The sequence below is a fragment of the Schistocerca gregaria genome, chromosome 7 (genome assembly GCF_023897955.1).
Source record: "Schistocerca gregaria isolate iqSchGreg1 chromosome 7, iqSchGreg1.2, whole genome shotgun sequence".
In the NCBI taxonomy this organism is placed as follows: Eukaryota; Metazoa; Arthropoda; class Insecta; order Orthoptera; family Acrididae; genus Schistocerca; species Schistocerca gregaria.
The window spans coordinates 571,229,878-571,518,235 of NC_064926.1; the positions used below are offsets into that span (position 1 = coordinate 571,229,878).

The following is a 288,358-nucleotide window of genomic DNA, read 5'->3' on the forward strand; positions in this document are numbered from 1 at the left end:
AGTCCTGGGGGAAAAAAGAGGGGGAATGTGAGGGGAGAGTCAGAGCTGGTAAGAAGGGTAGATGGATGGGACATCATCAGGTAGGGGAAGTTGGCAGAAGCCACATTGGGAAAGGGTATGGAGGGTGTGAAGGTGGAGAGCAGGTGGGTGGGGATGGGCGAGGATGGGAGAGACAGGCGGGTTTGGGGGATTAAGCTTGTGGGAGGTGTAAAGGATTTGTCTCTGTTCAAGGAAAAGGAGAAGGGATGGGAAGCAAATCAAGTTGTATAGGATCCACATGGGGGACTGGAGACGAATGCGATAGGCGAGGCGGAACGCATGGAATTGAAGTATTTAGAGGGGTGGAGATCCAGGCAGGATGGCCATAGCAGAAGATGGGGAAGATGAGGGATTTATAAGTGTGGAGGATGGTGGAGGGGTCCAGACCCATGTTCAGCCAGAAAGGAGTTTAAGGAGGTGGAGTTGGGAATGTGCCTTGGCTTGGATCATCTGGAGATGGTGGTTCCAGGAAAGGTTATGGTCAAGGGTGACACCAAGGTACTTGAGGGTTGGGGTGAGGTGAATGGGACGGTCATAGATGGTGATATAAAATCAAGGAGGCGGAAGGAGGGGGTGGCTTTGCCTACAGTGATTGCCTGGGTTATGGAAGGATTGACCTTCAGCAGCCACTGGTTACACCAAGTGGTGAACCAGTCAACATGGGATTGGAGAAGGTGCTGGGAGCGTTGCAGGATGGGGGCGAAGGCAAGGAAGGCAGTGTCATCGGTGTACTGGAGAAGGTGGAGAAGATCATTTTAAGGCACATATTTGAATAGTCAGTTCTAAGCGATGCCAGAGGCAGTGCAAAGAGCTACGCCATTTGACTGTGCATGACTGGAAACGAGTGCTTTGGAGTGATGAACCAGGAGATAACCTGAAGCAGTTAGGTGGAAGGGTTTGGTTTTGGTGATTGCCTGGAGAAGGCTACCAGCCGTCATGTGTCGTACCGTCAGTGGAGTATAGAGTACGAGATGGCTTTGAAAAGTCCGCGCAAAGTCCGCGCAAAGTCCGACCACCGGCGCGTATCGAGGTCATGTTTAGTTAGTAACACCTTTTGAGAGAACGCAAACCAAGTTTCAGCCATATTGGTCCATTTCTTTCTATTTGGCATTCATGTGAATAAAGGAAGTCGAGTGATTGTCAAAAAATGGACGAAAAAGAATTTCGTGTGGTGATTAAACATTATTTTATGAAAGACAAAACGCCTCAGGAGACTAAAAGAGAAGATTGATAAACATTACGGTGACACTGCAACTTTGATTAGAACAGTTTATAAGTGGTTTCAAAATTTTCGGAGTGACCATATGGGCACAAGTGATGCTGAACGTTCTGAGTGCCCTGTGGAGGTTACGACTCCAGAAATCATTCATAAAATCCATGATATGGTGATGCATGACAGAAGAGTTAAGGTGCGTGAGATTGCTAGTGCTGTGGGGATCTCTAATGAACGGGTACATAATATTTTGCATAAACATTTGGCCATGAGAAAGCTATCCGCAAGATGGGTCCCGCGATTGTTCACGCATGAACAAAAACGGAATCGTGTGAAGTTTTGCAAGCATGGTTTGCAGCTGTTCAGGAAGAGTTAGCAGGACTTTAAGCGTCGTTTCGTCAGTGTGAATGAAACATGGATACATTACTATACTCCTGAGACCAAAGAACAATCTAAACAATCGGTTACCAAGGGAGAACCTGCACTAAAAAAGGCGAAGACCATTCTTTCCGCCGGAAAGGTTATGGCGACTGTCTTTTGGGATTCGCAAGGGATAATCCTCATCGATTATCTGGAAAAGGGTAAAACTATTACAGATGCTTGTTATTCGTCGTTATTGGACCGTTTGAAAAAAGAGCTGCAAGAAACACACCAGCGATACGACCGCAGAAAAGTTCTTTACCATCATGACACCGCACCAGCCAGCACCTCAGCAGTTGTGGTCGCAAAATTAATGGAAATAGGATTACATCTCGTTTCACATCCCCCCCCCCCCCTGTTCTCCAGACTTGGCTCCTTCGGACAACTATTTGTTCCCCAATTTGAAGGAATGGCTGGCACGACAAAGATTTTATTCAGACGAGGAAGAGATCAACAAATTAGAACAGCGTTGGACGAAGTGTAAAAGTCTAAAAGGAGGCTATGTCGAAAAATAAGAAAGATTTACCCCAAACACATAAGCAGTTTTTATTTTTTCGCGGACTTTTCAAACGCCCGTTGTAAGTGATGTTAGAGTATGGGAATGTTTTTCGTTGTTAGTGCGTGATTCCCTTATTGAGCTTACGAGAACGCTAAATGCAGAAGGATGTGAGCAATTTTTACTGCATTGTTTATTGCAGACAGTAGAAAAACAGTTCGGGGACAATGATTCATTGTTATCACAACAAGAATGCACCGCTATAAATCAGCATCTGTGAGGCAGTGGCTTGTGGACACCACAGTAATGGCTGCTTGACAACACAGAAAATGGTAGAAGATGATTACCTACATATTAAAAGAACGACATCACAGGTAACTTAGTTTTGTCAAATAACGGACATGTGGGGTTTCTCAGTATTCAAACTCATTTGCAAGAAAAGCTTAATGGCTCTATCAAAGACACAATCTGAAATTTTTTAGTTGTCATATACCTACCTAAATTGGATGTAATATTCGTGTCATCCGTAAAAAGAGCTAATTGTAGAGGTTTACTATTTGATACGTCATTTATATACATGAAAAGCTATAGGGGAGCCAAGATGCAAATCTGTGAAACAGTATTTATGATTCGTCACCCAGTTAACAATGGGAAGCCGATAACCATACTTTTCGCTGGTTTGAAAAGTGATTTAACATTGACCTCAGCTGGACGTAATGTCAGATTCACCATTTCAAATTGAGCCTAACCTCAGCGAAATATTAAACGCATGCAGCACTTATTGTCTTTTGAGACGTGTTTTAATTCGTTCTTGACACGTTATTTTGCTCTGTACAGTCTGTTTGTCCTGATAATAAATATTTACACACATTGCAACCTAGAACACAACTACCTCGTCCTACGGAATACATCGACCTGTTCCGCTTTCTCTTGCAAGCGACACATTACCATATAGTAAAACTTGAGATCAAAAGAAACGAAAATACAAGTGGTTCCTCGCTCTCTGGGCCACCATGCATAATCAGCGCTGCAGCACGGTCCTGTTTTAATACGTATTCTCTCTTTTTTGTGACCACGGGAAAAGGTAAAACAAAAACTAGGGCAAACACACTCCTAGCAACACGGCGCGCTTCATGAAATGAATGTAATTTTAAAGGGCGTTATTTTTGCCCCTTCTGACTCCAGATTTTAACATTAATTTCGTTTCTCATTTCTCGGTTCACCCAGTTGGCGGCTGGAGCAAGGTACTGAGTAAAAATGGCTGAAAGACATGCGAAGCCCTAAATTAGAGAATAACGCAGTTCCGTATGAACAACACTGCGCTGGCTGCAGAGGGCGCCGCATATACTGGACTATCGAGAGCAAATCGGATGTAGTCGTCAACGTGCGAAAGAATAATCTTTGTCGAACATCAAGGGAAGAATGTAAACGGCATTTGAGGACGTTATTATGCCCGTATTCGTTGGAGCTGTCTTGAATCCCTATTCTGAAATCAGTAAACTCATACAAATACCCGAGTCTAACAATTTGCAGGGATATTAAATGAAACGATCATAGGATCAGCTATGGTTAAAGTAGGTAGCGGACTTCGCATTATTGCAGTGAGCTAGAAAATTCAACCAGACTACAAAGGGTATTGCTTGCAAATCCCAAGTGCGGCGCATCCTGTAATATTGCTCAAGTGTGTGGGATTCGTATCAGATAGGTCTCACAGGGAATATTGACAGTATGCAAAGAAGGACAGGACGAACGATCACAGGATTGTTTGACCCGTAGGTCACTGTCAAGGAGATCCTGGCAAAATTGAACTGGTGGACACAAACTATCCAGCGGAAGCCTCGCCTCAAAGATTCGAGAACCAGCTTTAAATAAGTAATCTGGGAATATATAATGGGCGATCAAAAAGTTCCCGTTTGTGGGCACTGCTGCAGCATTCGCAGAACGTTGCACAGTTCCGACGCAGTTATACACTGAAGAGCCAAAGAAACTGGTACAGCTCCCTAATATCGCGTAGGGCCCCCGTGAGGAAGCAGAAGTACCGCAACAAGACTAAAAGAAATGGTTCAAATGGCTTTGAGCACTATGGGACAACAGCTGAGGTCATCAGTCCCCTAGAACTTAGAACGAATTAAACCTAACTAACCCAAGGACATCACACACATCCACGCCCGAGGCAGGATTCGAACCTGTGACCGTAGCGGTCGCGCAGTTCCAGACTGAAGCGTCTAGAACCGCTCGGCCACACCGGCCGGCTGTAACACGACTGTCTGAAGTAGTTCTAAAGGGAACTGACACCATGAATCCTGCAGGGCTGTCCAGAAATCAGTAGAGTACGAGGGGGTGGTGATCTCTTCTGAGCACCGCGTTGCAAGGCATCGCAGATATGCTCAATAATGTTCATGTGTGGGGAGTTCGGTGGCCAGCGTAAATGTTTAAACTCAGGAGAGTGTTTGTGAAGCCACTCTGTAGCAATTCTGGACGTGTGGGATGTCGCATTGTCCTGCTGGAATTGCCCAAGTCCGTCGGGTTGTACAATGGACATGAATGGATGCAGGTCATCAGACAGGATGCTTACGCACGTGTCACCTGTAGAGTCGTATCTAGATACACTCCTGGAAATGGAAAAAAGAACACATTGACACCGGTGTGTCAGACCCACCATACTTGCTCCGGACACTGCGAGAGGGCTGTACAAGCAATGATCACACGCACGGCACAGCGGACACACCAGAAACCGCGGTGTTGGCCGTCGAATGGCGCTAGCTGCGCAGCATTTGTGATCCGCCGCCGTCAGTGTCAGCCAGTTTGCCGTGGCATACGGAGCTCCATCGCAGTCTTTAACACTGGTAGCATGCCGCGACAGCGTGGACGTGAACCGTATGTGCAGTTGACGGACTTTGAGCGAGGGCGTATAGTGGGCATGCGGGAGGCCGGGTGGACGTACGGCCGAATTGCTAAACACGTGGGGTGTGAGGTGTCCACAGTACATCGATGTTGTCGCCAGTGGTCGGCGGAAGGTGCACGTGCCCGTCGACCTGGGACCGGACCGCAGCAACGCACGGATGCACGCCAAGACCGTAGGATCCTACGCAGTGCCGTAGGGGACCGCACCGCCACTTCCCAGCAAATTAGGGACACTGTTGCTCCTGGGGTATCGGCGAGGACCATTCGCAACCGTCTCCATGAAGCTGGGCTACGGTCCCGCACACCGTTAGGCCGTCTTCCGCTCACGCCCCAACATCCTGCAACCCGCCTCCAGTCGTGTCGCGACAGGCGTGAATGGAGGGACGAATGGAGTCGCTTCTGCCTTGGTGCCAATGATGGTCGTATGCGTGTTTGGCGCCGTGCAGGTGAGCGCCACAATCAGGACTGCATACGACCGAGGCACACAGGGCCAACACCCGGCATCATGGTGTGGGGAGCGATCTCCTACACTGGCCGTACACCTCTGGTGATCGTCGAGGGGACACTGAATAGTGCACGGTACATCCAAACCGTCATCGAACCCATCGTTCTACCATTCCTAGACCGGCAAGGGAACTTGCTGTTCCAACATGACAATGCACGTCCGCATGTATCCCGTGCCACCCAACGTGCTCTAGAAGGTGTAAGTCAACTACCCTGGTCAGCAAGATCTCCGGATCTGTCCCCCATTGAGCATGTTTGGGACTGGATGAAGCGTCTTCTAACGCGGTCTGCACGTCCAGCACGAACGCTGGTCCAACTGAGGCGCCAGGTGGAAATGGCATGGCAAGCCGTTCCACAGGACTACATCCAGCACCTCTACGATCGTCTCCATGGGAGAATAGCACCCTGCATTGCTGCGAAAGGTGGATATACACTGTACTAGTGCCGACATTGTGCATGCTCTGTTGCCTGTGTCTATGTGCCTGTGGTTCTGTCAGTGTGATCATGTGATGTAACTGACCCCAGGAATGTGGCAATAAAGTTTCCCCTTCCTGGGACAATGAATTCACGGTGTTCTTATTTCAATTTCCAGGAGTGTATATCAGGGGTCCCATATCACTCCAACTGCACACACCACACCATTACAGTGCATCCCCAAGTAAGGTGGCAGATTGAATGAATGTCAATTTCGCACCTCACATGAGACATTTTATATGTTGTAACAAGAAGGTGAATATGTCACCTGACATACTACACCAAAAATGGGCAGATTTGCCTATTAAAATCTACAGTATGCCAAGCAAAGGGATGACAGTTCGACAGTATTAACACACTGAACACAAATCTTGCTGTCAGTGAGCAAAAGGTGAAAAATGGAGCTGGAGGAAACGTTGTAATTTGGGGGTGGACGCGGCCTGAATACAATGGAACGCCTTTAAAAAAGGAGTGGGGCACCCATGGCGACAGGGACAACGAACGCGCAGGGAGATACATCGAGGAGAGCACTAATGGACCAGTAATGCGCACTATGGAGAAACTCTTTAGAAAACTGCGTTAAGAAATTTCCAGATGGTTACAAACAGGCCAGCAACGCAGCTGATCACATGAAATGCTCATGGTACGCTCGTGATGTACGCGTGTAACTTTTACGCGTCTGAAGCGGGCACAAAATGTCGGACTGGCTGAAATGAACTAGGAAGGAGTAAAGTGCAGTTTGAAGGTAGGCTCTTTGCGATTGGCAGAGGTAGTTTCCACAAGATGGAAGGAACGCTCATATTGGTTGGAAAAAGCCGTGACGTGAAGCACGAGAGGACCTAGGTGGGGGACAGTTTGCTATGAGAGACACAAGACCGAAATCTTCCAGGGACTCTCCTCTGAACCAGCGCCAAGTGCAGAACAGGACGCGTCACCCTCTGTACGACACCAAAGGAGGAATATTGAGTGAACACTGCGTTCACTTCCCATGACATTCAGCTAGATATTAGCTGAAGAGTCGTTGAGCTCCGACAGTGGAGAAACGAAACAGCCACGTAGTTAACTGTTCTTGCGAAAACTGAGAAGGCATTGTAATATCCACGCTGCTCCATCTAAGCAGGTGTATATCGCCATATTTTCAGACTAGGTATGAGTGCGTGTTTTCTCGCCTAACGAGAAATATAGGATTGTTTCTGCTCATAAAATCAGCAAAGATTTTGATTAGCTTCCATAAAATTTTCAGAAGGCTAGAGCAGCCATGCAGATGACTGGTCATCGCAGCTAAGATAAATACTTCTAGCAGAGGCGTAAACTTGTTGGTTCATCAGCTTGCGTCCACTGTGAACTCGACTAACCTTGAGTAATATTTTGCTCAGCTTGTCACAAAAATTAACCATCCTCCGTAGACTTGATTGTCATCCTAAATAGTACCAAACTTAGAACTGGAGTTGTTGCTTTGTCATAATATTGGCCAACTTCACGGTGTAGTCGTAAGAATAATTTCGTAGAATATCTGCTGGTTAAAATTTGATCTTGTTTTGTTCAGTGTTATTTCGATTGAACGGGACGTAATGCGCTATACTGACAACTGTCCTGATATTGTCATGTTACAACCTATGTTAATTCGTGCACTTCTTTGACAATAATCCGGGATTACAAGCAATTTGTGTACAGCTAAACACCGATGTGCTCTGTCATAGAACAATGGTCCATTCCTTGCCCCAGTCATTTGTTCTACAGACGCTTACGCACTCACAGGGGTTTTTTGCTGATGTCTGACTAACGTGAAAAGGACTGGAGTGTCAGACACCAGCATGAACAGTCCCCTTCTGATAAGCAGGGTATAATGGTTCATGAGATTTTATGTAAGTCTGTAGGCTTTCGTGGCCGTTGACACAGAAGTTAAAATCTTCTGGGTTATCCGTGTCTTTCCGACTCGCGTGCGGTAAATGAGGAAAGTAACTAATGGTGTCGCTATTGCCAAATGCGTGCAAACAGGACCAACGTGCTGTTATTTTTCTCTTGGCTGCCGAAGTACAAACACAGGTAGATACTCATCGGGGAATGGAGGAAGTGTATAGGGCAGCAAGTCTGTCGAAAATCATCATTGTGGAATGTTGGGCAACAACGGGTGCTGCCGCTTTATGATGGACGCCAACATTCGTAAATGCCGTAACACAGAAGTTACGTCAAACTAAGTGGCAGAAACTCGAGCACCCGCCCTTTACTCCTGCTTCTTCCCCATGCGATAATCACGCCTTAAGTCTGTTGAAAAAAAAAAAAGGACATGAATGGTCGACGATAGTAGGTGGGCATTCAAGGTCTTATCACATCCGGCGTCAGGTTACGCATTTAGCCGACTTACAATAATAAAACTCACCCCCTGCCGCCTCCTCCCGGGCCGAGGAACTGCTGGGATTTGATCAGGGTCAACGAAGTGAATCCGCAAAAGCATCAGGAAGGAAAGTGATAGTGGTCACGTGACATAAACTGGGGGGGGGGGGGGGGGGTGATGCCCTCACTATGTCTCTCAGACAATGGGGGACAATAAAATGGCGAGAAACCCCTGCTCTTCCCCTGGACCAATCATGATCAAGCACCCCCTACTTCTTCCCCTTATCATCATCTTTTATAACTGGGATACTGTTGTGATAAGGATTCATTCTTGAGCTGGACAGCATAGGGAAAGGATGAGGTTGTGTCTACTTGTTAATAACATTTTAATACTTCGTCATTCTGCACCAGCAGAGACCACACCCAAGCAGATATGAAAGTACTCCCATTCCTACCTATTCCTGTTCGGAAGAAAGACAGAGGTGTATGTGGGTCGCTGAGCTCTACAGTTCTTGTTTATGGCAACGGTAATCCATGGAAGGATAGCTCACTGGGTACTCCATGCAGGAGCACCTGTTCACTATAGAATACGTGCCAGGGAGTAAGAATTTAGCAGAGGACACGTCACGCATCCCAAACGATCTGCCACACAGTCTTGAAGGCAACCAACGAGATAATGATTTTAGCTTGTTGTACTTCAAGAATGTAAGTTTCCAAAATTATGTAATGTCCACACTAGAGCAAATTATGATTGAGCGAGAGGAAGACTTGGTGCCGAGTGAGATAAAACGGAAACGTATGACTGTGACATAGCGGCCATAAGCAAGTATCATTTAGTACAGGACAAATTAGTTTTTAAACATCGAGATCCAAGGGATTATCGAAGACTGTTGGAGACCCCAAATAAGTTAATTAATAAGCTAGTGTTGTACACACACTTAACCTATCGTCGTTTTTGTGTGTAAAAATGTTGTAAAAAGTTAAAGGAAGCCTCTTACTTCAACAGTACGCTAGAGAGGATTCGCCAGATACTGCAAGTATCCAAGATCTACCAAAAGACGAAACCACAGATGGTATCGTACGCAAGACCAAACCATCAAATAATTCCATCGAAATTACGCGACATAGCCACAGTAGACCTTTTGGGGCAGTCACAAGTTCGCACGCGGTTTATTCCTATGTCTTTGTAGTAACAGAATTGACATCGAAGTCTGGGACTATTGTCCCTTGAGGAAGGCTACTGGTAATATGGTGACGGCCGCCTTTACAAATCATTTCTTGAGGGAAGTGGATATGATGAGACAGGCTATCTCCGACAGTGGTCCACTATTTAGATCTCGACAGTGACTGAACATGACTAAGAAGCATGAGATTAAACGGGTCTTCATTTCATTGTACGACCACCTGCCGAACCTTATCGAGAGGGTGATGAAGGAATTTGAAAAATTATGTAGATTATACTGTTCCAGCCAGCATAAAACATGGGACGTGCATCTTTGGTCATTACAGACGTTCTAAACGAACTTCCCAATGAATCAACGTTGCTTTCCCCAGTCCACATTCTGAAGAATCAATAACTGCCTATATGTAGGAAACGCTACCATACTCAAATAAGTGCTGACTCTGTCAACAAAAAATCACAGGGATGGCGTTGCAACACTTGAATGGAGAAACGGGTGAGGCAAACAGAATTTAATCGTTCAAAATGGTTCAAATGGCTCTGAGCACTATGGGACTTTACATCTGAGGTCATCAGTCCCCTAGAATTTAAAACTGCTTAAACCTAACTATCCTAAGGACATCACACACATCCATGCCCGAGGCAGGGTTCGAACCTGCTAGCGTAGTGGTCGCGCGGTTCCAGACTGAAGCGCCTAGAACCGCTGGGCCACAACGGCCGGCCAGAATTTCATGTTGGCCAGAAAGTTTCTGTATGCACTCGGCGACTGTCTAACAGATGCAATGCATTAACAAAGAAATTTTTCAAGGTTTTAGAGGTCCATACAGGATACGTAGGATCCCACTCCCATATGCTCTTGAAATAAAACATTACAGAAACATAAGTTAAAGGTTTCTGTCGTATTTCACGCGTAATGCCATGGATAGAGTAACTGGTATAAGTGCTATTGGAAAGTATCTGAAGAAAACTTTAACTAACAAAGCCATGGAGAATGTAAATATTTTTCTTATACATTGTAAGTTATGTTTAATTCGTTTTAATTTGTGTGTATGCATTTGTGCGAGCTTAAACAGGAATGGATACAGGGGTTGTTTTTGTACAGTATTTTGTTCGAATAAGTTGTGTGTGTGTGTGGTCTGACAGAGATAAGAGCTGTAACCAATCTATGACATATAAGAAGGAATAATGAAAAGCATATTCAAAAAATTGCAAGAGAAAACGAAGTTCATTATTCCTCATGAAACTTGATTTTTGCTTGGAAAGTGATGAATGCCACACCTACTAGGAGCATCGATTATTTGACCAGTCTTATAAAGTGTCTGAGAAACATTAGAGCTTAATACAAAATCAAATTAAATAGTTACTTCAGGGCATCTCATTTTTCTCTGTAGTAGGAGCATAAGAGTCAGTGGGATATGTTCCCTATGAACGAAGGATGACAAAGTGAAGTGTGTGGTGGTGACGGCCTGTCAGGCTCTAAGGAGCCCTAATGAGACAGAATTAGCGATTTACACGTATATTATTTGGTTCTGCTCGGTTGTGGCAATGACAGCAGAAGTGGCAAATTGGATTAGAATGTGCGGATACGTCCACCTCGGCAGTCTCGACGGCAGCGGCAAGGTCAGGGTCGCCAACCTAGCAAAAGCGGCGCTGTGCAAGGTAGCCCGCCCAGTTGATTGCAGACATCGCCCATTCGGCAGTGATGCCCCACAGTGTGACAGCACGTTTCACACGGGCGTACTCATTGAAGACAGCACCCTAGTAAAGCTCTCAGCGGCTCTGCACAGGATGGCGGTCATTGTGCAGAGAGTTACATCATGATGAACGCTGTGGTCGCTAGTGTCTGCTCATAGACACATGTCAGTACGCAGCAGCAGCTAGCGCAACTTCCCAGAAAAGCGACAGCTGGACAGTGTGCCAAACACTATCAGTTTGTCCTAGTGAGCAGGCTCTAAGTCTTCACATCAGTGGGGAAAAGGTCAATAGTTCACAATGGCTAAGTCCAGCAGGCCGGGATGGCTACTGTGTCATAGTAGAATCTGATGAATGATAGTCCGAACATCACAGGCCTTGCCTCAGAACTGGATCGTTGCAACGGAATCGTGAGAGGTCTAGGAAGCCCAAGTATTTGTAGCTGTCTGTTGGGGCAATGATGTTATCCTTGGGCGAGGATGAGCGAATGTGGCCTGGTTCTCTCCCCATCACTGCTCTACAGTGCGCCATGGTGCTGTAACTTTTTCTTTAAGGCATTCAGCTCGTTACGTTTTGCAGTATCAGTGTGCTGAAAATTGTTTTTGCACATGATTTACATGTTGTTACTCTAGTGTATTGTGGTTGGCAGAATGACGATATACTGCCCTCACAGTGAGGTCATACTAGTAGACTGGGGATTCAGACACCTCACTTGAGTGATGGGTAGATTGGCCTCGATTGTGTGCTGTGCTGTTTGCAGTATTGGCTCTCTTATCTCTCTGACAATCTGATGCAAATGTTGCACACAAGCCTACCTTCGCCTGGCTCAGCACTGGTCAGGGAGGAACTTCAAAAATTTTATATCCACCTAGAATATCTTTCTGTGGTGCAACAGCCCCTCTCCTTTAGAAAATTTGCCCCAAATTACACATATTTTTACACTGACAATTACGCAGTGTACAGATTTTATTATTTGATTGCACATGAGAGCTGAACCACAAGATACTTGTTTTAGTGTTTAATACTGTAGCACCGTTGTTTATGTTCAGTTCATTGAACTCATCTGGTTACACTTACGGTATCTCCGTTTACACTTTATATTCTAATACAAATAAACTGTTTTATCTGTTACACTATACTTTCTGTTCCTTGTTTACATCAGTAAGCCACTCCACTGGTATCTCATGTACTGGTAATTCCGGGGGATGGACAGTATTACGTTTGAGGCAAAAATAGGGTACCAGAACTGCTACTAGGACCGTGGGAACACTGGTAGTTGGAGCGACGTTGTAATGTCCCAGTGACGCAAATAGATGATAATCGAGCGGAGCCAAGTCTGGAGAACAAGCCGCATTCCCTAGTATTTCCCAACTGAACGATTCAATCGTTTCCCTGACCCGTTTCGCTGTGTGTGATGGGGAGTTATCATGGAGCAATATGATTTTGTGTTGCCTTTTTCCATATTCCGGTCGTTCACGTAATGCTCGATTTAAATCGACCATTTGCTGTTGGTAGTGATCAGTGTTAACGGTTTCACCAGGTTTCAGCAGCTCATAATAGATGGCACCATTCTGATACCACCAAACACAGAGTACTGTCTTCTTTCCAAAGCTATTTGGTCTTGCAGTGGATGTCGATGGTTTACCTGGATTCACCCATGATTTACTACACTTCGGATTCTCAAAATATATCCACTTTTCATCATCTGTCACTATTCGATGGAGAAACGACTTTCTATTGTATATGGCGAGCAGCATTTGACAAGTGGCCTTTCGATTCGTTTGCTGTCTTTTATTCAGTTCATGCGGATCCATTTTCCCACTTTCTGCATCTTTCTGAAAACTTTCAGCCGAAGAGAAATGGCTTTCTGCGTCACCTTCAATTGTTCCGCGAGTTCCTGTTGAGTTTGGGTATCGTCATCATCCAATAAGATCTTAAATTCGTTGTCTTCGAACTTTTTCGGTGGTATCCCGCTCTCGTCGTTTCTCACGTCGAGATCACCACTTCTGAATTTTTTGAACCACGCAAAACACTTTGTTTTCCCAAGAGTATTTTCGTCGAAAGCTTCGACAAGCATTCGAAGCGATTCTGCAGCAGTTTTCTTCAAGTGATAACAGAAAACCAATGCTGTTTGCAAATTGCAGTTCGTAGGCGTAAAACTCTACATGTTAACGGGTTTGAAAAAGATACCGATGTGTGGAACATGGGTCACTGTGTGCTGACATTCATTGTCAGCCGTTACAAGAAGCAGAAGGTGCTACAGACGCGGGCTCATGGGACTACATTGAAGGCTAGCACCATCTATAGCGAAATTCCGGTTTCATACTCCTACATCTGGTGCAGGACCTTCACCTGTTGTATTCAATAGTAAGTGTGCTCCAATACGGAATGCAGCTATACTGAAATGTATTGTGTCTAGCAGCTCCTCCATAAAAATGTTGATAAACTGTTGTTGTTATTGTGGTCTTCAGTCGGAAAGCTTTTTAAATGCAGCTCTCTAAGCTGGTCTAACCATGCAGTCCTCTTAATTTCTGCATAACTCCTGCAACTTACTCCCAGTTCAACCCGTTTATTGTAGTCGAGTCTCGATCTCCATTTTCAATTTTTACAACCCCCACCCCCATTATGCCACATTGCCATATTGTCAAGTCTTGGTGTCTCATGATGCGTTATATCAATGGATCCTTCTCTTAGTCAGGTTGTGGCATTAATTTCCTTTTCCCACTATTCATTTCAGTATCATTTCAGTATCTCGTCATTAGTTACCCAGTTTACCCATCTAATCTTCAGCACTCTTCTGAAGCACCACAGCTCAAAAGTTTTTGTTTTCTTTATTTAATTTCGATTCCCCTCGAAGGGGGCGGGCTGGCAGCAGCTTAGTACGCCGCTCTTCAGCCTACAGAATTTGTTTTAAAAAGATGAAGATAATAAATAATAAAAACAGGCGATAAAATCGGAGACTTAAATAATAACATGGCAAAAAAAATCGTGGAACTTAAAACATAGAACAAAGGGATGATGATGCGAATAAAATACATACGAAGCAGACAGGTAAAATAATAGACAGACAATTAAAAAAAACACGGCGACGGTCTGGTTTCTGTTCGTAAAAGACATAAAATTCACACCCAGCGGCATCATGGTTTCTGTTCGCAACACTAGAAAGACGAACATCACTGAACATTCACTGGAACACTGTACTAAAAGGGTGGCAAATGTGACATACTACAGCCAAGAGCAGGTGGGGGCAAACTGGACAGATGATGGGAAAATAGAAAAGGGGGGAAGGAGTGGAAAAGCGTGGGGGGAGGGGGGAAAAGGAGTCGACGGGGATGAGGACGCATAAGAGGGGTGGGGGTGCTGGGCAGACGTGACAGGGAGTGGGGAAGACAGAGGAGGGGAATACAAAAGGGCTTGGAGTGGGGGGAAGAGAAAGGAGGTAGGGAGAGATTTGGCGAGGAGAAAACAGGATGGAAGGGGGGGACAAAAGCTTCTATTTGCTTCTTATCTGAACTATGCTGCACACAAATATCTCAGTAAAGACTTCCAAACATTTACATTTATTATGTGAATGCATAGTGTTTGTTCTTTCGGACATGTCTGAAACAAGAGACACCATGCATTCATACAACTGATTTGCCTCGATGGGCAACAAATCAGTGCAGATGTAAATCATTTACGTTCGACCTCCAGACGTAATTCACGAGCATGGAATACATGGACGCGGACTGCAGATAGATGGCGCCAGGTGGGAGTTGGGTCGTCTGGGGAGCGAGCTGAGATAGTCCAGGTGTTTGCGATAAACACTGTGTTCAGGTGGTGCAGCCTAGTAAGCAAGAGATCCCGGATTTGAGTCCTGGTCCACCACACATTTTCACCCATTGCAGCTGATTCCGCTAAGTCCTGGTGCAACTGATATCATTAGTTCTTTCCCTTTCTTTTCTTTTCTCCCCTCTCCATCTTCAATTAGATAATTTAAATCTGTATTAGATGTTAACGAAATTCTCTTTTTCAGTCACGATTTTCTGGCTATTTCATGTTTTGTTTCTGAAATAGCAAAATTCATCTGCTACTTCTAGAGACCCATTTCGTAATCTGATTTCCTCGGCATTGCAAAATTTAATTCGACAACATTATATTACCCTTGTTTGACTTTTGTCTCTTCAAGACACTGTGCCTTAACTGATTCTTTACGTCTTTTGCCGTCTCTGACAGTAACAACAATGCTGTCAGCAAACCTCAATGATTTTACTGCTGGTCCCTGCCCTTTAATCCTCTTTCTAAATTTCTCATTGTTTTCCATTACTGTTTGGTCAGTGTATGTACTGAATAACTTCGGAATAGGCTACAATCCCAAGTCACTAACTTCTTTACTGATACATTTCTCTTACGTTGTTCGACTCATATAATACCAGTTGATTTCTGTTCAAGTTATAAATGATGTAATGGGCATAAGTGCATATATTTTTGTTTTTTGGTGACTGAGGACAGTGCACTGAACATCATTATGTTAGCGTCTATGTCATCTGCAGACTAATAATCACGTATAGCTGTTAGGAGTGGTATGTGTTTAGGTTGGTTAGTACTTCCAAGTACATGTGGCAAGAGCAAGTCGTTAATGCTTGTTGTCCACTGAGCAGCACGTCAGGTGTTACGGTGTGGCGGTGCAGACGTAAAACGGGTAGTCTATGCTCCAGGCGCAGTTACTTAGTGGTGCAGCCACGACCAGGCAGAAAACATCAAGTAGTAAATTATGTGATGTGTATGCGGGAAGACTGTTTGACACAGAGAAAAAAGCAGCCAACACGCTGATGAGAATGCATATTAAGATACCACACACAAAAGTATTTGCATTTATACCTGCTACATCCTGTATAATGTGTCGTCATCTGCGTTTTATTTCTGTTACTTTTTGAATTCCAAAGGGTATATTCCTGTCAACATTGCCAAAAACTTCCTTTAAATCTATAAAGTTAGGTTAGTATTTGCTCAGTTTGTCTTGTAAGATAAGTTTTAGTGGTCTACTGTTAGTGAAGTAACATCCAATTCAAAAGAAAAGTCTATTACAAACTGTAAGTAGGCTGTTTACGTTTTCTTATTGGTAACGAGACATAGCGCTCTGTATGAAAAATCACTGGCTGTGCCGTGTGCATTCTGTGGCTGGTTTGCATTGTTGTCTGCCATTGTAGTGTTGGGCAGCTGGATGTTAACAGCGCGTAGCATTGTGCAGTTGGAGGTGAGCTGCCAGCAGTGGTGGATGTGAGGAGAGAAATGGCGCAGTTTTGAAATTTGTAAGAATTGATGTCATGAACTAATATATATATATATATATATATTATGTCTATTAAGGTAAATACACTGTTTGTTCTCTATTAAAATCTTTCATTTGCTAACTATACCTATAAGTAGTTAGTGCCTTCAGTAGTTTGAATCTTTTATTTAGCTGACAGTAGTGGTGCTCGCTGTATTGCAGTAGTTCGAGTAACCAAGATTTTTGTGAGGTAAGTGATTTGTGAAACGTATAGGTTATTGTTAGTCAGGGCCATTCTTTCGTAGGGATTTTTGAAAGTCAGATTGCGTTGCGCTAAAAATATTGTGTGTCAGTTTAAGCACATTCGTGTATAATTGTTCAAAGAGGACGTTTCACATAGACCAGTCTTGTATAAATTTTTCTAAGGGGCGTTTCATATGTCGACCCTTAGCCAAGGATACCTCACTGGAATCTTCTGATTTTTTTCTTGTAGTTCGTGGAGTTAGTGTAGCCTTTGTTTATTGCTAGCGCGTAATCATAGAGAGAATTTCCTTTGTAGTTGCAGTCTTTCATTGTTGTACAAGAAACAGTTGTGGCATGCATGTAGATTTGCACCAAGTATTTCGCAGCTTCGCTTGCAATTAACTAGATATTATTTTCAGTGTTATGTTAATGTGTTCTCTTATTTTTGCTCTTCAAATTGTGCTTTTATGTGTTATCGTGTGAAATATTGTGACAATAATGGCGTGTGAAAAACGTAACACTAGGCTCCAAAATAAACTGAGAAATAATAGTGACGACGAGCGTCGCTTATCAGCAGCACTGTGTAGTGAATTAACAGACATTCGAAGTAGTAATTTGGTAATTGTGCATAGGGAAATGGAGCGGGCGGCAAATAATGGTGTAGACAATGAAACAAGTGAATAATAATACTCTCATTTAGCGTAACTACCCAACAGTGAAAATATAATAGAATGTGACAAACCTATAACCTTTCAATAATTGACAGTCAATTTAACATGGTAAATTTAGGACGTCAACAATGCTGCGTCATGGCCCTGATACATCATTCTGAATAAGCTGAAAAATCTTACCTTAATTAGGTCGCCGGATAACGCGCATATATCTGCTCCTATAAGAAATTTTTCCTGGCGCAGCTAAGTGCAATGCTGGCTTATATAAAATGGAAAGAACTAATTTTTCTTTTCAATAATCTGGATTGCCAAGGATTGGAGAAATTAGTGAATTCTTTAAATTGCGATAAATGTCAAAAGTTACTTTTTATGAGAAAGATTATTATTAACAGAATTTTTTTAAAACATTTACATGGGACTTAATGTAACAATACTACATATGCGCGAGGCTGCTTTTACCTTATCCTACAACGCTCAGGCTCCGCCATCGCTGCACACGACCGGCCCAGCCAACACGATACACCAGACACGACTGCTCGCTAGCAACAACTTACTACTACTGCTACTGCTACACAGTTCCTACTGCAGTCAATACTGCTCTTTGGTCTCAGATTCTCCTCTAGCTTACATATCGCAGGCAGCGCGTGAGCAATACATCGAAATTACATCAGCTCGAGTGCGCTAGCAACAAATTCTTTAATTAGGGACCTCTTACATAACCCTCCACTGTTGGGGCAAAAATTTGGCAGCGATGGTGAGTCAATTGGACTTGCGATGAGCAACAAATTTTTCTATAATCTATTTAGTTTACTGAGGCTACAATCACAGAGTATATACATCATTGATAAGTGCAGAACATTAAGAAATTAAATAGAGTGCACATACACTGAGTACAAAACATATGCAGAAATGACAATGTATATACGCAATGAGAACAAAATATATTAACAAAATAGAGTGCACACACACTGAGTACAAAACATATCATTTTACAAGAATTTAAATGCACTGTATAAGCCTTTACTATTTTACAGGAACTAGGAAAGGAATGTGAAGGATTGCATAATGTTTGTAGCACAGTAGGTTGCACATAGCTGCACTGAAAGTCCATATCTTTCTACAGAAGCACACTACCAAGTGAGATAATCTGAAGTTCTCTTCCCTGAAGTATTTATCAGTGTAGCCAAGACACTGAAATGTTGTATTAATATTCAATGTTATCATTTTGGTAGTACATTAGGTACACCAAACAGTGGGACCATAATAACATCTCCATCGTTCAAGGTTGTGGACAGCTTGATATGTCAACACCATATTCTTGTAGAATCCATACTCTTAGAGCAACGTAGAATTAGTACAAAAACCAATATACTGCTCCATGATCATGAGGATGGACAGGATAAACGGATATTGCCGTAATTAGGTCAGAAGGTGAAGGACACATTAAGTCTTATGCTAGTCATCATAGAATTACACTAGTGTATCAACCGATATGAACAATATTGAGTATTACGAAACACTATTCACAACTCATCTGACTGAATCAGTGGCATTCATTGGCCAGTTACAAAGTATTCATACAGTGTTACAAAACATTATTCAGTGTTATTCACAAGCCATCATTTAAAACAGGAGGTATTGAGTTACTGACATTCATTGGCTAGTTACAAAGTATTCATATAGTGTTACAAAACATTATTCAGTGTTATGCACAAGTCATTGGCTAGTTACAAAGTATTCATATAGTGTATTGGCACTCATGGGCCACTTACAAAGTATTCATATAGTGTTACAAAACGTTATTCAGTGTTATTCACAAGTCATCATTTAAAACAGGAGTTATTGAGTATAGCATCAAGCTACTGGTGTTTATATATGATATCATGTAAGTGACATAAAACATATTTAAAATGTAAGACATCGGAACTATTACTCAAGGTCGGTATTCCAATAATACATAGACATAATGGAATCAATACACAGAAAATAGGCATTATCTTTAGGACTAAAAATATATCTTAAACTGGTAGCTTTATTTAGTTGTATACTGGTAATAGTTGGGACACGTAATAATTTTTTTTTGGCAGTGCATTGCACTGGGATCGATAATTAATTGCTGGGGCATGAAAATATTTGCTTTTGACTTACTGCTGGAAATAAGGATTATTAACGTCATTCGTCATGAGTCAGCTGTAGCAATGTTATGAAACAAGTACAGTATATGTGATTACATTCATAAATGATAGACACAACTGGGTAAAACAATGCAAGTACTAGAACAGGTTTAATAAGTAACAGGTTTAGTAAGTATCATGAAAAGCTTCTCCTGGAAAAAATACAAAGTGGATTATTGAGCTGAAAGAAGAAATGCATGTTATGCTGAAAAGTAGTGAAATTCGAATTAACAGGTAATGAAACGTGTACTTAATATGTATGTACTCTAGCTGTCTTTCCCAAAACATTCAGTCATTATACTATGTGACATAAGACATACTGTCAAAAGGAACTGCAACAAATACTTAAATAACTACAAAGCATTTCTTAACTAACAGTAAATATTATCATCATCTGTAAAGAAAAACTTCATAATTCATGTTACCATAACTTCATCACTATCATCACCTGCAAAGAAAAACTTCATTATTCGTATTAGCATATTCTTCATTTAACTATTCATCATCATTTATTATCATCTGCAAAAAATAGACACTTCATTATGCATATTCATATTACCATTTACTTCATACAACTATTGATTACCATTCATTACTTCATATAGTATAGAGTTTCTTACTTCTAGCATATTTCATCACTAAAATTAACATCTGTAGTTCTGTCTGACAGTCTGCATCAATCGCCTTGTATTCTGAAAGAAAAATAATTAGTCAAGACTGCTATCGTACGATGTGCACAGTATATTCTGGTTAATGCTTGTTAATTCTGATCCATTTACTCTTTATGACAAGATATTGCATTTTCATTCCTTCATTCTGATGGTAAAATTTCCATTTCATAGTAAACCACTGTGGTTGTTTAATTTATTTCTTTTACACAGTATTGCTTTCTGAAAAATGATGAATATGGATTAATATCTTACATTTAATTCATATACCCATTAAATAAAAACTTGTTTCTAATAATATAATTAAGCATACAGCATAGCATGACAGAAAACATATTAGGTCAAAAACATAGACAATTTTCAAGTGCAAAAATGTACACACAGTATCATAATGTAGTAGCAAAAAATGTAGAATAGTCAAAATATTGAGATATCATAAGGAAAAAAACGTCAAAGTCAACTGGTGTTTGTTACATCTTAAACATTTGATAGTGCATACAGACAAAATTCTACTTTCGATAGGAAAACAATCATACATACACAAAAAATCGAATATGTGCACGGTCTGATATATAAAATTTGTTAACATCGAATATAGATTTAAGTGTCAGGAAGTCATTTCTGAAAATATTTGTTTGGAGTGTAGCCATGTATGGAAGTGAAACATGGACGATAACTAGTTTGGACAAGAAGAGAATAGAAGCTTTCGAAATGTGGTGCTACAGAAGAATACTGAAGATAAGGTGGATAGATCACGTAACTAATGAGGAGGTATTGAATAGGATTGGGGAGAAGAGAAGTTTGTGGCACAACTTGACTAGAAGAAGGGATCGGTTGGTAGGACATGTTTTGAGGCATCAAGGGATCACAAATTTAGCATTGGAGGGCAGTGTGGAGGGTAAAAATCGTAGAGGGAGACCGAGAGATGAGTACACTAAGCAGATTCAGAAGGATGTAGGTTGCAGTAGGTACTGGGAGATGAAGAAGCTTGCACAGGATAGAGTAGCATGGAGAGCTGCATCAAACCAGTCTCAGGACTGAAGACCACAACAACAACAACAACAACTCTGATATATAACGACAAGAAAAGCGACCTGCTAACCTTACCTTGCCGGGCACTTGCCAGGAAAAAATATGATAATCATCAGTAAGTGTTCATATCAATAACTGGAAAAAGGATTAAAATGTGATAAATCATAAAGTACGTTCATTCAATAAAGGGTTTAATATTGGAGACATGGTGATTGCCTTTGCTTTTTCTGGTTCTCAAAGTTTCAACATGTACCACATTGGGATGAGGAATGCTGCGAATTCTGTATGGACCTGCGTATAGAAGTTCAAATTTACTGCATCTACTCTTTCCTCTGTTGGATAAATAGTGTGTGCGTACTAATATCTTCTGTCCAATGCGAAAGTCAGGGCGTGTACAAACCTGTTTTTGCTGTCTTCTCCGGCGCTCTGCGGCACGTTTGATGTTGTTGAGCGCAATGTCAATTATTTCATGGTGACGTAGTCGACGAGATGTAGGAAAGGATACTAATTCTTTGATTTTGTTAGGTGGTTCAACATTTTTCAATATAACAGTCGGAGATAGCATAGTGGATTCATTTGGTATGGAGTTAATTACATCCTGGAATGAGTGTATGTGTGTATCCCAATCAATATGTCTTTTATGGCAGTACATTCTACACAGTTTACCAATTTCATCAGTCGTTCACAAGGGTTCGAAGAAGCGTGATACTTGGATATATAGATCGGAGAAATGTTTCTAGCTCGTAACATACGTGTCCATATCGCAGATCGAAATTGTGGTCCATTGTCGGAAATTACTTTCAATACATGCCCTACATGAAATAAAAAATGTTTTACAAATGCATTCGAAATAGATTTAGCAGTAGCTTTGCGTAACGGAGTGAAGGTAACAAATTTCGAAGTGAGTTGAACAGCGACAAAGATGTAGCAAAAACCTCTATTAGTTCTGGGAATCGGTCCAAAAATGTCTACAGCGGCCATGTGTGTCAATTAGCAGGTACAATGGGGTGTAACGGAGGAATATGTGAAGTCGTGTCTGATTTAGCTTTCTGGCAGATTTTACATGACGCTAAAACTCGTCGAATACGTTTCTCCATGTTGGCAAAATAACAATTCTGTCACAGTATTAGAAAACATTTTCTGGCTCCATAATGTGCGTAACTTAAATGAGTATACCAAATTAATTTGTTAACAAGTTCGTCAGGAATGCATAATAACCAGTTGTTGCCGTCAGGGTGAGAGCGAAAACAGGATGTTATTGCGTACCGTGTAATGGTTTCTAATGGTAACGTTATTCTTATCTTGCCAAAGGTGTTTAATTTCTTTCCATACGTTGTCTTTGCTCTGCTCTTGTGCTATGTCTCATAATGACGATGAAATAAAATTTTCAAATGCGACATGTTGAATATACATGACGCTAGAATTTGCTTGGCAGAAGTTGGTTGCGATGTCTTGCTGATTGTTGCAGAGAGATCGGGATAGTGCGTCTGCTACAATATTTTGTGTACCGGGAATGTGAACAATTGTAAAATTAAATTCCTGTAAATACAGTTTCCATCTGCTTAATCTGTCATGTGTAAATTTTGCGGAAAGTAAAAACTGGATAGCTCTATGGTCTGTGTAAAAGGAAGTATGTCTTCCATAAAGAAAATGCCTAAATCGGGTAAATGCCCATACAACACATAATGTTTCAAGTTCTGTAACAGAATAATTGCGTTCAGCAGGTGACAGAAAGCGACTTGCAAAAGCGATGTTTTTAATTACTGTATTACCGTCTTCTTCAATTTCCTGAAAAATGTGTACGCCTAAAGCTGTGTTAGAACTGTCGGTGGCAATGGAAAAATTTCTAGTGAGATCTGGGTGTGATAAAAGTGGTGCATTCAACAAAGCATGTTTCAGATTGACAAATTCAGACTGCGCTTGGCTATCCCAGGACCAAATAGTGTTTTTACCCGTCAGTTGGCATAATCTAGGGGTGTCTAAAGCAGAGTAATGAATAAATTTACGGAAAAAGTTAATTAACCCCAGAAAGATGCGTAGTTGTTTCTTCGTCGTTGGAACAGTAATGTCACGTAAAGCTTGAAGTTTTTCCGGGTCAGGCGCAATGCGTTCTGCTGAAATTATATGTCCAAGAAATTTTATAGTAGTTTTGCCAAAGTGCGATTTGCTAAGATTAACTGTGAGTCCTTGTGCACGAAAAGTTTGCAACAGTTGTTCAAGAATCAGATTGTTTTCAGACCAGTTAGCTTCTGCAATAAGACTGTCGTCTACATACGTTGTGATTCTGTCTTTAAGTTCTGTCGAAAGTATAGCATTCAAACCGCGACTAAATACTGCTGAAGAAATTGTTAAACCAAATTGTTAAACCGAACGGTAATTTGCAAAATTGATAACAGTCACCAAAACAGAGAAATGGTGTGTACTTTCTGCAGTTAGGATGGAGCTGAATTTGCCAAAATCCCGATTTCAAATCTAATGTGGAAGAAATAGCAGTACCATGAAATTTCTGTAGAAGCTCTTCTAGTGTTTGTGGGCGATCTGTTTCATTAATAATAATGTCGTTGATGTGACGCGAATCAAGTACGAGTCGAAGTGATCCATCCTTTTTCTTAACAATATGGAGCGGGTTTATGTACGGACTAACTGCTGGTTCAATAATACCTTGGTCAAGCATAGCTTGCAATTCTTTCTTAACCTGTTCTCTGTGAATATACGGAATGGGATAATGTTTGGCTTTAAATGTGTCGTGCTGTTTAACTTGAAATTCATACATGAAACCGGACATAGTACCAGGGATGTTGTCAAAAACTGGAGCTTGCTGTAAAAGAATTTTGCGTAGCTGCCTACGTTCGTCGTCTGTATTTGCGCTGCTCTGTTTAACTTTATCAGAAATCATTTGCATAACGTCATAGTCGGCTTCGTCTGGTATATTATAGTTGTGTACGAACGTATCTGTGAACAATGTGGAATGACAGTCTATGTTACGTGATGCAGAAATGACCTCTGTCCGATTAATTGTTTGTTCTTCTGCAGATAAAGAGTGCTGAAAATCTAATGCCAGTTGTACATTTTCATCCTTTAACATTAAATAGGAATTTTGAAAGTCAATAATTGCGTCGTGTTGTACCGAAAAATTCGTACCTAAAATAACGTCTGTTGTCAATAAGGGAACAATCCAAAAATTTGAGTGGAACGTAAGACCTGCAATACAAAATGATAAGTGTGTCTGTAATTTTACATCTACTCCTTTACCAGATACTGCTCCTTTTACTTTAGTTTTACCTAATGGTAATGTAGGATGAGTACTCTCTTTGTTACAAGCGTTGAAAGTTTCCTCATTTATTACTGACATAGGTGATCCGGAGTCGACTACTGCTGAAAATGTGGATGATCCAATCTTTACTTCAATGACAGGATGGGAAATGGTTTTTTGAATAACTGGTTTTTCCTGCAAAAGAGTGTCTCGGATGTCGTCAAAAGTAATAAAATTTTCGTGAACAAGAGTCTGTGTATCAAAAGTATTGCTTACATCGCTGGAAGGTTCAATCTAGTCAAATTCTATCTGACGTGCTGTTATTTGCGGGAGGATGCTGTGGCATTTCCACTATTTGTACTGTTCTGTTATTTCTGTCTGGTTCATTCATGATAATATGTTGTTGCCGATGATTCTGCTGCTGGTAAGACCGACTGTTACGCTGAAATCTGTGCTCATTACTTTTACGTCTGTCATAATAATCGTTGCTATACGGCGCATTGCGATATGAGTTGAAATGGTGTGTTCTCTGTACGTAGTGATTTCCTTGTTGCTGTGCGTTGCTATTTGGTGGAGCCGACGCTATACGTGTAGGCGGCGAAACATTAAAGCTTGGTTGACCTTGCATACTACATTGTTGGTTTGGTATGCTAACCGGCTGGTTTTGATGCTGTTGCGGAGAAAACCCTCTATTGTTGCCAAAATGTCTTTGCTGTTGCTGATAACTATGAGGATACTGATAATTAAAATTTTGTCTGTTATTAAAGATCTGCTGGTTGTCATTCCTGGACCGTCTATCACCTTTGCTATTAAAATAGCGTCGCTGATCGTAATTTCCGTATGCTTGTTATGATGTGAAAAATTTTTGTTAATGAAGGAATAGTCTGATTGCTGAACTTCCAAAAGCTGTAACAGATCTCTGAATGCCGAAATATTTTCTTTCTGCTGACCTGTTAAAAGTGATACTCTTAACGATCGTGGTAATTTAGAAATACATAACTGGATGTGCTGATTCACTGTATGGTTCACTTAAGTATTGGTTTTGTTGGACCATGTGCTCAAAAAATTGCGTGACAGTGGGAAAATTTGAGTTCTCATAATTTGGTAAGCTAATTAATTGATCTTTGATTCCGCGCTGTGTCGTCTTCGACCAATACGCTCACAGAAAGGCATTCTGAAATTCTTCTACCGAGTAGCACTGTCTCGCGATCGGTCTCATACGAGTTGCCGGTTCGCCTTCCAAAAAACTGCAAATAAATTCAAGTTTGTGTGTCACTGGCCAAGTTGGTGGAAAAGCAAAGCTAAATTGTTGTATCCAATCCAAAGGGTGAATCTGTGTTCTATCATTTTTAAATACCTTAAATTTCCTAACGGACAGAAAGTGCTTGTAATCAAAATTTTCGTCTCTGAATGTCTGAACAGGTTCCGGACTGTATGATAATCTGTTTGTCTGAGACTGTTCGGAATCTAAGTCACGTACTCTCTGTAAATTACCTAAACTGTACTGGCTGTGTGAGTGTGAGAAATGTTCGGAAAGAGGCGCATGCTGTGATGTGTTAAAGGCTGAAATATTTTTCATCTCCGTCAATTCATGCTGTAAAGATGACAATTTTTTACGTAATGTATTATAGGACGAACCTATCTCACTAATCGTCTGCTGTAAATTTTGGAATTTGGGTGTTTGATTAAACGAAACTGGTGACATATCGTCCGATTTGGTGTCATTGTTATTTTCTATAACGTCAATACGACTGGCCAATTCATCAAAATTTTCAGTCAATGCTTTAACCTGATCATCATTTTTAGTGTCACAAGCATTAATTTGTTTTTGGATTTTACGGGTAGTTTTGTTCAATTTCTTAACGTCTGCTTTAATGGCATCGGGATCCTGTATTAATTCTAATTGTTCAAGTCTGTTGTTCACGGTCTGAAAGTCTACTGTGTGTGTGTCTGTTTTTGTTTTAAGATCAGAGATTTCATCATGCAATTCGGTGTTAAACTGTTTAATAGTATTGATTTCGTCTGATACTGTAGCAATGTTATTGTCTACGTATGTTTTTGCTTTCGTAAATAATTTACGCTTATCTTCCTGTCTCTGTGCAGGAACTGTTTCCATGACTTGTTTCTTTACTCTGTTCTGTTCCTGTATGAATTTACGGTAACGCGTTTCACTGTTTTGTAAGTGGTGATTAAAACGTTCGTCAATTAGGCTGTTCTGTTGTTCGAATTTCTTGTCTACTCTCGCATCCAGTGTGCGTGAAAGTTCTGCTGACATTAATTTAAACTCGTCGCGTAACTGTATTGCGTTTTCAGAACATTGTTTAGCGACTGCACTAATTTCATCCCTACGTAATTTAGTTGTGGCTGCATGTGTATTACTTAATTCTTGTGCAACGGATCTAATTTCTTCACTACTATTCCTAGCACAAACCTTAATTTCCTTACGTAATTGTTCTTTAGTATCATGACATTGCACGGCAACGGCTTTAATCTGTTCACTAAGCTGTTTGAAATTGTTGTCTTGTTTTCCATTCGACTGTTTGGAATTGTTGTCTAATTTTTCATTAAGTTGTTTGTTCGATTCATTAAGTCGTTTGAAATTAACTTCTTGTTTTTCATTGAATTGTAGCAATAATGCTACAACTTGATCCAAGCCAAAATTACCGACTCTATTCTCTGTACTGTGTGATGGTGTATCTGCATTTGTCACGTTTTGTGAAACCATTTGGTCATTGTCTGATTCACGAAATGGTTTGCTAATTGGATGTGCACTGAGGGTCACTACAGCGGAATCAAATATATCTGACGTGCTTTGTGTATATTGGTCACCTTCGTTAGAAACAATTATCTGTTCACTACGTAAATTTTGCAAATCAGGTGTTTCAAACTGGACAGCGTTCATTGTAACGGAACGTGCCGCGTCATCAATTGTCGTTAAATTAACAGAGGACAGAATTGAATATGTTTGCTCATCATTAGCATCAAAATCATTACTAGTGATCGGCACACACTGATTATCTGTAATTAGAGGATTATCACTATTACACTGAGTGTCGCTAGTATTATCAGTGAAATTATTAAAGTCGGCTTTTTCACTCATTACGACTCGCGATGTACTGCTAGCAGTTTTTCGCGGCATTTTCACAACTCAAAGTTAAGTACAAAATCAAACAAAGACGAAGCAAAAATGGAACAAATACAGTTACAACAAAGAGCAATAAATTGCCGATGATCTGTGAAAGAAAAAGTGACAAATTAGTAAATGCGTTGCGCCAGATGCAAACTACTTTTAATATTAAGTAAATAAGAGCAGATATATAGCTGACCACTTCTCAGAAATTCACAAAAATACGATCCTGGCCGGTTGTCGCCAAGTGTAACTTCCCCACAAAATAAAATATAATATGAATAATATTCTCTCATTTAGCGTAACTACCCAACTGTGAAAATATAATACAATGTGACAAACCTATAACCTTTCAATAATTGACAGTAAATTTAACCTGGTAAATTTTGGACATCAGCAATGCTGCGTCATGACCCTGATACATCATTCTGAATAAGCTGAAAAATCTTACCTTAATTAGGTCGCCGGATAACGCGCATATATCTGCTCCTATAAGAAATTTTTCCTGGCGCAGCTAAGTGCAATGCTGGCTTATATAAAATGGAAAGAACTAACTTTTCTTTTCAATAATCTGGATTGCCAAGGATTGGAGAAATTAGTGAATTCTTTAAATTGCGATAAATGTCAAAAGTTACTTTTTATGAGAAAGATTATTATTAACAGAATTTTTTTAAAACATTTACATGGGACTTAATGTAACAATACTACATATGCGCGAGGCTGCTTTTACCTTATCCTACAACGCTCAGGCTCCGCCATCGCTGCACACGACCGGCCCAGCCAACACGATACACCAGACACGACTGCTCGCTAGCAACAACTTACTGCTACTGCTACTGCTACACAGTTCCTACTGCAGTCAATACTGCTCTTTGGTCTCAGATTCTCTTCTAGCTTACATATCGCAGGCAGCGCGTGAGCAATACATCGAAATTACATCAGCTCAAGTGCGCTAGCAACAAATTCTTTAATTATGGACGTCTTACACAGGGAACAATTAGCGATCGATCAGTCGGCAACAGCTCGCCTCAGGAATCCGAAATGACAGAACACTATATTGCAAATACTGTAGAATTCGGTTATGGGTCCTCACCGTTTTCTCAAATGAGTCAAGACACATTTTCTGCCTGTCAAAATGTAAATGTTGCCGGTGAAAATGCACTGCCAAAAAGCATAGAAAAACAGATTCCAGACACTAATACATCATTATTGCAATTAATGCAACAAATGGAACAAAATCAGCAACAAATGGGGCAAAATCTTCAAAAGTTAGACACAATGGAACAAAATCAGTGACAAACACAGCAAAAGCTTCAAAAGTTAGACACAATGGAACAAAAGCTTCAAAAGTTAGACACCACACTTGAACAAACACGTGAAGATTTAACTAATGAGTTACATAACATCGAATCGAAATGTCAAAAAGTCTGTAATGACGTAAAAACACAAATTTGTGAGCATTTCCAACCTATTTTTTCGCGGCATAAAATGCATTATAGAATCACGAAGCAGCCATAAAAGAACTGCGAACTATTGTTCATGAAAACCATGAGACCTTGCAAGCTAAAATTGACTCAGTTGCATCTACCGATTCGGTTACGCAACTTGCAAAAACTCAAGCGAACTTAAAAGACACAGTAGATACTCTGAAAATTGGTTCAGAAAGACACACAGAGGAAATAATTTCACTATCGGATAAAGTAGCCGACCTTTCAGATCAGTTCACTAACTTATCTACAAAGGTAGATGATGATCTGAATGACACAAAACCTGTAGCCTTCATTGACACTGAAAAGTATGAACAAATTAGAAAATTCAAACAGAATCAAAATCAAATCAACACATAGTACAAAAGAGAAATGCGGGAAGTACAGGATCAGTTGGCTCAAGTAATACAAGAATTACATATTTCAGAGGACACTCGCGCCCCAGTACGGGAAGAGGGACATAGCAATACAGAACAACCACAAAATAATAACACAGGGCATTTCGGAAATAATGAAAGAAATTGGCAAGGTACACTGAATTTTGAGATGGAACCGCCGAAACGAAGTAATAATGACCGACATGCGACTCGCCGACATGTGATTTTGACTATAAGCTGTTCATTACTAACATAAATTCAAAACATTTAAGAATTCTGGCAACGACATTCATCCACAAGCGTGGCTTCATCAATTCTCTGATTGTTTTTCTCCCAACTGGTCATTAGAACACAGATTAGAATTTATGTGTGGCTACTTGGAGGATGAACCAGCTGTAAGAATGCGATCGGTCATTCACGATTGCCACAGTGAAGGAGAATTTTACCATGCCTTCCTCTCAGCATATTGGTCTCAAGCCACACAAGACCGAGTAAAACATGGCATTATAATGATGAAACATTTCGAACAATCTGAATTTTCCAGTCTTGTGAAATATTTTGAAGACATGTTACATAAGAATCAATATCTTTCAAACCTATACAGCCCCACAGAACTCATCAACATTTGCTTAATGAAATTGCCTGAACATTTACGAGATATTATTTTGGCAGGACGTTGCAAAGACGACATTGAAGCTTTTCAGGGACTCTTACAAGAATTAGAAATTGACACAGACAGTCGCGGGATGCGAAAACAGGAAAACAATCACTACAGGTCACATCCGTCGCAATTCCACGATGAAAGAAATAATAACTGGACTCGACAAGCTATTCTCACAATACAAATCGTGACCAAAACAGACACCACCCGCATGACAACCGTTGGCAAAATAATAGTTACAGAGAAAAATCGCATTTCCGCGGTAATGACTATCACAGAGACAATCAGAGAAACAGACAATATGGGAACCAAAATTATTCTTATCAAGGAAGACAGAATAACTTAAGACGCAACGATCCAGCGCGCAGGGAGAAATTCTCCACCACGTGACCGACAGAAAAGAAACTATGGAATCTACCGACATAGCGACAGACGATATGATCGTAACTACAGACCTGAATTGCACCAGAACTGGTGAAATTCAAACAGAGCTTGGCCCTCTCGGCAAGGTGAATTTGTAGAAGTTAGGTCTCCTAATGCCAATAACGGGGCGCGCCAACTAAGAGACAATGACTCGCACCGCAGGCAGCCGCGTGGGCCGGCTGGCTCAGAGAAAAATAACGTAGGCGCTAACCTTGAGAAAAACTCCAGTATTCTTTACCGACGTTTACCGCATGATAATTGCGTTCAAGTTGAAACTCTGAGTACTATGAAGAGTAAAGGATTGCACCATATTTCACATGTAAAACAGTTTATTGAGAGATAATCTGCTTTTTAACTTTGTCTTTGCCACAAAACATTTCACTTCACATTTCTAGTATGCTTTGTCACACTGAGAAACTGTTAACATGAAACAATGTTTTGAAGTTAACTATCCTGTCTAGAACCTAGGGAACATTTTTAAACAGAAATTACGAATGCATTGTTATAGTGAACAGACGTGACAGTGTTATTGTTGAGTACATTCTTGCTTGTTAGTTGCACGATTACGTAACGGCTTAACATATACTGTTAAAGAGTATTTAATGCAACATTTTGGTTTAGTTGAAAAGACATTCTTTATTTGAATTTCTTTCTGTGAGATTAAATATGACTTAGCATTTGGTTTCTTTGATAGCTACACGATTATATCACGACGCTACTAATGTGTGACACAATTTACATTGTGCTTTTGCGGTGTATCTTTTTTATATCTGCACAGTTTTTCTGAATTCTTCTGGAAAGGAAAACATGTTTTAGTAGTAACTTTGTACTATAGCTACAATGAGACAGTCTTTTCTGTAGCGCAACAATACGTTACAGTACAGTACTTATTCATCACGGCAATAAGCGTAGTAACTACGATATCTATATGCAAAGCATTTCACTTTTGTTTGTCATGAGGTAAGTACATTAACTTCTGCAGAACTTAGATTTCGGAGGACGATAACTACAACACTTCCACAGAGATTATCTTATAACAAGACCTACAGTTTAGCGCTACAGTACACGTATTTGAGTGATTAATTTTGTACTTAAAACATTTATTTTTAAAGATATTTGAAGTACAATGATACAAAGGTTTTCCGTGATACATTTCATTCCATTGCTGAAATCTGTAACACCTGATGATATAATTACATTAATCCTCAGGGGGGTACACGCCTACTTTGTGTACCATGTGTGTGGCAAGCACAAGGAGCCCTAGCTAATATGGTATTTGCTTATACAACTTTACACATCGGTACCGTATTTCTCTAACACATTAATTACACAGCTATCTGATCATTTAACTGGGAGAGATAAACATTCATTTTACTACATCAGTGACACATTGTTTACACAATTACGCAGTTGGATAACTTCACACTTACGAAATTGTATTTTGTCTGTACTTTGTGAATTGTTCATATTTTTTCGGACCATTGTGATACTATGAGAGCTTTGAATGACATATTTGGTATGGGATCATGATTTTTAAGGTACGTTTGAGGCAGATGACACTTACACTTTTGACATGAGCAGAGAATTTTTTTAGGTTTTGAGATTATTGGAGGAAGCTACGACGATTTTGAGATTTGACTGAGGTGTTATGATGTTATTATTACGATGACTATGTGTATTATGCTGTTGTGGTATGTTTATGGTCAATAAGCTGATGCTATATGAGTTATTTGATTATGCTATGTATCTGTTATGATGAAATATTGAAGAAGTGTCGACGAATAAGATAAGGATTAAAGAGTAGTGGTTAGGGACTCTGGTTTGTGAAAAAGGATGTTGGAAACCGAGAATCGTACTTTAAGAGTTATGAAATGTGTGTATATGCGTGAATGTATCACTATGCTGGCGAAAATTTTTTGGACACTATTATATTTAAAGGATTTTGTTTCTACAGATTTGTAACGCAAATTCTCAACCTGTGAAAATATTTTTATATGAGACTGCCACTGTAGCGGAAACTGGTGTCGTAAATATTTCGGTAAGACAGTTAAGTGACCACCTGCACGTAATGCGTCGTGGGCACCCAGCTGTGCGACAGCCACCGGGAAACAAGCCATTAGTGTGTGCCTTTCAGAGGCACAGGTGAAAAAAAAGGGAGGCCATTATCCTCGCTATTGACAGTCCTTTGTAGAAAGCACCGCAAATACGATACGCTTATTTCTTGGAAACATTCTTACATCTGCACACCTGATTATGACAAGTGCCTTTCTACAAGAGTTGAGAGAATTTGTACTAACTTATGAAATGTCGCATGACTATTGAATGATATTTTTATGCTTTGTACATAGTTGCTTATTTCATTTGATATCTGTTTTCCAGCTGTGTTGCAGCATTGGTTTTATAAAATAAAATTAAATGCATTTGCTAATGGAACACTTTCTGTCAACAGATCTATTAAATAATTATTTTATGATCCACATTCTTCGAAAAAGGAGCTCTTGGAATGGAAAGAGCAATAAGAAGCGACTAATAACAGTAACTGTATATATAATTTTCTTTTCAAGTACTTGGTAATTTGTTGTAGCATTAGTTTTAGTGGTGCACCACTTTAATTGCATAGACATTAAGTTGTGAACAGACATTGTCCTTATCTGCATTGTTGTCTTTAGCATAACATTTTTTCTGCTTGAGCTTTGTCATGTTTAGGTATAAGTTATAGCATTTGCTGCTGCTGTTTGCCATGCATAGTGCTACTGAATGTCACTTTGTATTACTAGGTTAAGCCAATTTTATTACTGATTTATTTTTCTTGTTTGCTGAGCATTGCCTTATATTAGTTGTAATGATGCTGCCTTTTTTGCCAATTTCCATTTTTTTATCATTGGTGTTTGTATTAATTGTTTTGTGCTGCTGCATTGCCTCGTCCCTTAGTTTAGCACCTGAGCTCAGTAGATTCAAGTTAGCTTAAGAGGGGGTAGCCTATATAAAAGAATGAGTTGCGATGAATTGGAAGAAATGCACTGAGAGGTTATACGAAAAATGTACAGAAAGCAGGTATAGGTAGGATTGTCTTGGAAATAAAGGATGAGGTAAGATACTGGAAAATAAATGATGAGGTAAAAAATATGTAAACATATAAATACAGAAAGCATACTTTGATAGGATTTTTTTGGTGGAAACAAATGTTGAGATATGACGAAAGATTTACAGAATGAAGTTTTGGGTTGGACTGCAGTACCAAATTTTACACTGAAAACAAACCCTGTCCTTTACTTGTGTTATCCCACTATGTGTTTGTGTATTTATGTTCTACCGGTCTTTATATGTTTATCTGATAAGACTTATGTTGCAGAATTTTTGTAATACTAAGCTACATTCACTATGATGAAGAATACTGTTATCCTCAAATATAATTTGCATTAATAACATGTTATTTACTTTGTAAAGATGTTTACACATTATTTATTCTGTTTTGTTCTAATGCTCATGTGTGAAGTTGATGCTTCAAAAGTTATTCTGATCTTTTATGTATGTACTTATAATTTTTGTAACACTGATGTATTTGCTATTTCGATTCTTTTGTAAAGCCTGTACTACTGCAAATGTTATCTGTATTGTTATGTTCTTTAATGATATATTTTGTACCTTTGTTATTGTATTCTTATGTTATAAAATTGTAATATACACCAGTTCATCAAATTAAGTAACTTGTAAATTACATTTCACTGCACACATTTCTGTTGGCCATAGTATATGGACAATATGTGAGAAGCAGGGACTGATAGTGTTTGCGCGTGTGTTAATAATTCAGCAAGGGACTGGATAACAGCATTGCTGGTTCTAAGAACATTTCAAACAAATTCTTTGTGAGTGGACAAGTGGTGGTTTATGGACTTGCTGTATTCTCTGCAAGACTCTTCAATGGTGATTGTGCACCTGCACAGTTGCAACAGATGGCTGCTGGCCGTCTCTACAAGGACTACAGTGGGTCTACACCTTTGATGATTCACCAATACTATTATTTCTACAACGACTGCAGAGGGTCTGCACCTCTGGTGGCCCACCAATACCGTAATCTCTACCAGGACTACAATGGGTCTACTCAGTGTTAACCTACCTACCAATATTCTTCAAAACTTCGACTGACTCTGCTGTGGGTTTGCTCTCTTGTGGCACATTACCTGTCTGCATGTCAAGAGTCAGCACTGTCTTTCCGTTGGAAGGACAACACTACTTCTTCAAGACTGCATGGAAATCCAATACTTCCGTGTGCATTTTCTTTAATTGCTCAGTCTTTGAGAAAAACTGCTATTTTACTGTGATGAATGATCAGGACTGTCAATATGGACTGAGAAAATTTTAGCTTTTGACCAACATTGTATCAATATGTGTGTGCATTTGATTTCTTTGCTATTGTAATCATAATTATGAAAAAAAATTTCAAATCTGTATTGGCCACTGCCCAAAACCATTTGTAATTTTTTTTTGTGGGGAGTGTGGGGGCTATGTAAGTAGGCTGTTTACGTTTTCTTATTGGTAACGCCACGTAGCGCTCTTTATGAAAAACCACTGGCTGTGCCATGTGCAGTCTGTAGCTGGTTTGTATTGTTGTCTGCCATTGTAGTGTTGGGCAGCTGGATGTTAACAGCGCGTAGCATTGCGCAGTTGGAGGTGAGCTGCCAGCAGTGGTGGACGTGAGGAGAGATATGGCGGAGTTTTGAAATTTGTAAGAATTGATGTCATGAACTAATATATATATATATATATATATATATATATATATATATATATATATATATAATGACTATTAAGGTAAATACATTGTTTGTTCTCTATTAAAATCTTTCGTTTGCTAACAATACCTATCAGTAGTTAGTGCCTTCAGTAGTTTGAATCTTTTATTTAGCTGACAGTAGTGGTGCTCGCTGTATTGCAGTAGTTCGAGTAACCAAGAATTTTGTGAGGTAAGTGATTTGTGGAACGTATAGGTTATTGTTAGTCAGGGCCATTCTTTCGTAGGGATTTTTGAAAGTCAGATTGCGTTGTGCTAAAAATATTGTGTGTCAGTTTAAGCACATTGGTGTATAATTGTTCAAAGAGGACGTTTCACATAGACCAGTCTTGTATAAATTTTTCTAAGGGGACGTTTCAAAACGAGTGAACACAGCGCAGCAGTATTTAGAAAATTTTGTTGCTCAGTCAGAGTTAATAGTCACGTCTTGGGTGGAGCCAAGAAACTGGTGATTGCCACAAGAGCGAACGGAGTACTGCGCCCTCTTTGCTCATAACGAAATGGCAAAAGGCTCCATTCCCTCCACGCTGCCGCTTTTCATATCCAGTTACTCTGAAGCGGCAAATTATTATTCTCTGAGATGAATCAATTACAGCGATGGGATTGCTTGTTGTCAGTTCGCTTTACTTCTTTTAATAGCTAAACAGTAACTCAATAAGCTCTTCTTTCTTTCCTTTCGCTAGCGTCTATCCCGTTTAGAACGTGTTCCACTTTTTCGTAAGTTGGCATTTCTTTTTTGTTATTACTTAACTTTCTGTGCGGATGTCCTCCCTGACACCACGGTCGTCAAGGCAACCTGTTTCACTCGTTTTTATTGTTCAGTGATGACCATCTGTCAGTGAATCGTGTAAACTTTATTCTCTGTGTTATCATATTTTAACTGTTTTACATAAATGTTCGTAAATGTCAAAATGAGCGCATCAGAAAGCGAAAAAAACATGTGTTATGACTCCAATGTCAACGAAGCACGTTTGGAATTGGTCACCTCAAACACCATCGTAATACTTTTTAGGGGCACGAAAAGGGACGATTGCATAGGCTGCCATAAGTAAAGCAGATGCCAGCTTTCGATTTATTAGCGGAATACTAGAGAAATGCTGTTAGTCTACAAAGGAAATTGCTCAGAAACTCTCGTGCAACTCATACTAGAATATTGATCGAATGTGTGGAACCCATACCTAATAACACTAACGGGGGATGTTGAATGTATACAGAGAAGGGCAATATGAATGGTCACAAGTTTGACCTGTGGAAGACTGTCAGAGAGATGCTGAAGAAACTGAATTGGTAGACGCTTGAAGATGATTTAAACTGTTCAGAAAATGCCTACTTACAAAATTTCATGAACCAGCTTTAAATGATGAATCTGCACATCACTCCCATAGAGACTGCGAGGATAAGATTAGATTAATTACAGCGCTCACAGAGGTAAGTAAACAGTCTCTCTTCCTGGGCTCCTTACCTGAATGAAACGGGAGAACCATGCACTTCACAGTCGTTTGTAGATTATTGATATGATTCTCTGAGGTGAATTTGGGAACTATCCCAAAACTTGTCTACATGAGCGTAGGAAACCACCTAAAACCTCACTTAGGCTGACGAGCATACCAATCCACGGTCGTCAGTTCGCCCTGCTAATTCCGTCCGTGTCTGCCACGCTAGCGCGCTGCACGCTTTGCTGTACGACCGTTTTAGCAGCTCAGTATAATCACCGGACAAGATATGGGTCACAAGGCAGCCTTGTCTCTTTGAAGCACCCAGTTATTGTAGCACAGGTACCTGCAGTGTGTGATGGCTATAATTCAGGCTGGAGGTGAGCCTTTGGTGTTATATGGGTATTTTCGTACAACAACTACGACCCACACATTCAGGCTACCAAGAACATGAACCAGGACGTTTACATGAATATTCTCTATGATCAAGTTGTAATGTTGTTGCTTTAATTTGTTCTGAAAGCGATGCTGATGTTCAAGACCATAAAAGTGGGTTAAAAGTTGTGAGCTGTCTGGGGAAGTTAACCTTGCATTACTGAGCAACTGTTTCACCAGGGATCCAGTCTAGCTTACCAAATTCCCAACCAGTCTAACATTAATTATAATCTTTTAATAGTGATACGACAACCGGTGATATATATAAGAGAATTTAAATAAAAAGAAATAAATCAGTTTATATTTGGAAATTTATTTTAACATTGATCATTGAAATTTCAGCATATTAAACTTGAGTCATAAGTAAGCTGGTGCCTTATTTAGGACTGTGAAAATGTGAGTTTGTCATCTTATGGAACACATCAAATATGGAGCCAAGATAGGGAGACTGCATACAACACTGCATTCATAAAATAACACACGAAGAACGTTGAAACATATGCAAGAGGAAATTAACCACAACCAACCGATTCAATTTTCACCCAAAGAAGCTACGATCGTAGCGCAATCCTGTCCTTCATGTAATTACCACACACTGGTATACTAAATTCATACTAACTCTCTGTGAAATCTTCCCGGAAAGAATAGCTGAGGACTGCTTTCATGATTACACCACATGCTTCACGTGGTCAACTTGGTTTACACGGAGTGTAACTCGACAATAATTTTGATAATTAAAATAAGTTAGATCGAAAAGCAATTTACAAAAGAAAAACCTCGAACTGGTTACTATCGTCTTACTATTAACCTGATGGGTCAAAGAGTTGTATAAGCACGTGGTACTGGTCTCACAAAGTGGGTTGAACATAAAGAAAAGTTGCTATGTTGAAAAATATTGTCAAGACGACACGTTATAATCTCACGCACATTCGCAATTAAGATTGATGATCTTAGTTACAGTTACTAATCAACACGTGGCTCCACTTTACTCACAAAGTAGTGACAGAGTAATTACTGGAAGATATTCCGAACTTCACACTCGAAATACACTTCGTTCCAATTTAAGGTAACATTAGATATTTTAGATCCAAACCTGAAATAAAGGTGATTAAATTTTCAGTTAGGCTGAACTTAAGAAATCCATTGTCCTACGGACTAAGCAGACACGCGCTTAGCTGGAGATCTTACCACTTCAGACGCTCGCCGCTGACAGACTGACATGGGATCCTACCGAACGTGCTTAACAGATACAAACGGAAGTGACCAGAGAGGCAGCTTCCTATACCAACATGACAAGGGAAAGACAGGACCACACTAAAAATAGAAACCTCTCTGCTTTTAGAAACCGTAGATACCTGTTCCGACGTTGGTCCTACTGTTCTCTAGCAGACAGGCTTGTCTGCTACCATCCAGCATGCAACTAGAAATACATTTGCCCATTCATCCTCTCAAACAGAAGGGAAGGGGAATGACATTATCTTATCATATACAGTATATAAAAGAAAGCGGATGTAGATTCCGTATGAGACTGTGTGACATGAATTACATATAAACTGTGTTTTAAAGTGTCGTAGTGTGACACATCGTTCTTGTTTATGTGTAAAAGTAACACGTTCCACTGCTCAGTCTCCTCCCAGATAGTCAGAAATGACAACACATTTAAGAAATTAACATGAAAGGAATCCAACAGAGACCTTTCAAAGTGTTTTGCCCTTTCCTATATATCTTGATGGTTGCTATGATGGGGACACTATTATCTTACAAGATGTCAACAGCCTAGTCACAGGGCTGCACTAAATCATTCCTAATTCGACGCTACCGCTCTTCGACTGGCTGGCTACATAACCCGATCTTAATCCTGTATAAATAGCCTGGGACTATTTTGAGCAACTGGTGAAATGTAGCAGTCAACATTGAAAAGTCTCTGTGGGGTCGTTTCATAGACGCTTGTCTCACTGGATTCTATGCATCCTATTCTATCCACCGTCCGATTTCGGTTTAATTTATTAACTCTCCCAGAAAGAGTGAGCAATCAAAGTAAGCCTTATTAAATGATATTATGTTTTTTTTTGTATTCCATAGGAAATCATGAACTGTATTTATTACATTTTTCCCTTCACTCTATCCTATGTGTGTGCGTAAATGTGACTGAATGAGTGTTTTTACGAGTGGTTTCAGGTTTCGTTTGTGGGAGACTGTGAGTTGGTTAGCGTCTGCTAGGAGCAGGTGATGTTTGCTTCTCGTTTGGAGGGTAGCACAGAATGACCAACTTAGGATCCCAGTACCTGGACAGACAGGTTTACCCATTTTAGTCTGAGGTTGGTTTGTCTGTCAGGTTGTTGTGGAAGCCTACCCCTCTGGTAGCTTCCGTTGCGCTGGTAGTTAGGCGAAGCATGGTGGAGAAAGGACACTCTGCAGCTAGTGGTTGGTGAGTAAAGTTCGTAGCTTCTAGAGAGGGTTTCCACCGTGCCGAGTTAATTTTATTTCGTGACGTCAAAATCATTCTGCTATTGCACCATTAAAATTTCTAACATTTTTTCCTGGTTTAATGTCTAATTTCTGAACAGTTAACTCGTAATCAAGTTTACCATGTGCTAGAGTTGGGCCGTTCGTAAGCGGCAGACGCGGATTCCATGTCGCATATCCACTGCACAAACCTTGCGAATCGGATAGACCTCCTTCCGAGCTAGTGCATGAGCACTATGCTGATAGGTATCTAAAAAAATGGTTCAAATGGCTCTGAGCACTATGGGACTCAACTGCTGAGGTCATAAGTCCCCTAGAACTAAGAACTACTTAAACCTAACTAACCTAAGGACAACACACACATCCATGCCCGAGGCAGGATTCGAACCTGCGACCGTAGCGGTCGCGCGGTTCCAGACTGTAGCGCCAGAACCGCTCGGCCACCAGCGGCCGGCGATAGGTAACTCTCTGAACTATTTCTGTCGTGGGTATGTAATGGAATGATTGAATTGTTGTGTTCCACTTCCCTATTCTGTGTTTTTTCTTTTTTAATTGCGCTATTTTACCATTTTTTGCGAATTATTTAGTTAAATTTTTCATTCAGGCACCAGTCAGGTGTATTCATAGGACGTGCATCAAATTCAGTAATTAAATAAATGTGCTACGTTAAAGATGAACTCTGCGTCCTTTATCTTATTCATTGCCAGTTTTCAAATTAATTTTCTATTCCCTGATTCTTTTTTAAGTTAATCTGCTTGCTTGTGATGAACAAAGATGGAAGGAAAAATCAATTTAATTAAACAATCTCATTGATATACGACATACAATGCTGTTCATCTTGTTTGTGTCTTTTAAAAAAAATGCATTCTTATAATTAAATTCTTAATTTAATTAAACTGATAATTTCCAGTTGGGTATTTTCTTAATTGTTAGGAAGGGCTTGCGCCGGTGGCGACCCTGTAATTTTTAAATTCATAACTGTCGGTTGCGAGGCGGCTTAACCAGAAATTGCGCACAAGGGTTACATCTCCAGTATTCTTGGTACGTAACGTATGTCGAGCCTTGGCTAGAATCCGCTTACAGTTCTACATTCATACTTTACAACATTACCTTTAAATTTGCAGCTTATAAGGATACTAAACATATAGGTCCTGTATATCTGGCCTTGCTCATCTTTGCTCGGCTGTAGTAGCATCGCTCTGAAGTGTGGACGTCCCAGATTGCGAGTGCGGCTATCTTTAGCTACTACCGCTTGTGACGCGCGAGCGAATCGTTCGGACCTCAGCAATCTTGCGGGCTGGCCTGCGGGAGAATGGCGGAATGCGCTGTGTGTGAAGTAGTTTGGTGTGCACAACAATATTGGTGACTTCATATAGGGGTTGGACAAAAATGTGAAAACGCCGAGAGAAGCGCATGCTTGAACATAAATGCAGACACTAGCAGAGCCTGCAGGTTGTGATATTGTACGTCAACACGAATGGCACCTGTACAATGTCCTGAATACGTTGCAAGTGTCAGCTGTGGTCAGAGCTCTGTTCTGTGTAGCTGCGAGCGCACTATGTCGGAGCTAAGGGAATTCGAACGTGGGAAAATTGTTGGTGCTCCTGTGGAGGATGTTGCCACGACCAAGGAAACTGAAGTGTTTGGTGTTTCAAGAGGCACCGTATCGAAAATTTATATCGCCTACACGGCAAGTAACAACGCAAACGAAAGTGTATGATTTGTGTAATCGTGACAGACGCTCACTGAAGAGGAATGTGAAGAAAAATACGAGAACGACAGTTGTAAAAGTTACGTGAAAACTGTAACATACGAGAGCCCTGTCAGCACTGAAATAACACGAAGGGAGTTCCATCAGCAGAGAATTCCAGGCTCAGCTGGAATTCCAAAACCTCTCACCAGAGATGCAAGTTTCCGAAACAGGAAAATGTGGTGTCGAACTCAGGAAACGTGGGCTGTGAAGGAATGGAGGGAAGTCATTTGGTCGCACGAGTCTTGTTTCACGTTGTTACCAACTTCTGGCCGAGTTTACGCCCAAAGGGTGAAACATAGCGGGGGTTCACTGATGATTTGGGCAGCAGCCATATCATGGCGTTTCATGGCCCTCGCCATGGTTGCCAAATCAATCAAAATCTATATAACTGTATCTGAATAAACTTTTGCCAAAATACTCAGAAAACGTTAAACTGTATAGTAATAAACTGCCCTGTGAAACTCTTTATTATGCATTATAGTGAGCAATGCTACAATACGTGACATCATGGTATGTCGCTTGCGGTTTCAGCATACAAGACTAACAGAACAAAGAAAATGTACATAAAATTACAAATAGAATTTTGAAAGAGTAAATAGCCAAAATGCTTCTGTGGCAGTGCCGTGTAATTTTACTAACGCAAACTGCCTGCACAAAATTTCAAACACGCAAATGCAACACTACACTTTTTGAATAAAACTGTCTGAGTATGAAATGAAATCTGAACTGATCTTTACCTAAACTTAAACCGATAACGATTCTGAAAAGCAACACCTAACTACGGATCATTGTATTATGTTCTGTGATGTACAACTTGCCCTAACTAATTTTCATGGCTTACCTAAGGAAACGGAAACTCGATACTGCTCGAAAGTGATGGACATAAAAAATGTAGCACTCCAGCAAACAAGCTAAAAGAAAGAAATCCTTGCACTGTGCAATGCGAGGACATGCAGCTATTGTAAGCAGATTAGGCATAAGTTTTAACTACTGTGTTCTGCAGAGTGCAATGCAGCGACACAAAATTAAAAATCCAAATTTTCGAGAGGAGACAGTGGAAGATATTGCATTAACTAAACGACTGGAAAAACACTGAGATTCAAAAACTGTACTGAAAATTTGACCAACCCTCTTTACAAAACCCTTCTTGTTATAAAAAGTATGATAGTGCCATAAAATGAATTGGTCGAGAGGTGTCCTCTGACTGCAAGCCATGTGAACTGATAACTTCATCTATTCCCGTCTGAACAATGAAACTAACTCGAATCAATCAAGAAAAATCCTACCAAAACTTTAGCTTTCCAAGCACATCATAAATTAAGCACAAGCAAGCAACGCAGCAACAACATTACCTGGAAACCTTCGCAGTTCTCAAATAACTCTTTACGAAATCATATTTCCACAATTCAACATGCTCAGTAACTTTATCTCTGTGCTTTGCAAGCTGTTCCCAGAGCGCTCAGTAGTGTGAACAACACCCGACCCACTCACTTACTTCTCGCAGAAAGTTTCTGGCAATGACGCAGTTACTGGCAACCAAAGATCACATTTCTTGCACTCAGAACCTACTACTGAAGACTTTGAAAAACATACAGTGTACAAATACGAAATATGACACATCGAATGAAAATATATAGCTCACATTACTTTCCTTCAATGCTAAAAGTAAGCCACAAATATTCGATGGTTTTCTTACACCTTAGAAGGTACAGTAATGTGTTGTGTTTTTTGTATTTTCATATATTTGTCCAACCCCTTGACATTTCTGTGCTAATGCAAATGTGTGTGAAATCTTATGGGACTTAACTGCTAAGGTCACCAGTCCCTAACCTCTCACACTACTTAACGTAAATTATCCTAAGGACAAACACACACGCCCATGCCCGAGGAAGGACTCGAATCTCCGCCGGGACCAGCCACACAGTCCATGACTGCAGCGCCTAAGACCGCTCGGCTAATCTCGCGCGGCTCTGTGCTAATTAAGACAATAAACAGTATTGCAGCCAACAAAGCAGACTGGCTACCGGTGAACACGATGTACGTATTCGGTCATAGAAGGGTTTTAATTGAAGGGCAGGATTAATTTCGCGGTTGAGAAAAGACTACTTAATTGTAGACCACTTCATAGAATCGAACACAATGACAAGTTCAGAGGGAACTGAGTAATATGCTTGGACGGCACTGCAGTGCGAATAGTGATTAAGCAATATAAAGAATTTTTTAGTTTGAGCCTACAGAGGAATAAATTCAACGTTTATTTATATTATATCCAAGTAAAGAACAACGTTTCCAGCATACTTCATTAGTTCGATAGTGACTAATCTAAGAAAGACTAAAAGTTTTGATACGATATGTGTCAGTAGGTGGATATTATAAATTTCAACCGTTTAAAATGTGTTCCTTGGGCGTAAGTCTGTCCTCATGTGTTGTCATAAACATTCAGTCCGATGCCTTACAATTTCGATAGCAATGAAACTTTTAAAGTATCATGCATGTCGGTTTGAATTTGAACACGCCAATCTCCAAAACTACTAAACAAATTTTCATGAGCTTTTCACACATAACTTGAGCGTGTCTCGGAGCAACTTAGAGGCTTCATTTCATCAAAATCGGATCAAGAAGAGAAAGCACCGTAATTTAAAGTTCCATCGAAAACTGTCTGTTTAAGCACGCTTGTCCAAAAAACTAATAGACTAATTTTCATGGAATTTTCACAGATAACTTGAGCGTATCTTTCTTTCATCAAAATAAGAATACGGAAAAAAGATATTGTATTTTAAAGTGTTATATAAAATTGTCTGTTCAGGTTCCTAGTTTCGATATTTACCTCAGTGCCACGATCATCATCAAAGAACAAATAGATGACACTGTTTGTTTCCTCCGCCTACAAAACTTCTGTCTATCCAATGAGAGACGTTATACTTTTCGTGGTGGGACAATGTTTTTAAAGTTTACTACGTAACAGAGACGCTAAAAAGTCTCACGCTAAAACCTGCAGCTGGTGTGGTCTTTTTAGCGTTATCGTAAGATCTATACTGTTCTTCTGGAGGGCTCTATCTTTTAACAAGGGCTGGGGGAGGGGGGGGGGGGGGTGGGTGGTCCTAATGTAACAGACACGTGAAAAACTCTCACGCTAAAACTTGCGGGTGGTAGTGGCCCTTTTTGTGTTATCGTAAGATCTATACTGTTTTTCTGGAGGGCTCTAGCTTTTAACATGGGCTGGGGGGTGGTCCTTGACGTAACAGAGACGTGAAAAAGTCTCACGATAAAACATGCGGGTGGTAGTCTCAGAGGTAGACTGGCGATGTGGGTGTCCAGTCCGTACCTTATCGTAGGGCCTTCTAGCTTAACACAGTGCTGCTCTCGGCTTCTGTTCTCGTTTCTCCCCTCGGAACTGCGTCGCTCTCACGGTGGGAAGGTACGACATGCATTTAGGCATTCTTGTGTTAGTCTGTGGTATTCCATTTGCTCACTCGTTACTCGTATTACTTTGGTTAATTTAATGTTACGATTTATTCGGAGCTATGTGACACACTACTAGATTTGCTTATTATGTCAGGGTTTTCATGGAAGGTGTTTGATTTGCCTGACACCCTACATATCACCACCCTTCGAACTTAATTTTTGCACTGAATTTAGGCAATGATTGAATCGTTGTGTAAGTCAGTCAAAAATTTTCTAATTTGTCTACATTTTGTTGCATATTGTTCAGCCACGTTATTCTGTTCTTTGCTAGTTTGTATTAATAATTTATATTTTATATTCTACCACATTATCATTAAAATGACAAGAGAAGAATATTTTTATGCTATTATTAATTTTTAATTATTTTATTTCTTTATTTAAGTCCGAAGTTTTTTTTAAGAAGTTTGTTATCGAAAGTGAGGAGTCTTTCACATCAATTTTCTTAGAAATATTGTTTTTATAAATGTAGTAATTAAGTAAAATCTATTCCTAACACATTTCCTAAATATCATGTGCAAGTAAAATGTTTTTGTTTCTAGACACTCATTTCAACATTGTTACACTAACAATTAAGAATTATTTCCAAGAATTGCTTTCACAAAGAAATATACAGACACAAGTATTGAGATATTATCCTAATAAATTGGTACAAATGTTAAAAAAAGGGAAATCATCCAAGAAGATAATTTTTTATTCTTTGCTTTTATAAGGAAAAAAATAAGTCAAATATAGTTATTCTTTTATTTTTATGAGGAGAAAATAAGTGGTATATAGTTTTAGCGTTTATTATGCCTTATTCTGTGTTCTTTCTATACTGTCCATTTCAGAACGAATGACTTATTTTTATCGATAGTCTATTTTTTACTTAAGTCCATAGTCAATGACTGTTATTTTGTAGTTTATTAGCTGTCAGGTGTGCTTAACTTATTTAGTTTTTTACACATTTCTTTCGTACAATTCCTACATCACATAATTTGATTTCACACATTCACACAATCCTATGAATGTTCAAGCATGAGGTTGGCGAATGTTTTTGCACGAAGGTGATGGACTTGAGCGAGATGGATGTGGGCAAGTATTTGATGTACAGCTTCATTCGTTGTTCCTTGTTGGCTTTGCAAATTGTGTGTCGCTGTTGTGGAGGTCCCATAATGGAATGGAGCTGTGAGTGCAGAATCTCGTGGTTTACTGGCTTTGTATGCGTGAAAGTCATCATTATGTGTCGCTGAAAGCGGTCGTTTTTCGTTTTAATACTTTGCAGACGACTAGTTTACAATAGGATAGGGATTTGGGAAGGTATGTCGTGTAGTCTTCACCCATCTTCTTTCTTGGTCTCAATATTGCGAATCTTCAACTTCTGTTCTTCCTGCTTTTTCTCTGCTTCTTACTTGCTTCTTGGTTCTTCTCTGGGCAGGGTATGGAAATATTTATTGATAACTAGTCGCTTTGAAGTTCTCCTCCTAGTAACAGTTTGATAAATTGTTTGGGCGTGTCATTTTTACGTTGTGGAAGTTCTTCTTCAGTTTCGTGCATCAGTGTGCTGTTTAATAGCAGTAGTGTGACTTTTAAGAATATTTTTTGCCAGTGGTGGCTTGCCCAAGCGGTCTTCTCGTCCGGCCGTTTTTTGCTCGCTCCGCTGAGTCGGGGGTGCCCCAGGGTTTACGAGCGGCGAAAGTCGGGTGTCTGCTTGTCTTCCATGCACCCTTCTGACGTTCGGCGTCCCGCCGTTCAGCGTCCCGTCGCTACAGGGCTCAGGCACTCTATGTTTCCGCTTGGCAGATATACAGCAGCCCATTTCAGCTACAAGGACCACCTGTTGGTCTCGCTGTCCTCGTGCCTTGCTAATTACGTCCTTTTCTTTCTTGATACTTCTCGCGTTGCAACTTGTGGGTCGTTGCATCTGATCTTTGTTGGAGTTTTTACAATGGTTCTTACAAAAAGTTTTACTTATAATCATCTAACATATATCTAGTACCTACTTGTTTTATGCCTTCTTAAAAAGCTTTACAAATTTCGGCGCCCTTTCCATGTTACAATTCTAAGATATTTGGAGTCTTAACGTCTACTCAAGAATCCTCAAATTCGTTTTTTATTTTTGTGAAGTATTGGTGTATAGCATTATAGTATTTCATGCTGTTAGACTATCTATGCTTTATCCCTTCACCTTAATCTATGGTACTATTGGTGCTATTATTGAAACTACTTTCTTTTTTCCCACCTTCCACTCTCTTCATTCTTCTTTCTCCTGACGATCTTATCTGCAACTAATATTGAAATATTGTGCTGATTATTTACCAGTAATAAAATTAATCTTCAAACTTGTACTGAAAGTGTTTAATACTGCCAGACTTAGGTAAATGTACCTCTGCTTTATCTCGTAAAATACCCTCTAATTCTCTTTTACTGTGTTCCGAAATACCTTGGATTTTTTTGCAATTTTTCGTCGATTTCTTTGTGGACTTCTAACATGAGTTGAGGCGACTCCTGCTTTTGTGCGTACCATTCTACTTCTTCATCCTCTTTATCTCGCATCATTCTTAATTGTTTGTTTATAACTGGTATTTCTTCTAATTTTAGCTTTTGCTCAAAGAGAAGTGTGACATTCCCGAATGTTACGCTACGTTTCCCCCATATCTATTATCGCTGGTCTCTCATCTAAAAAATCTACACCTATAATCAAATCTACAGTTAGTTTAGGAATAATCAAGAAGTTGGCTTCGATCTTTTGACCTGGGCACGAAAGAGTTAACCTTGTTTGCCTTGTAACTTCCACAGCATTGTTTGTAATAGGACCTCTTACTTTAATCTTACGTGTTTTCAGAACTGGCAATTCCTCATTGGCATTACACTGCATGAATAAATTTTCTGAGATCGCAGTCAGTTCACTTCCGCTATCAATTACAATATTGACTGGGATATGCTTTACCATGGCCTTCACAATTGGTTGAATTTGAAAGGGTTGGTTCTGTTCTTCTTCTTGCATCAACGAATCATCCACTGAATCATACATGAGTCTTTTTAGGAATTTCCCTTGTGAATTCGAACTTTCTGTAGGATAAGCTTCGACTGCTACTTCTCTCTCTTTTATTTTCTCTTCTCTATTACTTCCTTCATTTACGCTTTCTTCTACATCCTCTATTTTTTCCTCATCCTCATCTATCTTCTCCTTCTTCGTCGCTACTTCCACATAATCGCATCTAAATGTACTAATTATCGCTTCATAACTTCCTTATTATATATGTTGGGTTGTGTGCCCACTTGTAACTTATTTTCAACTTCTGTCGACTTTGCATTATCCTCATTGAATTCGTTTTCCCTGGTTTCCATCTCAAATAGATCTGCAATACTCATTACTTCGTCCTTTCCTTCTACATTCGTTGTGGATGCCTCTGGTAATTCATCTTCCTCGTCAGTATTTTCCCAATTAATTTCGTCCCAACACGATATTGTTATTTTCTTGTCTTCGTTTTCATCTGGTCCCTGCGGATTTGTTTCTTCCTTCTACTCTTCTCGTGATAAGATTTTTACTTCTCTGTTCAAGGTGCTCCAATTTTCCTGGCTGGATGCATCATTCTCTTTGGCATGGGCGCTTAACTGTCAATTCGAACGTTCATCGGGCTTTGGTGATCTTACCTCCACATATTCTATCTGTATTCGCTTTTCTTGTTCAGCTTGTTGATAGTGGTTTCTTTGTTGATAATTTGTCGGTCTATTGGTTCTCCAGTACCCGTTCCGGTTGTCGTTATTCCCTCTGTAATAGTTGTTGCTGTTCCTGGGTGAATTATAGTTATTGCCATATTCTCTTCTAAATCCATAACCGGTTCTTTCTTGAAATTTATTCGTACTGTGTCTTGTGGATTCCACTGCTTTTTGCTTTCGTTTTCACGTGCGCTTCGTCTTTTTCTTGCATCATCTTCCGAAAATGTGAACTCTAGTTCCCTTAGAATACCTTTAAATGCTTCGACGTCATTGCCTCCGCGATCTACTAATGATTGCTGGTATTTCAATGGTAGTTTCATCGCGCATAATTTAATCAACTCTCCGTCACTGTATGGTACAACTAAGCATTGATTTTTCTTTGCCACTAATTCGAAAAATTTCACGGGACTCTTCTCTCCGGAATTTTCAAAATATGGGTTCTGTAATAATTCATACTTTACTCTGTTCTGTGCTTCGCTGGACCAATATCGTGAGAGAAACTTCTCTCTGAAATCTTCGTACAATCGGCATGTCGCTGCAACATTCTACATGGTTTCTGCGACTGTTTCTGACATGTGTGCACATATAAAGTCTAATTTGAGTGCTAGCGTGCAGTGTTCTGGTAATCCTACTCGGAATTGATCAATAAAAGTTCGTGGATGTAATGAGTTTCCTTCTCGAAAGTGCTGAAATTTTCTGACTGTGAGGAAATAATCGTTGTCGTACTTCGTCATAGTGCCACATGAAATTCGCGATTCTTCGCCACTTTTGTTTCTGATCATTTCTCCCGTCGTTCTTTCTGGTTGTGGTAGATCCATTGGATATTGTCCACTGTGACTTTCGCCTACCCGCGGTGCAGGCTGTCTAATTTCACGTATGTTACTTTCCGCCTGTGATTGGAATCGAAAATGCATGGTATCTTCGTTAATTGCTTGTTTTTCCGGTGCTGTTACAAATACGGATCTGGTTGCAGACTCTGTGCTTGCTCGATTCTGTTCACTACGCTCTTCAATGGTTTGCAACAACTCTGTTCACAATTACTGAAATTGTCGCTTCGTTTGCGCTTCTATTTTGACTATGTGGTTATCATATCTTTTCAGCGCTGCTTTTGTGATGCGTTTGTGTAACACACTGTTTTCAACAATTTCACGCGCTGTACCTGCTGCTTGTCTAGTAATTAAGTTTATCTGTTTCTCTACTTTCTTGACTTCTTCGTGGGTGTTGTTACGTAATGTTTTGATCTCGTCCTGAATGTCATTACCCAATGTTTGTACGTCCACTTGTACCTTGTCAATGTCTGTTCTCAATTGATTGTAACCTGTTATTAAGTTTCCTATCACTTCTCGAGATTCTTTTGCCTCGTCTTAATTCTGACAATATTAAAATTCGTAACTTAATTATGCTATTGCTTCTGCTACAATGTCTCACTATTTGTTGAATACTTTCTTACTATCTATCACTGCAACTACTGTTTTCGACTATGTATAGCTTTAGGAATAAAAATTTTTTGACAAACGTTTTTCAACAAAATATTTTTCTGACCTAGTTAGACATGTGGTCGACCTTCAATCATGGTATTTTACCATCCTGGCAGGGTCGCCATTTTCTAAACATTTATGGTGGTGTCTGTTTGTTCTATATCGTGTCTCCCTACCACTTTCGCGCAACGACGCTCTGAGCGTGTTTTTTAGGAAATTAACTAGTTTGAACCTGGGACCTGTTGCTGGTAAGGAGACGCCAGACCACACATGACATGTAGAATTCAGAAGAGTTCAGTGAGACTAGAGATGATATAACCAAATACTTAATGATATAAACGCGTCAGCTCCACTGCACTCCCTGTAAAAGAATCTTAATACTAACTAAATTTAGTGGAAAGGGTTCAAGGCATTCCTATTTTTAGTTAGCTGGTAAAATAACGTCGAAAAATCAGTTACATTTACCATTGGAAATTTTATTCTACTCACAAAACATCGTTTGTAAATTGCACCATTAATAAAAGGAAATGTTTCAATACAGGATGGTAAAAACCAACTGCGTTCAACAAAAATGTGAACGAATATTCCCTGAGTGGGTTTCCAAGTTCTACAATGGATCGAAGGATGACCTATGCCATATCACATCTATAATCTAAGTTTACTTTAAGTTTCACAAGAGAGAAAAAACTAGCAAATTGGTCTACAGGATCCTAAATTATCTTCAATTAATAATGTAACTTGTCGTAAATTACAGTGGCTGATGTGGCTTCTCAATAACTATATAAAAGAAAAATCATCTCATTTCAGATTTTTAGTTCAAGTGGCAAATGTGAACACCATGAGTTTTAATTAACGATCGACACTAGTATTACGCAAAAAGGGGGTGTAATAGATGAGTCTTCAGCAGTTCTGAGTGAAGCCTTATGCGCTCAAAAATGCGGCATCGCGTGCGTTCATTACCTTGTCGGTGTTTAGGCAGCGTCAGGGCGACAGCGGCCGGCGCACCAGCCATCCAGCTCGCCGTCTCGGAACTAACTCTCCTAACTTCTCCTTACTACAATTTACCGAGGTTAGTTTAAAAAAACTATCTGGCTATGTTTTCATCTGACCAATCAGGGTCTCAATGTTAACCTTAAGCTCTGCCTACAAAAATTCTGTCTATCCAATGAGAAACGTTATACTTTTCGTGGTGGGGCAATGTTTTTAAAGTTTGCAACCTGACAGAGACGCTAAAAGTCTCACGCTAAAACCTGCAGCTTGTGTGGTCCTTTTAGCGTTATCGTAAGATTTATACTGTTCTTCTGGAGGGCTCTATCTTTTAACATGGGCTGGGGGGTGGTCCTAATGTAACAGACACGCGAAAAAGTCTCAAGCTAAAAATTGCGGGTGGTAGTGGCCCTTTTTGTGTTATCGTAAGATCTATACTGTTTTTCTGGAGGGCTCTAGCTTTTAACATGGGCTGGGGGGTGGTCCTTGACGTAACAGAGACGTGAAAAACTCTCACACTAAAACGTGCGGGTGGTAGTTTTAGAGGTAGGCTGGCGACGTGGGTGTCGAGTCCGTCCCTTATCGTAGGGCCTTCTAGCTTAACACGGTTCTGCTCTCGACTTCTGTTCTCGTTTCTCCCCTCGGAACTGCGTCGATCTCACGGTGGGAAGGTACGACATGCATTTAGGCATTCTTGTGTTAGTCTGTTGTATTCCATTTGCTCACTCATTACTTGTATTACTTTGGTTAATTTAATGTCACGGTTTATTCGGAGCTATGTGACAAACTACTAGATTTGCTTATTATGTCAGGGTTTTCATGGAAGGTGTTTGATTTGCCTGACACCTTACAGAACTACTGACGGCCTTGGGAGTGCCAGTCCTGACAAAACTCTACCATTTGGTGAGCAAGATGTATGAGACAGGCGAAATATCCTCAGACTTCCAGAAGAATATAATAATTCCAATCCCAAAGACAGCAGGTGTTGACAGGTGTAAAAATTATCGAGCTATCAGTTTAATAAGTCACAGCTGCAAAATACTAACGCGAATTCTTTACAGACGAATGGAAAAACTAGCAGAAGCCGACCTAGGGGAAGATCAGTTTGGATTCTGTAGAAATATTGGAACACGTGAGGCAATACTTACCCTACGACTTATCTTAGAAGCTAGATTAAGGAAAGGCAAACCTATGTTTCTAGCATTTGTAGACTTAGAGAAAGCTTTTGACAATGTTGACTGGAATACTCTCTTTCAAATTCTGAACGTGGCAGGGGCAAAATATAGGGAGTAAAAGACTATTTACAATTTGTGTAGTTATAAGAGTCGAGGGACATGAAAGGGATGCAGTGGTTAGGAAGGGAGTGAGACAGGGTTGTAGCCTCTCCCTAATGTTATTCAATCTGTATATTGAGCAAGCAGTGAAGGAAACAAAAGAAAAATTTGGAGTAGGTATTAAAATCCATGGAGAACAATAATATTCGCACATTATGACGATGAAACTTACCGCTAACATGGAAAGTTGTCTCATTGCTGAATATCAACCGTGACATAGAGGTGTCATCTTAATGTCGCCCAGAATAGCATTCCTAAAGTCCAGTCGCTTCACTTTGTCAGTATCTCGAATAGCTTGTACCAGTTGTAATCGGTACAGTTTGAGGGCTAAACGACGCCGTGACACACGCCACACTCTCATGCGCTGTAGCGCAAGTTCTCGGCTAGCACGACGCTTAGACTTGACGGGGCTCCGCTCAAATGCTCGTCGGATTTGTTCCACTGTTTGTTCAGGAACGCGTGACCGACTAGGACGTTTGCCTTTACATAGGCACCCTGTTTCTTCAGACTGTTTATACCACCGTCGAATGTTCTTTGTTGATGGTGGAATATGAAACGCCCGCTGAACTGCGATCAATGATTGAGTACCGCTAATTCAGTAACACAATACGCCTTCTGTTGCGCGCCCGCCATATTGCGCGAGACTGGCTGCACGCTTCAGATCAGCCCTCGTAGCGACATCTAGCGGATTTTTTCTGAAATTCTAGACCATGCCGATTATATCCAGCACTGTTTCAGTTACCTAGTGTCATTTGTCTCAATATCATTACAGATTAAAATCCAGTCATTCATTCTGGGACACCATGTATAATACTGCTCCCACCAGGCTGCGTCCGTAGCGTGCTGCACGTCTCGAGCCGTCGTTCGCCTTGATGACGGCGTTTGTAGAGATGACCTCGACCTAGTGTAGCAAAGCCGATCCGTTTTCATTAACAGACGGTCGAATCCCGATTATTTAGAGGGTTGGATCCCCTCCTTCGAAAGCCTCAGATTGCAAAGCCTGGGCTACTCTCAGGGTGGAATCTCTGTCTTCGAACATTGTGTCTGTCTGTCTGTCTGCCCGCCCGCTGCTTGCTGCTGTAGCTGTTCGTCCGTCTGTCCGTCCGCCTGCCTGCTCGCTGTCCATCGCCGCTGCCGCTGCCGCCGCCGCCTCCGCCTCCGCCGCCGCCTGCTGTCCGTCCGTCTGTCCATCGCCGTTCGTCTGCAATGAGTACCCCCACCTCCACTGTCATCTGCCCCTCCGCCTCCCACTCCCCCTCCCACTCCCCCTCTCCCACGGTCACTTCCTGGAGTGCCGCCCCTGGCCTCCCTCCTTACGCCTCCCCTCCCCTTCCCCCACTTACCCATCCCCCTATCTCCTCCCCTGCTGTATACCCACACCTCTACTCCCTTCCTCCAGCCTCCACACCCGCAACAGCTCCTACTACTACCCCCGCCCTCACGTACACCTCTGTTGCCGCCTCTGCTGCCGCCCCTCAGGTCGTCGGCTTACCCTCTCTCACCCACCCCGTCGCTTCGTTGTCTGCATCTCCCGCACGCATCGCGTCACGCCGAGCCACCCTCGCCACCACTGAACTGACCGCTTCTCCTAGCGCCTCCACTACGCCACAGGGATCTGCCACCCGCCACCTCCCTCTCCTCCCCATCCCTCTCCCCTCCTCCCAGCTTCTGGTCTCCAAAAAACCCCAAAAGCGCGTCATTACTGACTCTGCTCCTTCCACTTCACACAAAATGTCAACACCACCTTCCCCTCCTCCTGCCGTCCCCGTGGACACCACCCCTCCTCCTGCCACCCACACCCCAACCCCCACCCTCCACAATTTGTCCTGTCAACTCCTGATCCTAAGTTCCTGGACGCTCGTACCCTCACCGTGGAGGTACGAAAGTACTTACCTGGTGCTCCTGTCTCCCAACTCGTTCCCCACAGGGACTCGGTCCTTATCGAGTCCCCGTCCCCATCCTTTCACACAGACCTCCTGCAAAAACCCCCACGAGTTATGTTTGGCCCCCACACCTCTCTGACACCCTTCCTTCCAACTTCCATTCCTCGTCAGCCCCAGCCTCCCCGTCGCTCCCCCACCTACACCGCTGCGATCACCGAACTCAGCCCGGTGATCACGGAGGATGAAGTGTTGGCGGAACTGAACTCCCACCCGGACTTGGAAATCCGCTCTGCCCGCCGTATCTACAATGCCTCTGGTCCCACCTACCTCGTGGGGGTATTCTCTGAGTCCGCCTCATCCATTGACCATCTCCTCACCCAGGGTGCCCTGATATACCACCGTCGCCACCCTGTTGAATCTTCCAAATCCCCTCCCCAATCCTACTGTTGCCGGCGGTGCCTGATATACAATGACCACCTGACAACTGCAAAAACCCCCCACCTGTCCCCACTGCAAGACCTCACAATTTCTTAAGAACTGCCCCAACCTCGCTGCTCCTCCTTCCTGTAATACGTGCAATGGCCCCCATCCCACCTACTACCACAAGTGTAAAGCTAAACCCCCTCCAGCCACCCCTGAGCTTACAGTCCCAGTTCGTCCCGTCGATCCCCCTGTCCGTCCCAACAATTCCCTCTGTCCACCCCACGGCTGAGGACATCATCCGGTTCCTTACTGTTGCACTCCAAAACATTCACCCTTTTCAGCGCCCCCACACCTTCCAACAAATCTCCCTTGCCGCTCGCTCCGTTTTCCACCTGACCACCTTCGCCACTTACTCCTACAACCGAGCCCACTTCACCCTCACCTGCCTCGACACCCTAGTTTACGCCTATTCCCTTCCCTCTCTTCCCCCCTCCTTTCCGCCATGGTGCGGGACGAGTATCGCAGCCTCTTCCAGAACATTCGCTCCTTCCACTCCAACAAATACCTCGACATGCACATCCTCTCCCACCACCAAGTCGACACCTTCCTCTTGAACGAAACCTTTCTCCAGCCCCACCATTCTGTCTGCGCCTCACCCTATATCCTCCACCACACTGACAGTCCTGGTCCTCGTGTGGAGGGTGGGCTCATGGTAGGCCACCTTAAGCATATCCCCATCCGGCCACAACCTCTCCTCAATGACCCCAGTGAACACCTTATCCTTAGCGTCTTCTTCCCCTCCCTCACCATTACCTGTGCCACCATCTATGTCAGCCCCACTGCTCCTCTTCTTTATGACTTCATCTCGCACATTGACCGCACCTTCTCCACCTATGTGTTTGCTGCGGACCTCAGTGTCCATAGCCTCACTTCTGCTACCCTTCGGCATTGGCATCAGTCCCTCTCGACGATCCAAGATGACCATGTTCCCCTTCCCCAGCACACCCGACCCGAAAGCGACACGACCCCCGATGTTGTCATTGCCTCTGCCAACCTCCTTGGGCGTATCGCTGTCGCCGTCCTTGACCCCACAGGTAGCGGTCACCTCCCCGTACTTCTCTGCTCACTGCCCCCCTCCGGCTCTGCACCCTGCACCCACTCCCAAGGTCGTCCATGGCTGTCACTGAGCCAACTGGAATGCCTACTGGGATTCCATCTCCACCCAGGTCGAAAGCCACCCTCTTACCTATCGCCATCCTGATGACATCATCCATGCCTCGTCCTTCCTTCAGAAGGTAATTACTGACGCCGTGGAGGCCGATGTTCCTACTAAAACCATCCAGCCACACTGTCCCACTCTCCCTCCACTGGCTGTCCTCCTCCTCTGTGAATCTCGCAGCCTCTGTCGCTCCTTCCTGCGCACTCGTGACAGGGATACACTCCAATACCACCGGCAAATACAGCGACACGTACGGAACCTTACTACCACAATGAAACGCCGAGACTGGCGCCAGACCTGCACGCGACTCAACACCACCCTCCCTATCAACTCCTCCAAGTACTGGTCCACCTTCCATCGCCTTACTGGTTCCCTTTCCGCTCCCCACTACCCCCTTCTCCATAACGATTGCCCCCTTCCTGACAACCTCAGTAAGACCAACCACTTCGCTTCCCACCTTTCCGAGGCCTTCTCCATCACTGATGATCCCCACTTTGATTATTTTCTTTTCCCCACCATCATGGAACGTGCCGATACCTCGGTCGCTCCACTTGCTCCTACTCTCCGACATAAACACTCCCATCACAGCAAAAGACATTAAACTTATCCTCCGGGCCAAATGCAACACGCCCCCTGGTCACGACTGTATCATGTACTGTCACCTTTGAGAAAGCTCCTATTCCTTCCTGACTGTCCTTGCCCATCTCTATAATGTCATCCCCTCTACTGGCTTCTACCCTGACCTGTAGAAGACCTCCCGCATCCTCTTATTCCTCAAACCCAACAAACTCCCTTCTCCTGCCTCTTCCTAATGTCCCATCTGTCTCACCTCCGTCTTCAGTAAGGTCTTTGCATCCATCCTCTCCCACCGTATCCATCAGCACCTTGCTCAACACCACCTCCTCCCCCTTACCTAGTGTGGCTTCCAACCCTTCTTCTCTGCTGAAGACCATCTCCTCAACCTCATTCACCTTCTGTCCCACCAGCTCAACTCCCGTCGCTCCACCATTTTTGTTTCCCTTGACCTCGAAAATGCCTATGACAGTGTATGGCATCCTAGTCTCCTCTTTAAACTCCAAACCTACGCCTTGCCTATCAATTTTGTCCATCTAGTCACTTCCTTCCTCTTGCACCATCCTTCCTATGTCACCCTCCACTACACCAACTCCCGTATCATTTATGCCACGGCTGGCGCCATCCAGGGTTCTGTCCTCTCCCCTCTCCTTTATCTCTTGTATACGACTGATATGCCCAAGCCACAACCACCAGTCCACCTCCTCCAGTATGCTGATGACACCGCCATCCTGGCTCTCTATCCTACCGTTTAATGGTCCCAACATACCCTCCAAACCCACGTTAACCAGTTCACCACCTGGTATAACCAGTGGTTCCTCCGTCTCAACCCCTCCAAACCCAGGCAATCGTCATAGACCGCACCACTCGCTCCTTTCGCCTCCATGATTTCTACCTCACCCTTTATGGTCGTCCCATACAGCTCACCCCCACCCTGAAATACCTTGGCATCACCCTCGACCGACACCTCATCTGGACCCCTCATCTTCATCTCCAGACCGTCCAGCAGAAAGCCCATTCCCACCTCCACCTTCTGAAACTCCTGTCTGGCCGAACATGGGGATTGCATCCTTCTACCAACCTCCACACCTACAAATCCCTCATCCATCCTGTCCTGTGTTATGTCAGCATTGTTTGGATCTCCACCCCCACCTGCTTTTACAAGGCCCTCCAAATCCTTGAACGCCAATGCGCTCCACCTTGCCTTCCGTACCTGCCTTCCTTCCCACACACGGCTCCTGTATGAACTGATCCCCTTCCCCCACCTCCTCCTGTTCCTCCAACATCTCCGCATCCTTTACATTGTCCCCAGGCTTGATCCCCCCACCCTCAGGTTTCCTGCTTCCTCTCCACCCCCCCCCCCCATTGACACGCCTCTATGCTGTATCCCTCCCTCTCTCCACCTCCATACCCTCCAACTCCTTCATCAGGGCAATTTCCAACGCCTCCCCCTCCCAGATGACGAATTTGGCCGTGACATCTACCCTTCCTTCCAACTATAACCTGGCCTTGTTCCCCTCCCCAGGGCCCCCTTTTTCCCTTCCCCTCCTTCACCCACAGCGGATTTTCCTCCTTCCCCTCCCCTGAGACCGTGCACCCCATACTTGCGTCTTTCCTTCCCACATCCCCCCCCCTACCTGGCCCTCTTCAGCGCATCCCACGCTCATCTCCACCCTCTCTTCCCCTCCTTCCCTTCTTCCGGTCTCCCTCATCTCCTTGCGCCTGGCAGATCCTCCGTGTTGATCATTGTCAGTGTGCCACATCAGTGTTGAGTTTAGAGCTGTTTCTCCTGTGCATCAAGAGGTGTTATTTTTCCTTGAGGTTCGCCGTCAGTGTTTGTTATGTGCTACGCCATCCGTTGATACCTTTTATGCTCCAGTCATACTGTGCACTGTGTTCTTTTAATTGTCATAGTGTGTGGCTTTTTGTGTGTGCTACTTTTAAACAGTTTTTTATCTCCATTTTACAGTCACCCCCGTTTTTTTGTCTATTGCCTTCCATGATGTTCCCCCTTTTTTTATCTATGTTCACCATATTCTCTCCTTTGCTATTTTTAAATGTCTTCTATAGTTTGTTCTATGTCTTTCGGCTGAAGAGCAGCGCATATGCTGCTGCCAGCCCGCCCCGATGGGGAATTGAAATACAATAAAGAAAAAAAAAGTCCTGATGGCCCCAAGTCCTGTGCAATCGTAACTGAAGATGTCGCCCGGTCAACATGTGAACATGTGGGGATAGTCTGTTGCAGAGCTCCGTGTTCAACAACGTCCGACGAACGGAGTGCTCCGAAACACTTGGGCGCGCGCCAGCATTGTGCTCTTACCACGGAGACGCCACAGATGACCGTCTATCCTACTTTACAGGACAGACAAGCCTCCAAACCCCACGTTCTGTGAAGAGTCTTGGGCCTCCAACCTTTTAGCGCCTAATGGTAATTTTACTGTCTTTCTACCTCTTTCCATAGATGTTCGCGATAGTAGCAGGTGAACATTCAATCAGCTTCGCCGTTTTCGAGATACTCATTCACAGGCTCTGCGTAATAGCAATATACACTTTGTCAAGTTACTTATCTCGTTGGAGTTCCCCAATTGGAGCCCATGTCTTCGCTAATGTAATCCCTGTCCGTGTCTCCTCTGCTTGCATGCTTTTGCTACCGCGCCACGTGATCGCAACGACACCAGGTGGCATACAACGTCGCGGTGGGCAGTGGTGATAATGTTTTGGCTTATCAGTGAACGGGTACACAGGCTGCCGCAGGCATACCAGTACCATGGCAGCGACTAGTTTCTCAGACAGTTTTATAGAAACAAACGGGGTGGAGGCTTATGAGCTCTATCGGATCTAGTCAGCAGCCTGTGGTCAGCTAAGTATGGCATGGTGGAGGGAATTATGGAGAATTTGTGTGATACCTAATACACTACTGGCCATTAAAATTGCTACACCAAAAAGAAATGCAGATGATAAACGGGTATTCACTGGACAAATATACTATACTAGAACTAACTTGTTGTTACATTTTCACGCAATTTTGGTGCATAGATCCTGAGAAATCAGTACCCAGAACAACCACCTCTGACCCTAATAACGGCCTTGATATCCCTGGACATTGAGTCAAACGGAGCTTCGATGGCGTGTACAGGTACAGCTGCCCATGCAGCTTCGACACGATACCATAGTTCATCAAGAGTAGTGACTGGTGTATTCCTCGGCCACCATTCACAAGACGTTTTCAATTGGTGAGAGATGTGCTGGCCAGGGCAGCAGTCGAACATTTTCTGTATCCAGAAAGGCCCGTACAGGTCCTGCAACATGCGGTCGTGCATTGTTGTTGTTATGGTCTTCAGTCCTGAGACTGGTTTGATGCAGCTCTCCGTGCTACTCTGTCCTGTGAAAGCTTCTTCATCTCCCAGTACCCACTGCAGCCTACATCCTTCTGAATCTGCTTAGTGTATTCATCTCTTGGTCTCCCTCTTCGATTTTTACCCTCCACGCTGCCCTCCAATACTAAATTGATGATCCCTCGATGTCTCACAACATGTTCTCCCAACCGATCCCTTCTTCTTGTCAAGTTGTGCCACAAGCTCCTCATCTCCCCAATTCTATTCAATACCTCCTCAATAGTTATGTAATCTATCCATCTAATCTTCAGCATTCATCTGCAGCACCATATTTCGAAAGCTTCTATTCTCTCTTGTCTAAACTATTTATCGTCCACGTTTCACTTCCATACATGGCTACACTCCATACAAATACTTTCAGAAACGACTTCCTGACACAAATCTATACTCGATTTTACAAATTTCTCTTCTTCAGAAACGCTTTCCTTGCCATTGTCAGTCTACATTTTATATGTTCTCTACTTCAACCATCATCAGTTATTTTGCTCCCCAAATAGCAAAACTCCTTTACTACTTTAAGTGTCTCATTTCCTAATCTAATTCCCTCAGCATCCATTATCCTCATTTGGCTTTTGCTTGATGTTCATCTTATACCCTCCTTTCAAGATACTGTCCATTCCGTTCAACTGCTCTTCCAAGTCCTTTACTGTGTCTGACAGAATTGCAATGTCATCGGCGAACCTCAAAGTTTTTATTTGTTCTCCGTGGATTTTAATACCTACTCTGAACTTTTCTTTTGTTTCCTTTACTGCTTGCTCAATATACAGAAATAACATCGAGGATAGGCTACAACCCTGCCTCACTCCCTTCCCAACCACTGCTTCCCTTTCATATTTTTATTTGTTCTCTGTGGATTTTAATACCTACTCCGAACTTTTCTTTTGTTTCCTTTACTACTTGCTCAATATACAGAAATAACATCGAGGATAGGCTACAACCCTGCCTCACTCCCTTCCCAACTACTGCTTCCCTTTCATACCCCTCGACATTTATAACTGCCATCTGGTTTCTGTACAAATTGTAAGTCTACATATACTAGAAACGTAGATTTGCCTTTCCTTAATCTATCTTCTAACATAAATTGTAGGGTCAGTATTGCCTCACGTATTTCTACTTTTCTACGAAATACAAACTGATCATCCCTGAGGTTGGCTTCTACCAATTTTTCCACTTGTCTGTAAAGAATTCGTGTTAGTATTTTGTAGCCATGACTAATTAAACTGATAGTTCGGTAATTTTCACATATGTCAACATCTCCTTCCTGTGGGATTGGAATTATTATATTCTTCTTGAAGTCTGAGGGTATTTCGCCTGTCTCATACATCTTGCTCACCAGACGGTAGAGTTTTGTCAGGACTGGCTCTCCCAAGGCTGTCAGTAGTTGTCTACTCCGGGGGCCTTGTTTCGACTCATGTCTTTCAGTGCTCTGTCAAACTCTTCATGCGGTATCATATCTCCCATTTCATCTTCATCTACATCCTCTTCCATTTCCATAATATTGTCCTCAAGTACATCGCCCTTGAATAGACCCTGTATATACTCCTTCCACGTTTCTGCTTTCCCTTCTTTGCTTAGAACTGGGTTGCCATCTGAGCTCTTGATATTCATACAAGTGGTGCTCCTTTCTCCAAGGGTCTCTTTAATTTTCCTGTAGGCAGTATCTATTTTACCCCTAGTGAGATAAGCCTCTACATCCTTACATTTGTCCTATAGCCATCTCTGCGTAGCCATTTTGCACTTCCTGTCGATCTCATTTTTGAGACGTTTGTATTCCTTTTCGCCTGCTTCATTTACTACATTTTTATATTTTCTCCTTTCATCAATTAAATTCAATATTTCTTCTGTTAGCCAAGGGTTTCTACTAGCTCTTGTCTTTTTACCTATTTGATCCTCTGCTTCCTTCACTATTTCGTGCATTCTCCTGCTTACATGTAGGGTTTCGCAGGTATCGAATGAAGTGTAGAGCCACGGGTCGTAACACATCTGAAATGTAACGAGCACTGTTCAAAGCGCCGTCAGTGCGGAGAAGAGGTGACGGAGATGTGTAACCAATGGCACCCCGTACCATTACGCCGGGTGATACGCCAGTATGGCGATGACGAATACACGCTTCCAACGTGCGTTCACCGCGATGTGCCAAACACGGATGCGACCATCATGAAGCTGTAAACAGAACCTCGATTCATACGAAAAATGACCTTTTGCCATTTGAGCACCCAGGTTTCTCGTTGAGTACAGCATCGCAGGCGCTCCTGTCTGTGATGAAGCGTGAAGGGTAACCGCAACCATGGTCTCTGAGCAGATGGTTGTTGTCTTGCAAACGTCCCCATCTGTTGACTCAGGGATTGAGACGTGGGTGCACGATCCGTTACAGCCATGCGGATAAGATGCCTGTCATCTCGACTGCTAGTGATGCGAGGCCGTTGGGATCCAGCATGGCATTCCTTATTTCCCTCCTGAACCCTCCGATTCCATATTCTGCTAACAGTCATTGGATGTCGACCAACCCGAGCAGCAATGTCGCGATACGATGAACCGCAATCGCGATAGACTACAATCCGATCTTTATCTAAGTTGGAAACGTGATGGTACGTATTTCTACTCTTTACACGAGGCACCACAACAACGTTTCACCAGGCATCGCCGGTCAACTGCTGTTCGTGTATGAGAAATCGATCGGAAACTTTTCTCATGTGAGCACATTGTAGGTGTCGCCACCGGCGCCAACCTCATGTGAATGCTCTGAAAAGCTAATCATTTGCATACCACAGCATCTTCTTCCTCTCGGTTAAATTTCGCGTCTGTAGCACGTCATCTTCATGGTGTAGCAATTTTAATGGCCAGTAATGTATTTGTCCGGTATGTTTAGTATCTGACGGGCAAAATGCAGCACGGTTGGGAACAAAATGGCAGATCGCTAATATTTGTCCGAAGATTTTGTTACCTGACGTAGCAAATGCCTTGAGAGTGGGAACAAAATGGCAGGATGACCTCTTTTTCGCCTCGTGGGTGTTTAGTGCAGCAGACGGTCTTCGGTGGAGCGATTCGCGAGAGAACCCGTTTGTGTCAGAGCAGACTATGGGACCGGCGACTCCTGGTAGGCTCAGCCCAGGAGCCCCCGTCTGCTACTGGGGGGGGGGGGGGGGGGGGGGGGGGGGAGGGCTGTGCGGTGGTCGCGCCGATCTCACGTTTCCGTGATTTTCGCACGGCCGGAGCCGCGGATGACTCTCAAAGCTGTAATCTGCGTCAATACTAAAAGTGATATCAGCAGCTCACAAGGAGAGCTAGTGGCGTTTTTGCACACTCTAAGAAAAAAAGCACAAATGTAAGGATATACAAGCCTATATCACTAGGGGTAAGATTGATAGCGCCTACAGGAAAATTAGCCGCTCGGTCTAGGGCGTCTTGTCACGATTAACGTGGCTCTCCCCGTCGGAGGTTCGAGTCCTCCCTCGGGTATGACTGTGTATGCTGTTCTCAGCGTAACTTAGTTTAAGTTAGATTAAGTAGTGGTTAAGCTTAGGAACCAATGACCTCAGCAGTCTGGTCACGTAAGATCTTACCACAAACCCCCCAAAATTTACAGAAAAATTAAAGAGTAAATGATAATTAATTGAAACTCTCAGCTGCCGACAGGTGTTGTTGATATACTTCGTTGGGGACAAGTGAAAATGTGTACCCCGACTGGGACTCGAACGCGGGATCTCGTGCTTACGTGGCAGACGCTCTATCCATCCGAGTCACCGAGGACACAGAAGAATAGCGCAACTGCAGGGACTTATCCCTTGTACCTTGTGGACAGTTGGGAATGTGGGTTTCACGGGAAGCGTGCAAGGGATAAGACCCTGTAGTCGCACTATTCATCTGTGTCCTCGGTGGCTCAGATGGATAGAGCGTCTGCCATGTAAGCAGGAGCTCCCGGGTTCGAGTCCCGGTCGGGACACACATTTTCAGCTGTCCCCATCGAGGTATATCAACAACACCTGGCGTCAGATGAGGGTTTCAAGTAATTATCATATATTCTAGAGAAGCTGCACTGTCATCTATGGTATCTATTCTTTCGAGAACAGTTACTATCTTCATATATATATATATATATATATATATATATATATATATATATATATATATATATATATATATATATATACAGAGGGCCTATGCAAGGCAGATACACTTGAGAGCAATGTTATGGAAAATGGAATAGGACGTAGAGTAAGATGAGAAGGGAGACATGATGCTGTGTGAAGAATTTGGATAAGCATTGAAAGACCTAAGTCGAAAGAAGGCCCCGCGAGTAGGCTACATTCCATTAGAGCTACTGATAACCGTAGGAGAACTAGCCATGACACGCATCTGGTGAGCAAGATGTATGAGACAGGCGAAATACCTTCAGACTTCAATAAGAATAAAATAATTCCAACACCCCCAAAAAAAGGTGTTGACAGGTGTGAAAATTACCAAACTATCAGTTAAGTACGTCATGGTTGCAAAATACTAACATGAATGCTTTACAAACAAATGGTAAAACTGGTAGAAGCCGACCTCGGGGAAAATCAGTTGGGATTCCGTCGAAATGTTGGAACACACAAGACAATACTGACCCTACGACTTATATTAGAAGATAGGTTAAGGAAGGCAAACCTACGTTTCTAGAATTTGTATACTTAGAGAAAACTTTTGACAATGTTGACTGGAATACTCTCTTTCAAATTCTGAAGATGGCAGGGGTAAAATACTGGGGGCAAAACTCTATTTACAAATTGTACAGCAGCCAGACTGCTGTTACATGAGTCGAGTGGCATGAAAGGCAAGCAGTGGTTGAGAAGGGAATGATACAGGGTTGTAGCATATCCACGATGTTATTCAATCTGTGTACTGAGCAAGCAGTAAAGGTAACAAAACAAAAATTTGGAGTAGAAATTAAAGTCCATGGAGAGGAAATAAAAAAAAGAGGTTTATCGACGACATTGTAATTCTGTCAGAGACAGCAAAGGACGTGTAAGAGCATCTGAACGGATGGACAGTGTCTTGAAAGGAGGATATAAGATGAACATCAACAAAAGCAAAACGAGGAGAATGGAATACAGTCGAATTAAATCAGGTGATTTTGACGGAATTAGATTAGGAAATGAGCCGCTTAAAGTAGTAAATGAATTTTGTTATTTGCAAGCAAAATAACGGGTGATGGTCGAAGTAGAGAGGATATAAAATGTTGACTGGCAATGGAAAGGAAAGCGTTTCAGAAGAAGAGAAATGTGCTAACATCGAGTTTAGATTTTAGTCTCAAGTAGTCTTTTGTGAAAGAATTTGTACGGAGTGTAGCTATGTGTGGACGTGAAACATGGACAATAAATAGTATAGCCAAGATGATAATAGGTTTTGAAACGTGATGCTTGAGAAGAATCACTTAACTAATGAGGAGGTACTGAACAGAATTGCGGAGAAGAGGTCTTTGTGGCACAACTTGACTAGAAGAAGGGATCGGTTGGTAGGGCACGTTCTGAGGCATATTAAATTGGTGAGTTTAGTATTGGAGGGAAGCGTGAGGGAAAAATTGTAGAGGGAGGCCAAGAGATGAATACACAAGCAGATTCAGAAGGATGTAGGTTGCAGTAGTTACTCGGAGATGAAGAGCCTTGTACCATGGAGAGCTGCATCATACCAGTCTACAGCCTGAAGACCACGACAAAAACACGAAAAAAAGACACACCCTGAAGGATTTATCCGAATGGAGCGGAAATCGGTAAATGTTATGTACATGTACAGACAGAAAAATGAGTACAAATTGAGAAAAATAAAACGATTTATTCAAGAGAGAGAGTTTCACAAACTGAGCAAGTCAATAAAGCGCTGGTCCATCTTTGGCGCTTAAACAAGCAGTTATTCGGCTTGGCATGGGTTGCCAGAGTTCTTCGATGTCCTTCTGAGGGACATCGTGCCAAATTCTGTGCAACTGGCGCCTTAGGTCATCGAAATCCCGAGCGAGTTCGAGGTCCTTGCCCACACTGCTCCAAACGTTCTCCATTGGAGAGAGACCCGACGACCTTGCTGGCCAAAGCAGGTATCGGCAAGCATAAAGACAAGCAGTGGAAACTCTCACCGTGGACGGGCGTGCATTATCCTGATGAAATGTAAGCCCAGGATGACTTGCCATGAAGGGCAACTGAACAGGGAGTAGAATGTCAGCGACGTAGCACTGTGCCGTAAGGGTGTCACGGATGAGAGCCAAAGGAGTCCTGATACGAAAAGAAATGGCACCCCAGACCAGCTCTTTAGGTTGGGCCGTATGGCGGGCGATAGCCTGGTGGTATCCGACCACTGTCCGGGGCGTCTCCAGACATCTCTTCGCTGGTCGTCGGGGTTCAGTTCCAGGCGGAACTCATTGCTGGAGACAAATATATTCCAGTCAGTGGGATTCCAGGCCGAGTTGCAGAGAAACATGTACTTTTGCGAGGTGCCGGGGCTAGCAGTTTATTTAACTCTAAATTCTTCTAGAATCTTCATATGGAACTGATGCTCTAAGCCCCCCTTTTCTAACTCCTACTTTTGCTGTTGCACATGGATTAAGCAGAAACGCGAACTGACTGTAATCGACCCTGCAAGTGGAGTAGCGAAGAGATTGGCAGCTGCAATAATTTAATTTGACATAAATTAATTTGATAAAGGAAAGTTTTATTAACGTAGTGAAAAATGAAAGGGTTGCTCAGCCTATCAACAGAATGAAAGTTCTGCCCAAAATAACAATTTGATTTATTACGACTAAACTCAAAATAATAAACAAAACACATGAAACATTTACAATACGTCAAATTAGATACTCAAATAAATGCTGTGAAGGTGAGGTTGTACATAAACTAGATTGTGACATTTATGACCAAGTGGTATATGGAGCTAATTCCTTCCTACTCAAATCTTAAGAGAAACACCTAGCCAACCCAACATTAATTGCTATTACAGTAGTGAGAATTCAGACAATGAACACCGAAGACAGAACCACGTTAGAGAAGAGCTCTACTCAGCTCTGATTGTCACATAGCAAAATTCCCTACTCTGCTGGTGCTGCGGACATACATTACCAAGCTGTGTTCCTATATGCAAGGACACGATCTGGCATACCAGAGGTGATGACTGGTTGCTTCGACGTCCCGTCGTGGTGACGATAATGTCTCGAGTATAGCCCGAAACAAATTATCCTGGTCTGGTTGTTCCAGACTAAAGACTTCCTAGCAACAGAAATGCGCCTCTGAGGGAGACGAAGAAGGCTCGCTACACAATCACTGACGGTACAGTGATTGATTTTAATAAGCGAAGTCTCACAGTCAACTTTAGCCAAAACTGCTCAAAACGGACAACGTAGGCCGCTTGTATGCAGAACGCTCAATTGCCAACTGTACTCGGAAAGTTACGTTGACGTCGAAACTTCAGCAACTTCGTAAAACAGTTAGAATTAAATGAAAGTATATTAGGGAGCCAACGGAAGGCAGGCTGTCCGATAGTTTTCGTGCAGTGCTTTAGACTCAGTAATTGGTTATGTTTGTCGAGTTTAGGTATTTATTTCCCCCCCCTCCATATAAGTTACTTTGATTGTTAGCTGCTTTGAGTAGAAACTAAACATCTGAACACATTTTCTAAAATGCTCGTCAGCGTGGATTAAGCATAAGTGCGACTTCTTAATATTTCTAGGAGTATCTTCAGCCCCCCTGCAAATTTTCGAGACCCCTCTCGCCAAGATGTTTGCGATGAGCAGGATAAGAACAGCAAGTGTAGAAAAGATGTAACGAGAACGAGACTCTCCACACAGAGTTCATTGGCTAAAAAAGTTTTGCAGCAATCTGGTCTTGAGGGGTGCCCGCCTGGAGCTGCACATGTCGCTGGAACGTCCACAGCATTCAGTGATGGTGGCGGTGGAAGGTTTCCTCCACCATCGGTGGCAAATCCCAGAAGACCACCTGCTCCGACAACAAGTCATCCTATTCCGCAGCTGAATTGTCAGCCACTCATGGATATCGTAGGGACTAAAACTCAGGGTAGGAAAGCAACAAAAGAAATGCTGAACCGCGCCCATCAAATGTTCCTTCACCAAGGTAAATCCAGGATAATTGCAAAACTGCAAAAGTGATTTATATCTATATGCTAGGGCGTTAAGTAAGAAATGCAACACATTTTTTCCTCGCCCGATTTCAGTTGAAAAAATGCAGAATTTGTTGTGGGCCATAGTGGAATATTCCGATTTCAGCACCTATAGCTTTCTGAAGCTCCGATAGGTGGCGGCGCTATATGTAAGCTTCAAAATGACGTCTGTACGGAGGTGCGTTCCGAGCAGAGAGCTGTGAGTTTCTTTTGGCGGGAAACCGGGGCATTGCAGATATTAATAGGCTCTCGAAGAATGTCTGCCGGGACCTAGCAATGAACGAGCGCATGGAGAGTCGTTGAGCGAGGCGTCCGTCAGCACCGCAAAAAGGCTGCGCATACCTGTCTGATATCCGGCGTTCCACAGCTGCGACTCCTGCGATGTTGGAACGTGCGGACACTCTCACCCGAGGTGATGGACGCATCACAATCCGTCATCTCGCTACGCAACTCGACGTCTCTGTTGGTAGTGCTGACACATTCGTCCATCAGCTGGAGTACTCAGAGGTGTGTGCCCACTGGGTTCCTCGATGCCTGGCTGAAGACCATGAAGAGCAACCAAGGGCCATCTCTGCGGACTTGCTTGCGCATTACGAAGCTGATCGTGACAATTTTTTGTCGAACATCGTCACAGGCGATGAGACAAAGGTTCATCACTTCCAACCGGAAACAAAACCTGCAGTCATGCACCACCTCTTCTCCAAAGAAAATGTTCAAAGCCGCAACTTCAACCGGTAAAGTTATGGGGATGGTCTTCTCGACACTGAAGAGGCTTAGCCGTGTATGGCTCGTGTTCGTGCCGTATCTAATTTGATATCCTTTTCTTTACTGTCCTACCACCTCCTTATGTCAATTTCAATTTCTGGTGTCGATGAGTTGCCGCCCTGCCGATCCGTGAGCGGCAGCAGCGGCGCTTATCGCTATAAGCCCTGGCGTATTATCTTTGCTGACTGATGTTACTTCCCGGTTGTCGTGTGGTCGGAGCTAGTTCGGATCTGCCAGTGAGTTGGGAGGCGCTGGCAGTGCAGTTCGGACCTGGCAGCGTTTGACTTAGGACGAGGCCGCAGTGAGGTCCGGACGGCCGTGACCCGCCCGACGGCTGCCGGCACCTGTCACTGGAGCGCGGACCACCCCTGCTGGTCTGTCAGCCGCCTTGCCAGACGGCGTGTGTGTCGGCCGGCGATCGCTTACGGGTTGCCTGCGTGTGCCGACCCGTGATTCGCCCTTGTTGTTGCACAGTCGCTGCCGTTAGCATTGTCTAGTCCTTCGTGCAAGTGTTCGCGATGTCGACTGTTCAGTTAGCGCTGCCTCCGTGCTGATGTGTGGCCGTCGGTCGGTTGGTGTGGATCAGCCAGGAAGCCTCCGCGCGGCGCAGCAAGCTGGGCGGGCCTCCTGGCGGTCTCTACGCAGTGTCGGAGTGTGTGCGGCTGTTCCCATTGCCACGAGGTCCGTGGCTCACCTTCCCTGGACACCAAAGTTGAGTGGTGCTTTAATTACGGAAGCCAGTCTGTTCACATTGTGCCGTTTGGTTCTCGTTGTTGGCTGTTGGGACATTTCCGCGAGCAACAGCGAGTGTTCGAGTTGGCGAAAGTTTGGCCACCATCTGGTGGAGTTTAACTCTATTTTGGTTATTTCAAGTCAAAGTGAAATTTTCTGCCTTGTGGCCGTTAGCGTTCCGGTTACCTGCCCTGGCCGCTGACGTAAAATTCTGGCAGTGTCATTTGCTCACCGTGTTGTCGCTGTCCAACACGTGTGTGTAGTTTTGACAGCTTATGCATACTTGGTTATGGGCGGCTACACCTCTTACGTTTTGGCTTTGGAGTTCCTTGTACACTGGTCGGGTGGAAAGCAAGTTGTCTTGTCGGTGGGTCCGTTGACTGTTTCTTGGTTGGGTTGCCGGCGAATCGGATATAGTTGGGCCGACCAGCTGTCTCCCCTAAGCGAATGTTTATATTTCAAGTGCAGACCGACCCCGAAAAGTTTTGAGCGCCGTTGGCTGTAATGCCTTTTCTTATTGGTGTTTGATTGTGTATTTTAATGACTTATAGCCGATGGTTTGAATTTGTATGATTTTACTTGCGTTTTAAATAATGGGCCTTCATCCGCTTTAAAACTGAAAGTTCCTTACTTGTCAAGTCTTGCTTTGTTTGGACCTTCAGCCTATTTAAAATATTTTTGGATAAAGCTTTGGGCCTTCTGCCTTTTGGAAATGTATTGTAGTTGTGTTTTTCAATAATGGGCCTTACTTTAAAATTTAAATTCCTTACTTGTTAAAACTTAGATTGTTTGGGCCTTCAGCCTGTGTGAAATATTGTATAAAGATACAGCTTTGGGCCTTCTGCCTACTAAAAATTATTTTAGTTGTTTCAAGTAATGTGCCTTCAGCCGTTTTTAAATTTGAGCTCTTGTCTTTCAAGTATCAGACTGTGTGGCGCCTCGAGCCTAATTGAAGATAAGGCCTTCTGCCTTGTGTTTTTTTTAAATTAATTTTACCTGCAGTCTTAAATCATGCGCCTTCAGCCGTCTTTAAATTAAACTTGTTTGCTTTTCAGGTGTTAAATTTATTGGGCCTTCAGCCAAGTTATAGAACTTACTTATGTGAGGCCTTCTGCCTTCTAAATATTCTGTTTTGAGTCTGAATTTTAAGTTAATGGCTTTCAGTCGTTTTTAAATTTAAATGGATGTGTCCTTAATGCATAAATAGTGTGGCCTATTCTGCCGATAACCAAGTTCAAAAATTTCTGCTGTATTGTTTGTATAAGTAAATAAAGTTATATGTGTTTGAGTATAACTGACAGCCCCCTTTTGGCCCCTTTCCACAATTCCAACTACCTGTTCTGTCCTGCGGACTTAATCTGGGCGTTTCAGGGGCTATTCTGTATGACATCCTCCTTCATGCTGCGACGGTCAAATCTGAAGTGTACTGTGCTACCCTCAGGAAACTCAAGAAACGACTTCAGCCTGTTCATCACCACGATAACGCAAGGCCTCACACACGTCTGTGCACGCAAAAGGAACTCACAAAACTTCAGTGGAGTGTTCTTCCTCATCTACAGTGCAGCTTCGATCTCACAACGAAGGATGCACTCCACAGGAAACAGTACGTGCATGATGGGCAGGTTACTGACGCAGCAAGACGTTGGCTCCAACGTCGGCCAGTGGGATGGTGCCCTGCAGGCATTCAGGCTGTCCAAATGAGTAGGCGTAAGGCCTTCGCATTGAACGGAGATTATGTTCAGAAATAGGTTTTCATAGCCAAAAGAGTGGCGAATAACATAGTGTATTGCAATCCTGACTAAACCCAGCCCGTTTTTCGAAAAAAAAGTGTTGCCTTACTTACTGAACACCCCTCGTATATATTGCATATACACTCCTGGAAATTGAAATAAGAACACCGTGAATTCATTGTCCCAGGAAGGGGAAACTTTATTGACACATTCCTAAGGTCAGATACATCACATGATCACACTGACAGAACCACAGGCACATAGACACAGGCAACAGAGCATGCACAATGTCGGCACTAGTACAGTGTATATCCACCTTTCGCAGCAATGCAGGCTGCTATTCTGCCATGGAGATGCTGGATGTAGTCCTGTGGAACGGCTTGCCATGCCATTTCCACCTGGCGCCTCAGTTGGACCAGCGTTCGTGCTGGACGTGCACACCGCGTGAGACGACGCTTCATCCAGTCCCAAACATGCTCAATGGGGGACAGATCCGGAGATCTTGCTGGCCAGGGTAGTTGACTTACACCTTCTAGAGCACGTTGGGTGGCACGGGATACATGCGGACGTGCATTGTCCTGTTGGAACAGCAAGTTCCCTTGCCGGTCTAGCAGTGGTAGAACGATGGGTTCGATGACGGTTTGGATGTACCGTGCACTATTTAGTGTCCCCTCGACGATCACCAGAGGTGTACGGCCAGTGTAGGATATCGCTCCCCACACCATGATGGCGGGTGTTGGCCCTGTGTGCCTCGGTCGTATGCAGTCCTGATTGTGGCGCTCACCTGCACGGCGCCAAACACGCATACGACTATCATTGGCACCAAGGCAGAAGCGACTCTCATCGCTGAAGACGACACGTCTCCATTCGTCCCTCCATTCACGCCTGTCGCGACACCACGGGAGGCGGGCTGCACGATGTTGGGGCGTGAGCGGAAGACGGCCTAACGGTGTGCGGGACCGTAGCCCAGCTTCATGGAGACGGTTGCGAATGGTCCTCGCCGATACCCCAGGAGCAACAGTGTCCCTAATTTGCTGGGAAGTGGCGGTGCGGTCGCCCTACGGCACTGTGTAGGATCCTACGGTCTTGGCGTGCATCCGTGCGTCGCTGCGGTCCGGTCCCAGGTCGACGGGCACGTGCACCTTGCGCCGACCACTGGCGACAACATCGATGTACTATGGAGATCTCACGCCCCACGTGTTGAGCAATTCGGCGGTACGTCCACCCGGCCTCCCGCATGCCCACTATACGCCCTCGCTCAAAGTCCGTCAACTGCACATACGGTTCACGTCCACGCTGTCGCGGCATGCTACCAGTGTTCAAGACTGCGATGGAGCTCCGTATGCCACGGCAAACTGGCTGACACTGACGGCGGCGGTGCACAAATGCTGCGCAGCTAGCGCCATTCGACGGCCAATACCGCGGTTCCTGGTGTGTCCGCTGTGCCGTGCGTGTGATCATTGCTTGTACAGCCCTCTCGCAGTGTCCGGAGCAAGTATGGTGGGTCTGACACACCGGTGTCAATGTGTTCTTTTTTCCATTTCCAGGAGTGTATATTAGTGTCAGTGGCTCTGAGAAAGAGCTGAAACGCCTAAAATTTGACAATGCACCAGGACCCAGTGGAATTCCTGTAAGATTGTATAAAGAATTTCCGAGTTAATAATGCTGTCTTATAGCCATAGTATACCTTAAATATCTCCGACGAGAAATTTTGCACAGTAGTTGGAAGGAACCATAGATCACACCCATATACAACAAGGATATCAGAAGTGATTCACAAAACTACCGTTCACATCTTTGACATCCATCTGTTACAGTCTTCAAACATCTCCTGACCTCGAACGTAATGCGACGTCTCGAACAGAATGGCTTTCTGGATGCCAACGAGCACGGTCTCTGAAAACATCGGTAACGTGAATTTCAAATAGGTCTTATCACGTTTTTTCACGTGGCACCCTGAGAGCCGTGGATTAAGGCAATCAGATACATGTAGAGTTTCTTGACTTCATAAAGACATTTGACTCAGAACCAGACATACTGTCTTTGTGGAAAGTACGATCGTATGGCGGTATCAAGCTTTTGAAAAGATTCAGATGGCTCTGAGCAATATGCGACTTAACTTCTGAGGTCATCAGTCGCCTAGAACTTAGAACTAATTAAACCTAACTAACGTAAGGACATCACACACATGCATGCCCGAGGCAGGATTCGAACCTGCGGTCGTAGCAGCGGCCGGTTCGCAAATGGGAGCTAGGGCAGAACGACTGTCTATATGCCTTCATAGGAGCCCAAATTTGTCTTATCTTGTCTTCGCGCTCGTTACGTAAAATGTGCGCTGATGGCGATAGAACCATTCTACAGTCAGCCGCAAAGCCGGTCCTCAACCTTTTCTCGATAGAGTTTCGCAAAAGGAACGTCGCATCCCCTTCAGGGACTCTCATATAACTTCCCAAAACACCTTTGTAATACTTGCCTCTCAATTGACCCTGCCAGAAAGATATCTAGCAGCAAGCCTCTCAACTGTTTCGATGTTTTTCTCTAATCCGTCTTGATTGGCATTCTAGGCACTCGAGCAACACTCAAGAATGGGTCGCACTGCTGTTCTGTACGCTGTATCTGTTATAGCTGAGCAACCCTTTTCTATTGAATCAATATCGAGCATTCGCCTTCTTTGATACTTTTCGCGGTCGTTCCATTCCATGTCACTTTGTAACGTTACAACTAGATACTTATTCGGTGTGACTCCATCAAACAGCTTTATTAGAAGATTGCGGGATTGTTTTTCGTACCCATCTCCTTTACTTTACATTTTTCTAGATTGACATGCATCGTACCAACTAGAAATTTTGTCTAAGTCATCTTGAATCGTGCTACAGTGACTCAATGACGGAATACCACAGCATCATCAGCAAACGGCCACAGATTGCTGCTCACCTTGCCGGTCAGGGAATTTACGAGTATATAAAATAAGAGTGGTCCTATCACACATACTTGTGGCACTCCTGACGGTACCCTTGTGTCTGACGAACTCTCACCGTCACGGACAACGTATTGCGTTCTGTTAGTAGAAAGTCTTTCAGCCACTCACATATATAGGAAAATATTCCGTATGCCCGGACCTTCCTGAAAAATTTGCAATGGAGCATCCTGTGAAATTTTTTCCGGGAATCTAGGAATATAGAGGCTGTCTATTGCCATTCATCCATGGTTTTCAGGATACAGTGTGAGAGATGACCAAGCTGAGTTTCAGGCGAGTGATGCATTCTAATTCTGTGCGGATTTGTGAACAGTTTTTCTGCATGAAGGAATATTGCTGTATTCAAACTTAGAATATGCTCAAGATTTTGGCAGCAAATAGATGTTGTGTGTATTGGTCTATAATTCTGATGCTCAGTTCTTTTAAGCTTCGTATATACTGGAGTCATCTGCACCATTTTCTACGGTCGTCTGAGACTTTGAACTGGGTGAAAGATTCTCTGTAAATGCAAGCTAAGTAAGAGAGCAATGCCAAAAAATTCTATAAAACCGAATTCGAATTCCATCTGGACTTGGTAACTAATTTGTTCTAAAGTCGTTTCTTAACGCCAGAGAAGCCTGTTTCAATGTGCTCTTAAGTAGACTACCAGATTTCAGAGAGAAAAAATCGGGAGTCTCAGAGATGTTACAAGCCTATTGCGGCCTGATGCCGGGCCGGCTTCTCTGTAAATACAAGGGGAAGTGGGCAATAGTGTGTGCCAGCTCCTAAGGCTGGCGACCCGTTATCGCTCTTGGCGATTACGTTAGGTATGAAGCAACGGCGAGCATGACTTCGAGCCAGCGGTAAACGCTTCATTGATGTTTGCCGTCTAGGCTTCGTTTGGTTGACGCGAAAGTACTGTTGCCAGGTGTTAGTATTGTTGCCAGTGGTCCTCGAAATCTGAGTTCTGAAGCCACGGGGTCTCCGACACACCGTGAAGTATTACATTCGTTTTTAGCGGTGGTTTTGACGGCTGCTTTCACGCGTCCCGCGAAATACAGGTAGTTGACTGGGCAAGTCAAGAAGACGCAATGTGACATCAGAGATCCCTACTGAAAATTGGGGGCAACGACCATGATCGGATCAAAAATGTAACTATCGAGTCTGGTGGGATTTTGCGGAGTGTACTGAACGCAGATGATTGGCGCATTTTCCCGCGGCCTCCGAGATTGGAAGCGCTGGTTTTCAGCGTCTGAGTGCTGTGCACAAGGTAGGGACTCTACTCTGGACCGCGAGGGAGAACAGGAGTATTGTTAATGCCTCTTCCAGTGCACATAGGAGAAAGACTGTATCAGTATTATTTCCGGAATTTATCTCATCTGATTTTATTTACAGTCATCGATCATCAGATAGCCCAGCGCCTGCACTGTACGACTGCCGTTTGCTGTCTATACCCTGCCTGAGATGTCGATGGTAATAATAGGGACCTGTAATTCTTTTCTGACAACACAGCAGTCTATGCTTTCTTTTTGGCGCTACAGTACCTATGATTTTGCCTGTGAATTTTCACAGAGTTCTCATTTCCGATCGGCACTGTGTCGCACAGTCAGAGATTATCATCGTTTCTGTTGATTGACCCACTCAAAATATTGGGTATGGGGATGCCCCTTTAAAAAGCTGCCAGCTACTTATTCTCAACAGCATTATTTTGTGCCCTTGTTCCATTAAAGCACTTTCAGTGAATGACATATTTACATGTTTATTAGATGAAATAAATCTCTTTGTGATACTTAATTTATCATTTAACTTTTTACATTTTACTGCCCATTCACAGGCTCATTTTATTAATTCTCTTAACGCCCATTTCTCCATTGAGCGTAAATTGAGGTGGTAATTAAAGGGGAGGGGGGGGGGGGGAGGGGCAACTGAGTGTATGAGCAGCTCTCATGCAAATTCAGTTGAATAGTAGTTTTAATCAAACTTCTCCACCCCGCCCCTCGCAACTTGTCCTTATACTTTATACGTAACTTCATTAATACATTTGCTTACCTTTCTTGTCAGCTTGTAATGTTGTTGGATTAATTTGAGGTGTAAGCCGTATTGATATTCAAAACCATAAAAGTGGGTTGCGAGCTGTGAGCTATGTGAGGAAGTTAAGCTTGCATTACTGCGCAACTGTTTCACCAGGTATCCAGTCTAGCTTACCAAATTCCCAACCAAACTAACATTATTTATAATCTTTTAGTATTCATCTTACGATAACCGGTGATATATATATAAAAAGACAACTTAAATAAAAAGAAATAAATCAGTTTATATTTGGACATTTATTTTAACATTGATCATTGTTCCATTAAAATTTCAGCATACCAAACTTGACTGATAACTAAACTGGTGCCTTATTTAGGACTGTGTAAATGTGAGTATGTAATCTTACAGAACACCTCAAATAGGGAGAAAAGATTGGGAGACTGCATACAACACTGCATTCATAAAATAACACACGAAGAACGTTGAAACATATGCAAGAGGAAATTAACCACAACCAACCGATTCAATTTTCACCCAAAGAAGCTACGTTCGTAGCGCAATCCTGTCCTTCATGTAATTACCACACACTGGTATACTAAATTCATACTAACTCTCTGTGAAATCTTCCCGGAAAGAATAGCTGAGGACTGCTTTCATGATTACACCACATGCTTCACGTGGTCAACTTGGTTTACCTGAAATAAAGGTGATTAAATTTTCAGTTTGGCTGAACTTAAGAAATCCATTGTCCTACGGACTAAGCAGACACGCGCTTAGCTGGAGATCTTACCACTTCAGACGCTCGCCGCTGACAGACTGACCTGGGATCCTACCGAACGTGCTTAACAGATACAAACGGAAGTGACCAGAGAGGCAGCTTCCTATACCAACATGACAAGGGACGGACAGGACCATACTAAGAATAGAAACCTCTCTGCTTTTAGAAACCGTAGCTACCTGTTCCGACGTTGGTCCTACTGTTCTCTAGCAGACAGGCTTGTCTGCCACCATCCAGCATGCAACTAGAAATACATTTGCTCATTCATCCTCTCAAACAGAAGGGAAGGGGAATGACATTATCTTATCATATACAGTATATAAAAGAAAGCGGATGTAGATTCCGTATGAGACTGTGTGACATGAAGTACATATAAACTGTGTTTTAAAGTGTCGTAGTGTGACACATCGTTCTTGTTTATGCGTAAAAGTAACACGTTACACTGCTCAGTCTCCTCCCAGATAGTCAGAAACACCACAGTAAATTTAGAAGAGGAATTTATGCTGTAAATGACAACAGAATTAAGAAATTAACATGAAAGGAATCCAACAGAGACCTTTCATAACCCAACGCCCCGGGGAAAGACAGTACAGGGAATTTTCTTGCCATGCTAGGACATTCCCAAGCAGGATTCTCACACCCAACTTAAACCAAAATGTAAAGAAAACTCAAAAGGTCACCAGCTACTTGCTAAAACACAATATTTTCAACACATCTTTAGAATGTACCAATGTCAAAGAGAAAAAAACAATCTGTGACACCTATTTAAAAGATAGTGTAGATCTAATTCTGCCAGCAAGTAAAAACAGTCGTCCCTGTGTCATTAATATGAAAATAGGAGTTCACCAGTACTTGCTCATTGCAAGAGCCAACTGATCACAGGAAAATTTATGTCTGTTTATTAACAAGAAAAATTTATGAAAATACCAAAGGCGCCACAGCAATTTTTTAAAAAAATCATGAAAATAGTGTCAGTATTATAAAGCACAACATTGCAATGCACAATCCGCAAAGGCAAAAAAAAGATAAGAGAAAAAACATGTTTTACGAAGAGGTTATCGCAAAAAAATTCTATATCTTATAAAACTAATAATTTGTAGAATTAAAATAACTTTGTAGGACTAATTTAATCACTCTACTATATTTCAGTTAGATAGCAAACAATGATCACTGTGTCATTATACTGAAACTACTATTAATTATGTGATTGTTACCCTTAAGGGGTTCCTCACTATAAATATGCCCCATACAAAGGCTAATCGAAAACAGTCCAATGAGCATGAATAGCTATCTGACTGATAAACAAAGCAATGCCACAGGAATGAATTTATGAAACAAAATATCACAAATCTAATACAACACACAAAAACAAACGTTGAGAAATAAAACAGCTCTGAAAGTACAGTAGTCAACGTCTAAAAAAAAACTCCAATAAATAAAACACCTGCAAAGTACAAGAGTCGAAGTCTAAAAAAAAACAATAAATAGAACACGTGCAAAATACAAGAGTCAGTCTAATAAACACCAGTAAATCGAACCCCTGCAAAGCACACGAGTCAAAGTTTTTCTGACAGAACACACGTATATGCATTGGACTAAGAACCGTATAATCACTTACACTGGCACATTCAGTAGTTCCTCTGTTCCGAGGCACAATATAATGGGAGGGGTTCGTCGCCGCAGCTGTCAGTAGGGATTATTGTCCATCTGTTGCGTGTAATCCCGCCGTCTCTGCCCTCTCATGAAGTTTCTCTTGGTGGCCCGTGTCACGTATATCTCGATTTGGTTCCATGTTTGTGTTGTCAAATTCCTGCGGCAGCCTCGTTTGACACGCCAGGTTGATATTCCTGGGCAAGGATGACACTTAATGGCTCTTCTTTGTGCCATCCTTAACTACCAGAGAACATCGAACCATGATTTACTGTCACTTGACAGTGGGCATCCGCCAGGAATTGTTGATAGGCGTGTTTGAAGTCTGCCAGTTTCTCTGGACACTACCTGTCAAAAGGCTCCACGCCCCTTTATCCCCTGTCTCCTGCCGGCCGCGATGGTCTCGCAGTTCTAGGCGCTCAGTCCAGAACCACGCGACTGCTACGGTCGCAGTTTCGAATCCTGCCTCGGGCATGGATGTGTGTGATGTCCTTAGGTTAGTTAGGTTTAAGTAGTTCTAAGTTCTAGGGGACTGATGACCTTAGAAGTTAAGTCCCATAGTGCTCAGAGCCATTTGAACCCTGTCTTCTGTCGTTTCACCGCTGCCGTCTCGTCACGGTCACGTGCGTGTGGTGCGTTGCCAGCAGATGGAGTTCCGCGTGATGGACCGCTTCTCCATCTCAGGTCATCGCCTCCACGAAGGGTCGCACTGGTGCGGCCGCCCATTAGCTCCAGGTGCAAGGGAAACTGTTTGCCGCGTACCCTTCTTTTGTTGTCGACCGCGCTCCCGAGGTGGCCCGGTTGACAGTGTGTCCTTCTGGGAAACCCGCCTGTTTACAACTAGACCTCCTCCTCGCTGCTCCTGCTGTCTCGTAAGAGTTTAGCCGGTGCGCATTCACGTTCTCAACTGCATTCATAGAAATTGTTCATCATAGTTATGTGATTACTAAATGTCATACATAATACCACTTAGTATTGTCTTTCACAATTTTTAAAAAGTTAGATGAATTGACAATATAAAAATAAAAGGTAAATGACTTTACAATATAAAAAATTAAAAGTGAAATGACTTGACAGTATAAAAATTAAATGAACTGACAATATAATATCTAAATCCACACCACTAATGTGGATCACTTGCGTTTTAATAAATCAAATGCTACTTATTAACTCACTAAAATGAATGGGATTATGCCTTGTGCAAGTATAGGTCAGGACAGCATAGGGCTCACATTTTATTTACACACACACACACACACACACACACACACACACACACATGCACACCTGTTGTCTATACCACAAACTAACTACCCATAAACATGTATTACTCAAAATTCTACTTCAATCCACTGCTAGTTAATCCAACAAGCTACTTCAATGCTACGTCAGCACAGTGTTTATGCCACTACAACATTGTTCTAATTCGTCCTCTTCTTGACGCTTGCGGCATATGTCTTGTCACCTGATAAATATGGAGAAACTTTCCTTAAACATACATAGTAAAAACAACAATGGTTATTTGCACGTCAAAACATTTATACCAGTTCACACACCTGATAAGAGACTGGCAATTATACATTAATCATACTCCTATGTTTATACATAAAACAGTAAAACAATTTCATCTAAAATTACGTTATCACAAGAATTAATCACACAGATGACTCTGAGAAGGGTAAAAATATTTTAATTATACAGGTTGTAATACATTTTCTTACCCGTTTCGTTCCTTCTTAAAGTTACCTTTCGCTTCCAAATCAGTTATTTCGCCTGTGGTGGTTATTCTGGATTCATTTCTCATGAATGGCAAAATTGTGGTCTCCTCTATTCTGTAAAACAGTTTCATCTTAACATATTGAACTTACAACAGACACAAAAGATCCAAATCCTCCTGTATTTTAAATGACAAATGTTTTGCTTCATCCGTATTACATTGAACCAAGCTTTCCTTCGGTCCCATAATCAATATTATTTAATCTTCCTCTACCTTCAAGAGGGACATTTCTTCGGCACAACTCATATAGGCTGCAGTGCATCCCGCACCAGCGAAAACAGTATGCCGTAATGCTCACAGCATCAGCAAAACACATAAACGTCACTTTTCTAGGACAAGTATCAAAGCAGAATAATTTTTTCAGGCTCTGGCTCAACATCAATCAAGACTACGGAAAGGATCCATATTTCCGTTCCATTCTCCATTTGCTGGAAAGCTGCTCGTCATTTTACTGCCATAATAATATTTCAGGACCACGTAAATTACACAAACCACAACTCTTCTTTCACCTTGAAGGGAATCAATCTACTTACGAAATCCACAGACAGCACTTTACGTACTCAGCTATAAAGAACAAAAAAGACATATCATCAATATTAACATATTAGCGCATATTGGGAAGCCATTGGTTAAACAATCGTATTATCGCATCCTGTTTTCAAGATTCCAAACTTACTCATTCCTTTCTCAGAGTACTCCTATCTTAAAATATTCATACAGCTCGCATACTATAGTAAGAGATTCTCATTTATACTGACAGATATAGAATAGTAATAGAAAGATAGTAGCACTGAAAGCAGAAAATCGGTAACAAGGCTACTAACAGCTGGTGACCTGGGTTTGCCAGACCCATAATACCCACAGATCGGATATTCCCCTGAGTTTTGCATTAATTCAACACAGATCTTGCTTCTCTCAGGAGCGACTCTTTTCAATTTACACCAAAAAACCATAAACCGCATTTCACTCGTTCACAAAGAAACCTTTTATCTTCACATTTGAACCATCCTAAATCCTAATTGCACAAGGAAAGAAAAAAAAAACTAAAAACATCACTTCAATCAATCACACAGAAACATTTTTATCATTATTTTTTACCAACATTATTCAAAATGCATATGTCACAAATGTAACTAATCAATTCTTTCTCCTCGCCGTCCTCTAATATCTTGCCTCTCTATATACCCTATGTTCTCATTTGCATTGTCGCTCATTTGTTCCGATTGGGCGCCTTCTGCGCTTATCATTTGTCATTGCCGGTTTTTTTCATTTCTATTTGCTGGATTTTGCCTTGGGTTAGCCGGCCGAATTTCAGCATCATGAGGTGCTCCGCCTACAGTCCTGTTCCCACGGTTTTCAGCGTACTATCGATTCTGGTTGCCGTACCTGTAGCGTTCACGATCCTGTCCACGTCCTCGATCATTTCCGTTGTTCTACCTGTGTTCGCGACTGTTACCCCAGTTTCTATACGGCCGGTCCAGATTATTGTTCCGTTCGCGTCGCGACGACCAGTCACGCCGTTGATTAGTACTACGGCTGCTGTGCTCCGTAATAACTTTGTGCCTGATTAGGCGGGAATTCTCCTGTATTGTATTCTAACTCTTGGAGAAGTGTCTTAAACGTTTCCAGAACCTCTTTACATCGGCCCGCAAGAATGACGTAGCGCAAGTGCATCGGCAATTTGGTGATGCATATCCTAATTAGTTCCGCAGGCCCGTATGGGTCGTATAGAAATTGATTTGCCTGCAGCATGTGGTCGAATAGGCGTGCTGGGCTGCCGAAACCAGACTGGTTCAAATTTGGCAGCATAATTATGCCATCCTTGATTCTATCTTGTGCCGCTTCCGACCAATAGGCGGACAGAAAGGCTTGTCGAAACTCCCGAGTGGAGTTGCAGTGACGCGCTGCCGACCCCATGCGAATCGCCGGTTCGCCTTACAAATAGCCACACATATATTCTATCTTATGTGAACTTGCCCAGTCGGGAAGAAGGCACAACTCAAATTGCTTGACCCATGCTCGTGGATGTATTCCTTTTTGCGAATTTCGAAATATCTCAAACTTTCTCACCGTAAGGAAATGTTTGAAATCAAATCCCCGCATTTCCTCCCGACGAGACCCTTGAATGTTTCTATTTTCCTCATGTCTGCCCCTCGAAATACATTCTTCCCTGTCGTCAAAATCTCCCTCTTTCCGGAGTCCCTCTCTGCACTATTCGTACGGCTATTTTTAGTGCTATCGGCGAGTTCGGAATCACACCCCATGCGGCTTTCCAGATGCGCCACGCGTTCTTGTAATTCGCCTGTTACATTTATGTGCCGCCTGTTCACTTCGAACTGTCCCTTCTGAAATCTAAGAAGCGAACTCACTTCTTCGGTCTCTGCGACCGCTACCGGTGTAGTATAGTTATCGCTCTCCGTCACCTTCATCGTGCCTACGATGTCCGCTAATGCCGCAATCTTTTCATGTATTTGTCTGTTGTCCTCCGCCCCAGTCTGCTTCAATTGTTCTATTTGCTGTTCGAGTGCGTGAATCGCTTGACTGTTGTCCGTTACCGTGTTGCTAATGGACGCGGGACAATGCGTTTCCGCCTCATGGACCCTGGAGAGAACATGCTGGTGTTTTCTTTGGCATTCTTCTCTCAGCGCTTGGAAATTCCTAAGTAGCTGTTCTTCACTCTCTTTCAATTCCGCACCGTGACTCCGCTTGCCCTGTTCTAAGGCTTGCAAACGATCAACGATTTGTTCAAATGTACGGCCTAATACTTTCATAATATCACTTTTTATTTCACTTGCCAGATTGTTTATTCTTTGTGAGATATCATCGGACACTCTCTGCATCGACTTGTCGACTTTATTTGTCTGCTGGATTAGTTTCTCGTCTATTTGTTCGCCTAACTCGCGGATCGATTTTTCAGTTTTCTGCGTCATTTTTTCGCCCAGCCCTCGGATCGGTTTTTCAGATTTCTCAGCGTTTTCTTTATTTTGTTGCAATAAGGCTTGCATGAGTACTGAACGTTAGAGGCAGGGGTGGGTAAAAGGCGCTTTCCTTTTCGACGCATCCTTTCCTCTTTCTTTAGGCATAAGACGAGTCAAGCCATATGTGATAGGCCTAATTCTCTCAAAATATATATTTGTGTGACGTTGTACTTCAAGGAAACTTCTTTTCACGGAAATTTAATAAAATGAAAAATAAAATTGCACTCATTTTGTTTCTCGATTAAAATCCGGGACAGCTATGTGTCTAAACATTCATGGTGGTGTCTGATTGTTCCATATCGTGTCTCCCTACCACTTTCGCGCAACGACGCTCTGAGTGTGTTTTTTAGGGAATTAACTAGTTTGAACCTGGGACCTGTTGCTGGTAAGGAGACGCCAGACCACACATGACATGTAGAATTCAGAAGAGTTCAGTGAGACTAGCGATGATATAACCAAATACTAAATGATCTCAGCGTCAGCTCCACTGCAGTCCCTGTAAAAGAATCTTAATACTAACTAAATTTAGTGGAAAGGGTTCAAGGCATTCCTATTTTTAGTTAGCTGGTAAAATAACGTCGAAAAAGCAGTTAAGTTCACCATTGGAAATTTTATTCTACTCACAAAACATCGTTTATAAATTACACTATTGATAAAAGGAAATGTTTTAATACAGGATGGTAAAAACCAACTGCGTTCAACAAAAATGTGAACGAATATTCCCTAAATGGGATTCCAAGTTCTACAATCGATCGAAGGATGACCTATGCCATATCACATCTATAATCTAGGTTTAATTTAAGTTTCACAAAAGAGAAAACTATCAAAATGGTCTACAGTGACCCTCGATTATCTTTAACTACTTATCTAACTTGTCGTAAATTACAGTGGCTGATGTGGCTTCTCAATAACTATATAAAAGAAAAATCATCTCATTTCAGATTTTTAGTTCAAGTGGCAAATGTGAACACCATGAGTTTTAATTAACGATCGACACTAGTATTACGCAAAAAGGGGGTGTAACAGATGAGACTTCTGCAGTTCTGAGTGAAGCCTTATGCGCTCAAAAACGCGACATCGCGTGCGTTCATTACCTTGTCGGTGCATAGGCAGCGTCAGGGCAGCGGCGGGCAGCATAGCTCCGCTCACCTCGCCATCTCGGAAGCAACTCTTCTCTAACTTCTCCTTGCTACAATTAACCGAAGTTAGTTTAAAAAAACTATCTGTCTATGTTTTCATCTGACCAATCAGGGTCTCAATGTTAACCTTAAGCTCCACCTACAAAAATTCTGTCTATCCAATGAGGAACGTTATACTTTTCGTGGTGGGGCAATGTTTTTAAAGTTTGCAACCTAACAGAGACGCTAAAAAGTCTCACGCTAAAACCTGCAGCTAGTGTGGTCCTTTTAGCGTTATCGTAACATCTATACTGTTCTTCTGGAGGGCTCTATCTTTTAACATGGGCTGGGCGGTGGTCCTTGACGTACCTGAGACGCGAAAACGTGCGGGTTGTGTGGCCCTACTGGTTAGCTGGCGCCGTAGGTGTCCAGACCTTCTCTTATCGTAGGGCCTTCTAGTTTAACACGGTTCTGCTCTCGGCTTCTGTCCTCGTTTCTCCCCTCGGAACTGCGTCTGCCTCACGGTGGGAAGGTACGACATGCATTTAGGCATACTTGTGTTAGTCTGTGGTATTCCATTTGCTCACTCGTTACTCGTATTACTTTTGTTAATTTAATGTCACGATTTATTCGGAGCTATGTGACATACTAGTGGATTTGCTTATTATATCAGGGTTTTCATGGAAGGTGTTGGATTTGCCTGACACCTTACATGTGTCCCGAATGATTTACTCGGTTCACTAGGGCATTTATGTGAAAAGTGGGGCTGTTCCAACAAGACTGGTGTCTGGTCTGCCAGTCGTGAATGGAGTATGTGCGACGGTCAAAACGATGGTGGATCTACACGATCCCGCTGCGTGATTGATGTTTTTAAACGCTAAATTTAAACCTTTCAAAGAGTCACCTTAAGCGATTGAGGGGAAGCATGTTAAACCTAAATGCGGATGACCCGACGGGGTCTGAACCGCAGACCTCCCGCCTGTGAGTGCCGAGTCTGGACCACGTAGCTCGGTGACTGCAGAGAGATGTCGGACACGAGTGCCACGGCAGGTATCCCTCTCGTGGTACCGCAAGCTCAGTCGGCGAAGAGCGATCCGACCCAGTGGAACCGTGAAAGCAAGTGGGCGAATTAGAGTGGGACGGAGTAATCTGCTCCAGGAAACAGGCGAGCCGCGCAGCGACGTGTCTGCTCCCGGAGGGCCAGCTGCTGCGGTGGTCGAGTGTGTCGGAAGAGTGTTACGCGCTGTGATGATGGGCTAATGGGCCGTGCCTGAGACCGCAGCTGGGGCAGCGGCCAGCACGGCTGCACGGCCGTAGCTCACCGAGCAGGACCTTCCGCAGAGAGGGGCAGGTGCTCAGGCGCCGCTGTGTGATCTCTGCTGCGTGTTAGACTGGCTGTTCGCTGGGGCCGCGTACAGTGGACTCTTGAACACTACTGCCGGCGTGCTCAGTGGCGAAATATGGTTAGTGTTTGTACACGACTCCCGCCTCAGTGATAGCGTCACACAAACATTAGATGCTGCAGTGCAGAACAAAGGCTGTCAGCTTGCATAGCTAAGCAGTACAGTCAACAAGAGCTCAGTGTGGATGGTTTGGGCTGCCACTGGGATGCAACATGCTATTTTGACTCTGATGTGGTGTATGTAGTACAGGTGCGTAGAAAAGAACTGATTATGTAATGATGGATTTTGCTTAATACCCATATTTGTACTCATAATGTATTTGACATTGTATTGTAACCCGTCATAAGAGATATCTTAATACCTTGTAAAGTATATCTTCAGTGCAAAAGTTGCTATTACTTTACTGAACACAGCGATTATCTGAAGCAGCTCCAGGAAAGTAAATAGAGAACATTACAATCGATTCTTTTTCTTCAGAAAATATTAATGTTTCAGACCCATCTACACTAGGTGAGAGTGTTGTACCTCTGTTCACTTACGAGACTCCCGCGTCCAGCCAGCCCTGTAACAATAATTTAATATATATTTTGTTATTTCATTTTGAAATTATGGCATTCCCTTTTTATGTGGGGCGGTATTTTTCTGAAACTACAAAGAACTGACCTTCAAAATTTAAGTTTTTCCAAATGTGAAATGTGCATTTCAAGGTATAACATGGTCATATCCCTAGCAACAAATACTCTTGAAGTTTAAAAGTGTTACAATCGGGAACATCTTGAGAATATGGTATTTAGTACTTCACATGATACATTATTACTCTACTACCCAACAATAGCCAGCAAGTGAAATCAAATTAAGAAGAATATTATCAATACCCAGTTAGAAGACGCATACATTTTTAAATAGATGCTATTGCAAAACAATACCAATAATTGTTACAACGTTAAAGATACTCAGCTCATTTGCAAGTATCAGATGTTTCATGGTGAAAGATCGTTTTATCTTTCAAGCTACAAGACTGTGCATGACTCATGAAGTATGGCTTAACAGCCCACATGTTATATAAACAGTTCAAAAAATATATAGCATTTTACTTACCACAAAATTTGTAAGTAGGCTGTTTACGTTTTTTTATTGGTAACGCCACATAGCGCTCTGAAAATCACTGGCTGTGCCGTGTGCAGTCTGTGGCTGGTTTGCATTGTTGTCTGCCATTGTAGTGTTGGGCAGCGGCAGCTGGATGCTAAAGCGCGTAGCGTTGCGCAGTTGGAGGTGAGCCGCCAGCAGTGGTGGACGTGGGGAGAGAGATGGGGGAGTTTTGAAATTTGTAAGAATTGGTGTCATGAACTGATATATATATATTATGACTATTAATGTAAATACATTGTTTGTTCTCTATTAAAATCTCTCATTTGCTAACTGTGCCTCAGTAGTTAGTGACTTCCATAGTTTGAATCTTTTAGTTAGCTGGCGGTAGTGGCGCTCGCTGTATTGCAGTAGTTCGAGTAACGAAGATTTTTGTGAGGTAAGTGATTTGTGAAACATATAGGTTAACGTTAGTCAGGGCCATTCTTTCGCAGGGATTATTGAAAGTCAGATTGCGTTGCGCTAAAAAAATTGTGTGTCAGTTTAAGCACATCCGTGTATAATTGTTCAAAGAGGACGTTTCACATAGACCAGTCTTGTATAATTTTTCTAAGGGGACGTTTCAAATTGTATACCTGAAGAATGAACAACATATTCCAAATAGCTTTAATATATTACATACTACTTAAATGTGTAGAACGTGTGGTGTCACCGCCAGACACCACACTTGCTTGGTGGTAGCCTTTAAATCGGCCGCGGTCCGTAGTATACGTCGGACCCAAGTGTCGCCACTATCAGTGATTTCAGACCGAGCGCCGCCACACGGCAGGTCTAGAGAGACTTCCTAGCACTCGCCCCAGTTGTACAGCCGACTTTGCTAGCGATGGTTCACTGAGTTCTACGCTCTCATTTGCCGAGACGATAGTTAGCATATTCTTCACCTACGTTATTTGCTACGACCTAGCAAGGCGCCAGTATCCGTACTTTTGATATTGTGAATCATGTACCATAAAGAGCGACGTTCGTCATTAATGGATTAAAGTTAAGTATTCCACCAGCTACGTCCGTTTTTCTCAATTCTAATTCCCTTGTCATGTTCCAGAACTCACGCCAGCCTGCGTGAGCTAAAACGCGTGCATTTCGGCCTCCTTTACTAACACGGTTGGCTCTCCTGCCAACCACAACATTGGCGACGAGAGTAAAGGTGTTCTTATCTAAATTGCCCTGATTTACTTGTGTAATGGCTTCGCCACAATCTCCAGATGTACTGTCCGAATTTTATCGCTTACAGAATCAGCAGACGCAGGCCTTACAGGATGCCCTTGGACAGCTCGTCCAGGGTCAACGTGCGATGCAAAACGATGCGGTAGCAGCCGCTTCACCGCTAACGCAGCCACAACACGCTGTTGCATCCACTTTTCGACCTTTTGATGCGGCACTGGAAAGCTGGACGGAGTGGTCACGCCAACTTGGATTCCACCTCGCCGCCTACAGAATTCAAGGTAACGAGCGGCAGCCTTTTCTCCTTTCTTCCGTAGGTGTGACCACGTACCGTGTGATAGTCAAATTATTTCCCCACCGCGACGTAGCAACTCAGTCCTACGAAGAAATTTTGTCTGCATTAGATGCATATTTCAAAGAATCAGTCAATGTAGTTGCCAAACGGTATACCTTCTTTCGTACAAAACGTAGGGCAGGTCAGACGAATCGGCAGTGGGTTGCAACGTTGCAAGGCCTTACTAGGGATTGTGCTTTCGAGTGTCAATGTGCAGTCTCTTATTCAGATACTATGGTGCGTGATGCAATTGCACAGAACGTTTCTGATGTTCGTATAAGGGAACAGATTTTGAAACTAGTAAATCCCTTCCTTCAACAAGTGATGGACATCTTGGATCGGCAGGACACCCTTGACTTTTCTCAGGAATCATTGACAGCAGTGTGTCAGGTTAACCGGCTCGCCGGGCGAGCTGCACGGAGCAGTAAACAGCCCTCGCGCCCGGCCGCGCCGCTGCCGCCAGGCTCTCAGCCACGTGTGCCGCGCAGGCAAGCAAATGCAGTGATCAAATCATGCCCGCGGTGTGCTACTAAACATTCGCGTGAGAATTGCCCGTCACGCCAATGACATGTTCAGAGTGTTTGCCATAAAAGCTTCGATCGGAAGCTCAAACTCGTTACAGGCCCTTTCCTTCGCGCCGGAATCGGAATCGAACCAAGGATACTCAGGCTCGCGAAACTTCGCCCATGGAAATTCATGTAGTTCGTTCCACTCCGCCCAGTGCCACTGTCTCTAACAGTGACTGTGTTCGTCACAAAAATAGTGTGCGTCGACATCGCCGGAATTCCCGTCAAGTCGCAAGTGATTACGTACCAGTGTCAGTTCACGTTGCACGAGACAGTCGCTCTTGTCGTCAGCAGGACAATAAACTTTTTGTTGACTTGGCCATTAACGGCAAAGTGATACCTTTCCAGCTCGATACCGGAGCTGCAGTTTCACTGATCAATCAAGACACTTACAAACTGCTGGGCACACCTCCGTTGCGTGCCGCAAATGTTACGTTAAATAGCTACTCCGGTCAACGTATCCCTGTGTTAAGACAGTGCAGCCTTCTTGCAACATACAAAGGACAAACAAAACTGGTGTCATTTTACGTCCTTCGTTCTTCTTCTGCAGTGAACTTGTTTGGTTTCGATTTATTTCAGTTGTTTAACTTGTCTATAGTAAATCAGGTCCTATCAGTGAACCAGACGGTGCCTTCAGACAGTGTTTCTCGTCTATGTGAAGAATTTGCAGACATTTTTGCACCGGGCCTCGGTTGCGCTAAGAACTATAAAGCACATTTGGAACTGACAGTACACGCGCAACCGAAATTTTTCAGAGCGCGCAATGTTCCCCACGCATTGGGTGACGAGGTCGCAAAAACATTACACGAATTGGAATCACAAGGTGTAATTGGACGTAAGCAGGCTTCTCTCTGGGCATCATCCTTAGTAATTTTGCCAAAACCTTCCGGCAAATTGAGACTTTGTGTGGACTTCAGGGCAACAGAGAATCCACAACTAGTGATTGCAACTTTTCCTTTACCCCGCCCGGAAGATCTTTTTGACAAACTGTGCCCGGGTAAATATTTTTCGAAGTTGGACCTAGCAGATGCGTACTTGTAAATACCGGTGGACGAAGAATCCCAGCGCGTTTTTGTGGTTAATACGCATCTTGGTTTGTATCGATTCAAACGACTGCCATTCGGGTGTGCATCCGTCCCTGCATTGTTTCAGTAATATCTACAAATTGTTTGTGCGTCGTCCCTACTGCAGCAAATTATCTGGACGATATTGTGATCTCTGGAAAGACGGAAAAAGAACATTTGGCCAATCTCAGAACATTATTTCAGGTCTTGCGACAAAATGACCTTCGCTTGCGGAAGGACAAATGTGTGTTTTTTGCTCGGGACTTGCCCTACTTGGGACATGTACTCAATGCCCAAGGCATACATCCCAGTCCAACGCACCTTCGTGCCATTCAAGACTTGCCGTCGCCGCAGAATTTGAAGCAACTACAGAGTGTGCTGGGAAAAATTAATTATTATCGACATTATGTACCACATGCCTCTTCCATTTCAGCTCCGCTTCATCGCTTACGCCGTAACGGTGTTCCGTTCGTCTGGACGACGGAATGCGACCGCGCCTTTCGCCATTTGAAATCGGCGTTGCTTTCCAATACTTGCCTTACGCCATTCGATTCCCAGAAGCCCCTATTGTCGATGGTGGATGCATCGGATTTCGGGATCGGTGCTGTGCTTGCGCACACAGATGGATTTCACTGTCGCCCTATTGCCTTTGCGTCCAAATTGCTCTCGTCTGCTCAAAGAAATTATTCACAGATCGAGAAAGAAGCATTGGCTCTCGTATTTGATGTTACAAAGTTTCATGATTTCTTGTATGGTCGTCACTTTACCATAATCACAGACCACAAACCTTTGATATCGCTTTTTCATTCGACCACGCCTGTACCTCCATGTACAGCGCAGAAATTCATTCGCTGGTCTATTTTCCTCTCGCAGTACCGCTACGATATCTTGTATCGGTCCACTGCTAAGCACGGAAACGCCGATGCGTTGTCCCGCTTGCCTGTTGCTGAGAATGGGGCATTCGATTCCTCCGAACTTGCTTGCATGTTCATTGCTGCGGAAACCGATGACGTGGTCGAATCGTTTCCGAATCGTTTCCGATTGATTTTCGTCGTGTATCTACAGAAACAGCTGCCGACCCTGTCCTTGCTACCGTTCTGCGTTTTGTTGCTACGCAATGGCCCTTGTCAAAGTCACGGATCAGGGACCCGTTGGTTCGCCGATTTTTTGCTCACAAGGAGAGACTTTTTGTACGACGTGGTGTTTTGCTGTTGCGTTCTGATAATGATCAGTCCAGGGTCGTGGTACCACGTTCGCTACGGTCCTCTGTCTTACAGCTTCTCCACCAAGGACATTGGGGTATAGTGAGAACGAAACAACTTGCTCGTCAGCACTGTACTTGGTTCGGAATCGATGCCGCGATTACGAATATGTGCTCTTCTTGCCTGGTGTGTGCCTAACAACAATCAGCACCACCGCGGAAATTCTTTGCATGGCCAAAAGCCACTTCCCCTTGGCAACGCTTATACATCGATTTTGCTGGTCCATTCTGGAATGCTCGATGGTTGGTTGTGGTAGATTCATTCAGTAATTTTCCTTTTGTTGTCCGGATGTCTTCGATGACGTCATCTGCCACCATCCAAGCGTTATCCGCTCTCTTTTGGATTGAAGGTCTTCCACAGACTATTGTTTCCGACAATGGGCGACAATTCATGTCCGCAGATTTTCAGTCATTCTGCAAGGCCAATGGTATTCAACATCTGACGTCCGCGCCATTTTCGCCACATTTCGCCACAGTCAAACGGTGCCGCTGAACGATTGGTCAGGACTTTCAAGTCACAGATGTTGAAGTTGAAAGAGTCGCATTCTCGGGAGGACGCGTTATTGCTCTTTTTGTCCTCGTATCGCTCTCAGGCCCGAGATGGTCGCTCGCCGGCTGAGTTGCTCCACGGTCGGCATCATCGAACCTTGATGTCTTTGCTACATCCGCCGCATCAGGTTCCTGTGCAGCGGCCGACACCTGCTTTTGCTCCAGGCGACGTTGTCTACTATCGCCACTATCGAGGTTCACGGCGTTGGCTCGAAGCGCGCATTCTTCGCTGCCTCGGCCGCGCTATGTATCTGGCTTTGGGGGCCTCTGGTGAGGTGCGTCGGCATCTCAACCAGCTGCGCCTCTGTCGTCGCACGGGGTCTGCCGCTTGCCGTCTGCTTTCAGCGACGGTGCCGTCCGGTCAGCGCCCTGGGGACCCATCTACTGGTTCGCCTCAGCCTCAGGTGTTACCGACGCTGCCTTTCATTTTGCCCCATGGCGACGCGCCGCCGCCGCCGCCGCCGCCGCCGCTGCCGCCTGTTCAGCCCACCGGTGACGCCCGCAGTGGACGCGTCGCTGTAACCGCAGGGCGCCTCCCTGGGTCACGCGCCGCAGATCGCTTCCCGTGACCAGTTGTCCTCCGACATGGAACTCTTGCCCGCTCCGGACCATATGTCGTCTTTGCCGTCGGGTGCCGCGGCCCGATGGAGGTCGACCCTTCGGCCCTTCCTGTCTCTCTACGGGCACATACACCGCATGTTGGCGTGCACCCTGGAGCAGGTTTTCAGACGTTTCCTAGCCCCCCGCGGTCCGAATGGCAGGGTGCGGGTGGCACAGCCTCGCCTGTTGCTAGGCTCCCCACCTCGTCGCATATGTCAAAATGGGGTCCTCCCCACGGCGGGCGGAAGCCTTATGCTACAACCGTACGCCGATTTGCGGGGGAGGAATGTGGTGTCACCGCCAGACACCACACTTGCTAGGTGGTAGCCTTTAAATCGGCCGCGGTCCGGTAGTATACGTCGGACCCACGTGTCGCCACTATCAGTGATTGCAGACCGAGCGCCGCCACACGGCAGGTCTAGAGAGACTTCCTAGCACTCGCCCCAGTTGTACAGCCGATTTTGCTAGCGATGGTTCACTGACTTCTACGCTCTCATTTGCCGAGACGATAGCATATTCTTCACCTACGTTATTTGCTACGATCTAGCAAGGAGCCAGTAACCGTACTTTTGATACTGTGAATCATGTACCTTAAAGAGCGACGTTCGTCGTTAATGGATTAAAGTTAAGTATTCCACCAGCTACGTCCGTTTTTCTCAATTCTAATTCCCTTGTCATGTTCCAGATCTCACGCCAGCCTGCGTGAGCTAAAACGCGTGCATTTCGGCCTCCTTTACTAACACGGTTGGCTCTCCTGCCAACCACAACAGAACGAAGTATTTACGAATGCTGTGCAAAACAAAACTCTACGTCTAAGAATAACAGTAACTGCAACAATGACGGAAACATCTTCTGCCAGCTTCTAGTGCTCATTCCTTAGCGTGATTCCAGATTCAGTGACAGACTGAAGTACCGACTTGGGAACATGGTGTGTTCCTCGGTACACTATCCTCTAGGTACAACACTGTCCCCTATTGTTTGTGAAAACTGCAACATCAAGAAGAAGACATGGAGGGAAATCAAACTATACAAATTATTAGAACTACAAGTACTTTGAGCGTCAGAATTCAGTCCGATGTGATGCCACCAGTTGCTGCAATCAGACCCTCTAGACAGTGTGGTTTGAATATGCTGTTGGAGAACACATTGCCACGCAGTTTTGTAGGCCCACCCACAAAACAACAACAATGATAGCTTGAGGACCAGGATAAACAAGTTGCTGATCGATCATATGCTAGACATGTTCGACAAGCAGAACATCAGGCGAACGTGCAGGGCAGGGAGGAAGTGGTACACATCATTCTTCAGAGACGGGTTGCAAATTTCTCGTTACATGTGGGTGGGCATTGTCCTGCTGAAATATGGCATGCGCAGCCGTTTGCAGGAGGGGCAGCACACTGGGCTCTAAAACCTCTCTGAAGTAACAGCTGCTGTTCAAATTATCATCAGTATGAAGGAGGTGAGGAAGCACGTTACAGGTAACGGCAATTGTCTGTTATTCTACTCAGCAATGCATGTTAGAGTCACACACTTCTGGGCTGGAAATCCCTACTGTTTAATCAGGACATGTAGCCAATACAATAAGATCAGTTACTACTTAGTTTATTGTTCAATATATATCTCCCAGCTGTGGCCTCAGTGACAGCCGGCTGCTGTGTAAGGTGTAGTGGAATCAGTGGCAGACTGAAGGCTGCCCAGAGGTAGCTGCGTCAGAGCATAGCACAGGCAGGGGACTCCAGGTCTGACAGGTTGACCACACACTGATCTGTAGGTGCATCCCATGCGGCAGATCAGCAGTGAAGGAGGCATGATTACAGACCATGTGTCATTGATTCACACGCTGGCTCTGTTCCTCTCTGGTCTCTGCCCGCATCGTCCCATCAGATGGACTGTGGTGTCAGGTGTTGTGATGTCTGATACCGTGACCTATGCTGATCCTGGCCTGCTGGGTACGTATGCCCTCTGGTGTGCATCATGCCAGTGTTTCAGAGCAGCTTATGCCCTGAAACAAACCAGTGTTGGTGGACCCATGGACTACTCATTACTGGCAGCTACGCAGCTACTGTCCTGGGTTTCAGCGTAAATTATCTGTCGTTATGGAACTGCTGTCATTACGCCAGGTAGCGAGAGTGAGACTGGCAAAGTGTGCCAATACGGGGACAATCTTACGCCAAATGTTACAATACAATAATCACAGAACTGAGTGCGAGCGACATAGATGCCGTCGATACTGCTGACTGATTCCCTCTAAACCAGATAGTCGGGGTATGTGTATTGAACAGAGGAGACTCGGTATTGCGACTTCGTTCGTAATGACCGAATCTAACCATTTTATTAGGAGTAGTCAGCGGATTCTAGATCTGATACATTTGTTTAACGGATTTGTTTCTTTACCGTCACTACTCCGTCAGGTTCCTTACAGGCGTCGTTGGAGCCTATCTGGTGCATCTTACTTGAGGTTACTAGAGAAACGAAAGCTCAATGTGTGCCTGTGTGTCTACGCTTGTCTGTTGGCACCTAGAAAATTTTTACTCTCACGTTTCCACACTGTCTTCGTCTGTAACTTCGGAAATATAAACTAAACTCCTCTCGAACAGGCCACGAAGGCCCACGGTACCGACGGCACCGACCGGCCGCCGTGTCATCCTCAGCTCACAGGCGTCACTGGATGCGGATACGGAGGGGCATGTGGTCAGCCCACCGCTCTCCCGGCCGTATGTCAGTTTACGAGACCGGAGCCGCTACTTCTCAGTCAAGTAACTCCTCAGTTTGCCTCACAAGGGCTGAGTGCACCCCGCTTGCCAACAGCGCACGGCAGACCGGACGGTCACCCATCCGAGTGATAGCCCAGCCCGACACCGCTTAACTTATGTGATCTGACGGGAACCGGTGTTACCACTGCGGCGAGGCCGTTGGCGACTTCGGAAATGTAGTGCCAGAAAAAAAAATAGTACACAATATTGGAGGTTTCCGATTCACTCAAGATTTTTTGTTGCAACAGTGTATATGGAGTACATGAAATGATTATATTTACACTTCAATAGCACCAGCGGTTCTGAGGTACCAGGTATCGACCCATGCTGAAATACGCATATTAGGACAAGGTATAGCCTCCACGGATGGTAACAGAGGCTGACTCTGGCATCCAGTCAATCGTACAGATGGCGAATACTTTCCTGGGATACGTTATGCAACGCCTGTTCGACTTGCTCACGTAGATCTGTTAGATATGTTGGTTGATGAATCGCCTGAGTCATTTCTCATCCATCCTGTCCCACAACGTACTTGATTGGAAACAAATCTGGGGATCGTGCTGGCCAGGGAAGTAGCTGCACGTCTTGTAGAGCACGTTGAGTTCCATGGCCAGTGTGTGGGCTAGCATTACCCTTGTTGAACAACACATGACCGTCCTGTTGAAAGAACAGCGGAAGAACAGGTCTAATAACATACTGCACCTTCCGAGAGCTGGTTAGCGACCCCTCCATAAACACCAGAGATGAACGAGAGTTGTAGCTTATCGCGTCCCAGATCATAAGGTCTGGGTTGGGGACATTTGTAAGCAGGCTGTTCAGGTTTTTATATTGGTAACGCCACGTAGCGCTCTGTACGAAAATCACTGGCTGTGCTGTGTGCAGTCTGTGGCTGGTTTGCATTGCTGTTGGCCTTTGTAGTGTTGGGCAGGTGGCTGTTAACAGAGCGTAGCGTTGTGCAGTTGGAGGTGAGCCACCAGCAGTGGTGGATGAGGGAAGAGAAATGGCGGAGTTTTGAAATTTGTAAGACTGGATGTCATGAACTGCTATATATATTATGACTTTTGATTACTATTAAGGTAAATACATTGTTTTTTCTCTATTAAAATCTTTCATTTGCTAACTGTGCCTATCAGTAGTTAGTGCATTCCGTAGTTTGAATTTTTTATTTAGCTGGCAGTAGTGGCGCTCACTGTATTGCAGTAGTTCGAGTAACGAAGATTTTTTGTGAGGTAAGTGATTTGCGAAAGGTATAGGTTACTGTTACTCAGGGCCATTCTTTTGTAGGGATTTTTGAAAGTCAGACTGCGTTGCGCTAAAAAATATTGTGTGTCAGTTTAAGCACAGTCATATATAAATTTTTCTAAGGGGACGTTTCATATGTCGACCCTTAGCCGAGGATGATTCACTGGAATCTTCTGATTTTGTTCTTGTAGTTTGTGTAATTAGTGTAGCTATTTTTTATTGCTAGCGCGTAATCATAGAGAGAATTTCCTTTGTAGTTGTAGTTTTCATTCTTGTACAGTAAAACAGTTGTGGCATGCATATAGATTTGCACCAACTATTTCGCAGCTGCGCTTCCAATTAACGAGATATTATCTTCAATGCTATGTTAATGTGTTTTCTTATTTTGCTCTTCAAATTGTGGTTTTCTGTGTTGTCCTGTGAAATATTGTGACAATAATGCCGTGTGAAAAACGTAATACTAGGCTCCAAAGTAAACTGAGAAATGACAGTGAAGACGAAAGCAGTGACCGTGTAATGAATTAACTAATGTTCAAAGTAGTAATTTGGTAATTGAGCATAGGGAAATGGAGCGGGCTGCAAATAATGGTGTAGGCAGTGAAACAATTAGTGAACAGGGAAGCATTATCGATCGATCGGTCGGCAACAGCTTGCCTCAGGAATCCGAAATGACAGGACAAAATCTTGCAAATACTGTAGATTCAGGTTTTGCGTCCTCGCCGTTTTCTCAAATAAGTCAAGACACATTTTCTGCTTTTCAAAATGCGAATAGTGCCGGTTCAAATGCACTGCCGAATAGCACTGAGGAACATGTTTCAGACACCAGTACATTGTTATTACAATTAATGCAACAAATGGGACAAAAGCTTCAAAAGTTAGACACAGTGGAACAAAATCAGAGACAAACACAGCAAAAGCTTTTAAGTTTGACACCACACTTGAACAAACACGTGAAGAATTAACTACTGAGTTACATAACATTGAATCGAAATGTCAAAAAGTCTGTAATGACGTAAAAACACAAATTTGTGAGCATTTTCAACCTATTTTTTCACGGCATGAAAATGCATTACGGAATCACAAAGCAGCCATCAAAGAACTGCAAACTATTGTTCATGAAAATCATGAGACCTTGTGGGCTAAAATTGACTCAGTTGCATTTACCGATTCGGTTATGCTACTTGCAAAAGCTCAAGAAAACTTAAAGGACACAGTAGATACGATTTCAACAGAAATGGGCACTCTGAAACTTGGTTCAGAAAAACACACTGAGGAAATAAGTACACTATCGGAGAAAGTAGCCGAACTTTCGGATCAGTTCACTAACTTATCTGCAAAGGTAGATGATGATCTGAATGACACAATACCTGTAGCCATCACTGACACGGAAGAGTATGAACAAATTAAGAAATTCAAACAAAATCAGAATCAAATTAATACGCAATACAAAAGAGAAATCCGGAAAGTACAAGATCAGTTGGTACAAGTAATACAAAAATTACATATTTCAGAGGACACTCGCGCTCCAACACGGGAAAAGGAACTTAGAAATATGGAAAAGTCACGAAATAATAACACGAGTCATTTCGGAAATCATGAAAGAAATTGGCAAGGTGCACCGAATTTTGAGATGGAACCGCCGAAACGAAGTAACAATGACCGACATGCCACTTGCCGACATGATGATTTTGACTATAAGCTGTTCATTACTACACGTAAATTCAAAACATTTAAGAATTCTGGCAACGACATTCACCCACAAGCGTGGCTCCATCAATTCTCTCATTGTTTTCCTCCCAACTGGTAATTAGAGCACAGAATAAAATTTATGTGTGGCTACTTAGAGAATGAACCAGCTGAAAGAATGCGATCGGTCATTCACGATTGTCACAGTGAAGGAGATTTTTATCATGCCTTCCTCTCAGCATATTGGTCTCAAGCTACACAAGGCCGAGTAAAACATAGCATCATAATGATGAAACATTTCGAACAATCTGAATTTTCCAGTCTTGTGAAATATTTTGAAGACATATTGCACAAGAATCAGTACCTGTCAAACCCATACAGCCCCTCAGAACTCATCCGCATTTGCTTAATCAAACTACCTGAACATTTACGACATATTATTTTGGCAGGACGTTGCAAAGATGACATTGAAGCTTTTCAGGGACTGTTACAAGAATTGGAAATTGACACTGACAATCGCGGAACGCGAAAACAGGAACACAACAATTACAGGTCACATCCGTCGCCATTATGCGATGAAAGAAATAATAACTGGACACGACAAGGCTATTCTTACAACGTAAATCGTGACCAAAACAGACACCACCCTTATGACAACCGTTGGCAGAATAATAGTTTCAGAGAAAGATCGCACTTCCGTAGTAATAAAGATGACAATCATAGAAACAGACAATATGGCAACCAGAACTATTATGATCACGGGAGACAGAATAAATTCAGACGTAACAGTCCACTATGCAGTGATAATTCAGGGAGAAATTCTCCACCACTTAACCGACAAGAAAGAAACTACAGGAACTACAGACATGGCGACAGACGATATAATCATAACGACAGAACTGAATTTCATCAGAACTGGCGGGATTCAAACAGGACTGGGGCTTCTCGTCAAGGTGAATTTGTAGAAGTTAGGTCTCCTAATCCCAATAACGACGCACGCCAAGAAAGAGATAGCAGACAATGACTCGCACCGCACGCAGCCACCTGCGCCGGCTGGCTCAGCGAAAAATAACGTAGACGCTAACCTTGAGAAAATTTTAGCATTCCTTACCGACGTATACAACATGATAATTACTTTGAAATTGACACTCTGCGCACTAGAAATGGTAAAGGATTGCACGGCATTTCACATGAAAAACCTTTTCTTGAGAGATAATCTGCTTTTTAACTTAGTCTTTACCATAAAGTTTTTCACTTCACGCTACTATTACAATTTGTCACACTGAGAAACTGAGGACCTAGGGAACATATTTAGACAGTATTTACGAGTGCATTTTTATAGTGAACAAACGACACAGTGTTACTGTGTGTGTACATTCTTGCTTGTTAGTTGCACGATTACGTAACGACTATAAGGTTCACATACTTAGAACATGTACTGGTACTGCTAATGAGATTTTAATGCAACGTTTTGGTTTACTTGAAAATACATTCTGGATTTAAAGTACTTCCTGTGAGATACCAGATGACACAGTGGTTAGTCTATGTGACAGCTACACGATTTTATCACGACGCTACTAATGAGTGACAATTTACATTGTTGCTTTTGTGCTGTATCTGCTTTATATCTGCTCAATTTTTCTGAATTCTTCTGGAAAGTAAAACATGCTTTAGTAGTAACATTTGTGGTATAGCATAGCTACAATGGGACAGCTTTTTTTTGTAGCACAACAATACGTTACAGTGTAGTGTCTTCTTGATCACGGTAATGTACGTAATAACTACGATATCTATATGCATAGCATTTCACTTTTGTTTATCATGAGGTAAGTACATTGACTTCTGCAGAATTTAGGTTTTGGAGGATGATAACTACGACACTTCCACAGAATTATCTTACAGCAAGACGCACATTTAGCGCTACAGTACACGTATTTGAGCGGTTGATTTTGTACTTAAAAATTTATGTTTAAAGATTTTTGAATTACAATGATACAAAAGTTTTCCCTGATACATTTCATTCCATTGCTGTAATCTGTAACACCTGAGGGTATAATTACGTTAATCCTCAGAGGAGTGCACGCTTACTTTGTGTACCATGTGTGTGCCGAGCAAAAGGAGCCCTAGATAATACGGTATTTGCTTATACAACTTTACACATCGGTATCATATTTCTCTAACACAGAATCACACAGCTGTCTGATCATTTAACTGAGAGAGACAAATATTTATTTTACTGCTTCAGTGACAGATGTTTACGTAATTACACAGTTGGATAACTTCACACTTACGTAGTTGTATTTTGTCTGTACTTTGTGAAATGTTCATATTTTTTCGGAACCATTGTGATACTATGAGAGCTTTGAATGATGTATTTGGTATGGGATCACGATTTTTAAAGTACGTTTGAGGTAGATGACACATTCGACATGAGCAGAGAATGTTTTTCAGGTTTCGAAATTATTGGAGGAAGCTTCCACGTTTTTGAGATTTGGCTGAGGTTTTATGATGTTATGATGACGATGTGTATTACGCTGTTGCGGTATGTTTATGATCAATAAGCTGATGCTATATGAAGAATTTGATTATGCTACATATTTATTATGATGAAATATTCAAGAAGTGTCTACGAATATGTATATGTGTAATAAAGCAAGGAACAATGAGTAGTGGTTAGGGACTCTGGTTTGTAAAAAAGGATGTTGGAAACCGAGAATCGTACTTTAAGATTTATGAAATGTGTGTATATGTGTGAATGTATCACAATGGCGGCGAAAATTTTTTGGACACTGTTATATTTACAGGATTTTGTTTCTACACATTAGTAACGCAAATTTTCGACCTGTGAAATTTTTATATGAGACTGCCATTGTAGCGGAAACTGCTGTAAATATTTCGGTAAGAAAGGTAAGTGACCACGAAGTAATGCGTTGTGAGCGGCCAGTTGTGCCAGCCGCCTTGGGAAAAAGCCATTAGGTTGAGAAGAAAGAGGCCATTATTCTCGCTATTGACATTTCTTTGTAGAAAGCATCGCAAATATTCTTAATTTATGATATTTACTGAAATGATGAGAAACATTTCACATCTATTGTCTTGCTAGTTGAAAGATTGTTTACTGCATTATGAAATACCATATGGCTAGTGAATGACGTTTCATGCTTTGCTTTGCCTATTTTGTTTAATATCTAGTTCCTAGCTGGACTGCAGCATTGGTTAAAACAAAATTTTATAGATGTACTAATATACATATTTTCTGTCTACATATCCAATAAATAATAATTTTGTGATGTACTTCCAAAAAATGAGGGAGCACAAAGAGACATTTCCTTCACATGAACTGCATACGTCATTTTCTTTTCAAGTACTTGGTAATTTATTTCATAGAATACGTTTTTGTGGTGCACCACTTTAATTACATAGACATAAAGATCTGATTATACATTTCCCTTATCTGCATTGTTGTCTTTAGTGTACTATTTTTTCTGCTTGAGCTTTGTCATGTTTAGGTATAAGTTATTGCATTTGCTGCTGCTGTTTGCCAGGCATAGTGCTACTAAATTTCACTTTGTGTTACTCTGTTAAGCTAGTTTTACGACTGATTTATTTTTCTTGTTTGCTGTTCATTGCCTTATGTTAGCTGTAATGTTGCATTTTCTCTGTTAATTTAGATTTACTGCTGCTTGCTTTGCCAATTTGCATTTTTTGTGATTGCTGTTTGTGTTAATTGTTTTGTGCTGCTGCATTGCCTCGTCCCTTAGTTTAGCATCTGAGCTCAGTAGATTTAAGTTAGATTAAGATGGGGTAGGCCATATAAGAGAACAAGTTGTGATGAATTGGAAGAAATGCATTGAGAAGCTATAAGTAAATGGTTTGTCCAAAAAAAGTACTGTGAAAGAGGATATGAACAAAAAAGTAGGGTGTAGGGACAACAGGTTTAGGTAGGATTATCTTGGAAATAAATGATGAGGTAAGATAATGGAAAATAAATAATAAGGTAAGAAATGTATGAACATATAAATACAGAGAGCATGATGGATAGAATTTTTTTGGTGGAAACAAATGTTAAAATAAGAAGAAAGATATATGGAATGAAGTTTTGGGGTGGACTGCCGTACCAAATGTCACACTGAAAACAAACCCTGTCCTGTATTTTTGTGTTATTACACTATGTGAATTTGTATTTTTCCAGTCTGTATGTGTTTAGCCAATAAGATTTATGTTGTGGAATTTTTCTGATAATATGTTATTTACCTTGTAAAGATGCTTAGAGATTATTTATTCTGTTGTGTTTTAATGCTCATGTGTGAAGTTGATGTTTCAAAAGTGATTCTGCTATTTTATGTATTTACTTATGTCATAATTCCTGTAACACTGATGTACATGTTTATTTCTATTCTTTTGTAAAGCCTGTTTAACTACTAATGTTATCTGTATTGTTATGTTCTTTAATGATGTATTTTGTACCTTTGTTATTGTATTCTTATGTTATAAAATTGTAATTGACACCAGTTCATCAGATTAAGTATCATTTCACTGCACACGTTTCTATTGGTCATGGTATATGAACAATATGTGAGAAGTAGGGACTGATAGTGTTTGCATGAGTGTTAATAATTCATCAAGGGACTGGATAACAGCATTGCTGGTGCTAAGGACATCCCAAAAAAAGTTTTGTGAGTGCACAAGTGGTGGTTTATGGACTTGCTATATTGTCCACAAGACTATTTGATGGTAATTGTGCACCTACACAGTCGCAACGGATGGCTGCCAGCCATCTCTACAAGGATTGCAGTGGGTCTACACCTTTGATGCCTCACCAACTCCATTATTTCTACAGGGACTGCAGTGGGTCTGCACCTCTGGTGGCCCACCAATACCATAATCTCTACCAGGACTGCAGTGGGTCTGTTTTGTGATGACCTACCTACCAATATTCTTCATAACTTCAACTGACTCTGCTGTGAGTTTGCTCTGGTGTGGCCCATTACCTGTCTGCATGTCAAGAGTCAGCACTGTCTTTCCGTTGGAACGACAACACTACTTCTTCAAGACTGCATGGAAATCCACTACTGCCGTATGCATTTTCTTTTACTGCTCAGACTTTGAGAAAAAAAAACACTGCAATTTTACTGTGATGAATGTTAGGACTGTGTTTATGGACTGTGAGAAAATTTTAGCTTTTGACCAACATTGTATCAATAAGTGTGTGCAATTGGTTTTTTTGTTATGGTAATTATGATTATGAAACTTTTTTCAAATCTGTATTGGCCACTGCCCAAAACAATTCGTAAATTTTTTGTGGGGAGCCTGGGGGCTATGTAAGTAGGCTGTTTAGGTTTTTATATTGGTAACGCCACGTAGCGGTCTGTATGAAAATCACTGGCTGTGCTGTGTGCAGTCTGTGACTAGTTTGCATTGTTGTCTCCCATTATAGTGTTGGGCAGTTGGCTGTTAACAGCACGTAGCGTTTCGCAGTTGGAGGTGAGCCGCCAGCAGTGGTGGATGTGGGGAGAAAAATGGCGGAGTTTTGAAATTTGTAAGACTGGATGTCATGAACTGCTATATATATTATGACTTTTGATGATGTTAAGGTAATTATATTGTTTGTTCTCTATCAAAATCTTTCATTTGCTAACTATGCCTATCAGTAGTTAATGCCTTCAGTAGTTTGAATCTTTTATTCAGCTGGCAGTAGTGGCGCTCGCTGAATTGCAGTAGCTTGAGTAACCAAGATTTTTGTGAGGTAAGTGATTTGTGAAACGTATAGGTTAATGTTAGTCAGGGGCATTCTTTTGTAAGGATTTTTGAAAGTGAGATTGCGTTGCGCTAAAAAATATTGTGTGTCAGTTTAAGCACAGTCATGTATAAATTTTTCTAAGGGGACGTTTCACATTATGCCTACGTGGCAGCGCTCATCAGGTCTACACCATAGGCACAAACGACCACCACTTGCATCTGGCAGAGGCCGTTTTCATCGCGAGCGCCACTCCAGCTTCCAAGCGATCCTCTGAGGGCACCAGCCGAGCCGTGAACGTCGAGGTTGTGGCGTGAGTGGAAGACGGGCTGGAGGCGTGCATACGCACCGTCCCACGCCTGAATACTGGTTCGGAACAGTTCGTGTTGACACGTCTGGACTCACAAGCTCTCTTACCTGTTCTGTCACTGCTGCCCATACAATACGAGGATAGTGCAGGGCGTCTGTTGTGCTCGGACCATGGCCACTTGAATACTGATACCAGTATCGTTGCAAAACTGATGCAGCACGTCCACATTGTGTGGCAATTCTCCGGAAGGACCATCCAGCCACTCGGAAGGTCACAATTTGATGCTTTTCAAACTTGCTGAGTTGGCTGTAGGAAGACGATGATGTTTGGTCTTTGGGGAGCTCAACTGTGCTGTCATCAGCGCACCCAATTTTTACTCAGTCCAATTTTTTGCACACTCCAATCTACCCACTGTCACGAATGATGATGATGACGATAATGAAATAATGCGGACAATACAAACACCCAGTTCCCGGGTGGAGAAAAATCCCTCACCCGGCCGGGAATCGAACCCGGGACCCCGCGACCCAGAGGAACAAACGTTAGCCACTAGGCCACGAGCTGCGCACTGGCTGTAGGAAGTGCGAGTGCGTCTCCCTGGTATGGTCGCCGTCTGTCGGCGGACGACGTTGAATCCATCAGCATATCTACTATCCCACACGTGACATATCTTGTCGTTGGTAAAAAGAGCACATAGTCTTTCTAGGCGTACTATTCTTTCCCCCGGCTATATATGTTCAGCTGCCTGAAAGTATTGTGGCGACTATGGCCAGTGTCGACCATATCCTTGACAGGTTCTGACGTGCTATGCAGATCAAGGAGTTTATGGTAAATTAGGCTTGTTGTCGGTGTGTTGAGAGTGAGACCATAACAAGACGAAAGAGAATTATTATCAGAGAGCATCGAAATAAATAAATCACTGCCGGTATTGTGGAATGTTAGGACAGATGGGTACAAAAACACAAGTGTTAAGAATGATGAATTGTTTGTTTTGTTGCTCAGAAAACATGGCTAATGGAAGATTTTACAGAAATGATTGATGCAAAGTTATGAACAAAAGTACACTCATTGTCAGATATTTATCTGTACCTGAATACAATCCTTCAGTGCACATATTGTTGGATGACACGTTTCTATAATTATGTCTCAAATACTGTCAGGTGAAACGTGAAATTTCACGTCTTCGAAAGAATTGACAGTAGGAAGGTATCACTGCGTAAAAGATAAGCTCTGACTTGGTGGAATTGCGTCTCTTATTGTATTATTCTGATTTTTTTTTGTCATGGGGATATGGACGTCCACAGAAATTTATCTGGGCATAGCAAGTGCTTCTGTACGGGGACGACAATGTGTGGGAAGAAAACCATTTCCAGTAATGTATAACATATTGGATCATAAACAAATAAAAGCTATGATGATCTCTTTTATTCTTGCTTCAACTGCAGTCTCTCAACCAGTTTTCGTGGGTGATCTTTGACGCTCCTTGAACCAATAGGGCGCTGATAACCTTGTTGTTGTGCGCCCTAAAACACTAATCATCACTTGAACCAATTTTTCTTCCACTTTTTTTTTTGTTTGTTTGCTGCTTGGAACAAGGTAAGTGTCTTTATTATCTAACAATTCCAACTCCAATATTATTGATAAAACTCCCTCTAGCTTCCAGGTGCATGAAGTGGTATGAAATCCACGAGCTTTCGGCCGTGTACTTCTAGGCCATTGCCAAGTGATGACTGTCTGTCGGTTGCTACTTCCGTCCTTATATAACCTCGCTGCCTGCTGTGACGTCGCTGGTGCTCGCTCCAGGTAATGTTTTCGTTGCGCTTCCACCGCGCCGGCTTCAACCTTCTGATGTCCGGGTTCAGAGCCATGCGTAGTTATAATCGACGCCATTATTGAGGATGTTGTCACAAATCCTTAACGCATTCGTTTCTTTTACGGTACTATCCCACAAACTGTTAGTTTGTGTAATAACACATATCTCGCCGAATGCAATGCGATGTGTGTTTCCTAGAGCATGCTCTGCTATGGCTGTTTTCTCTCAGGGTACCGAAGGCGAAAGCATCTCTCGCGATCTACACGAAGCTGCTCAATAGTACACGAAGTCTGCCCAACGTAAAGCTGTCAACACCCACACGGTATTTTATATACTTCTGGCGTTCTGAGGCCTACATCATCTTTCACAGGTCCCATGAACTGCTGGAGCCCTTAGGACCGAATCGATTTTATGCCTCTTTAGGAACCGGCTAACCTTTCTTGTTATTGAGAAGGGCGGGAACCCAAGCTTCTTCTTGTCAGCCGGATTGAGTATCTTCGGCAAGGTGACTTTAGAGACCTAGCTGTTGTTGTAGTAGCCTTTTTCCGTGAATACTTTCCGTCAGTGACTCAGTTCCTTCGGCAGATTTTTCAGGGTTTGAGACGGCTTCCATTCGATGCAACAAGGTCTTCGGAACAGAACATTTCTGTGACGGATGGTGATGGCTGTTAGTGTGCCGATATCGAGCTTTGTGCGTGGGCCGGCAAGGTGGCCCAGCGGTTCTAGGCGCTACAGTCTGGAACCGCGTGACCGCTACGGTCGCAAGTTCGAATCCTGCTTCGGGCATGGATGTGTGTGCTGTCCTTAGATTAGTTAGGTTTGTGTAGTTCTAAGTTCTAGGGGACTGATGACCTCAGCAGCTAAGACCCATATTGCTCAGAGGCATTTGAACCTTTTTTGTTTTTTGTGGGTGGGTTTCCGGTAAGCACTGTTGTTCAGACACACATTTGCTTTGAGAAAGACGTCGATGTCAACGAACGGCAAGGCACCATCTGTCTTCTGTCTCCACCTCCATCGTTACCTTTATGTCGTCATGGATGTTGTTGAATTCTAACAGCTTTTCACGTCCATAGTACCGGGCAACGAACATTCCGTCAGCTTAACGATAAAAGCTAGTAGGCTTTGCAGGAGCATGCTCTAGAAAACGTCATAAAAGAAGCGACCAAGGTAAAAATTTGTAATAAATGAAAAGCGCCAGTTTGCTTTCGTTCTACAATATTACTTTTAATGTGTTAATCGCTTTTCGGCTTACAAGGCCATCTTCAGACATTTACTGAGTATTGTTACCAAAGAAGTTACAATGTTTGCAAACAACATTGGAAGAGAAGTAACACGTCTAGACTGGAGCAGAAACATACAGTGAGTAAGATCTTTGACAGTGTGGTGGCAATACAACGAAAAAGCAAAAAATTGAACAGCCAATAAATAAAAATTGAGTAGACAGGAAAAACTTTAACACAACATAGGCACAGAATGCCTACATAACAGTTTCTATTAATAAACAAAACTAATAAAAAAATTAGCCCTTGGCAAGGCTACATCAGGAGGTATAAAACATGGAGAGTGATACACAAACCAATTAAAAGAAGGAACAATTATAACTGTATCTGCAGAATACATAAGGAATAAGATAAATAGAAGTAAATAACTGGAGGAAAATGGAGGCGTTTGAGGGAACATACAATAAGTGCAATCTTTGAGAGTGTGGTGGTACTGCATTTTAACATTAACATTATATTCAAAGCAGTGGCTATGTAACAGTTTGCATTAAATAAATGAACAAAGTAAAATATGGATAATATTTGATGAGACAACTACAAGAGGTGTTAAACATGAAGAGTAATACAATTACCACTTAAAAGAAAGCCTTAACTATTGAAACTACAGTCTATATGGAATACATAGTCAACTTCGATAAAACAAAAGAACTTGACGAATACAGAAGTGTGGGAATATGTAGGAACAGATAGTGTGGGAAGTAATGAACAACAGAGATGATTATATGAAGTTTAGAAGAGGGGAAGTGTTGAGCTGCGTCTCGTCATTTAGGATTAGATCTGGACTGTAAACAAGATTTATTTTAATTGGTTTGTGTATCACTCTCCATGTTTTATACATCCTGATGAAGCCTTGGCAAGTTCTAACTTTATTTTATTTTATTAGTTTTGTTTATTAATAGAAACTGTTATGTAAGCGTGTGTTCCTCTTTTGTGTTAAAGTTTTTCCTGTCTACTCCATTTTTATTTATTTACTGTTCAATTTTTTTACTTTTTCGTTGCATTACCACCACACTGTCACTGTATGTTTCTGCTCCAGTCTAGACGTGTTACGTCTCTTCCAATGTTGTTTGCAAACATTGTAACTTCTTTGGGTACAATACTCAATAAATGTCTGAAGATGACCTTGTAAGCCGAAAAACGATTTACACAATAAAAGTAATATTGCAGAACAAAAGCAGAGTGGTGATTTTCATATATCATAATGTTGTTTTACCAATAACCGACGGAAGATTCTGTTAACATGATAAAAAATTGTATCAGCACCCTCAACAAAGACAGCGGCCTTGTTGATTATGGAACATCCCTCGTATCAAAACGAAGGAAATTGCAGTCGTTCGTCTTACATCAGTTCACCGCACTCTTACGTGACGTGCGAAAAGAACGAGCATCGCATGCGCTCGAACTGCATCACTGGACACTCTGGTATAGTGGTTCAGTAACTACGTAAGTTTGTACTTACCTGTTATTTATTAGTGTAGAGCATGCACTTGTATTAATAACGATTATTTGTACTCTTTTGCGAATAGTTTCGGTTTACGTTTCTTCGGAATCGATGCCCTTCCGATAACTTAGCTACACTCAATCATGATCGGTTGCAGCCTGTACCGGAAGTTGTTGAAAGGTGACAAACTTACACTGAGATGACAAAAGTCATGTGGTAGCGATATGCACATGTGCAGATGGCAGCAGTATCGAGTAGACAAGGTATAAAAGGGCAGCGCATTGGTGGAGTTGTCATTTGCACCAAGGTGATTCGTGTGAAAAACTTCCCGTCGTGATTACCGTCCTAGGACGGGAATTAACAGACCTTGAACGCGAAATGGTACTTGGTGCTAGATGTGTGGGACGTTGCACTTCGAAAATCGTTACGTAACTCAATATTCCGAGATCCACAGCGTCAAGAGTGTGCCGAGAACACCACATTTCAGACATCACCTCTAACGGCGGACAACGCAGTGGCCGGAAAACTTCTCTTAACGACCGAGAGCAGCGGCGTTTGCGTAAAGTTGTCAGTGCTAACAGACAGGCATCACAGCCTGGAATAGCCCCAGAAATCAATGTGGGAAGTACGACAAACGTTTCCTTTGGATAGTGCTGCGAAATGTGGCGTTAACGGGACATGGCAGCAGACGACCGACGCGAGTGCCTCTGCCAGCTCAACGACGTCTCCTGCAGTGTTCCTCCCGGCTCGTGACCGTATCGGTTCGACTCTAGACGACTGGGAAACCGCGGTCTGAGTCCCGATTTCAGTTGGTGAGTGTTGGCCGTAGGATTCGAGTGTGGCGCACATTCGGCGAAGCCATGCGCCCAAACCGAGCGAGGTTGCGCAGTGGTCAGCCCAATGGACTCGCATTCGGGAGGACGGCGGTTCAATCCCGCCTCTGATCATCCTAATTTAGGTTTTCCGTCATTTCCCTGAAGCGCTCCAGGCAAATGCTGGGATGGTTCCTATGAAAGGGCACGGCCGACTTCCTTCCCCGTCCTTCCCTACTCCAATGAGACCGATGATCTCGCTGTTGGGTCTCATTCCCCGAACAACCCAACCCAATCCCAGCCCCATGGACTCAAGTTGTCAACGAGACACTGTGCAAGGTGATGGTGGGTCTATTATGGTGCGGGCTGTGTTTAGGTGGAATGGACTGTGTCCTCTGGTATGTTGGGCAACTTGGATATCATCTGCAGGCATTCATGGACTTCGTGCTCCCAAACATCGATGGAGTCTTTATGGATGACAGTGCACCATGACAACTGGCCACAATTGTTCACGATTGGTTAGAAGAAATGGTTGAAATGGCTCTGAGCACTATGGGACTTAACATCTATGGTCATCAGTCCCTAGAACTCAGAACTACTTAAACCTAACTAACCTAGGGACATCACACAACACCCAGTAATCACGAGGCAGAGAAAATCCCTGACCCCGCTGGTAATCGAACCCGGGCGCGGGATGGTTTGAAAAACATTCTGGACAGTTGGAGCGAATGATTTGGCCACTCAGATCGCCCACCATGAATCGCATAGAATATTTTTGGGGGATAATCGAGGGGTCAGTTCGTGCACAAAATCCTACACCGACAACACTTTCGAAATTGACAAACTGCCTATTGGCTCCTGTCTCCGGTTCTTCTGCCGACGTTCATCTAATGATTTTACTGACGTTTCGCCAGCACGATTGGCTGGCACTGTCAAAGCTTCACCCTCCATTGCCGGTGGTGAACTGGAGCCGAGCTCGCGGTCGCAGACTATATGTACCTGGCGCGCCGACGTCCGAGGGCTTCTCCGCGGTCACTTCCGGTGCGGTTCTCCTCTTGCTACCTGCGACGGTCGTTCGCTGCAGTACGGGAAGCCAGGATCCGTTTACCTTAAGGCTTTCCTCTTTCTAGTTGAAGCTGTTTGCGTGTTTTTGTATTTCTACAGCTTCTCTGAACAAGCGCGTGTGATAGTGCTTCTCTACAGCCAGAGCTTCCGTGTCGGCGAATTTTATTATTACGTGGTCGGTCTCACTCAGTGCGTGCTTTCATACGGCCGATTTCTCCACCTGCCCCAGCCTGCAAATTCGCTTATGCTCTGTATTGCGAAAAACATGGCTTAAAGACGATTTTCGAACCGACAAAGAAGATCAAAGAGTGTCTTAGATCGGTGAAGGAGAAAAGGGACCCACTTGCAATTTCGGGAATATACCTTATGCCATGCACATGTTTATGTCGGAATGACTGGACGATCAAATAACACCAGGATCAAAGAGCATAAGCGACATTGCAAGTTGGGGCAGGTGGATAAATCGGCCGTGGCAGAGCACATGGTGTGCGAGACCGAAAACGTAATAAAATTCGCGCGGTGGGCGAGAGGTTCTAGGCGCTTCAGTCCGGAACCGACTGCTACGGTCACAGGTTCGAATCCTACCTCGGGCATGGATGTGTGTGATGTCCTTAGGTTAGTTAGGTTTAAGTAGTTCTAAGTTCTAGGGGACCGATGACCTCTGATGTTAAGTCCCATAGTGCTCAGAGCCTTTTGCATTTTCCAATAAAATTCGCCGACACGGAGGTTCTGGCTGTAGAGAAGCACTATCAAACGCGCTTGTTCAGAGAAGCTGTAGAAATACAAAAACAAGCAAACAGTTTCAACAAGAAAGAGGAAAGCTTTAAGGTAAACGCATCCTGGCTTCCCGTACTGCAGCGAACGACCGTCGCAGGTAGCAAGAGGAGAACCGCACCGGAAGTGACCGCGGAGAAGCCCTCGGACGTTGGCGCCTCAGGTACATATAGTCTGCGGCCGCGAGCTCGGCTCCAGTTCACCACCGGCAATGGAGGGTGAGGCTTTGACAATGCCAGCCACTCGTGCTGGCGAAACGTCAGTAAAATCATTAGATGGACGTCGGCAGAAGAACCGGAGACAGGAGCCAATAGGCAGTTTGTCAACAAATGGCGACGAAAGCCTTAACAATTTTGTACTTTCGTATTTACTGACGGCTATAGAGGCAGCATGGAACAATATTTCTGCAGGGGGGCTCGCAACGAGTTGCTGAGTCCCTGCCACGTCCAATTGTTTCAGTACGTCGGGCAAGAGGAGCTCCGACACAGTACAAGTGCACCTAACCACCGTCGACTACAGTGTACGCTGGAGGCTGTGAGAAGGTTACACGTCACAAGTTTTTCGCCAGCTGTCACCGAGAGCCAGCCGATGACCAGTGGACGCGGGAGCTGCACCCAGCACAGCAGCGAGCGGTGCACGGGGCGGGATCATGATCAGTCAGAGCACTAAAATGGCGCCGGCTAATGCCGCCCCCGGCGGAAACAATCAGCGCGCGGTAGGTGGTGATGGCTGCCCGGGTCGGGGGCTGTAGCTGTGGCGGTGGCGAGCGCCGCCGCCTGTTTGCGCAATATAACGCGCTGCATTCCGCCCTTATGAAAACAGCCCTCCGCCCTCGTTTATTTTATTGGATATCTGGTATTTCCATACGCCGCCGTGTCAATATTTATCGGATGGGGCAGATCGGCTGCTCTAGAAGATTGGAAAAGCGCGGGCATCCCGTGTGTGTGTGTGTGTTGCGGCACGAGCGCCACGCCTGATGCGGACTTGACAGCTTGTTCGGCAGCTTTTGAAGCCACTCGATGTGAATACCAAAGGAGTGTAACCCTTTTCCCAGAGGCATTCCCGGGGCTTCGGCAGTTACGTGATCATTACTTTGCCCGCAGCGGATAGCTCACTTGCAGTAAAAGCTAAACACGCTAAAAGAAAAGTAGAAATAAAATACTGCAGAGATGAGCGACACCATGTCGAGTATTAATTGATTTATTACTTGTTTATCTCATAACACGAAGCACTCACGAGAATTCATTACCTGAGTACCAACTGGTTGAAGTTGTTTGAAGAACCAATCACTTTTTCTGCGCTATTGTACACAGAGGGAGCCTCGGTTGCAAACTTATTGCGCCGGTCAGTGTGGCCGTACGGTTCTAGGCGCTTCAGTCTGGAACCGCGTGACCGCTACGGTCGCAGGTAAGAATCCTGCCTCGGGCATGGCTATGTGTGATGTCCTTAGGTTAGTTAGGTTTAAGTAGTTCTAAGTTCTAGGGACTGATGACCACACACGTTAAGTCCCATAGTGCTCAGAGCCATTTGAACCATCTGAACCAACCTACTGGCCGGTGATATGGACTGATTTTATAGCCTTTCAAAAATCTGTAGGACACTTAACCCGGCGAAACACGGTATTTACAATAAAAAAATAACTCCCCAATCGAGACTACCTCTTTATATAATTATGAAAAACGGTTGCTGCACCAGCCTAACATCGAAGGGAATAAAATGGAATGGAAAAACAACACTTATACTACGTTTTCATTTTATGCAAGAACACTTTTACCAGTCTTAAGCGCACGAAATACAGTTAAATCTCCATCATTGTGTAAGTAGGCTGTTTAGGCTTTCTTATTGGTAACGTCACGTAGCGCTCTGTATGAAAAATCACTGGCTGTGCCGTGTGCAGTCAGTGGTTGGTTGGCATTGTTGTAATACTCGCCATTGCAACGTTGGGCAGTTGGCTCTTAGCGGGGCGTAGCGTTGCGCAGTTGGAGGTGAGCCGCCAGCAGTGGTGGACGTGGAGAGAGAGATGGCGGAGTTTTGAAATTTGTAAGACTGGATGTCATGAACTGCTATATACATTATGACTTTTGAACACTAGTAAGGTAAATAGATTGTTTGTTCTCTATCAAAATCTTTCATTTGCTAACTGTGCCTATCAGTAGTCAGTAACTTCTGTAGTTTGAATCTTTTATTTAGCTAACACTAGTGGCGCTCGCTGTATTGCAGTAGTTCGAGTAACCAAGATTTTTGTGAGGTAAGTGATTTGTGAAACGTATAGGTTAATGTTAGTCAGAGCCATTCTTTCGTAGGGATTTTTGGAAGTGAGATTGCATTGCGCTAAAAATATTGTATATCAGTTTAAGCACAGTGTTGTATAATTTTTCTAAGGGGACATTTCATATGTCGACCCTTAGCCGAGGATACCTCACTGGAATCTTCTGATTTTTTTCCTTGTAGTTTGTGTAATTAGTGTAGCTTTTGTCTATTGCTAGCGCGTAATCATAGAGAGAATTTCCTTTGTAGTTGCAGTCTTTCATTGTTGTACAGTAAAATAGTTGTGGCATGCATGTAGTTTTGCACAAAGTATTTCGCAGCTGCGCTTGCAATTAACTAGATATTATTTTCAGTGCTATGTTAATGTGTTCTCTTATTTTTGCTCTTCAAATTGTGCTTTTTTGTGTTATCGTGTGAAATATTGTGACAATAATGGTGTGTGAAAAACGTAATACTAGGCTCCAAAGTAAACTGAGAAATAACAGTGAAGACGAAAGCAGTGTGTTAGCGCCACCGTGTAATGAATTGACTAATGTTCAAAGTAGTAATTTGGTAATTGTGCATAGGGAAATGGAGCGGGTTGCAAATAATGGAGTAGGCACTGAAACAATTAGTGAACAGGGAAGCATTATCGATCGATCGGTCGGCAACAGCTCGCGTCAGGATTCCGAAATGACAGGACACAATCTTGGAAATACTGTAGATTCAGGTTTTGCGTCCTCACCGTTTTCTCAAATAAGTCAAGACACATTTTCTGTTTTTAAAACTGCGAATATTGCCGGTTCAAATACATTGCCAAATAGCACTAAGGAACATGTTTCAGACACCATTGAATTGTTATTACAATTAATGCAAGAAATGGGACAAAAGCATCAAAAGTTAGACACAATGGAACAGAATCTTCAAAAGTTAGACGCAATGGAACAAAAGCTTCAAAAGTTAGACTCAGTGGAACATACGCTTGAACAAATACATGAAGACTTAACTACTGAATTACATAAAATCGAATCGAAATTTCAAAAAGTCTGTAATGACGTAAAAACACAAAATTGTGAGCATTTCCAACCTATTTTTTCGCGGCATGAAAATGCATTACAGAATCACGAAGCAGCCATCAAAGAACTGCAAACTATTGTTCATGAAAATCATGAGACCTTGCAAGCTAAAATTGACTCAGTTGCATCTACCGATTCAGTTACGTAACTTACAAAAACTCAAGAGAACGTAAAGGACACAGTAGATACTCTGAAAATTGGTTCAGAAAGACACATGGAGGAAATTAGTTCACTATCTGATAAAGTAGCCGAACTTTCAGATCAGTTCACTAACTGATCTACAAAGGTAGATGATGATCTGAATGACACAAACCCTGTAGCCTTCACTGACACAGAATAGTATGAACAAATTAGAAAATTCAAACAGAATCAAAATCAAATCAACACACAGTACAAAAGAGAAATGCGGGAAGTACAAGATCAGTTGGCTCAAGTAATACAAGAATTACATATTTCAGAGTACACTCGCGCCCCAGTACGGGAAGATGGACATAGAAATACAGAACAACCACAAAATAATGACACAGGACATTTCGGAAATCATACAAGAAATTAGCAAGGTACACAGAATTTTGAGGTGGAACCACCGAAACGAAGTAACAATGACCGACACGCGACTCGCCGACATGATGATTTTGACTATAAGCTGTTCATTACTAACATAAATTCAAAACCTTTAAGAATTCTGGCAACGACATTCATCCACAAGCGTGGCTTCATCAATTCTCTGATTGTTTTTCTCCCAACTGGTCATTAGGACACAGATTAGAATTTATGTGTGGCTACTTGGAGAATGAACCAGCTGTAAGAATGCGATCGGTCTTTCACGATTGTCACAGTGAAGGAGAATTTTATCATGCCTTCCTCTCAGCATATTGGTCTCAAGTTACACAAGACCACGTAAAACGTAGAATCATAATGATGAAACATTTCAAACAATCTGAATTTTCGAGTTTTGTCAAATATTTTGAAGACATGTTGCACAAGAATCAGTACCTGTCAAACCCATACAGCCCCTCAGAACTCAACCGCATTTGCTTAATCAAATTACCTGAACATTTACGACATATTATTTTGGCAGGACGTTGCAAAGAGGACATTGAAGCTTTTCAGGGACTCTTACAAGAATTGGAAATTGACACTGACAATCGCGGAACGCGAAAACAGGAACACAACAATTACAGGTCACATCCGTCGGAATTCCCAGATGAAAGAAATAATAACTGGACACGACAAGGCTATTCTTATATCGTAAATCGTGACCAAAACAGACACCACCCTTATGACAACCGCTGGCAGAGTAATAGTTATAGAGAAAGGTCGCATTTCCGTAGTAATAAATATAACAGAGACAATTATAGAAACAGACAATATGGCAACCAGAACTATTATTATCACGGGAGACAGAATAATTTCAGACGCAATGGTCCACCATGCAGTGATAATTCATGGAGAAATTCTCCACCACTTAACCGACAAGAAAGAAACTATGGAATCTACCGACATGACGACAGACGATATAATCGTAACGACAGACCTGAATTGCATCGGAACTGGCGACCTTCAAACAGGGCAGGCCCTCTCGACAAGGTGAAGTTGTAGAAGTTAGGTCTCCTAATCCCAATAACGATGCGCGCCAACAAAGAAACAGACAATGACTCGCACCGCAGGCAGCCGCGTGCGCCGGCTGGATCGGCGAAAAATAACATAGACGCTCACCTTGAGAAAAATTCCAGTATTCTCTACCGACGTATACCACACGATAATTTCGTTCAAGTTGAAACTCTGCGTACTAGGAAGAGTAAAAGGTTTACACCACATTTCATATGTAAAACCGTTTATTGAAAGATATTCTGCTTTTAACTTTGTCTTTGCCATAAAACTTTTCACTTCACATATCTAGTATGCTTTGTCAGACTTAAAAAATTGTTAACACGCAACAATGTTTGAAGTTAAATATCCAGTCTAGAACCTAGGGAACATTTTTAAACAGAAATTACAAATGCATTGTTATAGTGAACAGACGACACAGTGTTGTTATTTGTACATTCTTGCTTGTTAGTTGCACGATTACGTAACGACTATAAGTTTTACATACTTAGAACATATACTGTTAATGAGATTTTAATGCAACATTTTGGTTTAGTTGAAAATACATTCTTTATTTGAAGTACTTTCTGTGAGATTAAAGACGACTTAGCATTTGGTTTCTTTGATAGCTACACGATTATGTCACGACGCTACTAATGAGTGACAATTTACAATGTTGCTTTTGCGGTGTATCTGTTTTATATCTGCACAGTTTTTCTGAATTATTCTGGAAAATAAAACACGTTTTAGTAGTAACTTTTGTGGTACAGCACAACAATACGTTACATTATAGTACTTTCTTGATCACAGTAATGTACGTAATAACTACGATATCTACACGCAAAGCATTTCACTTTTGTTTATCATGAGGTAAGTACATTGACTTCTGCAGAACTTAGCTTTCGGAGGACGATAACTACGACACTTCCACAGAGATTATCTTACAACACGACGCACAGTTTAGCGCTACAGTACACGAATTTAAGTGACTAATTTTGTACTTAAAACATTTATTTTTAAAGATATTTGAAGTACAATGATATAAAGGTTTTCTGTGATACATTTCATTCCATTGCTATAATATGTAACACCTGAGGGTATAGTTACATTAATCCTCAGGGGGGTACACGCTTTCTTTGTGTACCATGTGTCTGGCAAACACAAGGAGCCCTAGCTAATATGGTATTTGCTTATACAACTTTACAAATCAGTACCATATTTCTCTAACACTTAAATTACACAGCTATCTGATCATTTAACTGAGAGGGCAAACATTTTTTATACTACATCAGTGACAGATGTTTACGCAATTACACAGCTGGATAACTTCACACTTATAAAACTGTATTTTGTCTGTACTTTGTGAACTGTTCATATTTTTTCGGAACCATTGTGATACTATGAGAGCTTTGAATGATGTATTTGGTATGGGATCATGATTTTTAAGGTACGTTTGAGGTAGATGACACTTTTGCCATGAGCAGAGAATTTGGAGGAAGCTACGACGATTTTGAGAGTTGACTGAGGTGTTATGATGTTATTATTACGATGACTATGTGTATTATGCTGTTGCGGTATGTTTATGATCAATAAACTGATGCTGTATGAGCATCTGTTATGATGAAATATTGAAGAAGTGTCGACGAATATGTATATATGTAATAAAGCAAGGAATAATGAGTAGTGGTGAGGGACTCTGGTTTGTGAAAATGGTGGTTGGAAACCAAGAATTGTACTTTAAGGGTTATGAAATGTATGTAAATGCGTGAATGTATTACAGTGCCGACCAAAAATGTTTGGGCACTGTTATATCAATAGGATTTTGTTTCTACAGATGAATAACGCAAATTCTTGACCTGTGAAATTTTTTGTATGAGACTGCCACTGTAGCGGAAACTGGGGTCATAAATATTTCGAAGTGACCAACTGCACGTAATGCGTCGTGGGCACCCAGCTGCGCGACAACCACCTGATAAAAGAAAGCCATTAGTGTGGGCCTGTCAGGGGCACAGGTGGAGAGAAAAGAAAAGAGGCCATTATCCTCGCTATTGACATTCCTTTGTAGAAAGCATCGTAAATACGACACCCTCAAACTTGAAAACATGATTACACTGTAGAGTTCTTAATTTATGATATTTACTGAAATCAAATGATGAGAAACATTTTATATCTATTGTCTTTCTAGCTGAGAGATTGCTCATTTTGTTTAATATCCAGTTTCTATCTGCACTGCATCTTTGGTTAAAAAAAATTTAATAGATGTACTAATATCACTATTTTCTGTCTACAGACCGAGTAAGGAATCATTTTATCATGTACTTTCTTGGAAATGAGAGCACAAATATACATTTCCCTTCACAGGAATTGCAAAAATAATTTTTTTACGATTTGGTAACTTATCTGCTACTGTATGTTCTTGTGATGCATCACTCTAGTGTTAAGATGTGACATAAGTATTAAACATTTTTACTGTAATATTTTTTCTGCTCCAGCTTTGTCATGTTTAGATATAAGTTATTACATTTATTGCTGCTTGCTTTGCTTACTTGCCATTTTTTTGCTATTGCTGTTTGTGTTAATTGTATTGTGCTGCTGCATTGCCTCGTCCCTTAGTTAAGCATCTGAGCTCAGTAGATTTAAGTTAGATTAAGATGTGGTGGGCTATATAAGAGAACGAGTTGTGATGAATTGGAAGAAATGCATTGAGAAGCTATAAGAAAATGGTTTGGCCAAAAAAAGTATTTTGAAAGAGGATAAGAATAAAAATAAGTAGGGTTTAGAGACGACAGGCTTAGGTAGGATTTTCTTGGAAATAAATGATGAGGTAAGATAATGGAAAATAAATAATGAGGTAAGAAATAAGTGAGCATATAAATACAGAAAGCATGCATGGAGAGAATTGTTTTGCTGGAAACAAATGTTGAAATAAGACGAAATATCTATAGAATGAAGTTTTGGGTTGGACTGCAGTACCAAATGTTACACTGAAAACAAACCCTGTCCTTTCCTCCTGTGTTATTCTTCTATGTGTTTATGTACCCTTATGTATTTGTCTTTTTGCTGTCTTTATGTGTTTAGCTAATAAGATTTATGTTTTAGAATTTTTCAAATACTATGTTATTTTCTTTGTAAATATGCTTAGACATTATTTATTTTGTTTTGTTTTAATGCTCATGTGTGAAGTTGATGTTTCAATAATTATTATGATATTTTATGTATTTACTTATGTCATAATTCCTGTAACACTGATGTATATGATTATTTCTATTCTTTTGTAAAGCCCGTTTCACTACAAATGTTATCTGTATTGTTATGCTCTTTAATGATGTATTTTGTACCTTTGTTATTGTATTATTAAGTTATAAAATTGTAATCGACAGCAGTTCATCAAATTAAGTAACTTGTAAATTACATTTCACTCCACACGTTTCTGTTGGTCATGGTATATGGACAATATGTGAGAAGTAGGGACTGATAGTGTTTGCACATGTGTTGATAATTCAGCAAGGGACTGGTTAATAGCGTTGCTGGTTCTAAGGACAATTCCAAAAACTTTGTGCGTGCACAAGTGGTGGTTGATTGACTTGCTATATTGTCTACAAGACTTTACGATGGTGATTGTGCACCTGCACAGTCGCAACAGCTGGCTGCTAGCCATCTCTGCAATGACTACAGTGGGTCTACACCTTTGATGACTCACCAATACCACTATTTCTACAAGTACTGCAGTGGGTCTGCACCTCTGGTGGCCCACCAATACTGTAATCTCTACCAGGACTACAAAGGGTCTACTCTGTGATGAACGATCAGGACTGTCTTTATGGACTGTGAGAAAATTTTAGCTTTTCACCAGCATTGTATCAATAAGTGTGTGCATTTGATATCTTTGTTATTGTAATTATGAAAAATTTTATCAAATCATTATTGGCAAGTGCCCAAAACAACTTGTAAAATTTTTTGTGGGAAGCATGGGGGCTATGTAAGTAGGCTGTTTAGGTTTTCTTATTGGTAACGTCACGTAGCGCTCTGTATGAAAAATCACTGGCTGTGCTGTGTGCAGTCTGTGGCTGGTTGGCATTGTTGTAATACTCGCCATTGTAGCGTTGGGCAGATGGATGTGAACAGCGCATAGCATTGCGCAGTTGGAGGTGAGCCGCCAACAGTGATGGACGTGGGGAGAGAGATGGCGGAGTTTTGAAATTTGTAAGACTGGATGTCATGAAGTGCTATATACATTACGACTTTTAAACACTAGTAAGGTAAATAGATTGTTTGTTCTCTATCAAAATCTTTCATTTGCTAACTATACCTATCAGTAGTTAGTGCCTTCCGTAGTTTGAATCTTTTATTTAGCTAGCAGTAGTGGCGCTCGCTGTATTGCAGTAGTTCGAGTAACCAAGATTTTTGTGAGGTAAGTGATTTGTGAAACGTATAGGTTAATGTTAGTCAGGGCCATTCTTTCCTAGGGATTTTTGTAAGTCAGATTGCGTTGCGCTAAAAATATTGTATGTCAGTTTAAGCACAGTCTTGTATAATTTTTCTAAGGGGACGTTTCAAGTGTAATGCTTCTCTTGACTGCTCAGTCAGTTGTGTAGCTTCCCTGTGCAAAATAACATTGTGTTTAGCTACTACATTTTCCACTCTATCTATTTACGTTAAATTATCGCGCTCTAGGATCATCTTTTCGGCGCCACTGTGGAATTAGGAATTGACCAATAGATGTCACTCAAAGCAAATACACCTTTATACACTACTGGCCATTAAAATTGCTACACCACGAAGATGGCGTGCTACAGACACGAAATTTAACCGACAGGAAGAAGACGCTGTGATATGCAAATGGTTAGGTTTTCAGAGCATTCACAAAAGGTTGGCGCCAGTGGCGATACCTAGAACGTGCTGACATGAGGAAAGTTTCCAACCGATTTCGCATACACAAACAGCAGTTGACCGGCGTTGCCTGGTGAAACGTTGTTGTGATGCCTCGTGTAAGGAGGAGAAATGGGTACCATCACATTCCCGACTTTGATAAAGGTCGAATTGTAGCCTATCGTGATTCGGGGTTATCGTATCACGATATCGGTGCTCGCGTTGGTCGACATCCAATGACTGTTAGGAGAATGTGGAATCGGTGTGTTCAGGAGGGTAATATGGAACGCTGTGCTGGATCCCAACGGCCTCGAATCACTAGCAGTCGAGATGACAGGCATCTTATCCGCATGGCTGTAACGGATCGTGCAGCCACGTCTCGATCCCTGAGTCAACAGATGGGGATGTTTGCAAGACAACATCCATCTGCACAAACAGGTCGACAACTTTTGCAGCAGCATGGACTATCAGCTCGGAGACCATGGTTGCCGTTACCCTTGACGCTGCATCACAGACAGGAGCGCCTGCAGTGGTGTACTCTACGACTAACCTGGGTGCACGAATGGCAAAACGTGATTTTTTCGGATGAATCCAGGTTCTATTTACTGCATCAGGATGGTCGCATCCGTGTTTGGCGACATCGCGGTGAACGCATATTGGAAGCGTGTATTCTTATCGCCCGGCGTGATGGTATGGGGTGTGCCATTGTTTACACATCTCGGTCACCTGTTGTTCGTATTGACGGCACTTTGAACAGTGAACTTTACATTTCAGATTTGTTACGACTCGTGGATCTACCCTTCATTCGATCACTGCGAAACCCTACATTTCAGCAAGATAATGCACGACTGATTGTTGCAGGTCGTGTACGAGCCTTTGTGGACACAGAAAATGTTCGACTGCTGCCCTCGCCAGCACATTCTCCAGATCTCTCACCAACTGAAAACGTCTGGTCAATGGTGGCCGAGCAACTGGCTCGTCACAATACGCCAGACAGTACTCCTGATGAGCTGTGGTATTGTGTTGAAGCTTCATGGGCAGCTGTACATGTACCCGCCATCCAAGCTCTGTTTGACTCAATGCCCAGGCGTATCAAGGCCGTTATTACGGTCAGAGGAGGTTATTCTGGGTACTGATTTCTTAGGATCTATGCACCCAAATTGCGTGGAAATGTAACCACATGTCAGTCCTAGTATAATGTATTTGTCCACTGAATACCCGTTTATCATCTGAATTTCTTCTTGGTGTAGCAATTTTAATGTCCAGTAGTGTAGAAGCAGGCAGGGAGTGTTGTGTTGTCAGCAGGGGAGCACAAACAGCAGAATGGATGAGTCAGGTGAACTCAGAGATTGGACGCCAACCAACAGATCCCATCACTGAAAACCAGCCCTTTTAAAGACGCCCAATTGCTCTGTTGAAGGTGTGACTGTGACAGAAAGAACAGCTAACGCTAATTCAAGCACTGGCGTACCTCGTGTAGAGTGCACAGAGGATAACGTGACCTGTAGAAGTACAATCAGCAGGGCAAGCGACAGAGAGCTGTGGTGGTGGTGGATTGCGGATAGCCGCTGTAGAGGAAATTCTGAGAGCTGGAGAGTAAGTGCCCTTTGATTCTAAACTGAAACCTACTCTCAGATTTTTTGCAAATATTAAGTGTAGTCCTCCAGTCGCACATTTGCATGCTGACCATTCAAAAATACCTACTGTCACGTCTGCTATGGTTAGTATCCAAAAAGAATACTGCAGATCATGCAACAAAAGCAACGACTTCTTTTCGCCTGGTTTGTTAAGCATTAAAACCGACATGAGTAAAGAATTTTCAGTAAAACCTTTCTGTTGTTACCATGTTAAAATTTTATTCTCTGGCCCAAACACTGCTGTTGTGCAGATGCAATTGCGCCGGCCGCGGTGGTCTAGCGGTTCTAGGCGCGCAGTCCGGAACCGCGCGAGGCAGGATTCGAACCTGCGACCGTAGCGGTCGTGCGGTTCCAGACTGAAGCGCCCAGAACCGCTCCGCCGCACCGGCCGGCTCCAGTAGCAGCATTCGAGTAGCATCCGACTATTGGTCGAGTAGTGAACCTCGTGAGGGATTGCCTCGAAAGTGTCCGCCCCGGTAACTGAGTGGTCAGCGTGACGGACTGCCGTCCTACGTGCCCGGGTTCGATTCACGATTGGGTCGGGGATTTTCTCCTTTTAGGGACTGAGTGTTGTGTTGTCTTCATCACCATTTCATCGCCATCCGGCGCGCAGGTCGCTCAATGTGGGGTCGAATGTAGTGAGACGTGCACCAAGGCGGGCGGACCTGCCCCGCAAGGGGCCTCCCGGCAGTGACGTCAAACGCTCATTTCCATTTCCATCTCAAAAGTGTGATGAGATCGGCTCACACGTACGATACATGAACTTGTCTGCAGTCTGCAATGATGTTAACACTCAGATATGTTCAAAGCGCTTCTAAGTCGGTTAGAAAGGCATTTTCAGACGATTATCGACTTACGTAGGAAATGATTAATTTGCCGATTTGTCGTATAGTGTAGATTCACTAGATAGAGGAAAAGCTCCTATTGATTAAAGTGTGAGATTAGTTTCTCCTAGTTGTGATTAATGGTGCGTTGTGCTGTTTAACAGCCACACGATGGTAGGCGAACCGTATTTCAATATTTTTGTGAGATTGACCGTTGGATGCTGTATGTGAAAAGATGTGTTCACACGAAGTCGTTTAGTTTTTTGCGGTTAAGGATTAAAGCTCGCACTAAGGGATAGCAGTGTTGTAGTGTATTATTGTCGTTGTATAGGTGTACGCAAGCATCAAGACGTTGTTGACTTAGCGATATTTTGGTTAGGATTTATTGTGTGACTACAGCGTGAGCGCCGAAAAATAGTAAATTCCGGAAATCTCGTTGAATGCACTGAATGTGTAATCTATATTAAAGAGAACGGTCGTCTAAACAATAGTTATTTATTGAGAAACAATCTGAAGTTGATTGAGAATATGATAGCTTTTTCCTTTGGCCCTAAACGACAATTCCAGAATCATTTACAAAAGACACGCTAATTCTCTTTGAAAAAGATAATCGAGTGCTAATTTTAAATATTAGTTGGTTGCGGAAGTCAACGCCTGAAATGGTTGAGCTCTAAGTGATCATTTGAGTTCATATAGCTGGAAAGTGGCGGTGACACTGACGTTTTTCATTTTTCTGTTTAGTTGCATTTCCGCTTAGTGGGGTTTTGAATGGTGAACCAGCACACGTAAATAAAACGCCGGTAGTTCCTGCAGTTGATGTACTTGCAGTAAATAAAGAAAACAGTCTTAAACTGTTAAAGTCAGTTTCCTATTTACCCTTTATCGCCAAACTATTACAAGGAAAAAAATCAAAGACTTATTTGAAAGCAGACTAATATGTGGAATATATATTTTCAGAATAAAGTATATCCGAAGAACAATGAAGTAAAAGACTGGATTGTTGGTAAAAACAAAATTCAAAGAAGTTAAAGAAAAGGAATAGCATTTTTCAGCGAACGATTTGTAACGAAAAGAAAGATTATTAATCTTTAGACAGGGAAAGCAAGTTCGCGTGTTGTGTAAAAATGATTAACTATAAAAGAAAAGTTAGTCAATTTACTTTCGAAAGGTTGAGATTCACGAAATAGTTTATTATGATAAAATTTCAGTAGAGTAAAGGATATTGTTGTAGCAAGACTACTTGTAGAGGTTATCGTTGATTCATGAGTGATAAACAGTGTAAAATTATATATTTGCCTCGGGAACGTATTCTACAAGATGGGTTGCTGTTATTGGTAAAGTAGATACACCAATCCTACTTCCTGTAGACACCTGTATTTAGTATTTTTCTGGTGATCGATACTACCTTTGGTGGTAGTTTATCTTTTGAACTTACTGAACCCTGACAGTCAGATGCGTTGTTGTAATTGATATCAAGACAGCTATCGCTGACCCCATTATACCACGAAAAGTATTATTGTGTCCATGCTTCCGTATACAGTGAGGTCATAGCAAGCGACAGTGTAATTTATAGCGTGAGGAGCCGAATTTAAAATCTAACGTGACGTCGTCGTGTTAATACAGACGACAATTTCAAGACACAAGGATTACGTCTTTGAGTGAAGGCAAGATCTTGTCGGGACAACTAATTGTAGTATTACGAGAGTCAGCTGCATTGGCCGACGTTCTTCTCACCTAGTATTGCACTGCTGATAGAGCTTGTGCGTACAGTATATCTTCTCCGATTGAAACCAAGAAGTATCTCCCTTTAATATATGCGGACGCAGTGCTACATAGTTACCATTTCTATCGCTATGTGTCTAATTCTTTCAATTAGGCCCGATAAATTGAGACATGTGTATTCAAATCCGCTAGATGAGATAATATTCTAATTTAAAAATGAAGCCAAGGCTAACGCAACACCGGTGAATGGCCATGGAACAATACGTGCACATTAGGGACGGTAGGACTTTCTTTTTCTGATACTATGATTTCAGTCAATCGCATGAAGTGCATAATGCATAAAATGGATATGCCTGGATTGAAAATTCATAGAATATAGTCATTATCTCAGTGGTATGGATGAAGGACACTAAATAACGCTAATTATCATTCTGATTTATTTCGATAATATTTTTTAAAAAAACTGTTGCTCTCTGTGACAAGACATTTAAGAAAACTATTACTCTTTGTGACAAAACATTTAAGGAAACTATTACTCTTTTTGACAAAACATACATGAAACCTATTCACTATCTCTTGCATCTCTTCATACCGGAAACATAGACAACACTTAGTCGCCAGTTACATCTACTACTAATGATTAAAATGGGTGAAAATATATGTTACTGAATGGTGGCCTCTTAACAACATTTGGTTATAGCCACACTTATTTAACACACTCTCACACATTACATGTGTTACTACACATGCAGTACCATGCGGATAAGTTCATGCTGAAACCGCGTATTATGTAACCGCAGTGCAACGTGAGCAAACCAGCCCAGGCTTCATGACTCGACATTATTCATGCTATGATTAACGAATGGCAAATCCAGTGACTACCGTTACGAATGCTGGCAACACGTGGCCAAGTTCGACAACAAAGAAACGAGTAAAATAAACCGTTGAATCACGAAAAATTTATATTGCTTATATCCTGAACGAAACTATGCAACAAATGAAACATTAATGAACCTATCCGCTGTTGACCTAATAAAAAGAGCCGTTGGTTCATGCCTTCAATCACCTCGCGCCTAAGTCCGCTAGTTGAAACACATTAATCTGAAAAATTTCTACAAATAATACATTGTTGAACGTTTGCCGGTATTAATTTACACCCGAACATGCTTCATAATCAATGTTACCCCAAAAAACCTACTTTATGAATACCTTTTCTCACCATCAATGACGAGCGCCGCACCCCTGCGTCCGTCTCGTTCAATCGGCGGCCCCAGAGTGTCCTAACATGGCGCGTTCCAGGACCAACCGCCAACCGTTCAAAAAAACTGGTGGTGGGGGTAGGTCCTCAGTGAGAACCAACCTCACAAACTCTGCCCTGCCCATCCTCACTATCTTTGGAATCACGAACTCTCTGCCGAATTGTGGCACAGCACCTGAAGAATAATTTGGAAAATATTTCGAGTAGATTTCCCCACCATGTTATAGTTCTGGGTGGAGATTTTAATTTGCCGGATATAGACTGGGAGACTCAAACGTTCATAACGGGTGGCAGGGACAAAGAATCCAGTGAAATACTTTTGAGTGCTTTATCTGAAAACTACCTTGAGCAGTTAAACAGAGAACCGACTCGTGGCGATAACATATTAGACCTTCTGGTGACAAACAGACCCGAACTATTTGAATCAGTTAATGCAGAACAGGGAATCAGCGATCATAAAGCGGTTACTGCATCGATGATTTCAGCCGTAAATAGAAATATTAAAAAAGGTAGGAAGATTTTTCTGTTTAGCAAAAGTGACAAAAAGCAGATTACAGAGTACCTGACGGCTCAACACAAAAGTTTTGTCTCAAGTACAGATAGTGTTGAGGATCAGTGGACAAAGTTCAAAACCATCGTACAATATGCGTTAGATGAGTATGTGCCAAGCAAGATCGTAAGAGATGGGAAAGAGCCACCGTGGTACAACAACAGAGTTAGAAAACTGCTGCGGAAGCAAAGGGAACTTCACAGCAAACATAAACATAGCCAAAGCCTTGCAGACAAACAAAAATTACGCGAAGCGAAATGTAATGTGAGGAGGGCTATGCGAGAGGCTTTCAGTGAATCCGAAAGTAAAGTTCTATGTACTGACTTGGCAGAAAATCCTAAGAAATTTTGGTCTTATGTCAAAGCGGTAGGCGGATCAAAACAAAATGTCCAGACACTCTGTGACCAAAATGGTACTGAAACAGAGGATGACAGACTAAAGGCCGAAATACTAAGTGTCTTCTTCCAAAGTTGTTTCACAGAGGGAGACTGCACTGTGCTTCCTTCTCTAGATTGTCGCACAGTTGACAAAATGGTAGATATCGAAATAGACGACAGAGGGATAGAGAAACAATTAAAATCGCTCAAAAGAGGAAAGGCAGCTGGTCCTGATGGGATACCAGTTCGAGTTTACACAGAGTAGGCGAAGAAACTTGCCCCCCTTCTTGCAGCGGTGTACCGTAGGTCTCTAGAAGAGCGAAGCGTTCCAAAGGATTGGAAAAGGGCACAGGTCATCCCCATTTTCAAGAAGGGACGTCGAACAGATGTGCAGAACTATAGACCTATATCTCTAACGTCGATCAGTTGTAGAATTTTGGAACACGTATTATGTCCGAGTATAATGTCTTTTCTGGAGACTAGAAATCTACTCTGTAGGAATCAGCATGGGTTTCGAAAAAGACGGTCCTGTGAAACCCAGCTCGCGCTATTCGTCCACGAGACTCAGAGGGCCTTAGACACGGGTTCACAGGTAGATGCTGTGTTTCTTGACTTCCGCAAGGCGTTTGACACAGTTCCCCACAGTCGTTTAATGAACAAAGTAAGCGCATACGGACTATCAGATCAATTGTGTGATTGGATTGAGGAGTTCCTAGATAACAGAACGCAGCATGTCATTCTCAATGGAGATAAGTCTTCCGAAGTAAGAGTGATTTCAGGTGTGCCGCAGGGGAGTGTCATAGGACCGTTGCTATTCACAATATACATAAATGACCTGGTGGATGACATCGGACGTTTACTGAGGCTTTTTGCAGATGATGCTGTGGTGTATCGAGAGGTTGCAACAATGGAAAATTGTACTGAAATGTAGGAGGATCTGCAGCGAATTGACGCATGGTGCACGGAATGGCAATTGAATCTCAATGTAGACAAGTGTAATGTGATGCGAATACATAGAAAGATAGGTCCCTTATCATTTAGCTACAAAATAGCAGGTCAGCAACTGGAAGCAGTTAATTCCATAAATTATTTGGGAGTACGCATCAGGAGTGATTTAAAATGGAATGATCATATAAAGTTGATCGTCGGTAAAGCACATGCCAGACTGAGATTCATTGGAAGAATCCTAAGGAAATGCAATCCGACAACAAAGGAAGTAGGTTACAGTACGCTTGTTCTCCCACTGCTTGAATACTGCTCAGCAGTGTGGGATCCGCACCAGATAGGGTTGATAGAAGAGATAGAGAAGATCCAACGGAGAGCAGCGCGCTTCGTTACAGGATCATTTAGTAATCGCGAAAGCGTTACGGAGATGATAGATAAACTCCAGTGGAAGACTCTGCAGGAGAGACGCTCAGTAACTCGGTACGGGCTTTTGTTAAAGTTTCGAGAACACACCTTCACCGAAGAGTCAAGCAGTATATTGCTCCCTCCTACGTATATCTCGCGAAGAGACCATGAGGATAAAATAAGAGAGATTAGAGCCCACACAGAAGCATACCGACAATCCTTCCTTCCACGTACAATACGAGACTGGAATAGAAGGGAGAACCGATAGAGGTACTCAGGGTACCCTCCGCCACACACCATCAGGTGGCTTGCGGGTATGGATGTAGATCCGCTCACGTTGTTATGTTGGTGCTAAACTACCCTACTGCTACCATCATCGACTAACCCAGATTATAATATATTCCATGCATAATTGCGTTTATCCATCCACCTACATCATGGGATCAAAGGATGAGAGAGGAGGTGAGACACCAACAGAAGAAAAAATATACACGGAATCATTCTTGAATCCAGAGGTTAATTAGCTAGACGAAACATTGAAAGGATGCTCTCGGCGTAAAATGAATTATTAAACATGTCGAAAATAATCAGTAAGTTAAATGAAGCGTAAACCTGTGACGTTTCAAAGTATAGTACGGAGCTGGTATCTAAATGGTGGCCAGTGCACTTTTTATTAAGAGAGGACCGAGGGAAAGCAAGGTCACTAGCTTAAGAAAAACCGTATGCGTGTTACAAAAATAAATGTCTTCACTAATGTTCTAAAATCTACAGCATTTCTCGTTTCACCAGCTACCGGTGGCCCTTATAAAGTACCTTCATTCATCGAAAAAGTCTGCAGTTAATGGAATAACACGGTAGATAATAAAGTTTTTCCTAATAACCCCATGGAAAGATACTCTCATCTTTGCATGCTACCATTTGCCAAAATCTCGTTCGCATAACACAAATTGTTTATGAAATATGAGAAATGTTGTGGATATTTCAGTCTGGCTGTTTCGATGGCGCCAGCGATCGCAACTGAGTGTGTTAGATCAGATGAATTTTCTCTAGACTGGTGACAGACAGAGACCTACACCCAAGTCTAAAGAAAAATTAACATGTTAGCGAAATGTCATACTCAGCAACATATTATGTAGTATGCAGCAAAATGTAAAATCATAGCGATTCCTGTTTCTCACTGTATACTTTTCAGAATTTCGCGTAGTATCTTACTTCCATGCAAATATCACAATAACTATTGTCTTAAACGAAATGATAGGCACACCATCATGAAGCTGACATATAAGGCTACATGTAGCGCAGAAATGAATTTTTTTCACCGAACAGTCTCTGCGATATCGTTTGCGAAAGACTGTAGGGCGTGCACCTCGGTTCTGTCATCTCCGATCAGGGGAAAGCGGGAAAACTGTCGGCCTTCCCTTCCGCACAAACGAAAGAACTCGCCCAGCGCATTGGACGAAAACTGGTCACTGTGTATTGGTCAGCATACCCTGCGCTGGCTCTACTGACGAACAGCGTCCATCGAACATTGTGGAGGTTAGTTGCAAAAACATTCAGGATACGAAGGAAACACTCACGAGTTTTAAAGCGGTACCACGTGTCCAGCTAGCACAGTGACTGCGTAAGTAGTTACAAAGATTGAGGTGCAATGGTCGGGCAACACCTTATGATCCACACATCCCTGTGTTACTGTTAGACAAAGTTTCTTGTGGACAGGGGGTTAAGGAAACGAGTGATTCACAGTGATAAATCAAGCTACACGCTGTGGCAATCCAACTCAGGTATTTGGGGTTTGGTCAATGGCCGGAAAGCCTTACCTGCAATCATGTGTGTAGCACCCCTGATGTCTCTGTAATAAGACGTTTTATCTCGTCCTCTAAATTTCATTTTAATATCGCCACCTCATCTTTCAACATCTCGTTAGGCCCTATGTCCGTTTCCTCTTGTTGCTTTTCTTCGACACGTTTTATCCGGCTTTATAGACTTGATAACATGACCGTTCCTACTTTTGCCGTGCTTTGCGTGGAGTCCCGAGTTTCTCTCGCCATTGTCCTTGCGCCTTTAGCAATTAATTTGGCTTCAATTGCCGTTCGTTTGATGATGGCAATCTCTTTCTCTATTTTGACGCCGAGATTCTTTACCTCCTCTTTTACTTCCCTATGAACTTCTGTCAACCTATAGTTCAGCTCCGAATTCGCCTTTTTAATTTCGGCGTTAAGGTTGGCGCTCTGCTCTAAGTTCACCGTTTACATCTGTTGCAACAGTTCCGTAATGTTTTTGAGAGCAACTGCATTTTGATCCTCGTTCTTTTGTGGTTGGAAATGCGACTCTTCCCCTCTGTTCTGAGGAACCCTTCGATATCTAGACAAGAACCGTCTCCGTGCCCCCGTCGGATCACTTGTGAATGATTCGTTTGATAATGGTCGGACACCGTTTTGTTCCAACACACTCTGGCTTCTTAGGCTGGATCCTCCATACTTATGGATTAATCGTGTTCCCCGAGCCCTCAGTATCACTGTCTGAATCAACGTCCTTGCTATTCAGCGGACCAAACCAGTCGTGGGACGCAGTTTCAGGAAGTTGCAACTCGCGTTCTTCACGCTCATCGGTAGAGCTTTCCCTACTATCACCCATGATTTCCCGAGTAACAGTCTGATTATATTCTGCCATTGTCTTGGCTTTTCCCCTCGTTATCATTTGCACTTTTATGTTACACGAAAATTCAAATCTCAGGTACCCCTTACACTCAATAATTAGATAGAGCAAAACATATATCAGGACTCAAATTGATACACTGGGTGTGAGCTGTGACCCGATAAACAGTTCATGAAGCATTCCCCCAAAAGGGCTAGTACCAATGATTGTGTTCTGTGTGCTCAGCATCGGCTGATTACGGCACTGCACATCATAAGTACTCCAGAAAATCACAAATATAATGAACAGGCAGCTATAAATGTCACTTTGAAAGGACATCACATGAAGAAGACAATGTAACTTATTGTAACTAGTGCTACCCGTTTTTCAATTAAAAATAGCTAAGCAATGGATAACGTGGAAAAATTTCCTTTTTCAAGACTACCTCCTAGCAAATCCCGAAGTATCGTATCCTGGAATGGGTCAGCCATATGTAACACCCCACCCGTCACGTATCTGGTTTTGTCGTGTGTTCACTCCAACTAATTGACTAACAGATCAACAGAGAGTGCAAAACTGCCGAAATATCGCATAACGCAAAAAGTAATATGGCCCTGTGACTCCTGATTGAACTGCGGCGGCAGTGTTGACATTAATTTATTCAGAATTGATCACTTTTAATTAAAAAGGGGTGCACATTGATGTCATATTCAGCTATTGAACACGAGATGCAAATGTTGAACATAAAATTAATTAAGAAAGTGACTTGGGATTTCAACTAGTTGATTGAGAACAGATGCAGTCGATTAGCACAGATATATTTTAACTCACGACCTTCAATCATCACATTACATGAATCTCCTCACAGGCAGTGGTAATAAATTGCGTTTGCGTGGAGTAAAGCGCGATAAATCAAAAGTAATTCCTATTGACTGACCCAGGCGTAATGTGAAGTGCGAAAAGAATTCCCCAATACACGAGCCATGAAACCGTCGTGGAAACTTTGCCAACGAGACCCAACAAATTAATCAGTGGCCGGAGCGGGCGCAATATCACCGAATTCAGCGTGGCGGAGCGGCGTCGTTGTGTGGACGTCGGCCGACCTCGTGGTGTTGCAAGGCTGCGCTCGTCTATTCACTCCTAGCTATCTTGCTCGGTACATAGCTGAACCAAAACTTCCTATCTCCAAGCTCAATCGTTCCATTTGCTAAGTCCTAAACTGCAGAGACGTTCACTCTTTCTCAGGCAAGCTGAGTAAAGAACGCCACGTCCGCACTCTAGGCAAGCTGGGAACGGAAGACCTCTACGGAGACTTCTCCCAGTCCGCTCTTCGCCTCGGTTTCCCCTCACTTACGGCAATTGCAGCACAAGTCCCAGCGCCGACCAATGCCTGCTCTGGCAAGTGAACAAATTCCCACAAAATTTTCCTTCCTCTCAACTTCTGCTATTTAGCTCCTCCCAGGCCACCCATCAAGATTAGCGTCTGCACAAACACCAATTTTTCCGGAATTCTGACTCCCAGGAAAGTACTTCAAATTCCTCGGTCCTATGTTCCCATCGAAGGCTGGCGTATTTCATTCTGTCGCTCTTCACCTGATTTACATCAGACTCTGTGGATCGTGAATTCAGCGTGAAGTTGCCATAGTTACGAACATGCATATTTTGACCTCTGTTCGCCGCTCCACCGTAGCTTTGCGCGGCTTTCTCGCATGTTTCCCTGAAAACGGGACGACGGACATTTATCAAGAGGCGCACAAGTTCTCCGTCTGCTTCCCGGTACACCAGCATTGGGTCGGGGTCAACCACCCACTCACTGTCACTCATCTTAAATGCGGCTGGAGGCCGCGCCGCGTAACTGCTTTCTCAGAGCTTGAGCCACCCTATCTGCCTATTGTCGCTTCCCTTCGCCGTTCCCCAGCCGGCCATGGTCAACTCTAAATACTTCTCTGGGGTAAACTAGCGTCCTGTAAATCGACTCATTTCCACAAAGTTTTCATGTCATGTGAATTACTTTAAAACCATCACCCGACATTAATTATTCCAATACGTCCATGGTATACCCTCTACAAGATGCATTGTGCCTTGTCAGTCATTTTGTTCAGCCCTACTGTTCTCTCAACGTGAGTTAGTTGATCTTTAATGACATCATGTAAGGGGCATAGTTCTTGCCAACTTACATGTGTAGTACTAACGAGGTGGCGATACCACACTCTAATACAAAACGGTCACAACACTCTCTGGTGCCAAAGTTATTACTGTTGGACAGCTGGAGCGACACTAGCGCTCCAAGCGGTGAGCCGATGTCACATGCATCGTAAGGATAATACGTTGTCAACCGACCTGAGTAAAAACCGTAAGAGATTTTGGTCGTATGTAAAATAAGTAAGTGGGTCAAAACTATCTACTCATTCTCTCAGCGACCACACCGGCACCGAGACGGAAGATAACAGAGAAAAGGGCGAAATGCTAAATTCGGTCTTCCAAAGGTGTTTCACTGCGGAAGATCGTAACAGTGTCTCTCCTTCCAATCGTCGTACGAACATCGAAACGGCACATATTGAGATAACCGATGGCGGATTTGAAAAGCAGATTCAAATGGCTCTGAGCACTATAGAACTTAAAATCCCCATCTGTTGACTCAGGGATGGAAAAGTGTCTGCACGATCAGTTACAGCCATGCCTGTCATCAAAGTCGGGAAAATAATACCTAATAGAGAACAAACAATGTATTTACCTTAATAGTCATAATATGTATCAGTTCATGACATCAATTCTTACAAATTTCAAAACTCCGCCATCTCTCTCCCCACGTCCACCACTGCTGCCGGCTCACCTCCAACTGCGCAACGCTACGCGCTGTTAGCATCCAGCTGCCGCTGCCCAACACTACAATGGCGAGTATTACAACAATGCCAAGCAGCCACTGACTGCACACAGCACAGCTAGTGATTTTTCATACAGAGCGCTATGTGGCGTTACCAATAAAAAAACCTAAACAGCCTACTTACAATGTACTCCCGGTTCCAAAAATGGTTCAAATGGCTCTGAGCACTATGGGACTTAACTACAGTGGTCATCAGTCACCTAGAATTTAGAACTACTGCATCCTAACTAACCTAAGCACATCACACACATCCATGCCCGAGGCAGGATTGAAACCCGCGTCCGTAGCGGTCGCACGGTTCCAGACTGAAGCGCCTAGAACCGCTCGGCCACTCCGGCCGGCTGTACTCCCAGCAAAATTTATTTACTTGCACCGATTACGCGAAACAGTACGACCACTGCCTATCACGATGTGAACTGTCATGTAACGGCATTGGAAGCACACAAGGAAAACACACTGAAGAGCCAAAGAATGTGGTGTCGGCATGCGTATTCAAATGCAGAGGTATATAAACAGGCAGAGTACAGCGCTCCGGTAGCCAACATCTATATAAGACAACAAGTGTCTGGCGCTGTTCTTAGGTCGGTTATTTCTGCTACAATGGCAAGTTATCAAGATTTAAGTGAGATTGAACGTGGTGTTATAGTTGGCGCACGAGTGATGAGACAGAGAATCTCCGGGGTAGCGATGAAGTGGTGATTTTCCAGTATGTAATATCAGGAATCCGGTAAAACATCAAATCTTCGACATCGCTGCTGCCGGAAAACGATCCTGCAAGAACGGGACGAACGACGACTGAAGAGAATCGTTCAACGTGACAAAAGTGCTACTCATACGCAAACTGCTGCAGCTTTCAGTCCTGGGCCATCCGCAAGTGCCAGCGTGCGAACCATTCAACGAAATGTCATCGATATGGGCTTTCAGAGCCGAAGGCCCACTCGTGTACAAAGATTTTGGCCTCGCCTGGGCCCGTCACCACCCACATTGGACTGTTGATTACTAGAAACATGTTGCCTGGTCGAACGAGTTTCGTTTCAAATTGTATCGAGCCGATGGACGTGTACGGCTATAGAGACAACCTCATGAACCTATGGACCCTGCACTGTTAAGCTGGTGGAGGCTGTGCAATGATGTGGGACGTGTGTAGTTGGAGTGATATGGGACCGCAGATACGTCTAGATACGACTGTGACAGGTGACACGTACGTAAATGTACTGTCTGATCACCTGCATCTATTCACGTCCATTTTGCCTTCTGACGCACTTGGACAATTCCCACAGAACAATGCGACACCCTACACGTTCTGAATTTGCTACAGAGTGGCTCCAGAAACACTCTTCTGAGTTTGACCGCTTCCGCTGCCTGCCAGACTCCCGAGACATGAACATTACTGAGCATATCCGGGATGACTTGCAACGTGCTGTTCAGAAGAGATCTCCACCACTTCGTTGTCTTACGGATTTATGGACAGCCCTGCAGGATTCATGGCCACAGTTCCATCCAGCACTGCTTCAGGCATTAGTCGAGTCTATGCCACGTCATGTTGGGGCACTTCAGCGTGCTAGCCGGGGGCCTACACGATGTTAGGCAGGTGTACCAGTTTCTTTGGCTCTTCACTGTATAAAAGTGGAGCAGAGACGAATGAGCAGTCATTCTAGACGGTAAGCGCTGAAAATGTGGAAATCCGCTCATGTAAGCAACTATGGACAAAGGGCAGACTGTTACGGCTTGGCACCTGGGTACAGTCTGTTATGCCCTGGAGAATGGGAACAAGCTTGTCTACAGTTCCTGTGCTACTATAACGAGCACCTATGAAAAGTTGTTGAAGGACAGTCAAACAACGAATAGGCGACAACGTGTTGGACGTCCACGCCTCATCACAATACTTGGAGGTTGGGGCGCTTCTCTACTCTGTAAAGGAGGACACGGTGTGATCTGCGTCAGCACAATGCTGGTCCAGGCAAAAGTGTTTCGGAACACTCCGTTCAGTGCACGTTTTTCAAAATGGGTTCCGCAGCTGACGGCCCGTACGAAGTTAAATGATGGCGCAACGACATCATCATCCGAAGCTACCGGCGTATGCTACTACACTGCATCAGCAAACCATAATCCAGTTGTGACATGCAAATGTGATGGTACACTTCAAACATACACTGTTGAGATAATGGACGAAATATTAGCGCGATATCGCCATAGGGTAGAGTCGTCCACCGGCTGCATCATGCCCAGCACCAAAACTTGCTGAAGCACTGGTTTAACTTATCATCCTTCAATGTAAATTATCCAAGCATCAGCAAATCACGCAGTTAAAACAAAATAGAAGATGAAATAAATAAAATATTAATAAAGTGATAAAAATCGTTGTACTCTTTCGAATACTTCATTATAGACAACACCCTAGGGTTTACACTGAACAAACTGATGATTTATTCAATCAGCAAAAATAACACATGTAAGTAATTAAAACAGCTGTCTGACAAATAAGTGTTTCGGCATGAAATAATATAGCACTAATAATCAACTTCTGTAAAGATTGCATTTTTGCCTATTTAAGTCGTAGCATATTCCGTAAATACTAGTTAAATATCACTGGTTCGTGAGAAACAGAGTCCTAGAGCGTGAAACTATTTACAAAATAATCTCCAGCTCACAAAATAATGAACTTACAATATAGCGATTAGCGTATGAAAAGTCTTGTAATCGTAAGTGGAGTCTAACTGACTAACCAGTAATAATTCAAAAATCGATCCAAAACAAATCAGGATTCAAAATGACCCATCGCTTAACAATAGCTGACAGTTAAGAGTTCCAAGTGGTTCACAGATTGCAAGTTCCACTCCGCCCGAAATTCCTCTACATACAAACGGATTTTAAAGTACTGGCGTAGCCGCCTGCCGCAAACATCTACCACTTTACAAGTTCTATCCACGCGAACACCTCTCCAACGTAGCAGTTACCTCCATAAGCATCCGGCGCGGAATGAACGTTAGTGATCCTCCGTGCACGATTTTAAGTTCTTGGGTTGCCCACTAAATCTTGCAGCGAACACAAAATACATAAAACGGACCACCATTTAAAATGTTCATAAATCACAAACACAATGTGTATGTTAAAAGAAGCGTCTTTTTCTTACAGTCTCCGTCAAATCGTACACAGTGTTTTATGGCTAGTAGTTTATGCACAGTCAACTAAAACATCAAATTTGTGCTCATACGCTCAATGTACATGACAAAGAAAATGTTACTAATACATTATAAACAGGAAAGATGCCCTGCTCAATACAAGTAAAAGCGTCTCCTTGCGCACTATACGGTGGTGCTACCAAACATTACATTCGAAGCATCAATTTCAATTGCCAAGTGTATTTTAGGCTGAATTAACATGTCATTAATTAAAATTAGAACTCACTTAATAAACTATACGTACATGGTTACACAGGGAAAGATGCGAGGAATGTCATGGTGTTTTCATTTTCTATGTAAGTATGGAGTATACGATGCTGTTACACATTTACACGATTAAAAAGTTATAAAGCATGTAATAATTCAATAAATAAAATACATACCGCCACTGATTGTCAATGGTGCTAGCTACTGTCCTTTGCTGTCATTCAACGCCTTGTTTGTAAAGATTGCGTGACACATTTAACTGTTATTAATTGATATTAGTTTATGGTGTATCATTGATATATAATTTGTGCGTTACTTTTGTAATAAGGGCTCGTTTTATGCGCTATAGTGCCATGACCATGCTCATGTGATTGGTTTTTGCGATACGATGGGTCTGTGAATTACTACTTAATTTTAAAGCTTATCTTAGTTTTGTTATAAGTGGGTTCCCTGTTCTTCACCACACATGTGACAAGATGAGCACCTGATGGCGAATAATGATACCGTCGTTGCGGATGCGTACTACATCTGAACTCCTGCAGTAGTCAGGCTGAGCTGGGAGTAACGAGGATAACTGACAGTGGACACTACAAGTGTAGTATGCAACGAGTTGAAAGACATAGGGTTGGATGGAAAGGGTGTTTGGATAGGCCCAAAGCACTTAAGGTGATCGCTCGCATGAAGTTTGAAATCCGGGTTCGTGTCCGGGTCTGGCATAAATTTTCACCTCTGACCACTAGATTCCTTTCAGTGCCCAAATGCGGCTGAGATCTCAGTTTCCGTTATTTTATCTTAGCGCTCATTGTCTGCCATATTGTTGAAGCCGTCATGTTCAGACCCCCTGTTTCAAGCCATGTGGTCCAAACCGCTAACTGAATCCTCCAATCCCAACGAACTGGGGAAAACCACAGATTTCTTGTCGCGTGGGCACGAGATCATCTCGACTAGGCCATGGATCAGTAGAAATGTGTCACCTGGTCGAATGAGTCACATTTCTTTTAACATCAGGTTGATGGTCTTGTCCGGATATACTGTCATCCAGCTGAATGGATGCTCGAAACATGGTCTGCTTCATGGACGCTGACCAGTAGGGGTAGCATAGTGTTATACAGGACTTTCACTGGGGTGTCTATTGGACCTATGGTGGTGATCGAAGGTACGATGGCAGCTATGAACGACCTGAACATAATTATGAACCAAATGTATCTCGTCATGTTTGATGTCTTCCTTGGCAGCGATGGCATCTTCCAGCAGGATAACTGTCCATTTCACAAAGCCAGAGTCGTGCTACAGTGGGTTGAGGAACAAGACAGCGAACTCGCAGTGATCTCTTGATTACCAGATTCGCCTGATCTGAAGCCAACACAACACATCCAGTACACTATTGGGTTTCCATCTCAGCACTCACATTGCACTGACTCGTAATTTACTTGAACTGTGTGACATGTGAGCAGACATTTGGTGCCATGTACCTCCAGAAACCAGCCAAGGACTGGCTGAGTTTTTACTATGTAGAATCGCTTCTGTGCTGCATTCCTAAAGGTGGATCAACACTCAATGAAGCAACTGGTCGTAGAACTTTGACAACATTAGGATCAAAAGCTCTCGAAGACGTCTAACCAAGAATTCTACACATTTTATCATTACATTCATTATTCTCCGTGTGTTACAAGAGAATATATTTGCTAATGAAGTATATTCGCTAATGAAATACGTCATAAGTAATCAAATGGTTCAAATGGCTCTAAGCACTTACACCTGAGGTCATCAGTCTCCTAGACTTAGAACTACTTAAACCTAACTAACCCTAGGACATCCCACACATCCATGCTCGAGGCAGGATTCGAACCTGCGATTGTAGCAGCCCCGTGGTTGCTGACTGAAGCGCCTAGAACCGTTCGACCACAGTGGCTGGCCACAAATAATCCATCACAGTTAGTGAAGAGCAGTGATGTACATCGTGAGGTAATGGGCGAGTTGTGGCGCCCTGAAAACGTCCTAAGTTCGGAGTTGGCGTGGCTGACCGCATAGTGCCGGACAAGTGGGGGAGCCCCAGCGCGTGGTCCAGTGACCGCGTGGCTGGGAACTCCACGGTGACGCTGTGTCGATGAAGGAGACATGCCGGGAGTGCCAAAGATGACTGACTTCGTGAAACCATAATGGCAGACATTTCACAGTTCATATAGAAACTAATAGTAGTCAGAGGAATCATGATACCTCAAAAGGAAACATGTACATTACCATTATTTGCATGACTATTTTGATGGCGTAATCAGATTTTCAATATATTTGTTAGTTTAAAGTTTAGTATCTGTAAATTATACAAGTAACACCCAGCAGCGAATTTCAAAAATCTATATGTTTGGTCCGATTTTGTCGATCGATGTGTCTTTAGAAAGCTATTAGAGTAAACCTAGATTGGTATGAATTTCAGGAATGTAACTTGAATAGTACATGAGTTATTGGAGGTCAAAGTGGCAGATTACTGTTGATAGTGTCAGGCCATAAGTTTTATTTAATCACATGATGATTTTATACAATATACAGTTGATATAAGACAAGTGATTTAAACAATATACATATGATATGCGACAAGATTAAACCTTAAAGTTCGTGTTTTTCAACCAATTAATTAAGCTAGGTGTGAGAGTGAACAAGTCGTTGGAAACACCAGGGTATGAACGAAGTGGACAGCGTTGGACTAGATGTTCAGTTGTCTGCTCTTCTTGATTGCATTCACGCATTAGTGAACTGATCCAGCCCCGTTTGTACCTGAAGTACCTACAACAACCATGTCCAGTCCTTAACCTGTTGAGGCGGCACCAGATTTTTCCTCGGTAGGTCAAAACCTTTTGGGATCGAGGAGATGGGCTCTTGTTCTTAATGTTGACCATTCATGCTTCCAGCTTTCATAAGTACTCCACAGTGACACGAAAAAAAAAAAAACGGTGGCAGCATGATTATAAATATATTTATTCGTCTATGTCTTTGTTTGTATCCGAGGTATACAATTCATGAAGAAATTTGTCATTTATTTACTGTGTTCAGAAAGCACAGAGACATTAGGCTACAGGCCTACTTCATTTCTATTCTTTTGATATATGTTTATTTAATTGTTTACGTATTTAATAATGTGTGTTAGAGCGTGATTATGGTCCAGTGGCAGGAATATTTATCTAATTTCAAGTTATTTAGATGTAAATCCAGTATTTCGAATGTGTTTCAAAATGTTTCTGAGTGTTAGTTGGCTTGGAGACATGACAGGAGCGCTGTCACCAATCACAGTGCTCGTTGATAAGGGAGGTGACTACCGAGGTGAATGGAGGGGGAGTTTGGAACAGTGCGGTGCGAGGGCCAGCCGCACAGTACGGGAGAGGACACGAGAGAGTTCGGGACAGTACGGGAGAGGACACGAGAGAGTTCGGGACAGTACGGCGCGACGGACGCACGGTCGCGGGAAAGAGTTGGAGAGTGGAGCAGTTTGCGCGTGTTCGCTGGAGATAGAAATACTTCGTAGTGCCGACTTCTGAACTTGTAAGATTTCCGTGGCTTCTGCAGTTAAGACGTACTATGCGTTTAGAAGTAAATGTCTCGCGAGCTACGTTGTTGTTCATAACCAATTACATGAAGTAGGAATCTACTGTTTCGCTGTTATTCAACTCATTTTTTATGTAATTGCTGGACCATCGACACCAGTAAGAGTTTGCAGTAACGAAGAGCATTCTTAAAGGTACTTCTGCTATTGTACCCATCTTTTAAAGTCGTTTAAATAGTACCTGCAGAATTTATTTAATTGCAGTCTTTCATTTATAAATGTCTATGTACGTTCAAAATTCGCTATTGCGGAGTGATAGGAACCTTTGACCATTCGATTCATGTGTCTATTCATATTGTATACTGTAGACTCAGCAGTATTTGGCTTGTAATGCGGCAGCTACGTATCCTCGTATCCTCCCAGCCACTAGACAACGAAACAGGCCAAAACTTTTTACATTTCAACTCTGAGTCAGAGTGCACGTAGTTGAGGGCCACCACGTCTTTTTTTTTTTTTTTTTTAAAAAAAAAAAAGCCCGCAACATACACCTATAGCAATGGAGGGAAAAGTGACCTTCATTACCTGTTATTAAAACTGTCAGATAGGAGGAAGTACAAACATGTTCCGGGAAAATTAGGAATACAGAAATACAAGTCGCTGAGGAATGAAATAAATAGGAAGTGCAGGGAAGCTAAGACGAAATGGCAGCAGGAAAAATATGAAGACATCGAAAAAGATATGATTGTCGGAAGGACAGACTCAGCATACAGGAAAGTCAAAACAACCTTTGGTGACATTAAAAGCAACGGTGGTAACATTAAGAGTGCAACGGGAATTCCACTGTTAAATGCAGAGGAGAGAGCAGATAGGTGGACAGAATACATTGAAAGCCTCTATGAGGGTGAAGATTTGTCTGATGTGATAGAAGAAGAAACAGGAGTCGATTTAGAAGAGATACGGGATCCAGTATTAGAATCGGAATTTAAAAGATCTACGGAGGACTTACGGTCAAATAAGGCAGAAGGGATCGATAACATTCCATCAGAATTTCTAAAATCATTAGGGGAAGTGGCAACAAAACGACTATTCACGTTGGTGTGTAGAATATATGAGTCTGGCGACATACCATCTGACTTTCGGAAAAGCATCATCCACACAATTCCGAAGACGGCAAGAGCTGATAAGTGCGAGAATTATCGCACAATCAGCTTAACAGCTCATGCATCGAAGCTGCTTACAAGAATAATATACAGAAGAATGGAAAAGAAAATTGAGAATGCGCTAGGTGACGATCAGTTTGGCTTTAGGAAAAGTAAAGGCACGAGAGAGGCAATTCTGACGTTACGGCTAATAATGGAAGCAAGGCTAAAGAAAAATCAAGACACGTTCATAGGATTTGTCGACCTGGAAAAAGCGTTCGACAATATAAAATGGTGCAAGCCGTTGAAGATTCTGAAAAAGTAGGGGTAAGCTATAGGGAGAGACGGGTCATATACAATATGTACAACAACCAAGAGGGAATAATAAGAGCGGACGATCAAGAACGAAGTGCTCGTATTAAGAAGGGAGTAAGACAAGGCTGTAGCCTTTCGCCCCTACTCTTCAATCTGTACATCGAGGAAGCAATGATGGAAATAAAAGAAAGGTTCAGGAGTGGAATTAAAATATAAGGTGAAAGGACATCAATGATACGATTCGCTGATGACATTGCTATCCTGAGTGAAAGTGAAGAAGAATTAAATGATCTGCTGAACGGAATGAACAGTCTAATGAGTACACAGTATGGTTTGAGAGTAAATCGGAGAAAGACGAAGGTAATGAGAAGTAGTAGAAATGAGAAAAGCGAGAAACTTAACATCAGGATTGATGGTCACGAAGTCAATGAAGTTAAGGAATTCTGCTACCTAGGCAGTAAAATAACCAATGACGGACGGAGCAAGGAGGACATCAAAAGCAGACTCGCTATGGCAAAAAAGGCATTTCTGGCCAAGAGAAGTCTATTAATATCAAATACCGGCCTTAATTTGAGGAAGAAATTTCTGAGGATGTACGTCTGGAGTCCAGCATTGTATGGTAGTGAAACATGGACTGTGGGAAAACCGGAACAGAAGAGAATCGAAGCATTTAGGATGAGGTGCTATAGACGAATGTTGAAAATTAGGTGGACTGATAAGGTAAGGAATGAGGAGGTTCTACGCAGAATCGGAGAGGAAAGGAATATGTGGAAAACACTGATAAGGAGAAGGGACATGATGATAGGACATCTGCTAAGACATGAGGGAATGACTTCCATGGTACTAGAGGGAACTGTAGAGGGCAAAAACTGTAGAGGAAGACAGAGATTGGAATACGTCAAGCAAATAATTGAGGACGTAGGTTGCAAGTGCTATTCTGAGATGAAGAGGTTCGTGGCGGGCCGCATCAAACCAGTCAGTAGACTGATGGAAAAAAAAGGAGCTGTCAGTAGCAGTAGCTGAGAAACGAGTTCAGTACGCAGCAACAAATAATTTTTATCGTTTGCCCAAAAACACCAAATGTCTGACACGTAACGAAGCAAGTTTTAAATCTAATTTAAAATCATTGTTCTCGGACAACTTCTATTCCATTGATGAATTTTTATTTAAAAACTGGTAGCCATTAAGAATATATTTTTTTAATTATTATGTACGATTAGATATTGTTGGATCACGCAAAGCTTCTTGATTATTTTCCTATTTTTCCACACTGCTCTCATTTTTTCTGCATGGGCTCTCTTCCATTCCTCTGTCCACTTTGTTCCTGCTTTCTTCCGAGCTTCGTTCTCTGACTTAACTTCCCATCCGTCAGCTTTCTGCTTAAATATCTGAATAATTTATCTGAGCTTTTTTTAGGTCCTTTTTGACGTCTTGTATCCAGGATATAGTTTTAAGTCCCTCTATCTATTTAAGAATTTTGTGCGTAATTCTTGTTTTGGGAAGCCTAGAGACGTGTCCATAGAATTTTAATCGCCTTTTTCTAATGTCTGCTGCAAGTTGGACAATTTCTGAGTTGTTTGACGAGATTGTAGTCTACAGCCCTCTTCTGTATTCTTTGGTCTTAGTATCTTTCTGATGATTTTACGTTCTCCCTTTAATATGTTTTCTAGGTCACCTTGTATGTGGATTCTCAGGGTTTCACTGGCATACAGGACTTCAGGTTTTAATACTGTATTATAATGCGTAATTTTAGTGTTTTTGGACATGCATTTTTAATTGTACGCCTCTCTTTAGTTTTTGGAGGCGAATGCTTTGTTCTATTTTCTCTCGCCCCGTAGGTTCAAGCACTTCACCTAAGTATTTAAAATATAGGACTCTATTGATATGACCGTATTTTGTAGTCAAATTTTGGGTGTCAGTTTTTGTGGCGATGAACTCAGACTTTAGGAAAAATATTTACAGACCAACTTTCTCTGTCGAGGGGCATGAAAGGGAAGCGAAAGGGAAAGGGAAGCGGTGGTTGGCAAAGGAGTGAGACAGGGTTGTAGCCTCTCCCCGATGTTATTCAATCTGTATATTGAGCAAGCAGTAAAGGAAACAAAAGAAAAATTTGGAGTAGGTATTAAAATTCATGGAGACGAAGTAAAAACTTTGAGGTTCGCCGATGACATTGTAATTCTGTCAGAGACGGCAAAGGACTTGGAAGAGCAGTTGAACGGAATGGACAGTGTCTTGAAAGGAGGATATAAGATGAACATCAACAAAAGCAAAACGAGGATAATGGAATGTAGTCAAATTAAATCGGGTGATGCTGAGGGAATTAGATTAGGAAATGAGACACTTAAAGTAGTAAAGGAGTTTTGCTATTTAGGAAGTAAAATAACTGATGATGGTCGAAGTAGAGAGGATATAAAATGTAGACTGGCAATGGCAAGGAAAGCGTTTCTGAAGAAGAGAAATTTGTTAACATCGAATATAGATTTAAGTGTCAGGAAGTCATTTCTGAAAATATTTGTTTGGAGTGTAGCCATGTATGGAAGTGAAACATGGACGATAACTAGTTTGGACAAGAAGGGAATAGAAGCTTTCGAAATGTGGTGCTACAGAAGAATACTGAAGATAAGGTGGATAGATCACGTAACTAATGAGGAGGTGTTGAATAGGATTGGGGAGAAGAGAAGTTTGTGGCACAACTTGACTAGAAGAAGGGATCGGTTGGTAGGACATGTTTTGAGGCATCAAGGGATCACAAATTTAGCATTGGAGGGCAGTGTGGAGGGTAAAAATCGTAGAGGGAGACCGAGAGATGAGTACACTAAGCAGATTCAGAAGGATGTAGGTTGCAGTAGGTACTGGGAGATGAAGAAGCTTGCACAGGATAGAGTAGCATGGAGAGCTGCATCAAACCAGTCTCAGGACTGAAGACCACAACAACAACAACAACTTTCTCTGCATATTCGTCGACGGTCTCGACCTGCTTGATTGTTGTTATCTCATCATCAGCTGGTAAGGCTGCTCGAGAGGAACTAGAAACGATAATGCGCTCATTAATGATTATCACCAATTATGTGTACATATCCTGTAAACTGACTCTTTCACATCATTTCAATACAAGAGTCGTGCAAACGATCAATGGAACATGTAACTAAATAACAGTTACAAATAGAGATTTTTCCGTTTCGCTCCAGTATGGTGACTCAGCATTGGAAATGGTCGCTTTAGTCTGCTTTCTGACTTTACATCAATCAAAGTTCTGGCAACTTTTAGTCTTATCAGTTTGCAAAATTTTACTTTTAAATTCATTTTAGGCTTCTAGTACCTCTGTTCTTAGAATCCTTTTTGACTTATTCAGCTTCTGTATGTCAACAAGGCCTTAACTTTGGTTAGTTCTGTTGCGAACCTATCTTTACTTTGTATCACAGTTATTGAAACACTGCAGTCTTTACTATCCCCCCCTCCCCCCCCCCCCACTCCTCCTCTTTTCAACCCTGATTGGTACTACTGCGCCCCGGAATAGTTAGGAACGTGATTTGTAAATTTTTTTTAGAAATTACCCCCGCCCCCTTCCCTCCCCCACTGGCAGGCAGTAGAGGTCAGCTCGGCCCTACGTGCTAATCAAGTAGGGCACTGGACAGTACTGCTTACATTACGCCAATCGTGCCACCCTACAGGTCAAGCACATAGAACAGCTGATGTCGCCAAACAGTGTGACCAAGAGTGAACTCGGAGCAGTCCCGTGCTGCTGAAAACTCACACGTTGGAAATACACACATCAAAAAAAGTTTTGCATCACCGCAGTTCCCAGAACTCCTGATGATAGACGTTGTAGTGGATATTGTATCACAGACACAGTCCCTTTGACTGTTCAGAGATGTCACTAAATCCGCCCAAAGGTGTAAGCAACCATGCATGATCAGCGCCTATTAGACGGAGGTGGTCTGACAGCCGATGAGTTCCAGTTATTCCACCAGGAAGGAGGTACACGGCTCGTGTTGTCTGTAGTTCAACCATGCCTAGACGGTCAATACCGCGGTTCGGTCGCGTCCGCATTGTTACTTTGTGCCAAGAAGAGCTATCAACAAGGGAAGTGTCCGGGCGTCTCGGAGTGAACCAGAGCGATGTGGTTCGGACATGCAGGAGATACAGAGCGACAGGAGCTGTCAATGACATGCCTCGCTCAGGCCGCCCAAGGGCTACTACTGCAGTGGATGACCGCTACCTACGGATTATGGCTCAGAGGAACCCTGACAGCAAAGGCATCATGTTGAATAATGCTTTTCGTGCAGCCACAGGACGTCGTGTTACAACAGATGCTTCCGGCCTCCATGGTGAGGTCCATCTTTGCAACCACGACACCATACAGCACGGTACAGATGGGCACAACAACATGCCGTATGGACCGCTCAGGATTGGCAACAGCTTTTCTTCACCGATGAGTGCCGCATATGTCTTCAACCAAACAATCGTCGGAGACGTATTTGGACGCAAACCGATCAGGCTCAACGCCTTAGACACACTGTCCAGCGAGTGCAGCAAGGTGAAGCATCCCTGCTGTTTTGGGGAGGTATTATGTGGGGTGGATGTACGCCGCTAGTGTTCATGGAAGGCGCCGTAACGGCGGTACGATACGTGAATGCCATCCTACGACCGATAGTGAAACCATATCGGCAGCATATTGGCGAAGTCTTCGTCTACATGGACGACAATTCGCGCCCCCATCGTGCACATCTTGTGAATGACTTCCTTGAGGATAACGACATCGCTTGACTAGTGTGGACAGCATGTTCTCAGACATGAACGCTATCGAATATGCCTGGGATAGATTGAAAAGGGCTGTTTATGGACGACTCGACCCACCAACCACTCTGCAGGATCTACGTCGAATCGCGGTTGAGGAGTGGGACAATCTGGGCCAACAGTTCCTTGATGAACTTGTGGATAGTATACCACGACGAATACAGGCATGCATCAGTGCAAGAGGACGTGCTACTGGGTGTTAGGTGTTCCGGTGTATACAGCAATGTGGACCACCACCTCTGGTGGTACACCATGGAACGTGCGGTTATGAGCAATAAAAAGGGCGGAAATGATGTTTATGTTGATCTCTATTCCAATTTTCTGTAGGTTCCGGAACTCTCGGAACCGACGTGAGCAAAACTGTTATTCGGGTCCTGCTACTTACCAAATAAGTACTTCCAGTCATTGGCTCAGTGGTGGCTACATACACTGCCGATGAACAGCGGTCGACGGAGCCCAGTTATTGTTTGTGTCCGATGATACATGAGCCAGTGAGTGGAAGATCGCCGCGCGGGGTAGCTGCGTTGTCTCAGGCGCCTCGCTACGGTTCGAGCGGCTCCCCCCGTCCTAGGTTAGAGTCCTCCTTCGGGCATGGGTGTGTATGTTGTCCTTAGCGTAAGTTAGTTCAACTTAGATTACATAGTGTGTAAGCCTAGGGACAGATGACCTCAGCAGTTTTGTCCCATAGGAACTTACCACAAATTTCCAAAATTTTTACTGGAGGATCTGGAAGTACTTAATTTGTTGTTAGTAGGACGTGAAGATGACGCACTGATGTAGCGTTGAAACTAATCGTGTGAGTAAAAAACGCTTTGAAAATAGGGCTGTGGTGTTCCATTCCCATTACTTGTATTGTCAGCCGCAGTCCCACATCCACAGGAAGAGCGGACTTGCACAAGGAGAGAATGGCGCTTCAGAGAAACCGCGACTAACACTTTGGGTGAGGAGGAGCTGCCGGCTGCTTGCTCGCTGATCAGTTTGTTGAGTTCCGGCCCGAGGCGGGCCACACCCGTGGCGTAGCAGCTGCTGGACTAAGAAACTTCATCAGTGCGAGATGGTTGTGTGCTGCTAGCCGCCACCCACTGAAACTGACTGCAAACTTTCTGCAATCTGGCCGGGGGTGGGGTGCCATCACGGCCATCTAGCCAGCTACACGTCTTCGGCCACCATGTTGGTCGATCCCTGGTGGGTGACGGGGGCCGTCGCTGCTCGGCATCGAAAACCTAGTGCAGGCTATCGCACCCAGATGTTGAACTGCGGGGGTCCTGAGTGGGGCACTCCGGTTTCTTGGGCTGCTCGGCGGCCACGGGGTGCCACGGCAGCCTCCTCCCGTGACCCAGGGCAACGGCCATCTTGGGCGCTGCGGCACCGGCGTATTCCACAACCGGCTGCCCTTGCGCGATCACTGGCTGGCCTAGAGGACGGCCGTTCTACTGCACACTGCAGCTGAAAATACTCGTTAATGAAAAATGTTTTTTATTCCAGTTTTTGATCACAATATGATTTCTTTATACGATGACCGGTTTCAGTCCGTAATGACCATCCTCAGATCTTTTTTACACCATGATCTATATGACGATGCTATGCTCATTACATTTATATGTTTTCACGCTGCCATTATGACCTTATCTCTATAGGACATGTTGTAAAAAAGATCTGAGGATGGTATTTACGGACTGAAACCGGCCATCGTCTAAGGAATTCACATTGTGATCAAGGACTGGAATACGAAACATTTGACAGTATTGGATCACTGTTTGTATACGCGACCATGTCGCAGTTGGTGAAACTCGTTAATGATACAACCGCTTCGCTGTGTACCCAGGCGTAAGTCAGCTCTCGCACCAATTCTCTCACCCATTCTGATGCGTAGCGGCCCTGAACAGGCTGGGTCACTACAGTGTATACAGGTCTCATATCAGGTGAATCGTACAATCCTTTTCAACTTAATCCTTTTGTGTTGCATATCTTTGTCTTCCGAGTTCCTGAACTGATCTCCCAAATCCATTATCGTCTCTGAATGACAGAGACATCTTAGTTTTCTTTTGTTCTGCCCAAACTTTAGTTTCCTTTACCGTTTGCTGAATCTACAGACCTGTCTACCTTGTCAACAACTGTCTCCCTCTCATATCCTTCGACTCTGAGAGATGCAACAAATGATTTGCTGGTCGCCCACGTGTGCTAGCCCTGCTGTCTCTCGTGATCTGCTCTGCCAGTTTCCGGTTGCAGCAGGTGTTTTGCTAGGTCCACTGTCACTTAAAAGCCCTGGGGGGAAGCAGCACATTAATGTAAGTGGGAGCAGAAAATGACCAAAGAAAATGCCTACATTACGGTCCGTTTATGTACTAGTGAAAAGCCTTCAGAACGGTTTGGAGTTCGCGAAATCGAGGAGGTGGTAAGAGGTGATCATGGTACCTGGAATTGGTGCGTCCTCTGAAGCGGTACCGATGGATTCGCAGTGTATTTCTGAAGTGAAAGTCTACTTAGGCATGTAATTACTTTCTCGGTGACTGCTGCGGTTCAATGAACGTGCAAGCGCTCGATAGAAATAGACGAATTAGAGCGTGGAGCCCTTAACTAGATCGAAGTAGTAACGGATGAGGTACAACTGAAGCAGTCAAATTCCATTTGTTTCTATGGAAATTTGGGGGATGAGTTTTTGTGAGACTTTTTTCCTTTTTTTTCTCTGAGTTATACACATATCAACAAAAGTTTTGGGCTTTACATCAGTTACAGAACAGATAGCACAGATTGGGAAAAACAGTTGCGGCGTAAGCGTGGTAGGATGCTTTGAGGGGGGGAGGGGGGTAGGGGGGGGAGGGGGGGAGGGGGGAGGGGGGGGGACGGAATAGGAGGAGGAACTTGTAGGGGAGACTGTAGACCGTAGGCGTTTTAGTCTTGTGAAAATTACAATCAGTAACAGCTACAAGGCAGGCGTTGTGCGTCAGGGAGACGTTTACTGTTGGATTTCCGAGAACATACACTCCACGAGGAAGCGGGTAACATATTGCGTCCTCCCATATTCGTCTTGCGAATGGCACAACCAGAAAATCAGGGATGTTAAAGCTAGTATGGAGGTTTATCTACATTCGTTCTTCCCATGTCGCATTCGCGAATTGAAAGGGACGGAAATGGCGGTGTTAGCAGAAGTACCCTCCACCAGCACACCCTGAGGTGCCTTGGGAAGTGGAAGGAAGGAAGGTTGGAGTTTGATGTCCCCTCGATAGCGCGGCCATTAGAGACCAAGCTCGGATTACGAAAGGACGGCGAAGGATGTCGGCCTTGCGCTTTTACGGGAAACCTACGACGGTAATCCCAAAAGTAAGCTCTCCTATTCTTTTATAAGTACATAGACCTCTTTATTTCTATAATGGTTTACATCAGTTTACAGCTTGAACATTTAGCTATTTTTCAACATAATCACCATTTACGTCGATGCATTTTTGTAGACGCTGTGCCAGTTTTTGTATGCCCATGTCATACCAGCTCGCCCCATGCTGTTCAGAAATTTATGGACTGGCGTGATTGTTGCTTGGTCTCAGGTGTAAAGTGGTATGCCCAGGTTTCGTCACCCGTGTTAATTGAGTCCAGAAAGTTGTCCTGTTCGGCTGCGAGGCGGTGAAGAAATGCGCGGGAAGCATGAACTCGCTGCCGCATGTGGTCCTCAGTCAGCATGCGTGGCACCCATCTTGCGGACACGTTCCGGTAGTTCGATGTTTCCGTTAAAATTCTGTGAGCGGTGCTCCGGGAAACCTCAGGAACCAAAGTGCGGAGATCATCCAGTGTGATCCGCCGATCTTCACGCATGCTTTGCTCAACCTTCAACACTGACTCCTCAGAAATTGACGGTCTTTCGCTCCTTTGTTCGTCGTGAATTTCGGCCCGAACAAGCGGCAAACTCTGTACACCACTTACGAACTTTTTTGACATCCATGCACGACTCACCATACACTTCCGTCAATTGGTGAAGGATTTCAATCGGCGCAGTGCCCTTTATGTTTAAAAACCGAATAACTGCGCGCAATTCACACTTGGCGGTAACATCCAACGGGAGCTCCATTCCCAACGGCTGCCAAGCCAAGACTGAGCGCCTCAGCGCGGCGTTCGCATGTTTACACACAGCGCGTGAAGCACTCTTCATAACAGCGTGACCAACTGCCGCACAGAGTTCTGTACTTATAAAGAAATAGGAGACCTTACTTTTGGGATTACCCTCGTACATCTGCGTGGCCGAACGTAGATTTAATCCGGCGTCCGCCAGAATGCGAGTCCAGACTTCTAACCACTGCGCCACCTCACTCGGTTTGCGGGGCAGAGATGTAAATGACTTTCTACTCTCGGTGATGACGTCGCGGCGTGTTTCCCGAGATTTGTCGAGGTAAGTTTCAAGGGAATCCCTGGAAGAAAGACAGCGTTCATTATGCAATCGAGTGTTGTGTTGACGCACGCAATCAGTATCTGGTGGAGGCCGTACAACAGTTCTGCATCTTTCGTCACGTAAGGAGACGTACAAGCGTTCAGCCTTCTGCTTCTCGGCTTCCAGTTAGACTGCAGAAGAGAAGAGGGGAAGACTAGCAGTAACTGCAGGAAGAAACCTCTTTCGTGTATTGCACAGCGCTCAGTCGGATATGAACGATGATGCAAACATAATTTTGCTGCATTTTGTTTCGCAATATTTTCGTTCCATGATTGTTGGTATTCGCCAGACGCGCTGCGCATTATTTAAATACATGCGGGCAAGCGCGATCGCATATTTTGTAATTTCTAAACTCACCTGGGCGTACTGGAACAGCAACACTCATTAGCGGTATATTTATTATTAAATGTTTTGAGAGAGGAAATATTATGTTTTGATACACCAGTTATAGGATAATTTATCATAAATTTGTTTTTATTGGTTAGAGATATTTCACGTTTGCAGTTTCAGAATTCGTGGTCATCGTGTGTGCGACGTTTGTGAACTTGTATTGTGAGTGAAGGAGATTTATTTTATCGGATTACTTGCTCTAATTTCAGAGTGATTTGTTCTCTGGACAAAACTTAAAGCAATTTTTAAATACGATTTCTGGGCAAACATGGTACTTGAATTTACAGCTCTTAGAACATGAAGACGCGTTGGCAATTCTTACAAAATAAATTGCACAAGAGAAGAGATAGCAAGAAACCTATGTTCCACTACCCGACTTCTTCATTGGTCACGATGTTATAATTATGTTGCAGGTATCATTGCTTGCCACAGCACTTTCGTGGATTTTGTTCTCAGCTTCCATTCATTTCATATCAACGAATCTAATTCAACTGGTTGAATGGCACATTTTTCATAGCGCAGAAACCACAATTTGTCCTTTTCCACGTTCCGTCATAGTATCCTTACTTATCCTCTGACACAGAGATAATAAACTGAAAAAGCAGTTGTGAGCTGTCAGCATCTATCAACTTTAAGGTACCTATTAGGTTTTAAATATGGACAACTTATGAAAGTGAGTCCGGATATACCCTGAATTAAAAAAAAAAAAAAAAAAAAAAAAAAACAAGTCCTCTTAAATGCAGTGTTTAGACTCATGAATGAACGCATCGCCATCTGACTGCATTGAATTCATTACGTAGACAATGAAAACTTAGCATATTTTTGCGCAACCATTTTCAATGGGAATTATATTACGAAAAGAAATTGATCTCAAATGAACATGGGAAATCGCATCAAATATCTCACCAAACAAAATGATAAGATAATCAAAATGGCTTACTGTCCTGCGCTGTGCTCTGGGTATGTGGACCCAGTATGTTAGAATAACTTGTGTAAGGGGATATCGGGCAGTGTAAACTTACCTGGCATGAATTAGACACCCTCCAACATAATGAAATAAAACAAGAATCATAATTAATTCGATTTATTACATTAGAGTGACTCATAAATCATCTGACAAGCAATGGTAATTGTAAAGTAAAATATTGACATATTTGATTATGTGGTCTGGGGTAAAATTCTAAACGTCGCAAATAAAAATGAAGCAACTGCAATTTGTACCGTAATTGTCATGGTGTTAGTATAAAAGATAAATAGTACTAGAGAAGAGAATGTGTTGCATCTGTGGCCGGAGCTGGAATCGCATTGGTCATTAGAACCTGAAAGCAAGTCTTCAGAGTTATTGAGTGCAGTCTGAAGCTACTGCGGAATCAATCATTGGCAGCTAAGCAAGGACCCGCGCCTACGGCTAAGTTCGAGTCAGCCTGAAATCTTTCGAAGTCCCTCTGATTATCAGCTCAAAGACGGACCCTGGCTGACGGTAAAGGCTTGCAGAGATGAAGAAGTAGAAGAGTCGAATGTCGAAATTCGACAAAAAAAGTACCGACTGATTCTTAAAAGGAAAATTCGTATTTCAGCGGCTTTCCCTTTTTACTCTGTTCGGATTGGCTGGGCTAAGGGTTTCCGCGCGCCGACCAGTAAAAAGATTCCTTAGAAGATGGTGGTCCCCTTTCCTGAGTTTTTGCTTCAGGTAGTTGACCAGTAACGTGCTTCCCGCCATTTAATGATGAGAAAGGCGTTCACACTCTGTCTCTCTCTGTGGCCAGTGAAGTGGGACCTCAGCACCACAGTCGAGTTTCTCTTTCTAACTTCCAGTTTATTTACATTGCCGAATCCTGGCAGTTCTTACTTTGTATAAACATTTAGTTTATGTGGTTCTGATTTTATGCTGCGTGCCACGCGTATAAAGGTGTCCAAAACTGCTGGCACTCACTCCATTTCCTAGATATTATCTACAGTGTACGGTGCGTCCCAAGGAAAAACTTTTTTTTTGAGTTCTCTTCACAGTAGTGCTTCCATAGGTTAGTTAGGTTTAAGTAGTTCTAAGTTCCAGGGGACTGATGACCACAGCAGGTAAGTCCCATAGCGCTCAGAGCCATTTGAACCATTTTGAATCAGTGTTTGTATTAGACAGCGTTCTCTTATAGAAATCTCCAAAGGAGGAAGCGAAATGCCCATTCGCATTCACGAACGACTCAAAAATATGTACAGTGATGCAAGGGTGGATACCAGCACTGTCAGACGGTGGGTTCGTCGCTATAACGAAGCTAAACGGCACACACCGTTGGTTGACGAATGGTTGATTTTTTTGGAGCAGGGATGCACAATACGTTCTGTCCAATACTTCAGAGCCCTCAGACAGCTTAAGCCACGTCCTCAGTGAGAACGCCCAACAAAAGCTATGATGGATGTTGTTCTTTTGGATGACAATGCAAGACCACATATCAGTCGTCACACCACTGAGGAGCTTGTGAAAACTGGGTGGGATACCTTACCTCATTCCACATACAACCCTGATTTGCCACCATCAGACTTCCATCCATGTGGCTCACTCTGAAAACGACGAGACTGTAAAAACGGCCGTGCGTCAATGGCCGTGGCGGCAGGAACGTGCGTTCTACCACTCTGGAATACCTGCCTCGTTAAAAGATAGACCAAATCTGTGGAAATCGACTGGTATTACATTAAAAAGTCATAAGTTAATCGTGAATGTTGTGCTCTCAGTCTACGTAACTGCAATTGGAATGCTTGACAAAAAATAATTAAATAAATAAGTGATTAAAAATTAAAAGAGGTAGGGGGCATTACTTTCTGAGTGACGCTCGTATTTCCTGAATACCTCACAGACTGATACAAACATAATTAAGTTGTTTGGACTCGATAGTAACATATTTGTGGTAAGCCTTCTGGAATAAGTACTCGTTATAACTGAACTATAAAAATAGCAAATGAAATATTGAAAGTGAGAATGTAAGAGTCAACTATCGAAGTTAACGCTGAAAATTAAGGTCGCTATGTATAGTATGGCAGGGACGTCTCTATTGGTCTCAGGTAAATGAGCAAATCTTTAGAAAAAGTGAAGTCTCAAGCCGCCAACACTTTTAGTAGTTGTATATTCTGTCTTCGAGTTCAAGTCCTACGAGAGATAGATTACTGCCAGTGATAACTTGGGAGAGGTGAGAAGTGAAAATTCAATGCGCTACATCGCTGATAGGAAATCCGCTGTCACAGGTTCGTTAAATTTACAGCAGGCATCGAGGGCACTGCCTGCTAATAAATAAATAAAGGAAATAAAAAAATCGGGTTATATTGGCTAGCGCGTTTCTTTTCTACCTTCCCCTGAGGTGGTGACAGCGAGCTAATTCCTTGTGACGGATTTCCAAGAGCATCACGGAACTATCGAAAGTGTGGCCGTGTCCCCTCGTGTGTAGCCGCTAGGACTGGCTCCTCTCTTGCTTGGTGTCAATAAGATTTAACGATTGTCCCTTGTACGGCGCTTCGTGGGTGTGGGGATGGTTGCTGTTACTACTCATTTGCCAGATTTGGGACACCCTGCTTGAATGCCTTTTCTCAGCATTGCCAAGCATATCAGCTGCCGAGTTACGATTTTACACGAGTGTAACCTGGTAGTCTCGTGCTTACACCAGACCTGATACAATTGTGTCACTGGAAATCTCGATCTGACCGATAAAGGCGCAGCTGTCTTCTCGTTTCCTCATTTGATGTTGGCGGCTATAGTCGCGTATCACGACAAATCCTTCGACGTGTCGGCTGATATTTTGTTTCTGGATCGCAGTATAAAAAACCCTTGGCCGACCGGTGTGGCCGTGCGGTTCTAGGCGCTTCAGTCTGGAACAGCGTGACCGCTAAGGTCGCAGGTTCGAATCCTGCCTCGGGCATGGATGTGTGTGATGTCCCTAGGTTAGTTAGGTTTAAGTAGTTCTAAGTTCTAGGTGACTGATGACCACAGATGTTAAGTCCCATAGTGCTCAGAGCCATTTGAACCATTTGAACCATAAAAAACCCTTGCGTTTTTGCATAAATACCATTATTTTGGTATCTGCTCAGCAATGTCAGAGCTGATGTCTCTCAGGTTGTCACTTAGCTCGTGGGTGAGATTTTTGGGCTATTTATGCACTAGTTCATGTCAGGTATGAGTCATTATAAATAGATGTTTTACAGTCTCTTTGTTAACGGGTCTGTAAATATCTAAAGTCTTCAGAACAATTTTCAGTAGTTTTATCAATGCATTATCTGTTTCTTGCAGTCGCTGACCGACTGGGGCTCTCCTTTCTGTTCTCCTCCTGAGTTTCAGGAAATCATTCTTGCCACTGAGCCACGTTTACTCGTGACAGTGGCAGTAACCGATTCTGTTAACCACTGAAAACGAGCTGTTCGACATAAATAAAACCTTGAACAATGCATGTACTCTGTGGCTAAGCAATAGTGCCCTCCATAACAACAGCGCTCAAGAGCGGACGAAGGTAGGTAGAAAAACGGGTCTACGAGGAAAGTTCTCCGCTGGCATCAAAGTCAATGATGTTCCGATGCCTTTCACAAGACGCAAACCTGGAAGAGCGCGTTCGGTATGGTTATTTAACTGCCACACCTTGAATTGTGCAGAAAAGAATGGAATCTTAAGATCGTGAGATAGTCATATATACTGGGTGAATAGGGTATAAGTGGAGATATTTTCATTGTAGCACTTAAACATGTACAAACAGTTGTGTGTTGGCTCATTTTTTATCTGCACCAGCCTTCCCACAAACATGTCACGAATTTTACGACCTGATGCTTAGTGCATGGCTCTAACAGCATCGCTAAGTGGACTACACCTGTCAATATAGATTAACAGTTTTGCTTTCATGTGTCCACACTTTAACACTTGACCTGCTGCCCAGGGGAAAATAAACATTCATGGTTTCTGCTTGCCACATGTACTCGGAAGTACTAACAAACCTAAAATCATACCACTACTAATGATTGTTAGTCTGCAAATGAAGTAAATACTGATGTAATGCTGTTCAGTACACTGCTCTCTGTCGCCAATAGAAATGTCTGGCATAGAGTGTGAACATTAATAAAACCGACAAACCGTAGCGACGGATTCGTGACTGGAAATGGAGGAAAAAAAAGGTCCTGTGAACCTGTGTCCAGAAATGAACGGTGTGCGTGCAACGAAACAAGTCGTCCTCGAACACAGTACAGAGCTTCATCGCATCCAAGTCGCAGCAGAAGTTCAAAATGGCCCCTGTGGGGTTGCAGGTAATAGGGATAGAAACGGTTGTCATGCACAATATACATAATCATACGTTGGCTTACATCATGTTTGCGGGCAACTTGCCTGGAGCTCGTACCCTGTAGAAGCCGGTTCTCCAAATCTGGAGTACGCAGAGTCTGAGCCTTCTTGCACGTTCATCTGCCTGTTGCAGTTTCACCAATGATGCTTATATGGAAATACGACGTAGGCTAGAATCCAGGGCATCACAAAGGGCTTAGGAAAACTATTTCACATTTAATTTACTCCTAGATTTACGTGAACTGAAAAAGAGAAATCAACTCTTCAGTTTTCAAAAATAACGATGTCTTATACGCTTCAAAAAGCAACTACTGTATTAAATACCTAAATGTTAGAAGGCTGATCTTTTCCTGTACGTTGCTGTGTGCTTCTTACAAGGGGAGGCCGCCAATTGTGAAATTCAGATTCGATTCATACTGCGCATAATAAAAGCTCATGGCCAGAGGTGTAATGTGGCAAAGCACCAAGATGCACTTCTCAGCCGTTGTCGAGAAAATCGACAATTAAAAGAAATCGCTGCGGTGAAATACTCTACGATTAATAATTTTCTACAGCGTCGTGGCGCAGCGGTAAGCGCTCGGGTTCGTAATCCGAAGGTCGCCGGATCGAATCTCGCACCTTGCAATTTTTTTATTATTAGTTTTTTGTAATTATAATATTAACGAATTGCTTATGCATGTTGCTGCAGGCGGATCGCTCTCCAATTATACTGCCTCCATTTTTCCGTTTGTTTAACAGGGTGTACCAAAGCTCTCACGTCCGCACTGATTTTCGACGACGATATAAGTTGCGCTAGGGACCGCATCTACCTTCTTTCGAAGTTAGCAGGCAACTACGCTGTTATGCGGCGGCTCGTTCCGGCCCATTCAACATCTTTCCTTCAAGTGTAACGAGCGAGCAATGGAGTTTATATTTCATACCTGCCACAGCAAATTTGTGTTCGTGGGGTCTCTATTCTAATTCGAATGTTTGACTTACGCTCTACGTATTCGTTTCGGAATATCGTTTCTACGTCTTCCGTTAACTATACGTGGTTAACATTATAAAGTCAATTAATAACATTTATGAAATACAACTTTGTTTGCGGAAAACATAATGATGTTCGAAGTCGCCAGTTTTTCCACGACAAACGACTTTCAACAACTTATTAAATGCATAATTGTTGCAACTGATTGCCGGGAATTATATATATATATATATATATATATATATATATATATATATATATATATATATAATGTGTGTATATACAGACATTTGAATTACAAAAAACAAATACTAAAAAAAAGGTTGCATGGGGCGAGATTCGATCTGTAGAAAATTGTTAATCGTAGAGTATTTCACCGCAGCGGTTTCTTTTAACTGTCGATTTTCTCGACAACGGCTGAGAAGTGCATCTTGGTGCTTTGCCACATTACACCTCTGGCCACGAGCTTTTATTATGCGCAGTAGGGATCGAATCTGAATTCCACAATTGGCGGCCTCCCCTTGTTAGAGATAAAATACAAGTTGTCGGAAAACGGTCTCTACCTACACTGCTTTAAATAATGTCATATGGGATACTCTCGTTGAACTAAAAATTTGATTAAAATACTTTGATGACCACTTGTATACTGCAAAATGGATATTTTTGTTAACGAAACGTCGTTTCGTGCTGAACGTAAGCACGTAATGACAGTGTTACCAGCTACATGCAATACACGCTGTCGATTTATTTGACATTGTACTGCAATCTCGTACACACGTAAATGAAACGAACAGGAGGAGGAGGAGGAGATTAGTGTTTAACGTCCCGTCGACAACGAGGTCATTAGAGACGGAGAGCAAGCTCGGGTGAGGGAAGGATGGGGAAGGAAATCGGCCGTGCCCTTTCAAAGGAACCATCCCGGCATTTGCCTGAAGCGATTTAGGGAAATCACGGAAAACCTAAATCAGGATGGCCGGAGACGGGATTGAACCGTCGTCCTCCCGAATGCGAGCCCAGTGTGCTAACCACTGCGCCACCTCGCTCGGTGTGAAACGAACAATTTATTAACAATGGTTTGATAAACACCCGAATCATATAACATAAATTTTGTCTTAAAAAAAAAAAACAAAAAAATCATCCTTTTTGAAAGCATGTGTTCCAACTGTTGACCATGGACTGAAAGACACAGTTGCAGTCGCCGTTAGAAAGAATAGTGAACAGAAATAATTAGAGTAGATGATACGGTACAGCATGCACTGGTAATTCGACGACACACATCGTCTGGCGTAGTTGGGGCTTCCTCATAGGTTGCATCTTTGATTTCTCCCCAAAAAAATAAATCAAAAGTAGTCGAATCGGGAACTTCAGAGGCCATTTGAAAGTAGAATGCGTGCTGTCCAACGTCCATGAAAATTCTCGTTTAGTATTTGCATTACAACAAGAGACGAGTGAGCTGCACAACCGTCATGTTGCAGTCCCATACACTGTCGAATATCCGGTGCTACCTCTCGTAGAAGAACCAAATGTTCGTCACAAAGTGTGTGTACGAATATCCATTTTGAACGCCTGAGATGAAGTAAGGTCCCACAATGTCGTACCACACGTTTACGTATCACGGCCATTGATATTGCACCTGGCGAAGCAAATGTGCGTTTTCGGCTGCGCAGTGTAGTATGCAAAATTTACATAAGCGTGGTTAGTAAACGTTGCTTCAATGGTAAAGAGCATATGCCGCGAAAATGTACGGTCGTGTCTCAACTGCTGAAGGGTGTGGGCTTTCATAGTAAATAATGAAATGATGTGATGTGGTGGCCCTCAACTAAGCACCCACCGACTCAAAGTTGAAATATTAAACGTTTTGGCTGGTTTCGTTGTCTAGTAGTTGCCGCATTACAAGCCAAATACTGCTGAATCACAGGATAAAATATGAATGTACACATGAATCGAATAGTAGAAGGTTCGTATTACTCGGCAATCGCGAATGTAACGTAGAAATTTATAAATAAAACATTGCAATTAAATAAAATCTGCAGGTACTATTTTTAATGACTTTAAATGATGAGTACGATAGTAGAAGTACTTTTGAGAAAGTGGTAATTTCTGCTAAACAGTTATTGGTGTCGATGGTCCAGCAGTTAAATAAAATATAAGTTGAATATGAGGGAAACAATAGATTCCTACTGCACGTAAATATTTTCCAACAACGACATAGCTCGCGAGATATTCACTTCTAAACACATACTGCGCCTTCACTGCAGAAGCCACGGAAATCACACGAGAGCACAAGTCGGCACTCCGAAATGTTTCTGTCCTCCGCGACCACTGGCAAACCGCTGCTCACTCCCCAAGTCTATCCCGCGACTGTCCGTCTGCCGTACTGTTCAGGGCTCTCTCTCTCCAGAGCGACCGTCCCTCGCGCCGCCCTCTTTCGAATTTCCACCTGTCCTCTCCCGTACCCCCTCACTTCCATACAGCCTCTCCACATGTTCTATTCGGAAATCGCTGTGATTGGCTAGAGTGCTCCTGCCCTGTCTTCAAGCCAATGCACACGCACAATCACATTGAAACATATTCTAAATACTGGATTTACATTTATATAACTTGAAATTAAATAAATATTCCTACGGCTGGACCATAAAAACGATCTAAAACATATTGTTAAAGAAATAAACAAATTAAATAAACATATATCAAAGGAACAGCAAGCAAAGGTAAGCCAGTAGCCCAATGTCTCTGTGCTTTCTAAAACACAGTAAATATTTAACCAATTTCTTCATGAATAGGATATATCGGATATAAAAGAACACATAGATGAATAAATATACCGGGTGATCAAAAAGTCAGTATAAATTTTAAAACTGAATAAATCACAGAATAATGTAGATAGAGAGGTACAAACTGACACACATTCTTGGAATGACATGGGGTTTTATTAGAACCAAAAAAATACAAAAGTTCCAAAAATGTCTGATATATGGCGCTTCATCTGATCAGAATAGCAATAATTGGCATAGCAAAAAATTGGTTCAAATGGCTCTGAGCACTATGGGACGTAACATCTGTGGTCATCAGTCCCCTAGAACTTAGAACTACTTAAACCTAACTAACCTAAGGACGTCACACACATCCATGCCCGAGGCAGGATTCGAACCTGCGACCGTAGCAGTCGCGCGGTTCCGGACTGAGCGCCTAGAACCGCTAGACCACCGTGGCCGGCAATTGGCATAACAAAATAAGACACAGCAAAGATGATGTTCTTTACAGGAAATGCTCAATAAGTCCACCATCATTTCTCAACAATAGCTGTAGTTGTTAGTAGACTTTTCTCGGGATAGTTTACGTCTAGCTGCAAGAGACTGACAGTTCAGTTTCTTCAGTATCTCCCCCACGGATCAAACAAACCATCCATTCGTACTGCCCTTCTGTGTACACGTTCTATATCCCCTGTTAGTCGCATCTGCGATGGTTCTCACACATCTGAGCAGTATTCTAGACCCGGTTGCAAGAGCGATTTGCAAGCAATCTCCTTTGGAGACTGGTTGCACTTTCCCATTATTTTATCAATAAAAAGAATCTACCATCTGCTTTACCCACGTCTGGGCCTGTTTCATATATCCCTACAAAGTGTTAATCGCGGGTATTTGTATGAGTTGGCCTTTTCCAACAGTGACTCATTGATATTATATTCATAGGATACTACGTTTTCTTCATTATGTGAATTCCACAGTTTTACATTTATGAACATTTAAAGCAAGTTACCATTCTTTGCACCACTTTGAAATCTTATCAAGATCTTGAAACGTCCCCTTAGAACAATTATATAAGACTGGTCTATGTGAAACGTCCTCTTTGAACAATTATACACGACTGTGCTTAAACTGACACACAATATCTTTAGCGCAACGCAATCTGACTTCCAAAAATCCCTACGAAAGAATGGCCCTGACTAGCATTAACCTATACGTTTCACAAATCACTTACCTCACAAAAATCTTCGTTACTCAAGCTACTGCAATACAGCGAGCGCCACTACTGCCAGCTAAATAAAAGATTCAACTACTGAAGGCACTAACTACTGATAGGCATAGTTAGCAAATGAAAGATTTTAATAGAGAACAAACAATGTATTTACCTCACTAGTCATAATATATATAGCAGTTCATGACACCAATTCTTACAAATTTCAAAACTCCGCCATCTCTCTCCATACGTCCACCACTGCTGGCGGCTCACCTCCAACTGCGCAACGCTACGCGCTGTTAGCATCCAGCTGCCGCTGCCCAACACTACAATGGCAGACAACAATGCAAACTAAACACAGACTGCGCACAGCACAGCCAGTGATTTTTCATACCGAGCGCTACGTGGCGTTACCAATAAGAAAACGTAAACAGCCTACTTACAATCTGACGGAATGTTTATGAACCTTCTTTCAGACAGTTCTTCACTATAGATAACTGTATTATCTGTGAAAACTCTCAGGTTAATATTACTATTGTCTACAAATTCATTAATATATAACGTGAACAGCAGGAGTCGCAACACACTTCCCTTGGGCGCATCCGAAGTTACTTTTACATATGACGATGACCCTCATGCCGAGATAACATGTTGCGTCCCCCTACCAAGAAGTCCTCAGTCCAGCCACAAATTTTACTTGATACCCCATATGATCGTGCTTTTGGTAATAAGCGTAGCTGTGCTACAGAGGCAAATGCTTTTCCAAAAGTGCGAGTTGAGTTTCACATGATCGATGTTTTCGGAATCCGTGCTGGTCGGCATGGAGGAGATCGTTGGAAATTGGAAATTTGTGGTAAGTTTCTATGGAATCAAACTGCTGAGGTCATCGGTACCTAGTCCTACACACCACATACACTAAGTTGAACTAACTTACGCTGGTGACAACAGACACACCCTTGCCCGAGGGGGGACTCGAACCTCCGACGGTGGTAGCCGCGCGAAGACACCCTAGCCCGCGCGGCTATCCCGTGCGCCAGGAGGTCGTTCTGTTCGAGATACCTCATCATGTTTGGGCTCAGAACACGCTCTAAGATTCTACAACAAACTGATGTCAGAGATATTGGCCGGTAGTTTTGCGGATCATTTCTACTACCCTTCTTGCAGACGGGTGTGGTCTGTGCTTTTTTCCAAGCAAACGGTGTTTTGTTCGAAGAATCTACAATAAATTCGACTAAATACCTACGAATTACAATTACGAACAACTTAAATTGGAAGGAAGACATTGAAAATGTTGTTGGGAAGACTAAGCAAAGATTGCGTTTTATTGGCAGGACACTTCGAAAATGTAACAGATCAACTAAAGAGACTGCCTATGCTACGCTTGTCCATCCTCCTTTAAAATACTACTTCGCGGTACGGGATCCTTTCCAGACAGGAGTGACTGAGTACACCGAGCAAGAAGAGCAGCACACTTTGTACCGTCGCGAAATAGGGGAGAGAGTGTCACTGAAATGATACAGGGTGTGCGGTGGACGTCATTAGAAAAAACGCGTTTTTCATTATGGTAGAATCTTATCACGAAATTTCGATCACCAACTTTCTCCTCCGAACGCGAAAATATTTTGGTGACAGCGGCATACATTTGGGAGACCAAAAAATGGCTCTGAGCACTATGGGACTTAACTTGTAAGGCCATCAGTACTGTAGAACTTAGAACTAATTAAACCTAACTAACCTAATGACATCACACACATCCATACCCGAGGCAGGATTCGAACCTGCGACCGTAGTGGTCGCGCAGTTACAGACTGTAGCGCCTACAACCGCTCGGCCACCCAGGCGGGTCTGCATTGGGAGACACGATCACCGTAGTACAATAAGGAAAGTCAAAGTTCGCACGAAAAGATGTGTTCGTTTTTTCGGAGCGCTGCACGAGATTGGAATAATAGAGAAGTGTGGAGGTGGTTCGACGAACCCTCTGCCAGGCACTTAAATGTGATTTGCAGAGTATCCATGTAGATGTAGGTGTAGATGTACAGATAGAAGAGCCGCAAATTCACTATGGAATCCGATACGGAATCCATCAATTTTAACGATTTCAGCTGTTTCTCAACACCACTGACACTTCTACTTACTTCGCTCATCTTTTCAGTATTACAAGGATTAAACTGGATCAGTTCTCGTGGGTTTTCCTTCGTAAAGGAACACTTGGAAACGAAGTGAAATATATCAGCTTTTGCTTTCCTATCCTCAATTTCAGGTCCTGTCTCAGTCGCTAGGGATTATTACAAGTGAGTAGTTTCAGTTGGAGTCTTTTCCGCGCCAAAGTGAAAATACTAACACAGTGTTAACGTGGTGTTCCTTGAGGGTAACTAATGTTTGTGTACGATGAGCGCACTTGGCATCTTGAAGTGTGTATTAAGGAGTAAAATGCTATAGAAGGAAGCTATATAATGTGGTACAAGTGCTATGCTGACACAGTGGCGGTTTCATTACTCGCGTCACAGCTGGAACTGCGAGGCGGCGGCGCAGTGTGTGGGCAGAGTGCAGGGCGCCAGCCTGCCCGCCCTCCGCAGGGCTGGCGCTGCACGGCCAGGGCTGAGGGCTCCAGCCCCGCCGGTAGACCGCGGCCGCAAGTGTACGCTGGCCTTGTTCCGGGCGCGCGGTCTGCCAGCTGGGAGTCTGCGGCTTGCGGCCGGAGTTGGCCGGCCTGGCGCGGCCGCGGGCCGGGGGGGGGGGGGGGGGGGGGGGCGGAGGGCGGGGGCAGAGCCGGCGGCCGCCGGCGCTGCGGTCTGCCCGCCCGCTGCGGTCTGCCGCCGTTACCAGCCCGGCCAGTCTCGCCAACAACCTCCAGACAAACGCGCGCGCGGCCTCGCCGCAGGGGCTTCCCCTGCTGCTGCTGCTGCTGCCAACTGCTCGCCGCCGAACTCCCTGCGGAATGCAAACCGACGACAGTGGGCCCCCGAGAGTTGGCAGTGGCCTAATTAGTCGCTGTTAATTATTCCTCTCTAACCTATTCACTTTCACTTATTTTTCTGAAAATGCTTGAGAAAACTTGTGTTGGGCATGTGGTGTTCTGCAGCTAAGAAATACTGGAAGTATGTCATATTGTCACATATACATGTTGATGTCAGGTACACTTTTCCTTCTCTTATTTTAGTGTCAGGCTATTGTTAGGTACATCTTCAGTGGCATATGCAATACTGATGTCCAAACTCCTTTTTACAATATGCCATATTAACAGTATACCAAATGAGCTGCACACTGTAATAGCTTTTTGTCCATGAGAATTCTTTTCAGTCTAATTAAATACACATTTGGCCATTATAATTGCTACACCAAGAAGACATGCAGATGATAAACGGGTATTCATTGGACAAATATATTATACTAGAACTGACATGTGATTACATTTTCACGCAATATGGGTGCATAGATCCTGAGAAATCAGTACCCAGAACAACCACCTCTGGCCGTAATAACGGCCTTGATACACCTGGGCATTGAGTCAAGCAGAGCTTGGATGGCGTGTACAGGTACAGCTGCCCATGCAGCTTCAACACGATACCACTGTTCATCAAGAGTAGTTCAATTGGTGAGAGATCTGGAGAATGTGCTGGTCAGGGCAGCAGTCGAACATTTTCTGTATCCAGAAACGCCCGTACAGGACCTGCAACATGCGTTCGCGCATTTTCCTCCTGATATGCAGGGTTTCGGAAGGATGGAATGAAATGTAGAGCCACGGGTCGTAACACATCTGAAATGTAACGTTCACTGTTCAAAGTGCCGTCAGTGCGAACAAGAGGTGACCGAGACGTGTAACCAATGGCACCCCATACACGCCGGGTGATACGTCATTATGGCGATGACGAATAAACGCTTCCATTGTGCATTCACTGCGATCTCGCCAAACACGGATGCGACACTCATGATATTGTAAACAGAAACTGCATTCACCCGAAAAAATGACGTTTTGCCATTCGTGCACCCAGGTTCGTCATTGAGTACACCATCGCAGTCGCTCCTGTCTATGATGCAACGTCAACGGTTACCGCAGCGGTGGTCTCCGAGCTGATAGTCCACGCTGCTGCAAACGCCGTCGAACTGTTCGTGCAGATGGTGGTTGTCTTGCAAACGTCCCCATTGTTGACTCAAGGATCGAGACTTGGCTGTACGATCCGTTACAGCCATGCGGATAAGATGCCTGTCATCTTGACTGCTAGTGATACGATGCCGTTGGGATCCAGCACGGCGTTCCGTATTACCCTCCTGAACCCACAGATTCCATATTCTGCTAACAGTCATTGGATCTCGAGCAGCAGTGTCGCGAAACGATAAACCGCAATCGCGATAGGCCATAGTCCGACCTTTATCAAAGTCGGAAACGTGATGTAGCGTCTGTAGTACGTCATCTTCGTGGTATACCAATTTTAATGGCCAGTACTGTACATTAAAACATTATATTTTACAGTTTTTACTAAATTTGTTTGTGTTGCTTTATAGGGTGGGCAAATAAAAGTGCTCTGGACGAGTGGATACAACAGGATGGAGCAACAGGATGGAGCAACTGTCCATACAGTTGGTCGAATCTTGGAGCACATTTACACAGTCTCCACTCCTGACAGAGTTGTTAAAATAGGTCAGTCTGCCTGTGGCCCTAGTTGGCCACCCACCCCAGTCATTTGAGCTATCAGTGTGCAGTTACTTTGCGTGGGGAACCCTCAGGTCTAAGGTGTAACGCAACAACCATCACAGTCTACGAGAACTGCAGCAGATGTGATTGCAGAAATTCTGGTAGTCCAACTTCGATCCACCTTCAGCAACTTGCTGACAAGAGCCCAAGAGTGCCAAGAGGTGAATGGTGGTCACTTTCAGCACCTGCTGTAGTCAGGTTGGTACTGTTATTTTCTTTCCTCAGCTGAGTTTCTTTGTATCCAGGGACTCTGTTCTCCAGGCCACTTTTTTTCCCCACCCTGTATTATTGGTATGAGCTCATAGATGCACATTTTATATGTTTTCACTGATATTACTACAACAATATAATATAGTGTTAAGTAGGGAACAAATAAATAACATAACTCTGTTGCATACGATCATCAGTCAAGTTAAAAAGCATTATGGCGTCATTGATACGTTAACAGACTGAATAAATCGATAGACATGTATCTCTGGAGTGTCTTTGGCCTCTTTAGTAAGGTCTTTCGGCTATTCAATTCGAAGTGGGAGAATAGGGTAGAAACACTTGTCTCTAATTTTATCTGGGCATAACGATTATGTACAGCCAGCTATTAATAACAGCAGTACATTGTAAAAGTGGCATTTGGCATTGTAAATGGAAAATACATACCTGAATAGCTTTTTGTGAGTATGGTACTGCCTTGTAATAATATCTGATGCTCATCATGTAACGTTTGTATGCATGATAAATAATGATTTATTTGTTAGAATTATATGCATTTATATGTTAGAATTATATGCACTTGTTATTTGGATTTTCCTTTTGGATACAGGGAATTCAAAACAGGTCTGATGCAGGACCGAAATCAGTTGTCTTTAACAAAAATAAAGTACTGCAGTTGTGTATCGTTCAATGTGATTTTTAGCCTTCCTTAAAGCTGCCCAGCGCCATCTGTACGAAATATTTCATATGTTTAACCCTGGCATATAGTGTTTTGTATGACTAATGACTATGCTGATTATTCACATGTCATAATTTTACTGTCTTGTATCGTGTTTGCCAAAGACGTCTACTGATAAAATTCATGTATTAAATGACAGTGGTAATTAGCCAATACATTTTTGGTGTTATACGACTGCAAGAGCAATATTCTTTACATTTTATGAATAAGTTGTTGATACTACTCATTACATATTGTCAGTTCTATTTGTTTTATCTCTGAAAAATATACATGGGTTAAATAGGAGGAAATTTCAAAACAAGATTCAGAGAATATTTGTCTGTCTTGAATTAAGTCACAACTAAAAGATCAAAAACACACAGTCAGTGACACGAAATATCGCCTGCAATCATTCATACTGCTGAGAAAGAACACTCTTGAACATTTTAGAAGACATATAAACTTTCTATATAGCCTGATTAATATTTTGCAAGAAGTAATAACTTTCCCATATGTTATGAAACGTCCTGAGATCATTTTCAACAAGCGCAAAATTCGTGCGCTAGTCTCGATTTAGTACTCAGATTTTAAAAAATGTTACATGCATACATTTACTGGAAAATGCTCTCCAAAGATACTCATGATAGTCATTGTCTAATCTGCAGTGTACAGAGATCTTTGAGTCGACACAATGAAGGACAACAGTAACATCTTCATGAATTCTTTTTACGACTACTGGGAAGGTGTTGGTAGTGCGAAGGAAATACGTGCTCAGTTGGGGAATTTTTACATTGACGACAGAGCTGGAAATGTGTAGACCTTGATGGGGTCCCATGTGGTTTCCCTTTGGTGAGATCTAGCCATGCTTTGTGTATGAAATGAATTCCATAGTTAATTTATACTATCATCCGTAACTACTTCTTAGTTCCTATGGCTTTCTGTTTACGTATTATTTCATATCGATTCTGATTTTATACAGGATCAGACAGCCACGTGGGCAGTTTCGTCCGTTCGGTAATCGTTCATCTGCATTCATACCATGTCGAACCACTCTCTTTTAATTGTAAACGAGAATAAACACTGGTGTGCAGACAACGTTTATTAGGATAGCCCATAAGGCTTGATGAAAGTCATTGAATGGCGAGATCGAGCACAACATGAACTGCATGTTTGTTTACCTTCGTACACCGATGCTCGTATTTTCCTAGTATGTATGGTAGAAAACTTATTTCTGAAATAGTTTTCTTTATGTTTCGTCTTGTCATTTCTCTGCCACAGACTGCATTTTTATTTCATCGACTGAATATTGGTCAATGGACACACGCGGAGGAAAGACATTGTTCCCATTGCTATTTGGCGACAGCACCGTCTTGTCCGCAGGTGTAATTCCTTGTTTAAATATATTGGTACGTGGTGAAATATGTTCTGCCTCACAAGTAATTTTTTCTGTTAACATAACAACACCTCCTCCTTCACTGCTACCAGAGACTGCAGCAAGCCTGTGCAAGGCTCCCCTCTCTTGCAGCTTCTCGCAGCAACATAGCTACTTTCCTATCTTTTTTTTTTTAGTTTTCAATTCAGTAAAGGTAATTTCAGCGAGAAATGGCCCTGTGCAGGAACTAACACCTATATGTGAGTAAGGAATGGAAGTGAGTTGACGCCGTTGAGGTCGACAAAAATGTATCAACATTTCACGGTTTTTGGATTTGTAGATAAATCAATATGGACGTTATTATTGTTGCAAGATTCGTATATATTTGTTCTACTACACATTTATATTCTTTTGACAAGATACAGGTAGCACAAACAGTCGTTTCACACAGCTTGCCCTATAAGGAATGGCCTAGATACACTATAGTCATAGTTGTATTATAATCGTACTTCCCGATATTAATCAAAGGATTTTCTTCCGCTTTCACTCTGCTTTCTGGGCCAGTTATTAAAACAAGCTGCCAGCAGTCAACTTTCAAATTCGCAATGAAATTATAAAAACTGTAGATCGACAACTCATTCCAAACTTTAAGTCTAAATTTTTTATATCCTTGCCAACTGCTCAAAATAAAAAAAAAATATGCTGATTAGCGTGGTCACATAACTGAATAATTACATGAATATCATCAGCAGATATTTTTGACACCTACTACAAAACCAGTGTATCCAGAGTACGTGAAGCCTACCGGTGTGGCCGAGCGGTTCTAGGCGCTTCAGTCTGGAGCCCCTCGAACGCCGTTTTGACTCTTGGAAATAGAAAAATCTCTCACGGAGCGATATCTGGTGAATAAGGTGGCTGTGGTAGTAGTGAAATTTGTTTTGGGGTTAAAAATTGCTGTACTGACAGAGTAGTATGGATGGCGCATTATCGTGATGCAGAATCCAATTATCAGCAATGTTGGCACGGACACAAAGAACTATTTTACGAAGTCTTTCCATAATTCTTTGTAGTAATGTTGGTTAAATGCTTGTTCAGAAGGCACCCACTCTTTATGAACAATTCCCTTGGAATCAAAGAAGCACACAAGCATGCATTTCACTTTTGACTTTAACATGCGAGTCTGGGTGACCCCTTTGAGCACCAATGCGAACTTTGGCGTTTCGTTTCTGGGTCATACTGAAAAAACCAACTTTCATCACCTGTGATAACACGGCTCAACAATTCTGGATTGATTTCCGTTTGCTCTAACAGATCGGCTGCCACATTTTTCTGTGTTTCTCGCTGTTGTGCTCTGAGATTTTTAGGGGCCACTTTTACACAAATCTTTCTCATACCAAGATCGTCAGTTATTATTAGACGAACCGTTTCTCGACTGATGTTCATTTCTTCTGCAATCATTTTCACAGAAAATCTTCGATCGGATCGTACGAGTTCATGCACCAAGGCCAAATTGACATCCGTCTGTGAGGTTGATTGTCGTCCATTGCGGCCTTCATCTTCAACATTCCTTCTGCCTTCAATAAATATTTTATGCAAACGAAAAACTTGAGCTCTTGACATAACCTCCTCTCCAAAAGCCTTCTGAAGATTACCGTAAGTTTCTGTCGCGTTTTCGTCCATTTTAATGCGAAAAGAAATGGTATGCGGTTCAATGTCCGAGACGAGAGACACAAACACGTGTTATTACAGCACAACTCACGACTGAGCAGTTGCATCGATGTGCCGCTTGGACTAGAAGCTGCTTACAGACCAAGGTCAAAGATATTGTGCCTACGCAAGCCTTTAGGGTTGCCACATCTTGCAAAGAAAATCAGTCTCTTTACTTTATCGTCGCACCTCGTATACCTTCATTGGGTTCAAGAATGTCAGACTGTTAATCAACACTACTGCCTTGAAGTTCTTGTTCAACTCCGTGAGAAAATAAGGGGAAAAAATCCTGAATTGTGGAAGAACAAGACATGTGTTATGCATCAACACAACGCACCGGCTCATACCACATTGTGTGTTATGAGAGTTCTAGTGAAGTTCAGCACCCCAGAGTTAGACCACCCTTTTATTCCCCTGACCTAACACCATTCCCCAAGGTCAAATCTGCATTAAAAGGAACAACATTACAGTCCGTTGAAGCAGTTAACGAAAAGACGGCATGCGTCATCAACAAGGAACTCACAGAGGAAGGCTTCTAGCACTGTTTCCGTCAGAAAATTTGCATGGAGCGTTGTAACGATAGAAGAAGGTGGTCTATTGAGGGCTTCTTTTTGAGTCATCAGTGTTCTGACTGGTTTCGCGTGGCCCGCTGTAAGGTGTCAGGCAAATCCAACACCTTACATGAAAACCCTGACATAAGCAAATCCAGTAGTATGTCACATAGCTCGGAATAAATCGTGACATTAAATTAACCAAAGTAATACGAGTAACGAGTGAGCAAATGGAATACCACAGACTAACACAAGAATGCCTAAATGCATGTCGTACCTTCCCACCGTGAGGCAGACGCAGTTCCGAGGGGAGAAACGAGGACAGAAACCGAGAGCAGAACCGTGTTAAGCTAGATAAGGGAGGGGCTGGGCACCCACGCCGCGAGCCTACCTGTACGACTATACAACCCACACGTTTTAGCGTGAGACTGTTTCGCATCTCAGGTAAGTCAAGGACAACCACCAGCCCATGTTAAAAGCTAGAGCCCTCCAGAAAAACAGTATAGATCTTACGATAACACAAAAAGGGCCACTACCACCCGCAAGTTTTAGCGTGAGCGTTTTCGCTTGTCTGTTACATTAGGATCACTCCCCAGCCCATGTTAAAAGATAGAGCCCTCCAGAAGAGCAGTATAGATCTTACGATAACGCTAAAAGGACCACGCCAGCTGCAGGTTTTAGAGTGAGACTTTTTAGCGTCTCTGTTACGTTGCAAACTTTAAAAACATTGCCCCACCACGAAAAGTATAACGTTTCTCATTGGATAGACAGAATTTTTGTAGGCGGAGCTTAAGGTTAACATTGAGACCCTGATTGGTCAGATGAAAACATAGCCAGATAGTTTTTTTTAAACTAACTTCGGTAAATTGTAGTAAGGAGAAGTTAGAAGAGAGTCGGTTCCGTGACGGCGAGCTGGATGGCTGCTGCGCTGGCCGCTGCCGCCCTGACGCTGCCTAAACACCGACAAGGTAATGAACGCAGGCGATGCCGTATTTTTGAGCGCATAAGGCTCCACTCAGAACTGCAGAAGTCTCATCTGTTACACCCCTTTTTTGCGTAATACTAGTATCGATCATTAATTAAAACTCATGGTGTTCACATTTCCCACTTGAAGAAAAGATCTGAAACGCGATGATTTTTCTTTTATATAGTTATTGAGAAGCCACATCAGCCACTGTAATTTACGACAAGTTGAATAAGTAATTAAAGATAATTGAGGGTCACTGTAGACCATTTTGATGGTTTTTTCTTTTTGTGAAACTTAAATTAAACCTAGATTATGGATGTGATATGGCATAGGTCATCCTTCAATCGATTGTAGAACTTGGAAACCCATTCAGGGAATATTCGTTCACATTTTTGTTGAACGCCGTTGGTTTTTACCATCCTGTATTAAAACATTTCCTTTTATCAATAGTGCAATTTTATAAACGATGTTTTGTGAGTAGAAAAAAATTTCCAATGGTAAAGTTAACTGCTTTTTCGACGTTATTTTGCCAGCTAACTAAAAATAGGAAAGCCTTGAACTCCTTCCACTAAATTTATTTAGTATTAAGATTCTTTTACAGGGAGTGCAGTGGAGCTGACGCTGAGATCATTTAGTATTTGGTTATATCATCGCTAGTCTCACTGAACTCTTCTGAATTCTACATTAAATGAAACAATAAGTTTACTGTTACCAGTCACTGTTTATTTGTTTCCACGACGCGTTTCAAAGGTTTAAACCTCCATCATCAGGTGGATATACATCAGTTAATATGGCATTTGTGTGTTTGTGTTGTGTTACGATTTCTTTGGAGGAAGTTGTGACACTGTCTAGTGGAGAAAACAAAACAGTATTTCAGAACTTGGTCTGTTTTGACAAAAATTGAACTTGTATCTAGCAGTAAACATAAATTAAGTAAGATAAAGTACCTCCAGTGGTCACAGGATCCTTTCACAGTCGTAACACATCACATGAACACTATCATATTGTATAAACAAATATGGCGTCGTAATCTATTAGGTGCATGGATCGTACAGCAAAAGAGAAAACGTTCTCACAAAGTCCAGAGAATATACGTCCTAACAACATTATTACAGAAAACTTTTTTGAATGATTTGGAGGTGTTGAATACATTTGTTGGAGTAAATACTTCAGGCAGTAAGTAAATACGATTTTGACAGCTTAAAATAGCATAAAGTTCATACTCATTTATACAATCAGGTGAGGTGTTAGAAACTTTAAGTACAATAATCATATTGGCTACAGTGATAAAATAAAATAAAATAATACACAATTGACCATTCTTATAGGGGTTCATAGGTAGATATGAAAGGCTGGAGGCAGAGGGGAAGGAATATAAAGAGAACATGAGAGGGAGGGAGAGGGTGGAGAGAGAGATTGTATGACAGCAAACTTTACAAGGCAAAGGATCTTAAGATTATATCTGTTGCATGTATTAACTGTCTAAAGGTTGTGGTAATACATTGCTAAATGCTTAAAAAGTGCACATGGATGTGCATTTGTATCAGCAGTTGTATACATAGTTTCAAGCTGACAAGTGGTACAAACTGTTGGTGTGCTTGTATATCTGTAAATGAAGTCAATCTCGTGTACACTCAGGGCTGTTATGGTAACATAAATAAATATTAGTGGTAAATCTTAGGGTGTGTGTGTGTGTGTGTGTGTTTGTGTGTGTGTGTGCTTAGCAATTTTTAATGACGCAGGCAGTTGTTGAAAACGGAGATGATACTACTGTAAATATTGTCATTTTTGTCATTTAAGATGCATTCAGGTTGTTTAGTTGGATGTTTGTATATTTGGAGTGTTTCAAGGATGTCTAGTTTTCTGCCTTTTGGTTGGATGTGTAGGATGCTGATACTTGTGGTGTTTTGTTTCATGCAGGTGGGTGGCAATAGCTGATGTGTGGTATTTTTTGTTTTTTAGTGCTGCCATGTGTTCTTTGAACCTAATCTCAAATGATCTCCCTGTCTGGCCTATGTAGAAGCAGTCACAGTCTAAACATTTAATTTTGTATACGCCTGTGTGATGCAGAGGGTTTTGTGTGCTGATGTTGTGGGGTAATTTCTGTCCGATCCTGTTGTCTGTTGTGAAGGATATGCTTATGCCTTTTCGTTTGAAGACATTGGCTATCTGATAGGAAATCTTACCTAGAAAGGGGATTGTGTGGAAGATGATATTTTCTTTTTGTTTTTTGTGTTGTGATTTCTTTGCCATTATTGAGTGTTTTAGGGTGTCTACTATGGAGCTGTTATAACCATTTGCAATAGCTGTTTGTTTTATTATTTGGATTTCTTGATCACTTTTGTCTTCAGAGAGTGGTAGTTGGAAAGCTCTATTGATCATGTACCGGAATGCTGCCATTTTGTGGGCTGTGGGGTGACAGGAGGAGTTGTGGATTGTAGTATGTGTTGTGGTAGGCTTCCGGTAAATTTCAAACTCATGTCTGTTATTCCTTATTCTAACTGTAAGGTCTAAGAAATTTATACTGTCATCTGTTTGGTGTTCAACTGTGAATTTTATGTTTTCATGGGAGCTGTTGAATAACTGGTTCAACTCACTGATGTCATCTTTAGTGCCTTTGATTAAAATGATGGTGTCATCCACATATCTGTAGTAGTAGATGATATTTTTGAGGAGGTGGTGATCAGAATTCAGGATTTTGTCTTCTAAGTTACTTATAAATATTTCAGCTAGCAACCCAGAAAGATTCGAGCCCATTGCCAGGCCATCTGTTTGTAAGTAGATTTTATGGTTGAATTTAAAGTAGTTGTGTGAAAGTGTGAATTCGAGCAGGTCCATTAGCTCAGTAATGTGAGTTGAAGGGATTTTTTTATGTTTTTGTAGGTTGGCATTGATTATCTGTAGTGTGGGATCTATTGGCACAGAGGAATAAAGGTTTTGTATGTCAAATGAGGCAAGTGTGGCTCCGTCAGGTACTTCTATGTCTTTGACATGTTGTGTGAATTCTGTTGTGTTTTTAAGTGTTCTCTCATTATTGAATGTGTATGCTTCTTTGAGAATTTTGAAGAGCATTTTGTTGAGTTTGAATGTTGGGCTGTTCCTGCATTTTTTTTTTTTTTTTTTTTATATAGGATGGGGCCCCTCCACGCCCGCATCAACGTGGTGACCAAACCAAAAGTTCTACTGTCACCTCCGTATAACATGTTAGTTTTTAGAATCAGGAGTCACAGGATGCAGGCTGTGATGTTATCCATGCGTCTGGGTAAGATTACTCATTTACATGGTCCATCAGGAGATAGAAGTGGTCGAAAGCGATTGAAGGGTAGCGGTTTTTAAGGGCAGAGGGAAAAAAGTGCCAAGGCAAGCGCCAAGGGAAAAAAACCTCTGCGATAGTAGGACGGGTAGTAAGGGCAGTAGCGGATTACTAGCTGCGACAGCGCATGCAAGGTGTGGTTATGTTAGTGCGAGGTATCGTGCATCGTTACCGTTGTCGTTGCTGGCGCTCGTTCCAGGATCTGCTGCTGCTGCGTCCCTGAAACATGACATTGTCATCATATATTAGTGGGCGATCGGTCATAGATCAGCTCACAGTGTGGGGGGTGTGTGTGGCTGGTTTGCGTGCTGTGTGCAGTACGGTTTCCCTGCGGTTGCCGGTATTTCGGCGGGTTAATCATCTGGGGTTGCCAGTAGTAGCTGAGTTGCAGGGGCTCGCCAGTACTGTCATGTTAGCGTGCTATGGACCATAGATGTTCAGTTTCGTGCTAATAGTGTTTTTGGTCTATTATGTTTCCATCTATGGTTGTGGTCGTAGTTACCCAGAGAAAGAATAAACGGGTTACGCGACTGTCTCGTGTTCCTGTATAGTCGTGTGGAGAGTTTTTGGAATACCTGCAAGATAGTATCTAGCCGATATTCCCGGTGAAGGTCCGCGGTGCGCGTGTAGCGCGGAGCGTTGCTTATGATTCTGAGTACTTTGTTCTGTATGAGCTGCAGACGGCGCACACGTGTGGGCGCAGCGTATCCCCAGACGGGAGCAGCATACGTCATCAGAGGTCTGATAAGTGTGGTGTACATGGACCTGGACACCCTCCTATTCAGTGTGCTACGCCGGTTAAGCATAGGGTAGAGTTGTTTGAGCCTCGCGTTTGCTTTGTTGGTCACGTGTTGGATGTGGTCCCCCCAGAGTAGTTTCCGGTCCACCCAGACACCGAGGTATTTGACCTTCTCTCGGAAACGTATTGGGCGTGCGTGTAGTGTTATTTGATTGCAGTGTTGATGTTTGCGCAGTTGTTTCGGTCTTCTGGTGAACAGAACGGCTTCGCACTTGTCGACGTTTACTCTAACACGCCACTTCACCAACCAGGGCTCTGCCGTTCTGAGTGCGGTCTGTAGTCGTGAGTTAATGTTAGACGGCTTCCAATCTTGCGCTAGGATGGCAGTGTCATCCGCGTAGATTGCCATCGTCGTGTTATGTGTATCTGGGAGGTCGTTAATGTAGAGGTTAAACAGTAAGGGCCCTAGGATGCTTCCTTGGGGTACCCCTGCCTGTATACCGTGTCGTGTTGATTGTTTGCCCTGCACGTCAGTGTTGAAACTCCTGTCCGTGAGATATGAGTGTATGAGACGTACGAGCCCGTCGGGGAACCCTGCGTCGTTTACTTTGCGTATGAGGCCGTTGTGCCATAGACGATCGAAAGCCTTCTCGATGTCCAGGAACACCGCACCAGTTGCTTTGTTCATGTTGTATCCGTGTGTGATGTATTCGACGACGCGGAGGAGTTGTTGTGTTGTCGAGTGGTGATTCCTGAAGCCGAATTGCTCCGGCCTCAGGCTGTTCCTGCAGTTCACTATAGGTCTTATGGGGGTCCCATTTTTGTGTATCTTGGGTTGTGACCGAAGGCAAGGTGCTTGTGGGCTCATTGTTACAATATTTCTTGCTTCTTGGATGGTGAGTAGAAAGTTGATGTTGTTTGAGATGTGTTTAATCTCTTTTTGAATTCTGGCTGTTGGATCTTTATGTATCTCTGTTATGTGGTTGGTTTGGAAGAAGTCTAAAGTTTTTTCTACATATGTTGCTCTGTTCATTACAACAGTTGTGTTACCCTTGTCAGCTTTTACAATTATTGCATTATTCATGTTTAATTTAGTCTTAATGGTACGTGTAAGGATTTCTTCTCTTTTCTTGTATGCTGGGAATGGTTTTGCAATTTCCTTCTCAATAATTTCATTAATTTTGTGGCAGGCTGCTATTCTGTCATTTTGCTTCTTAAGGGCGATGGTTGAGATCTGTGTGGCACTAGTGATGAGCTTTTCTTGGTTCCTTGGGTCCAGTGGAGCTTGAACATTGTGTTTTAAACCTTTGCAGAGTAGTGTTTCTTCTTCTGCAGTGAATATTATGTCTGTGTTGTTGAGGAAAGGTGTGTAGAATGTGTGTTTCCTTTGGCTGTTTTGGTTCAGTTTGGGAGGTAACTGTTGATTTATAAGACTGGCTAGTTTTTTCTTCTGTGTGGTTTTTGTTTTCTGTACAATGAACTCGATGTACTTTCTGACTTTTTCGGTTATGGAATCGTAGTCTAGTCTATGAAGCAACTTTCCCAACTGTAATTCTGCATTATAAAGCTGCGTGTTGAACATTTGTTTTTTAATATAAATTTCTTTCAGTTCGTTTTTCACCCAGAATTTCCGTGCGTTTATCAGTGTTTTCTTTGCAGTTGTCGTGTTTATTTTGACGTCAATCTTTACATAATTTGGAATGACGTTATTTCTGAGACAATTTCTATTGAAGTGAATATGCTGTGTTGTCATTGCGAGCTTTTCTGCGCTGTTTTTGTACTCGAAAATAGCCTTGATTGCCTGACTGGGCAGATTAACTTTAAATGCGAACATTTTTAGGTTAGGCTTTACCGTGACTGTTATTGACATTAAGTGAAACAATAAGTTTACTGTTACCAGTCACTGTTTATTTGTTTCCACGACGCGTTTCAAAGGTTTAAACCTCCATCATCAGGTGGATATACATCAGTTAATATGGCATTTGTGTGTTTGTGTTGTGTTACGATTTCTTTGGAGGAAGTTGTGACACTGTCTAGTGGAGAAAACAAAACAGTATTTCAGAACTTGGTCTGTTTTGACAAAAATTGAACTTGTATCTAGCAGTAAACATAAATTAAGTAAGATAAAGTACCTCCAGTGGTCACAGGATCCTTTCACAGTCGTAACACATCACATGAACACTTTTTAAGCATTTAGCAATGTATTACCACAACCTTTAGACAGTTAATACATGCAACAGATATAATCTTAAGATCCTTTGCCTTGTAAAGTTTGCTGTCATACAATCTCTCTCTCCACCCTCTCCCTCCCTCTCATGTTCTCTTTATATTCCTTCCCCTCTGCCTCCAGCCTTTCATATCTACCTATGAACCCCTATAAGAATGGTCAATTGTGTATTATTTTATTTTATTTTATCACTGTAGCCAATATGATTATTGTACTTAAAGTTTCTAACACCTCACCTGATTGTATAAATGAGTATGAACTTTATGCTATTTTAAGCTGTCAAAATCGTATTTACTTACTGCCTGAAGTATTTACTCCAACAAATGTTTTCTTTAATAATGTTGTTAGGACGTATATTCTCTGGACTTTGTGAGAACGTTTTCTCTTTTGCTGTACGATCCATGCACCTAATAGATTACGACGCCATATTTGTTTATACAATATGATAGTGTTCATGTGATGTGTTACGACTGTGAAAGGATCCTGTGACCACTGGAGGTACTTTATCTTACTTAATTTATGTTTACTGCTACATACAAGTTCAATTTTTGTCAAAACAGACCAAGTTCTGAAATACTGTTTTGTTTTCTCCACTAGACAGTGTCACAACTTCCTCCAAAGAAATCGTAACACAACACAAACACACAAATGCCATATTAACTGATGTATATCCACCTGATGATGGAGGTTTAAACCTTTGAAACGCGTCGTGGAAACAAATAAACAGTGACTGGTAACAGTAAACTTATTGTTTCATTTAATGTCAATAACAGTCACGGTAAAGCCTAACCTAAAAATGTTCGCATTTAAAGTGAATTCTACATGTCATGTGTGTTATGGCGTCTCCTTACCAGCAACAGGTCCCAGGTTCAAACTAGTCAATTCCCTAAAAAACATGCTCAGAGCGTCGTTGCGCGAAAGTGGTAGGGAGACACGATATAGTACAAACAGACACCACCATGAATGTTTAGACCGCCACGAATTCCTCTCCTGTGCCGACCTCCTCATCAGAGTAGCACTTGCAACCTACGTCCGCACTTACTTGCTGGATGTATTCCAATGCCTGTCCTCCTCTACAGTTTTTGCCCTCTACAGCTCCCTCTGGTAGCATGGAAGTCATTCACTGATGTCTTAACAGATGTCCTATCGTCCTGTCCCTTCTCCTTGTCAGTTTTCTCCACATACACCTTTCCTCTCCGATTCTGCGAAGAACCTACTCACTCCATACCTTATCAGTCCACTTAATTTTCAACATATGTCTGTAGCACCACATCTCAAATGCTTCGATTCTCTTCTGTTTCGGTTTTGCCACAGTCCATGTGTCACAACCATGCAATGCTTTGCTCCAGACGTACATCCTCGGCCTACTTTCCAGACTAGTGGACTTCTCTTGACCAGGGACGACCTATCCCCCACTGCTGGTCTGTTTTTGTCGTCCTCATTGCTCCATCTGTCATTGGTTATTTTGCTGGCTAGGTAGCGCGGTGACAGTAATTAAATATGTATGTTTTTGAAATAAAATTTGTTTCGGCAATAGTCTCACTATTCTCCACTTAATATTGGTTTTCGAAACTTTTTAAGTAGGATAATTGGCCTCTGTATTCAGACGCCGCTTCTTCAGGTTTCTTAGCATTTCCATTATGTTCATCAGTGAGTCAAACAATTCTGAATCCATTCATGCTGTCCTCCTTTGGATACGTTCAATATCCTGTGCTGGTCTGATAGGGTTCTCCTGGCACTTACACAATAGTTTAACATCTCAAAGCACGTTCCCAGTGTTCCACCCATAAATTAAAGTCTGCGACAGCTTTTCCTACGATTTACCTTATCGTGTTATTCTATTTCAAATCCATACAAATTGTTAAATCTAGGTGTTTGTATGAGATTCCGACTGTGCTTCATTGATGTAGCAGTCATGGGATATTACGAGGGCGTGCTGAAGGGTAATGCTTCCTGTGTGTGTGTGTGTGTGTGTTTCTCATCATAACCATCCTGGTGACGAACACATTTCTCCAAACGAGAGACCGGTTTGTTGATGCCGTCACTGTAGAATGTTTGACTTGGTTGAGGGAGCCACAACCTCCCCTCTGCTCGCGCCGCTCCACCGCTGTCCTCGAAGGTGTGCTTCAAGTTTTCGAAACAGGTGAAAATCGGATAGCCCAAGTCAGTATTGTATGGAGGATGATCGAAGACAATCGAACTCAAGGCGTGGGGTTGTTGCAGATGTCGCAGCGCTCGTGTGTGGTCTGGCGTTATCATGCTGAAGGAAAGGTTGTTCCACGGGTGCACGAACTCTTCCAATTCCAAATTTGCTTACAGCACACTGTCTCTCAGTCACTGAAATGTTTACATTACGCACCGCCATGTTGCACCCTAAATTCGGAGCCCTCTAGCACCAGTTAGTTAACAGTTTTCACACAAAAAAATTCGGTGGTATTGCTTTTCACTTTCACCATTCTGATTCATGTAAACATCTGTTTAGTTATTTGCGCAAAGTTTTTCAAATAGTACTTAGTTACAAATAACTGCATCATTTGCAAAGTTTCTGAGGTTGCTGCCAGCTCATTAACGGGCAACATCAACAGAAAACGTTCCCGTTCACAGGTTTGGGCTACACTTGAAGCTCCTTCTAATTCTTTCGGTGGCTCCCTGTCGAAGGCAGCATACTTGTTCTTCCTCACCAAGAATACCTAACTCCAGTCAAAAATTTTATTGTTACCACATCTGATCGTAACTATGTTAACAAACTTTGGTGTGGTACCAAGTCAAATACCCCCAGAAATCAAGAATGCTGCATCCACCTAGCAGCCTTTACCCATTGCTTCTGGGAAGCCATGTGCAAAAAACAGAAGTGCGACATTCAGTTCAGCAGTGACTTTTGTAGTTGTCGTATAACGGCTGATTTATACACAAAAGTTGTCGTTTAACGGGTAATTTATCCATAAAATTACATAAATGTTCTTATTACAGATCTGAGTTGCGGTCTCATAAATAGAATTTTATGATCGCCGGAAAAGGAAACATCAGAGTTCGATATTTAAAAGATGCAGGTTGCCGATTGTAAGGACACATTTTACGATAGGAGACCACTAATGAAATGATAGTTAAAGGCCATTATGTTTAATCAATTATCATCGCGTTGAATACTGCTCAATATTACTACACAAATCCAAGCTGTTTATGGCAGAAGAAATTAGATACGGTATGCTGTCATTTTAAATAAAACACCGATACTTCTGATGACTTACTTTATCAACTAAACAGTTGTACAGCGTCTGGTACATTACACTAAGACGTTTCTCTCCAAATTCTAACAGACAGAACAGAAGAATACAGTTGTAAGTTTTTGTCTTTTCTTCTAGAAATAAAATTGTCTGCGATATTACCTCTAACGCTACCACATGTACATAAATCGATACTTCGCCGCTACTCGGCATACTTACTCCACATAGAATTTCTCTTTCCCTTAAAACATCTATTACACAGCCCCCATATACTGAGGCTGAGTGTCAAACTACAGTCGCACTATTTACTTCTGAGGTTTGTTTACGATATTCCTCAAAAACACACACACGCCAGTTCTCTTTTACATTTAATACAACAACCAGATTTAAATTCTCGCGCCGCTCTTCTAGTCGCGTTATTACAGTCTCAGTGCAAGCAGAATACGTCACAGGCGATGTCACCCGACGTTCATATTTCAACAGTACCTGATATGCACAGTAGCTCCACAGACAGTGTTCAGCGGTTTTAATACTTTGTCACACGTGGTTAAAGATTTGGCTTCTTGCATCAAGATCATCAGTAGAAGATGAAATCATACACTACTGGCCATTAAAAATGCTACACCAAGAAGAAATGCAGATGATAAATGGGTATTCATTGGACAAAAAAAGAACTGACATGTCATTACATTTTCACGCAATTTGGGTGCATAGATCCTGAGAAATCAGTACCCTGAACAACCACCTCTGGCCGTTATAACGGCCTTGATACGCCTGGGGATTAAGTCAAACAGAGCTTGGATGGCGTGTACAAGTACAGCTGCCCATGCAGCTTCAACACGATACCACAGTTTGTAAGGTGTCAGGCAAATCCAACACCTTCCATGAAAACCCTGACATGATAAGCAAATCCAGTAGTATGTCATATAGCTCCGAATAAATCGTGACATTAAATTAACCAAAGTAATACGAGTAACGAGTGAGCAAATGGAATACCACAGACTATCACAAGAATGCCTAAATGCATGTCGTACCTTCCCACCGTGAGACCGACACAGATCCGAGGGGAAAAACGAGAACAGAAGCCGAGAGCAGAACAGTGTTAAGCTAGAAGGACCACGCCAGCTGCAGGTTTTAGCGTGAGACTTTTGGCGTCTCTGTTACGTTGCAAACTTTAAAAACGAAAAGTATAACGTTTCTCATTGGATAGACAGAATTTTTGTAGGCAGAAATTACGGTTAACATTGAGACCCTGATTAGTCAGATGAAAACACAGCCAGATAGTTTTTTTTGAACCCAGTTCGGTAAATTGTAGTAAGGAGAAGTTAGGACAGGAGAGTTACTTCCGAGACGGCGAGCTGGATGCCTGCTGCTCCGGCCGCCGCCCCCCTGACGAACACCGACAAGGTAATGAACGCACGCGATGCCGCATAACAGCGCATAAAGCTTCACTCAGAACTGCAGAAGTCTCCTCTGTTACACCCCTTTTTTGCGTAATACTAGTGTCGATCATAAATTAAAGCTCATGGTGTTCACATTTGCCACTTGAACTAAAAATCTGAAACGCGATGATTTCTCTGTTATATAAATATTGAGAAGCCACATCAGCCACTGTAATTTACGACAAGTTAGATAAGTAATTAAAGATAATTGAGGGTCACTGTAGACCATTTTGATAGTTTTCTTTTTTTTGTGAAACTTAATTTAAACCTAGATTAAAGATGTGATATGGCATAGCTCATCCATCGATCCATTGTACAACTTGGAAACCCATTCAGGGAATATTCGTTCACATTTTTGTTGAACGCAGTTGGTTTTTACCATCCTGTATTAAAACATTTCCTTTTATCAATAGTGCAATTTATAAACGATGTTTTTTTTTGTGATTAGAATAAATTTCCAATGGTAAAGTTAACTGTTTAGGAAAGCCTTGAACCCCTTCCACTAAATTTAATTAGTATTAAGATTATTTTACAGGGAGTGCAGTGGAGCTGACGCTGAGATAATTAAGTATTTGGTTATATCATCGCTAGTCTCACTGAACTCTTCTGAATTCTACATGTCATGTGTGGTCTGGCGTCTCCTTACCAGCAACAGGTCCCAGGTTCAAACTAATTAATTCCCTAAAAAACACGCTCACAGCGTCGTTGCGCGAAAGTGGTAGGGAGACACAATATACAACAAACAGACACCACCATGAATGTTTAGAAAATGGCGACCCTGCCAGGGTGGTAAAATACCATGATTGAAGGTCGACCACATGCCTAACTAGGTCAGAAAAATATCCTGTTAAAAAATTTTCGTAGTAATTTTTTTTTAAAGTTATACATAGTCGAAAACAGTAGCTGCATCGATATATAGTAAAAGTGTTCAAGAAAGACATTCTACCAGAAACAATAGCATAATTAAGTTATGAATTTTAATATTGTTAGAATTAAGTTTTCTCACCAATGCAAGCGCGCAGGTGACGGACACATCGTTAACAAGTTGGTTCTGACCCAACAAGTAAATGAAATGATTGTCAAGTCGTGTGAACAAAAAGTTTATGAAACGCGTAAGATCGTATGAGCGCATGTTGACGCGAAGTAGGGCGCGTGAATTGCTTTTAAAATAGAAAATAAGGGATCGGGAAAGATTAGCAATGGCAGATCGAGACCTTGACCGAATTGAGGTAGAGACCCAGCATGAAAATGGACAGAGAATAGAGGACAGTAGAACAGACGATCCAGTATCGCGAGGAATAGGACAGATAACGCACCATAACGAGGATAATGTACGCCACGGCACAGAAAACCTAGGTCAGCATACGACAGAGGAGCAGGAAAGTAGAGAGACAGTCGATGAGGATTCTAGCTTGCGTCTTGAATACGTAGAACCCATAGTACAAATAATCAGAGCTCCTTCAGCACAGAGTACAAGGAATGCGAGCAGAAACGTGTCACAGCATAGTTCAATGCAATCGGTTGCAAACCAACAATTGGGCGAAAACACAGAGCGTAGGACGTCGGAAGAAAATGCAATAGGACCCACCAATCTGGCAGAATTATTACAATTAATTACGGAAACCATGACAATGCAAAGTAAAGAAATTGCGCACCAAATTAAAGTTCCAAATGCAGAAACGACGAAACAAATTGCAGAAACCACGAGACAAATGCGTGAGATTAAAAAACAAAACAAATAATTTCAGTTACACCTAAGTCATATTGAAGACGAGGCAAAAGAATCTCGAGAAGTGATAGGAAACTTAATAACAGGTCACAATCAATTGAGAACAGACATTGACACTCAGGACGAGATCAAAACATTACCTAACAACACCCAGGGAGAAGTCAAGAAACTAAAGAAACAGATAAACGTAATTACTAGACAAGCAGCAGGTACAGTGCGTGAAATTGTTGAAGAAAGTGTGTTACACAAACGTATCACAAAAGCAGCGCTGAAAAGATATGAAAACCGCATAGCCAAAATAGAAGCGCAAACGAAGCGACAATTTCAGAAATTGCGAACGGAGTTGTTGCAAACCATTGAAGAGCATATTGAACAGGATCGAACAAGCACAGAATCTACAACCACATCCGTATCTGTAACAGCAACGGAAAAACAGGCAATTAACGAAGACATTACCTATTTGCGATTCCAATCACAGGCGGAAAGTAGCATATGTGAAATCAGACAGCCTACACCGCGGGTACGCGAAAGTTACAGTGGACAATATCCAATGGATCTACCACAACAGGAAAGGACGACGGGAGAAATGATCAGAAACAGAAGTGGCGAAGAATCGCGAATTTCATATGAAACTATGACGAAGTACGACAACGATCATTTCCTCACAGTCAGAAAATATCAACACTTTCGAGAAGGAAACTCATTACATCCACGAACTTTTATTGATCAATTCCGAGTAGGAGTACCAGAACACTAGACGCTAGCACACAAATTAGACTTTATATGTGCACACATGTCAGGAACAGTCGCAGAAACCATGCAGAATGTTGCAGCAACATGCCGATCGTACAAAGATTTCAGAGAGAGGTTTCTCTCACGATATTGGTCCAGCGAAGCACAGAAAAGAGTGAAGTACGAATTATTGCAGAACCCATATTTTGAAAATTCAGAAGAGAAGAATCCCGTGAAATATTTCGAATTAATGGCAAAGAAAAATCAATGCTTAGATGTACCATACAGTGACGGAGAGTTGATTAAATTATGCGCGATGAAGCTACCATTGAAATAACAGCAATCATTAGTAGGTCGCGGAGGCAATGACGTCGAAGCATTTAAAGGTATTCTAAGGGAACTAGAGTTCATATTTTCGGAAGATGACGTAAGAAAAAGACGAAGCGCACGTGAAAACGAAAGCAAAAATCAGTGGAATCCACAAGACACAGTACGAAGAAACAATAACTACGAACCACGTGATAACTTCGCACCAAGAAACGACAATAGATTTCAACAAAGAACCGGTTATGGATTTAGAAGAGAATATGGCAATAACTATACTTCACCCAGGAACGGCAACAACTATTACAGAGGGAATAACGACAATTGGAACGGGTACTGGAGAACCAATAGACCGACAAATTATCAACCAAGAAACCACTATCAACAAGCTGAACAAGAAAAGCGAATACAGATAGAAGACGTGGAGGTAAGACCACCAAACCCCGATAAACGTTCTATTTGACAGCTAAGTGCCGATGCCAAAGAGAATGACGCACCGACCCAGGACGATTGCAGCACCTTGAACAGAGAAGTAAAAATCTTATCATGAGAAGAGAAGAAGAAAGAAACAAATCCGCAGGGACCAGATGAAAACGAATACGAGAAAATAAGAATATCGTGTTCGGACGAAATTAAGTAGGAGAATACTGACGCGGAAGATGAATTACCAGAGGCATGCACAACGAATGTAGGAGGAAAGGACGAAGTAATGAGTATTGCACAGCTATTTGAGATGGAAACCAGGGAAAGCGAATTCAATGAGGATAATGCGCAGTCGACAGAAGTTGAAAATAAGTTACAAGTGGGCACACAACCCAACATATATAATGAAGGAAATTATGAAGCGCTAATTAGAGCATTTAGATGCGGTGATGTGAAAGTAGCGACGAAGAAGGAGAAGATAGAAGAGGATGAGGAAAAAGTAGAGGATGTAGAAGAAAGCGTAAATGAAGGAAGAAATAGAGAAGGGAAAATAAAAGAGAGAGAAATAGCAGTCGAAGCTTATTCTACAGAAAGTTCGAATTCACAAGGGAAATTCCTAAAAAGACTAATGTATGATTCAGTGGAGGATTCGTTGATGCAAGAAGAAGAAGAACAGAACCAACCCTTTCAAATTCAACCAATTGTGAAGACCATGGTAAAGCATATCCCAGTCAATATTGTAATTAATAGCGGAAGTGAACTGACTGCGATCTCAGAAAATTTATTCATGCAGTGTAATGCCAATGAGGAATTGCCAGTTCTGAAAACACGTAAGATTAAAGTAAGAGGTCCTATTACAAACAATGCTGCGGAAGTTACAAGACAAACAAGGTTAACTCTTGCGTGCCAAGGTAAAAAGATCGAAGCCAACTTCGTGATTATACCTAAACTAACTGTAGATTTGATTATAAGTGCAGATTTTTTAAATGAGAGACGAGCGATAATAGATATGGGGAAAGGTAGCGTAACATTCGGGAATGTCACACTTCTTTTTGAGCAAAAGCTAAAGTCAGAAGAGATACCAGTTATAAACAAACAATTAAGAATGACGCGAGATAAAGAGGATGAAGAATTAGAATGGTATGCACAAAAGAGGGAATCGCCTCAACTCATGTTAGAAGTCCATAAAGAAATCGACGAAAAATTACAAGAAGTTCAAGGTATTTCGGAACACAGTAAAAGAGAATTAGAGGATATTTTACGAGATAAAGCAGAGGTATTTTTACCTAAGACTGGCAGTATTAAACACTTTCAGTACACGTTTGAAGTAAAACAGCACAAATCATTTAGAGTGCCACCCTATACAATCCCATTAAGCTACAGGAATAAAGTATTCCACGAGATATCCAAAATGTTAGATGACGATATTATGGAACCAGCTACCTCCACATATAACAGCCCGCTCCATATTGTACAAAAACGAGATGGGAGCATCAGGTTAGTGCTTGATTCCAGACAGATCAACACAATCATAATCACTGAGACAGATCGCCCAGAAAAATTAGAGGAATTGGTACATAATTTCCACGGTGCTAAGATATTTTCATCAATTGATTTACGGAGTAGTTTCTGGCAAATAGAATTGGTCCCAGAATGTAGAAAATTTACAGCATTTATCGTTTTCGGTAGATGTTACCAGTTTAAACGATTGCCATTTGGTTTAAACATATCATCAGCAGCGTTTATTAGGGAATTTAATACTATACTCAGTCCTGAAATTTTACAAAAAATTACTTGTTATGTTGATGATGTGATTATACCAGAACCCTCTTGGGAACATCACAACGACACATTACATCAGTTTTTACAGATCATGAAAGAGCATGGGGTCACAGTAAATATAACAAAATCCAAATTTGGAAGGCGAGATGTCAAATTTCTAGGACACATAATTTCTGAGAAAGGGGTAATGCCCGACCCAGAAAAACTAACGGCAGTCAAAGAATTCTGTACTCCATATAATAAGAAAACTCTCAGAGGATTTCTAGGTCTCACCGGATTCTATAAAAAATTTATTTGGATCGGCTCTCTCGCAACACCACGCCTATGTGCATTGACTGGGAAAACACGCCATGGGTATGGGATCAACAAGCCAATGAAGAATTTTTAAAAGTGAAAAACGCATTAACAACAGCACTGATTTTAGCACACCCTGATCTAACACAAAATTTTGTACGGCCACTGATAGTGCAAAAAAAGGTTTAGGAGTTGTTTTATTCCAAGAATACGAACAGGCAGGGCTAAGATCATATAGGACAATTGCCCTTGCCAGTCGGGTACTCACAAAAAGCGAGAAAAACTATTCAGTCACTGAGCTGGAAGCATTGGCCTTGTATGGGGCTTCCAACGTTTTCGATAATTCCTATTCGGAAGAAAAACAAAAGTATATACTGACCACAAAGCATTAGAATTTCTGTTATCCGCCAAACTAACTCATGGGAGGTTAGCCAGATGGATGTTAATACTACAAGAATTTGACTTCACTATTACACACATATCAGGACCAGCAAATGTATTAGCAGATGCTTTATCACGATGTCCACAGGGTGCATCCAAAAACATAGGTTTGGAAGCAGCAAAAGACCAGTTTACAATGTACTATATGAAACAAGTACCTTTCGAAAACTACATTACGACAGCATTGAAAAACACAGGTAAAGAACAGGACAAGGATCCCGAAATACTAGGAATCAAACACAAGTGGAGAAGTAAGGATTTTCCAGACATTCGACAGCACTATCTCGTAAAAAACAATATTTTATTTTTTAGACGAAATGAATGGCTAATTTATATCCCAGATGAACTAATTAATAAGTACATATGGTATACAAATTTAAGTAATGGCCACTTTGGACCAAAGAAATGCTTTTTAAAAATAAAACAAACAAGCCATTTTCCTAATATGGAAAGACGAATTAGAACAGTATTAGTCAAATGCAAAAAATGTATGAGGGCTAAACACGTCACTTTCCAAACCAAACCACCTATGTTTCCAATAATCCCTAAAAGATTAAAACAAATAGCTGCAACAGATTTGATGGGGCCCCTCCCACGCACAAAAATAGATATATTTTCATATTTGTCGTTTTGGAACTTACTTCTAAATATGTTACCTTGACACCATTAAAACGAGCAACAGGACTTGCTATAAGTAAAGCATTTAGACAAGATTTTCTCAGACAAGTAGGTCGAGTGGAACGAATAATTTCTGATAATGGCCCACAATACAAATCAGTGCAATGGCAGAACATGTTAAAACAACACAAAATAAAACCCATCTACATATCTAAGTACAAACCTAGTGTAAATCCAGCAGAAAGATCTATGAAGGACATAGGCACTGAATTTCGATTATATGCAGGCAAAAGACACAACACTTGGGATATATACCTTAAAGATTTTCAAGAAGTAATAAATGAAATGCCATATAGCACTACACTACTACCTCCAGTTACTGTACTTAAAAATATTGAACCCCCAAACATAACCAGAGAAAATGTTAGATTTCCTATTGTACCACATAGACAGCACAAACAAATCATAGCAACAGCACTCTCCAACATGAGAAAGGCAGCCATTAAAAGAAAAGAAAGAGGAGATAGAACAGCAATTAAAAGTTCTCAGTAGGCCAGAAAGTATTTGTAAAAACACACCATCTCTCCAGCAAACAGAAACACAAAATACATAAGTTTTACACTGCATAAAAGGACCTGTCATAATTAGCCAAATTGCTCATGATAATGCTGTGGAACTAATGAACCCAAAAACAGGCAAAACCTTAGGACTTCACCATGTGAGCCATATAAAAAAGTTTGAAGATTAATTTTATTATTGGTAAATAATCAGCACAATATTTCAAGATTATGTTGCAGATAAGATCGTCAGCTGAAAGAAGAATGAAGAGAGAGGAAGGTGGGAAAAAGAAAGTAGTTTCAATAATAACACAATAGTACCATAGCTTAAGGTGAAGGGATAAAGTGTAGATAGTCTAACAGCATGAAATACTAAAATGCTATACACCACGACACTACACAAAAATAAAAAACGAATTTGAGGATTCTTGAGTAGACATTAAGACTCCAAATATCTTAGAATTGTAACATAGAAAGGGCACAGAAATTTGTAAAGCTTTTTAAGAAGGCCTAAAACAAGTAGATAGTAGACATATGTTAGATGATTATAAGTAAAACTTTTTGTAAGAACCATTGTAAAAACTCCAACAAAGACCAGATGCAACGACCCACAAGTTGCAACGTGAGAAGTATCAAGAAAGAAAAGGACGTAATTAGCAATACAGGAGGACAGCGAGACCAACAGAAGGCCCTCGAATAGAAAGTGGGCAATAAATATGCCCGCTAGGTGGAACCTTGCTGGGATGGAACAGGGAGCTGCACAGTGACACCCTTGCAGAGACGCCACAGGACGCCAGAAGAGACCAGTGCAGGGACACCGGATTTTCACCCGCTCGTAAACCCCGGGGCGCCCCCGACACAGCGGAGCGAGCAAAAAACGGCCGGACGAGAAGACAGCTTGGGCAAGCCACCACTGGTAAAAATATGCGTAAAAGTCACAATACTGCTATTAAACAGCACGCTGATGCACGAAACTGAAGAAGAACTTCCACAAAGTAAAAATGACGCACCCAAACAATTTATCAAACTGTTACTAGGAAGAGAACTTCAAAGCGACTAGTTATCAATAAATATTTCCATACCCTGCCCAGAGAAGAACCAAGAAGCAAGTAAGAAGCAGATAAAAAGCGGGAAGAACAGAAGTTGAAGATTCGCATGATTGAGACTAAGAAAGAAGATGAGTGAAGAATAGACGACATACCTTCCCAAATCCCTATTCTATTGTAAACTAGTCGTCTGCGAAGTATTACAACGAAAAACGACCGCTTTCAGCGACACATAACGATGACTTTCACGCATACAGAGCCAGTAAATCACGAGATTCTGCAGTCACAGCTCCATTCCATTATGGGACATCCACAACAGCAACACACACTTGCAAAGCCAACAAAGAACGACGAACAAAGCTGTAAATCAAATACTTGCCCACATCCATCTCGCTCAAGTCAATCACCTTCATGCAAGAACATTCGCCAACCTCATGCTTAAACATTCATAGGATTGGGTGAATGTGTGAAATCAAATTATGTGATGTATGAGTCGTGCAAAAGAAACGTGTGAAAAACTAAATACGTTAAGCATACCAGACAGCTAATAACCTACAAAATAAGAGTCATTGACTATGGACTTAAGTAAAAAATAGACTATCGATAAAAATAAGTCATTAGTTTTGATATGGACAGTATATAAAGAAACAATATGCCACTTATTTTCTCGTCACAAAAATAAAAGAATAACTATATTTCACTTATTTTCTCCTTTATAAATACAAAGAATAAAAAATTATCTTGTTGGATGTTTTCCATTTTTTTTAACATTTGTACCATTTATTAGGATAATATCTCAATACTTGTGTATGTATATTTCTTTGTCAAAACAATTCTTGGAAATAATTCTTATTTGTTAGTGTAAGAATGTTGAAATGAGTGTCTAGAAACAAAAACATTTTTACTTGCACATGATATTTAGAAAATGTGTTAGGAATAGATTTTACATAATTACTACTTTTATAAAAACAACATTTCTAAGAAAATCGACGTGAAAGACTCCTCACTTTCGATAACAAACTTATTAAAAAACAAACTTCACACTTAAATAAAGAAAGAAAATAATTAAAAATTAATAATAGCATAAAACTATTCTTCTCTTGTCATTTTTAATTATAATGTGGAAGAATATAAAAATATAAATTAGTAATACAAACTAGCATAGAACAGAATAATGTGGCTGAACAGTGCACAACAAAATTTAGATAAATTAGAAAATTGTTGACTGACTTAGACAACGATTCAACCATTGCCTAAATCAGTGCAAAAATAAAGTTCAAAGGGTGGTGATATGTAAGGTGTCAGGCAAATCCAACACCTTACATGAAAACCCTGATATGATAAGCAAATCCAGTAGTATGTCACATAGCTCCGAATAAATCATGACATTAAATTAACCAAAGTAATAGGAGTAACGAGTGAGCAAATGGAATACCACAGACTAACACAAGAATGCCTAAATGCATGTCGTACCTTCCCACTGTGAGACCGATGCAGTTCCGAGGGGAGAAACGAGAACAGAAGCCGAGAGCAGAACCATGTTAAGCTAGAAGGCCCTACGATAAGGGACGGACTGGACACCCACGTCGCTAGCCTACCTCTAAGACTACCACCCACACGTTTTAGCGTGAGGCATTTTCGCGTCTCTGTTACGTCAAGGACCACCCCCAGCCTATGTTAAAAGCTAGAGCCCTCCAGAAAAACAGTATAGATCTTACGATAACACAAAAAGGGCCACTACCACCCGCAAGTTTTAGCGTGAGACTTTTTCGCGTGTCTGTTACATTAGGACCACTCCCCAGCCCATGTTAAAAGATAGAGCCCTCCAGAAGAACAGTATAGATCTTACGATAACGCTAAAAGGACCACGCCAGCTGCAGGTTTTAGAGTGAGACTTTTTCGCTTCTCTATTACGTTGCAAACTTTAAAAACATTGCCCCACCACGAAAAGTATAACGTTTCTCATTGGATAGACAGAATTTTTGTAGGCAGAGCTTATGGTTAACATTGAGACCCTGATTGGTCAGATGAAAACACAGCCAGATAGTTTTTTTTTAACCCAGTTCGGTAAATTGTAGTAAGGAGAAGTTAGGACAGGAGAGTTAGTTCCGAGACGGCGAGCTGGGTGGCTGCTCCAGCCACCGCCCCCTGACGAACACCGACAAGGTAATGAACGCACGCGATGCCGCATAACAGCGCATAAAGCATCACTCAGAACTGCAGAAGTCTCCTCTGTTACACCCCATTTTTGCGTAATACTAGTGTCGATCGTAAATTAAAGCTCATGGTGTTCACATTTGCCACTTGAACTAAAAATCTGAAACGTGATGATTTCTCTGTTATATAATTATTGAGTAGCCACATCAGCCACCGTAATTTACAACAAGTTAGATAAGTAATAAAAGATAATTGAGGGTCACTGTAGACCATTTTGATAGTTTTCTCTTTTGTGAAACTTAATTTAGACCTAGATTATAGATGTGATATGGCATAGGTCATCCTTCGACCCATTGTAGAACTTGGAAACCCACTCAGGGAATATTCGTTCACATTTTTGTTGAACGCAGTTGGTTTTTACCATCCTGTATTAAAACATTTCCTTTTATCAATACTGCAATTTATAAACGATGTTTTGTGATTAGAAAAAATTTCCAATGGTAAAGTTAACTGCTTTTTCGACGTTATTTTACCAGCTAACTATAAATAGGAAAGCGTTGAACCCCTTCCAGTAAATTTAGTTAGTATTAAGGTTCTTTTACAGGGAGTGCAGTGGAGCTGACGCTGAGATAATTAAGTATTTGGTTATATCATCGCTAGTCTCACTGAACTCTTCTGAATTCTACATGTCATGTGTGGTCTGACGTCTCCTTACCAGCAACAGGTCACAGGTTCAAACTAATTAATTCCCTAAAAAACACGCTCACAGCGTCGTTGAGCGAAAGTGGTAGGGAGACACAATATAGAACTAACAGACACCACCATTAATGTTTAGAAGTTCATCAAGAGTAGTGACTCACATATTGTGACGAGCCAGTTGCTCGGCCACCATAGACCAGACGTTTTCAGTTGGTGAGAGATCTGGTGAATGTGCTGGCCAGGACAGCAGTCGAACATTTTCTGTATCCAGAAAAGCCCGTACAGGACCTGCAACATGTGGTCGTGCATTATCCTGCTGAAATGTAGGGTCTCGCAGGGATCGAATGAAGGCTAGAGCCACGGGTCGTAACACATCTGAAATGTAGCGTCCACTGTTCAAAGTGCCATCAATGCGAACAAGAGGTGACCGAGACGTGTAACCAATGGCAACGTTTACCATCACGCCGGGTGATGACGAATACACGCTTCCAATGTGCGTTCACCACAATGTCGCCAAACACGGCTGCGACCATCATGATGCTGTAGACAGAACCTAGATTCATCCGAAAAAATGAAAAATGTCATTCGTGCACCCAGGTTCGTCATTGAGTACACTATCGCAGGCGCTCCTGTCTGTGATATATATATATATATATATATATATATATATATATATATATATATATATATATATATATATATGTGTGTGTGTGTGTGTGTGTGTGTGTGTGTGTGTGTGTGTGTGTGTGTGTGCGTGTGCGTGTGTCTGTGTGTGTACTGATATCATCAATTTAATAATTTTTTTGTCTTTGCAGATTGTCCACCATATGCAGTGTTTGTTAAGTGCCCAGATAAACTTAAAATCGTTCTAAGGTTAATGTTTCTGAAGTTAACTGTTTATGCAAAGTCATTTCTCATAATCCTTGTCCATTCCATGCTTCACGCACAATCTCTTTTTATGATGCGCTTTTTTTGCAGAATAACACACGCAAACAACGATATCCATTTGGTGGTCTTCGTGGTGGAGATACGTTTCAAAACAAGTTCCTTAACACACTCAGCTTTGCGGAATCATGACCCTTGTTTTGGATGTTGTACTTCGCAGACGGGTTGTCGTCGCATTTCCGAGAACATTCGGCCCTTCAAATTCCGCTCTATTTCTCACACCCGTAATCTACACTCGTTTATATTTGTTTTTGCTGCTTGCCGTAGCCTCACTGTACTATACGCTGATCTTAAATGTCAGAATTTACAAGGTTATGGTGCCTTAGAACGTTCTTGTCATCATCCACGACGTTGTTCGCTCTTTTAAAACTTTTATGTCTAACTACTTGTGTCATGAAACTGAAACTTCCTGGCAGATTAAAACTGTGTGCCCGACCGAGACTCGAACTCGGGACCTTTGCCTTTCGCGGGCAAGTGCTCTACCATCTGAGCTACCGAAGCACGTGCTCAGATGGTAGAGCACTTGCCCGCGAAAGGCAAAGGTCCCGAGTTCGAGTCTCGGTCGGGCACACAGTTTTAATCTGCCAGGAAGTTTCATATCAGCGCACACTCCGCTGCAGAATGAAAATCTCATTCTGGGCCTACTTGTGTCATTCTAAATATTCTACTATACATTTGTTTATGCATAAATTTTATGTTTTTTCTCTCACCATAGGATTTGTTTGATTACTACTTAAACCTGAAAGAAAAGATTAGAACCAACACATGCCGTGTTACAACGCATGACATCAAGCGCTTATCTATGAATTAAATACAATTGTTACAGTAAGAATTAAAATTTCTATAAATCGAGCTACTAGATACAGCACTTGACGTGTTTGTGGACCCTAATCTGTTTTTGAATGTTGTGTGATGATTTCCTTCATCTATATCATTTGCCTGCTTCCTTTGACATTTCCATTGCTTTCTGAAAGTGTGTGGTTTCATTCTGTTCTTTGAACGTAGTTCGTTTCTAGGAATGACTTCTGTTTGTGTTAGGTTCACACATACTCAGTCTTCTGTTATTACATAGAAAAATCCTAAGTGATTGGCATAACGTTCATTACGCAGCATAAGAAATTAGATAAATCATTTCTCGTACAACGATATTTAAATCACAATAAAGTTTCCTTTCTCGCCATCTCTTCTTTCTCCTTAGCTGCTCTTAGATGCTACTCTATCCTGTGCAAGCTTCTTCATCTATCATTACCTACTGCAACTTAAATGCTTCTGAATCTGCTTATTGTATTCATCTACGATTTTTACCCTCCACGCTGTCCTTCAATACTAAATTGGTGATCTCTTTATGCCTCAGAACATGTCATACCAAGCAATATCTTCCTCTAGTGAAGTTGTGCCACAAATTTCTCCTTTCCCCAATTATATTCAATACTTCCTCATTAGTTATGTGATCTACCCATCTAATCTTCAGCATTCTTCTGTACCACCACAATTTCGACATCTTCTATTCTCTTCTTGTCCAAGCTACACTTCTGGAAATGGAAAAAAGAACACATTGACACCGGTGTGTCAGACCCACCATACTTGCTCCGGACACTGCGAGAGGGCTGTACAAGCAATGATCACACGCACGGCACAGCTGACACACCAGGAACCGCGGTGTTGGCCGTCGAATGGCGCTAGCTGCGCAGCATTTGTGCACCGCCGCCGTCAGTGTCAGCCAGTTTGCCGTGGCATACGGAGCTCCGTCGCTGTCTTTAACACTGGTAGCATGCCGCGACAGCGTGGACGTGAACCGTATGTGCAGTTGACGGACTTTGAGCGAGGGCGTATAGTGGGCATGCGGGAGGCCGGGTGGGCGTACCACCAAATTGCTCAACACGTGGGGCGTGAGGTCTCCACAGTACATCGATGTTGTCGCCAGTGGTCGGCGGAAGGTGCACGTGCCCGTCGACCTGGGACCGGACCGCAGCGACGCACGGATGCACGCCAAGACCGTAGGATCCTACGCAGTGCCGTAGGGGACCGCACCGCCACTTCCCAGCAAATTAGGCACACTGTTGCTCCTGGGGTGTCGGCGAGGACCATTCGCAACCGTCTCCATGAAGCTGGGCTACGGTCCCGCACACCGTTAGGCCGTCTTCCACTCACGCCCCAACATCGTGCAGCCCGCCTCCAGTGGTGTCGCGACAGGCGTGAATGGAGGGACGAATGGAGACGTGTCGTCTTCAGCGATGAGAGTCGCTTCTGCCTTGGTGCCAATGATGGTCGTATGCGTGTTTGGCGCCGTGCAGGTGAGCGCCACAATCAGGACTGCATACGACCGAGGCACACAGGGCCAACACCCGGCATCATGGTGTGGGGAGCGATATCCTACACTGGCCGTACACCTGTGGTGATCGTCGAGGGGACACTGAATAGTGCATGGTACATCCAAACCGTCATCGAACCCATCGTTCTACCATTCCTAGACCGGCAAGGGAACTTGCTGTTCCAACAGGACAATGCACGTCCGCATGTATCCCGTGCCACCCAACGTGCTCTAGAAGGTGTAAGTCAACTACCCTGGCCAGCAATATCTCCGGATCTGTCCCCCATTGAGCATGTTTGTGACTGGATGAAGCGTCGTCTCACGCGGTCTGCACGTCCAGCACGAACGCTGGTCCAACTGAGGCGCCAGGTGGAAATGGCATGGCAAGCCGTTCCACAAGACTACATCCAGCATCTCTACGATCGTCTCCATGGGAGAATAGCAGCCTGCATTGCTGCGAAAGGTGGATATACACTGTACTAGTGCCGACATTGTACATGCTCTGTTGCCTGTGTCTATGTGCCTGTGGTTCTGTCAGTGTGATCATGTGATGTATCTGACCCAGGAATGTGTCAATAAAGTTTCCCCTTCCTGGGACAATGAATTCACGGTGTTCTTATTTCAATTTCCAGGAGTGTATTTATCGTCCATGTTTCACTTCCATACATGGCTACACTCCATACAAATACTTTCAGAAACTCCTTCATAACACTTGAAGCTATACTCGATATTAACACATTTCTCTTCTTCAGGAACGCTTTCCTTGCTGTAGCCAGTTTGCATTTTATATCCTCTCTACTTAGACCATCGTCAGTTATTTTGCTCCCCAAATAGCAAAACTCATCTACTACTTTAAGTGTCTCATTTCCTAATTAATTCCATCAGCATCGCTCAACTTAATTCGACTACATTCCATTATCCTCGTTTTGCTTTTGTTGATATTCATCTTATATCCTCCCTTCAAGACACTGTCCATTCCGTTTAACTGCTCTTCCAGGTCCTTTGCTGTTTCTGACAGAATTACAATGTCATCGGCGAACCTCAAAGTTTAATTTCTTCTCCATGGATTTTAATTCCTACTCCGAACTTTTCTCTCGTTTCCTTTACTGCTTGCTCAATATACAGATTGAATAACATCGGGGATAGACTACAACCCTGTCTCACTCCCTTCCCAACCACTGCTTCCCTTTCATGCCCCTCGACTCTTATAACTGCCATCTGGTTCTTGTACAAATTGCAAATAGCCTTTCGCTCCCTGTATTTTACCCCTGCAACCTTCAGAATTTGAAAGGGAGTATTCCAGTCAACATTGTCAAAAACTTTCTTTAAGTCTACAAATGCTAGACACGTAGGTTTGCCTTTCCTTAATCTTTCTTCTAAGACAAGTCGTAGGGTCAGTATTGCCTCCCGTGTTCCAACATTTCTACGGATTCCAAACTGATCTTGGCCGAGGTCAGCTTCTACCAGTTTTTCCGTGTGTCTGTAAAGAATTCGTGTTAGTATTTTGCAGCTGTGACTTATTAATCTGATAGTTCGGTAATTTTCACATCTGTCAACACCTGCTTTCTTTTCGATTAGAATTATTATATTCTTCTTGAAGTCTGAGGGTGTTTCGCCTGTGTCGTGAATCTTGCTCGCCAGATGGTAGAGTTTTGTCAGGGCTGGCTCTCCCAAAGCCGTCAGTAGGTCTAATGGAATGTTGTCTACTCCCGGGGCCTTGTTTCGACTTAGGTCTTTCAGTGCTCTGTAAAACTCTTCAGGCAGTATCATATCTCCCATTTTACCTTCATCTACATCCTCTTCCACTTCCATGATATTGTCCTCAAGTACATCGCCTTGTATAGACCCTCATATGCTCCTTCCACCTTTCTGGTTTCCCTTCTTTGCTTAGAACTGGGTTTCCATCTGAGTTCTCGATATTCGTACAAGTGGCTCTCCTTTCTCCAAAGGTCTCTTTAATTTTCCTTTAGGCAGTATCTATCTTACCCCTAGTGAGATAAGCTTCTACATCCTTTCATTTGTCCTCAAGCCGTCCCTGTTTAGCCATTTTGCACTTCGTGTCGATCTCATTTTTGAGACGTTTGTATTCCTTTTTGCCTACTTCTTTTAATGCATTTTGATATTTTCTCCTTTCATCAATTAAATTCAATATTTCTTCTGTTACCCAAGGATTTCTACTAACCCTCGTCTTTTTGCCTACTTGATCCTCTGCTGCCTTCACTATTTCATCCCTCAAAGCTACCCATTCTTCTTCCACTGTGTTTCTTTCGCCCATTCCTGTCAATCGCTCCCAAATGCTCTTCCTAAACTCTCTTCGACCTCTGGTTCTGTCAGTTATCCAAGTCCCATATCCTTAAATCCCCATCTTTTTGCAGTTTCTTCAGTTTTAATCTACACTTCATAAACAATACATTGTGGTCAGAGTCCACTTCTGCCCCTGGAAATGTCTTACAATTTAAGACCTGGTTCCTAAATCTCTCTCTTACCATTCTATAATCTATCTGAAACCTGCCTGTATCGCCAGGCCTCTTCCATACATACAACCTTCTTTTGAACCAAGTGTCAGCTATGATTACGTTATGCTCAGGAAAATTCTTAATTTACTAGGATCTGGTCTAATGCCTTCAGAACTGTACTTAATCTCATTTCACGCAAACTTTGATTTCAGTAGATTTGCTGTAACACCAGCTTGTGCGAAGTTACATAATGTATGTTCTAAAACGTATATGTGATTTTCCCATGACTGTGTGGCTAAAAGAATTACTTCAACGTACAACGTTACCTTTTCCGGCAGTTCTGTGCCTAGAGCAGCAATGAAAAAACCTGAACTTACATTGAGTCCGAATGGAAGTACGCTAAATTGGCGACTGCTGCCATCAAAAATAAACATAGTATACTTCCTTGACTCTTTGCCTAACGGTAATTACCAAATCGAATTTATGCCTCCACAGTTGATAAGTATTTTACCCCAAAAAATTTCTGCAACTGTTCTTCGAGGTTTCCTGGTTTCGTGCGAACTGGTACGATGATTTTGTTGACGGTATGCGCGTCCAGAACTAAGCGTGTATTTCCGTTTGGTTGGATTACAGTTAGTAGTAGACCGACATAAGAAGACATTGGTCGCTTAGTGCTTGATTTTTACACGCACCGCATGCTGCTTGGATAGATGAATCTTATACGTGTTATAACAAATGTATTTGCTAAGGTATCTACCTTGGTATTTCCATCTGTGACGCGTGTGTTACGAGAAGCATACGCAACATTTACTACTTGTGTGCTTAATGAATCATGATTAGAAACAATTTTTCAACATCAGATACAAGTAACATTTGCTGATCCTCATATTTCTTATTCTGGTTAAACAAAGTTTTAGTTTTAGCAAGTGATTGACCCTGCTGCTGACTAAGTGTTTTAATCTGTGTGTATAAACCTGAAACCTGAACAGTGAATCGAGTATTTATTTCATCAACTTTGGTTTTATGCAGTGTTACTGTTTTGCAGTGCGACTAAGAAGTGAGATTGGTTTGTATGTTATTCAGTTTAGTTTCGATTGTGTCCAGTTTGCGCAATATGATTTGCAATGTGTCAGTGACGTTTGAAGACGGCGCAGGCTGTACCATAACCGTGATGTATAACAATAATACTTCGGCCCCCATCAAAGGCTCTGACGTAGCTTCATTCATCCTACTAAACATATTTCCTAACAGATTTTCATTATTGTCCACGTCTTGTGTAGTTACTATTATATTCTGTAACACACATTGGTCATTTCAATTATTTACAACACTGCCCGCGTCAAAATCTTCATTTTCAATGTTATGCTCTATTTTTGCTAATTGTCTACGTGTTTTAACTATCTCTGTACAAAAATTATATCAATGAAATTCTATTTTGATAGCAAACGTTTGATTTTTAAACATACCCTGCTACGAAAATTCATAAATTGAACCTCAAAAAATTTTCCATCACAATATTATTTTCTTGATGGTGGTTCGCCATGTCATGAATGATGTTTCCAAACGAGGTCATTTAGTTACAACAATGTTCTATGTATTCTTGTTACACTCCATTGCAGTGTCAGTCAGGTTGTAAGTAGGGTGTTTACGTTTTCTTATTGGTAACGCCACGTAGCGCTCTGTATGAAAAATCACTGGCTGTGCCGTGTGCAGACTGTGGCTGGTTTGCATTGTTGTCTGCCATTGTAGTGTTGGGCAGCGGCAACTGGATGCTAACAGCGCGTAGCGTTGCGCAGTTGGAGGTGAGCCGCCAGCAGTGGTGGACGTGAAGAGAGAGATGGCGGAGTTTTGAAATTTGTAAGAATTGGTGTCATGAACTGATATATATATATATATATATATATATATATATATATATATATATATATATAATGACTATAAAGGTAAATACATTGTTTGTTCTCTATTAAAATCTTTCATTTGCTAACTGTGCCTGTCAGTAGTTAGTGACTTCCGTAGTTTGAATTTTTTATTTAGCTGGCAGTAGTGGCGCTTGTGAGGTAAGTGATTTGTGAAATATATAGGTTAATGTTAGTCAGGGCCATTCTCTTTTAGGGATTATTGAAAGTCAGATTGCGTTGCGCTAAAAACTATTGTGTGTCAGTTTAAGCACAGTCGTGTATAATTTTTCAAAGATTACGTTATATGAATTCTGAAATGAGAAGTGCTGCATCAAATTCAAACTAAACAATATTTCACATAATAAAATCTACGACATATATATGCTCTTGTTAATGTGTTGCCGCTAAGCACTGCTGCACCTCACCTTTTCTGGTTCTGTTCTCGTAAATTTTCTTTTTAATTTTCTCATCAGATCAATTTTACTTGTAGGTTTTTAATGGTTCTCCGAACATCAACAGTTTTGTAGCATGAAGTAGCAAATAAAATAAACATTACTACACAATTACAATAGTTCTTTCACGCCCGTCGCCAATAAAGTTTGGTTTAGTCATAAAATGACATAAATATACTAATTACAGGTTTGAGTTGCGGTCTCTCGAATAGATTTTCTCGGTCGCCGGACAAGGAAACAGCAGGCTTCGATATTTAAAAAGACACAGATTACTGATTTGAAAGGACACGTACTATGATAGGAGACCACTAATAAAATGTTAGCTAACGGCCATTATGTTTCATCAATTATCTTCCCGCTGATAGCTGCGAAATATTATTAGACAAATACAAATTGTTTATGGCAGAAGCAATTTATTTTAAATAAAACATTGATACCTTTGATGACTTACTTTATCAACTAATTAACTGTACAGCGTCTGGTAGATTACAGTAAGACGTTCCTCTCTAAACTCTAACAGGCAGAGCAGAAGAATAATAATTGTAAGTTTTTGTCTTTTGCTTTAGAAATAAAATTATCTCTTACGCCTATCACATGTATATAAATTAATAATGCCGCTTCTCGGCATATTTATTCACTACGGAATTTTTCTTTTCCCTTAAAAGATCTGTTACACGTCCTCTTGCATTTCGTTACAATCCTCTTCGTTTATCGTCTGCCACGATAACTCAAAACACACTATCTTCCACATTGTGATTTAGCTTTCTCTGTATGCGGTATGCTCTGAAGTGACAAAAATCATGGGACCGCGACATGGACATACGAAGAAACCCCTAGTATCGCATACACAAGGTATAGAAAGGCGGAGTTGTCGCTTGTACTTAGGCGATTCGTGTGATAAGTTTTTCGACTTGATTATGCCAGCACCACGGTAATTAACTCGGAATTTCAGTTCGAGCTAGACACATGGGACTTTCGATTCGGGGAATTCAATACTACGAGGTCTACAGTGTCAAGAGCGTGGCTGGAATACAAAATTTCAGGCCTTACCTCTCACCATAGACAACACAGTGGCCGGCGACCTTCACTTAAAGACCCCCAGCAGCACCTTTTGCGGAGTAATCAGTGCTAACAGACGAGCAACAGCGCGTGAAATAACCACACAAATCAATGTGGGACAATGCGGCGGAATCTGGCGTTAATGGGCTATGGCAGCAGACGACAGAGGGGAGTATCTTTGCTAACAGCTCGAGGTAGCCTGCAGCGCCTCTCCTGGGCTCGCGAAGATATCGGTTGCACGCTAGACGGATGGAAAACCGTGGCCTGGTGAGGAGAGTCCCGATTTGAGTTGGTAGCAGCGGACGGTAGAATTCGAGTGTGGCGCAGACCCCGCGGAGCCATAAACTCAAGTCGTCAACAAGGTGCTCTGCCAGCTGGTGATGATTTCATATTGGTGTGGTCTCTGTTTACATGGAATACAGGGGTCCTCTGGTCCAACTGAGCCATCATTGACTGGAGATGGTTATGTTCTGGTACTTGGAGGCCATGTGTAGCCTTTCACGGGCTTCACGTTCCCGAACAACGACGCCCCATTTCACCGGAACACAGTTGTTCACACTTTTTTGAAGAACTTTATGGACAATTCGAGCGAATGATTCGGCCACCCAGATCGCACGACGTGAATGCCATCGAACATGTGTGGGACACAACCGAGAGGTGAGTTCGCGCAGAAGATCCTGCAGCAGCAATACTTCTGCAGTTACGGACGGCTGCGGAGGCGCCGTGGCTCAGTGTTTGTGGAGGGAACCTCCGACGACTCGCCACGTCGAGTTGCTGCACTGTACCGGGGAAAAGGAGGTCCGACACGATGGTACGAGGTATCCCATGACATACGATCACCCACATTTTGACCCCGTTAGAATTCACTTAGCTCCGACATAATGCACTCACAAATACTAAGACCATTGTTCTGACCATCACTAACACTTGAAACGCATTGACGATATTCGGCAGGTGCCGTAACAGTGCAACCTGCGGGCTTGGCTAGCACATGTATTTATGTTCGAGCAGGCAGTTCTCGCGATGTTTCCGTGTTTTTATCCACCCCCCCCCCCCCCCCCTCCACCCCTGTAGGTACATAGAGAACACTTCTCTGGTGCCATCTCGATGACGTCCTTGTATCTTATGAACACTTATGATTCAAGACAATGTGCTGGGTACAATAAGCGATGTTAAAAAGTTCCCGTGCGAAGGCTGTACTGCCGGCCGGTGTGGCCGAGCGGTTCTAGGCGCTGCAGTCTGGAGCCAAACGACCGCTACGGTCGCAGGTTCGAATCCTGCCTCGGGCATGGATGTCTGTGATGTCCTTAGGTTAGTTAGGTTTAAGTAGTGCAACGTTCTAGGGGACTGATGACCTCAGAAGTGAAGTCCCATAGTGCTCAGAGCCATTTCAAGGCTGTACAGTTCAGAATCAGTATGCCAATCGGGAAAAGTCGCCGTGACGAATGAGGCAGTCATCCCGCCGGCTCACCGAATTGAAGATACCCGTTTGGTAAAGCAGACTGCCATGTCGTGTGAAGAAATCTATAATTGCCTGTTGCACATCCTCGCCCAACAGGAATCATCGACCAGTCGGGGCCTTTTTTTTTTTTTTTTTTTAAGAGACCAAAGTCGTGATAACTGTATGGAAGCAGACCAGATCTATAGGGTAGCTGTTCGACTGTCTTCACTCGAATTGTCCGAAATGGACGAGGCTGGCCTCCCAGGTCGATGGCGTCTTGTGTAGAATAGCGAGCAATTCGGAACTTGACACACCATTCCGCAGCGATGGTTTTCGACAGACATGGTGCCCTATACACATTCTTCATTCTGTGATAGATGTATCCCGTTGTTTGTCCTTTGGCAGCTAAGAAAAGAACGACAGCGCGTTGATCCTGCTTTGACGCATTGTATGAGGGCTGTACTGAAAGTAAGTTCCGATTGATCGCGAAATCGAAATCACAGTGAAAATCAGAAATGTTTTATTTGTAACGGTTAGCTACACCCTCCAGCTAGTTCTCTACGTAGTCGCCGTTCTGACTCAGACACCTGTCGTAGCGTTGTACCAACTTTCCAATACCCTCATCATACAAGGCAGCCGCCAGTGCTTTCCGCCGATTCCCTACGCTGACCTACAGCTCTTTGTCTGCGGCAAAATGTCTTCATAGCCAGTGGTTCATGTGATCAGCGATGAAACTCAGAGGGAGACAATTACGGGCTGTACTGTGGGTAATCAAACATTTCCAATTGGAAACGATGCAGGAGCATCTTCATTGCCCCTGCAGTGTGCGGCTGAGAATTATCTTGAAGAAGAAGCCACACGACAGTTATGTAATGTTGGCTGCATAGTTTCTGGCGAAATTTCTCACCAGGCCCTCGTACTTGGAGGGAGACACTATTTTCTAGACATCTTTACGCGCTCACTGTGAGGTCATAAATGTGAAGAGCGATGTGATGCTATCTAGGGTCATAGTACAGACACTGCCGAACACATATGTGCTAAGCTTTATCGGATTTTCATAGTCGTTTCCATTTCGCGACCGATCGGAATTTACTTTCTGGACACCCCTCGTACAATAACGTCGCCACAGTTCACGTTTCCACATTTACCGCACACATGTCGTAAAGACACGAATGCCACACCAATCCCTTGCCTACACGTTGACGTGTAATACACTCTGAACAGCCAAAGAAACTCGTACCATGCCTAATATCGTATAGGACTCCCGCGAGCACTCAAAAGTGCCGCAGCACGACGTGGCATGGACTCAACTAATGTCTGAAGTAGTGCTGGGGCTAACTGACACCACGAATCCTGCAGGTCTGTAGATAAATCCGTAAGAGTACAAGGGGGGTGGAGATCTCTTCCGAACACCACATTGCAAGGCACCCCAGATATCCTCAATAATGTTCATATCCGGGGAGTCTGGTGGCCAGCGGAAGTCTTTAAACTCAGAAGAGTGTTCTTGGAGCCACTGTATAGTAATCCTGGTTGTATGGGTTGTTGCATTGTCCTGCTGGAAATGCCCATGTTCGTCAGAATGCACAATGAACATGAATCGGTGCAGTTGATCAGACAGGATGCTTACGTACGTGCCACCTGTCAGAGTCGTATCTAGACTTATCAGGGGTCTGATATTACTCCAGATGCACACGCCCCACACCAAGCTTCCACTAGCTTGAAAACTCACCTGCTGATATGCAGGGTCCATGGATTCATAACACTGTCTCCATCCGCTCGATAACATTTAAAACTAGAGTCGCTCGACCAGGCAACATGTTTCCAGCTATCAGCACTCCAATTTCGGTGTCGGCGGGCCCAGGCGAAGCGTAAAGTTTTGTGTCGTGCAGTCATCAAGGGTACACGAGTGGGCCTTCGGGTTCGAAAGCCCATATCGATGATGTTTCGTTGAATCATTCGGATGCTGACACTTGCTGATAGACCAGCACTGAAATGTGCAGTGGAAAGGCTGCACTTCTGTTACGTTGAACGATTCTTTTCAGTCGTTGTTGGTCCCATTCTTACAGTGCTTTTTACCGGTCGCAACTATGTCGGAGAGTTGATGTTTTACCGAATTCTTGATATAGACGGTACACTCGTGAAATGGTGGTACGGGAAAATCCCCACTCATCGCTACCCCGGAGATGCCGTGTCCCATCGACTATAACAACATGTTCAAACTCATTTCAATTTTGGTAACCCACCGTTGTAGCAGCAGTAACCGATCTGACAATTGCGCCTGACGCTTGTCTTATACAGGGTGTTACAAAAAGGTACGGCCAAACTTTCAGGAAACATTCCTCACACACAAATAAAGAAAAGATGTTACGTGGACATCTGTCCGGAAACGCTTAATTTACATGTTAGAGCTCATTTTAGTTTCGTCAGTATGTACTGGACTTCCTCGATTCACCGCCAGTTGGCCCAATTGAAGCAAGGTAATGTTGACTTCGGTGCTTGTGTTGACATGCGACTCATTGCATTGCACATCAGTACGCAGCATCAACAGGTTAGTGTTCATCACGAACGTGGTTTTGCAGTCAATGGAATGTTTACCAATGCGGAGTTGGCAGATGCCCATTTGATGTATGGATTAACACGGGGCAATAGCCGTGGCGTCGTAGTTTGTATCGAGACAGATTTGCAGAACAAAGGTGTCCCGACAGGAAGACGTTCGAAGCAATTGATCGGCGTCTTAGGGAGCAGGGAACATTCCAGCCTATGACTTGCGACTGGGGAAGACCTAGAACGACGAGGAAACCTGCAATGGATGAGGCAATTCTTCGTGCAGTTGACGATAACCCTAATGTCGGCGTCAGAGAAGTTGCTGCTGTACAAAGTAACGTTGACCACGTCACTCTATGGAGAGTGCTACGGGAGAACCAGTTGTCTCCGTACCATGTACAGCGTGCGCAGTCACTATCATCAGCTGATTAGCCTCCACGGGTACACTTCTGCGAATGGTTCATCCAACAATGTGTCAATCCTCATTTCAGTGCAAATGTTCTCTTTACGGATGAGGCTTCATTCCAACGTGATCAAATTGTAAATTTTCACAATCAACATGAGTGGGCTGACGAAAATCCGCACGCAATTGTGCAATCACGTCATCAACACAGATTTCCTGTGAACGTTTGGGCAGGCATTGTTGGTGATGTCTTGATTGGGCCCCATGTACTTCCACCTACGGTCAATGGAGCACGTTATCACGATTTCATACGGGACACTCTACATGTGCTGCTAGAACATGTGGCTTCACAAGTACGACACAATATGTGGTTCATGCACGATGGAGCTCTTGCACATTTCAGTCAAAGTGTTCGTCCGCTTCTCAACAACAGATTCGGTGACCGATGGATTGGTAGAGGCGGACCAATTCCATGGCCTCCACGCTCTGCTGACCTCAACCCTCTTGACTTTCATTTATGGGGTCATTTGAAAGCTCGTGTCTACGCAACCCCGTTACGAAATGTAGAGACTGTTCGTGCTCGTATTGTGGACGGCTGTGTTACAATACGCCGTTCTCCAGGGCTGCATCAGCGCATCAGGGATTCCATGCGACGGAGGGTGGATGCATGTATCCTCGCTAACGGAGGACATTTTGAACATTTCCTGTAACAAAGTGTCTGACGTCACGCTGGTACGTTCTGTTGCTGCGTGTTTCGATTCCATAATTAATGAGCTCTAGCATGGAAAGTAAGCGTCTCCGGACACATGTCGACATATTTTCTTTCTTTGTGTGTGAGGAATGTTTCCTGAAAGTTTGGCCGTACCTTTTTCTAACATCCTTTATAGGCGTTGCCGACCGCACTGTATTCTCTCTGTTTACACATATCTGTATTTGAATACGCATGCCTATATCAGTTTCTTTGGCGTTTCAGTGTATTTGCACAAGTTGGCGCTTCGTTACATGTACGCACCAGGAACGCCCTCAGACGGAACCTTTTTGATCCCTCCTTGTATTACTCAAGAGGTCTTCGAGGCAATCACATATCTTGGAACATAGTCCTGTGTGCCTGACCCTTCGTTAACAGTCGTGGGATCCCAAACAACTTGAGCAGCAATATCGCGGAACGGGAAAGTGCAGTCTTCATCGTGCCTCTGTCTGAATCTGACACGTGCTGGCAGACTTGTCTCCATTTTGCACAGGGCACAGTCTTCTCACAAACAAGCAACGCCGAAATGCAGTTTCTGAGTAAGAAAACGACTGCTGCATAATTTTTCCTTATTCAGGGTGAACATTAATCAAACCGTCGGATTCCAGGCATGAATACCTGAATGGAAATGGAAGAAAGAACGTCATATGGGCATATGTCCGCAAATGTATCATTGACACGGTGGATGGTACTGAAGAATGACAGTTCCTCTGACCACGTGCCGTGTGGTCCTTGTCTGCTGCAGGTTGTGTGATTGACGCGACGCAGCGTACTCTAAGTAGCCGAATGGTCCGGTAGGCATGTCTGGAACATGCCGAGATTGTATTTGTGTACTGCCAAGTAGATGAAAACGGTCGCGAGAGAGCACGGCTAAACCAAAACAAGAACCCTCACAGACTCCAACCGCATCACACAACATTTCCACCTCTTTTTGGGCGTTTGTGTGACCTCGGATCGTTTCATACGGACGAACGTGGAGAGAGGCGGCGTACTGTGTGTCCACCAGATATGGAGGACTGGTTTCTGTAGGATATTGAGACGAACCCTAGTAGAAGCTCTAGAGAAGTGCCCGCCAATATGGTTAAGCCAAAGTACGGTGCAATGAGAGCAAGGATTATCAGCAGTGGAGATCCCTTTACGGGAGGGATTTTGTCGATGGTTTTTGGACTAGACCATCACAATTATGGATTTCTGTTATCAAAATGGTTCAAATGGCTCTGAGCACTGTAGGACTTAACATCTGAGGTCATCAGTCTACTATTTAAACCTAACTAACCTAAGGACATCACACACATCCATGCCTGAGACAGGATCCGAAGCTGCGACCTTAGCGGTCACGCGGTTCCAGACTCAAGCGCCTAGAACCGCTCGGGCACACCGGCCGGCTTTCTGTTATTAGTCCTCTTTACTGACGAAGCAGCCTTTATCCAAACTGGCATCATCAGTCTGCATGATCGTCATCTGTGGCCTACAAACAATCCTAGGGGAACGTTTGAGGCGTCGCATCGGCATCGGTTGAGCGTCAATGTATGGGCATGGATTCTTGACGACCGGTTATTATTCCACAGTACCTGGACGAAAGAACGCATATGGACTTCCTGCGGAATACATTGACTGGGCTTCTTGAAAATGTACCTTTGGCAACACGACAGGTTTTTGCGTGGCAGATCACCAACCCACTTTCGCATTACAGCTAGCCGACACCTCAACATCTTCCCAGGCGCTCGATAACATGTGGGGGCCCTGTATCATGGCCTGCTAGATCACCGGACTGAAACCCCCTCTGGGGGCATCTGAAAAGCGTTGTGTACGCTGAACCAGGAATCGTTCCACCTCCCCTACCGTTTCTTCACTATTCCAGTTGGGTGAGTTTCTCCATTCATTCAAGATCTGTACTCTGTTGCGTAAGAGCCACTATGGAACACCAGCTGCAGAAGCGGAAATCGGCCAGTAGGAAGAAGGGCTAGTAACGGTCCTTCCTTCATTAGTACTATTAAAAATTATCACAATGGTCACTCGCAAAGTAAGAAATGTTTTATTTTGGCACACGACCACGACACCCACCATCAGCGCCGACCGACCACTGACCTTGGTAACCACCTGCTCCAGTTTGGCGGCAGCCGCGGTCCAATACAGTTGATAATTGCTTAGCTGTGGACTTTAAAATGTGTGACAAAATTGACGATCCCGCCAAGTATGAAGTGCGCAGTGTCATCTGCTTTTCAAAGGCGCAAAAAGTCTGGCCCATGTAGATTTCTAGACGGATAGCTGCCGTTCACGGTGATGTGATGAAGTAAGCGACAGTTCGGAAGTGGTGTATCGTGTTTAATGATGAGCGGAATAAAGAGATCGCTCCGGCTGGCCCTCAATGGTGACTGTCCCTCAATGGTGACCGTCGGACTCAAAGTAGCGAGTGAAACAAAAATCCAAGAACACAAGCGTTTTACAGTTAGCGGACTGCATTGCCCTTGCTGTCAGACGCTTCAACGCCTTCGCGCGCCAGTAAAGCAAGCGACGCGTATTACTAATCAGTGGAGTCGCCTTCCTTCACACTAATGCACGACCACACGCAGCGGGAATGACACAGGACTTGTTTCAGCCGTTTCGGTGGGGAATGTTTCAACATCGACTTTACAGTCCGGACTTGATTATCACTTATTCCCTAAACTGAAAGATATTTTGAGTGGACGACGTCTTAGAAGAGATGACGAGGTTAAAGGAGCTGGTAATCAATGGTTCAACAACTTGACGGCAACTGAATATGCAGAAGGCATTGAAAAGCAGGTGAAACTGTACAAATGTCTAAATTTGAACAGTCACTATGCAGAAAAGAAGCTTGGGTATCAAACTGTATGTAAAATACAGTTTCATTTAATTACATCAAATAAATTCTGTAGAAAAAAGTTCTTTACTTTCGAAGTGACCCTCGTATTATTAATATCCTATACGTTAACCACACCTATTTTTTTGTTCCACCAGCTCAGTGGTTCCTTGATGCAATACTAGCGGAAATGGTGGACCAACATACGCAGATGTTCGACTGTCTGCGCTACCACAGCAAGCCGCAGGCCGTGTTCTGGATATAACAGACTCTTCTGTACTGTCTCAGCAGCAGTAACCGTCGGGATGATCTCTTCTAAGCGATTCCAAGTTATCGCTATTCGCCAAAGTCTACAACTGTTGTCCCCATTAGCAGAGAATTTGTTGAAGCGGAATCTACAGACAGAATAGACTTGTGTGTTGTCACTTCACAGACTAGTCTGCGAATACTTGTTTCACATATAACTTGAAATGTCATATCTATGTGCAGTAATCGCTCCTGCATATCTGATGATGGATAAATTCCGAAACGTGTCATATGAGAAATTAAGTCATTCCCTGCCCGATGACTTTTACCATTGAAACCCAGTCAGCTTGGACGGAGAACTCCTTATTACAATAGTGTTTGCCTTCCTCATGCACGACTTTGTCATATCCACTTCATTGAAGTTAAAACATTCCCGAAGATCTTGGAATCCCTAGTACCAATATCTTCTCAGTATCAGTGACGAGCCGTGCGCGACAGCCGCGCGGTCTGAGCCATATTGCCACAGGTCGTGCGATCCCCCCCGTCGGAGGTTCGAGCATGGGTGTATGTGTCGTTCCTAGCGTAAGTAGGCTTAAGTTAGATTAACTGTGGTGTACGCCTAGGGACCGATGACCTCAGCAGTTTGGTCCCATAGGAACTTACCACAAATTAAAAAAAATAATTACCATTGCCGGTAACAAGCAAAAGAGGACGAGATTCTCAATAATCAATATCGATAAAATAACGAAACTCGGCCCGAACAGGCCTTGGAAGATCCATCGGTACCGACCGGCTGGCGTGTCATCTGCAGCCCACAGGCGTCACCGGATGGGGATATGGAAGAACATGTGGTCAGCACACCGCTCTCCCGGACGCATGTCAGTTTACGAGACTGGAACCACTACTTCTCAATCAAGCAGCTCCTCAATTTGCCCCACAAGGGCTGAAAGCACCCCGCTTGCCAACAGCGCTCGGCAGACCGGATGGTCATCTACCCAAGTGTTAGCACAGCCCGACAGCGCTTAACGTCGGTGATCTGACGGGTATCAATATGGATGTACTGCCTATATACATAATTAAGTCTGTATCGAACGCCCAGTGCGCGAATCCTTCTCCTTCTCAATTCAACTAAGTACCTGGGTGTTAAAATTACGAACAACTTCAGTTGGAAGGACCACATAGATAATATTGTCGGGAAGGCGAGCCAAAGGTTGCGTTTCATTGGCAGGACACTTAGAAGATGCAACAAGTCCACTAAAGAGACAGCTTACACTACACTCGTTCGTCCTCTGTTAGAATATTGCTGCGCGGTGTGGGATCCTTACCAGGTGGGATTGACGGAGGACATCGAGAGGGTGCAAAGAAGGGCAGCTCGTTTTGTATTATCGCGTTATAGAGGAGAGAGTGTGGCAGATATGATACACGAGTTGGGATGGAAGTCATTACAGCATAGACGTTTTTCGTCGCGGCGAGAGCTTTTTACGAAATTTCAGTCACCAACTTTCTCTTCCGAATGCGAAAATATTTTGTTGAGCCCAACCTACATAGGTAGGAATGATCATCAAAATAAAATAAGAGAAATCAGAGCTCGAACAGAAAGGTTTAGGTGTTCGTTTTTCCCGCTCGCTGTTCGGGAGTGGAATAGTAGAGAGATAGTATGATTGTGGTTCGATGAACCCTCTGCCAAGCACTTAAATGTGAATTGCAGAGTAGTCATGTAGATGTAGATGTAGATGACCAGTTTTTAATTCTTCTGTTTCAGCTTAATGTTGATAGACTCATTCATTTGTGCCCCATGCGTCTCCATTGGGGAATCGTAGAACTCGATTTTCGTAGACCCATCCAATTCCAATAATAGAGTGCTGAGATTTGTACCGATTGCTTCAATTATTTCTTCGACATACGGCTATTGTCACTAGATTCTGCCACTCAATTGTCGGTAACCTACATTGTACTAACACAGTCCCTGCATACGGCAAAAGATTCATTGGCTGTCGTATCGATTTCTTCACGCACTTGGTAAATATATTTCAAATTCACATTGTCCTATTCGAAAACGATAATAAGGTTCAATTTGTCCCTTACCAACTGCTTTGGAATACTGGGATATACTTGCCTCAAATAAAGGACATCAGCCTTCATATGGCAGTCAAAACAAAAATATTTCTCAATTTGATGCTGGTAGTCCAGAGCAGTATCATGAAATATAAAACAGTGTTGGGCTTTATTTTCTCAGGGGGCAGGATATTACTCCTTTGCTCAATTTCTGGTAGGTTATACAACTGCTATCGTGCAAAATCTCTTGTAACATCTGGTACTGAGGCTGATACAGTGCTTTTGAGAATATATAAACCTCCTCGAAGTGGCTTCGTTTAGAATCTGTTCAAAGTGATAGACAACATAAGTTTTCTCACAGTCAGATGATTCTATAACTATAGTATATGTATTAATCAGAAGTAGAGATATATTCATCTTCGTCTTTTCACTGATCGTCATTGCAGGTCCTGCTGGACGCCCTTATGACAAGTGTGTTTCATCCACTGAATCATAGTGAGGACTACTCACTAAAATTAGCATACATGGGATTTTATATTGAACACACACATAGCTCTTATTAATTTTTCATTTATAAATCACTTTATTATAGCAGCGTACATGAAGATATGCAAACATGAACATAGTTCTGTCCCTATATCTAGCATAGTTGGTTCATACACATGAACTTGTATTGCTGTGCCACACGATTCGTAAAAGTGTGCAATAGTTTCTTCTTCTTCTTATGGATGGTCTTTTCTTCTTCTTCTCCTTTTTTTTTTTTTTTTTTTTTTTTGCTGATTCCAACAGACTGGTCCATATTCTGTCATAGACTTTAAAGACATATAATCGTCAACTTCGTCAACACTCTAGAGCATAGGTTCTCAATCTTTTTTAACAAAAAATCATTACTCAACATCCCCACCCCTTTTTTCAGAGAAAGGAAATCAGACACAATCCTGATCCATCAATAAATAACATAAAGTTCTCCAAGTAGCTTCGATCGTAACACACTTTTCGAACACTAATTCGATGGATAAAGTCAAATCCAAGAATACAGGATTACAGAAGTTTGGAAAGATATGGAGATAGGTAATGAAAGGTTAAATTGTGAACTGTTGAGTTGTGCTCGACTTGCTCAGCTTTTAAGAGCATTGCTGTAAATAAACAAGCATCTGTGCTCGTATTCCAGCTGGTTCACAATTTTTCATCTTGTAATTAAATCCAATCCTTAATTAGAACTGAAAAATAATGTATTTTTAAAACTATTTTATTGAAAGGGATTAAAAATATTGGTATCATTGTTGAAGGATTGTTAATACATATTGAATACCTTTTATTGAGGGGCTGAACTAGTTTTAACGATACCAGTTTTTCAATATTCACTGTCATGTTTGCTGTCAGGAATCTTAAATTGCCACACTCTACGACTGACAGCCTGTTTCTGTTTTTGGTAACTAACTTGCTAATCATGCTAAATCCTCTTTTCACTAAATACAAAGATCAGAAGCAATGAAATATTCCTTTGCTGGATCCCATAAAGCTGGATACAATATAGGGCTTTGCCATTGAAGCCATAATTCTTAATATCCATTTCTGAATTTTTAGGAGATTCTGAAATTTAATGTAAAATTTTCTTATACAAACCTTTTGTGTAACCGACTATAATGGTCCAATGAAGGCCACAAAAATAATTAATATTAATAAATAAATTAAAGGGAATGTAGACAGAAAGCACTCCATCTTCAGGCCACCAGTGGCCTACTAAGACCATCCGACCGCTGTGTCATCCTCAGGTGAGGATGCGGTTAGGAGGGGCGTGTGGCCAGCACACCGCTCTCCCGGTCGTTATGATGGTATTCGTGACCGAAGCCGCTACTATTCGGCCGAATAGCTCCTCAATTGACATCACGAGACTTATAAAACTGGTGGAAAATCTTGAAACTTTTCGTTACTACCATATAGCTCTGTACTTTGTTATAAATACTGCCTTCTATTTTCAGAGTTAAATTCGTGCCTCATTTAAAAGAGACAACCAAAGACAACATTTTGATCATTGTTATTGTTAAAATTTCCTCATGTGATGCCTGTCTGGTGTTCATTGAAGGTAACACTTAAGGAATCAGGGCCCTTACGAAACTAAGATTCGATGCAAGTTTCTTCACTAAAGACCTACTGAAAAACATTTATGGTGTGTGTACAGCTAGTCCTGAAATGTCAGTGCAGCATAGGACAAGGGTACGCCAGCATGACCAGACTAGAACGAAGGAGCCACATGAGGACCGAAAAGAGCAAATGTATGGCTATGGGAAACATTAGGGCACTTGTTTTTGGCACAAATCGCAATAAAATCTATTTTCTTCATTTCCCGCAACTTCCTTTTTTCAGTGTATAACGCACATTTTTTGTTGAAGCATTGCAAATAAAAAGATGAAATTTGCTACCGACTGTACGTACTATAACAACTTCATGTAAATTTTTCAAAGTGCGTTACTGACAAATTTATTTAAATTTTTTTGAAGTTAAAACTGCTGTGAATAGTGCACACGAATGTATAAAATTGTTGCAAGAGTTCTAAAGCTCGAATTAAAAAAAACTGTTGCACAAATTTGTTTACCTATTTACTAAGAATAACCTACCACATTTTGAAGTGATAAGTAAAGCAGCCTTTGAGCAAATGTTCCTCATGTAATAGTATATGTTCTCAAATTATCCAGCAACGACCTGATCAAATAACTATACAAAAAATTTGAAAAGTCTGTATTATAGGCAACAACATAATAAAAAGTATGAAAATCTTGTTCAACTATCTCTTAAACAGTAAAAGCTACATTAGTTTATATGTATCTTTGTATTTTTGCATACGTCCTCCCTCAGCCCAAACATCCACGATAGCAGGAAACTGTTTTCTTGCTATGGTTCCTTAATCGTGGAAGATCTGCAGGCATGCAAATAAGCTCTTGTTTGATAGGGGGGCACTCTAACAAAATTTATTGCAACACAGTAAGAAATAACAAACAACATTTCTTTAGGGTTTGTTACAAAATGACACTTAACTTTGGTACAGTCTGATGCATGGCAGTCGTTATCCCAAACCTAATACAGCAGAGTCCCGCTTATCCGCATCCTGGTGACCCGAACATTGGTTAATCCGAACATGAAAAATGATACTCTAAGTATAGAAAACTGTGCGGTAAACTGCTGTACATACACACTATTTTAATTCACACAGTACAATAAACATGCATTAGAAAAATTGGCAAGAAAACATTAGGTTTAAACAATGCTTAACAATGAAAGAACTAAACTTACTGAAATAAAGTGGACATTTTATTCCTACCTTTTAGATGGCAAAAACTCAGTCATTGTTTTTTGGCGTAATGAAGCAACAGCTCCAAATACCGTAGCGCGAGGTCAAGGGCTTGTGCTGTGTCACTGCGTGGCACCAGCTCTCCTTTGTCCCTTTGAGGCTCTTTGTCACTTCCGCCATAGCAGCCCACTTCTTCCTGGTCTCGAGGCACAGCAGTAACTAAATCAGCGTCAGTAAGGTTCTCCACACATGCCCCATCCAGGGATTGTCTGTGTCATTTGTAGTAGATTTTCCTATTCATTTTGAACTAGGTTGTCCGGAGATTCAAGAGATGGTCACAGTTTTCTCTACGATTTTCTCAGAGTTTTTTCTGAAATATTCTGTCATGCCTCAGCTGTCCAATAAACAACATCCTACACACTGATCTTTTTTATTTTGTCCACTAAAGGAATGCTATCATCTTGGATCGGCATTCTTAAAAATTGTTTTTGTAATACGCGCTGGCCCATCGGCTGTAGAAGTGGTGTAACATTTGGCGGCAAAAACCTCGCCACAATTTCTCCACTACATAATTACTCAGTGTTGGGGTGAGATGAGGCGTTATCATTCAAAAGGATTGCACCAGGAGACAAATGATTTTCTTAGAAAACCGTCTAACAGGGGGAACAAACTGGCCGTGAAACCATTCTTTGAACAGCTTAGCATCCATCCATGTTCTTTTCTGGTTGCGTTTAAATATGGGCAGGTACTCCATGTTGCAGTTTTTAAAAGCTCTGGGCCTATCAGATTTGCCGATCAGCATTAAAGGCAGCTTGTGATTACCAGGAGCATTCCTGCACGCTAATAAAGTCACGCGATCTTTGCACATTTTAAAACCAGGAGCATGGTTTTCTGCTTTTGATGCCGGACTTTTTGTTGGCAATGCCCGAAAATTAAGGCCAGTCTCATCAAAGTTATAAATTTGTTGGGGAGAATACTTTCTTTCTCTCATCACTTTTTCAAATTCACACAAGTATTCCTTCGCTGCATCACGGTCAGAAGAAAGCTTCTCTCCAGTAATTGTTAGCTGATGGATTCCATGACTTCTCTGAATCTGTCTAACCATCCCGTACTCGCACTAAAAGATTCATCACCATTCATTAACTTGTTCAGGTAAACAGTCTTATCCTGAACCAGTGCTTCACTCAAAGGAGTTCCGCTTTCTCTTTCCTGCGTGAACCAAAGGCAAAGAGCTTCATCCACTTTGTTGTACTGGGACTGTTTCATTGTCGGCCGTATTTCAAGTATTTTTCCCGAATACGTTACACAGGACTGTTCAAGCTTTACTCGGTTCTTCTTCCAATCACAAATGACATGCTTTACCAACACCCAGTTCCGTTACCAGTTTAGATACATTCTCACCATTATCCATCCACTTCAAAGCATTCAGTTTTTGTTTGAGAGTTAACGTTGTATGTTTCCGTTTACTCACGACGAAAACACGTACAGCACTACACCTGAACGACTACAATACAACTGTTACGCGTGTCAGCGATCGATAACTAACATAACCAAGCGCTTTGCGAACCAACTGGCAATGCACTGACCTCAGACACTACTGACGTCCCAACAATGCACACCACCAAGGGCAGGGAGTGAGAGTGAATCACTGTTCCGACACTTGTTCCCATTTGTTAGCACGGTGTACCTACTTATCTGCTTGGTATACTTCATTCTAGAAACTCGTCACCGTATTCCGGATAATCCGAACAAATAGATAGTCCGAACAAGGTCCGGTCCAAGTTAGTTCGGATTAATGGGACTCTGCTGTACAACGAAATCTAAATAACTTTGCTCTCTCTTGGAAAACCTTAAATATTTTTTTAAATATTATTTATTGTGCAGAAGCGGTACAAATCTGTATCACTTTTCAACATAACCTGCCCACGCTTAATGCAAATCCTCCAGCGCTTACAAAGTGTATAAATTCCTTTAGAAAAAAATTCTTTTGGTAGTCCGCACAACCACTCATGCACCGCATCGCGTACCTCTTCATCAGAACGGAACTTCTTTCCTCCCATTTCGTCTCTGAGTGGTCCAAACATATGGAAATCACTTGGGGCAAGGTGAGTATGGTGGATGAGACTCAAAATGCAAGTGTGTGATTGTTGCAACTGTTGTACGGGCAGTGTGGGGCCTTGGATTGTCATGTTGCAAAAGGACACCTACTGACAGCAATCCACATCGTTTTGATTTGATTGCAGGCCGCAGATGATTTTTTAGGAGATCTGTGTATGATGCACTGGTGACAGTGGTCCCTCTAGGCATGTAATGCTCCAAAATGACGCCTTTTCCGTCCCAAAAGAGTCAGCATAACCTCCCCTGCTGATGGTTCTGTTCGAAACTTCTTTGGTTTTGGTGATGAGGGATGGCGCCATTCGTTGCTCGCTCTCTTCGTTTCCGGTTGGTGGAAGTGAACCCAGGTTTCGTCCCCAGCAACGATTATTGCAAAGAAGCCATAACCTTATCGTTCAAAGCGCCGAAGAAGTTCTTCACAAGCATCAGCACGTCCTTCTCTCATTTTAGGAGTCTGCTGCCGTGGAACCCATCTTGCAAACACTTTGTGAAACTGGAGCACATCATGCACAATGTGGTGTGCTGACCCATGACTAATCTGTAAACATGCTGCAATGTCGTTCAGTGTCACTCGGCGGTTTTCCTTCACTATGGCTTCAACTGCTGCAATGTTCTGTGGAGTCACAACTAGTTGTGCCTGACATGGACGAGGAGCATCTTCCACTGAAGTCACACCATTTGCGAACTTCCTACTCCATTCGTAGACTTGATGCTGTGACAAACATGCATCACCGTACTGAACCTTCATTCGTCGATGAATTTCAATAGGTTTCACACCTTCACTACGCAAAAACCGAATAAAAGAACGCTGTTCTTCCCTGGTGCAAGCCGCAAGTGGGGCGGCCATGTTTATACTGATACTGCGACGGTAAGTGTGCATCTGCACTATGCTGCCACCTGCAGACCATTTTGCACGCTGTTTGTGGCACGCTTACCAACTTACAGGAAACGGCGCGAAATTTCGATTTTTTATTACAGATTTAAGGTTTTCATTTAACTCACCCTCGTACTATAATTGAATGTAATTACGGAGGCAGTCTGTTTCTAGTTGTGGTTCTCTGTATGCAGCGACTGATGAATCCGCAGATGGTTTGCAGAGTACAGCACTGAGGCGACTGATGGCTCTGAATGGTACACTCCTAACTACTGGTTTGTAGCTGTCTGCCACACACCGTGTTTTGGTTCCTATTGGCAGGATGATATCGGGCAGTACAAGGTAGAAGGGTAGTCCACAGCTGACAGTATTCCATGCCTGTCCCCCACACTATCAGGAGACGGAAGGGGTGCGGAAGCAGGAAGAGGTTCATATTTGTGAGCAGCATTCGACGCTGCCGCGTGGAGATGGGAGAATCCAGTTGAGTGGTTGTGCCTGTGTCGTGCAGATCTCTCCCAGTGTTTTTTTTGTGTGTACCTCTAGCGTGGTTCACAACACAAGAACTTGCCCCCCTTCTAACAGCTGTGTACCGCAAGTCTCTAGAGGAACGGAAGGTTCCAAATGATTGGAAAAGAGCACAGGTAGTCCCAGCCTTCAAAAAGGGTCGTCGAGCAGATGCGCAAAACTATAGACCTATAACTCTGACGTCGATCTGTTGTAGAATTTTAGAACATGTTTTTTGCTCGAGTATTCTGTCGTTTTTGGAAACCCAGAATCTACTCTGTAGGAATCAACATGGATTCCAGAAACAGCGATCGTGTGAGACCCAACCCGCTTTATTTGTTCATGAGACCCAGAAATTATTAGATACAGGCTCCCAGGTAGATGCTATTTTCCTAGACTTCCGGAAGGCTTTCGATACAGTTCCGCACTGTCGCCTGATAAACAAAGTAACAGCCTACGGAATATCAGACCAGCTGTGTGGCTGGATTGAAGAGTTTTTAGCAAACAGAACACAGCATGTTGTTATCAATGGAGAGACGTCTACAGAAGTTAAAGTAACCTCTGGCGTGCCACAGGGGAGTGTTATGGGACCATTGCTTTTCACAATATATATAAATGACCTAGTAGATAGTGTCCGAAGTTCCAAGCGGCTTTTCGCGGATGATGCTGTAGTATACAGAGAAGTTGCAGCATTAGAAAATTGTAGCGAAATGCAGGAAGATCTGCAGCGGATAGGCACTTGGTGTAGGGAGTGGCAACTGACCCTTAACATAGACAAATGTAATGTATTGCGAATACATAGAAAGAAGGATCCTTTATTGTATGATAATATGATAGCGGAACAAACACTGGTAGCAGTTACTTCTGTTAAATATCTGGGAGTATGCATGCGGAACCATTTGAAATGGAATGATCATATAAAATTAATTGTTGGTGAGGTGGGTACCAGGTTGAGATTCATTGGGAGAGTCCTTGGAAAATGTAGTCCATCAACAAAGGAGGTGGCTTACAAAACACTCGTTCGACCTATACTTGAGTATTGCTCATCAGTGTGGGATCCGTACCAGATCGGGTCGTTGGAGGAGATAGAGAAGATCCACAGAAGAGCGGCGCGTTTCGTCTCAGGGTTATTTGGTAACCGTGATAGCGTTACGGAGATGTTTAGCAAACTCAAGTGGCAGACTCTGCAAGAGAGGCGGTCTGCATCGCGGTGTAGCTTGCTCGCCAGGTTTCGAGAGGGTGCGTTTCTGGATGAGGTATCGAATATACTGCTTCCCCCTACTTATACCTCCCGTGGAGATCACGAATGTAAAATTAGAGAGATTCGAGCGCGCACGGAGGCTTTCAGACAGTCGTTCTTCCCGCGTACCATACGCGACTGGAACAGAAAAGGGAGATAATGACAGTGGCACGTAAAGTGCCCTCCACCACACGCCGTTGGGTGGCTTGCGGAGTATGAATGTAGATGTAGATAGTTTGTCTTTGTATTTGGATTACATGCGGATGAAAGGGGCGTTTCATACTAATCTGAGATATCATTAAGGTGGCAAGTTCGCAAGTATGTTATACTCTGGCCTGCCCGTTGGTGCCAGGACAATCACTAGAAGTGTAACCCCGGAACGGCACAGCTGCATTTTCCCAGCCCCTCTCATTACATGAGCAGACAGGGTGGAGAGTGATCATGAAGTACAGCGCCGAACGGTGTGGTTTCTGCCGAAGGACGACGTAAACGCCGCGGATATTCACAAAGCAGTTCTTATCACCAGTTATGATACTCTTGAGGAACATTTCGTTCTCATTTGCGCGGTCCAAAAGCTCTTGACAAACTGCGAGGCGAAGGTCTTTCTGGTCCTGACTCAAGAGCCGTGGGGCGAACTTGTGCGGCAACACGATGCATTCCAAGATGCTGTGTCAGGTCTTCAACTGAAATGTTACATTCTACTGCAATCTCTCGCAGATTGACTCTGCGATTGCCACGCACGATTCTCGGCTATATTCCTGGCATGAGCGTCGTCGTAGACGTCGAAGGGCGTCCTCAACGAGGGCCATCCTCAACTTCCGTCCGGCCATATGTAAACCTTGTGCATCATTCGTCACACTGCGTACGGCTTAAGCACTCATCACCGGAGGCTTCCTGCATCTTTTGGTGTGTGTGTGTTTAAAGTTTTTCTCGAGTTTCACGCAAAATTTAATAGAGACTCATTGTTCCTCTAACTCTGCCATCTCTAAATTCGCAAATTGTGCGACACGACGTTCTACTCAATACAGGACTGAACAATAACTAACAGAAGTACAACAATGAACTTCCGACCGTTATACAATAAACACAGCTGTGTTCAGGGATGCCAACCGCGTTTCGCTCCAGCACAGTACTGGCGCGAAATTACGAATGTTCCAGAACTTTTTAAACATACCTCGTATTCAGGTGAATAGCTTGATCACGTTCACAAAACGGGCGGCAGCCACAGCAGTTGCCAGAAACGCTCTGTAATGCATAGTGCACAAACACTTCGAGTTTGGGGAACAGTCTGCCGACAGAGTTCCCAAATCTCCGAATGAAAATAAATAAATAAATAAATAACAGTGCAAAATCGTGTGCATTGATCTCCAACGCCACAGACAGGATCCAGGAAGTTTCATGTCTCAAGTGGTCACTGGTGACGAGACTTGGATACACCACCATAAGATGGAGACCAAAGGCCAATCTGTACAGTGGAAGCATACAGGCAGCACCACCGAAGAGGTTCTGTATAATGTCTTCAGTGGGGAAATACATGAGCGTAGCCTTTTGCGCCTCAGATGGAGTAGGGATTGGAAAAATCGACCGGTTAAAACCGACAGCCATATTTTAGTTCTTAATAACAGATATTTTCGATGTTTATTTGGTCTCCTTTTATGTTTTTACTAAATACCAGGTTAAAAAACCCGCAAAATCAACTAGCCATAGAAGCGACGCAAAAATTGCTCGCTTTTAAATAAACCATTTGTAAGTAATGCGTAATTTTTATTCGTAAAGTTTGCATTACTTTGAAATATTGCATTGTTATACAAAATGGGAAAAGCTGTCATTGCTGCTTTAATAACAATTCAGACCGAAACGAGAAACAAACGTCTGACATAGGAATAGGTATAGCATTGCTGAGACAGTAGCATACCAGTTACCATGTGACATTGTCTGTTAGATGAATGGCGTGTACATACTGTCTGAAAGCCTTCCCCATCTGGTTTATATGGTAGTTTACCGCTGCCGTCGCCGGACATCAGTTGTATTACCGAATGGCACCACCCCTCGTCTGGAAGAACGAGTATTTTAGAAGTGCGATTTCAGTGAAGCACAATGCTCCATTTGTTTTAAAAGATTAAAAATGGGAGGAGCCACAACCAGCTTGTGAAATTATATAAGGAGAGAACGTAACATTTCATTCATAGTTTACAATAAAATAGAAAGCAGCTAATCTGTTGCCAGTGTCTACATGCTTGTTGCCCACACGGACAAATTAACACAAAAAACAGAGTTCTGCAACTTAAGTTTTCACGCTTTAGCCTGACTATTCGTCATATCCAGACTGTGATAGGATCCCCAATTACAACTGGATTTTTGAGCAGAATTTCGAAAAATTAAAGTCAGTAGGAGAATACTAGTGACTTTCTGTAGTGCTCAACCACTTAGCACTTTCCGAGAAAAGCAGCGAATAGTGGATGGGTAAGTTTTCTTTTTATTGGCCTATCTTGGAGGGTTGGAACTTTAATAGTGGTAACTATTTATTTAGAGCTCGTACAAAATAGATAAGTGTTTCAAAGTTTTATTGACCTTCAAAGTAGTCACCAACATTGCGTATAACCCGTTGCCAGCGATGTGGAAGTTGTAGGATACTCTTAGCAGTGCCAGTTGTGTTGACAGTTCGAGTGGCGACGTCTATTGACCGACGAATTTGTAGAAGTTCTGAAGCGAATGCCATGAAGTATTTGCTTCAGTTTAGAAATAAGGTTGAACTCACGAAGTCTTCAGTCAGGGGAGTGCATTAGGTGGTATAGCACTTAGCAGCCCCACCATTCATACAAATCAGTAACAGTTTGCAATGTACGTGCTTGAGAATTGTCCTGCAAAATTATGCTCAGGTCCTGCAGGAAGTGTCATCACTTCTGTCTGTACGCTGTTCATTTTTGGAACACAACCTGACCATCATTTTACAGGACAACGCTCAAGCACGTACAGTGCAAGCTGTTACTGACTTGTTTGGCTGATGGGGCTGCTAAGTGCTATACCACCTACTGCACTCCCCCGACTTAAGCCCTCGTGAATTCAACTCGATTTCTAAACCGAAGGAAACACTTCACGGCATTCGCTTCAGAACTGCTACAAATTCGTCGGGCAATAGACCGCGCCGCTCGAACTGTCAACACAACTGGCACTGCTAATAGTATTCTACGACTTCCACATCGCTGATAACGGGTTATACATAATGCTGGTGACTACTTTGAAGGTCAGTAAAACTTTGAAACACATATCTATTTTGTACGAGCTGTAAATAAATAGTTGCCACTATTATATTTGGACTGGATTGTTTGGGGGAAGAGACCAAACAGCGAGGTCATCAGTCGAATTATAATTCTATACATCTCAGAACTGAGGGAGACAAATTTCGAATCTTTATTCAATTCTACGGTTATTACATGACATAACAGAAATAAAAAACTGAACTCGGTTATTTCAGAAACCAGTTACTTTCAGCAGTTTTAAGAATCCGGTTAAACTAGCGTCGAAAGAAAAGATATAACTGGAAACTGTTTGTTTCAGTGATAACCGCCGTCGCTAGGGTGGAATCCTCGTCGTTGACTGTCTGAAACTAGGGAACACGATCAACAGGAAGACGCTTTGGAGGCTGCACCTTGCGATTCAGAAGAAACTGCCAGGAAAGTGGGCCAAAGGGGTGTTCTTGCAACACGACAACACTCGCTTCGATACGAGTCGGACAACCGCGTCTGCCATTGCTAACATAGGTTTCCAAGTATTGCTGCGGCCACCCTGTTCTTCCGACTTGGCCCCTTCTGGTTATCACCTATTCACGGCTACGGAGAAACATACGCACGGGCATCATTTTGCAGGCATCCAGGAGCTACGAGCAACTGTCATACTGCACTACCCCGGATGACGCTTTGATAGTAATTCTGTAAATATGTTTCCACTACACTTGGAAATTAGGAAAAGGGGAGCCTTTTTGCTGTTTGAAGAAAGGCAATCAAATGGAAATACAAAGGTTGCTTGGAACTGACGACAATTCGAAGATAAAAGATCGCGCATTACAACTGTGACAAAGTGAATGGGACACCTCAGTCACGGGCATGGCGACATACGTATTTCTGCCTGAGAACAGCGAGAGATTGAAAATGGACTGATATTACCTCACCGGCCATGGCCCCTCTCCTACGTACCTTTACAAAATCAAAAGATAGATGAATGATAGATACGCCTGCCGCAGTGTGGGCGCACCAGAACTCATATTTTGGGACTGAGCTCTGTGTGAAGACGAAGACGCAGCGGGTGACGGACGTCAGGTATTAAGGACACTGGATCCCATGGCAGTGAGTTGACCTGGCGCGTCTTGGACCATACTGCAGCCAAGGTGTCCATGAAAGACAAAGAAAACTTCAAGAGGCATTCAACCATAAGTCAGCGTGTCCAGGGTAGACAACATATTCTGCAGACAAAGAGAAGACAACTGAGGTCGGAGACCAACGAAAGAAATCGTTTCCCAAGACTCTGCATTGCGCTGGTACAGGGGATCACGGAAGTGTGCACTTTAAGACGTACCACTGATGGGTGGAATTGCTTGCTGCAGTGGCAACGCTGCTGACGGGATGCCCGACGCCCAAGGAATCCAGCGGGCAGAGGCTGTTGATGGCAGTAGTATGAGGCCGGCTCGAGATGCGGAAACAACCAGTTACGAGTTAAATGCACCAAAGTAAATGAACAAACAGGACAGGTTCTGTAGGGCTTATAGCTGGTTAATGGTTTTATTCTAGTTTTGAAGTAGTAGAAGCAGTTTTTTTAAAAAATAAGCGTCAGAAACGCGTAGTGCTGTGTCTGCGTTAGCAGAGACTAAACGTGAACTATGTTCTAAGTTCTGTTTTTACTGGGAAAAACCAATAAAACAAGAACATTGCTGATGCCGATAAAGTAGTCGAAACGAAATGCAATTTCGGGAAGTAACAAAGTATGGGTCCTACTTCGAATATTATAACGGAAGAATAACAAAAATTAATGTTTTCTTCACAAGTCTCTCGCTCGAGAAAGTCCACCAAAGAAAAGACGGAAACAAAACTGCTAGAGTGGTCGGCACAGCATTACCACAAATCTGCCGGCCAGGGTAGCCGAGCGGTTCTAGTCGCTACAGTCTGGAACCGCGAGACCGCTACGGCCGCAGGTTCGAATCCTGCCTCGGGCATGGATGTGTGTGATGTCCTTAGGTTAGTTGGGTTTAAGTAGTTCTAAGTTGTAGGGGACTGATGACCTCAGGAGTTAAGTCCCATAGTGCTAAGAGCCATTTGAACCACAAATCTGTCAATGGAGGCCGGACCACCGTTCCACGACACTCTTGAGTCACAGTCCGAAGCTGCCACCCCTAACGATCCGGGACTACCAGCAGATGAGACGCTTGGATGTCCCGGCCGGGATGGCAGGTCCTTACAAATACGGGCCGTCCGGTGGCTTACAAGGGCGGTTGGCGTCTGGATCATCTGGGACGTTTTCGATCACGTGAGTGGCGTAGGACAACAGTCCGCTTGTTGATCGCGACTTCTGGCGCTGCTGTCGATCCGCGGTCCTCCGATAGCGGGCCATGGCGGCCGTTGGCTGAGACACGAGTCTGTGATTTTGTCTCCGGCAGCGTCCTCTGTCGTATCGTAAAAATCCGCTATGCTTGCACTCTCTGTGATGAAGGCACCCCGCAACTCTGTTCTGTCACGCGGGATGCCGATGTCGCTGGCGGACGCTATGGACGCTGCACATACTCTGGTCTTCAATATAAAGGCAACAAATCGCTATTTACCGTGCTGTGACTAATTCACGATATAGTCATACAAACTGTCAACAGGTATGATTGTGTTCTGCGCAGAAGATGGAATTCCGACCAACGGACAACGCGAGCAATAGCGTCAGGGCACCCAAAGTGCGGCAGTGTTGGCAGGGTGGTCGCACATCCACAATCGCCGTGTACACAGTCACAGGCGCTGCAGTATGACACAGAGAAGACGCCTACAGACTCTCTGCTGTGAACGGTCATAGGAATAATGGAAGCAGCGGAGCTGCAAGCTGATGTGGACTGATGGCTTAATGTGAATCGTTCTGTTGTTTCTCGGATGAGGCGCACAGTTCCTTGCGACCGAAACAGAATCCTGAAGCCCAGGGCATGACCGACCGTGTGTTACTTCAGAAAAGAGGACAGTTATTTGGCTGCAAGGGCACGACAGTACCGCCTTAATATTGCATGTGAGCTCGCAGCATCCACTGGACGTGTTGTATCGAGGCAAACTGGTCTACAGAAAGGTTCAGCATAGTGGCCTTTCTTATTGGAGACCTGCTCTCTGTTTACTTCTGGCGTGTCTTCACAGAAGGGAACGTCTAGAGTGGAGCAGCCAACGTGCCACCTGGACGGTCGAAAGGTGGGCCAATCTTTTTTTCACAGATGAGTCCCAGTTTGGTCTAGAGAGTGATGCTGGACGGATTCGCACCAAGAGGGCACGTGGAACACGATTTTGAGACTCAAACATTGTGGAAAGAGATCGATATCGATGAGGATCCCGAATGGCTTGGGCAGGGATTATTCTGACCACTCCAACACCTCTTCATGAAGTTGTACGGGTGAATCAGCAAGGTTTAATGGCTGTCAGGTACGGTGAGGAGCTCTTGGGATCTGATGCGCGGTTGTTGTGCTGTTCTGTGGACCCAGACTTCATATTGATGAACGGTAATGCTCAATCTCATAGAGCACAGGTGGTTGAAATTTTCTTGGAAACGGAAGATACTGCACGGATGGCTCTCCCGATTTGAATCTCATAGAGGATCTCTTGGATGCACTAGGGAGACGGTTGCGCCACGTCAGCAGCCGGCAGCCACTCTCCAAGACTTGCGAGCAGTTCTGGAGGAAGAATGGGCCTTATTGCCCCAACATGAGAGTTATGACATCATTCACAGGATCTCGCGTCATTGTCAGGCCAGTATTGATGCCAGAGGTTGTCACGCCCCATACTCAGCGTATTAAACAGTTGTCAGAATGTATGTGCAAATCCGTTAAGTTGCATAAAAAACGGAGAAAATTTTTGTCTACCGTTACGCATGTTTCAGTTGTTTACGTTTTGTATTCTTCACATCGTTTATACTTTACTGTTACCTGTTTATACTGTTTTGTGGCAAAAGAAACGCAACCTTGCACAATTTCCGTTTGCTGTTTTAAGTCTACACCAGTGTAGTGGCTACATAAATTTAAGGCTATCCAAGAAAATGTGATTTGTACGGCCTATTTCAGTTTTCCAGGTAATACTACATTTCTACATTTATACTCCGCAAGCCACCCAACGGTGTGCGGCGGAGGGCACTTTACGTGCCACTGTCATTACCTCCCTTTTCTGTTCCGGTCGCGTATGGTTCGCGGGAAGAACGACTGTCTGAAAGCCTTCGTGCGCGCTCGAATCTCTCTAATTTTACATTCGTGATCTCCTCGGGAGGTATAAGTAGGGGGAAGCAATATTCCTTACCTCATCCAGAAACGCACCCTCTCGACACCTGGCGAGCAAGCTACACCGCGATGCAGTGTCTGCCACTTGAGTTTGCTAAACATTTCCGTAACGCTATCACGGTTACCAAATAACCCTGAGACGAAACGCGCCGCTCTTCTGTGGATCTTCTCTATCTCCTCCATCGATCCGATCTGGTACGGATCCCACACTGATGAGCAATACTCAAATATAGGTCGAACGAGTGTTTTGTATGCCACCTCCTTTGTTGATGGACTACATTTTCTAAGGACTCTCCCAATACATCTCAATCTGGTACCCATCTTACCAACAATTAATTTTATATGATCATTCCACTTCAATTCGTTCCACAAGCATACTTCAAGATATTTTACAGAAGTAACTGCTACTAGTGTTTGTTCCGCTGTCATATAATCATACAATAAAGGTTCCTTCTTTATATGTATTCGCAATACATTACATTTGTCTATGTTAAGGGTCAGTTGCCACTCCCTGCACCAAGTGCCTATCCGCTGCAGATCTTCCTGCATTTCGCTACAATTTTCTAATGCTGCAACTTCTCTGTATACTACAGCGTCATCCGCGAAAAGCCGCTTGGAACTTCCGACACTATCTACTAGGTCATTTATATATATATTGTGAAAAGCAGTGGTCCCATAACACTCCCCTGTGGCACGCCAGAGGTTACTTAACTTCTGTAGACGTCTCTCCATTGATAACAACATACTGTGTTCTATTTGCTAAAAACTCTTCAATCCATCCACACAGCTGGTCTGATATTCCGTAGGCTGTTACTTTGTTTATCAGGCGACAGTGCGGAACTGTATCGAACGCCTTTCGGAAGTCAAGGAAAATGGCATCTACCTGGGAGCCTGTATGTAATATTTTCTGGGTCTCATGAACAAATAATGCGAGTTAGGTCTTGTAATGGATCTGGGAGATGTTATTTTTTACCGGTTTTGTCGATACCAAATTGTAAATGTTTTCTTATATTTTTTGTCAGAATTTTTTTTGTTGTAATTTGCCTTATTTTATATTAATTTACTTATACTTCTGAGAGTGAAAGCATATTGATTACTATTAGTAAATGTGACGAAGAATATCAAAGAGACTGATTACAAGAGGAAGCTTGTGTATTGTGTAAAATGTCTTTGACGCTGGAGACGTCTTTGACTGTAGTCAGTCGGCAGTCGGCAGTGAACTCGTGGTTTGTGTTGACGGTTGAAAAATGTGCAGGTCGCTGTCATAATAATTTGGAAGTGAACAAAAAAAGGAATTATGTTACTATTTTTTCTATATAATATTTAAGAAGAAACCACATTTGAAGAAATGGTATTTGAAGCACCAAAAAATGAGGCAAACGCATTGAACCAGGACATTTCTGCAGCCAACAAAACTGCATAGTGGAATCATACTTCCACTAGACAACTGAATCCAAGACAATTATCGCCTTGTAAACATTTTACGGAAAAGGTACTGTCACGAAATATGCCAAATTTAAGTAAATAAAAATAGTGACCATATTTCAATTGTGGTCTTCAGCCGGGATAGCATATTTCAGTCTCACACGATCGCTGTCACGAAATATGCCAAATTTAAGTAAATAAAAATAGTGACCATGTTTCAACTGTGGTCTTCAACCGGGATAGCATATTTCAGTCTCACACGATCGCTGTTTCCTGAATCCTACAGATTAGATTCTGGGTTTCCAAAAACGACACGATACTCGAGCAAAAAACATGTTCTAAAATTCTACAACAGATCGACGTCAGAGTTATAGGTCTATAGTTTTGCGCATCTGCTCGACGACCCTTCTTGAAGACTGGGACTACCTGTGCTCTTTTCCAATCATTTGGAACCTTCCGATCCTCTAGAGACTTGTGGTACACGGCTGTTAGAAGGGGGGCAAGTTCTTTCGCGTACTCTGTGTAGAATCGAATTGGTATGCCGTCAGGTCCAGTGGACTTTCCTCTGTTGAGTGATGAGTGATTCCTGTTGCTTTCCTATTCCTTGGGCACTTATTTCGATGTCAGCCATTTTTTTCGTTTGTGCGAGGATTTAGAGAAGGAACTACAGTACGGTCTTCCCCTGTGAAACAGCTTTGGAAAAAGGTGTTTAGTATTTCAACTTTACGCGTGTCATCCTCTGTTTCAATGCCATCATCATCCCGGAGTGTCTGGATATGCTGTTTCGAGCCACTTACTGATTGAACGTAAGGCCAGAACTTCCTAGGATTTTCTGTCAAGTCGGTACATAGAATTTTACTTTCGAATTCACTGAACGCTTCACGCATAGCCCTCCTTACGCTAAATTTGACATCGTTTAGGTTCTGTTTGTCTGAGAGGTTTTGCCTGCGTTTAAACTTGGAGTGAAGCTGCCTTTGCTTTCGCAATAGTTTCCTAAGTTTGTTGTTGAACCACGGTGGGTTTTTCCCGTCCCTCACAGTTTTACTCGGCACGTACCTGTCTAAAACGCATTTTACAATTGCCTTAAACTTTTCCCATAAACACACAACGTTGTCAGTGTCGGAGTAGAAATTTTCGTTTTGATCTGTTAGGTAGACCTATATCCCCCGAAGGAGATCACGAATGTAAAATTAGAGAGATTCGAGCGCGCACGGAGGCTTTCAGGCAGTCGTTCTTCCCGCGAACCATACGCGACTGGAACAGAAAATGGAGGTAATGACAGTGGCACGTAAAGTGCCCTCCGCCACACACCGTTGGGTGGCTTGCGGAGTATAAATGTAGACGTAGATGTAGTTTGAAATCTGCCTTCTATTACTCTTGCTAAACAGATAAACCTTCCTCCCTTGTTTTATATTCCTATTAACTTCCGTATTCAGGGATGCTGCAACGGCCTTATGATCACTAATTCCCTGTTCTGCACTTACAGAGTCGAAAAGTTCGGGTCTGTAATAATGAAGAATAAACAAATAATGAAGAATAAACAAATAAATAATTAAATGCCCGTTTGGTGGGTGTGGCAGCCAAAAATGTAGTTCGAGCAGGGACTACAGAAGTTGCCACATCAGTCGCACAAGTGTGTGCAGCTTAATGAAGGCTATGCTGAGAAAGTGCATGTATGTGGCGATGCAAAGAGATTCTTGGTGAGCCAAAAAAAGTATAAATCAATATGGAATGCCCCTCCAAAGTATCCTACATTCACAACAGGACGTGCAGGGATAGGCAAAATAATGTGAACTCCCGTACTTACTTGTGAATGGTTGGGGCTGGATCCCCGTTTGCCCGTAATACAGCTGCGTTTCTTCTTGTAATACTGCATGTAATGGGTGTATAGCTTCCAGTGGAATGTTACGCCACTGTTCGATAACAACCTCTTCTAACACCTGCAGTGACAAGGGAGGCGGAAAATTGCTCCGGAGTCTCCGCTCCAATACCGCACACAAGGGTTCCATAATGTTGAAGTGCGGGGACTGTACTGGCCAGGGAAGACGCCGCACTTCACTTGCATGCTCCTCATACCACGGATGTACTGTCCTGGCTGTGTGAATGGGTGCATAGCGGTCCTGAAGTATGGCATCATTGTTGGGGAAGAACATTTGAATCATGGCGTGCATATGATCACCTAAAATGCCCACATAATCGTTGGCTGTAACATGGCCACGATATGGCTGGCCACACCATCATACATACACCTCCACGCTCAACCGCTGGAATCAAGCAGTCAGTATTGTAGGCTACTTTTGGCGTTCTCCAGACGTCAACTGAGCCCGGTGTTGGAAAGAACGAAAACGTTGACTCGTCGGACCAAATGACGTGTTCCAGTGATCAGCCGTCCACGATTTATGCTCCCGATACTAGGCTTCTATGTGTCGTTTTGGTTTCGGTACAGCATCTCGTCCATCAGTATTCGCTTTATAGAGTTCTCAGCGGACATTGTCGATAGATACGGGATCTCAAAAAGGGCTGTTGAGTTCTGCAGTTACATTAATCGCCCTAGTTTTGGGTTGTTTTGACGCAATTCGTATTAGCATATGACGATGGCTATCATTTAGCTTTGAGTTGCGTCCACTATCACGTTTATACGATGATGCCTTTTCATGCTTTGGGCAGGCTGTCACGACTGTTGAAACAGTTGCTCTTGAGACATTCTACATCTACATCTTATAACGGAACCTATTAAAGGCTTTACTTTACTGATGTATGCGATATTCTCCAAATTCAACCAGTTTAACGAGTATTTATGATTATAGAAAAGTTATTGTATATGTTAACAATGATTGCATAACATGTCTCCATAAACAGTCAACCCATTAAATTATACTGAATAACAGACCCACACAAAAGTTAATATCACTTGATCACTGATACAGCAAATGTCATCATGCAAAAACACTAAGTTCATCTTAAATAATTAATAATAGTGGCCAACTTACGTATTTTGGATCTCCTTAAATAAAAATCACCCAGTGAAACCTATTTGTTCATTAGAACCGTTTCCACTCAGTATCCACATAAAATCTCCTATTTTAAACGAAAACCAATGTAATTCTTAATAATTCATGTTGTTTACTTATTTATGCAAATTAGAGAAGTCAGTTGACGAACTTCTAAAAAACGGCCCTTTTGTACCAAAGAATTATTCTGTCAAGTCATCAAATCTGTCTGTCATTTTAATAACATGTTAAATTATGTCACTTGATGCAAATTAATAAATTTTCTGCACAAATTATGATAACAGATTTAATGTGACTTATAAACTACATCTCTATTTAGTAGTTCTTTAACAAGATTATAAATACAAGCAACAAGAAGGGTCGGGGGCGCAGTCGAAATGTCACTTTGGTAAAGTGTGTATGTGTGTTATTGCTCGAGGTGGATAAACACTGCAAAGAACATGTAGAAGAAGTACTACTTTGTGTTGTGTCATTGTCTTTGGTGGACAGTGAAATTAAGATGGCCACCAGAGTAATAAATATTTGAAGTTTAAATATTTGTTGGTTTCGCTCGTTATTTATCATCAAAAGCACATCAAAAACACGGAAACTCATCTTTTTACCCCTAGACAACCTGATTTAGAGCCAGTATCAGCATCGAGACACAGCAGCGATCCAGCAAGCAGCAGCGATTACGACAATGCATTTTAATGACGCCAATCTAACATCAAGTGGTAACAAGCTCCGTAAATGGGAGGGAAATAGTGCGATTGCAGCAATATCTACGAAAAGGCGACCATTACAATCTACATCTACATAAATACTCCGCAATACACCATACGGTGCGAGGCGGAGGGTACCTCGTACCACAACGAGCATCTTCTCTCCCTGTTCCACTCCCAAACAGAACGAGGGAAAAATGACTGTCTACATGACTCTGTACGAGCCCTAATATCTCTTATCTTTGTGGTCTTTTCCCGAAATATAAGTTGGCGGCAGTAAAATTGTACTGCAGTCAGCCTCAAATGCTGGTTCTCTAAATTTCCTCAGTAGCGATTCACGAAAAGAACGCCTCCTTTCCTCTAGAGACTCCCACCCGAGTTCCTGAAGGATTTCCGTAACACTCGCGTGATGATTTCAAACCTAACAGTAACAAATCTAGCAGCCCGCCTCTGAATTGCCTCTATGTCCTCCCTCAATGCGACCTCATAGGGACCCAAACGCTCGACCAGTATTCAAGAATAGGTCGTATTAGTGTTTTATAAGCCGTCTTCTTTACAGATGAACCACATCTTCAGAAAAATTCTACCAATGAACCGAAGACGACTATCCGCCTTTCCCACAACTGCCTTTACATGCTTGCCCCACTTCATATCGCTCTGCAATGTTACGCCCAAATATTTAATCGACGTGACTGTGTCAAGCGCTACACTACCAATGGAGTATTCAAACATTACGGGATTCTTTTTCCTATTCATGTGCATTAATTGACATTTATCTATATTTAGAGTTAGCTGCCATTCTTTACACCAATCACAAATCCTGTCCAAGTCATCTTGTATCCTCCTACAGTCACTCAACGACGACACCTTCCCGTACACCACAGCATCATCAGCAAACAGCCGCACAATGCTATCCACCCTGTCCAAAAGATCATTTGTGTAGATAGAAAACAACAGCGGACCTACCACGTTTCCCTGGAGCACTCCAGATGATACCCTCACCTCCGATGAACACTCACCATCGAGGACAACGTACTGGGCTCTATTACTTCAGTAAGTTGGTTAGAGATGCTCCAGCTAATCGAGCCGCACAAGCCGCCCTCTTTGGAACTCTGTTAGGCCTTTCGTTGCACGTCGACCTCGGGCTCTGAGTGCAAATACGAAGTGTGCACTGCTCGTAAACAAGCCGCTCTGATGATTAGTCCGTACTTAACACGCACAGTGCAGCGCGACACGTGCCTTAGCGACGTTGTTGACCGAGAAACACAAAACACCCCATCACTGCCACTGTTCACGTTATTTTGCCTATCCCCTGTATATTACAGTCCAAACGGTAACTTTCGATCCCTTTCCGCAGTTTTAAAGTCGTATGTGGTTGCATTTCTAACATCTGAAGCGCCGCGCGCCGGGAACCCGATGCGACGTCATTAGCCAGCCGTGTCGCGGCGAGCGGCAGGCAGCTAACTCGCCGGACGGCCAGCTTGGCGCGAGATGCGAGGGCGGCGAACCGCCGCTTGTTTATTAGCGCCGTCCAGCCAATTAACGCGCCCGCCGGCTTTGTATATAATTAAGAAGAAGCGTCCAAGGCAGCTCGCGCCGTGGCGGGGCCCGGGGCAGGAGCGCTCGCCCGCCGCGCAAATTGCGGGCCCCGGCGCAACTTGCCCGCGGCTAATTTGCTGAATCAATGAAAAGCCATTAGCACCGCTGTATCACGGCGCATATATGATTAACGCAACACACCCTGGACGCAAAATACATACTCATTCCCCCCCTCCCCGTCCTCACCCCTCCCTCTTTCCCCCCTGTGTCTCTGCCGCTTCCCTATACAGCCCGGTACGCGCGCGCGACCACAAGCTCTACGTTACACGTTGATAAATAATTGTATTAGCTCCATCGATGCCGCGTGAAATCACATTACCGTGCGACTGTGGCGCGCGTCCCAGGTAAATGGTGCGGTGCCGCTCCAAATACTCGCGGCTCTGCACTTAATAGCTAGTTAGGCGTCATTGCATTTTTGATGACTCTGGTCGATCGGCTCAACAGGAAGCTCATGTCCGACTTACTGACTGCAGTCGTTAAACAATAAGTCTCCAGTTACATTTTGCCAACGACTGCAGGCATTTCTGTGGTTTGTTTTCTCTTAGTTCTAGATCCACGACGCTCGACGTAATGGCAATTTTGACAGAAAGGTCGAAATGAAATGAAAATAAAATGTGGCGAGTTGCTGCTCCTTTTCTTACTGTTCGCAGCCTACAATTTCGGCATATCATATGACTCTCGTGTAAAAAATTACTACATTCCAGCTGTAACCTCCCAACAGAAAAATATTTATATTATTCACATTTAGTGTAACCTCCCAACAGAAAAATCTCGTTCAAGTTCCCAATAGAAAAACTTCTTGCCAATAATAAAATTTCAAGTTTTAATGTGACCTTCCATTAAACACTGACTGCATATCAAGATTAACAAGTTTTGCCGTCTCCAGCGCTGCGTCATGGCCCTGTGAAATCATCCTGAATAAACTGAAAAATTCTTACCTCACAATGATGTCGCCGGATAACGCTATCTATACATCTGCTCCTATAAGAAGGTTTTGGCGCAGTCCAGTGCAATGCTGCCCCCTTGATTTTCATTTGTAGGAAAATAACTGATTTTCTTTTGCTTAATCAACATGAGTATGCACAGGAAAAATTCGTAAAATCTTTAAACTCAGATAAATGACTGGCAAAAGTTTTCTTCAGCACAAAAGTTATTATTGAAACATTTCTGCAAGAAATTCCATGGGACTTAAACATTACAATTGTGGCTAAATCAGTTGTCCCAATTAACATATGAGTGCGGCAACAAAGAACAATAATATTTTTTTAAACTGATACCACATCCCTTCAGGCACCGCCATCGTTCTGCATGACCGGCCCAACACAAGTCAACCACTGCACTGCCCCGTCCGAACTCCATAACTCAAGTGTTCTGTGTCAGCTACAAAACACGACTTACTGCCAACACTGCTCTGACCCACGATTCTGTTGTAGCATAATATTCCACATCGCAGGCAGCGCGTGAGTAATCCATCGGAATTACATCTGCTCAAGTGCGCTAGCGAATAGTAATGAACCCCTTACACAGTCTGCTACAAAAGTGGACATTATTTTTTCTACAGAATATGTGTAGCAGTTGTTATTGCAGCTGCTACCCCGAAGACTGCTTTTTTGAAACTCTACATCCATATGAACTTGATCCTGCATTCAAAGTTTGCTCTTCCTAAAAAAATTTTTCACTTGATATTTACCTCAGTTACCAAATTAATTACGAGGCATATTCGGAAAGCAAGGTCCGATAGGTGCAAAATGGGAACTACTATGAAAATCCGATGGAACTTTGCACAGATGTGTTGGGCAGTGTCTTTGGCGTGCCTGTCGATCGTTTCACGTTGCTCTTCACAGTTCACAGGGCAAAGTTATCGCTAAGAAATGCCTAAAACAACAGTGTCTCCTGCCAAGTGTGTGGATCAGGTGAGAGATTTCGCCCGAAGCTACGCAGCCCACATAACATAAATGCCACGTGTTTCTTTCTTCAAGACAAATTTCAGCCGTATTCTGGAGGGGCAATGAACACGCTACTGGAACGTTTTCGGTGGGAAGTATTTCATCACCCACAATTCGCTCCTCCGTTGGTCATCTCTGCTCACACGAACCGCTGGCTGCGAAGACAACATTTTGGCACAAACAACGAAAGGCAGACCCGCGTAGAGAATTGGTGGAAAGCACGGGTGGTTGCTTTCCGTGACGAGGCTACTGGAAAGTTTGTACAACGCTACGACAGAGTTCTAAGTCAGAGCGGCGACTATTTAGAGAGATAACTGGAAGGTCTGGCTAACTGCTGCAAATAAAATATTTTTTGTTTTCACTGTGGTTTTCATTTCGTGACCGGTCGGACCTTACTTTCCGAACAGCCCTCGTATCTTTTGTTGCCACAGATTTTATTCTATAAATTTTTACTTCTGTCGTGAATTGGTACCAGTTGCGTTCAGTCAATTTGCCCTCTTTGCTCCCCGGTTCTATTCAGTATTTCTTCTCTACTTACCCAATCTCCCCTTCGAATCGTTATCATTCTTTTTAGCAGCATAATATTCCAAAAAATTTTAATCCTCTTTTTCCTGCATTGTTTGACGCATATGTTTCGTCTTCCATACATGGCTACAACTGAAACTACTACTTTTATAAAAGACACATAGACACTCTTATGAGGTGTAGCCCAGAATTTCAAGAATTTGAATATTGCGCCCAAGCTATCAGCCACTAGGTACCTCAGTTGTGTCTTTCAGTTGTGTGTGATCTCCTTAGGTCAGTTAGGTTTAAGTAGTTCTAAGTTCTAGGGGACTGATGACCACAGATGTTAAGTCCCATAGTGCTCAGAGCCATTTGAACCATTTTTTTTTGTTAGTGTGCCCAGTGCCGTTATGGTGACCACTTGCGTGTGAACGTTGTTGCTGGCTTCTCTACATCCAGTTCTACTGTGTCTGCATATTTCCAAATGGCTAACTTGAAGCAACAATGGATACACATTGAGTTTTGTTTTAGGTTCCACAGGACTGCAGCTGCTACTCACGACATGCTAAAGTTGTCGGGATACGTGACGAGGCAACGTAAGTTGATATCCATGGTGATGCGATATCCAACATCACGAGACACGCAGGACGAACGGTTTAACTTGATTTTGCAATCTCAGCGCTCCCCAGCTGCAGGTGTAGGCCAGTTTTTGACTCGCAAACTTTACAGTTAGTTCACGAAAAGTCGCAAGCATAGCATTCTTACACACATTTCCTCTTTTCATCAGTCAAAAAAATGGTTCAAATGGCTCTGAGCACTATGGGACTTAACATCTGAGGTCATCAGTCCCCTAGACTTAGAGCTACTTAAACCTAACTAACCTAAAGACATCACACACATCCATGTCCGAGGCAGGATTCGAACCTACGAACGTAGCGGTCGCAATGTTCCAGACTGAAGCGCCCTGAACCGCTCGGCCACAACGGCCGGCTCTCTTCATCAGTCGCTAGGCATGTTGTCCCCTTCTGTGGAGTACATAACCAAAAACATTAATATACAAGAATGTGTAACAAGACAAAAATGAAAGATACATTTTACTCAGTAAGAACATAAGCTTATAAAAGATCACCAGATCGAACAAATTCACTACTCACAGAGAGCGAAATTGTGTTTAAATAACATCAAATACTACACAACTTACTCCTATTAATTTCATAGGAAAGTCTCACAAACGTTTAGAAAATGCTAAGGTAAAAAAAGAAAGTTTCTAGACAGCAGTATGCGAAACCTTTAAACCTCTGCCGATCTACCATCGGTGAGTTCTAACGCGAAAGTGACTAAACACAAAAATTCTTTAACTACCAATACGACATTTCCCGTCATTTTACCACAACAAATCCTGCTGGTGCTTGGAAACAGCATATATTTATAGGGTGTGAGGTATAACATAAAATTCACCGAATACGAGCTTGTGCTGAACGCGACAAATACAGTATGTGGTCTAGCTTTTTGCTTGTGACGTGTGTAGCATTGTTGCTTCCCTTCGGTTCTACTTCGCGAGGCATGTTTCCGAAATATACAATAGCAGAACTTATTTTGTGTTTCACGTGACGAAATGGCTGCTGAACATGAAATAGCAGGAAGTGACGTCATAAAATTCGTAAACTGCCACGTCACTGTTAGCTAACTCGTCCCTTGTGCCGACGTCTTAAGGACTGCTTTTGGTGAGCAACCTTCAAGCCAATCAAGAACTCGTCAGTGTTTTAAGCGATCTAAGGATCACAGGGAGTCTGTGGAGGCTGAGAAACCTTCGAGTGGACCGCCATCGCCCACGGCTCCAGAAACGATAGCGAAAGTGTGCGAAGTGATCCTCAAGGGCAGAAGGCAGACAATGCGTGACGGACGTGAAATCAATGAAATTTCGTATAGGACATGTCAAAGCATTGTAGCTGGTGAATTGAACCTGAGACGACTTTCAATGTCGTTCGTTTCTCGTCTTTAGAACACTGACCAATGAGACAGCCGTTCATGTGAGCACCGAACTCCAAATAACACTTTGAAATCATCGAGATTTTCTGCTCAGCGTCATAACCGCCAATCAATCAACGGTGTACTTAACGATACTCTTCGCTGTGGAAGACCGTGCAAGGCCATTCCCGAAAAACCTAGCGTTAGGTCAGATATGGACACCCCCAGGCACAGCAAGATGAATAAATTTTGTAACGTATTACTATCTTTACAACGTTTCTCGTCGAGCCATATACGTTATCTCGCATTTCTAGCTGCTTCTCTCACACAAATAATGATAAAAATTCAGAAATTCACGGTCGCCACCAACCCAAGCCCTTCCTAACCATTTAGAAGAAAACGGAGCTGGAAAATTATTAGTTTAATTATTTATAATTTAATTACAAATACGCAAATTTCTTTAAGTAGCCGGATAAATAGCACTCTATGTCGTGCATGAAGCAACTTGATTAATTCAGGATTGGAAATCGGAGTACGTGGGTAAGATCAACACCACAGAATTTAATCTTTCACGTAGATTATTTATTGTATCTAAGTATTTGGTTCCACATCCTAACTACACATAACTGGTGCATGTCTGGAAATATTTAAGTAAGAATTACGTGAGAACGTAACAGAGCACAATTTAACTACAGAAGAAACACAAAGAAACGGGGGTGTGAGACAGTGATAGCATCATCTCCTTTGCATTCATACCATAAAAACATCTCAGTGAGATTCGCATTACGATTGTACGCATGCACTGTTCTGGACAGAAATTTAATTATCCAACACACTAGCTCAGTTTGCCTAACTGGAGCACGTGGTGCATTCCGAATCAAACTGTTCTGCTGCTTTGTAGAGGGCGCATGAAAGAACAGATATTCTTGCAGAAATTATAGCTCATTAAACAATCAAACTGTGAAAATAAAGCCTATTGCGGTGCCGTGCTGGACCAGAAGGGTCACTGATTAACAAACGCGTGGCACAAAATCGACACACAACGACAAAAGCAACTTCCGCAAAATATAAGATTAAAAATCATTAAAAATAATACTCGCTTTGACACAGTATTACACTAACGTACGCTTGAAGTGATCCTAACCAGATTTTCCTAATCAGATTTACCGTTTGAAATTCTACTTAATCGTTGTTCAAAATGAACAAAATAACTTCCACCCTTTTAACTCAAACACTCAAAAATCGCCTATTTAAAGCAATATAATTAGGGCCCATTGGGAGGAATAACTCGCTTCACACGCTTCAGTTAAGCTGAAGTTCTTATGTATTTCACCAGTTAAACATAACGAACTCCTAACTTAACCTGATTCCTATCACCTGAAACCCCCCTTAAGAGCTACGATCCGTACTCACCAAGCGTTCACCGAAGAGTGCCCCCCTCTCTCTTTCGAGCTTACCTAGCTCCCCGTGCAGCGGAAGCCACCAGAGGGGTAGCCCTCCGTCACCAACCTCACACACAAAAACAGCCTTCGACTAAGATGGGTAAACCTTTCTGTTCAGGTATTGGAAACCTAAGTTGGTCATCCTGTGCTCTCCTTCGAACGAGAAGCAACATCGTCTGCTGCCAACAGACGATGACAACTCAGCGTTTCCTACAAAACAAAACCAAAACCCTACATTAAAACACACATATAATATTCAATAGGCCTTATTTGAGCGCTCAGTCTTTCTGGAAGAGTTCATGAATTGTGCTAAAATCAGGTAGTAAAGAGAATAAGTTGTACCGGATTCGACAAACGTCTTATGAAACGACTTCACAGAGACTTTTCAATTTGTATCATAATTGATTCATTTGTCTCGCTCTAAAAATGCTATTAATATGTAGTGTTTTTATTATTAAATTGATCAATGTAGTTTGAATCAAATTTCCTTTGTTGTTCACGACTCGTAGGATACTTCACTCTTCCTCGTTTATAATAGCCATTAGTCACATATTACTATCTTTGATTGTACCCTAGACTTCAAGATGTCCACTTTCTTGAACATGTAAGTTATTTCGCTCTACATAATATTTATTTTCTCAACCGATATTTATTTTCAATTTGAGTTATACACTTCACTGTATTTTCTTACAGCTAGCTTTCTCATTTATTAACTCATGTTATACACACTCATGGGAAAAAATCGCAACACCAAGAAATAATTAATGTAGAATAATAAAATTTTGGGAATAAACATATGTAAATGATTTACATAGCAAGATCACAAGTTAGTGTAAGTGTCAGGTAAGCCATTGCAAATGTGAAGTAGTGGTACATTAAGAACGGATGTAACAACTAGAATGTTGAATGCAAGCATGCAAACGTCCATGTACCGTGTTGTATAGGTTCCGGATATCAGTTTGTGGGCTGGAGTTCCACGCCTGTTGCATTTGTTCAGTGAATATAGGGCCGGTTCATGCTGGTTGTCTATGACGCTAGAGTTGTCGTCCTATGATGTCCCATGTGTCTTCGATTGGAGACAGATCTTGTGAAGGAGCACGCCAAGGGCAGATGTCGACATTCTCCAGAGCATGTTGGATTACAACAGCGGTATGTGAGCGAGCGTTATCCTGTTGGAAAACATCCTCTGGAATTCTGTTCATGAATAGCAGCACTGCAGATCGTGTCACCAGATTTACGTACAAATTTGCAGTCATGGGGCAGGGGACAACCACGAAAGTGCTTCTGCTCTCATAAGAAATCTTATCGAGGACCATAACTGCAGGTGTAGGTCCAGTGTGTCTAGAATGCAAGCTGGTTGGTTGCAAGCTGTCAATTGGCCTAACCAACAGACGGCCATCACTGGCATCGAGGCAGGACCAGCTTCCATCAGAAAACATAGCAGACCTCCACACTGTTCTCCAATGAGCTCTTGCTTTCTCACTTGACACCTCTGAAGTCGAAATTGGAGGTGGTCTGGTGTCACTGGAATGCTTGCTTCAAGGTGTCTGGTTCGGAGCTGATTTTGAAGGAACCGATTTGTGACAGTCCGTTGTGCCACTGTGGTACCAACCGCTGCTCAAACTGCTGCTGCAGATGCAGTACCATACGCAGAAGACGACGGTACTTCCTCTATGTAGCCCCACATGGCCGTACGGAGGCCGGACTTCTTGCGACCGTACATTATCGTAACCGACCGCTGTCAGAAATCACGTACAGTGGCTGCATTCTTGCTAAGTCTTCCTGCAGTATCGCAGAAGGAGCATTCAGCTTCTCGTAGCCGTACTACACGACCTCTTATCACTCGAATGCATACGCACCACACCATTACAGAGTATCCACCAGCCTGAACGGTTCCTTGCTGACATGCAGTGTCCATGGATTCACGAGGTTGTCTCCATACACGTACGCGTCCTTCCGCCCGACGCAATATGAAACGAGACTCGTCCGACCAGGCTATATGATTCCAGTCATCAACGCGCAATGCCAGTGTTGAAGGAGCGAGGCAGTCATCAAAGGTACACGAGTGGGCCTTCGGCTCCGAAAGCCCATATCGATGATGTTTCGCTGAATAGTTCGCACGCTGACACTTGTTGATGGCCCAGCACTGAAATCTGCAGCTGTTTGCGGAAAGGTTGTTCTGTCACATTGAAAGATTCTCTTTAGTCGCCGTTGGTACCATTCTTGCAGGATCTTTTTCCGGCCGCAAGGATGTCGGAGATTTGATGTCTTACTGGATTCTTGATATTCACGGTACACTCGTAAAGTGGTCGTACGGGAAAATCCCCACCTCATCGCTACCTCGGAGATGGTGTGTCCCTTCGCTCTTGCCTCAACTATAACACCACGTTCAAACTCACTTAAATGTTGATAACCTGCCATTGTAGCAGCAGTAGCCGATCTAATAACTGCGCCAGACACTTGTCTTATACAAGAGTTGCCGACCGCAGCGTCGTATTCTGCCTGTTTACATAAGTCTTTATGCCAGTACCCCAGTTTCTTTGGCGCTTCAGTGTAATGAAGGCGAGGACAGCCAGTGACCCCTTCAATGCAAACCCACACCAAGCTCGAGGTCTTTACGGGAACCGGCCAGATGCCGCGAGTAACGCTGCTAATGAGCAGGCGGTCTTCGTGGCGTAATTTGAGACTTTGGATCTGACGGGAGGTGTGCCAGGGTAGTCCCTGCGGCTGTGGTGACCACTGTCTCTGGATGGGTAGTGGTCAGCGACTCTACCTAGTAAGCACGAGGTCCGGATTCGAATCCCAATCCGGCACAGATTTTCAACTTGCCCATTGATAGAAATCAATGCTCACTGTGAAATAATGTATTTAATTCCTTTGGGTCTTAACTCATATTAGGTAACAGTGGACATGGAGCAATTTCAAAGTAGTCTTGCACAAGACTATGAGACCACAATTCGTAGGATATTTTTAAACAAAAAATCTTGAATTTTTAGGAGTTGTTATTGTCGCCAAAAAGTAACTCATTTATCAGTACAATCGCCCTTTTTTCAGCAGACTTATCATGTAGCTGCCCTAAAACGTTGCTTCAATGCGAAGAGCAAATTTTCGTTTCTTTCCTCAACAGAGGACTTTCGTCTTTTCTTGATCTAGTCATCATTTGGGTCGGTCTCCTCAACTGTTGATATCTCATAGCCAGTCACAGGGATGGATACCAGAATAAGATATATTTTTAAAAATCGGAAATTTTAATTATGTTTTTAGGCTACAGCACTTCCAAAGTTGCACTACTTACAGTCCCTTAAACAACTACCATCCACCGATCAGTACCAAACAGTGGCTGGAGATGATGCCTTCTCTATCAGTCCAGAGCAGAACACTCTCCCCAGGACTGCCCGGAACAGGAAAGCCCAGAATCCAAGTTCGGAGCCCTCAACCATCTACGCTCTAAAGACCTCTACGTGGAGGGTATGGCTGGCCGCTGTGGCCGAGCGTTTCTAGGCGCTTCAGTCCGGAACCGCGCTGATGCTAAGGCCGCAGGTTCGAACCCTGCCTCGGGCATGAATGTGTGTGATGTCCTTAGGTTTAAGTAGTTCTAAGTCTAGGGGAGTAATGACTTCAGATGTTGAGTCCCATAGTGCTTAGAGCCATTTTGAACCATTTTTGGAGGGTATGGTGTTGCCAACATGAGGGGCGGGAATTGTTCTTAAGTTCATGAAAAAGCAAGGGAAAACTGAACTCCACCTGAATAGCGCACGAAAGCCCAACGATACCGACCGGCCGCCGTGTCATCCTCAACCCAAAGGCGTCAGTGGATGCGGATACGGAAGGACATGTGTTCAACATACCGCTCTCCCGGCCATAAGTCAGTTTACGAGACAGGAGCCGCTACCTGCCCGTCAAGTAGCTCCTCAGTTTGCCTCACGAGGACCGAGTGGAACCCGCTTGCCAACAATGCTAAGCAGAGCAGCTGGTCACCCATCCCAGTGCTACTCCAGCTCGACAGCACTTAACTTCGGTGAACTGACGGGAAACGGTGACATCACTGCGGCAAGGCCGTTGGTTAAAACGTGAGGTAAAGTGCGTTTAATTTCCCTCATTTTGCACGCAAGAGGCAAATTTTAGATCACGAAGTTGGCATTAAGCTAAAGCAGTGTTTTCATGAGTGGTCTACCTTACACGCCAAGAACTTTGTCCAGAGCGACACAATACTACTGACGCAACAAACTTTTGAGAGCGAAAAGTGACTGTCCCGCACTGGCGAGTTGGTGCCAGCGTCTGTGACATTTGGCAGTGTGCAGAGAGGAAAAAAAGAAAGTCATGCTCAATTACTCTGAGGGCGCTGCGGTGTGGCTGTGGTGTATACTGACCAAGACGCCAGCGTGGCTTTCAATATCCGTGAACTGGGTCATTGTCCGAGTTGTACGAACTGCCCATTCTCGCCACAGTAGGCAAGCTCGACTTAATGGGATCAGCGTCTCTCTTACTGCCAATGAATAAGGCTACAGAGACCGCCCACAACGGCGAGTGCATGGCTGCCTCCTCAGTCACACTGCTCCAGAATAGTCACTAGATAACTACTTAATAGCTGCAAAAAATGAAATAATATTGCCTAGCGATACGTGAAAAAAGCATCGTCCCATTGTGACGGTAACGTCACCCATTCGGCCTTACGAAATGAAAAAAAAGCCTCTCAACGGTGCAAAACTCGTTTTTCACGTAGCCTGAGCGCCTTTAATCTCAAAAAACTCAAAAGTTCACCGTAACCAGCAAATGCAGTCTTCCATTAGGGCAATCAAAAAGGCAAGGCAAAATATTGCCTGGGTGATTGTTACTTAAATGCATGACGTGAGTGTAAATATGGCACCTCAAGTTCATACACAGAATTGTTTGTGTTAGAAAAAGATAAGTATAACAAAAGTAAGTTTAGGAAATTAATCCTTGATTTAGGTTATAGTACAGGCTTACTATAATAAATAACTGTCTTGATAGATGCAAAAATGAAGCAAAATTTTATCTTACATCAGGTTAATAATTTAACCCACTTTCTAATGCCATTGAACATAATTTAAAGAATAATGTTTTCCCACACTGGGAAATGGTACCCACAACTACAATTGCTTCATAGTATACAGAAGTTTGACATAATAACTTTTTTGAAAACAAGGACTTGAAGAAAATAAATTGCTCTAAATGAATCTAGCGACTATGATTCTTGTATCTAAATAAGAAATTCATCCTCAAAGCTTGCTGTTCCATCTTTGAACTCTTCCTGGTGGGAAAATTTAACTGCCAGTACATCTGCCAAGTATGTAATGTGTCTGAAATAGCTTCTACTGGGGAAAGCTAAATGTAATATTAAACTTGTGCATGCACTTCCTCCCAGCTTCCTCCCCTTCAGATTAGAAATTAGGGTGAGCAATTAAATTGCAGCCCTGATAGTGATTATCAACTGTCACATAACAAAAATGAATTCTACAGGGCATGTGGCAGAAGATGGCTTGGAGGAAACTGGCAGTTTAGTTTAGCATTACAAGCATGAAAAAATGGTTCAAATGGCTCTGAGCACTATGGGACTTAACTGCTGTAGTCATCAGTCCCCTAGAACTTAGAACTACTTAAACCTAACTAACCTAAGGACATCACACACATCCATGCCCGAGGCCGGATTCGAACCTGCGACCGTAGCAGTCGCGCGGTTCCGGACTGAGCGCCTAGAACCGCGAGACCACCGCGGCCGGCTACAAGCATGACCAGGCAGTCGAAAACACAGTAAGAAACCCAGAGTAAACCACAAACAATGAGTGATGACGAAAACGTCATGCAACAATGAGTCTGTAAAGTCATCGAGAATACACTCATGTGGGAGGAAAGTAAGGAAACCGTTTAATAAAAGAAGGAAAAACTATTGTTCTTCCCCATATCTTGCAGTCACATCTGAGAAAGACGCTTCTCTGCTTGTTGCTGATCCCTACTGTAAACGATGGTGACAGAGCGAGGAAAGAATACGGATGGCCGAGGAGCCCACATCTGGTGAACTTAAGCTGGATCCAGTGTATTTGTTTACAAAAATGTATTTGTGCCGTGCACTTGCTATACTGGTGACTCGCTTTTGCTATCGCTGTAGTCCAGCTACCTCTCTGACGGGCCACCTGGCAACTCGCGCAGGCGCTGCCACTATTTGGCGGCAGTTCGGCTGTGCATACTGACACAGAGGCAGACGCGAGCCGTATGTCGACGAAGCCGTGGCTCTGCACCGAATGGAGTACGGTGCCTGGCGTAAGGAGATGGCGCTCGATGTCCACGGCCGTGTTTATTTTGAACAGCATCTGAACGTAGCGGAGCTGCGACAGCCTCGACTGTGTCCAGTAACCGATGCAATGGCGCTTACTTTTCGCAAAGGGTTCAACACTCACCCATTAGAAGGACAGCGCCTTAGCTAGCATTGCATGAAATTAATGGTGAGCAGTTTTCTTTTTGAACTTGAAGCATTTGTGCGGATTGTAAGTCAGCACCATGGTTACATAGTGCCTAATTGTGCGACAGTGACTATACTGTTAGCTGCAGCGAGCCCGTTGATTATAACAGGCGTCAGTACATGTTATTCATTGGCAAGTGGCCTAAAATTTAATTATTCTGTTGTATGATTCACCTGTTTACTTGAGTCAAGACATTTATCGCCAGCTGTTATGTGTTATGTGATGTATAAACTATCTAATTAAAGTTTGTGAATTTCAGGTCTTCACTAAGCTCTGCTGCTGCACAAAGGAGAGCGTAATTAAATGTGGTCTTTCACTGGTAACACGCAGCAGACAGTAGAGCGTGCCAGTTGAAACTATAAGCTTTAAAATTCTTTGTGGGTGGCAGACAAATTTGAAAGTTGCACATATCGTGCATGCATTGCATTTTAAAACTAGCTTATCTTACAAGTAAAAACGTGATTGTCGTTGCTGTCAGCCGGACGAAGTGGCCGAGCGGTTCTAGGCGCTACAGTCTGGAACCGCGCGATCACTACGGTCGCAGGTTCGAATCCTGCCTCGGGCATGGATGTGTGTGATGTCCTTAGGTTAGTTACGTTTAAGTAGTTCTAAGTTCTAGGGGACTGATGACCACAGCAGTTGAGTCCCATAGCGCTCAGAGCTTAGCGATGAACTAAGTGTTATATCTGTTACTTGTTTATATGCATTAAGAAAATTTGTTACGTGCGTCTATTCTTATCCCTTGTTAGTCGAATTTCTGTCAGTTTGTTAGTGAGTTCAGTAAGTAAGAGTCATTTTATTTTATGATCTATTTGTGCCATTGATGGCGTCCACTGCTAATTCAAATTGAGGTGCCTTTATTGAACTGTCTTTCGTTTATCTTTCTTTGCTAAACCTGACTCAGTCTCATTTCTATCTCTGGGTCGTGAAGCATAAGAGTTATTTTCTTCTTCTAGTGCTCCATAACGCTTTTGTACATAATGACGTGTGTGACAGTTCAGTTTGGCGGCTTACTACCACTTCATGCGTCACCTGAGGCACAACTTAATGGCCTCTCGCTTTGTACTGCCACCTGGCATGGTTTTGTAATGTAAATGTTCTTTTGAAAGGCTGAGTAATATGACGACACTTTTAGCCTTAATACCACTGTTTGCTATTTTGCCTGTTCAAAAAAGCCTTTTTGGGGTAGTGACTAGTTCCTCCACTAACTGTACCTCAGATTTAAAAACTGTTTTTTTATTGTATATTTTTAAGACTAATTTCATCAACTGCTATTTTTTATATTTTTAAATTGTTATTTCGTCAATTACTTAAAGAGTTATTCTACCATTAATTGTTTCTGGTTTGCTTTAAAATTTAATGTGGTGGATTATTTTAAAGATTAATTTTACGTGATCAGTTAGGAAGCTGTCTTTCCTCCAAGTTGCACCAGACAACAGCTTGAGATGCTGTCCTCTCTATCATCCCGGAGCAGAATGCACTTCTCGGGACAGCCTGGAACAAAAAAGGCGTGAAATCCAAGTACACGGCCCTCAGCCCTCTACGCTCTAAAAAACTACTGGAGGGGATGCTGCTGCCAATGTAACGGGCGAGAATTGTTGCTAGTTTATGAAAAAGTAGAGCAAAGAGCACTTATATTTCCCTCCTTTCGCCTGCAAGGCGTATTTTTGTACCTTAGTTGACACTCGACTGAAGTAATGTCCTCATGGTTGATCAACCTTACATGCCAAGAACTCTGTCCAGAGCCGCGCAGAACCAAGTTTTAGCAGACTCTCCCAGCCGGGCGAGGTGGTGGCACGGTGTCTGAACCTCTGGCGGTAAGGAGAAAAATGAGAACGTCACGGCCAGTAATTCTCTAGGGGCTGTGGGGCGGATGTGACATTCGCTGATCCCCGGGACGCAGGTGGCTCCCCAGCTTTCAACATCCGCGGAATGGGTCGCCGTTGCCCGAGTTCCACAAAACTGTCCATCCGACATAATGAGGTCCAGCAACTGTCTCTATGCCGAAAAATGAGGCTGTGGGTATGTTCCCAGTGACGGACCTTCCACAGTGGCGACTGCGGGGCTGTCTTCTAGTGTCCTCTAGTGTACTCACTAGATAACTACGAAACAGTTGGAAAAAATATCGAATTGCAATATATGACTGTAAGCTCATATTGTGACATTAACGTCACATATTCCATTATTTTGTTGCACACTTTTCACTGACATTTCTGGTGAAAGTATAGTTTCTTCTTTTTCAGTAGGTCCACGACGTTATCCTTCAATTATAGTCTATATTTTTTGTGATCATTGTATACCATTTTATAATTTTATTTACTATACAGAAGACTGTTTTCACTTTTCTCTAGTTATGTGAAAATAAAGCGCCTTACGGATGTTACGTGATTATTCCAATTTATGATCAAACGTAACCAGTAACAAGATTTCCCTGACAATTGTAGACATTATTGAGACGTACCATATCTCATTTGACATCCTGTTTTTACTGTACTACCACCTCGTTGTGTTAATTTCAATTTCTGGTGTCGATGAGTTGCCGCCCTGCCGATCCGTGAGCGGCAGCAGCGGCGCTTATCGCTATAAGCCCTGGAGTATTATGTTTGCTGAGTGACGTTACTTCCCGGTTGTCGTGTGGTCGGAGCTAGTTCGGATCTGCCAGTGAGTGGGGAGGCGCTGGCAGTGCAGTTCGGACCTGGCAGCGTTTGACTTAGGACGAGGCCGCAGTGAGGTCCGGACGGCCGTGACACCTGTCACTGGGGCGCGGACCACCCCTGCTGGTCTGTCAGCCGCCTTGCCTGACGGCGTGTGTGTCGGCCGGCCATCGCTTGTGGGTTGCCTGCGTGTGCCGACCCGTGATTCGCCCTTGTTGTTGCACAGTCGCTGCCGTTAGCATTGTCTAGTCCTTCGTGCAAGTGTTCGCGATGTCGACTGTTCAGTTATTTCAGCGCTGCCTCCGTGCTGATGTGTGGCCGTCCGTCGGTTGGTGTGGGTCAGCCAGGAAGCCTCCGCGCGGCGCAGCAGGCTGGGCGGGCCTCCTGGCGGTCTCTACGCAGTGTCGCAGTGTGTGCGGCTGTTCCCATTGCCACGAGGTCCGTGGCTCACCTTCCCTGGACACCAAAGTTGGGTTTGGATTTAATTTATCAGCAAGTCAACACTGTTCACATAGTGCCGTTTGGTTCTCGTTGTTGGCTGGTGGGACATTTCCGCGAGCAACAACGTGTGTGTTCGAGTTGGCGAAGGTTTAGCCACCATGGGGTGGAGTCTAACTGTATTTGGTTATTTGTAATTGAAGTGCACCAGCAGGATCTTCTGCCTTGTGGCCGTTAACGTTCCGATTACCTACCCTGGCCGTTGACGTAAATTCAGGCAGTGTCCCTTCCTCACCGCGTTGTCGCTGTCCAGCACGGTGTGTAGTTAGACAGCTAAATGTATGCTTGGTCGTGGGCGTCCACGCTGTTTACGTTTGCATTGAACTCCCAGTTGTGTGCTGGTCGAGTGGAGTGCAAGTTACCTTCTTGATGGGTCCGTTGACTGTCTGTTGGTTGGGTTGTCGTCGGATCGAGAATGGTTGGGCCGGCTGCCTGCCTCACCTAAGCGAACGTTAGTGTTTCAAGTGCTGGCCGACCCCAGAAACTTGTGAGCGCCGTCGGCTGCACTGCCTTTTCTTGTGTGTATCTGTATGGCTCATAGGCGACACTCTTGAACTAAAGTTGAATTGTTTTTAGTGATGTTTTGAGTTATGGGCCTTCAGCCGTTTTAAAATTAAAATTCCTTGTTGACAAGTGTTAGATTGTTTGGGGCCTTCAGCCTAATTTAAGATAAGGCTTTCTTGTTTAAATCTATTTTACCTTGAGTTTTAAGTCATGGGGCCTTCAGCCGTTTTTAAATTAAGGACCTTTGTCTTTCGAGCATCAGACTGTTCGGGGCCTTCAGCGTAATTGAAGATCAGGCCATCTGCCTTGTGTTTTTTATTTAATTTTACCTTGAGTCTTAAATCGTCGGCCTACAGACGTCTTTAAATTAAGGTTGTTGCTTTTCAAGCGTTAGAGTTTTGGGCTTCGTCCAAATTGTAGAACTTACTTAACGTGAGGCCTTCTGCCTTCTAAAAATTCTTTTTGGAGTTCGAATTTTGAGTTAATGGCTTTTAGCCGTTTTTTAAAATTAAAATGGTTGTGCCCTTAAGGCATAAGATAGTGTGGCGTATTCAACCGATAACTAAGTTCAAGAATTTGTACTGTAATGTTTGTTCAAATAAATAAAGTTATACGTGTTCGACTGTAACTGACAGTCACTCATTTTGGCACGTTTTCACTATTCCAACTACCTGTCCTGTCTAGCAGGGCGTTTCAATTACATTTAGTGCTCATCACTGATGTGTACATATTGTTATTAGTGTTAAAATTTTGCTGTAAAGAATCTACATGAAGTTTTTACTCTTTAAATAACAGAGCATTTTAATTAGTTAATATTGTTAATTAAAACACAGGCTTTCGTTAGCGTTGGATTACCTTTAGCGCAATAGTTTGACACACTGTGTCACGTGAAATACCCTATGAACTCTGATATGTGGTGCCTGCGAATGGGACGGAAATCTGTATATGTTATGTACATGTGCAGGCATAACAATGATTACAATTCCAAAAAAATGGATGATTTATTAATGAGGAAGAGTTTCAAAAACTGAGCAATTTAATAATGCGTTGGTCCACTCCAGGCCCTCACGGAAGCAGTTATTCGGTTTGGAATTGGTTGATAGATTTCTTGGGTGTCTTCGTGAGGGATATCGTGTCAAAAATCTGTCCAACTGGACCGTTAGATCGCCAAAACCCGAGATGGTTGGAGAACCCTGTCCGTAATGCTGCGAAGGTTCTTGACTGGGTGGATATCCGGCGACCTGGCCAAGGTAGGGTTTATCAAGCACCGAGACAAGCAGTAGAGATTCTCGCCGTGTGTGGGCGGGCATTATCTTGCTGAAATGTAAGCCCAGAATGGCTTACCATGACATTGAGGTTGGTTTCCCACCGCTGTATGGGGCGCCTCCTGACACGTCTTGGCTGATGACTGAGTCTCAGTTCGAAGTGGGGCTAATCACTGAACACAGTTCTGCTCCAGTCAGTAAAATTCCAGGAACAGCAGAGAAGCGAGTCCCTACTGTGTGGGATCTAAGCTATTAACCATAACAGTTGGTGATCATCAAATCCAACTCCTTATCCATAAGCCGGCCGCGGTGGTCTCGGGGTTCTAGGCGCTCAGTCCGGAGCCGCGGGACTGCTACGGTGGCAGGTTCGAATCCTGCCTCGGGCATGGGTGTTGTGCGATGTCCTTAGGTTAGTTAGGTTTAAGTAGTTCTAAGTTCTAGGGGACTGATGACCTAAGATGTTAAGTCTCATAGTGCTCAGAGCCATTTGAACCTTATCCACAATCCTTTCGCTCTTCTATAGCCTGGATCGTAGTAGTGATGCCTACAGACAGTTAGGCTGCCGACCGGTCGATCGCCGAGTCTCCCCGATCGACACCGAGTACGCGGTCGCACTGCAAGAGTCCCTCACGCTCGGCGTTCCGCGTCTGTCTGGCTGGGACTGTGCACCTGCTTACACTCGCGCCTGGTGAATCGACAGTCACTTGAGAAGCACTGGCTCGCCGTTGTTCCTACAGTCTCTCTGGAGGCTGGCTCTGGAGTCTGGCGCCCCTTCCCCGCTTGGCTATGTAGAGTGTCTGCTGGCGGTCACACTACTACGCAGTTGCGGAACCTAGATGAAACGCCTTGGAGTATTATCTGTAATGGACCATTCATTGCCAAATGAAATGCAAGGAATGTGTATCACACACGGATGGTTCATTACCAGTGACACCAAATTTTCTAGACCAGCACTCCTTTCTGACTGAGAGGTATCAAGTATTTTTTCTACTGAGATATGGTTACCATAATTCAGAATTATAACAACAGGTAAAATTTATCTATCCTTATAGGGAGTGATTCCTCGGGGAAGAACAGTTTGGATTCCGTAGAAATATTGAAACGCGTGAGGCAATACTGACCTTACGACTTATCTTGGAAGATAGAAAGATTAAGGAAAGGCAAACCTACGGTTCTAGCATTTGTAGACTTAGAAAAAGGTTTTTGGAATGTTGACTGCAATACTCTCTTTCAAATTCTGATGGTGGCAGGGCTAAAATACAGGGAGCGAAAGGCTATTTACAATTTGTACATAAATCAGATGGCAGTTAGAGTTGAGGAGCATGAAATGGAAGCAGTGGTCATGAAGGGAGTGAGACAGGGTTGTAGCCTCTCCCCAATGTTATTCAATCTGTATATTGAGCAAGCAGAAAAGTAAACAAAAGAAAATTTGGAGTAGGTATTCAAATCGATGGAGAAGAAATAAAGACTTTGAACTTCACCGATGACATTGTAATTCTGTCAGAGACAGCAAAGGACTTGGAAGAGCAGTTGAATGGAATGGACAATGTCTTGAAAGCAAGATATAAGACGAACACCAACAAAAGCCAAACGAGGATAATGGAATGTAGTCGAATTAAGTCGGGTGATGCTGAGGCAATCAGATTAGGAAATGAGACACTTAAAGTAATAAATGAATTTTGCTATTTGGGGAGCAAAATAACTGATGATGGTCGATGTAGACAGGATATAAAAAGTAGACTGGTAATGGCAAGGAAAGCATTTCTGAAGAAGAGAAATTTGTTAACATCGAGTATAGATTTAAGTGTCAGGAGGTCGTTTCTGAAAGTATTTCTATGGAGTGCACCCATTTATGGAAGTGAAACATGGACGATAAATAGTTTGAACAGAAAGAGAATAGAAGCTTTCGAAATGTGGTGCTACAGAAGAATGCTGAAGAATAGATGGGTAGATCAGATAACTCATGAGGAGGTATTGAATAGGATTGGTAAGAAGAGGAGTTTGTGGCACAACTTCACGAGAAGAAGGGACTGGTTGGTAGGACATGTTCTGAGGCATCAAGGGATCACCAATTTAGCATTGGAGGGCAGTGTGGAGGGTAAAAATCGTAGAGGGAGACCAAGAGGTGAATACACTAAGCAGATTCAGAAGGATGTAGGTTGCAGTAGGTACTGGGAGATGAAGAAACTTGCACAGGATAGAGTAGCATGGAGAGCTGCATCAAACCAGTCTCAGGACTGAAGACCACAACAATGACAACAATACCGAGTGATTATAATTAAACTGACGATGTTCCTAGAGCTGCAGTGCGGGATGTATGAATAGCAGGACACTGGAACATCGTAGGTATGCTCATTAATCAGTACTCTCGCGGAATATACTGAAAAAATTATAGTTCCACTTTCTGCTACCAGGTGAAAATATGGCGCTGTGAGCAGTCAGATTCTGAAATGTTTCCTGTTTTGGCTTCAATATGCTTTTCGTCCCTTAGCGACGTGTATTGATTGTTTTTGTGAAGTGAGTGAGATAAGAAGGCTGAATGTATCTGCACAAAAATCAATCGCTATCAGAGAAAAGATCGTGCACTGCTTGTACTGTTGTTTTATCAGAACGGCAGCAATAGCGGCACTGGATTGCGTTAAGACCTGCGAAAAGGTCCCATGTCAATAAATGGGCTAAAAAACATGATCAAGAAATTTGAAGAAAGAGGTGAATTAAGTGGTGCAGCAGGGAGAAGTTGGCTACCTATTCCCACGGCAACTGTTGAAGAAGTTGTTGTAGCTACAGCCGACCTTGCAGCACATGTCTTAAATTGTGCAACAAGTACTCGATCTGTGTCACGGGAGATGTCGCTTCCCTGGACAACAGTTCAAAAGATTCTGCAACGTGTTTCATAGTGGTATGCCTACAATACTCTCTATGTGCACGAAATGAAGTCTCAAGACCGGCTACAGCGCCATGACTTTGCCCTTCGTTTTTTGGCGCACCTGGATATGGATGTCGCGTGGTTGGACAGACGAGGCGTACTTCACACTGCATGATGCTGTGAATTTGCAGAAATGTCGCGTTAGGGGTTGTAGTTCGCCACATGATGTGCAAGAACATGCACTTTACTCAGTTTATGTGACTGTGTGGTTTCAGGTGCTCCTTCGTTTTTGGTCCATTATTGTTCGACGAGATGACACCTCGCGGGCGTGTTAGGTGTTCAATAAAATCCGCAGGCCACAGCGACCTCCTTACGCAACACGTGATTCCAGCTTTGCAAGAACGCAACTCTGTCCACACGTTTTCACGCAAGATGGGGCCACATCACACGTCAATTGCCACGTGAAAGATTTGTTTCTAGAAACCTTCGGTAACGACCGTATCAATCTTAGGCGGTTTCAAGATATATGGCCTTCCAGATCCTCCGGCGTTAAGTCCAGATGATTTGTGATTGTGAGGATGTTTGAGGACAGTGTTTATCATGGATATACATTACTGGCCATTAAAATTTCTACACCACGAAGATGACGTACTACAGACACGAAATTTAACCGACAGGAAGAAGATGCTGTGATATGCTTTTCAGATCATTCACACAAAGTTGGCGACACCTACAACGTGCTGACATGAGGAAAGTTTCCAACCAATTTCTCATACACAAACAGCAGTTGACCGGCGTTGCCTGGTCAAACGTTGTTGTGATGCCTCGTGTAAGGAGGAGAAATGCGTACCGTCTAGTTTCCGACTTTGAGAAAGGTCGGATTGTAGCCTATCGCGATTGTAGTTTATCGTATCGCGACACCGCTGCTCGAGTTGGTCGAGACCGACTGACTGTTAGCAGAATATGGAATCGGTGGGTTCAGGAGGGTAATACGGAACGCCTTGCTGGATCCCAACGGCCTCGTATCACTAGCAGTCGAGATGACAGGCATATTATCGACATGGCAGTAACGGATCGTGCAGCCAAGTCTCGATCCTTGAGTCAACAATGGGGACGTTTGCAAGACAACAACCATCTACACGAACAGTTCGACGACGTTTGCAACAGCTTGGAGTATCAGCTCGGAGACCATGACTGCGGTTACCCTTCACGTTGCATCACAGACAGGAGCGCCTGCGATGGTGTACTCAACCACGAACCTGGGTCTACGAATGACAAAACGTCATTTTTTCGGATGAATCCAGGTCCTGTTTACAGTATCATGATGGTCGCATCCATGTATGGCGACATCACGGTGGTTGTTCTGGGTACCGATTTCTCAGGATCTATGCACCCAAATTGCATGAAAATGTAATCACATGTCAGTTCTAGTATAATATCCTTCATCGCCATACTGGCGTATCACCCGGCGTGATGGTATGGGGTGCCATTGGTTACACGTCTCCGTCACCTCTTGTTCGCATTGATGGCACTTTGAACTGTTGTGGTTGGCAGGAGAGCCAACACTGTGTTACTAAAGGAGGCCGAAATGCACGCGTTTTAGCTCACGCAGGCTGGCGTGAGGTCTGGAACATGGCAAGGGAATTAGAATTGAGAAAAACGGACGTAGCTGGTGGAATACTTAACTTTAATCCATTAATGACGAACGTCGCTCTTGACATTACATGATTCACAGTATCAATAGTAACAGATAATGGCGCCTTGCTAGGTCGTAGCAAATAACGTAACTGAAGACTATGCTAACTATCGTCTCGGCAAATGAGAGGGTATTTTCTCAGTGAACCATCGCTAGCAAAGTCGGCTGTACAACTGGGGCGAGTGCTAGGAAGTCTCTCTAGACCTGCCGTGCGGCGGCGTTCTGTCTGCAATCACTGATAGTGGCGACACGCGGGTCCGAGGTATACTACCGGACCGCGGCCGAATTAAAGGCTACTACCTAGCAAGTGTGGTGTTTGGCGGTGACACCACATGAACAGTGGACGTTACATATCAGATGTGTTACGACCCGTGGCTCTACCCTCCATTCGATCCCTGCGAAACCCTACATTTCAGCAGAATAATGCACGACCGCATGTTGAAGGTCGTGTAGGGGCCTTCCTGGATACAGAAAATGTTCGACTGCTGCCCTGGCCAGCACATTCTCCAGATCTCTCACCAACTGAAAACGTCTGGTCAACGGTGGCCGAGCAACTGGCTCGTCACAATACGCCAGTCACTGCTCTTTATGAGCTGTGGTATCGTGTTGAAGCTGCATGGGCAGCTGTACCTGTACACACCATCCAAGCTCTGTTTGACTCAATGCCCAGGCGCATGAAGGCCGTTGTTACGGCCAGAGGTGGTTGTTCTGGGTACCGATTTCTCAGGATCTATGCACCCAAACTGGATGAAAATGTAATGACATGTCAGTTCTAGTATAATATATTTGCCCAATGAATAGCCGTTTATCATCTGCGTTTCTTCTTGGTGTAGTAATTTTAATGTCCAGTAGTGTATCTGGACTGGACTGGACTGGACCTGATCTGGAAGATAGCATACGACGACATATCGTTCTCATTACACCGGATACCCTGCGAGCAGCTGTCGACCATGCCTTGGTCACTGATGCAGCATTTTGCTGAGTCGGGATACCATACTGAACACATGTGACCACATCCTAATAAATGTTCCAGAAGTACCGTTACCATGTGTTTGATCGTTCCTTCCCTGTTCACACCACACTCTCTTGACTGATTACACCGCCATGTTTTCATCTGTTGGCAGAAAGTGGCAATGTTATTTTGTCAGCACACTGCGCGAGTGCACCAATTAATGAACATACCTAAGATGTTTCAGCGTCTTGCGATGTAAACAGCCAGCAGTGAGCACTCGGAACATTGTCAGTTTAATTCTAACCAGGCAGTACTGTAATACCTATATCTCTACTTGAGACAGTTCGGCGCGTTAGCAATAAATCTTTCCTTGATGTCGACTGTCTTCGAAGTCATTGTCTCTTTACAAAGATTGAGTATGATGTGTACCTTCAAGCTGTGGATGCATACAACGCATCGTCTGCGTGGCCTGCTTCTGGTGTTTGCTCGTCGTGAGATGATGAATCACAACTTTGCGAGGTAGAAACGCAGTTACCGGCGTTATACTGCACGACGTCGGATAGTTCGGTGTGCCAGAAATCATATAAAGTAAGTACCAAGATTTCTGGCCACTACTTACCCGATATCATTGTAATACTACTGACATGAAATTCAGGTAGGGAAAGCAATTTCTTTGATACGGGGGAAGGAAGGGTTCCCAGTTTGTCATTCTGACATAAGTGACGAGCTATGCTTTTTACGGAATAAGTATTCTATCTTATTGTTAGTAAAGTTCGTGTAACTGGTCATAGTATTCATTGAATAAAAGATTGTATAACTTTAGATATGCATGCTGGTAAGCCATATTCAGACGTGGGCGAATGAAAGAAAAACAAAATGTAGGGTTTAGTTTCCTGAGTGGACTTAAAATGGGTATGGTCAGTTTCAACCAAATACTTTTGAGTGCTGGGTCACATCATTGTGAGACAGTAACATAAAAAGCAGGTGTTTTCAACATCTTTGTGGCGGTACTCTGCAGCAGTTTAGTAGCACTGAAGAGGACCGTTGCAAACATGGTCGAAATGTCGGCTTTGTAGTTACATCAGTGGCCTCACACTCAAAAGTATGTGTTTCAAATGTTCAAATGTGTGTCAGATCTTACGGGACTTAACTGCTAAGGTCATCAGTCCCTAAGCTTACGCATTACTCAACCTAAATTATCCTAAGGACAAACACACACACCCATGCCCAAGGAAGGACTCGGACCTCCGCCGGGATCAGCAGCTTTTCTTCGAAAGCGTTTGATTCTAGACATATTGCATAGTAAGCCTATAAATGTTCAAGCTGATTTATAATGACTGTGGATTCTAAACTGTATAAATCATCGCATTTGTAATGCCGTATAACCAATTACAGTGGATAGAGGATACATGTGAAGCTCTTAACAATGTATGTAAATTGAAGGGGGATCACTGCTGTCTGCTGCAGCGGGACATAAAGCGGAATCAGCGGCGACGAGCGAAAATGTGTACATGAGCGGGATTCGAACCCGGGATGTGCTGCTTACTAGGCCGGTGACACAACGTTATCGCAACTGCACGGACTATTTCGGCGCACCTCACGCCACCTACCTGCAGTCGCTGTCTATTATACTCCCGTTCGCTACTTAGGTATTCCCACAGTAGGCACTGGTTACCGCACCTGCCTAGGAAGCAGGAGGTTCCGGGTTCGAATCCCAGTCCGGTACACATTTTCACTCGTCACCGTTGATTCCGCTTGATGTTCCACTACAGCCGACAGCAGTGACCCCCCCCCCCCCCCCCTTCAATATACATGTAGTGTTTCACAACTGCGAGATCTGCGCGGTGGCTGTTCTTTCGAAGGAAGAGACACCACGCATTCAAATAAATTTTAACGAAGTGTTTTGTGAAACATGTCCAGTAAACGCAGGAATTCATGATCCACAACCCGAACCTAAGAGAAATAGTGACAAAAGAACAATGCAGAAGGTTTTTTGGCGAATAATTGTCCGACAACTGTGTGTAAGACAATCTGTAAAAGCAAGTCTGCGTTGGGCCGATGCTATCTCTGTCTCTGGCAGTTGTTTTCATCGCTGGAGAGATAGGGGGGAAAAGTAACGACGCCAGGCGGTGCGAGAGTACACTGTGAAATTTCAGCACACAGCGGAATAGAGTGTGCAGGACTATTGTGTGTGTGTGTGTGTGTGTGTGTGTGTGTGTGCACGTGGCTGTGTTATACGCCAGCGCCTGTTTACGCAGCTGTGGAGGCGTCACGCTCCTCCGAAAGGAAATGTTTGCGTCGCGACGTTGGCGGCAGCGCGGGCCGAGCCGGCGGGGGCGGGGGCGGTGGGGGCGGTGGGGGCGGCGGGGGCGGCGGGGGCGGAGGTTATCGAACGCCGTCCTCGTCGTCGTCGTCGTCGTCGGCGGCGGCGGCGGCGGCGGCGCCGAGGTCCGTGTAACAGAAGCGGTGTCACGCCACAGGGGTTGCGGCCGCCGGTAGTGGGGGAATCCCCTTGCGGTGCGGCGGCGGCGGCGGCGGCGGCGGCGGCGGCGGAGTCGACAGCGGACGGATCGACTGCGCGGCGGCGTGCGGACGCGTGCAGCTGGCGGAGTTAGTATCGATTGCACTCGAGAGGGTCGGCGGCACGGGCGCGGGAGGGGGACTGGGAGGGGCGGAGAAGAGGAGAGAGAGAGAGAGAGAGAGAGAGAGAGAGAGAGAGAGAGAGAGAGGACGGCACAAGGTGGGGTCGGGCAGGATGAGGACAGACGCACGGGGTGGAGAGGGAGGGAGACGGAGAGAGAGGGGCGCGGGTGGGGGGAGGATACGACGGTGGCGTCGCCGCGGCGAAACATGAATTGGAGCCGCTATTAAACTGGGCCCGCTGCGACAACTGCGTTAATTGATGCGGATTGTATGCACTTAGCGCCACAGCCCGGCCCGCAAGCGCAGGCGCCTCTGGTCCGCCGAGAGGGCGCTTTGCTCTGGACTCGGTGAGCCCTGCTGTCCTGTGACCGCGTGCTACGTGCTCTCACTGTTCCACGACACTCTCTCGTGCCAGAACTGCGTCGTCAGTGTCACTACACTTGTGTGAAAAACCTAAGGGTGAAAGTATCTTTCATATGATGTCTCGCTGCCACGTAACGCAGCTCGTTGAAACTTGGACCGTAAGCAGAAAGAACTGCTGCTGCATACCATAGAAGGCAACTGAAAGAAATACGCAATGACACGAACTGAAACAACACTTTTACTCAATGACAAAATTACACTGAAGCCACCGCGATTATGCAGTGATTAGCTTCAAATGAAGTTAACACACTAAAATTTCCGAGTATTTTTGCAATTTTTTCAAAGTTTTTCAAGGGCTGGAAACGTACATTTTCTGAGTTCTCTCTCTGAAACCTTCCCATCTCCTCTATATCTTTTTTGTTGCGCAACCTTCCCCTCTACAATAACATATGAAGCCTTCCCTTAGGATTTCTATCTCTTGCTTAATAATAACAAATGTAATCTTCCCTTTGAAACTAATTCTCTTTGTCAATAATAATAAGTGCAATCTTCGCATACAAATTTAAATGCTGCTTATTAAAAGTGATTCGCCGATTATTTCGACGAAACATAGAATGTGTCGTCGTAGTGGTCCTCAGTCGTTACCTGCAATAACCCAAAACTGTTCCTTACCTTTTTCACTGTTGCTGGATCGCCATCCGACTGCTACATCGAACTGCGACATGAATATACTTACTCTTGTTTACTATACTCTATTAGCTGCTGGCGGGCTGTCATAATAAGTGGCTGTATCTATTACCAAAGTTGACGTTATTCTTTAATAGCAAAGCTGACGTTATTCTTAAATTAATTTGACTCAAGTTATGTAATTCATAGTTAAACTTTTTCTTGACAAAAATGATGTTTTGCAAAGTTTTACGTTGGTGGTTTTTTGGATGGATTATAATCAGTAATGCGATATTGCTGGTAAAAGTAAATTATATTCTGAAAACGATTCTTCAAATATTTACTGTTGGTAACGAAATGATTTTACAAACGTTCATATCGGACTTACTTTTTACAATAATCTCACAACTAACATTGCGCAAACATACTTTCAGTAGGCTTGAGTTTCAAAAAAAAAAAAAAAAAATAGTTTGCTGATGTCTCTGTACATCCGTTTATAATCTCTTGTAAATCATAGCTGGTGGCTGGCAGGCACACCACCGCTCCTCTCAACCTCTCGCTTCAGACCTGCTACCGACTCGCTTCACTTCTCGCTTACTACTGACTTCCTACGAACGCTAAAGTGCGGTCTCTCGCACCAACAATGCTTTATGGTGCAGACAGTCCCTGCTACCATTACAAAATGTATAAATACACGGTCTTTCCCGTCCTTTCCTTGAAATGTATCCATACGCGGTCTCTCCCGCTCTTTTTAAAATTATATCAATGTGTGGTCTCTCCCGCCAACAATACTTTGGTGCATACATTCCCTGCTACCACAGTTATTTCCAGAATGACAAATATTAATTATTCCTACTTGATCCTATTAATAAAATATAAACATCTTTCATAAATTGTGGCTTGACAATAAACGATAGAAATACATACGTCTTACGTCTGTTACTGTTGAACGTAGCCTACCGATTAACTGTTGAATATTCCTAGGTTGGGGATCAGAGTTATCTTTTAAAATCAGATCGAAAAGTGAGTTAATAGTTAGTGTGCTTATTTGATTTTCGAACTGTTCACACAAAAGCTTTCACATGATTCTTAATGGAGTGTGTGATCACCATGGACGGCAGTGCATGAGTTACAACGTGTCCCCTTGCTCGCCACGTCAGTAAGCAGTTCTTTTCGTAGGGCGTTCCATTCTTCTTCCAGTGCGCCTTAACAACTGCTGGGTTCTGGATCGCGCATGTGGACGTGCTTCGGTACGGTACCTCCACCCAACGCACTCCACGCGTGCTTCACGGGATTTAAGACGGGGGAACGGCCTGTCCATTACATTCGCCGAATACCATCTCGTTCCAACAGCTTGTCCACATGTGCTGTTCGAAGCGACCACGCACAGCCATGCGTGAAAATCAAGTAAGGGACGAACGTGTCCATGAAAAGAAGGAAGGAGTACAGTGTCACAGTAAGTTTCCCTGGTGAGTGTACCGTGTTCAAAGATTTAGAGATAAGAACGCTTATCCTGGCGCAGAAATGGGAGGAAGAAGAGTAGGGTGTTTGCGGTTTGCTGATGACGTGGTCCTTCTAGCCACAGGGGACAAAGAATTACAGTATTTGGTGGACACAATTGAAACTAACGGAAAAAAATATGGAATAAAAATTAACACAAATAAAACAAACGTATTGCCATTAGGAGGAAATAAGGAAATGAAAATTATGCTGAATGGAGAAATACTAGAACAGGTGCAAGATTTTATGTATCTTGGAAGCAGGATAGACACTGGAAGTGCACCACAGAAATTAAAACAAGGATAGCAATGGGAAAAGAGGCGTTTTATAAGAAAAGGAGAATTTTCTGCAGCGGTCTGGACAGATAACTCAGGAAGAGAGTCATAAAATGTCTTGCATGGAGTGTTCTTTCATATGGCGCTGAAACATGGACTATGAGGAAGAAAGAGAGAGAAAGGCTGGAGGCTTTTGAGATCTGGACACGGCGAAGGATGGAAAGAATAAGTTGGATGGGCAGAGTAAAAAAATGAAGAGGGACTGAGAAGAGTGGGAGAGAAAAGGCAGTTACTACAAGTAATAAAGAGAAGTAAAAGAAATTAGATTGGGCATCTATTAAGAAAGAATGACGGACTGATAAAAACAGTTTTAGAAGGTTATGTAGAAGGGAAAAGGAAGCGAGGAAGGAAGAGATTCCAGATACTGGATGACATGATGGACGGTAGAACATACAGCAGCCTTAAGAAGGAAGCAATGGATCGCAGAAAATGGAGAGGCAAATGACGTGCTAATATAGCAGATAACTGGTGATGATGATCCAGAACTTTGCTTTCATACACCATAACACCTGGCACAAGCAAGGTGGCGCAGTGGTCAGCACACTGGACTCGCGTTCGGAAGGACGACGGTTCAAACCCGCGTCCGCCCATCCTGATTAAGGGTTTTCTGTGATTTCCCTAAATTACTTCAGCCAAATGTCGGGATGTTTTCTTTGAAAGGGCACGGCCGACCTCTTTCCCCATCTTTCCTAATCTCATGGGACCGGTGACCTAGCTGTTTGGTCCCCTCCCGCAAATCAACCAACCATAGCACCTGGACTACCAAAACTATGATGCTCGACAATGCTGGACGTAACCTCATACGGCGAGAGGTGCGAACATTTAATGCACCTAGGAACATTGTCGAACATGATCGTTTTGGTGGTCGAGATGTTATGGTGTGACAGGGCATAATACTGTACGGCTGTACTGGCCTCTAAATCTTTGAACAGTCAGCGGTAGAGTTATTGTGACATTATAATCTTTCCCCACATGCATATTTTCAGGGGTGCATGCAGCCCTGACTTCATTTCTTCCGTTGACTACGTGCGACCGCACCGAACAGCAAACTTGGAGCAGTTCTCAGAACGAAACGATATCGAGCAAATGCTGCGAATGGACTGGCCTCCCCGTTTTCCTGACTTAAATCACGCGGAGCACGTCTGGGATGTGTTACACAGATACACTGCACATGCACCAACCACCATCTACCAGTTGTGAAACGCGGTGGTGGTGGAATGGAGCTCCCTATCAGACAATTGATTACCAACCTTGTGGCCAGCGCGCGAACATATTGCAGATCATACACTGCCGTCCGCGGTGATCACACACGCTATTCAGAACTACGTGCCACCTTTTATAATGCCCAGTGGAGCATCAAGAATCGCGGTGGCTTCAGTTTAATTTCTGCCTTTGAATAAAAGTGTCCTTTCGGTTACCTTTTGCGCTATTCTGTAGCACTTCTTTCCATATATGGTTCAAGTTTCATTGAGCTGTGTTTCTTGGCAGTGACAGTTACTCTCGTTTTTAATTTCTACGCACTAGTGAATTTGTTTGATAAGGTTTTTCACAGACTGATACCTATCACAAAGTTTTTCTGACTTACGTAAATTACTTAATCATGTAATATGTTTAGATGTACAAATGTTATTTTCACACTACAGTGGCAACATAAAAAGCATTTAACAAACATACACATAAATATTAAAACTGTTAGTGTTGGTTCATGCTGCGGCTATACTGAGGAGAAAGAGGCTAGACTAATGTAAGCGTTTTTAGTCTGCTGTTCATATATTTTTCAACTCTCTTCGATCTTATGAAATGGCTGTGAGTCATTATTAAAAAAATTATGTGTACAATTGTATGATGGGCGGTTATGTGAACAGTTCGAAAAGCGAATAAACACAGTAAATGTTAACTCACCTTTTGGATTTGATTTTAAAAAAATAGGTCTGATCCATATCAAGTTGCAAAGTAAATTTCAAGCGAGGAATTTTCATCAGTTAATGCATTGGCTCCGATCGGCAGTCAGTGAGAGGACCGAAACATACAGAAAAATATAAGTTTCCGATCCTTGAAAAAATATGAAATACATTGCAAAAATATTAGTAAATTTTCTTGAATAAACTTCAGTTGCAACTAATCACTGCGAACTTTTATCGTCGTGGGCACTGCGAGCAGAATTTGTTACACTACACAGTTAAACCTTTCAGAAACTCTGACGGCGTAGCGAAAAAACAGTGTGATCCGTATATGTAATAAGTTTCCTTTAATTTACGTCTATGGTCACGAACTTTTTGTTACCATATTACCGGTTTCAGTCTGTAATGACCATCATCAGATCTGCAGCAAAAATGGGAAAAACATAAATACACTCGCAAACTGGTACAGCTTCTTGCAAACGGCCATGGCAGAATTCGTCATAAATCTGAGCTTCTACTCCTTCTTTACGGTGCGTTAACCCTTATTCTGTTTTCTCCTGAGCAGTTGTAAGTAGACAATTTAGGTTTTTTTATTGGTAACGCCGCCGCCACGTAGCGCTCTGTATGAAAATCACTGGCTGTGCCGTGTGCAGTCTGTGGCTGCCATTGTAGTGTTGGGCAGCGGCAGCTGGATGCTAACAGCGCGTAGCGTTGCTCAGTTGGAGGTGAGCCGCCAACAGTGGTGGACGTGGGGAGAGAGATAACGTAAAAACATAAATTTCTGAGCATTTTCAACCTATTTTTTCGCGGCATGAAAATGCATTACAGAATCACGAAGCAGCCATAAAAGAACTGCAAACTGTTGTTCATGAAAATCATGAGACCTTGCAAGCTAAAACTGACTCAGTTGCATCTACCGATTCGGTTACGCAACTTGCAAAAACTCAGGAAAACTTAAAGGACACAGTAGATACGATTTCAACACAAATGGACACTCTGAAACTTGGTTGAGAAAAACACAGAGAGGAAATAATTTCACTATCTGATAAAGTAGCCGAACTTTCAGATCAGTTCACTAACTTATCTACAAAGGTAGATGATGATCTGAATGACACAAAACATGTAGCCTTCACTGACACTGAAGAGTATGAACAAATTAGAAAATTCAAACAGAATCAAAATCAAATCAACACACAGTACAAAAGAGAAATGCGGGAAGTGCAAGATCAGTTGGCTCAAGTAATACAACATTTACATATTTCAGAGGACACTCGCGCAGCAGTACGGGAAGAGGGACATAGAAATATAGAACAACCACAAAATAATAACACAGGAAACTTCGCAAATTATGTAAGAAATTGGCAAGGTACACCGAATTTTGAAATGGAACCGCCGAAACGACGTAAAAATGACCGACATGCGACTCGCCGACATGATGATTTTGACTATAAGCTGTTCATTACTAAACGTAAATTCAAAACATTTAAGAATTCTGGCAACGACATTCATCCACAAGCGTAGCTTCATCAATTCTCTCATTGTTTTCCTCCCAACTGGTCATTAGAGCACAGATTAGAATTTATGTGTGGCTACTTAGAGAATGAACCAGCTATAAGAATGCGATCGGTCATTCACGATTGTCACAGTGAAGGAGAATTTTATCATGCCTTCCTCTCAGCATACTGATCTCCAGCTACACAAGACCGAGTAAAATGGCATCCTAATGATGAAACATTTCGAACAATCTGAATTTTCCAGTCTTGTGAAATATTTTGAAGACATGTTGCACAAGAATCAGTACCTGTCAAACCCATACAGCCCCTCAGAACTCATCCGCATTTGCTTAATCAAATTACTGGAACATTTGCGGCATATTAGTTTGGCAGGAAGTTGCAAAGACGACATTGAAGCTTTTCAGGGGCTCTTACAAGAATTAGAAATTGACACTGACAATCGCGGAACGCGAAAACAGGAGCACAACAATTACAGGTCACACCTGTCACAATTCCGCGAAGACAGAAATAATACACGACATGGCTATTCGTACAACGTAAATCGTGACCAAAACAGACACCACCCGTATGACAACCGTTGGCAGAGTAGTAATAATTACAGGGAAAGATCACCTCTCCGCGGTAGTGACTATCACAGAGAGAATCAGAGAAACAGACAATATGGGAAACAAAATAATTATTATCAAGGGAGACAGAATAACTTCAGACGCAACGGTCCAGCGCGCAGTTACGATTCAAGGAGAAATCCTCCACCACTTAACCGACAAGAAAGAAACTACAGGAACAACCATCAAGACGACAGACGATATAAATGTAACGACAGACTTGAATTGCATCAGTACTGGCGAGATTCAAACAGAGCAGGGTACTCTCGACAAGGTGAATTTGTAGAAGTTAGGTCTCCTAATCCCAGTAACGACGCGCGCCAACAAAGAGGTAACAGACAATGACTCGCACCGCAGGCAGCCACGTGCGCCCGCTGGCTCCTAGAAAAAAAAAAAAAAAAAAAAAAAAAACATAAGATGCTAACCTTGAGAAAAATTTTAGCATTCCTCACCGACGTACACATTATAATTGCTTTGAAGTTAAAACTCTGCGAACTAGAAAGGGTAAATGATGTAAAACCGTTTATTGAAAGATAATCTGCTTTTTAACTTTGTCTTTGCCATAAAACAGTTCACTTCACATTTCTAGTATGCTTTGTCAGACTTAAGAAACTGTTACTATGCAACAATGTTTGAAGTTAACTATCCAGTCTAGAACCTAGGGAACATTTTTAAACAGAAATTAAGATTGCATTGTTATAGTGAACAAAACGACACAGTGTTGTTATTTGTACATTCTTGCTTGTTAGTTGCACGATTACGTAACGACTATAAGGCTTACATACTTAGAACATATAATGTTAATGGGATTTTAATTGAACATTTTGGTTTAGTTGAAAAGACATTCTTTACTTGAAGTACTTTCTGTGAGATTAAAGATGACTTAGCATTTGGTTGCTTTGATTGCTACATGATTATATCACGACGCTACTAATGTGTGACACAATTTACAGTGTGCTTTTGCTGTGTTTCTGTTTTATATCTTCACAGTTTTTCTGAATTCTTCTGGAAAGGAAAACATGTTTTAGTAGTAACTTTGTGGTATAGCTACAATGAGACAGCCTTTTCTGTAGCACAACAATACGTTACAGTACAGTACTTACTTCATCACATCAATAAGCGTAGTAACTACGATATCTATATGCAAAGCATTTCACTTTTGTTTATCATGAGGTAAGTACATTGACTTCTGCAGAAATTAGCTTTCGGAGGACGATAACTACGACACTTCCACAGAGATTATCTTACAACAAGACGCACAGTTTAACGCTACAGTACACGTATTTGTGTGATTAATTTTGTACTTAAAATATTTATTTTTAAAGATATTTGAAGTACAACGATACAAAGGTTTTCCATGATACATTTCATTCCATTGCTGTAATCTGTGACACATGAGGATATAATTACATTAAGATGACTTCAGACTTACGAAATTGTATTTTGTCTGTACTTTGTGAACTGTTCATATTTTTTGGAACCATTGTGATACTATGAGAGCTTTGAATGATGTATTTGGTATGGGATCATGATTTTTAAAGTACGTTTGAGGTAGATGACACTTTTGACATGAGCAGAGAATTTTTTTTTAGGTTTTGAAATTATTGGAGGAAGCTACGACGATTTTGAGAATTTGACTGAGGTGTTATCATGTTATTATTACGACGACTATGTGTATTATGCTGTTGCGGTATGTTTATGATCAATAAGATGATGCTGTATGAGTTATTTGATCATGCTACGTATATCTTATGATGAAATATTGAAGAAGTGTAGACGAATAAGGTAAGGAATAATGGGTAGTGGTTAGGGACTCTGGTTTGTGAAAAAGGATGTTGGAAACCGAGAATCGTACTTTAAGAGTTATGAAATGTGTGTATATCCGTGAATGTATAACAATGCTGGCGAAAATTTTTGGACACTATTATATTTAAAGGATTTTGTTTCTACGTATATGTAACGCAAATTCTTGCCCTGTGAATTTTTTTTTATATGAGACTGTCACTGTAGCGGAAACTGCTGTCGTAAATTTTTCAGTAAGAATGGTAAGTGGCCACCTGCACGTAATGCGTCGTGGGCACCCAGCTGTGTGACAGTCGCCTGGGAAAAAAGCCATTAGTGTGTACCTTTCAGAGGCACAGGTAAAAAAAAAAGGGGGGCCGTTATCCTCGCTATTGACATTTCTTTGTAGAAAGCGTCGCAAATACGACACGCTCAAACTTGAAAACATATGATTACACTTTGGAGTTTTTAATTTATGATATTTACTGAAATGAAATGATGAGAAACATTTCATGTCTATTGTCTTGCTAGTTGGAAGATTGTTTACTGCATTATGAAATGACTTATGGCTAGCGAATGACGTTTCACGCCTTGCTTTGCCTATTTTGTTTAATATCTAGTTTCTAGCTGCACTGCAGCATTGGTTACAATAAAATTTAATGGATGTACTAATACAGATATTTTATGCCTACAGATCCAGTAAATAATAACTTTATGATGTACTTCAAAAAAACGAAGGGGCACAAAAAGACTTCCCTTCACAGTAACTGCATACATAATTTTCTTTCCAAGAACTTGGTAATTTTTATGGTAGAATAAGTTGTGGTGCACCACTTTAATTACATAGACATTAAGATGTGATTATAACTTTCCCTTATCTGCATTGTTGTCTTTAGTATACTATTTTTTCTGCTTGTGGGTTTGTCATGTTTAGATATAAGTTATTACATTTACTGCTCCTTGCTTTGCAAATCTGCATTTTTTTGGGTCATTGCTGTTTGTGTTAATTTGTTTTGTGCTGCTGCATTGCGACGCCCATTAGTTTAGCATCTGAGCTCAGTAGGTTTAAGTTAGCTTAAGAGGGGGTAGACTATATAAGAAACTAACTATGATGAATTGAAAGAAAAGTATTGAGAAGTTATAAGAAGATGGTTTGCCAAAAAAAGTAGTTTACAGTGGATAAAAACTACACGCCTGAAAATTGAAATAAGAACACCGTGAATTCATTGTCCCAGAAGGGGGAAACTTTATTGACACATTCCTGGGGTCAGATACATCACAAGATCACACTGACAGAACCACAGGCACATAGACACAGGCAACAGAGCATGTACAATGTCGCCACTAGTACAGTGTATATCCACCTTTCGCAGCAATGCAGGCTGCTATTCTCCCATGGAGACGATCGTAGAGATGCTGGATGTAGTCCTGTGGAACGGCTTGCCATGCCATTTCCACCTGGCGCCTCAGTTGGACCAGCGTTCGTGCTGGACGTGCACACCGCGTGAGACGACGCTTCATCCAGTCACAAACATGCTCAATGGGGGACAGATCTGGAGGTCTTGCTGGCCAGGGTAGTTGACTTACACCTTCTAGAGCACGTTGGGTGGCACGGGATACATGCGGACTTGCATTGTCCTGTTGGAACAGCAAGTTCCCTTGCTGGTCTAAGAATGGTAGAACGATGGGTTCGATGACGGTTTGGATGTACCATGCACTATTCAGTGTCCCCTCGACGATCACCAGAGGTGTACGGCCAGTGTAGGAGATCGCTCCCCACACCATGATGCCGGGTGTTGGCCCTGTGTGCCTCGGTCGTATGCAGTCCTGATTGTGGCGCTCACCTGCACGGCGCCAAACACGCATACGACCATCGTTGGCACCAAGGCAGAAGCGACTCTCATCGCTGAAGACGACACGTCTCCATTCGTCCCTCCATTCACGCCTGTCGCGACACCACTGGAGGTGGGCTGCATGATGTTGGGGCGTGAGCGGAAGACGGCCTAACGGTGTGCGGGACCGTAGCCCAGCTTCATGGAGACGGTTGCGAATGATCCTCGCCGATACCCCAGGAGCAACAGTGTCCCTAATTTGCTGGGAAGTGGTGGTGCGGTCCCCTACGGCACTGCGTAGGATCCTATGGTCTTGGCGTGCATCCGTGCGTCGCTGCAGTCCGGTCCCAGGTCGACGGGCACGTGCACCTTCCGCCGACCACTGGCGACAACATCGATGTACTGTGGAGACCTCATGCCCCACGTGTTGAGCAATTCGGCGGTACGTCCATCCGGCCTCCCGCATGCCCACTATACGCCCTCGCTCAAAGTCCGTCAACTGCACATACGGTTCACGTCCACGCTGTCGCGGCATGCTAGCAGTGTTAAAGACTGCGATGGAGCTCCGTATGCCACGGCAAACTGGCTGACACTGACTGCGGCGGTGTACAAATGTTGCGCAGCTAGCGCCATTCGACGGCCAACACCGCGGTTCCTGGTGTGTCCGCTGTGCCGTGTGTGTGTGATCATTGCTTGTACAGCCCTCTCGCAGTGTCCGGAGCAAGTATGGTGGGTCTGACACACCGGTGTCAATGTGTTCTTTTTTCCATTTCCAGGAGTGTATTTTTGAAATAGGATGTGAACAAAATACAGAAAGCATGCTTGGATAGGATATTTTTGGTGGTAACAAATGTTGAGATATGACGAAAGATCTACAGAATGAAGTTTTGGGTTGGACTGCAGTACCTAATGTTACACTGAAAACAAACCCTGCCCTTTCCTCTTGAGTTATCCCACTATGCGTTTGTGTACCCTTGTGTACTTGTTTTCTTTCTGTCTCTGTATACTGTTAATAGAATTTTTTCTCTTCTAATACTAAGCTACATTCAGTATGATGAGGAATACTGTTAACCTCAAATATAATTTGCATTAATAACATGTTATTTACTTAGTAAAGATGTTTACACATTATTTATTCTGTTTTGTTCTAATGCTCAAGTGTGAAGTTGGAGTTTCAAAAGTTATTCTGATCTTTTATGTATGTACTTATGTCGTAATTTTTGTAACACTGATGTATTTGCTATTTCGATTCTTTTGTAAAGCCTGTACTACTGCAAATGTTATCTGTATTGTTATGTTCTTTAAAGATGTATTTTGTACCTTTGTTATTGTATTCTTATGTTTAAAAATGTAATTGACACCAGTTCATCAAATTAAGTAACTTGTAAATTACATTTCACTGCACACGTTTCTGTTGGTCATAGTATATGGACAATATGTGAGAAGTTGGGACTGATAGTGTTTGCACGAGTGTTAATAATTCATTAAGGGACTGGATATCAGCATTGCTGGTTGTAAGAACATTTCAAAAACAATTTTTGTGAGTGCACAAGTTGTGGTTATGGACTTGCTATATTATCCGCAAGACTCTTCAATAGTGATTGTGCGCCTGCACAGTCAAACAGATGGCTGCTAGCCATCTCTACAAGGATGACCCACCAATACCATTATTTCTACAAGGACTGCAGTGGGTCTGCACCTCTGGTGGCCCACCAATACCGTAGTCTCTACCAGAACTACAATGGGTCTACTCTGTGACGACCTACCTACCAATATTCTTCAAAACTTTTGCTGACTGCTGTGGGTTTGCTCTGTTGTGGCCCATTACCTGTCTGCATGTCAAGAGTCAGCACTGTCTTTCCGTTGGAAGGACAACACTGCTTCTTCAAGACTGAATGGAAATCCACTACTTCCGTGTGCATTTTCTTTTACTACTCAGACTTTGAGAAAAACACTGCAATTTTACTTTGATGAATGATCAGGACTGTCTTTATGGACTGTGAGAAAATTTTAGCTTTTGACCAACATTGTATCGATAAGCGTGTGCACTTCATTTCTTTGTTATTGTAATTATGAAAAAATTTTTCAAATTTGTATTGGCCACTGCCCAAAACAATTTGTAAATTTTTTTGTTGGGAGCGTGGGGGCTATGTAAGTAGGCTGTTTAGGTTTTTTTATTGGTAAAGCCGCCGCCACGTAGCGCTCTGTATGAAAATCACTGGTTGTGCCGTGTGCAGTCTGTGGCTGGTTGGAATTGTTGTCTGTCATTGTAGCGTTGCGCAGTTGGAGGTGAGCCGCCAACTGTGGTGGACGTGGGGAGAGAGATGGCGGAGTTTTGAAATTTGTAAGAATTGATGTCATGAACTGATATATATATATATATATATATATATATATATATATATATATATATATATATATATATATATATATAATGACTATTAAGGTAAATACATTGTTTGTTCTCTATTAAAATCTTTCATTTGCTAACTGTGCCTATCAGTAGTTAGTGACTTCCGTAGTTAGAATCTTTTATTTAGCTGGCAGTAGTGGCGCTCGTTGTATTGCAGTAGTTCGAGTAACGAAGATTTTTGGTGAGGTAAGTGATTTGTGAAAGGTATAGGTTAATGTTAGTCAGGGCCATTCTTTTGTAGGGATTATTGAAAATCAGATTGCGTTGCGCTAAAAATATTGTGTGTCAGTTTAAGCACAGTCGTGTGTAATTTTTCTAAGGGGTCATTTCACAGTAAAACTGAGAAAAAGGTCTTAACATACAGGGTGAGCCAGCTGTCCCTTCTGATAGGTTTTATGCAACTTACAACGCCTTCAAAACCCATACAGAAGATTTTCACGTTCTCTCTCTAATAGTCCGAAAAAATATATATACTCAAATGCGTTTTTCTTGAATAAATCAAAAAGTATGGCTTCCACGAAAATGTAATCCAGTACAAAATTTAGCTACATTAAATTTCATCATTTATGTATGAAATTTAGTGTAGCTAAATTTTGTACTGGATTACATATTCGCCGGAAGCCATACTTTTCGATTTTTTCAAGAGAAACGCATCTAAGTGGCACTTTTGTACGTTTTTCCTGAATAATTCGAAAACTATGGCCTCTAGTGAAAGTGTATCTCAGTACAAAATTTAACTACATTAAATTTCCTACAAAAAAGTCCTGCTCATTTTACTGTAGGTCTAATACCTTGCACGTAGCAAGCGAGAGCACATGAAAATCTTGAACATGGCATCTGAAGACATCGCAGATTGCTTAAAACCCATCGGCAGGGGCAGCTCAATCACGCTGCAGTATCGGCAATACGGAAATTATCGTGGAGGCAATGTTACAAACCTTATCGGTTGGTTGTATTGTGAGTTCCTAAAATACGGTATAGAAGGTATGTTGACGGATATTGAAGAGCAAAGTGCATTCCAGAATCGAAGTTCTCGTAATGACAACGTTTTTACTTAAGACAGCTAATAGCAAAGAGACTGGAAAGGAATCTGAGTAGGCATTTAATGTTCATACGCCTTGGGAGGGCATATGACACAGTGCTGTTGAAGAAACTGACCTTCTGAGAGGGAGAGAGTCTGAATAGAGACTTGTTACAACTGTACTCAACCTATACACGTTTGCAGAGTGTGTAATCAAACTGAGAAATAAAATTTCGTCACAGTCTTCCAAAATTACAAAAAATTTAAACCAGAGATGTTGCTTGTCTCCTGAATTGTTTAAAACATACATCCAAAAAGCCTGACACTTCTCCATTAGTATATGTCCAGGAATGGGCATTCAAATGAAAAAGAGTGAATGTTTGTATACCTTATTCTTAGCAGATATTCAGTTATTGGTGGCCAGCAAAGAGCAAGATATCTGCTTTATGTGGGCAACTTTATTAGAATGATGTGATAATATGTTAGAGATAAAAGAAAATTTTCAGAAGACTGAATACCAAAGTAGAGGGGAAAATGTAGGAATATAGTAGCAGGTGGCCAGCACATCAAGGCATGTAAAAAATTTAAGTACTTGGATAGCACCCTGTCGGAAGACGGAACAAGTAATAGGGAAATACAGCAATAAGTAGTCCCTGGGAGAGCAGCAATCCAGAAGATAAACCTTCTAAGGTAAGCTGGTGGGTAAAGAAAATGCTCTATAGAAGTATTGTGGAGACTGTAGCGACCTATCGATGCGAGTTCTGGGAGATTACTGAAAAAAATGAAAACAATTTGACAGTTGTAGAATTGCACTATCTGAGAAGATCATATAGAATATGTCGGCGGAGCTTTTAAGGGCTACAACTATTACAGAAATGACCAAGCCTCAAGAAAGTATCACAGGTAGAATGAAGCGGCAGCTCGCCTGGTAAGGACATACAATGCGAATTATAGATGACGCATGGGCAAAGAAGATCCTGGCGTGCCATCCAAAGGGAAGAAGGGGAAGAGGAAGACCGAAGAATGCCTCATTATATGGGGTAAAGTTGGCCATGAGAAGAGGATAAGAAAGCACGGAAAGACAGTAAGTGGTGCCCTCAGATATGTGGGATGGGGCGACAGCTATAGGAACAACACAGAACAGAGGAAGATTAATGATCTGGCAATGGCAGTGGAGTTTATTAATGGTCAAGGCAGAGTACATAATGGATACTTTGGCAAAGGTCGTATAATAAATTCTGCATGTGTCTGCTAACTTTAAGTATGGGCGAGGTGTAGTATACGAACCAAATCCGGAGAAATTTTCTTCTCGAAAGGATGTATAGCCGCAAACAACAGAAAAATATTTAGAAGGCAGCACATATCGCTCTTTTGCTTTATCCCTGTATCCTTTGCTTTTTGTTCTGTTTCTAATAGCTAACTTGTAAGGTGTATGGCAAATCCAACACCTTCCATGAAAACCCTGACATGATAAGCAAATCCAGTAGTATGTCACATAGCTCCGAATAAATCGTGACATTAAATTAACCAAAGTAATACGAGTAACGAGTGAGCAAATGGAATACCACAGACTAACACAAGAACGCCTAAATGCATGTCATACCTTCCCACCGTGAGACAGACGCAGTTCCGAGGGAAGAAACGAGAACAGAAGCCGAGAGCAGAACCGTGTTAAGCTAGAAGGCCCTACGATAAGGGACGGACTGGACACCCACGTCGCCAGCTAACCACTAGGACAACGCCAGCTGCAAGTTTTAGCGTGAGACTTTTTCGCGTCTCTGTTATGTTGCAAACTTTAAAAACATTGCCCCATCACGAAAAGTATAACGTTTCTCATTGGATAGACAGAATTTTTGTAGGCAGAGCTTAAGGTTAACATTGAGACACTGACTGGTCAGATGAAAACACAGCCAGATAGTTTTTTTTTAAACCAACTTCAGTAAATGGTAGTAAGAAGAAGTTAGGAGAAGATAGTTAGTTCCGAGATGGCGAGCTGGATAGCTGCTGCGCCGGCCGCTGCCCCCCTGAAGCTGCCTAACCAACGATAAGGTAATGAACGCACGTGATGCCGCATGACAGCGCATAAAGCTTCACTCAGAACTGAAGAAGTCTCATCTGTTAAACCCCCTTTTTGCGTAATACTAGTGTCGATCGAAAATTAATGGTCATGGTGTTCACATTTGCCACCTGAAGTAAAAATCTGAAACGTGATGATTTCTCTGTTATATAATTATTGAGAAGCCACATCAGCAACTACAATATACGACAAGTTAGATAAGTAATTACAGATAATTGAGGGTCACTGTAGACCATTTTGATAGTTTTCTCTCTTGTGAAACTTAATTTAAACCTAGATTATAGATGTGATATGGCATAGCTCATCCTTCGATGCATTGTAGAACTTGGAAACCCACTCAGGGAATATTCGTTCACATTTTTGTTGAACACAGTTTGTTTTTACCATCCTGTATTAAAATATTTCCTTTTATCAATAGTACAATTTATAAACAATGTTTTTTCAGTAGAATAAAATTTCCAGTGGTAAACTTAACTGATTTTTCGACGTTATTTTACCAGCTAACTAAAAATAGGAAAGCCTTGAACCCCTTCCACTAAATTTAGTTAGTATTAAGATTCTTTAACAGGGAGTGCAGTGGAGCTGACGCTGAAATCATTACGTATTTGGTTATATCACAGCTAGTCTCACTGAACTCTTCTGAATTCTACATGTCATGTGTGGTCTGGCGTCTCCTTACCAGCAACAGGTCCCAGGTTCAAACTTGTCAATTCCTTAAAAAACGCTCAGAGCGTCGTAACGCGAAAGTGGTAGGGAGACACGATATAGAAGAAACAGATACCACCCAGAATGTTAGAAACTTTAAAAAAGGCAATGTGTGACTATTGTTGGAGAAGATTTGCTCGATGTGGAGTATGAAATCACAGGTATAGGGTGAATGTTAAGATACAGATGATGGCAGAAGTTAATGTTGGAACCTCTAAGTTAATAGAAGCAACGAGGTACTTGGCAGCATGATTGAATTATGTTTGTGACCAAATGGAAACCTTGCCATGGGAAATTTAGAGGGTATTGCTTGTGTAGTATACGGTGTAGGCTGATACGTGTATTGTGTGGTGTATTTATAGGAATGTTTCATTAATGATAAATGGTTGAAGGTGTTGGGGTGAAGTGTGGATGAAGGAGGTTTGTTAAAGATGAGGGAACCCATTTTATGGAATAGGACTTTAAGCTGCTGCCAAGATGGAAATTTAGGTTAGTGTTTTCATGTAATTGAAAACTGAGTGTGACAGGTCGTGAGAGTAGCTGACATGAGCAATAAGATGGGAGACAGGCCGAACTGCTAAGTTCATCTGTTGAAGGCTATGTCAGCAGTTGAAGGATGGATGTTATAAAGGAGAGTTATAATGAAATGAGTAACTTTAGCGAAGGGACTGTTGGAATAAAGTGATCGGTCGATGTGAAACGTACTGGGGTATAATGTGTGTGAAACATCTTTACTTACTTAGTGCTGTCCGGCTTTGGCTCTGTTTAAGTGCGCGAATAATCCGCCCAATACCGTTTGCATCAATTTTGAATGATAATTTTTGTTAATAAATTTTTTTATTCGCAATAAGAAGTTTTCAACCTACTGAAATGATAGTAAATTTAATTGTGCTATGTAATCAAATAGCAAATTTATTGATTAAAGACAGGATGAGCAATGTCACTAACCAAAGACATTACAACACCAGTCAAATCAACGTCCTGAACTGACCGCCCTACCATTGGTACAGTGGGAGCACTGTCCCCTAGCCGCAACTGACCGCCCTACCGTTGGAACAGTGGGAGCCCTGTCCCCTCGCCGCAACTGACCGCCCTACCGTTGGAACAGTGGGAGCCCAGTCCCCTTGTCGCAACTGACCGCCCTAGCGTTGGCACAGTGGGAGCCCTGTCCCCTCGCCGCAACTGACCGCCCTACCATTGGCACAGTGAGAGCCTTGTCCCCTCGCCGCAACTGACCGCCCTGGCGTTGGCACAGTGGGAGCCTTGTCATCTCGCCGCAACTGACCGCCCTACCGTTGGAACAGTGGGAGCCCAGTCCCCTCGTCGCAACTGACCGCCCTAGCGTTGGCACAGTGGGAGTCCTGTCCCCTCGCCGCAACTGACCGCCCTAGCGTTGGCATGGTGGGAACCATGTCCCCTCGTCACAAGTGACCGCCCTACTGTTGGAACAGTGGGAGCCCTGTCCCCTCGCCGCAACTGACCGCCCTAAGGTTGGAACAGTGGGAGCCCTGTCCCCTTGTCGCAACTGACCGCCCTAGCGTTGGCACAGTGGGAGCCCTGTCCCCTCGCCGCAACTGACCGCCCTACTGTTGGAACAGTGGAAGCCCTGTCCCCTCGCCACAACTGACCGCCCTACCATTGGCACGATGCGAGCCCAGTCCCCTTGTCGCAACTGACCGCCCTAGCGTTGGCAATGTGGGAGCCCAGTCCCCTCGCCGCAACTAACCGCCCTAGCGTTGGCACAGTGGGGGCCCAGTCCCCTAGTCGCAACTGACCACCCTAGTGTTGGAACAGTGGGAGCCCCGTGCCCTCGCCGCAACTGACCGGCCTAGCGTTGGCACAGTGGGAGCCCAGTCCCCTCGTCGCAACTGACCGCACTAGCGTTGGCACAGTGGGAGCCCTGTCCTCTCGTCGCAACTGACCACCCTAGCGTTGACACAGTGGGAGCCCTGTCCCCTCGCCGCAACTGAGTGCCCTAGCGCTGGAACAGTGGGAGCCCAGTCCCCTCGTCGCAACTGACCGCCCTAGTGTTGGCACAGTGGGAGTCCTGTCCCCTCGCCGCAACTGACCGTTCTAGCGTTGGCACGATGGGAGCCCTGTCCCCTCGCTGCAACTGACCGCCCTACCGTTGGCACAGTGGGAGACCAGTCCCCTCGCCGCAACTGACCGCCCTAGCGTTCGCACAGTGGGAGCCCAGTCCCCTCGCCGCAACTGACCGCCCTAGCGTTGGCACAGTGGGAGCCCAGTCTCCTCGTCGCAACTGACAGCCCTACCGTTGGAACAGTAGGAGCCATGTCCCCTCGTCGCAACTGACTGCCCTACAGTTGGAACAGTGGGAGCCCTGTCCCCTCGCCGCAACTGACCGCCCTACAGTTGGAACAGTGGGAGCCCTGTCCCCTCGCCGCAACTGACCGCCCTACCGTTGGAACAGTGGGAGCCCAGTCCCCTCGTCGCAACTGACCGCCCTAGCGTTCGCACAGTGGGAGCCCTGTCCCCTCGCCGCAACTGACCGCCCTACTGTTGGAACAGTGGGAGCCCTGTCCTCTCGGCACAACTGACCGCACTACCGTTGGCACGGTGGTAGCCCTGTCCCCTAGTCGCAACTGACTGCCCTAGCATTGGCACAGTGGGAGCCCATTCCCCTCGTCGCAACTGACCGCCCTACTGTTGGAACAGTGGGAGCCCAGTCCCCTCGCCGCGACTGACTGCCCTAGCGCAATAACAGTGGGAGCCATGGCCCCTCGCCACAACTGACTGCACTAGCGCTGGAACAATGGGAGCCCAGTCCCCTCGTCGCAACTGACTGCCCTAGCATTGGCACAGTGGGAGCCCTGTACCCTCGCTGCAACTGACCGCCCTAGCGTTGGCACAGTGGGAGCCCAATCCCCTAGTCGCAACTGACCGCCCTAGCGTTGGCACAGTGGGAGCCCTGTCCCCTCGCCGCAACTGACCGCCCTACTGTTGGAACAGTGGGAGCCCTGTCCTGTCGGCACAACTGACCGCTCTACCGTTGGCACGGTGGTAGCCCTGTCCCCTCGCCGCAACTGACCACTCTACCATTGGCACAGTGGGAGCCCTGTCCCCTAGTCGCAACTGACCGCCCTAGCGTTGGCACAGTGTTAGCCATGTCCCCTCGCCGCAACTGACCGCCCTACCGTTGGAACAGTGGGAGCCCTGTCCCCTCGCCGCAACTGACAGCCCTACCGTTGGAACAGTGGGAGCCCAGTCCCCTCGTCGCAACTGACTGCCCTAGCGTTGGCACAGTGGGAGCACAGTCCCCTCGCTGCAACTGACTGCCCTACCGTTGGAACAGTGGGAGCCCAGTCCCCTTGTCGCAACTGACCGCCCTAGCGTTGGCACAGTGGGAGCCCTGTCCCCTCGCCGCAACTGACCGCCCTAGCATTGGCACAGTGAGAGCCCTGTCCCCTCGCCGCAACTGACCGCCCTGGCGTTGGCACAGTGGGAGCCTTGTCCTCTCGCCGCAACTGACCGCCCTACCGTTGGAACAGTGGGAGCCCAGTCCCCTCGTCGCAACTGACCGCCCTAGCGTTGGCACAGTGGGAGTCCTGTCCCCTCGCCGCAACTGACCGCCCTAGCGTTGGCATGGTGGGAACCATGTCCCCTCGTCACAAGTGACCGCCCTACTGTTGGAACAGTGGGAGCCCTGTCCCCTCGCCGCAACTGACCGCCCTAAGGTTGGAACAGTCGGAGCCCTGTCCCCTTGTCGCAACTGACCACCCTAGCGTTGGCACAGTGGGAGCCCTGTCCCCTCGCCGCAATTGACCGCCCTAGCGTTGGCACAGTGGGAGCCCTGTCCCCTCGCCGCAACTGACCGCCCTACTGTTGGAACAGTGGGAGCCCTGTCCCCTCGCCACAACTGACCGCCCTACCATTGGCACGATGCGAGCCCAGTCCCCTTGTCGCAACTGACCGCCCTAGCGTTGGCAATGTGGGAGCCCAGTCCCCTCGCCGCAACTGACCGCCCTAGCGTTGGCACAGTTGGGGCCCAGTCCCCTAGTCGCAACTGACCACCCTAGCGTTGGAACAGTGGGAGCCCTGTCCCCTCGCCGCAACTGACCGGCCTAGCGTTGGCACAGTGGGAGCCCAGTCCCCTCGTCGCAACTGACCGCACTAGCGTTGGCACAGTGGGAGCCCTGTCCTCTCGTCGCAACTGACCACCCTAGCGTTGACACAGTGGGAGCCCTGTCCCCTCGCCGCAACTGAGTGCCCTAGCGCTGGAACAGTGGGAGCCCAGTCCCCTCGTCGCAACTGACCGCCCTAGTGTTGGCACAGTGGGAGTCCTGTCCCCTCGCCGCAACTGACCGTTCTAGCGTTGGCACGATGGGAGCCCTGTCCCCTCGCTGCAACTGACCGCCCTACCTTTGGCACAGTGGGAGACCAGTCCCCTCGCCGCAACTGACCGCCCTAGCGTTCGCACAGTGGGAGCCCAGTCCCCTCGCCGCAACTGACCGCCCTAGCGTTGGCACAGTGGGAGCCCAGTCCCCTCGTCGCAACTGACAGCCCTACCGTTGGAACAGTAGGAGCCATGTCCCCTCGTCGCAACTGACTGCCCTACAGTTGGAACAGTGGGAGCCCTGTCCCCTCGCCGCAACTGACCGCCCTACAGTTGGAACAGTGGGAGCCCTGTCCCCTCGCCGCAACTAACTGCCCTACCGTTGGAACAGTGGGAGCCCAGTCCCCTCGTCGCAACTGACCGCCCTAGCGTTCGCACAGTCGGAGCCCTGTCCCCTCGCCGCAACTGACCGCCCTACTGTTGGAAGAGTGGGAGCCCTGTCCTCTCGGCACATCTGACCGCACTACCGTTGGCACGGTGGTAGCCCTGTCCCCTCGCCGCAACTGACCACCCTACCATTGGCACAGTGGGAGCCCAGTCCCCTAGTCGCAACTGACTGCCCTAGCATTGGCACAGTAGGAGCCCAGTCCCCTCGTCGCAACTGACCGCCCTACTGTTGGAACAGTGGGAGCCCAGTCCCCTCGCCGCGACTGCCTGCCCTAGTGCTGGAACAGTGGGAGCCATGGCCCCTCGCCCCAACTGACTGCACTAGCGCTGGAACAAAGGGAGCCCAGTCCCCTCGTCGCAACTGACCGCCCTAGCATTGGCACAGTGGGAGCCCTGTACCCTCGCTGCAACTGACCGCCCTAGCGTTGGCACAGTGGGAGCCCAGTCCCCTAGTCGCAACTGATCGCCCTAGCGTTGGCACAGTGGGAGCCCTGTCCCCTCGCCGCAACTGACCGCCCTACTGTTGGAACAGTGGGAGCCCTGTCCTGTCGGCACAACTAACCGCCCTACCGTTGGCAGGGTGGTAGCCCTGTCCCCTCGCCGCAACTGACCACCCTACCATTGGCACAGTGGGAGCCCTATCCCCTAGTCGCAACTGACCGCCCTAGCGTTGGCACAGTGTTAGCCATGTCCCCTCGCCGCAACTGACCGCCCCACCATTGGAACAGTGGGAGCCCTGTCCCCTCGCCGCAACTGACAGCCCTACCGTTGGAACAGTGGGAGCCCAGTCCCCTCGTCGCAACTGACTGCCCTAGCGTTGGCACAGTGGGAGCCCAGTCCCCTCGCTGCAACTGACCGCCCTAGCGTTGGCACAGTGGGAGCCCAGTCCCCTCGTCGCAACTGACCGCCCTAGCGTTGGCACAGTGGGAGCCCTGTCCCCTCGCCGCAACTGAACGCCCTGGCTTTGGCACAGCGGGAGCCTTGTCCTCTCGCCACAACTGACTGCCCTACCGTTGGAACAGTGGGAGCCCAGTCACCTCGTCGCAACTGACCGCCCTAGCGTTGGCACAGTGGGAGTCCTGTCCCCTCGCCGCAACTGACTTGCCTAGCGTTGGCACGGTGGGAGCCCTGTCCCCTCGTCGCAACTGACCGCCCTACCGTTGGAACAGTGGCAGCCCTGTCCCCTCGCCGCAACTGACCGCCCTAGCGTTGTCACAGTGGGAGCCCTGTCCCCTCGCCGCAACTGACCGCCCTAGCGTTGGCACAGTGGGAGACCAGTTCCCTCGCCGCAACTGACCGCCCTAGCGTTGGCACAGTGGGAGCCCTGTACCGTCGCCGCAACTGACCGCCCCACCGTTGGCACAGTGGGAGCCCTGTCCCCTCGTTGCAACTAACCGCCCTAGCGTTGGCACAGTGGGAGCCCTGTCCCCTAGTCGCAACTGACCGCCCTACCGATGGCACAGTGGGAGTCCTGTCCCCTAGTCGCAACTGACCGTCCTAGCGTCGGCACAGTGGGAGCCCTGTCCCTTGCCACAACTGACCGCCCTACCGTTGGCACAGTAGGAGTCTTGTCCCCTAGTCGCAACTGACCGCCCTAGCGTTGGCACAGTGGGAGCCCTGTCCTCTCGCCGCAACTGACCGCCCTACCGTTGGCACAGTGGGAGCCCTGTCCCCTCGTCGCAACTGACCGCCCTAGCGTTGGCACAGTGGGAGCCCTATCACCTAGTCACAACTGACCGCCCTAGCGTTGGCACAGTGGGAGACCTGTCCCCTCGACGCAACTGACTGCCCTACTGTTGGCACAGTGGGAGCCCAGTCCTGTAGTCGCAACTGATCGCCCTAGCGTTGGCACAGTGGGAGCCCAATCCCCTCGCTGCAACTGACCGCCCTACCGTTGGCACAGTGGGAGCCCAGTCCCCTAGTCGCAACTGACCGCCCTTGTGATGGCACAGTGGGAGCCCTGTCCCCTCGCCGCAACTGACCACCCTACCATTGGCACAGTGGGAGCACAGTCCTCTAGTCGCAACTGACCGCCCTAGCGTTGGCACAGTAGGAGCCATGTCCCCCCGCCGGAACTGACTGCCCTAGCGCTGGAACAGTGGGAGCCCAGTCCTCTCGTCGCAACTGACCGCCCTAGCGTTGGCACAGTGGGAGCCCTGTACCCTCGCTGCAACTGACCGCCCTAGCGTTGGCACAGTGGGAGCCCAGTCCCCTAGTCGCAACTGACCGCCCTAGCGTTATCACAGTAGGAGCCCTGTCACCTCGCCGCAACGGACCGCCCTACTGTTGGAACAGTGGGAGCCCTGTACCCTCGCCACAACTGACCGCCCTACCATTGGCATGGTGGTAGCCCTGTCCCCTTGCCGCAACTGACCACCTTACCATTGGCACAGTGGGAGCCCTGTCCCCTAGTCGCAACTGACCGCCCTAGCGTTGGCACAGTGTTAGCCATGTCCTCTCGCCGCAACTGACCGCCCTGCCGTTGGAACAGTGGGAGCCCTGTCCCCTCGCCGCAACTGACAGCCCTACCGTTGGAATAGTGGGAACCCAGTCCCCTCGTCGCAACTGACCGCCCTAGCGTTGGCACAGTGGGAGCCAAGTCCCCTCGCCGCAACTGAACGCCCTAGCGTTGGCACAGTGGGAACCCAGTCCCCTCGTCGCAACTGACCGCCCTTGCGTTATCACAGTGGGAGCCCTGTCCCCTCGCAGCAACTGACCGCCCTGGCTTTGGCACAGCGGGAGCCTTGTCCTCTAGCCGCAACTGACTGCCCTACGGTTGGAACAGTGGGAGCCCAGTCCCCTCGTCGCAACTGACCGCCCTAGCGTTGGCACAGGGGGAGTCCTACCGCCCTAGCGTTGGCACGGTGGGAGCCCTGTGCCCTCGTCGCAACTGACCGCCCTACCGTTGGAACAGTGGGAGCCCTGTCCCCTCGCCGCAACTGAGTGCCCTAGCGCTGGAACAGTGGGAGCCCAGTCCCCTCGTCGCAACTGACCGCCCTAGTGTTGGCACAGTGGGAGTCCTGTCCCCTCGCCGCAACTGACCGTTCTAGCGTTGGCACGATGGGAGCCCTGTCCCCTCGCTGCAACTGACCGCCCTACCTTTGGCACAGTGGGAGACCAGTCCCCTCGCCGCAACTGACCGCCCTAGCGTTCGCACAGTGGGAGCCCAGTCCCCTCGCCGCAACTGACCGCCCTAGCGTTGGCACAGTGGGAGCCCAGTCCCCTCGTCGCAACTGACAGCCCTACCGTTGGAACAGTAGGAGCCATGTCCCCTCGTCGCAACTGACTGCCCTACAGTTGGAACAGTGGGAGCCCTGTCCCCTCGCCGCAACTGACCGCCCTACAGTTGGAACAGTGGGAGCCCTGTCCCCTCGCCGCAACTAACTGCCCTACCGTTGGAACAGTGGGAGCCCAGTCCCCTCGTCGCAACTGACCGCCCTAGCGTTCGCACAGTCGGAGCCCTGTCCCCTCGCCGCAACTGACCGCCCTACTGTTGGAAGAGTGGGAGCCCTGTCCTCTCGGCACATCTGACCGCACTACCGTTGGCACGGTGGTAGCCCTGTCCCCTCGCCGCAACTGACCACCCTACCATTGGCACAGTGGGAGCCCAGTCCCCTAGTCGCAACTGACTGCCCTAGCATTGGCACAGTAGGAGCCCAGTCCCCTCGTCGCAACTGACCGCCCTACTGTTGGAACAGTGGGAGCCCAGTCCCCTCGCCGCGACTGCCTGCCCTAGTGCTGGAACAGTGGGAGCCATGGCCCCTCGCCCCAACTGACTGCACTAGCGCTGGAACAAAGGGAGCCCAGTCCCCTCGTCGCAACTGACCGCCCTAGCATTGGCACAGTGGGAGCCCTGTACCCTCGCTGCAACTGACCGCCCTAGCGTTGGCACAGTGGGAGCCCAGTCCCCTAGTCGCAACTGATCGCCCTAGCGTTGGCACAGTGGGAGCCCTGTCCCCTCGCCGCAACTGACCGCCCTACTGTTGGAACAGTGGGAGCCCTGTCCTGTCGGCACAACTAACCGCCCTACCGTTGGCAGGGTGGTAGCCCTGTCCCCTCGCCGCAACTGACCACCCTACCATTGGCACAGTGGGAGCCCTATCCCCTAGTCGCAACTGACCGCCCTAGCGTTGGCACAGTGTTAGCCATGTCCCCTCGCCGCAACTGACCGCCCCACCGTTGGAACAGTGGGAGCCCTGTCCCCTCGCCGCAACTGACAGCCCTACCGTTGGAACAGTGGGAGCCCAGTCCCCTCGTCGCAACTGACTGCCCTAGCGTTGGCACAGTGGGAGCCCAGTCCCCTCGCTGCAACTGACCGCCCTAGCGTTGGCACAGTGGGAGCCCAGTCCCCTCGTCGCAACTGACCGCCCTAGCGTTGGCACAGTGGGAGCCCTGTCCCCTCGCCGCAACTGAACGCCCTGGCTTTGGCACAGCGGGAGCCTTGTCCTCTCGCCACAACTGACTGCCCTACCGTTGGAACAGTGGGAGCCCAGTCACCTCGTCGCAACTGACCGCCCTAGCGTTGGCACAGTGGGAGTCCTGTCCCCTCGCCGCAACTGACTTGCCTAGCGTTGGCACGGTGGGAGCCCTGTCCCCTCGTCGCAACTGACCGCCCTACCGTTGGAACAGTGGCAGCCCTGTCCCCTCGCCGCAACTGACCGCCCTAGCGTTGTCACAGTGGGAGCCCTGTCCCCTCGCCGCAACTGACCGCCCTAGCGTTGGCACAGTGGGAGACCAGTTCCCTCGCCGCAACTGACCGCCCTAGCGTTGGCACAGTGGGAGCCCTGTACCGTCGCCGCAACTGACCGCCCCACCGTTGGCACAGTGGGAGCCCTGTCCCCTCGTTGCAACTAACCGCCCTAGCGTTGGCACAGTGGGAGCCCTGTCCCCTAGTCGCAACTGACCGCCCTACCGTTGGCACAGTGGGAGTCCTGTCCCCTAGTCGCAACTGACCGTCCTAGCGTCGGCACAGTGGGAGCCCTGTCCCTTGCCACAACTGACCGCCCTACCGTTGGCACAGTAGGAGTCTTGTCCCCTAGTCGCAACTGACCGCCCTAGCGTTG

The 288,358-nt window shown here is 43.4% G+C and overlaps 1 non-coding gene across 1 annotated transcript; it reads left to right on the forward strand.

Moving 5' to 3' along the window:
- The first annotated feature begins 63,826 nt into the window (after positions 1 to 63,826).
- Positions 63,827 to 63,901, forward strand: Trnat-ugu (transfer RNA threonine (anticodon UGU)). The gene has a single exon. It is a non-coding gene; the product is annotated as a tRNA-Thr (tRNA).
- Positions 63,902 to 288,358: the final 224,457 nt, after the last annotated feature.